The sequence below is a fragment of the Bufo gargarizans genome, chromosome 1 (assembly GCF_014858855.1).
Source record: "Bufo gargarizans isolate SCDJY-AF-19 chromosome 1, ASM1485885v1, whole genome shotgun sequence".
NCBI classification, from domain to species: Eukaryota; Metazoa; Chordata; class Amphibia; order Anura; family Bufonidae; genus Bufo; species Bufo gargarizans.
In genome coordinates, this window is record NC_058080.1 from 208,772,378 (window position 1) to 209,039,701 (window position 267,324).

The window sequence follows — 267,324 nt, forward strand, 5'->3', positions numbered from 1 at the left end:
ATTTTGGAAAGAAGACACCCCAAGGTATTCCATGAGGGGCACTGCGAGTTCCTAGAATTATTTATTTTTTTGTCACAAGTTAGCGGAAAATGATGATTTTTTTTTTCTCTTTTTTCCTTACAAAGTCTCATATTCCACTAACTTGCGACAAAAAATAAAAAATTCTAGGAACTCGCCATGCCCCTCACGGAATACCTTGGGGTGTCTTCTTTCCAAAATGGGGTCACTTGTGGGGTAGTTATACTGCCCTGGCAATTTAGGGGCCCAAATGTGTGAGAAGTACTTTGCAATCAAAATGTGTAAAAAATGGCCTGCGAAATCCGAAAGGTGCACTTTGGAATATGTGCCCCTTTGCCCACCTTGGCTGCAAAAAAGTGTCACACATCTGGTATCGCCGTACTCAGGAGAAGTTGGGGAATGTGTTTTGGGGTGTCATTTTACATATACCCATGCTGGGTGAGAGAAATATCCTGGCAAAAGACAACTTTTCCAATTATTTTATCCAAAGTTGGCATTTGATCAAGATGTTTATCTCACCCAGCATGGGTATATGTAAAATGACACCCCAAAACACATTCCCCAACTTCTCCTGAGTACGGCGATACCAGATGTGTGACACTTTTTTGCAGCCTAGATGCGCAAAGGTGCCCAAATTCCTTTTAGGATGGCATTTTTAGACATTTGGATCCCAGACTTCTTCTCACGCTTTAGGGCCCCTAAAAAGCCAGAGCAGTATAAATACCCCACATGTGACCCCACTTTGGAAAGAAGACACCCCAAGGTATCCAATGAGGGGCCTGGCAAGTTCATAGAATTTTTTTTTTTTCGCATAAGTTTCGCTAACTTAGGACAAAAATTTAAATCTTTCATGGACTCAATATGCCCCTCAGAAAATACCTTGGGGTGTCTTCTTTCCAAAATGGGGTCAGTTGTGGGGTGTTTGTACTGCCCTGGCATTTGAGGGTCTCCGCAATCATTACATGTATGGCCAGCATTATGAGTTTCTGCTATTCTCCTTATATTGAGCATACAGGTAATGAGATTTTTTTTTCCGTTCAGCCTCTGGGCTGAAAGAAAAAAAATGAACGGCACAGATTTCTTCATTCGCATCGATCAATGTGGATGAAAAAATCTCTGCCAAAAAAAAAAATGGAGGGGAAAGGCGTCTGCCAGGACATAGGAGCTCCGCCCTACATCCATACCCACTTAGCTCGTATGCCCTGGCAAACCAGATTTCTCCATTCACATCAATCGATGTGGATGAATAAATCATTGCCGGGATTTTTTTTTTTTTTTATATATATACAAAGTGTTTGCCAAAGCATAGGAACGCCGCCTCCTCCTCAGCTCGTATGCCTCGGCAAACGTATCTGTTACTGCAGAGGAGAAAATCTCGTCTTGCAGCGCCGCATACACCGACTTGCGTGTAATCTGACAGCACCGCAATGCTTCTGTCAGAATGCACATCAGTGCTGCAGCTAATCAATCGGTTGGTCCACCTGGAAGGTAAAAAAAAAAAAAACAGGCCGCAACGCAATAATTTTATTAACTTTGCAACTGAACATTAACCTTTTTGCTTACTGGTGTTTTGTTTTTTTTGTTTTTTGTTTTTTTACCTTTATAGAACAAACATCTCCTTCCCCATGGGTCAATGTGCAAAGCGCAAATCGCCCAAAGATGTGGCGAAGTGCGTTATGCACTTTGTCCCATGTGAAAGGAGACGTTTGCAGCAGCAGTGAGTGAATGGGCCCTAATAGCCCTGTGTGCCTGTCCTGGTGAGATGATCCCTATGCTAATAGTGTACCTGTGAGTGGTACTTCCGGAAACACTCTCCAAAGCATAGGGCAGGGTGGTCAGGACAGTCAGGACAGAAATAGTGGGTGTCACGCCTTATTCCACTCCTGCTACAGACACAACATCTTTTTCGGGGTGACGGTTGGGTTGAGGTACCAGGAACGACATTGGGGAAATGTCGCTCGTGTAGACGGCTAACTACACTGGTGGATGGGGCCACGGAACCTCCTGGGTACAGGAGGTTCTCGATGATCTCTTCCTGAAATTTGAGGAAGGATCCAGTTCTCCCAGCCTTACTGTAGAGAACAAAACTATTATACAGAGCCAATTGAATTAAATATACAGACACCTTCTTATACCAGCGTCTGGTTCTGCCGGAAACTAAATGCGGAGACAACATCTGGTCATTGAAGTCCACCCCTCCCATGTAAAGGTTATAGTCGTGGACTGAGAGGGGCTTTTCAATGACACGGGTTGCTCGCTCAATTTGTATTGTCGTGTCTGCGTGAATGGAGGAGAGCATGTAAACGTCACGCTTGTCTCTCCATTTCACCGCGAGCAGTTCTTCGTTACACAGTGCGGCCCTCTGCCCCCTTGCAAGACGGGTGGTAACGAGCCGTTGGGGGAAGCCCGCGCGAATAGTTCGCGCAGTACCACAGGCGCCGATCCGTTCTAGAAACAAATGCCTAAAGAGGGCCACACTTGTGTAAAAATTGTCCACATAAAGATGGTACCCCTTGCCGAATTAGGGTGACACCAAGTCCCAAACTGTCTTCCCACTGCTCCCCAGGTAGTCAGGGCAACCGACCGGCTCCAGGGTCTGATCTTTTCCCTCATAGATCCGAAATTTGTGGGTATAGCCTGTGGCCCTTTCACAGAGCTTATACAATTTGACCCCATACCGGGCGCGCTTGCTTGGGATGTATTGTTTGAAGCCAAGGCGCCCGGTAAAATGTATCATGGACTCGTCTACGCAGATGTTTTGCTCTGGGGTATACAAATCTGCAAATTTCTGGTTGAAATGGTCTATGAGGGGCCGAATTTTGTGGAGCCGGTCAAAAGCAGGGTGGCCTCTGGGACGGGAGGCGGTGTTGTCACTAAAGTGCAGGAAACGCAGGATGGCCTCAAAACGTGCCCTGGACATAGCAGCAGAGAACATGGGCATGTGATGAATCGGGTTTGTGGACCAATATGACCGCAATTCATGCTTTTTTGTCAGGCCCATGTTGAGGAGGAGGCCCAGAAAAGTTTTAATTTCGGAAACTTGGACTGGTTTCCACCGGAAAGGCTGGGCATAAAAGCTTCCCGGGTTAAGAACAGCTCAAAAAATCCCAGGGCCGAACCGATCTGAGCTGTCTCAACCCGAACTCCAGACTGGGCAGTGAAAGGGAAAACTACAGGTGCGGCTGAAGTTGGGGACTGCCAATCAGGGTTTGCCAGCACCTCTGGGATTCTAGGGGCTCTACGGGCACGTCTTTGCGGTGGCTGCGACGGGGTCACTACTGCACGTGCCACCGTACCAGCTTCAACTGCCCTTCTGGTGCTCGCTACTTCACCAGGTTGTACGGCAGTGCTGGTACTAGGTCCAGGGAGGGCTGGGCTGCTGGTGTATGCCTCACCACGTAATCCATCAGCACCAGCCCCACTCTGCTGCTCTTGAAGCGGATCCTGCGCAACCTGTGGTCTAGCGACACGGGGCCGGGTACGCCTGGTGGTATCAGGGACCTCAGCCTCCTCGTCCGAACTTTGGGTCAGAAAGCCACTGCTTTCTACAGGTTCGTATTCTGACCCGCTGGATTCATCAGATGAGGGTTCCCACTCCTCATCCGACTGGGTCAGAAGCCTGTAGGCCTCTTCAGAGGAATACCCCCTGTTTGACATTTTGGGCAACAAAATTTAGGGGTATTCCCTGAGACTACCCAAGAAAAAAAAAGCAAGTCTGTCTTACAAAGGGGAGGCTAGCGAAATACCGGAGGCCGCTGCGGTTGATAAAAAATATCAAAACAGATTTTTTTTTATCGCCGCAGTGCGTGTAAAGTGATTGTGCAGTGATCAAAAAAATTTTTTGGGGTCACTGCGGTGGGGCGGGCGTGGGTGAACGCACGTGTGGGCGACCGATCAGGCCTGATCGGGCAAACACTGCGTTTTGGGTGGAGGGCGAACTAAAGTGACACTAGTACTATTATAGATCTGACCGTGATCAGTTTTGATCACTTCCAGATACTATAAAAGTACAAATGCTGATTAGCGATACGCTAATCAGCGAATAACGGACTGCGGTGCGGTGGGCTGGGCGCTAACTGATCGCTAACTACCTAACCAAGGGGCCTAAACTATACCTAAAACCTAACGGTCAATACCAGTGAAAAAAAAAAGTGACAGTTTACACTGATCACTTTTTTCCTTTCACTAGTGATTGACAAAGGGGTGATCAAAGGGTTAATTGGGGTTCAGGGGGGTGATCTGGGGCTAAAGTGTAGTGTTTGGTGTACTCACTGTGAAGCCTGCTCCTCTGCTGGATCCAACCGACGAAAAGAACCAGCAGAGGAGCAGGCAGCCATATAACAGATCATATTTACAAATATGATCTGTTATCTGGCGCTGTGATTGTTTTTTTTGAAAATCATCAGCTTGCCAGCCGCGATCATTGGCTGGCAAGCTGATGCCAAAATGGTCCCTGACGAAATGCCAACCCGAACTGCGCATGCACGGGCCGCATAGCGCGTCATCTTGCGTCTCGCGAGATGACGCGTATATGCGTCGTTGTCCGCAGCGCTGCCGCCTCCGGACCGCACATCTGCGTTAGGCTGTCCGGAGGCGGTTAATAGAAGAATATAAGCCCTGTATATACAGGGTGTATCTCACACGCCCTGATCCACACTAGGACGCTATCAAAGAATTGTGCCCAAAATGGCTTTATTTAAAATAACTGAATAGAAAGACAATATGTAAAGGCGGTATCTCACAATGACATCTGCAGCAAAGACCAACAATTCTTTTTTTGCCCAAACGGGTGTTTGTTTAATAACTGAATTTGACAGCAGTATATAACCCTGGAATTTCACATGTGCTAATGCTGCAAGGCCAGAAAAAAAGTGGACTCTGGCAAAAAAGTGTGTTTTTAAAAATCCTGAAAATTATGGCTGTATTTCCTAACAGAATATGAAAGCTGTATATTATTAAACTTGAATTTAACACTTGCAGATTAGAAAAATAGTGTTTTTTGGCAAAAAAAAAGTGTGTTTTTAAAAACCCAGAAAATTATGCCTGTATTTCTAGCTTAAATTGCATACTGACTAATTCAGATGTATATTCCCCAAAAAGTTTTTTTTTTTGTAACAGAATATGAAAGCTGTATATATCAAACTTGAATTTAACACTTGCAGATCTGGAAAATAGTGTTTTTGGGCAAAAAACTGTGTTTTTAAAAACCCAGAAAAATATGCCTGTATTTCTAGCTTAAATTGCACACTGACTAAGCCTGGAAATGCACCAGATGTTGTAAATTGCCAAAATAATTGTGATTTTTTTTTTTTACAAACAGATTATTTGTGCTGTTATTAAGCTTGAATTTCAATGTCCCAAGGCTGGGTCACATGCTACACTGGCCAATCACAGCCATGTCATTAGTAGGCATGGCTGTGATGGCTTCTAAGGGCACAGAGTTAAACGCTTGTTGATCGGCTGCTCTGCAGCCTTTCAAAAAGCACCAAGAAAGCGCTGAACATCGAACCCAAACCTGAACTTTTACTGAAATGTTCGGGGTCTAAAAATCCTAAAGTTCGGTACGAACCCGAACTTTACAAATCGGGTTCGCTCAACCCTAGTGAGGACAATGCAAGAACACCCTGATGCTGTTCTAGATAGGTATACAACATTGTGAAATCACTCTTAAAGAAAAATTCCTTATATTTAGTATACACCACCATCCCATGATCCTATATATCAATCAACTAAGCCCAATGCATTTCCCTCTATGAGTGCACCCAATGAGGTTCATCAGGGGCTTTGTTGGCAAGTCAAGCAAAGTGAAATCAACAACCAAAAGGATACCTATATATGACACTTAATATTTAAGAGAAAACAGACCAGTCATGAGTCAGTAGATGGAGATACCAGTAACTGTGCATTATAAATGATGGAGTCCCTGTGATACTGTCTATATACCAATAAGCTTCTGAGTAGCATCCCCCAGCAATATACCATAAAATGTAATGTACTAGAAGATACTGAAAGACAAAGATATCAAAAAGTCTCCAAAAAATCGATACGCCATAAAATTGTCATGTACTGGAACAAATACTGAGACAAAGTAATACTCACTACATAAATAGTACTAACAGACAGTTATAGTACAGAATATCTAATGGTTATTCACTATAACAATCCACAGTAAAGCTACAATAGACAAACTGGTCATGTGATGCCCATCAACAGGATGTTGAATCCCAGAGACCCCATGGGGTGTGTTGCAACCGAAACAAATGCTGCACTACACAAATGCACTACGGTATATAGAAAGAAAATTATTAATATATAACACCCCTGCTTCAATGAGTTTTTTGGGGGGGCAACTGGTATATCACACCATGTGAAATTATTTGTTCCAATAGCATTTGTCACTCTGTGTAGCTGCAGTAGCGCAGCAAAACAGAAAAAACAAATGCTGCACTACCCAAATGCACTATATAGAAAAATATATTATTAATATATAACACCCATGCTTCAATCAGATTTTTTGGGCGGCAACTGGAATATCACCGCAGTTGAAATTATTTGTTCCAATAGCGTTTGTCACTGTGTAGCTGCGAAACGCAGCAAAACCGCAAACAAATGCTGCACTACCCAAATGCGCTATATAGAAAGTATATTATTGGTATATAACACTCTTGCTTCAATCAGTTTTTTCGGGGGGCAACTGGTATATCAAACCAGTTGAAATTATTTTTTCCAATAGCATTTGTCACTCTGTGTAGCTGCGGTAACCCAGCAGAACCGCAAACAAATGCTGCACTACACAAATGCACTGCACCATATAGAAAGTTTATTATTGGTATATCACACCCCTGCATAAATTACTTTTTTTTTGGGGGGGGGGCAACTGGTATATCACACCAGTTGAAATTATTTGTTCCCAAAAGCGTTTTTCACTCTGTGTAGCTGCGGTAATGCAGCAAAACCGAAAACAAATGCTGCACTATCCAAATACACTATATAGAAAGTATATTATTAATATATAACACCCCTGCTTCAATCAGTTTTTTGGGGGGGCAACTGGAATATCACCATAGTTAAAATTATTTGTTCCAATAGTGTTTGTCACTCTGTGTAGCTGCAGTAACGCAAACAAATGCTGCAATACCCTAATGCACTATAAAGAAAGTATATTATTAATATATAACACCCCTGCTTCAATCAGTTTTTTGGGGGGCAACTAGAATATCGCTGCAGTTGAAATTTTTTGTTCCAATAGCGTTTGTCACTCTGTGTAGCTGTGGTAATGCAGCAGAACCGCAAACAAATGCTGCACTACGCAAATGCACTATATAAAAAGTATATTATTGGTATATCACACCCCTGCCTCAATCACTATTTTGGGGGGCAACTGGCATATCACACCAGCTGAAATTATTTGTTCCAATAGCGTTTGGCACTCTGTGTAGCTGCGGTAACGCAGCAAAACCGCAAACAAATGCTGCACTACCCAAATGCACTATATAGAAAGTATATTATTGGCAAATCACACTCCTGCCGCCACCAGTTTTTCTGGGAGGCAACTGGTATATCACACCAGTTGAAATTATTTGTTCCAATAGTATTTGTCACTCTCTGTAGCTGCGGTAACGCAGCAGAAGTGCAAAAAAATGCTGCACTACCCAAATGCACGATAGAGAAAGTATATTATTGGTATATCACACCCCTGCTTCATTCAGTTTTTTTGGGGGGCAACTGGTATATCACACCAGTTGAAATTATTTGTTCCAATAGCGTTTGTCACTCTGTGTAGCTGCGGTAACGCAGCAGAACCGCAAACAAATGCTGCACTACCCAAATGCACTATATAGAAAGTATATTTTTGGTATATCACACCCCTGCCTCAATCACTTTTTGGGGGGGGCAACTGGTATATCTCAACAGTTGAAATTATTTGTTCCAATAGCGTTTGTCACTCTGTGTAGCTGCGGTAACGCAGAAAAACCGCAAACAAATACTGCACTACCCAAATGCACTATATAGAATGTATATTATTGGTATATAACATCCCTGCTTCAATCAGTAATTTGGGGGACAACTGGTATATCATAGCAGTTGAAATTATTTTTTCTAGAGCGTTTGCCCCTCTGTATAGCTGCAGTATAACAGCAGAAATGCATGCAACTGCTGTACAATACAAATGCACTATAATATACTTTCTATGTTAGAAAGTAAATTATAAGTATGTCACACCCCTCTGTAAGTCACACCTATCGATTGCACACCTATGCCTGTCCTTAAAAGGACTTTTGTGGCCCTATTAGCTAGCGTTTCGTGTCCCTAACAGTCTGTTTCTGCTCAACACAGCAACCTCTGCCTACACTGGCAAAAGACTGAATGTGAAATGGCGGCTACATTGGGTTTATTTATAAGGTAGGGGGTATGTCCATGTGCTGAAATGTCTCAATTGGCTGTCCTGTGCCAACTGATGGATGTGTCGTGTGTCAAAGTTCTTCACAATGTAAAAGAATATGGCCCCGGCAGACATCGACATATGTTTGCCCGTTCGGCAAACTGCGAACGAGCAAAGTTCACAGCGAAACGACCGCCGGGAAAACCGCAAGGCAATCTCTAATCATCACCTTCAACGTCTTCAGTTACTGCTTCTCCTACTCCAACTGCTCCTCTGCTCCATCGTCAGTCATTCATAACAGAGTGTGTGGACAGGAAACAACAGCAAGCACCCAGTAATCTGCTTGTGTGCTAACTGAACTGCCATCTAGCCAAGATGTTGGTGGTGCAGTTACTGCCATACTACTTAGTGAATTCCACTGCACTGCCTTTATGCAACTTAGCCTAAAAAGAGTATACCTAGCAATCATTATTTCTCAAGGAAATGTATCCCTGTATTATTTTTTTGAAAGTGCCATTCATTCCATTGAATCTGACCCAAAACAAATTTTGGGAAATTTGCTCATCTCTACTCGAAAGTAATTGAAGGCAAAAAAAAAACTTGATAAGCAGCTTGTTTTTCATTATAAGAATTCAAGGAGTTCTGAGACATTATAGCAAAGTTCTAAAAGTTGAAAAGGCGTTTTAATAACTATGAGACAGAGAGAGTCTAAAAGCAAGTGCTGAATATGCTGGAGAGATGGCACAATGTGTGAGTAAGGTATAGTGTTTAACCTTTATTCAAGCTGATAGAGGATGATCTAGTATTCTATTATCTATAGTGACAGATGATTTATTGGGATAGTGCCTTTTCCAGCAAACTGTTTTAAACCATTATTTCCTCTGAAATATAAAGGCTTTTTCCAACCTACAGTAAGCACGGTGGGTAAACATTTTTCAAGAAAAATTATATGGCGGCTGTAGAATTGTTTAACACATAAATTGCAGTTTGCAAATTTATCCTAGAAGATGGAAAATGTCAATATGAATTACTGAGGTTTTTAACACAAAAATTAACCCCTTTGAGGATTGTTATATAGTATTCCCCAGTTCTGATGTCTTACACTTTGTCAATCCTAAAGAGGATGCTATAACTCAGTGCTGCTCCAAGAAAGCATTCTATCCAGGTAACATCTCTCAAATACATCTGGACCCAGCAACTGTCACGTGGAGTCGCTAATTTAGACGTCCCCTTCCAGGATTCAATACACACAGCTTGCTCTGATCTGTCTGAGTATTATAATAGCAGGGAAAATAATAGAACAAGAGCCTGGATATTGATGTATCTTCAATTGCATTCTTTGGCCTATTGATTTTCATACATAAAAAAAGGAGTCATAGACTACCTTTAGCCGAAAGAACAGATTATTCTATTGGCATCATACGTTTGACTGTTTCACTTTATTGTTTCTTTATTACAGGAAATCAAGATTACTTTTTCAGAAAGATAATAGTTTCCAAAAAATGGCAAGAGAATCAACAAAGCTCGTAAAACAAAGCCTATATTCTTTACCTGATTTAGAATTACTCTGTATTTAGGCAAATGAACGTTCTTAAATGGGTCATCCAAGACTAATACTGACCTCCCACAGTGGCCAACAGTGGAGATCATACTTACCTGTTCCCCGCTGTTGGGTCTGATCTTTGTTTACCCCCAAATCTGCTCTTTCTCTACCTGCAGTGCTGAAAACAAGATCCGTCTCTGGGAGTAACACATGACCGCTACAGCCAGTCAGAGGCCTTAGCGGTGGTCTGCTCTCCATGCGTCACAACAACTAGTCACGTGATGCAAGGAGAGTAGGTCTCTGCTGCAGCCTGTGATGGGCTGTATCGGTCATCAGGTAGCAGAAAAGCCAGCCTAGGAGATATAGAGACTAAACCGAGCAGTGGGGACCAGGTAATTATGATCACCACTAGAGTTGAGCTAACCTGCCTTTTGGCAGGTTTGAGATCGGGGATTAAGTAAATTACGTGATGGATTCCGTTCTCACAGAATCCATCACATAATTCAATGCCGGCATGCCACATAATACAAGTGTATGGCGAGCTCCGAGGGTTCCGTTCTGCTGTCCATACACTTGTATTATGACGAAACTGAATGTAAAACTGAATGCTTTTGGAGGCATTCCGTTTGTCATGCCAGCATTGAACTACGCTATGGATTCCGTGAGAACAGAATCTAATTCACTTAAAACCCAAACCCTGTACAATAGTGTAGGCATCTTTTATAAAACAAGGTAATACACATAGTATAAAGCTACAGTTGCAAGAAAAAGTATGTGAACCCTTTGGAATGATATGGATTGCTGAACAAATTGGTCATAAAATGTGATCTGAGCTTCATCTAAGTCACAATAGACAATCACAGTCTGCTTAAACTAATAACACACAAAGAATTAAATGTTACCATGTTTTTATTATGTTTACACCATGTAAACATTCACAGTGCAGGTGGGAAAAGTATGTGAACCCCTAGACTAATGACATCTCCGAGAGCTAATTGGAGTGAGGTGTCAGCCAACTGGAGTCCAATCAATAAGATGAGATTGGAGGTGTTGCTTACAGCTGCCCTGCCCTATAAAAAACACACACCAGTTCTGGGTTTGCTTTTCACAAGAAGCATTGTCTGATGTGAATGATGCCTCGCACAAAAAAAGTCTCAGAAGACCTACGATTAAGAATTGTTGACTTGCATAAAGCTGGAAAGGGTTATAAAAGTATATCCAAAAGCCTTGCTGTTCATCAGTCCACGGTAAGTCAAATTATCTATAAATGGAGAAAGTTTAGCACTGCTTTTACTCTCCCTAGGAGTGGCCGTCCTGTAAAGATGACTGCAAGAGCACAGCGCAGACTGCTCAATGAGGTGAAGAAGAATCCTAAAGTGTCAGCTAAAGACCTACAAAAGTCTCTGGCATATGCTAAAATCCCTGTTAGCGAATCTACGATACGTAAAACACTAAACAAGAATGGATTTATCCATGGGAGGATACCACAGAGGAAGCCACTGCTGTAAAAAAAAACATTGCTGCATGTTTACAGTTTGCACAAGAGCACCTGGATGTTCCACAGCAGTACCGGATCCGCAAAACACTACGGTCGTGTGAATGCACCCTTTGTGTTGCATCACAGATCAGATTCTCAAGGAGTATTGTAAAAGGGAGTAAACAGAGAAGAGTTAGGGCTGTATTACACTGGCCAAGGGTCGGCCAGATCATCGCTAACAAGTATTTGTAGGAGCACTCGTTAGCGATGATCTTCCTGTGTAAAAGTGTTGCTGATTACTTTATGCATGCAAAAAAAACAACAACATAGTTTTCCAGCAGCAGAGCATGATTAGACAGCATGATCACAAGCAAATAATGATTCTATATGGGGAAGTGCAATGGCATTAGCGATCACCAGGGGTGGACATACCGCCTGTGCAGCTGGTTCAGCTACACAGGGGCCCAGTGTGGGAGGGGGCCCATCCCAGTGCCAGCAGAGGTGGTTTTTTATTTATTTTATTATTTACTTCACTCCCTTCCTCTGGCAGCAGGATAAGCTGGCCACCTTGATTGGGATTTACTGTGTATCGGCAGGGGTGCATCTAGCCTTTCTGCTGGCTGAGACAAAAACTGAAAAAGTGCCCCCCCATGCCAATTTCTTAACCTAACCCCTTCCCTCTTCGCGCCATGGCCCTACGGCTGCCCTCCTGTTGCCCCTACCTGGTGCTGCCTGAGGCAATCGCCTCACCTGGTCTCATTAGTGGTGCACCCCTGTGTATCGGTAGTGTCTAACCTACATGCACACTGTGTATCTGCTGCCCGTTGTGCCTGAACACCATAGCTGAAGGACCTGTGATGACATCATAGTCATGTGATCTTTTCAACAGTGGACGTGGTGTTAGGATCTGTGATGATACCATAGTCATGTGATCTTTTCACAGTGGAAGTGGTGATGAGGTTACCATCATGTGACCAGTGCAGCAGTGAAGACCTGTGATGCCATGAAATGAACGTAAGTGCCAATGAAATGCTGGGAGATGTGGTTCTCCCCATTATACCTCCTCCCTGCTTAGGGGGAGGGAAAGATATTATTTAACTGGGACTGTATGTTTGAGGGGAGGGGTGTTATTTACATGGTACTGGATATTATAGAGGACTGGAGGGTAAGGAGTGATGTTATTTACATGGGAATATGTGTTAGAGGGGCTGAAGGAGGGGATTTAAGTTATTTACATGGGACTGTATGTTATAGAAGACTGTAAGGAAGATATGGTATTTACATGGGACTGTATCATATAGAAGACTGGAGGGAGAGGACTGGTGTTATTTACATGGGACTGCATGGTATAGAAGATTGGAGGGACAGGAGTGATGTTATTTACATGGGGCTGTGTGGTATAGAAGACTGGAGAGAGAGGACAGGCATTATCACTTATGGGGGGCACTACAGAGAAAATTATAACTCCAGGGGCTATGGCAGGAGGCGTTATAATTACAGGGCGGACTGCAGGGGCATTATAATTACAGGGGGCACTGCAGGGGGCATTATAAATACTGTGGGCAGTGATGGGGGGCTTTACTACTACTGAGGGCTCTATGGGAGTGCCTTATAGATTGGCCTTATATCTATAAGGGGTCCTCTATAGGGGGGCCTTATTAGTACTGAGTGCACTAATGGGAGCCTTATGACCACTGGCGGTACTATGGAGGGGGCTATTTCTACTGAGGGCTCTATGGGGGCATTATTATTATTGGGCACAATATGGAGATCATTACTACTAAAAGAGGCACCCTTAAAGAGCATTATCACTATTAGGGGCACTGTAGGAGGCTCTATTACTAATAAGGCCACTCTGTGAGGGAACTACTATTGGTGGGACTTTGGGGAGCACTATAATTACTGACAGCAATCTGGTAGAGCTATTACTATGGCACTATTATTCCTGTAATATAGTGTGTGTGAGCATTGGGGAGCACAGCGGGCACAGTATTGGGGGTAGTAGCTGATTAAACATGTCGGGGCACCAGGAAAGGGGGTAATGGAAAGTGAGGAATCTAAGATGTCTGTGTTCCAAACTCTGCAGAGACAAGACGTGGCTCAAACACAGGGGAGGACTGACAACTCATGGGGACCCCAGGCAATAGGAGATTATAGGGCCCCTGTGTCCCCGCCTACCCTAAAGCCACACCCACACACAGCCCCACCCACATATCGCACCACATCGGCTCCAGGCTCATGTGGGCCCTTAGGCGATAAAGTCTCAGTGGGCCCCCCTATACAGTGATAACTCTCTGAGTACAGATAATATAGTAGATATCCACTGCAGTCCTATGTAACAACACAGATAACACAGTAATGGCTATCTGAGTACAGAAAATGTAGTAGTGTTACCTGCAGTCCTATGTAAAACCATAGATAACACTAGTGCTGATAATGTGGTAGTGTTACCTGCAGTCCTATGTAAAAACACAGATAACACTAGTCCTGATAATGTGGTAGTGTTAACTGCAGTCCTATGTAAAACCGCAGATAACACTAGTGATGATAATGTGGTAGTGTTAACTTCATCCTTAGTGTGCCTCCCTGTGTCTCTCCAACGGACTTTATGGTGGCGGTGCTACCTCCTCTTCCATCTTCTTCTTTTTGCCCCGCACAGAACGTCCTGATGCAGGTGCATCAAGACATAGGAACACTGTGGGAATGCTGATGGTGACACACAGGGACAGAGACACCCACACAGGGACAGACACACACAGAGGGACAGACACACACACACACACACACACAGGGACAGACAGACGCACACACACAGGGACAGACAGACACACACAGGGACAGGAGGAGGGGGGAGCAGGGTCACTAGTGGGGTGACAGGAGGAAGGGGAGCAGGGTCACTAGTGGGGTGACAGGAGGAGGGGAAGCAGGGGGGAGCAGGATCACTAGTGGGGTGACCAGAGGAGAGAAAGCAGGGTTACTAGTGGGGTGATAGGAGGAGAGGGAGCAGGGTCACTAGGGGGGACAGGAGGAGGGGGGATCAGGGTCACTAGTGGGGTGACAGGAGGAGGGGGAGAAGGGTCACTGGGGGGCAGGAGGAGAGGGGAGCAGGGTCACTAGTGGGGTGACAGGAGGAGGGGGGAGCAGGATCACTAGTGGGGTGACAGGAAAGGAAGCAGGAGGGAGCAGGGTCACTAGTGGGGTGACAGGAGGAGAGGGAGCAGGGTTACTAGTGGGTTTACAGGAGGAGGGGGCAGGGTCACTAGGGGGGGACAGGAGGGGGGGGGAGCAGGGTCACTAGTGGGGGGAGAGGAGGAGGGGGAGCAGGGTCACTAGTGGGGTGACAGGAGGAGGGGGGAGAAGGGTCACTAGTGGGGTGACAGGAGGAGGAGGAGCAGGGTCACTAGTGGGGTGACAGGAGGAGGGGGGAGCAGGGTCACTAGTGGGTTTACAGGAGGAGGGGGCAGGGTCACTAGGGGGGGACAGGAGGAGGGGGGAGCAGGGTCACTAGTGGGTTTACAGGAGGAGGGGCAGGGTCACTAGGGGGGGACAGGAGGAGGGGGGAGCAGGGTCACTAGTGGGGTGACAGGAGGAGGGGAAGCAGGGTCACTAGTGGGGTGACAGGAGGAGGGGTAGCAGGGTTACTAGTGGGTTTACAGGAGGAGGGGGCAGGGTCACTAGGGGGGGACAGGAGTAGAGGGGAGCAGGGTCACTGGTGGGGTGACAGGAGGAGGGGAAGCAGGGTCACTAGTGGGTGACAGGAGGAGGAGGGAGAAGGGTCACTAGTGGGGTGACAGGAGGAGGGGGAGCAGGGTCACTAGTGGGGTGACAGGAGAAGGGGGGAGCAGAGAACTGTGAGACTCGACGGAACCATGATTAGGGGAGGGGGAATCACTTAATTGAAGACTGACAGGCCGGGCTTTTTACTGCCACAACAACACGGCTGGGATGGGGGGCCCTAGGCCCAGGGTCAGCTTTTCTCTTCTCAGACCAGTCCAACATGAGTCCGTAGATCCCCAGGGTCCATGAGCAGCGTGCTCTCCTTAATACAGCCACTTCTGGGAGCCAGCCCCTTCCTCCTTCCAGCTCCCACCGACTTCCCCTGACCCGACCTTTATTGCCAAATACCGAACCAATAACAGCTATAAAGAGCTTTGTTATTGGTTATTTCAGGCACAGGCTGCGTTGCCGGTGCCGTTCACAGCGCTCACTGCGCTGATGAATGTGGGGGACTTTTAGGGAGTAAAATGTATTATTTAGTAAAAGTTATGGCGTTCGCGACCTCTGGCTGCAGGAGTGAGCGGGCCCCCTAGGGGCCGCGGGCCCTCGGTCCATGCCCGAGTACCGAATGGTCAGTCCGCCCCTGCTCAAACATGTTGCCATGACGGTCTGGTCTGAAAGGAGAAGATGAGGAAAGTGAACGCCAGCATTAGAGGATACATCACTGGATGTGGATGTAAGTTTTAAGCCGAATTGTCGAGCAGCAGTGAGCGGAGGATGCGGAGAGGCGGTGTGTGAGGTGACACAGAGGTCGTACTACATTTTTTTCTGATCCCCTGAAGACGCCGGGTCTTCGGCGAAACATGTTGGGGGGCAGAGTTTCAGAACGCTATTTTTTAGCACAGTTAGTGATACAGAGAGAAGTTTTATATTTGAGACTATGTACAGTATATGGGAGCAATAGACTAAATAAATAAAAGTAAAGTTTTAATTCTGTAGTGATGCAGGTGCTAATAGAGCGGATGTAGTCTCATGACTAATTGTGAAATGCTCCAATGCTCATGGCAGAGAAGCTGAGTGGGGGAAGAAGGGGTTATGTCCGAGTTCAGGTCTGAACCCGAACAACCCCTTTAAAGGGCATCTGTCAGCAGATTTGTACCTACCTATGACACTGGCTGACCTGTTACATGTGCACTTGGCAGCTGAAGACATCTGTGTTGGTCCCATGTTCATATCTGCCTGCATTGCTGAGAAAATTATGTTTAATATATGCAAATACGCCTCTAGGAGCAACAGGGCGCTCAGAGAGGCTCAGTTCTCTCTGCCACTGGGCCTGGCAGTAAAAATGTCATCACCCCTGACCATGTCAAAGTGCAGAGGGCGTCGCAGTTATAGAGAGAGTGGAGCATATAGGTAACGCCCCCGTTTGCATATAATAAAACATAATTTTTAGGTATTTTCTATTTGCATGTATATTTTTATATCTGTATGTGTGGGTTTTTTGGGGGGGAGAGGGCCCAGGTACATTCACTGACGGGAAGGCGATATTTGGGAAGGAACGCTTACTTCCAGACAATAGAAATGCCAATCTTCTAGTCTAATACAGCACTTAGATTAGGGAATGGGAAAGAATTTCCTGAATAGATGTGTCAGAGCACACCTAAAGCGAGACTGTCACTTCCAAAATCAAAGTTAGCATTCTGACATGTACGGTAGGTTCCCCAAAATATAGCCATACCTTTCTTGTGAAAATCTGGTTCTCTGATCCCGAGAAAGACTTCTTTTATTTTTATGCAAATAACATTTTCAGTGCAATATGGGCGGGATTGCTCCATTCAATATACCTGGTGCTCCGTGCCTCATCGCTACTAGCTCACGAATCTCAGAGGCCTAGGTGGCATTACTGACAGAGGAATGATTCACCAAATGTCACCAAATGTGGTCTTGCCAATGGTGCACCTACCCTACTTGACGGTGTGCTTAATTTGGAGGTGACAGACTCCCATTAAAACCTATTAGGCCATACCAGATTGCCTATCAGTATTCTACTTATAGTATAATACACTTAACTATGCAAGTGGTAAAGTGCATTAAGGAAGAGATCATATGATCGCATGACTGAAAAGTGGTACAAATAATAATTAAATAAAGTTTAAATTAAAAAAAATGCCCAACTAAAAAACTATTTTCTCTATTAAAAATGTTTCAATTTGATATTTTTTTTAAATAATTCCCCATACTTGGTATCACCGCATTTGCAATCACCCAAACTATACAATTATGTTGTTGTTTATTCTGGATAGTGAATGCCATAAACATAAAAAAAATTGCAGAATTGTAGTTTTTTGTTTATCCACCATACCAAAAAAGGAATGAAAAGTCATCAAAATGTTTGTATGCCCCAAAATGTGTGTGCCCCATGAAAACTAAAAATTGCCCCCAAAAAATCAAGTACTTACATACTGTAGCTCTAGCAAAAGAAAATTAATTGTTATTGTGCAAAAATAGTAAGATAGATATACCGTACGCTGTAGATAGATAGATATACTGTAGATAGATAGATATACCGTATGCTGTACAGTCGTGGCCAAAAGTTTTGAGAATTACATAAATATTGGAAATTGGAAAAGTTGCTGCTTACGTTTTTACAATAGCAATTTGTATATACTCCAGAATGTTGTGAAGAGTGATCAGATGAATTGCATAGTCCTTATTTGCCATGAAAATTAACTTAATCCCCAAAAAAACTTTCCACTGCATTTAATTGCTGTCATTAAAGGACCTGCTGAGATCATTTCAGTAATCGTCTTGTTAACTCAGGTGAGAATGTTGACGAGCACAAGGCTGGAGATCATTATGTCAGGCTGATTGGGTTAAAATGGCAGACTTGACCTGTTAAAAGGAGGGTGATTCTTGAAATCATTGTTCTTCCATTGTTAACCATGGTGACCTGCAAAGAAACGCGTGCAGCCATCATTGCATTGCATAAAAATGGCTTCACAGGCAAGGATATTGTGGCTACTAAGATTGCACCTCAATAGGGATGAGCGAACTCGAACTGTATAGTTCGGGTTCGTACCGAATTTTGGGGTGTCCGTGACACGGACCCGAACCCGGACATTTTCGTAAAAGTCCGGGTTCGGGTTCGGTGTTCGTCGCTTTCTTCGCGCTTTTGTGACGCTTTCTTGGCGCTTTTTGAAAGGCTGCAAAGCAGCCAATCAACAAGCGTCATACTACTTGCCCCAAGAGGCCATCACAGCCATGCCTACTATTGGCATGGCTGTGATTGGCCAGAGCACCATGTGACCCAGCCTCTATTTAAGCTGGAGTCACATAGCGCCGCCCGTCACTCTGCTCTGATTAGCGTAGGGAGAGGTTGCGGCTGCGACAGTAGGGCGAGATAAGGCAGATTAACTCCTCCAAAGGACTTGATTAACTGATCGATCTGCAGCTGTGGATCATTGAGCTGCTGATCCTCAATTGCTCACTGTTTTTAGGCTGCACAGACCGTTTGTCAGTCACATTTTTCTGGGGTGATCGGCGGCCATTTTGTGTCTTGTGGTGCGCCAGCACAAGCTGCGACCAAGTGCATTTAACCCTCAATGGTGTGGTTGTTTTTTGGCTAAAGCCTACATCAGGGTGAAGCTGTCACACCAAGTGCATTTAACCAGCAATAGTCTGTTCATTTTTTGGCCATATACAAAATCAGGGGCAAGCTGCGCCTGTCACCAAGTGCATTTAACCCTCAATGGTGTGGTTGTTTTTTGGCTAAAGCCTACATCAGGGTGAAGCTGTCACACCAAGTGCATTTAACCAGCAATAGTCTGTTCATTTTTTGGCCATATACTAAATCAGGGGCAAGCTGCGCCTGTCACCAAGTGCATTTAACCCTCAATGGTGTGGTTGTTTTTTGGCTAAAGCCTACATCAGGGTGAAGCTGTCACACCAAGTGCATTTAACCAGCAATAGTCTGTTTATTTTTTGGCCATATCCCAGTCTAATTCTGTCACTAAATCCATACCGGTCACCCAGCGCCTAAATACTAGGCCTCAAATTTATATCCAGCTAAATCTGTCCCTAGTGCTGTAGCTGGGCGAGTTATTTAGTGTCCGTTCAAGCACATTTCTTGTTCTGGGTTGAAATACAATTCCCAATTTAGCAATTTCATAATTTAGTGGTTTCTGCTATATCAGAGCTATTTGAAATCTATCCCTAAAAGGGTATATAATATTCAAGGTGCACATTGGGTCATTCAGAATAACTTCACACACACCCGCTACTGTGTATTTCCAAGTCTAATTCTGTCACTAAACCCATACCTGTCACGCAGCGCCTAAATACTAGGCCTCAAATTTATATCCAGCTAAATCTGTCCCTAGTGCTGTAGCTGGGCGAGTTATTTAGTGTCCGTTCAAGCACATTTCTTGTTCTGGGTTGAAATACAATTCCCAATTTAGCAATTTCATAATTTAGTGGTTTCTGCTATATCAGAGCTATTTGAAATCTATCCCTAAAAGGGTATATAATATTCAAGGTGCACATTGGGTCATTCAGAATAACTTCACACACACCCGCTACTGTGTATTTCCAAGTCTAATTCTGGCACTAAACCCATACCTGTCACCCAGCGCCTAAATACTAGGCCTCAAATTTATATCCCGCTAAATCTGTCCTTAGTGCTGTAGCTGGGCGAGTTATTTAGTGTCCGTTCAAGCACATTTCTTGTTCTGGGTTGAAATACAATTCCCAATTTAGCAATTTCATAATTTAGTGGTTTCTGCTATATCAGAGCTATTTGAAATCTATCCCTAAAAGGGTATATAATATTCAAGGTGCACATTGGGTCATTCAGAATAACTTCACACACACCCGCTACTGTGTATTTCCAAGTCTAATTCTGGCACTAAACCCATACCTGTCACCCAGCGCCTAAATACTAGGTCTCAAATTTATATCCCGCTAAATCTGTCCTTAGTGCTGTAGCTGGGCGAGTTATTTAGTGTCCGTTCAAGCACATTTCTTGTTCTGGGTTGAAATACAATTCCCAATTTAGCAATTTCATAATTTAGTGGTTTCTGCTATATCAGAGCTATTTGAAATCTATCCCTAAAAGGGTATATAATATTCAAGGTGCACATTGGGTCATTCAGAATAACTTCACACACACCCGCTACTGTGTATTTCCAAGTCTAATTCTGGCACTAAACCCATACCTGTCACCCAGCGCCTAAATACTAGGCCTCAAATTTATATCCCGCTAAATCTGTCCTTAGTGCTGTAGCTGGGCGAGTTATTTAGTGTCCGTTCAAGCACATTTCTTGTTCTGGGTTGAAATACAATTCCCAATTTAGCAATTTCATAATTTAGTGGTTTCTGCTATATCAGAGCTATTTGAAATCTATCCCTAAAAGGGTATATAATATTCAAGGTGCACATAGGGTCATTCAGAATAACTTCACACACACGCTTCTGTGCATTTCCAAGTCTAATTCTGTCACTAAATCCATACCGGTCACCCAGCGCCTAAATACTAGGCCTCAAATTTATATCCAGCTAAATCTGTCCCTAGTGCTGTAGCTGGGCGAGTTATTTAGTGTCCGTTCAAGCACATTTCTTGTTCTGGGTTGAAATACAATTCCCAATTTAGCAATTTCATAATTTAGTGGTTTCTGCTATATCAGAGCTATTTGAAATCTATCCCTAAAAGGGTATATAATATTCAAGGTGCACATAGGGTCATTCAGAATAACTTCACACACCCGCTACTGTGCATTTCCAAATCTAATTCTGTCACTAAACCCATACCTGTCACCCAGCGCCTAAATACTAGGCCTCAAATTTATATCCCGCTAAATCTCTCGTTACCGCTGTCCTGTTGTGGCTGGGAAAGTTATTTAGTGTCCGTCAAAGCACATTTTTTGTTCTGGGTTGAAATACAATTCCCAATTTAGCAATTTCATAATTTAGTCGTTTCTGCTATATCAGAGCTATTTGAAATCTATCCCTAAAAGGGTAGATCATATTGAAGGTGCACATAGGGTCATTCAGAATAACTTCACACACACGCTTCTGTGCATTTCCAAGTCTAATTCTGTCACTAAATCCATACCGGTCACCCAGCGCCTAAATACTAGGCCTCAAATTTATATCCCGCTGAATTTGAATACAATACATTGGGCCAAATAATATATTTGTTGTTGTGGTGAACCATAACAATGAGAAAAACATCTAGTAAGGGACGCGGACGTGGACATGGTCGTGGTGGTGTTAGTGGACCCTCTGGTGCTGGGAGAGGACGTGGCCGTTCTGCCACATCCACACGTCCTAGTGTACCAACTACCTCAGGTCCCAGTAGCCGCCAGAATTTACAGCGATATATGGTGGGGCCCAATGCCGTTCTAAGGATGGTAAGGCCTGAGCAGGTACAGGCATTAGTCAATTGGGTGGCCGACAGTGGATCCAGCACGTTCACATTATCTCCCACCCAGTCTTCTGCAGAAAGCGCACAGATGGCGCCTGAAAACCAACCCCATCAGTCTGTCACATCACCCCCATGCATACCAGGGAAACTGTCTCAGCCTCAAGTTATGCAGCAGTCTCTTATGCTGTTTGAAGACTCCGCTGGCAGGGTTTCCCAAGGGCATCCACCTAGCCCTTCCCCAGCGGTGAAAGACATAGAATGCACTGACGCACAACCACTTATGTTTCCTGATGATGAGGACATGGGAATACCACCTCAGCATGTCTCTGATGATGACGAAACACAGGTGCCAACTGCTGCGTCTTTCTGCAGTGTGCAGACTGAACAGGAGGTCAGGGATCAAGACTGGGTGGAAGACGATGCAGGGGACGATGAGGTCCTAGACCCCACATGGAATGAAGGTCGTGCCACTGACTTTCACAGTTCGGAGGAAGAGGCAGTGGTGAGACCGAGCCAACAGCATAGCAAAAGAGGGAGCAGTGGGCAAAAGCAGAACACCCGCCGCCAAGAGACTCCGCCTGCTACTGACCGCCGCCATCTGGGACCGAGCACCCCAAAGGCAGCTTCAAGGAGTTCCCTGGCATGGCACTTCTTCAAACAATGTGCTGACGACAAGACCCGAGTGGTTTGCACGCTGTGCCATCAGAGCCTGAAGCGAGGCATTAACGTTCTGAACCTGAGCACAACCTGCATGACCAGGCACCTGCATGCAAAGCATGAACTGCAGTGGAGTAAACACCTTAAAACCAAGGAAGTCACTCAGGCTCCCCCTGCTACCTCTTCTGCTGCTGCCGCCTCGGCCTATTCTGCTGCTGCCGCCTCGGCCTCTTCCTCCGCCTCTGGAGGAACGTTGGCACCTGCCGCCCAGCAAACAGGGGATGTACCACCAACACCACCACCACCACCTCCGTCACCAAGCGTTTCAACCATGTCACACGCCAGCGTTCAGCTCTCCATCTCACAAACATTTGATAGAAAGCGTAAATTCCCACCTAGCCACCCTCAATCCCTGGCCCTGAATGCCAGCATTTCTAAACTACTGGCCTATGAAATGCTGTCATTTAGGCTGGTGGACACAGACAGCTTCAAACAGCTCATGTCGCTTGCTGTCCCACAGTATGTTGTTCCCAGCCGGCACTACTTCTCCAAGAGAGCCGTGCCTTCCCTGCACAACCAAGTATCCGATAAAATCAAGTGTGCACTGCGCAACGCCATCTGTGGCAAGGTCCACCTAACCACAGATACGTGGACCAGTAAGCACGGCCAGGGACGCTATATCTCCCTAACTGCACACTGGGTAAATGTAGTGGCAGCTGGGCCCCAGGCGGAGAGCTGTTTGGCGCACGTCCTTCCGCCGCCAAGGATCGCAGGGCAACATTCTTTGCCTCCTGTTGCCACCTCCTCCTTCTCGGCTTCCTCCTCCTCTTCTTCCACCTGCTCATCCAGTCAGCCACACACCTTCACCACCAACTTCAGCACAGCCCGGGGTAAACGTCAGCAGGCCATTCTGAAACTCATATGTTTGGGGGACAGGCCCCATACCGCACAGGAGTTGTGGCGGGGTATAGAACAACAGACCGACGAGTGGTTGCTGCCGGTGAGCCTCAAGCCCGGCCTGGTGGTGTGTGATAATGGGCGAAATCTCGTTGCAGCTCTGGGACTAGCCAATTTGACGCACATCCCTTGCTTGGCGCATGTGCTGAATTTGGTGGTGCAGAAGTTCATTCACAACTACCCCGACATGTCAGAGCTGCTGCATAAAGTGCGGGCCGTCTGTTCGCGCTTCCGGCGTTCACATCCTGCTGCTGCTCGCCTGTCTGCGCTACAGCGTAACTTCGGCCTTCCCGCTCACCGCCTCATATGCGACGTGCCCACCAGGTGGAACTCCACCTTGCACATGCTGGACAGACTGTGCGAGCAGCAGCAGGCCATAGTGGAGTTTCAGCTGCAGCACGCACGGGTCAGTCGCACTACAGAACAGCACCACTTCACCACCAATGACTGGGCCTCCATGCGAGACCTGTGTGCCCTGTTGCGCTGTTTCGAGTACTCCACCAACATGGCCAGTGGCGATGACACCGTTATCAGCGTTACAATACCACTTCTATGTCTCCTTGAGAAAACACTTAGGGCGATGATGGAAGAGGAGGTGGCCCAGGAGGAGGAGGAGGAGGAGGAGGAAGAGGGGTCATTTTTAGCACTTTCAGGCCAGTCTCTTCGAAGTGACTCAGAGGGAGGTTTTTGGCAACAGCAGAGGCCAGGTACAAATGTGGCCAGCCAGGGCCCACTACTGGAGGACGAGGAGGACGAGGATGAGGAGGAGGTGGAGGAGGATGAGGATGAAGCATGGTCACAGCGGGGTGGCACCCAACGCAGCTCGGGTCCATCACTGGTGCGTGGCTGGGGGGAAAGGCAGGACGATGACGATACGCCTCCCACAGAGGACAGCTTGTCCTTATCCCTGGGCAGCCTGGCACACATGAGCGACTACATGCTGCAGTGCCTGCGCAACGACAGCAGAGTTGCCCACATTTTAACCTGTGCGGACTACTGGGTTGCCACCCTGCTGGATCCACGCTACAAAGACAATGTGCCCACCTTACTTCCTGCACTGGAGCGTGATAGGAAGATGCGCGAGTACAAGCGCACGTTGGTAGACGCGCTACTGAGAGCATTCCCAAATGTCACAGGGGAACAAGTGGAAGCCCAAGGCCAAGGCAGAGGAGGAGCAAGAGGTCGCCAAGGCAGCTGTGTCACGGCCAGCTCCTCTGAGGGCAGGGTTAGCATGGCAGAGATGTGGAAAACTTTTGTCAACACGCCACAGCTAACTGCACCACCACCTGATACGCAACGTGTTAGCAGGAGGCAACATTTCACTAACATGGTGGAACAGTACGTGTGCACACCCCTCCACGTACTGACTGATGGTTCGGCCCCATTCAACTTCTGGGTCTCTAAATTGTCCACGTGGCCAGAGCTAGCCTTTTATGCCTTGGAGGTGCTGGCCTGCCCGGCAGCCAGCGTTTTGTCTGAACGTGTATTCAGCACGGCAGGGGGCGTCATTACAGACAAACGCAGCCGCCTGTCTACAGCCAATGTGGACAAGCTGACGTTCATAAAAATGAACCAGGCATGGATCCCACAGGACCTGTCCGTCCCTTGTCCAGATTAGACATTAACTACCTCCCCATAACCATATATTATTGGACTCCAGGGCACTTCCTCATTCAATCCTATTTTTATTTTCATTTTACCATTATATTGCGATGCTACCCAAAGTTGAATGAACCTCTCCTCTGCCTGTGTGCTAGGCCTAAATATATGCCAATGGACTGTTGCAGTGGTGGCTGACATGAAGCCTGATTCTCTGCTATGACATGCAGACTAATTCTCTGCTGACATGAAGCCAGATTGTCTGTTACGGGACCTCTCTCCTCTGCCTGGGTGCTGGGCCTAAATTTATGACAATGGACTGTTGCAGTGGTGGCTGACGTGAAGCCTCATTCTCTGCTATGACATGCAGACTGATTCTCTGCTGACATGAAGCCAGATTGTCTGTTACGGGACCTCTCTCCTCTGCCTGTGTGCTAGGCCTAAATATATGCCAATGGACTGTTGCAGTGGTGGCTGACGTGAAGCCTGATTCTCTGCTATGACATGCAGACTGATTCTCTGCTGACATGAAGCCAGATCCTCTGTTACGGGACTTCTCTCCTCTGCCTGTGTGTGTGCTGGGCCTAAATATATGCCAATGGACTGTTGCAGTGGTGGCTGACGTGAAGCCTCATTCTCTGCTATGACATGCAGACTAATTCTCTGCTGACATGAAGACAGATTCTCTGTTACGGGACCTCTCTCCTCTGCCTGTGTGTGTGCTGGGCCTAAATATATGCCAATGGACTGTTGCAGTGGTGGCTGACGTGAAGCCTCATTCTCTGCTATGACATGCAGACTAATTCTCTGCTGACATGAAGACAGATTCTCTGTTACGGGACCTCCCTCCTCTGCCTGGGTGCTGGGCCTAAATATATGCCAATGGACTGTTGCAGTGGTGGGTGACGTGAAGCCTGATTCTCTGCTATGACATGCAGACTAATTCTCTGCTGACATGAAGACAGATTCTCTGTTACGGGACCTCTCTCCTCTGCCTGTGTGTGTGCTGGGCCTAAATATATGCCAATGGACTGTTGCAGTGGTGGCTGACGTGAAGCCTCATTCTCTGCTATGACATGCAGACTAATTCTCTGCTGACATGAAGACAGATTCTCTGTTACGGGACCTCCCTCCTCTGCCTGGGTGCTGGGCCTAAATATATGCCAATGGACTGTTGCAGTGGTGGCTGACGTGAAGCCTCATTCTCTGCTATGACATGCAGACTGATTCTCTGCTGACATGAAGCCAGATCGTCTGTTACGGGACCTCTCTGCTCTGCCTGTGTGCTAGGCCTAAATATATGCCAATGGACTGTTGCAGTGGTGGGTGACGTGAAGCCTCATTCTCTGCTATGACATGCAGACTGATTCTCTGCTGTCATGAAGCCAGATTGTCTGTTACGGGACCTCTCTGCTCTGCCTGTGTGCTAGGCCTAAATATATGCCAATGGACTGTTGCAGTGGTGGGTGACGTGAAGCCTCATTCTCTGCTATGACATGCAGACTAATTCTCTGCTGACATGAAGACAGATTCTCTGTTACGGGACCTCCCTCCTCTGCCTGGGTGCTGGGCCTAAATATATGCCAATGGACTGTTGCAGTGGTGGGTGACGTGAAGCCTCATTCTCTGCTATGACATGCAGACTAATTCTCTGCTGACATGAAGCCAGATTGTCTGTTACGGGACCTCTCTCCTCTGCCTGTGTGTGTGCTGGGCCTAAATATATGCCAATGGACTGTTGCAGTGGTGGCTGACGTGAAGCCTCATTCTCTGCTATGACATGCAGACTAATTCTCTGCTGACATGAAGACAGATTCTCTGTTACGGGACCTCTCTCCTCTGCCTGTGTGTGTGCTGGGCCTAAATATATGCCAATGGACTGTTGCAGTGGTGGCTGACGTGAAGCCTCATTCTCTGCTATGACATGCAGACTAATTCTCTGCTGACATGAAGACAGATTCTCTGTTACGGGACCTCCCTCCTCTGCCTGGGTGCTGGGCCTAAATATATGCCAATGGACTGTTGCAGTGGTGGGTGACGTGAAGCCTGATTCTCTGCTATGACATGCAGACTAATTCTCTGCTGACATGAAGACAGATTCTCTGTTACGGGACCTCTCTCCTCTGCCTGTGTGTGTGCTGGGCCTAAATATATGCCAATGGACTGTTGCAGTGGTGGCTGACGTGAAGCCTCATTCTCTGCTATGACATGCAGACTAATTCTCTGCTGACATGAAGACAGATTCTCTGTTACGGGACCTCCCTCCTCTGCCTGGGTGCTGGGCCTAAATATATGCCAATGGACTGTTGCAGTGGTGGCTGACGTGAAGCCTCATTCTCTGCTATGACATGCAGACTGATTCTCTGCTGACATGAAGCCAGATCGTCTGTTACGGGACCTCTCTGCTCTGCCTGTGTGCTAGGCCTAAATATATGCCAATGGACTGTTGCAGTGGTGGGTGACGTGAAGCCTCATTCTCTGCTATGACATGCAGACTGATTCTCTGCTGTCATGAAGCCAGATTGTCTGTTACGGGACCTCTCTGCTCTGCCTGTGTGCTAGGCCTAAATATATGCCAATGGACTGTTGCAGTGGTGGGTGACGTGAAGCCTCATTCTCTGCTATGACATGCAGACTGATTCTCTGCTGTCATGAAGCCAGATTGTCTGTTACGGGACCTCTCTGCTCTGCCTGTGTGCTAGGCCTAAATATATGCCAATGGACTGTTGCAGTGGTGGGTGACGTGAAGCCTCATTCTCTGCTATGACATGCAGACTGATTCTCTGCTGACATGAAGCCAGATTGTCTGTTACGGGACCTCTCTCCTCTGCCTGTGTGCTAGGCCTAAATATATGCCAATGGACTGTTGCAGTGGTGGCTGACGTGAAGCCTCATTCTCTGCTATGACATGCAGACTAATTCTCTGCTGACATGAAGCCAGATTGTCTGTTACGGGACCTCTCTCCTCTGCCTGGGTGCTGGGCCTAAATTTATGACAATGGACTGTTGCAGTGGTGGCTGACGTGAAGCCTGATTCTCTGCTATGACATGCAGACTGATTCTCTGCTGACATGAAGCCAGATCCTCTGTTACGGGACCTCTCTCCTCTGCCTGTGTGTGTGCTGGGCCTAAATATATGCCAATGGACTGTTGCAGTGGTGGCTGACGTGAAGCCTCATTCTCTGCTATGACATGCAGACTGATTCTCTGCTGACATGAAGCCAGATTCTCTGTTACGGGACCTCTCTCCTCTGCCTGTGTGTGTGCTGGGCCTAAATATATGCCAATGGACTGTTGCAGTGGTGGCTGACGTGAAGCCTCATTCTCTGCTATGACATGCAGACTAATTCTCTGCTGACATGAAGACAGATTCTCTGTTACGGGACCTCCCTCCTCTGCCTGGGTGCTGGGCCTAAATATATGCCAATGGACTGTTGCAGTGGTGGCTGACGTGAAGCCTCATTCTCTGCTATGACATGCAGACTAATTCTCTGCTGACATGAAGACAGATTCTCTGTTACGGGACCTCTCTCCTCTGCCTGGGTGCCGGGGCCTAAATATCTGAGAATGGACTGTTCCAGTGGTGGGTGACGGGAAGCCAGATTCTCTGCTATGGAACCTCTCTCCAATTGATTTTGGTTAATTTTTATTTATTTAATTTTTAATTTAATTCATTTCCCTATCCACATTTGTTTGCAGGGGATTTACCTACATGTTGCTGCCTTTTGCAGCCCTCTAGCTCTTTCCTGGGCTGTTTTACAGCCTTTTTAGTGCCGAAAAGTTCGGGTCCCCATTGACTTCAATGGGGTTCGGGTTCGGGACGAAGTTCGGATCGGGTTCGGATCCCGAACCCGAACATTTCCGGGATGTTCGGCCGAACTTCTCGAACCCGAACATCCAGGTGTTCGCTCAACTCTACACCTCAATCAACAATTTATACGATCATCAAGAACTTCCAGGAAAGAGGTTCAATTCTTGTTAAGAAGGCTTCAGGGCGTCCAAGAAAGTCCAGCAAGCGTCAGGATCGTCTCCTAAAGAGGATTCAGCTGCGGGATCGGAGTGCCACCAGTGCAGAGCTTGCTCAGGAATGGCAGCAGGCAGGTGTGAGCGCATCTGCACGCACAGTGAGGCGAAGACTTTTGGAAGATGGCCTGGTGTCAAGAAGGGCAGCAAAGAAACCACTTCTCTCCAAAAAAAACATCAGGGACAGATTGATCTTCTGCAGAAAATATGGTGAATGGACTGATGAGGACTGGGGCAAAGTCATATTCTCCGATGAAGCCTCTTTCCGATTGTTTGGGGCATCAGGAAAAAGGCTTGTCCGCAGAAGAAAAGGTGAGCGCTACCATCAGTCCTGTGTCATGCCAACAGTAAATCATCCTGAGACCATTCATGTGTGGGGTTGCTTCTCATACAAGGGAGTGGGCTCACTCACAATTTTGCTCAAAAACACAGCCATGAATAAAGAATAGTACCAAAACACCCTCCAACAGCAACTTCTTCCAACAATCCAACAACAGTTTGGTGAAGAACAATGCATTTTCCAGCACGATGGAGCACCGTGCAATAAGACAAAAATGATAACTAAGTGGCTCGGGGACCAAAACATTGACATTTTGGGTCCATTGCCTGGAAACTCACCAGCTCTTAATCCCATTGAGAACTTGTGGTCAATCCTCAAGAGGCAGGTGGACAAACAAAAACCCACTAATTCTGACAAACTCCAAGAAGTGATTATGAAAGAATGGCCCGGAAGGAATTGGCCCAGAAGTTGATTGAGAGCATGCCCAGTCGAATTGCAGAGGTCCTGAAAAAGAAGGGCCAACACTGCAAATACTGACTCTTTGCATAAATGTCATGTAATTGTCGATAAAAGCCTTTGAAACGTATGACGTGCGTGTAATTATATTTCACTACATCACAGAAACAACTGAAACAAAGATCTAAAAGCAGTTTAGCAGCAAACTTTGAGAAAACTAATATTTGTTTCATTCTCAAAACTTTTGGCCACGACTATAGATAGATAGATAGATAGATAGATAGATATACTGTACACTGTAGATAGATAGATATACTGTAGATAGATAGATATACTGAACGCTGTAGATAGATAGATGTAAATTCGGTATCCCTGTAATGTCTGGTCACTAATGTACAAACTAGCTGGTCATTAAGGAGGAAAAGGACTGCAGATTTATGCAGGAGTGTCACAGTGAACAGTGTTGGTGGAAAGCCAGTTGTGGGTCTGTGCCTTCAGGATCACCAGATTCTGAGGTTGCCACAGTGCTAGGTAGCAGCTAGCCCCCACCAGGATCTACACCTTAGGCTTGCTGGGAAGCAAGATCTGGATAACTGGTGCAACTACAGTCCTATGTTATTGTATTCTGTGTGGCAGAGGGGGCCACTCCAGGGTCTGAAGGGACATGATGCGCTCAAAGGAACAGTTGTCCCAGTGTAAGCAAACTCAGATGAAAACTTTGCAGGCTCCAAATCCCCAGTTCCTGACACAGTTGTTCTTCATGTTACAGTGTAAGTGCAACATAGGGTGGACATATTACCAGTGTAAGCCGTGTACCAGGGTGGGCTCCCCAGGATATAGTGATAAGTCACGAACGAGGAAAGCAACCCCAACACCAGCTTTTGCCAAAACAGAATTTTACTTAAATGTGGCAATAAACACAACCACAAATGCTGGGAACATACAATCAATTTACATACACCCAGCCCGAAGGCTGAGACTCTTGTGCTGCACGGCGTCCTTCGATGGATGAAGGAGAAAAGTGAAGTAATTTACCTGCTGGCGGGCACAACTAAAATGCCCAACCTTACCTGTTATTACCCTAAAAACAAGAGCCACTGTATGGGTGTGTGTTAAGGTTGGCCTGCGGTGCAGCACAACAGCTTACAATCTTAACAAGTTCTACAGTATTCCCCCTCCCATAACTGGTCCTGTAGTACATGCCTGAGCACTCCTCCTGAGAAAGAAAATGCCAGCCTGGCTTGAGTTCGTAAGAATTTTATCAGCTCCCCAATGTGAAATGTCGCGTAACACTTGGGCCTGACACAAACAGAAACCCTAACTACTGTAACTAACTACAGTCCTGGTCTCAGTCTCTAGTCCCTTCAAGACTAGGCCTATTTTCATTTTTACATTTTTGATTTTTCCTCCGCATGTTCCAAAAGCCATCATTTTTTATTTTTCCGTTCACATAGCTATATGAGGGCTTATTTTTTTGTGGGACAAGATACATTTTTTAATGCCACTATTTGATTTACCATATCTTGTATTAGAAAAAAGGAAAAACTAATATTTGTGTGGCAAAATTGAAAAAAAATAATTCCACCAAGGTTTTTGGGGTTTTGACATCACTATGCACTAAAACTGACCTGGCGAATGCGGCGATACTAAACTTGAGCATTTTTTTTTTCTTTTGCTACTAAATTTTCTTTGCATCGCTATATTCAAACAGCCATGACTTTTTTATATTGCGGTCTACAGAGCTTTATAAGGGCTTGTTTTTTGCATAACAAACTGTAGTTTTCATTGATGCCATTTGCAGTATATACAACGTTTTGATCACCGTTATAAAAAATTTTGGGGGACGAAATGACAAAAAATTGCAAATCGCGTGTTTTTTATATTTTTTCTGTTACTGCGTTTACCACACATGAATTTTAAAAAAATACTTTAATAGTTTCGACATTTTCGGATGCGGCTATAACCAATATTGTTTATGTATTTTTATATGTAAAATTGGGAAAGGGAGGGTGATTCAAACCTTAAATATATTGGTGTTTTTTTACTTCTTTTTTACTTCATAACTTTTTTTTTACAACAATTAGCCCCCATAGGGGCCTCGTACATGGGATCTTTTGATACCTTTATTGTATCTAATGGAGTTTTCTTTCAGCCAAAAATGAACTTTTAAGATTCTGTAAATGCGCCCTCTCAAGTGCCCAGGGCGGCGTCTCAATCCTCCGAGCCCCAGGCAGCACCTCCTCAACAGTTCATAACCCCGCCCTCCGTGTGCCTCTGCCCACCCACTCTCCTCCTCTCTCCTTTTCCACTGCAACCGCTGCGAATTTGACCGCGCAGCCGCAGTGGAAAAGGAGAGAGGAGGAGAGTAAACGGGCGGGCAGTGGCACACGGAGGGCGGGGTTATGAGCCGTTGAGGAGGTGCTGCCTGGGGCTCGGACGATTGACCCCATTTTGGAAAGAAGACACCCCAAGAATCTGTGGAGGGAGCTAAAGATCAGGGTGATGGCAAGAAGACTCTCCAACCTGATAGATTTGGAGCTCATTGATAAAGATGAATGGGCAAAAATACCTGTGGAAACATGCAAAAAGCTGGTCTGCAATTATAGGAAGCGTTTGATTGCTGTAATAGCCAATAAAGGCTTTTCTATTGATTATTGAGAAGAGTAAGAATAATTTTGGACTGGACACTTTTTGCTAAAATGTAAATAAAAGCTGAGAAATGTTTTTTTTTTCCACAATAATGCCTCTTGTACAACGTCTTATTATCTTTTGGGAGACACCTATGTCATTTCCCGTCAACAAAATACTTGCTGGTTGAATAAAAGTAACTATAAGTCTAAATTTGCCAGGGGTATGAATAAGTGTCACACATGTGGTATCACCGTACTCAGGAGAAGTTGGGGAATGTGTTTTGGGGTGTCATTTTACATATACCCATGCTGGGTGAGATAAATATCTCAGCAAAAGACAACTTTTCCCATTTTTTTTATACAAAGTAGGCATTTGACCGGCATGGCGAGTTCCTAGAATTTTTTATTTTTTGTCACAAGTTAGCAGAAAATAATGATTTTTTTTATTTATTTTTTTACTTACAAAGTCTCATATTCCACTAACTTGTGACAAAAAATAAAAACTTCCATGAACTCACTATGCCATCACAAAATACCTTGGGGTGTCTTCTTTCCAAAATGGGGTCACTTGTGGGGTAGTTATACTGCCCTGGCATTTTAGGGGCCCTAATGCGTGAGAAGTAGTTTGAAATCAAAATGTGTAAAAAATGGCCTGTGAAATCCCAAAGGTGCTCTTTGGAATGTGGGCCCCTTTGCCCACCTAGGCTGCAAAAAATTGTCACACATGTGGTATCGCCGTACTCAGGAGAAGTTGGGGAATGTGTTTTGGGGTGTCATTTTATATATACCCATGCTGGGTGAGATAAATATCTCGGTCAAATGCCAACTTTGTATAAAAAAAATGGGAAAAGTTGTTTATTGCTGAGATGGCCTTGCGGTTTGCCTGGCGGTCGTTTTGTGGCGAACTTTGCTCATTTGCGGTTCGCCAAACCGGCGAACATATGGTGATGTCCACCGGCGCGATATTTATTTACATTGTAAAGAACTTTGACCCATGACACATCCATCAGGTGGTACAGGACAGACAATTGAGAAGTTTCAGCACATGGACATCCCCTACCTTATAAATAAACCCGATCTGGCCGCCATTTTACATTCAGTCTTTTGCCAGTGTAGGGAGAGGTTGCTGTGTGGAGCAGGGACAGACTGTTAGGGACACAAAACGCTTGCTAATAGGGCCACAAAAGTCCTTTTAAGGACTGGTATAGGTGTGCTATGGATAGGTGTGACATACTGAGGGGTGTAATATACTTTTACTTTCTAACATAGAAAGTATATTATAGTGCATTTGTATTGTGAAGCAGTTGTGTGCGTTTCTGCTGCGATACTGCAGCTACACAGAGTGACAAATGCTATTGGAACAAATAATTTCTACAGGTGTGATATACCAGTTGCCCCCTAAAAAAAAAGATTGAGGCAGGGGTGTTATATACCAATAATATACATTCTATATAGTGCATTTGGGTAGTGCAGCATTTGTTTGCAGTTTTGCTCTCTTGCCGCAGCTACACAGAGTGACAAATGCTATTGGAACAAATAATTTCCACTGGTGTGATGTACCAGTTGCCCCCCAAAAAAGTGATTGAAGCACGGGTGTTATATACCAATAATATACTTTCTATATAGACTATATAGTGCATTTGGGTAGTCCAGCATTTGTTTGTAGTTTTGCTGCGTCACCGCAGCTATACAGAGTGACAAACGCTATTGGAAAAAATAATTTCTACTGGTGTGATGTACCAGTTGCCCCCCAAAAAGTGATTGAAGCAGGGGTGTTATATACCAATAATATACTTTCTATATAGTGCATTTGGGTAGTGCAGCATTTGTTTGCGGGTTTGCTGCATTACCGCAGCTACACAGAGTGACAAACGCTATTGGAACAAATAATTTCTACTGGTGTGATATGCCAGTTGCCCCCAAAAAGAGTGATTGAGGCAGGGGTGTGATATACCTTCTTCCACAATTACTGATCTGTCACAGGGTCATTTTAAAAATGACAGGCAGATGAAGAGGCAGGCAATTCCGCAGGGGTGGTAGAGGTCAGGCAGGTGCACCAGGCCGGAGTCTAAGTGGGAAGTTGCAGAAGGTGCATGCGATTACGTCAAAGGACGCACTAGAGTTGGTTGAGTGGCTCATTTAGCCTTCCGCTTCTGCACCCTCCTCATCCTCTCTTTCTGCACCCTCTTCACTCTGCTGTGTGCACCTCCAAAGACACCACCACCACCATATCTCCTCCACTCGAGTCAGAGAAATTATTTTCCCATCCATTCCAAGACCTTACAGATGCTCAGCCATTCTTGGCATCGGATCAGGAAGAATAGGTATCAACGGTCACCACCCAACGGTCACCACTCAGCGGTCTGACGACAGTACCTAAATCAGCCCAAGGAGGGTGGTCCCCGCTGTTGCTGCCTACTCCGAGATCTCTAATGTCAGTGGTGGTGAAGGTGACGATGATGACGTGTCAATGGACGTCACATGGGTGCCCACAAGAGAGGAAGAGGAGGGGAGTTCAGAGGGAGAGACGGAGCAGCAGATATGGAGGAGAAGGTGGAGAAGCAGGCAGAACTTACAGTGCACAGAAGGAACGAGCCATCCACCATGCACGGTCACATTTGGCGCTCCCAGGACGCCGGCACATGGCCCCACAGTGTGGGCTTTTATTAATGTGTCCGCTGCTGACAATAGTGTTGCCATCTGCAGCCTGTGCTGTCAACGCATAAGTCGTGGTAAGCCCAACACTCATCGAGGGACGACCGCCTTAAAGGAAACCTGTCACCATGATTTTGCGCATAGAGCTGGGGACATGGGCTGCTAGATGGCCGCTAGCACATCTGCAGATTTCGGCGCTCCAGCTCTGTGACGTCAGCCAGCAAGGAGGAGATTCGGAGGACGCGGGGCGGTGCTGGGCTCATTTCCGCTTGACTCATCTCCGGCTACAGGACTCATATCAGGTAATTTGCATATCAATCAAAACATTTTTTTAACACAATAAAAGCGCAGCGAGCTATGGGACCTGGGTACTGCAGATGTGCTAGCGGCCATCTAGCAGACCATGTCCCCAGCTCTATGCGCAAAATCATGGTGACAGGTTTCCTTTAAGAAGGCACCTGGCCTCCCATCACCGAGCCCAGTGGGATAAACACCGTCAGAACCCACAAAGCCACACTCCTGGCGTTCCATGTCCTACCTCTTCTCCTTCTCCTCTCTCCTCCCATTTGTCCTCCACTCCACCTTCCACCATGCCGTTGTCGCGTTCAATTGGCAAAAAGCAGGCTTCCGTTGCCTAAATGTTTGAGCGTAAAAAGATGATGACGCTGGATACTCCTCTTGCCCAATGGCTGACCACTGGCTTGTCAGAACTGCTAGCCGCCAACTACTGCCATAAAAACTAGTGGACTCGGAGGCCTTTAGAAAATTTGTGGCCATTAGCACGCCGCAATTAATAGGTACCCAGAATTAGATATTTCTCCCAGAAGGGCATCCCGGTGCTATGTGGCCACGTTCAGCGGCAAGTAAATGTATCTCTGGCACACAGTGTCACTGCCCAGATACATCTGACCACAGACACGTGGTCTAGCAAACACGGGCAGGGAAGGTACATAACATTTACTGCCCGCTGGGTGAATCTTCTGACGGCGTCAAGCATGCAACCCGTGGCACCCGTGTGGATTTGGTGTTACCGCCACAGATTGCATGCAGGCCTGTCTCTTCTTCTCCTCCTACTCCATCCTCCTCCTTTTCCACTGCTACCGCCTCTTCGCTGCACCTCCCAAGCTCCCGAGAACCTATTCGACGTGCCAGGTGAGAAGTTGCCATCCTGTGCTGCGGCTGTTGTGCCTGGAAGCCAAGAGCCACACCGGTCCTGCACTCCTTTCAGCTTTGTGGTCACAGGCCGATCAGGGGCTAACCCCGCTCAATTTGACAGTTGGTAAAGTGGTGTGCGACAACGGTGCCAATCTGCTGAGCGCACTGAAACAGGGAAAAATGACACACGTGCCGTGCATGGCACACATCCTAAACTTAGTCGTGCAGCGATTTATTGCCAAATACCCCAGGGTACAGGACGTCTTGCGGCAGGCCAGGAAAATCTCTGGCCATTTGCTGACGTTCAGCGGTTACACCACTTGCCTGTCAGACGCCTGATTTGTGACACGCTGGAACTCCATCTTGCACTTAACGCACAAACGTGCACTTAACGACTACCTGTACGAACTCTCTGGCAAGACAGGTTCTGGGAGCTTCGTTTTTTTTTCACCACGCCAGTGGCTGCTCATGCGCGACTCATGCAGATCACCAAACTGGTGAGTCGCAGCCAGGGCACTATCAGTGACATCATACCTTACGCCTTCTTTCTGGAACATGCATTGCGTTGTTTAATTGATCAAGTCGTCGAGGAGCAGGAGCAGGAAGATAAGGAAGTTGCAATGCTGGATGAATTCCCAGGGGGGCTACTCCATCTGAGACAAGTCAACAGGAGTCTGAAGAGAAGTCAGAGGAGGATGGTGGCGGGGTGGAGGAGGAGCAAGAAGAACATGCTTTAAACTTTTCTGGGATCCCTGGTGTTGTCCGTGGCTGGTAGGAGGAGACCGAGGACAACATTATCCCGGACGATGAGCAGGAGCCAGGCCACTCCACCGCTTCCAGTTTAGTGCAAATAGGGGCCTTCATGCTCCAGTGTTTGAAGAGGGACCCCCGTATAAAAAGCATTAAGGGCAAGGACCAGTACTGGGTGGCAACATACTTAGACCCTCAGTACAAACACAAAATGGCGGACATGTTACCAGCATCACAGAGGGCTGTCAGAATGCAGCACTTCCAGGCCTTGCTTCGAGCAATGCTGCATTCTGTTTTTGCGGGCATTGGCAGAGGAATTTCCACTCACATGCAAGAAGAGGGCGGTTTGAAGATGTGTTGGTCACTTTGGATATGAGATCATTCTTGCAGCCAACCTATCGACAGCTGCCCTCCGGACCCAGCCTCAGTGAACGCCTAGATCAACAGGTGTCCAACTACATCGGGTTAACGGCCATTGTGGACGCTCTGAAAAGCGATGAACCCCTGGACTACTGGGTGTGCAGGCTTGACCTGTGGCCAGAGCTGGCACAATTTACCATGGAACTCTTGTCTCCTAGCCCACAACTGTGTGGACTACCTCACATTTCTAAAAATGAATGAGGCATGGATCTCGGAGGAATTCAACAACTGTGACGACCACGATTAATTGAATTTCCTTATGCCATCCCACACATATCCTAGAACACCAAGAGCAAAGAATGATCCCTGTCTTATGTAAATAATGAGGCATAAAAGGCCTTTTTCTGTCCGGTGAATGTCTAATGTTTTGGGCCTCGGAGGATTTCAACACCTGTGACGACCACGTGTTTCAACTATTATCATTAGGAATTTTTTTCAAGAGGGGGGATTTTGTTCGCCAGGTTTTTAATTCAATTTTATATTTTCAGTTCTTTTAAACATATGTATTTGACCTGTATTTGTACTGGCCTTCAGTAAAATAGACCTCCAGCCACATAATACCTTGATGTTTTCTGTCCGGTGAATGTATAATTTTTGGGGCCTGTAATACACTGGCCTGCAGTAAAATTGATATCCAATGACCGTGTAATCTACCTCCAGCCACATACTTTCTTGTTCTTTTCTGTACGCTGAATGCATAATTTCTGGGGCCTGTAGAACACTGGCCTGCTGTAAAATTGATATCCAATGACTGTGTAATCTACCTCCAGCCCCATACTTACTTGTTCTTTTCTGTACGCTGAATGCATAATTTTTGGGGCCTTTAGTACACTGGCCTGCTGTAAAATTGATATCTAATGACCGTGTAATCTACCTCCAGCCGCATACTTTCTTGTTCTTTTCTGTACGCTGAATGAATAATTGTTGGACTTCAACACCAGTGACGACCACGTGTTATCGAATTTCAATTATTTTTTATTTTTAGTTCTTTTAAACATATGTATTTGACCTGTATTTGTACTGGCCTGCAGTAAAATTGATATCCATTGACCGTGTAATATACCTCCAGCCACATAATCACTTGACCTTTTCTGTCCGGTGAATGCCTAATGTTTGGGGCCTGTAGTCCATTGGCTTAAAGTAAAAATTGTATCCATTGACCGCATAATGTACCTCGAGCCACATAATCAGAATTTCTTTTATGTAAGGTGAATGCCAAATTTTTAAGGACCAAACTCCCATGGCCTAAAATCTAATTTTTCTAGGCTCCGACAGGGCACATTTCAGAGAATTCCCCTTTAAGATGCATGAAAATGTCCCCTGATTAAGATACATATTTTTTGCTAGAATTTTTGTCATTGATCCCCTGTAATATGTCACTGTCCATGTTGTGGGACTATTTGTGCACTTCTACTAAGTATTTGGTGGCTGCAAATATGAGCTGAAGGTTTTTCAGGTTTGCCTGCCATTAAAGTGGATAGGGCCCGTCGCGAACTTGCAGTTTACGCTATAGCGTTCGCAAACTGTACCGGCCGATGTTCGGCCATCACTAATGCCTACAAACTTTAATGAACTGAAGCAACGTTGTAAAGAAGGGTAGGCCAAAATTCCTCCAGAATGATGTGAGAGACTGATCAGGTCATACTGAAAAGGATTACTTCAACTATTGCTACTGAAGCTGGTTCTACAAGGTATTGCTTCATGGGGGAGTACTTGATTTTTCTCCTATGGCGTTTTAATTTTGTCCTCATTTTGATGAATAAATAATGAATCCGGTGGAATCTGTTGTTGTTCGTCTTAGGTTGTATTTACCTAATTGTAAGACCTACTGAGGACCCGATTTTTTTTATATTTTTTATTATGCCCTGATGTATAAAGCCATAGAATTCAAAGAGAGTGTATCTTGTTTTTCTCATGACTGTATGTCTAGGACATGCATGAAAAAATCTTTAATCTTAATCTACTTTGCCAGTTGTCATTGAAATTAGTAACTTCCAATGATTGTTTATCCATGACACTGCAAAAACTGGCAGGATGCAAAATGAATAGGAAAATATAAGTATGACAATACTGATTGGATTGTAGTACACTGCCTCCTCAACTGTAGGCTATGTTATAATGTACAATATTAATAGTCTTTATTTATATAACAACAGCTAATTCCACAGCACTTTAGGGTGTATATACAAAGAAGATCAGTAACAAAACAATCAACAATTCAAGCAATAGGATCCAGGCCCCTGATCACAAGACCTAAAGTAATTTTCCAAGATTTGTTTTCTGATGACCTATCTTCTGGTATCTGATCGGTGGGGATCCAACACCCGGGACCCCCACCGAACAGCTGTTTTGAGCAGCTTACCAAGCACAGCACCTTACATTGTGCTGGTATTGCAGCTCAGCTCCATTCACTTTAATGGGGCCGAGTTGCTCCTAGGCCACGTGAACGATGAATGTGTAATCACTGACCTAGGAAATGCAGGCCGTGGCACTCACAGGAGTGTAGGTGCCTTATCAAACAGTTGATCGGCAGGGGATAGGTCATCAGTAAGCAAAAAGTAACTCCATGTAGATGGGATAATGCAAAGAATAAAAGTAATGTTGACACTCTATAGTATAACTTAGAATGGGGTTGTATTACATTTTCTATGGCACCTTATATACTTTTTACTGAGTGGAAATAAGCCCCCTCAATTGTTTGGCCCCATAGCTGATGCTATGCCTGTTAGCCTGGTCGTTGCCCCCATGGACATAGTGCTTGTTCTGTACAATGGTCCAGTTATATATCTATATTATAAAAATCGATGTCAGTATGTCTATCTGTCTGTCCTCTATATGCATCCATATTCAACAGCTATCACCATACACAACAGCTTATCCAAACATGTATGTGTTTTTAATGGGAGGAGAGAAAAAAGCCACTGCCAGAGACTTCTTGAGGTAGCTTATATCCAGAGGAACAAGAGGATCAGGCAACAATTTTCATTTCTCCATTTCAAGGTAGTCTTTTATAAAACACAGTAGTACACATAAAGTTATGTGAAGCAGTCTCCCAGTCAATATGTTGGTATGTATGTCTGTAGTGGATGAAAGGATCAGGTCCAGAGGAATAATGTGGAAGGACAGGGGGTAAATGGAGAAGAATGAAATGAGAGAATGTGACAGACAAGCCTAAAAGATGTACCCAAATTAATTGTCCACACACAAAAAATGAAACAAATTTTTCTAAAAAATGTTGACCATGGATAAAGTAAAAATAAGTAATATATTTATTTTTGTAGCATCCAACCTGATTGTCTCCTATTGCCTGCCCTCAAGCTGTATACCTCCTTCCCCTCTGTATTTGGTATCCTACTCTAGATCTCATGAAGCATCATCATGCATACTAAATACGCTCACCCCCCTCATTCATATAAACTACCAGTGGTAAGAATGATGGATGAGTCAGATGAAAGCACAACTAGAAAAAAGTGTATCCCTTTCTACAAGAAAAAGCTGTCATGTAAATTCTGACTTTCTACTGCAATAGAAAATATAAAGTAAGAATTATGGGTTTGTGGGATACAACAATCAATCAGAGCAAACATGCTCGAGTATAGCCTTCATACTAGAGTCGGTGTAACAGGCATAGCAGGGGTTAAATCTGTCCATGTTCTATAACTAGTATGCTGGAAACATCATTGTGCGAGGTAATGTAAGTAATGAACCTTTCATGTGAAATGATGTAGTGTCACAACTCATTTGCATCCCACTTAAAGTGTAATTAAGATTCTCTGACAGTGTTGCTCATCGTTGAAAGAACAAGGATAGCTGCTAAATGAATCCAGAATCCCTTTAGTTAACAGCATGCACAGAAGCCTATGCAATTTTCACTTGCTAAAATCCCTTTTCAAGTGACAGTTAATCAATTTTTTTTCATCTTGAAGTATAATTGTAGCATTGTTAGCTGCTAGCCCTGTTATGGTGGATGTTATATTACACAGATTCCATTGCAGTAGGTAAAAAAACACGTAAAACGAGGGTCATTATGTTCTACAATAGATATCACTGTGTGGTAGCTAAATATCTTTTACCGTTTTATCGGTTATAATAGTACTGTTTTACCTAATTTATTAATAGGATATACACACTGGCATTGATTAAACATGGCACACGGTAAAGAGTGTAGGTTGAACGTCCAGGGCCCCAATGAATTATATGTTCTAAGCCCCCCACCTTTGTGAACATGATATGCACACTTACAATGTATTTGAAAAGTTTTCAAACCATATGCTGAGGTCTTCGCCATCATTCTGCATTCAATATCCCATAACGACAAAGTGACAACAGAATGGTAAAAATCTTTCATAATTTACAAAAAAATAAATTAAATAAAAAAATAATAATATTGCATTGTCATAAGTATTCAGACTCTGTACTCAGTACTTGGCTGAAGCACCTTTGGCAGCGATTACAGCCTCCAGGCGCCTCGAGTATGATGCCACAAGGTTTGCATACATACCGTAGATTTGGGGATTTTCTGCTAATCTTCTCTGGAGATCCTCTTAAGTGCTGTCAGGTTGGATGGGGACTGTAGGTAGACAGCCATTTTAAGTTTTTTCCAGGGATGTTCGATTGGGTTCAAATCAGAGCTCTGGCTGGGCCACTCATGGACATTCACAGAGTTGCCCCCAAGCCACTCCTCTGTTGGCTTTGCTGTGTGCTTAGGGTCATTGTCTTGTTGTAAGGTGATTCTTTGGCCCTGTTTGAGGTCCAGAGCACTCTGAATGATGTATTCATTAAGAATATTTGGTCTTTGCTCTATTCAGCTTTTCCTTAACCCTGACCAATGTCCCTGTCTCAGCCGCTGAAAGACACCCCTACAGCATGATGCTGCCATCACCATGCTTCCTTGTAGGAATCGTGTTGGACAGGTTATAAGCAGTGCTGGGTTTCTTCTAGACATGACACTTAGAATTGAGGCCAAAAGAGAACTAGAACCAAAAGATCTTGTTTCCCATATTCTGGGAGTCGTTTAGGTGTTTGTTAGTTGTTGTTTTTTTTTTGTTGCAAACTCCAGGCAGGATTACGTGTGCCTTTTACTGAGGAAATTCTGGCCACACTGCCATACAGCCCAAATTGGTTGAATGCTGTAATGATGGTTGACCTTATGCAAATTTCTCCTATCTGCACACAGAATCTTTAGAGTTCAGCCAGAGTGACCATTGGGTTCTTGGTCAACTGCCTTACCAAGGTCCTTCTCTGCCAATTATTTAGTTTGGTGGGGCAGCTTTAGAGCCTATGTGGTTGTTCCAACCTTCTTCCATTTACGAATTATGGAGGTCACTGTTCTCTTGGGAACTTTCAGAGCAGCAGACATTTTTTGTGCCCTTCTCCAGATCTGTGCCTCCAAACAATCCTGTCTCTGATCTCTACATAGAAACATAGAAACATAGAATGTGTCGGCAGATAAGAACCATTTGGCCCATCTAGTCTGCCCAATATATCTGAATCCTATGAATAGTCCCTGGCCCTATCTTATATGAAGGATAGCCTTATGCCTATCCCATGCATGCTTAAACTCCTTCACTGTATTTGCAGCTACCACTTCTGCAGGAAGGCTATTCCATGCATCCACTACTCTCTCAGTAAAGTAATACTTCCTGATATTACTTTTAAACCTTTGCCCCTCTAATTTAAAACTGTGTCCTCTTGTGGTAGTTTTTCTTCTTTTAAATATGCTCTCCTCCTTTACCGAGTTGATTCCCTTTATGTATTTAAAAGTTTCTATCATATCCCCTCTGTCTCTTCTTTCTTCCAAGCTATACATATTAAAGTCCTTTAACCTTTCCTGGAAAGTTTTATCCTGCAATCCATGTACTAGTTTAGTAGCTCTTCTCTGAACTCTCTCTAGAGTATCTATATCCTTCTGGAGATATGGCCTCCAGTACTGCGCACAATACTCCAAGTGAGGTCTCACCAGTGTTCTGTACAGCGGCATAAGCACTTCACTCTTTCTACTGCTTATACCTCTCCCTATACATCCAAGCATTCTGCTGGCATTTCGTGCTGCTCTATTACATTGTCTTCCCACCTTTAAGTCTTCTGAAATAATTACTCCTAAATCCCTTTCCTCAGATACTGAGGTCAGGACTGTGTCAAATATTCTATATTCTGCCCTTGGGTTTTTACGCCCCAGGTGCATTATCTTGCACTTATCCACATTAAATTTCAGTTGCCAGAGTTCTGACCATTCTTCTAGTTTTCCTAAATCCTTTTCCATTTGGCGTTTCCCTCCAGGAACATCAACCCTGTTACATATCTTTGTGTCATCAGCAAAAAGACAAACCTTACCATCGAGGCCTTTTGCAATATCACTTATGAAGATATTAAACAAAATTGGTCCCAGTACAGATCCCTGTGGAACCCCACTGGTAACATGACCTTGTTTTGAATGTTCTCCATTGACTACAACCCTCTGTTGTCTGTCACTCAGCCACTGCCTAATCCACTCAACAATATGGGAGTCCATGCTCAATGACTGCAGTTTATTGATAAGTCTTCTGTGTGGGACAGTGTCAAAAGCCTTACTAAAATCTAAATATGCGATGTCTACTGCACCTCCACCGTCTATTATTTTAATCACCCAATCAAAAAAATCTATAAGATTTGTTTGACATGATCTCCCTGAAGTAAACCCATGTTGTTTTTCATCTTGCAATCCATGGGATTTTAGATGTTCCACAATCCTATCCTTTAATAGGGTTTCCATTAATTTGCCTACTATTGATGTCAGACTCACTGGTCTATAGTTGCTCGATTCCTCCCTACTACCTTTCTTGTGAATGGGCACGACATTTGCCAATTTCCAATCTTCCGGGACGACTCCTGTTACTAATGATTGGTTAAATAAATCTGTTAACGGTTTTGCCAGCTCACCACTAAGCTTATTTAATAATTTGGGGTGTATCTCATCAGGCACCTGTGACTTATTTGTCTTCACTTTAGACAGCAAACTTAGAACATCTTCCTCTGTAAAGACACATGCATCAAACGATTTATTAGTCATCCTTTCTAGTGGAGGTCCTTCTCCTTCTTTTTCTTTTGTAAAAACTGAACAGAAGTATTCATTAAGGCAGTCGGATAGCCCTTTTTAATTTAGTTATTCCTTGTTTTAATTTCCTTTTTCCATTTATATATCTGAAGAATGTCTTATCCCCTTTTTTCATAGACTGAGCTAGTTTTTCTTCTGCCTGTGCTTTAGAAGTTCTTATAACTTGCTTGGCCTCTTTCTGCCTAATCTTGTAGATTTCCTTATCTTCATTGCTCTGGTTTTTTTTATAATTACAAAATGCTAGCTTTTTATTTTTAATGATTTGGGCCACTTCTGCTGAGTACCACAGTGGTCTCTTCCTTTTTTTGCTTTTACTGACAAGTCTAATGCAATTTTCAGTTGCCTTCAATAATGCACCTTTTAAGTAGTCCCATTTCTCCTGGACTCCATGTAATCCGTTCCAGTCTGATAAGGACTCATTTATGACTAATTTCATTTTTGAAAAGTCTGTTTTTCTAAAATCTTAAACTTTTGTTTTTGTGTGGTGGGACTCTTTCACAGTTCTGATATTAAACCACACTGACTGGTGATCACTAGATCCCAAGGTTTCGCCTACAATGACATCATATACCGAATCCCCATTTGTGAATACCAAATCCAAAATGGCCTCCCTCCGGGTTGGCTCCTCAACCATTTGTTGTAGGGATAACCCCAGTAGGGAATTTAGAATATCTGTACTCCTGGTAGAACTTGCTATTTTGGTTTTCCAGTTTATATCTGGAAGATTGAAATCTCCCATAATGATAACTTCTCCGTTCATTGTCATTTTAGCTATTTCTTCAACTAGTAGATCATCTAGTTCTTTAACTTGACCAGGTGGTCTATATATCACACCTACACGAGTTACTGCATGATTAGCAAACTGCAACGTAACCCAAACTGACTGTATGTTGGCCTCACCAACTTGTATTAGGTTAGATTTAATGCTATCTTTCACATACAGGGCCACTCCTCCTCCTTTCTTGCCTTCTCTGTCTCTTCTGTATAAAGTGTACCCTGGTATGGTTATGTCCCAGTCATTTCTTTCATTAAACCATGTCTCCGTAACAGCCACTAAATCTACATTCTCAGATGCCATTATTGACCCAAGTTCATTGATTTTTTTTACCTAAACTGCGAGCATTTGTAGACAGGACTCTGAGCTTATCATTTCTTAACCTCTGTGCTTCTGACCTGTTCTGGCATTGTTTCGGGGGGCAATTGGACTCTTTCATTTTCACTCTTTTGCCCCCCCTTCCTACAGACATTCCTACATTCCTACAGACATTCCTACTTCCTACAGACATTTCATTCATCCTTACGGATAGTCTTTTTTTTTCTCTGGTAAGCATTGTCAGCTGTGAAACCTGATATAAACAGTGGTGTGTCTTTCTAAAGTCAGGTGCAATCAACTGAATTTGATTTAGCTCCAATCAAGGTGTAGAAAGATCTCTAAGATGTTCAAGAGAAATGGGCCGCCCCCAGACCCAAATTTTATGTTCCATAGCAAAGGGTCAAAATATTTATGTCTGTGTGAATGTTTAGTTTTTCCTTTTTAATACAATTCCAAAAATTTCTAAAATTCAGTTTTCACTTTCTCTTAATGGGATACTGACTGTAGACTGATGGGGGAAAACTTCAATTTTATTTTAGCACAAGGCTACAGCATAACAGTATAACAAGTATAAGGATCTGAAGACTTTCTGAATATATTTTATATTAGTGCTGCATTTTTAAAAAGAAAAGGGGACTAGAATTGAGCGAACCCGAACTGTAAAGTTCAGGTTCGTACCAAACTTTAGGATTTTTGGACTCCGGACACGAACCCAAACTTTTCAGTAAAAGTTTGGGTTCGAGTTCAGTGTTCGACAAGTTAATGGTGCGTTTTGAAAGGCTGAAAAGCAGCCAATCAACAAGCGTTTAACTCGTGTGCCCTTAGAAGGCATCACAGCCATGCCTACTAATGGCATGGCTGTGATTGCCCAGTGCAGCATGTGACCCAGCCTCTGTATAAGCTGGAGTCATGTAGCGCTGCACGTCACTCTGCTCTTACTAGTGTAGGGATAGAATGCTGCTGCTGTGAGAGAGAGAATAGGAAGGAATCTGTTATCAGAAGTGCATGTTAACTAAGCGATCTACAGCAATTTTGGTTTGTGGGTGCAGTGCACCATTTTGTTTACCCTGCCCTGAGCCCAGTGACACAGAAAAATAACTTTTATCCGTCTGGCCATTTTGTGCAATTTCAGTGCACCAGCACAGCATATGTGCATTTGTGACAGTTAAATACAAGGTTTAAATACTGCAATTATATTCAGTGTTTAAAAAAACACCCACTTTTTGCAAGACCCTACATCTGGGGCCTATACTGCATTTGTCACAGTGAAATACAAGCTTTAAATACTGCAATTATATACTGGGCTAAAAAAAAACACCCATTTTTTGCAAGACCCTACATCTGGGGCCTTTGTTGCATTTGTCACAGTGAAATAAAAGCTTTAAATACTGCAATTTTATTTTGGTTTTAAAAAAACACCCATTTTGGGCAAAATAATACATTTGCGGCCTTTGCTGCATTTCTGACAGTCCAATACAAGTACTAGATACTGCTGTTATATTCTGGTTTAAAAGAAAAACCATTTTGTGCAAGACACTACATTTGGGGCCTTTGCTGCATTTGACACAGTCAAATACAACCAGTCAATACTGCAGTCACATTGTTGGTTGACAAATTAACATTTTTTGTGACCGTGAAGTAATTGTATGAAATTCGCATGTCACACTGTTGTGTGACCTGAAGAAATTTTTCATCTTTATGACACCGGCACTGCCTTACCCTCAGTGAACTTAATTGTTGACTATTGGCGGTTACATTGTCGCTTGACATAAACCATCTGTTTGGTGGGTGAACGCAAAGAATGAGGAGAGCGTCAAATAAGGGACATGGTCCCAGTCATGGTGCTGCTGGTGGAGCTCCTGTTGCAGGGAGAGGACGTAGTCGATCTGTGCCAGCTACACGCACAAGTAAAACACCTTCCTCAGGTGCGAGTAGGCGACAGAACCTTTAGTGTTATTTGGTAGGGCCAAATGTGGCTCTACAAGTGGTGAGGCCAGAATAAGTACAGGCGATAGTAGATTGGGTGGCTGACAGTGCCTCCAGTTCCTTCACATTGTCTCCCACCCAGTCTCCTACTGAAAGATCAGAGTTGGCACCTGCAGCCCAAGTCCATCAGTCCTTCACCTCATCCCCTTGCAAATCAGCCAAGCAGTCTGAGCCCCAAGTCATGGAGCAGTCTCTTATGCTTTTTGATGACTCTGCTAGCAGGGTTTCCCAGGGCCATCCACATAGCTCTGCCCCAGAAGTGGAAGAGATTGAGTGCAGCGATGCCCAACCACTTATGTTTCAGGATGAGTACATGGGAGGACCACTGCAGCACGTCTCGGATGATGATGAAACACAGGTGCCAACTGCTGTGGCTTTCTGCAGTGTGCAGACCGACAAGGAGGGCAGGGGTGAAGACTGGGTGGAAGATGATGTGGAGGACGATGAGGTCCTCGACCCCACATGGAATCAAGGTCATGAGAGTGACCTGTGTAGTTTGAAGGAAGAGGCGGTGGTCGCACACAGCCACCAGCACAGCAGAAGAGGGAGTAGGGTGCAAAAGTGGAGTGGCCGTCCCCTAGACAGTACGCCTGCTACTGTCCACCGCAGCAAGGTACCGAACACACCAAAGCCAGCTCCAAGGAGTTCCCTGGCATGACAGTTCTTCAGACAATGTGCTGACAACAAGACAAGAGTGGTTTGTACGCTGTGCAATCATAGGTTGAAGCGAGGCATAAATGTTCTCAACCTGAGCACAACCAGGATGACCAGGCATCTAAGTGCAAAGCACGAGCTGCAGTGGAGTAGACACCTCAAAAACAAAGAAAGGTCTCTGGCTCCCCCTGCTTCCTCTTCTGCTGCAGTCTCGACCTCTTCATCCACCTCTGGAGTGACAGTGGCACCTGCCACCCCGCAAACAGAGAATCTGCCAGCAACACCACCACCTGGGTCACCAAGCATCTCCACAATGTCCCATGGAAGCGTTGAACTCTCTATCTCCCAAACACTGGAGTGAAAAAGGAAGTACCTCCCTACCAACCCGCAATCCCTGACCCTGAATGCCAGCATTTCAAAATTACTGGCCTTTGAAATGCTGTAATTCCGTCTGCTGGAGATGGAGAGTTTTAAAAGCCTTATGGCGGTGGCTGTCCCACAGTACATCGTGCCCAGCCGCCACTACTTTTCCAGGTGAGCCATCAATTCTCTGCACAACCAAGTGGGGGACAAAATCAGGTGTACACTGCGCAACGCGTTCTGTGGCAAGGTCCACCTAACTACGGATACATGGACCAGTAAGCACAGTCAGGGACGTTATATCTCCCTAACAGAACACTGGGTAAATGCAGTGGCGGCTGGGCCTGAGGCGGATAGCAGTTTGGCGCATGTCCTTCCACCACCGAGGATTGCAGGGCGCTTCTCTTTGCCTCCTGTTGCTTCCTCCTCCTCTACCGCCTCCTCATCCGGTCAGCGTAACACCTTCACCACCAACTTCAGCACAGCCAGGGGTAAACGACAGCAGGCAGTTTTAAAGCGTATCTGTTTGAGGGACAAACCCCACACCACGCAGAAGCTGTGGACGGGCATGGAACAACAGAATGATATGTGGTTGGTGCCAGTGAGCCTCAAGCCCGGCCTGGTGTTGTGCGATAATGAGCTATATCTCGTAGCAGCTCTGGGCCTTTCTGCGTTCTCACCCTGCTGCTGCTCGCCTGTTAGCGCTGCAGCGTAACTTCAGCCTTCCCGCTCACCGCCTCATATGCGATGTGCCCACAAGGTGGAACTCAACCTTGCACATGCTGGCCAGACTGTGCGAGCAGCAGAAGTTCTCAGAGTTACTATCCCACTTCTATGCCTCCTTGAAAAAACGATTCGGGCGATGATGGAAGAGGATGTGGCACAGGAGGAGGAGGAAGAGGGATCATTTACAAGGGTTTCAGGCCAGTCATTCACAAGTGGCTCCAAGGGTGGGTTCCTGCACCCACATACTCCAGGTACACAATTGTCCAGCCAGGGCACAGTTCTGGAAGATGACGAGGTGGAGGATGAGGAGGAGCAGATGGAGGAGGAGGAACTGTGTTCACAGCAGGGTGGCACCCAAACCAGCTCATGGCCATCACTGGTGCGTGGTTGGGGGGATACAAAGGACACAGACGATACACCTCCCTCAAAGGACAGCTTGTCATTGTCTCTGGGCAGCCTGGTACATATGAGCGATTACATACTGCCGTGTCTCTGCAATGACCGCCGAGTTGGCCACATTCTAACTTGTGCTGATTACTGGGTGGCCACGCTGCTGGATCCCCTTTACAAGGACAACGTACCGTCCTTAATTCCGTCACTGGAGCGTGATTGTAAGATGCGCAAGTACAAGCGCACGCTGGTAGACGTGCTGCTGGTGGCATTCCCACCTGACAGCGGGGGCACAATGGAAGCACAAAGCGAAGGCAGAGAAGGAGGAAGAGGTTGCCAACGCAAATGGTGCACCACCAGCACCTCAGAAGGCAGGGTTAGCATGGCCGAAATGTGGAAAAGCTTTGTCAGCACGCCACAACAACCAGCACCACCAGCTGATATGGAACGTCTTAGCAAGAGGCAGCATTTCACCAACATGGTGGAGCAGTATGTGTGCACACGCCTACACGTACTAAACAATGGGTCTGCCTTCTTCAACTTCTGGGTCTCCAAATTGGGCACATGGCCTAAGCTTGACCTTTACGCCTTGGAGGTGCTGGCCTGCCCTGCAGCCAGTGTATTGTCTGAACGTGTGTTTAGCATGGCAGGGGGCGTTATTACAGAAAAGCACGACCGCCTGTCCACAGCCAATGTGGACAAGCTCATGTTCATTAAAATGAACCAGGCATGGATCCCACAGGACTTGTCCGTACCTTGTGCAGAATAGACATGTCTACCAGCCTTACCCAGCCATTGTTATACTCCAGCGCAATTGCTCATTGATATCGTATATCGTAATTTTGATATTTCACACTCTTTTGGGGTGTACCCTGATGTAAACAATTTTTTTTTTTACAAAGATTAAAACCAAAAATCAGTATTGGCTACCTCCTCATCCTCCACCGCCGCTTCCACCTACACCGCTAAATCCAGCACTTCCTCAACCTCCTACTCCCTATGGACCTCCACCTCATAGATCAAGATTATTATTTTTAATTTTTATGTATTTTATTTTATTTTAAGTCATTTAACTAATTTGTCTGATACATTGTTGGGTTACATATCCCAGATTTTTGGATGTGATATACCCCTGCTCTACCTAGTGGACAGGGAGATACAGTTCACAAATTTGTCTGTTGCATTGTCGGGTAAAATTCACCAATTGTTGGCTGTGATATACCCCTGCTCTACCTAGTAGACAGGGAAATACATTTCACTAATTTGTCTGTTACATTGTCGGGTAATATTCACAAATTTTTGGCTGTGATATACCCCTGCTCTACCTAGTAGACAGTGAAATACATTTCACTAATTTGTCTGATACATTCTTGGGCTACATATCCCAAATTTTTGGCTGTGATATACCCCTGCTCTACCTAGACAACGATATACCTTTTACTAATTCGTCTGTTACATTGTTGGATGACAAATGCTCATCTTTTGCGCTAGAAAGTACATTTGCAGCCTACACTGCATTTAGGACAGTTCGAATGGTGAGGCCAGAACAAGTACAGACTATAGTAGATTTGGGGGCTGACAGTGCCTATAGTTCCTTCGCATTGTCTCCCACCCAGTCCCTTGCTGAAAGATCAGAGTTGGCCCCTACAGCCCATGGCCATCTGTCTTTCAACTCACCCACTTGCGAATCAGGCAAGCAGTCTGAGCCCCAAGTCATGCAGCAGTCTGTTATGCTTTTTGATGACTCTGCTGGCAGGGTTTCCGTTGGCCATCCACATAGCCATGCACCAAAAGTGGAAGAAATTGAGTGCACTTTTAGCGCTCCAAAGTTCGGGTCCCCTCAACTCTAAGGCCCCTTTCACACGGGCGAGTTTTCCGTGCGGGTGCGAAGCGTGAAGTGAACGCATTGCACCCGCACTGAATCCTGACCCATTCATTTCTATAGGGCTGTGCACATGAGCGGTGATTTTCACGCATCACTTGTGCGTTGAGTGAAAATCGCAGCATGCTCTATATTGTGCGATTTTCACGCGACGCAGGCCCCATAGAAGTGAATGGGGTGCGTGAAAATCGCATAGCATCCGCAAGCAAGTGCGGATGCGGTGCGATTTTCACGCATGGTTGCTAAGTGACAGTCTATTCACTGAATTATTTTCCCTTATAACATGGTTATAAGGGAAAATAATAGCATTCTGAATACAGAATGCATAGTAAACTAGCGCTGGAAGGGTTAAAACAAAATAAAAAATGGTTTAACTCACCTTAGTCCACTTGATCGCGTCCCGGCATCTGTCCTTTGTTGAATAGGACCTGTGGTGAGCATTGCAATAATTACAGGACCTTTGATGACATCAGTCCGGTCATCACATGGTACGTCACATGATCTTTTACCATGGTGACGTACCATGTGATGACCGGAGTGACGTCATCAAAGGTCCTGTAATTATTGCAATGCTCACCACAGGTCCTATTCAACAAAGGACAGATGTCGGGCCGCGATCAAGTGGACTAAGGTGAGTTAAACCATTTTTTATTTTGTTTTAACCCTTCCAGCGCTAGTTTACTATGCATTCTGTATTCAGAATGCTATTATTTTCCCTTATAACCATGTTATAAGGGAAAATAATACAATCTTCAGAACATCAATCCCAAGCCCGAACTTCTGTGAAGAAGTTCGGGTTTGGGTACCAAACATGCGCGATTTTTCTCACGCGAGTGCAAAACGCATGACAATGTTTTGCACTCGCGCAGAAAAATCGTGCATTTTCCCGCAACGCACACACCTCTTATCCAGGCCAAAAATATGACGCCCGTATGAAAGAGGCCTAAAGGTTACTATAAGAACCACTAAGGGACCAGGCATGAGTACTGTACAACCTATGTAACCCCTATATCTTAAAGAAGTTCTCCAAGATTTTTACATCGATGGCCTATCTTCAAGATAGGTCATTAATATTAGATATATGGGGTCCACCTCCCAGCACCCTCATTGAGCAGCTGTATTAAGAGGCTGAGGTACTCAGGCCAGTGACATCACCTTCATCGGTCAGTTGGCCTAGGTGCAGCCCAGCCCCATTCAAGTGAATATGGCTGAGCTGCAATACCAAGCACAGCCACTATGCAATGGACAGCACTGTGCTTGGTAAGCTGTGAGGAAGCCACAGCACTCACTAGAGATTAAATGAGTGTAGCAGCTTCCTCAAACAGTTAATTGTCGGGGTTGCTGAGTCGGACCCCTGACGATCTCATATTGATTGATGATATTCATATTGATGAACTATCCTGAGGACAGCGTTCCCCGCAGCTTCCACAATGCCCCCGCTCAGAACCTCTGCAGGCCTGATCACCACTGCAGCCTGCACTTCATGTAATGGAAATAAATAAATAATAAAAATAAAATGTAAATGTTTTTGCATTGCCACGCCCCAAGGCCCATAACTTTTTTATTTTTCTTTCCAAAGAGCTCTGTGAGGGGTTAATTTTTGCAGGACAATGTGTAGTTTTCATTGGTATTATTTTGGTCACATAACAATTGATTTTTTTTGCTGTTTTATGTGGCAAATAAGAAAAAAAAAACAGCCCTCCCTCTAAACCACTTAAATGCTTCAGTCGCTATTGACTGCAGTATCTAAGGAGTTAAATAGCCCAATTTGGCTCTTTTTCCGATCTGGGGTGTTAGAGCTGGAGTTCAGCTCTTGTATGATAGCTCAGCTCCTGCTCATCACTGAAATGGAGATCTGTGCAGAGCTTAGACTAGGTTGCCATAAAAAGGCCTGAGTGTGACCACAGTAAAAAAGCTTATTGGTAGTTACTAACAGGTTAATTCTGCACCTGGTGGATGCATTTTGATGGGTCTTTTTCAGACTGAGGTAATTGTGCCGGCATACATACATGATTCCTCTGGGTAGCCATCTTATATGCTTCTGGCCTATGTAAAAAAACAGTGAACTCTCATCTTCCTGAAGCCTGGGTCACCTATGATATAGATGGACACTTTTATTACCACTACTCTGTGAGGCCGGCTATAAAAGGTCATAAAGGCTATACCAGGCCCAGCTCATCCTGTTCTTTAAGATAAAGATCAGCTCGCTGTCAAGCCTGGCTGGAGCGTGATGTCATTAATTTCCAGGTCTGGTTTGAGGAGAGCTAATAGCCCTTAATTAGCTCTGGGCATAAAACCAGTCCACTTTCATATTTCATTTATGAATCAACTTATGCCCTTTCTGACACCAGATCCAGGCTCTACAGAGTATTGTGGTTAATTGGGTATCAAATATAACTAGAGGATGTGATTCTGTAGCTGACCTATGGGTGGTAGAAGAACTACAGGTCCCAGCATTACCGTGTGTGGTCTCATTCTGTATGTAAATAAATAAGGATCGCAAATATGTATTCTGTATAAAAACATGCTGATGTATCAGGGAGATACAGGCTTAAGTATAATCCTCATTGTAGGAACTGAACTTTGATGGGGTCATAAAACACTTGGAGGCCAATCCCTAGGCTTCACAGTCACTCTGCTGCTATTGGCTGACAGGAGTAAGTCTCCTGCCCATGGAAGAGTTCATAAAAATCTGTGCACAAGGACAGAGGAGAGAGACCCATGGAACATCACCAGACACTTAATTGGACATTGACGGCATATCCCTGTATCAGAAGAACTTTGAGGGTCTCCCCTGATACATACTGAAAAGGGGTTTGCAAGGATTCAAAAAGGACATATGAACGACCATCTGAAACCCTCCAGAGAAACTAAGTATTCTTTCATCTTTTTCCCTTTCATTTGAACTGTCGAGATTATTTATATTGTTATTATTATTCTGTAGATTTATAGTCATTTTCATTAGACTTGTATGCACTGCTTTTTACCTCGTATTAAAGGTTATAAAATCTAAATAGCCAAGTCTTCCATAATCCAAGCTGCTGAACAACGTACCTTGCCTTTGAAGAGACGTTACCAGGTAGTTAGTTAAATTGCATTTAGGAATTGTAGCTGGGGGTGATTGACTGGGGTTATTCAGTAAGTGATATCCGGTTCATCCACTGATCTGTGTGATAGTGAATGACCCGGATAGTCGGCTCGTGGACCGGGAACCCACGAGGTGGCAGTTACCGAAGTGTAGTGGGGGGGTGTTAGCCGGATGGTAATACCCCGGTCACGTGAGGTCTCTGTGTGTGCGCAGACTCCGTCACAGACCACTACGTCACAGCTGTGGGATCCGGAGCGATCGGATCCATAGTTCGTGACAGTAATAGTTTATCAACTGTTCAAATTAGGGCATAAAAAACATTTTTTTTATTGGGAAGTTGAACACTGTTCTTGCATGCAGGCCTTGCACTCAGAGTGACGGTGTCACATGCTGGGACATTAAAAGGATTGTGCGCTTTGGGAAATAACTATTTATTAGAAATTTAAATGATCATAGGTGTTCGTCTATCGGAAACCCCAGTGACTGTTCATTCTTCCTGGAGTACCACCACAGAGAAAATGAAGCACTGCATAAGTAAATTGGTATTTAAAAATAAGTTTTGTAAGGAACACAACCCTTTAGCCACCAGAGATGAGGCACTGTCTTGACCTCTAGATCCGTAACTCTACATACCTTTCTGACTTCTATGTTATGCTAAGTGTGAATCATAACAAGGGTTTAGTGAGGTACGTTCTTATTTTCTCCCTTTAGGTCTATAAGACTTAAGACTTTTTCCGGGACTAGAATAGTAATGCCCTATCCTCAGGCTAGGTCAACAATATCATCATGGGGGTCCAACCAGTGGCGTAGGGATCGCCATAGCAACCATAGCAGTGGCTATGGGGCCCTACGCCACTGGGGGCCCGTCCAGACCGCATAATTTATATTTTTTTATTTTTTTTAATTAACACACACATGCACTGGCAGCCAGGCCCGCCCGCCCAGTGTAGTGGGCGGGGCGGGGCGTGGGCGGGCGGCAGTAGCGTAGCTATAGGGGGCCCCCCAGGAGATAAGCAGTATAGCCCTGGCACGGGTAGTTTACAACACTTGTGCGCTGCAGGCGGCGCCGGCGGCTAAGTTCACAGAGGGGCGGAGGCTCAGCCAGAGGAGGGAGGTCCCGCTCCAGTGGCAGTACTGGCCGGACGTGGAGGAGAAGATGCGACTCGCAAGTGAGTGAGGTGGTGGCCTCCACTGCTCAGTGTCGATGGAAGGGCGGTCCGCTGCTCGGGCCTGGCTGGGGATTGGGAAACAAAGGAGTAGTCAGGTCATGTGCTCCGCCTCCTTGTCTCAGACTCCCGGCGGCCGGCGTCGTAACGTCACTCACTCCGACGTCACGCGCCTGCTCCGCCTGCTTCTAAAGTGGGAGGAGCATGCGCGTGCGGCGTGACGGAGTGAGTGACGTCACGCTGCTGCCGGCTGCCTATTTTGAATGTGGAGAGTGGGAGCCTGCCTGCCCGCCCGTGCCCAGTGTGCTGGCATTCTGATGATCTTCTTTTCTGCACTGCCAGCAGTCTGCCACAGTAAAAAGAAAAAGTCTGGAGTGGAGAGGAGTCCTGACTGTCCCCGACTCCCCAGTAAGTTAGTGAAGTGTCAAATGATAGATAAGGATTATTAGATAGTAGTATACATACTAGTACATACTTTGCACAAGTTTATTATTTACAACTTAAAGGGAACCTGTCACCAAAGAAATCGCTTATTAAGCTGTTAATAGTATTAACAGCTTAATAAGCGATTTTTTTGGTGACAGGTTCCCTTTAAGTTGTAAATAATAAACTTGTGCAAAGTATGTACTAGTATGTAGTACCTTATAGTGCTGCAGAGTAGTTTCCTAATGCACTTTTTCTTCATTTAGCCGCATTTAGCCTCCTTGAGAAATCAATGTTTTATTCAGTCGCTGCCCCGTGCTTCAAGTCAGGTTTGAAGTCAAGGGGGCAGCGGCCTAGGTGTCTCTAATGCTGCTCTCCCCACCTCCCGCCGCCTTTATTGACAAGCCGGATCTCAGTGCTGGGACCGTTCTCCCAGCCCGCATGCGCAGTAAAGGGCTGCTGTAGCCTGTAGCGCGATCCCGGCTCCAGCTCGTACACTCAGCCGGCTTCAGTTTCGCTACTGCGCATGTGCCCGGCATCTTCTGTAACTGCGCTAGTATGTAAGGCTGGCGGGCGCATGCGTAGTAGCGAAACTGAAGCCGGCTAAGTGTACGAGCCGGAGCCGGGATCGCGGTACAGGCTACAGCAGTCCTTTACTGCGCATGCGGGCTGGGAGCGCGGTCCCGGGACTGAGATCCAGTGTGTCAATAAAGGCGGTGGGAGGCAGGGAGAGCAGGATTGGAGACGCCTAGGCCGCTGCCCCCTTGACTTCAAACCTGACTTGAAGCACGGGGCAGCGGCTGAATAAAACATTGATTTCTCAAGGAGGCTAGATGCGGCTAAACGAAGAAAAAGTGCATTAGGAAACTACTATGCAGCACTATAAGGTACTATTAACAGCTTAATAAGCGATTTTTTGGTGACAGATTCCCTTTAAGCTCACTTACATAAGGAACGCGGCGTCCGTCTTACAATAGTTGCCGGGGTCAGTCACTATCAGGGACACTGTTATTGGGGGGGGGGGGCCATAATTTTTTTTTGCTATGGGGCCCATGCATTTCTAGCTACGCCCCTGGGTCCAACTCCCGGCCGCATTAAGAGGCTGCGGCACTTCATAAGCATTAAGGCTGAGTTCACACGAGCGTGACAGATTTGGTCCGGATGCGTTCAGGGTGCGTTCAGTTAAACTCGCACCATTTTGCAAACAAGTTCAGTCAGTTTTGGCTGCAATTGCGTTTAGTTGTTCAGTTTTTTCCGCGCGGGTGCAATGCGTTTTGATGCATTTTTCACACGCGTGATAAAAAACTGAAGGTTTACAAACAACATCTCCTAGCAACCATCAGTGAAAAACGCATTGCATCCGCACTTGCTTGCAGATGCAATGCGTTATTAACGCAGCCCCATTCACTTCTATGGAGCCAGGGCTGCGTGAAAAACGCAGAATATAGAACATGCTACGATTTTAAAGCATTGCAGAAGTGATGCATGAAAAAAAACGCTCATGTGCACATGTAGTGTCCCACCAGGTAAAGGTGGGCACTGCACAGGTTAATGTGTTGCATTGCATTAAATGTTCTGTGCATGTTTTTCCCTGTATTATCTGGGTGTCAGGCCTGTCAGGGTGTAGTTTAGCCTCCCAGACGTTAGAGGGAGCTGGAGAGCCCTAGTTACATATAGGAAGGCCCAGACAGGGAAGTGTTAGTTCATTCCAGGGGACTAGAGGAGTCAGCTCATCCACCTGAAGCCCCTGAGGCTAGGATCAGCTCAGTAGAGATACCCCGGTTGCAGGATCCAACCTCCTGGGAGAAAGCTTACAGTTACCCACCTGATAGGAGGAGGCGACCCAGGGTAAGCAAAGTGACCCTGATAGGCAGAGGAACTTAGGAATCATAGCAAGGAGTATAATACCTGAGGAAGAAAGTAACCAAGGATTTAAGCCACCCTTTTAGGCATCCGGGCCTTGGGAGATATAAAGCCAGAGCAGGAGTTCTAGAAAGGACAGTGTACCGTGATTCTGGGAAAAGTACAACCTGCTGCTGAGTGCTTGTGGAATTTACCCTCAGTGTAACTTGCATGACTATTGCCTGCGATATTTGTGAATAAGCCCCCTTGTGGAACTGTAATATAAAGACTGTGCTACACCTGCTGTACAAAGTTGGATTGTCCAGTAAAGTTTACGTTTGGTTCACTACATACTTGTGTACCTTCATCATTCCCACCACCAACCGGCGTGCCACTGTCCAAAGGCACTGGCGTCACGAATACCACAGGGACCTTGCCCCAGGCACACAAAATACCTGTAACATCCAGGGCACCTCAACTACCATCAGGCCTGGTCCCTATCTACAGAGCGTGCCCCAGAGGAACTGTGTCTACCTCTCCTTCACTGCCACGCGCCTGCCCAGGGTTCTTCAAATATAGTGAGTACCCTCGATTGCCCATAACTGTGACCTCACTTCGTCATACCCTGCAGGTCTGGCGTGTTGCACACAGCCCCATTGAAATGAATGGGTCAGGATTCAGTGCAGGTGCAATGCGTTCACCTACTGCATTGCACCCGCGCGGAAATCTCGCCCGTGTGAACTCAGCCTTAGGCTTCGTCCTATGCCAGTGACGTCGCGTTCATTAGTCATTTAGTCTCCTGTAGGCGCAGCTTATTCACATTCAAGCAAATAGACCTGGGCTTTAATGCCAAGCACAGTATGGTGTGAGTAGGCCGTAGCGATCACCACAATGCCACAGCCTCTTCAAACAGCTAGTGGCCTATTATCAGGTCATCAATATGTTACCTTTTAACATCATGTCATGTTTAGGTCTATGCTGGTCAGTTTCTTAGTAAATCCTGAAAACAGTCGGAAATACATCTTTCTACTACAGAGGTGGAAATCTCTTACATAGACATGGGCTTAATAAGAGGCAGGCTGCCTGTAACTACTAGTAGAAAGAGTTTAGGAGCTTACTGAACAGTCATAATTAGTGATGAGCGGCAGGGGCAATATTCGAATTCGCGATATTTCACGAATATTTGGGCGAATATTCGCCATATATTCGAGAATTCGCGAATTCGTGATCTCCAGGCATTATTTACTTGATTGCGAAAATTCGCATAAAATTCGCATAAATAAAATTTTTGCATTAAAAATTCGCATGACCTGGAATTTTATAAAAAAAAACGAATATTCGCGATTACGAATATATTTAACGATATTCTAAATATTTGCGAATTCTCGAAGTGACGATATTCGCGATTAAAATTCGCAATTCGAATATTCGTGATCAACACTAGTCATAATATTGCACTCCATGGGGGTCATTTATAATCCTGAAATATACCTAAATTAGGCATATTTCAGGCGCAGACTGCGGAGCAACAGCTAGTTGCACTGCAATCTGCGACTTGATCATATTTATAAGGGTATCTCAGTACGGAGAAAGTAAAAATCTGCTGAGATTTGTTTCCTCCTACCTTGCTCCATTGTGAAATACTGTAAATAGAGTGAGCGTGGGAATTCCTGTGCGGGAAATTAGCAAAGAAACAGACTACAATACTAATATTTTAATTTATCTCAAACATCTCTACTGCAAACATTCTCTATTTTAAGAATTGTGAGTCCTATCGAAGCAAAAGTAGTATAATCAAATTTTCATGCATCTGGAAAATCGAGCAGAATAACATAGTTTTGACATTGGTATCTGAAAATTGTGTGCTGCCTAGCTCACTCTCCCCTCACATCATACGGTTTTGCAATGGAGGACTGTAAGAGAAGATTAGGATATATGTTAGATATTGACCTGGTTAGGGAGTGGAAGAGGTTGCAAGTTTCTCAAGCCAGTTTAGCTTCTTATAGGAAATGTGTCACCAAAAATGTTATCTGACAGTTAAAACCAGATAGTAACACATCTCCTTTTTTCCTAATCTCTTTTTATTTTCTGATTGTAGATTTTTTTTATTTTATTTCCTGAACATGATTGTCTGAGCTGCTCTTAACAGCATCTAGAAAGCATTAAGGGATATCACTGACTTCTATGGGGGAGTTTCCTAGGCATGTTCTGTGACCTGTGCAGACCTCACTGACTTCTATGGGAGAGTTTTCTAGGCATGTTCTGTGACCTGTGCAGACCGCACTGACTTCTATGGGGGAGTTTCCTAGGCATGTTCTGTGACCTGTGCAGACCTCACTGACTTCTATGGGAGAGTGTTCTAGGCATGTTCTGTGACCTGTGCAGACCGCACTGACTTCTATAGGAGAGTGTTCTAGGCATGTTCTGTGACCTGTGCGGACCTCACTGACTTCTATGGGAGAGTTTTCTAGGCATGCTCTGTGACCTGTGCAGACCTCACTGACTTCTATGGAAGAGTTTTCTAGGCATGCTCTGTGACCTGTGCAGACCTCACTGACTTCTATGGGAGAGTTTTCTAGGCATGCTCTGTGACCTGTGCAGACCGCACTGACTTCTATGGGAGAGTTTTCTAGGCATGTTCTGTGACCTGTGCAGACCTCACTGACTTCTATGGGAGAGTTTTCTAGGCATGCTCTGTGACCTGTGCAGACCACACTGACTTCTATGGGAGAGTTTTCTAGGCATGTTCTGTGTCCTGTGCAGACCTCACTGACTTCTATGGGAGAGTTTTCTAGGCATGCTCTGTGACCTGTGCAGACCTCACTGACTTCTATGGGAGAGTTTTCTAGGCATGCTCTGTGACCTGTGCAGAACTCACTGACTTCTATGGGAGAGTTTTCTAGGCATGCTCTGTGACCTGTGCAGACCTCACTGACTTCTATGGGAGAGTTTTCTAGGCATGCTCTGTGACCTGTGCAGACCGCACTGACTTCTATGGGAGAGTTTTCTAGGCATGTTCTGTGACCTGTGCAGACCTCACTGACTTCTATGGGGGAGTTTTCTAGGCATGTTCTGTGACCTGTGCAGACCGCACTGACTTCTATGGGAGAGTTTTCTAGGCATGCTCTGTGACCTGTGCAGACCTCACTGACTTCTATGGGAGAGTTTTCTAGGCATGCTCTGTGACCTGTGCAGAACTCACTGACTTCTAAGGGAGAGTTTTCTAGGCATGCTCTGTGACCTGTGCAGACCTCACTGACTTCTATGGGAGAGTTTTCTAGGCATGCTCTGTGACCTGTGCAGACCTCACTGACTTCTATGGGAGAGTTTTCTAGGCATGCTCTGTGACCTGTGCAGACCTCACTGACTTCTATGGGAGAGTTTTCTAGGCATGCTCTGTGACCTGTGCAGACCGCACTGACTTCTATGGGAGAGTTTTCTAGGCATGCTCTGTGACCTGTGCAGACCTCACTGACTTCTATGGGAGAGTTTTCTAGGCATGCTCTGTGACCTGTGCAGACCTCACTGACTTCTATGGGAGAGTTTTCTAGGCATGCTCTGTGACCTGTGCAGAGGTCACTGACTCCTATGGGAGAGTTTTCTAGGCATGCTCTGTGACCTGTGCAGACCGCACTAACTACTATGGGAGAGTTTTCTAGACATGTTCTGTGACCTGTGCAGACCTCACTGACTCCTATGGCAGAGTTTTCTAGGCATGCTCTGTGACCTGTGCAGACCTCACTGACTTCTATGGGAGAGTTTTCTAGGCATGCTCTGTGACCTGTGCAGACCTCACTGACTTCTATGGGAGAGTTTTCTAGGCATGCTCTGTGACCTGTGCAGACCTCACTGACTTCTATGGGGGAGTTTTCTAGGCATGCTCTGTGACCTGTGCAGACCTCACTGACTTCTATGGGAGAGTTTTCTAGGCATGCTCTGTGACCTGTGCAGACCTCACTGACTTCTATGGGAGAGTTTTCTAGGCATGCTCTGTGTCCTGTGCAGACCTCACTGACTTCTATGGGAGAGTTTTCTAGGCATGCTCTGTGACCTGTGCAGACCGCACTGACTTCTATAGGAGAGTGTTCTAGGCATGCTCTGTGACCTGTGCAGACCGCACTGACTTCTATGTGAGAGTTTTCTAGGCATGCTCTGTGACCTGTGCAGACCTCACTGACTTCTATGGGAGAGTTTTCTAGGCATGTTCTGTGACCTGTGCAGACCTCACTGACTTCTATGGGAGAGTTTTCTAGGCATGCTCTGTGACCTGTGCAGAACTCACTGACTTCTATGGGAGAGTTTTCTAGGCATGCTCTGTGACCTGTGCAGACCTCACTGACTTCTATGGGGGAGTTTTCTAGGCATGATCTGTGACCTGTGCAGACCGCACTGACTTCTATGGGAGAGTTTTCTAGGCATGCTCTGTGACCTGTGCAGACCGCACTGACTTCTATGGGAGAGTTTTCTAGGCATGCTCTGTGACCTGTGCAGACCTCACTGACTTCTATGGGAGAGTTTTCTAGGCATGCTCTGTGTCCTGTGCAGACCTCACTGACTTCTATGGGGGAGTTTTCTAGGCATGCTCTGTGACCTGTGCAGACCTCACTGACTCCTATGGGAGAGTTTTCTAGGCATGCTCTGTGACCTGTGCAGACCGCACTGACTTCTAGGGGAGAGTTTTCTAGGCATGCTCTGTGTCCTGTGCAGACCTCACTGACTTCTATGGGAGAGTTTTCTAGACATGCTCTGTGACCTGTGCAGACCGCACTGACTTCTATGGGAGAGTTTTCTAGGCATGTTCTGTGACCTGTGCAGACCTCACTGACTTCTATGGTAGAGTTTTCTAGGCATGCTCTGTGACCTGTGCAGACCGCACTGACTTCTATGGGAGAGTTTTCTAGGCATGCTCTGTGACCTGTGCAGACCGCACTGACTTCTATGGGAGAGTTTTCTAGGCATGTTCTGTGACCTGTGCAGACCTCACTGACTTCTATGGGAGAGTTTTCTAGGCATGCTCTGTGACCTGTGCAGACCACACTGACTTCTATGGGAGAGTTTTCTAGGCATGCTCTGTGACCTGTGCAGACCTCACTGACTTCTATGGGAGAGTTTTCTAGGCATGTTCTGTGACCTGTGCAGACCTCACTGACTTCTATGGGAGAGTTTTCTAGGCATGCTCTGTGACCTGTGCAGACCGCACTGACTTCTATGGGAGAGTTTTCTAGGCATGTTCTGTGACCTGTGCAGACCTCACTGACTTCTATGGGAGAGTTTTCTAGGCATGCTCTGTGACCTGTGCAGACCACACTGACTTCTATGGGAGAGTTTTCTAGGCATGCTGTGACCTGTGCAGACCTCACTGACTTCTATGGGAGAGTTTTCTAGGCATGCTCTGTGACCTGTGCAGACCTCACTGACTTCTATGGTAGAGTTTTCTAGGCATGCTCTGTGACCTGTGCAGACCGCACTGACTTCTATGGGAGAGTTTTCTAGGCATGCTCTGTGACCTGTGCAGACCGCACTGACTTCTATGGGAGAGTTTTCTAGGCATGTTCTGTGACCTGTGCAGACCTCACTGACTTCTATGGGAGAGTTTTCTAGGCATGCTCTGTGACCTGTGCAGACCTCACTGACTTCTATGGGAGAGTTTTCTAGGCATGTTCTGTGACCTGTGCAGACCTCACTGACTTCTATGGGAGAGTTTTCTAGGCATGCTCTGTGACCTGTGCAGACCGCACTGACTTCTATGGGAGAGTTTTCTAGGCATGCTCTGTGACCTGTGCAGACCGCACTGACTTCTATGGGAGAGTTTTCTAGGCATGTTCTGTGACCTGTGCAGACCTCACTGACTTCTATGGGAGAGTTTTCTAGGCATGCTCTGTGACCTGTGCAGACCGCACTGACTTCTATGGGAGAGTTTTCTAGGCATGCTCTGTGACCTGTGCAGACCTCACTGACTTCTATGGGAGAGTTTTCTAGGCATGCTCTGTGACCTGTGCAGACCTCACTGACTTCTATGGGAGAGTTTTCTAGGCATGCTCTGTGACCTGTGCAGACCGCACTGACCTCTATGGGAGAGTTTTCTAGGCATGCTCTGTGACCTGTGCAGACCGCACTGACTTCTATGGGGGAGTTTTCTAGACATGCTCTGTGACCTGTGCAGACCGCACTGACTTCTATGGGAGAGTTTTCTAGGCATGTTCTGTGACCTGTGCAGACCTCACTGACTTCTATGGGAGAGTTTTCTAGGCATGCTCTGTGACCTGTGCAGACCGCACTGACTTCTATGGGAGAGTTTTCTAGGCATGCTCTGTGACCTGTGCAGACCTCACTGACTTCTATGGGAGAGTTTTCTAGGCATGCTCTGTGACCTGTGCAGACCGCACTGACCTCTATGGGAGAGTTTTCTAGGCATGCTCTGTGACCTGTGCAGACCGCACTGACTTCTATGGGGAGTTTTCTAGACATGCTCTGTGACCTGTGCAGACCGCACTGACTTCTATGGGGGAGTTTTCTAGGCATGTTCTGTGACCTGTGCAGACCTCGCTGACTTCTATGGGAGAGTTTTCTAGGCATGCTCTGTGACCTGTGCAGACCGCACTGACTTCTATGGGAGAGTTTTCTAGGCATGCTCTGTGACCTGTGCAGACCGCACTGACTTCTATGGGAGAGTTTTCTAGGCATGCTCTGTGACCTGTGCAGACCTCACTGACTTCTATGGGAGAGTTTTCTAGGCATGCTCTGTGACCTGTGCAGAACTCACTGACTTCTATTGGAGAGTTTTCTAGGCATGCTCTGTGACCTGTGCAGACCGCACTGACTTCTATGGTAGAGTTTTCTAGGCATGCTCTGTGACCTGTGCAGTCCTCACTGACTTCTATGGCAGAGTTTTCTAGGCATGCTCTGTGACCTGTGCAGACCGCACTGACTTCTATGGGAGAGTTTTCTAGACATGCTCTGTGACCTGTGCAGACCTCACTGACTTCTATGGGAGAGTTTTCTAGGCATGCTCTGTGACCTGTGCAGACCTCACTGACTTCTATGGGGGAGTTTTCTAGGCATGCTCTGTGACCTGTGCAGACCGCACTGACTTCTATGGGAGAGTTTTCTAGGCATGCTCTGTGACCTGTGCAGACCTCACTGACTCCTATGGGGAGTTTTCTAGGCATGCTCTGTGTCCTGTGCAGACCTCACTGACTCCTATGTGAGAGTTTTCTAGGCATGCTCTGTGACCTGTGCAGACCTCACTGACTCCTATGTGAGAGTTTTCTAGGCATGCTCTGTGACCTGTGCAGACCTCACTGACTTCTATGGGAGAGTTTTCTAGGCATGCTCTGTGACCTGTGCAGACCTCACTGACTTCTATGGCAGAGTTTTCTAGGCATGCTCTGTGACCTGTGCAGACCTCACTGACTTCTATGGGAGAGTTTTCTAGGCATGCTCTGTGACCTGTGCAGACCGCACTGACTTCTATGGGAGAGTTTTCTAGGCATGCTCTGTGACCTGTGCAGACCTCACTGACTTCTATGGGAGAGTTTTCTAGGCATGCTCTGTGACCTGTGCAGACCATCACTGACTTCTATGGGAGAGTTTTCTAGGCATGCTCTGTGACCTGTGCAGACCTCACTGACTTCTATGGGAGAGTTTTCTAGGCATGTTCTGTGACCTGTGCAGACCTCACTGACTTCTATGGGAGAGTTTTCTAGGCATGCTCTGTGACCTGTGCAGACCGCACTGACTTCTATGGGAGAGTTTTCTAGGCATGCTCTGTGACCTGTGCAGACCGCACTGACTTCTATGGGAGAGTTTTCTAGGCATGTTCTGTGACCTGTGCAGACCTCACTGACTTCTATGGGAGAGTTTTCTAGGCATGCTCTGTGACCTGTGCAGACCACACTGACTTCTATGGGAGAGTTTTCTAGGCATGCTGTGACCTGTGCAGACCTCACTGACTTCTATGGGAGAGTTTTCTAGGCATGCTCTGTGACCTGTGCAGACCTCACTGACTTCTATGGTAGAGTTTTCTAGGCATGCTCTGTGACCTGTGCAGACCGCACTGACTTCTATGGGAGAGTTTTCTAGGCATGCTCTGTGACCTGTGCAGACCGCACTGACTTCTATGGGAGAGTTTTCTAGGCATGCTCTGTGACCTGTGCAGACCTCACTGACTTCTATGGGAGAGTTTTCTAGGCATGCTCTGTGACCTGTGCAGACCTCACTGACTTCTATGGGAGAGTTTTCTAGGCATGCTCTGTGACCTGTGCAGACCTCACTGACTTCTATGGGAGAGTTTTCTAGGCATGCTCTGTGACCTGTGCAGACCTCACTGACTTCTATGGGAGAGTTTTCTAGGCATGTTCTGTGACCTGTGCAGACCTCACTGACTTCTATGGGAGAGTTTTCTAGGCATGCTCTGTGACCTGTGCAGACCGCACTGACTTCTATGGGAGAGTTTTCTAGGCATGCTCTGTGACCTGTGCAGACCGCACTGACTTCTATGGGAGAGTTTTCTAGGCATGCTCTGTGACCTGTGCAGACCTCACTGACTTCTATGGGAGAGTTTTCTAGGCATGCTCTGTGACCTGTGCAGACCTCACTGACTTCTATGGGAGAGTTTTCTAGGCATGCTCTGTGACCTGTGCAGACCTCACTGACTTCTATGGGAGAGTTTTCTAGGCATGCTCTGTGACCTGTGCAGACCTCACTGACTTCTATGGGGGAGTTTTCTAGGACATGCTCTGTGACCTGTGCAGACCTCACTGACTTCTATGGGAGAGTTTTCTAGGCATGTTCTGTGACCTGTGCAGACCTCACTGACTTCTATGGGAGAGTTTTCTAGGCATGCTCTGTGACCTGTGCAGACCTCACTGACTTCTATGGCAGAGTTTTCTAGGCATGCTCTGTGACCTGTGCAGACCTCACTGACTCCTATGGGAGAGTTTTCTAGGCATGCTCTGTGACCTGTGCAGACCTCACTGACTCCTATGTGAGAGTTTTCTAGGCATGCTCTGTGACCTGTGCAGACCTCACTGACTTCTATGGGAGAGTTTTCTAGGCATGTTCTGTGACCTGTGCAGACCGCACTGACTTCTATGGTAGAGTTTTCTAGGCTTGCTCTGTGACCTGTGCAGACATCACTGACTTCTATGGGGGAGTTTTCTAGGCATGCTCTGTGACCTGTGCAGACCTCACTGACTTCTATGGGAGAGTTTTCTAGGCATGCTCTGTGACCTGTGCAGACCTCACTGACTTCTATGGGAGAGTTTTCTAGGCATGCTCTGTGACCTGTGCAGACCTCACTGACTTCTATGGGAGAGTTTTCTAGGCATGCTCTGTGACCTGTGCAGACCTCACTGACTTCTATGGCAGAGTTTTCTAGGCATGCTCTGTGACCTGTGCAGACCTCACTGACTTCTATGGGAGAGTTTTCTAGGCATGCTCTGTGACCTGTGCAGACCTCACTGACTTCTATGGGTGAGTTTCCTAGGCATGTTCTGTGACCTGTGCAGACCTCACTGACTTCTATGGGAGAGTTTTCTAGGCATGCTCTGTGACCTGTGCAGACCGCACTGACTTCTATGGCAGAGTTTTCTAGGCATGCTCTGTGACCTGTGCAGACCTCACTGACTTCTATGGGAGAGTTTTCTAGGCATGTTCTGTGACCTGTGCAGACCGCACTGACTTCTATGGGAGAGTTTTCTAGACATGCTCTGTGACCTGTGCAGACCGCACTGACTTCTATGGGAGAGTTTTCTAGGCATGCTCTGTGACCTGTGCAGACCTCACTGACTTCTATGGGGGAGTTTTCTAGACATGCTCTGTGACCTGTGCAGACCTCACTGACTTCTATGGGAGAGTTTTCTAGGCATGCTCTGATCTGTGCAGACCTCACTGACTTCTATGGGGGAGTTTTCTAGACATGCTCTGTGACCTGTGCAGACCGCACTGACTTCTATGGGAGAGTTTCCTAGGCATGCTCTGTGACCTGTGCAGACCGCACTGACTTCTATGGGAGAGTTTTCTAGACATGCTCTGTGACCTGTGCAGACCTCGCTGACTTCTATGGGAGAGTTTTCTAGGCATGCTCTGTGACCTGTGCAGACCGCGCTGACTTCTATGGGAGAGTTTTCTAGGCATGTTCTGTGACCTGTGCAGACCTCACTGACTTCTATGGGAGAGTTTTCTAGGCATGCTCTGTGACCTGTGCAGACCGCACTGACTTCTATGGGAGAGTTTTCTAGGCATGCTCTGTGACCTGTGCAGACCTCACTGACTTCTATGGGAGAGTTTTCTAGGCATGCTCTGTGACCTGTGCAGACCTCACTGACCTCTATGGGAGAGTTTTCTAGGCATGCTCTGTGACCTGTGCAGACCTCACTGACTCCTATGGGAGAGTTTTCTAGGCATGCTCTGTGACCTGTGCAGACCTCACTGACTTCTATGGGAGAGTTTTCTAGGCATGCTCTGTGACCTGTGCAGACCGCACTGACTTCTATGGGAGAGTTTTCTAGGCATGTTCTGTGACCTGTGCAGACCTCACTGACTTCTATGGGAGAGTTTTCTAGGCATGCTCTGTGACCTGTGCAGACCTCACTGACTCCTATGGGAGAGTTTTCTAGGCATGTTCTGTGACCTGTGCAGACCGCACTGACTTCTATGGGAGAGTTTTCTAGGCATGCTCTGTGACCTGTGCAGACCGCACTGACTTCTATGGGAGAGTTTTCTAGGCATGTTCTGTGACCTGTGCAGACCTCACTGACTTCTATGGGACAGTTTTCTAGGCATGCTCTGTGACCTGTGCAGACCTCACTGACTTCTATGGGAGAGTTTCTAGGCATGCTCTGTGTACCTGTGCAGACCTCACTGACTTCTATGGGAGAGTTTTCTAGGCATGCTCTGTGACCTGTGCAGACCGCACTGACTTCTATGGGAGAGTTTTCTAGGCATGCTCTGTGACCTGTGCAGACCTCACTGACTTCTATGGGGAGTTTCTAGGCATGCTCTGTGACCTGTGCAGACCTCACTGACTTCTATGGGAGAGTTTTCTAGGCATGCTCTGTGACCTGTGCAGACCTCACTGACCTTCTATGGGAGAGTTTTCTAGGCATGCTCTGTGACCTGTGCAGACCTCACTGACTTCTATGGGAGAGTTTTCTAGGCATGCTCTGTGACCTGTGCAGACCGCACTGACTTCTATGGGAGAGTTTTCTAGGCATGTTCTGTGATCTGTGCAGACCGCACTGACTTCTATGGGAGAGTTTTCTAGGCATGTTCTGTGACCTGTGCAGACCTCACTGACTTCTATGGGAGAGTTTTCTAGGCATGCTCTGTGTCCTGTGCAGACCTCACTGACTTCTATGGGAGAGTTTTCTAGGCATGCTCTGTGACCTGTGCAGACCGCACTGACTTCTATGGGAGAGTTTTCTAGGCATGTTCTGTGACCTGTGCAGACCTCACTGACTTCTATGGGGGAGTTTTCTAGGCATGCTCTGTGACCTGTGCAGACCTCACTGACTTCTATGGGAGAGTTTTCTAGGCATGCTCTGTGACCTGTGCAGACCGCACTGACTTCTATGGGAGAGTTTTCTAGGCATATTCTGTGACCTGTGCAGACCTCACTGACCTCTATGGCAGAGTTTTCTAGGCATGCTCTGTGACCTGTGCAGACCTCACTGACTTCTATGGGGGAGTTTTCTAGGCATGCTCTGTGACCTGTGCAGACCTCACTGACCTCTATGGGAGAGTTTTCTAGGCATGTTCTGTGTCCTGTGCAGACCTCACTGACCTCTATGGGAGAGTTTTCTAGGCATGTTCTGTGTCCTGTGCAGACCTCACTGACTTCTATGGGGGAGTTTTCTAGTCATGCTCTGTGTCCTGTGCAGACCGCACTGACGTCTATGGGAGAGTTTTCTAGGCATGCTCTGTGACCTGTGCAGATCTCACTGACTTCTATGGGGGAGTTTTCTAGGCATGCTCTGTGACCTGTGCAGATCTCACTGACGTCTATGGGAGAGTTTTCTAGGCATGCTCTGTGACCTGTGCAGATCTCACTGACTTCTATGGGGGAGTTTTCTAGGCATGCTCTGTGACCTGTGCAGACCGCACTGACTTCTATGGGAGAGTTTTCTAGGCATGTTCTGTGACCTGTGCAGACCTCACTGACTTCTATGGGAGAGTTTTCTAGGCATGCTCTGTGACCTGTGCAGACCTCACTGACTCCTATGGGAGAGTTTTCTAGGCATGTTCTGTGACCTGTGCAGACCGCACTGACTTCTATGGGAGAGTTTTCTAGGCATGCTCTGTGACCTGTGCAGACCGCACTGACTTCTATGGGAGAGTTTTCTAGGCATGTTCTGTGACCTGTGCAGACCTCACTGACTTCTATGGGACAGTTTTCTAGGCATGCTCTGTGACCTGTGCAGACCTCACTGACTTCTATGGGAGAGTTTTCTAGGCATGCTCTGTGTCCTGTGCAGACCTCACTGACTTCTATGGGAGAGTTTTCTAGGCATGCTCTGTGACCTGTGCAGACCGCACTGACTTCTATGGGAGAGTTTTCTAGGCATGCTCTGTGACCTGTGCAGACCTCACTGACTTCTATGGGAGAGTTTTCTAGGCATGCTCTGTGACCTGTGCAGACCTCACTGACTTCTATGGGAGAGTTTTCTAGGCATGCTCTGTGACCTGTGCAGACCTCACTGACCTCTATGGGAGAGTTTTCTAGGCATGCTCTGTGACCTGTGCAGACCGCACTGACTTCTATGGGAGAGTTTTCTAGGCATGCTCTGTGACCTGTGCAGACCGCACTGACTTCTATGGGAGAGTTTTCTAGGCATGTTCTGTGACCTGTGCAGACCTCACTGACTTCTATGGGAGAGTTTTCTAGGCATGCTCTGTGTCCTGTGCAGACCTCACTGACTTCTATGGGAGAGTTTTCTAGGCATGCTCTGTGACCTGTGCAGACCGCACTGACTTCTATGGGAGAGTTTTCTAGGCATGTTCTGTGACCTGTGCAGACCTCACTGACTTCTATGGGTGAGTTTTCTAGGCATGCTCTGTGACCTGTGCAGACCTCACTGACTTCTATGGGAGAGTTTTCTAGGCATGCTCTGTGACCTGTGCAGACCGCACTGACTTCTATGGGAGAGTTTTCTAGGCATATTCTGTGACCTGTGCAGACCTCACTGACCTCTATGGCAGAGTTTTCTAGGCATGCTCTGTGACCTGTGCAGACCTCACTGACTTCTATGGGGAGTTTTCTAGGCATGCTCTGTGACCTGTGCAGACCTCACTGACCTCTATGGGAGAGTTTTCTAGGCATGTTCTGTGTCCTGTGCAGACCTCACTGACCTCTATGGGAGAGTTTTCTAGGCATGTTCTGTGTACCTGTGCAGACCTCACTGACTTCTATGGGGGAGTTTTCTAGTCATGCTCTGTGTCCTGTGCAGACCGCACTGACGTCTATGGGAGAGTTTTCTAGGCATGCTCTGTGACCTGTGCAGATCTCACTGACTTCTATGGGGGAGTTTTCTAGGCATGCTCTGTGACCTGTGCAGATCTCACTGACGTCTATGGGAGAGTTTTCTAGGCATGCTCTGTGACCTGTGCAGATCTCACTGACTTCTATGGGGAGTTTTCTAGGCATGCTCTGTGACCTGTGCAGACCTCACTGACTTCTCTGGGAGAGTTTTCTAGGCATGCTCTGTGACCTGTGCAGACTGCACTGACTTCTATGGGAGAGTTTTCTAGGCATGCTCTGTGACCTGTGCAGACCTCACTGACTCCTATGGGAGAGTTTTCTAGGCATGCTCTGTGACCTGTGCAGACCGCACTGACTTCTATGGGGGAGTTTTCTAGGCATGCTCTGTGACCTGTGCAGACCTCACTGACTTCTATGGGAGAGTTTTCTAGGCATGCTCTGTGACCTGTGCAGACCTCACTGACTTCTATGGGAGAGTTTTCTAGGCATGCTCTGTGACCTGTGCAGACCTCACTGACTTCTATGGGGGAGTTTTCTAGGCATGCACTGTGACCTGTGCAGACCGCACTGACTTCTATGGGGGAGTTTTCTAGGCATGCACTGTGACCTGTGCAGACCGCACTGACTTCTATGGGAGAGTTTTCTAGGCATGCTCTGTGACCTGTGCAGACCTCACTGACTTCTATGGCAGAGTTTTCTAGGCATGCTCTGTGACCTGTGCAGACATCACTGACTTCTATGGGGGAGTTTTCTAGGCATGCTCTGACCTGTGCAGACCTCACTGACTTCTATGGGAGTTTTCTAGGCATGCTCTGTGACCTGTGCAGACCTCACTGACTTCTATGGGAGAGTTTTCTAGGCATGCTCTGTGACCTGTGCAGACCTCACTGACTTCTATGGCAGAGTTTTCTAGACATGCTCTGTGACCTGTGCAGACCTCACTGACTTCTATGGGAGAGTTTTCTAGGCATGCTCTGTGACCTGTGCAGACCTCACTGACTTCTATGGCAGAGTTTTCTAGGCATGCTCTGTGACCTGTGCAGACCTCACTGACTTCTATGGGAGTTTTCTAGGCATGCTCTGTGACCTGTGCAGTCCTCACTGACTTCTATGGCAGAGTTTTCTAGACATGCTCTGTGACCTGTGCAGACCTCACTGACTTCTATGGGAGAGTTTTCTAGGCATGCTCTGTGACCTGTGCAGTCCTCACTGACTTCTATGGCAGAGTTTTCTAGACATGCTCTGTGACCTGTGCAGACCTCACTGACTTCTATGGGAGAGTTTTCTAGGCATGCTCTGTGACCTGTGCAGACCTCACTGACTTCTATGGGAGAGTTTTCTAGGCATGCTCTGTGACCTGTGCAGACCTCACTGACTTCTATGGGAGAGTTTTCTAGGCATGCCTGTGACCTGTGCAGACCGCACTGACTTCTATGGGAGAGTTTTCTAGGCATGCTCTGTGACCTGTGCAGACCTCACTGACTTCTATGGCAGAGTTTTCTAGGCATGCTCTGTGACCTGTGCAGACCTCACTGACTTCTATGGGAGAGTTTTCTAGGACATGTTCTGTGACCTGTGCAGACCTCACTGACTCTATGGAGAGTTTTCTAGGCATGCTCTGTGACCTGTGCAGACCTCACTGACTTCTATGGGAGAGTTTTCTAGGCATGCTTCTGTGACCTGTGCAGACCTCACTGACTTCTATGGGGGAGTTTTCTAGACATGCTCTGTGACCTGTGCAGACCTCACTGACTTCTATGGGAGAGTTTTCTAGGCATGCTCTGTGATCCTGTGCAGACCTCACTGACTTCTATGGGAGAGTTTTCTAGGCATGCTCTGTGACCTGTGCAGACCTCACTGACTTCTATGGGAGAGTTTTCTAGGCATGCTCTGTGACCTGTGCAGACCGCACTGACTTCTATGGGAGAGTTTTCTAGGCATGCTCTGTGACCTGTGCAGACCTCACTGACTTCTATGGGAGAGTTTTCTAGGCATGCTCTGTGACCTGTGCAGACCTCACTGACTTCTATGGGAGAGTTTTCTAGGCATGCTCTGTGACCTGTGCAGACCTCACTGACTTCTATGGGAGAGTTTTCTAGGCATGCTCTGTGACCTGTGCAGACCGCACTGACTTCTATGGGGAGAGTTTCTAGGCATGCTCTGTGACCTGTGCAGACCTCACTGACTTCTATGGGAGAGTTTTCTAGGCATGCTCTGTGACCTGTGCAGACCTCACTGACTTCTATGGGAGAGTTTTCTAGGCATGCTCTGTGACCTGTGCAGACCTCACTGACTTCTATGGGAGAGTTTTCTAGGCATGCTCTGTGACCTGTGCAGACCTCACTGACTTCTATGGGAGAGTTTTCTAGGCATGCTCTGTGACCTGTGCAGACCTCACTGACTTCTATGGGAGAGTTTTCTAGGCATGCTCTGTGACCTGTGCAGACCTCACTGACTTCTATGGGAGAGTTTTCTAGGCATGCTCTGTGACCTGTGCAGACCGCACTGACTTCTATGGGGGAGTTTTCTAGGCATGCTCTGTGACCTGTGCAGACCGCACTGACTTCTATGGGAGAGTTTTCTAGGCATGCTCTGTGACCTGTGCAGACCTCACTGACTTCTATGGCAGAGTTTTCTAGGCATGCTCTGTGACCTGTGCAGACCTCACTGACTTCTATGGGAGAGTTTTCTAGACATGTTCTGTGACCTGTGCAGACCTCACTGACTCCTATGGAGAGTTTTCTAGGCATGCTCTGTGACCTGTGCAGACCTCACTGACTTCTATGGGGGAGTTTTCTAGGCATGCTCTGTGACCTGTGCAGACCTCACTGACTTCTATGGGGGAGTTTTCTAGACATGCTCTGTGACCTGTGCAGACCTCACTGACTTCTATGGGAGAGTTTTCTAGGCATGCTCTGTGACCTGTGCAGACCTCACTGACTTCTATGGGGGAGTTTTCTAGGCATGCTCTGTGACCTGTGCAGACCTCACTGACTTCTATGGGGGAGTTTTCTAGACATGCTCTGTGACCTGTGCAGACCTCACTGACTCCTATGGGAGAGTTTTCTAGGCATGCTCTGTGACCTGTGCAGACCTCACTGACTTCTATTGGAGAGTTTTCTAGACATGTTCTGTGACCTGTGCAGACCTCACTGACTTCTATGGGGGAGTTTTCTAGGCATGCTCTGTGACCTGTGCAGACCTCACTGACTTCTATGGGAGAGTTTTCTAGGCATGCTCTGTGACCTGTGCAGACCTCACTGACTTCTATGGGAGAGTTTTCTAGGCATGCTCTGTGACCTGTGCAGACCTCACTGACTTCTATGGGAGAGTTTTCTAGGCATGCTCTGTGACATGTGCAGAACTCACTGACTTCTATGGGGGAGTTTTCTAGGCATGTTCTGTGACCTGTGCAGACCTCACTGACTTCTATGGCAGAGTTTTCTAGGCATGCTCTGTGACCTGTGCAGACCTCACTGACTTCTATGGGAGAGTTTTCTAGACATGTTCTGTGACCTGTGCAGACCTCACTGACTCCTATGGAGAGTTTTCTAGGCATGCTCTGTGACCTGTGCAGACCTCACTGACTTCTATGGGGGAGTTTTCTAGGCATGCTCTGTGACCTGTGCAGACCGCACTGACTTCTATGGGAGAGTTTTCTAGGCATGCTCTGTGACCTGTGCAGACCTCACTGACTTCTATGGGAGAGTTTTCTAGGCATGCTCTGTGACCTGTGCAGACCTCACTGATTTCTATGGGAGTTTTCTAGGCATGCTCTGTGACCTGTGCAGACCTCACTGACTTCTATGGGAGAGTTTTCTAGGCATGCTCTGTGACCTGTGCAGACCTCACTGACTTCTATGGGAGAGTTTTCTAGACATGTTCTGTGACCTGTGCAGACCTCACTGACCTCTATGGCAGAGTTTTCTAGGCATGCTCTGTGACCTGTGCAGACCGCACTGACTTCTATGGGAGAGTTTTCTAGGCATGCTCTGTGACCTGTGCAGACCTCACTGACTTCTATGGGAGAGTTTTCTAGGCATGCTCTGTGACCTGTGCAGACCTCACTGACTTCTATGGGAGAGTTTTCTAGGCATGCTCTGTGACCTGTGCAGACCTCACTGACTTCTATGGGGGAGTTTTCTAGGCATGCTCTGTGACCTGTGCAGACCTCGCTGACTTCTATGGTAGAGTTTTCTAGGCATGCTCTGTGACCTGTGCAGACCTCGCTGACTTCTATGGTAGAGTTTTCTAGGCATGCTCTGTGACCTGTGCAGACCTCACTGACTTCTATGGGGGAGTTTTCTAGACATGTTCTGTGATCTGTGCAGACCTCACTGACTTCTATGGGAGAGTTTTCTAGACATGCTCTGTGACCTGGGCAGACCTCACTGACTTCTATAGGGGAGTTTTCTAGGCATGCTCTGTGTCCTGTGCAGACCTCACTGACTTCTATGGGAGAGTTTTCTAGGCATGCTCTGTGACCTGTGCAGACCTCACTGACTCCTATGTGAGAGTTTTCTAGGCATGCTCTGTGACCTGTGCAGACCTCACTGACTTCTATGGGAGAGTTTTCTAGGCATGCTCTGTGACCTGTACAGACCTCACTGACTTCTATGGGAGAGTTTTCTAGGCATGCTCTGTGACCTGTGCAGACCTCACTGACTTCTATGGCAGAGTTTTCTAGACATGCTCTGTGACCTGTGCAGACCTCACTGACTTCTATGGGAGAGTTTTCTAGGCATGCTCTGTGACCTGTGCAGACCGCACTGACTTCTGTGGGAGAGTTTTTTAGGCATGCTCTGTGACCTGTGCAGACCTCACTGACTTCTGTGGGAGAGTTTTTTAGGCATGCTCTGTGACCTGTGCAGACCTCACTGACTTCTATGGCAGAGTTTTCTAGGCATGCTCTGTGACCTGTGCAGACCGCACTGACTTCTATAGGGGAGTTTTCTAGGCATGCTCTGTGACCTGGGCAGACCTCACTGACTTCTATAGGGGAGTTTTCTAGGCATGCTCTGTGTCCTGTGCAGACCTCACTGACTTCTATGGGAGAGTTTTCTAGGCATGCTCTGTGACCTGTGCAGACCTCACTGACTTCTATGGGAGAGTTTTCTAGGCATGCTCTGTGACCTGTGCAGACCTCACTGACTTCTATGGGAGAGTTTTCTAGGCATGCTCTGTGACCTGTGCAGACCTCACTGACTTCTATGGCAGAGTTTTCTAGGCATGCTCTGTGACCTGTGCAGACCGCACTGACTTCTGTGGGAGAGTTTTTTAGGCATGCTCTGTGACCTGTGCAGACCTCACTGACTTCTGTGGGAGAGTTTTTTAGGCATGCTCTGTGACCTGTGCAGACCTCACTGACTTCTATGGCAGAGTTTTCTAGGCATGCTCTGTGACCTGTGCAGACCTCACTGACTTCTGTCGGAGAGTTTTTTAGGCATGTTCTGTGACCTGTGCAGAGGTCTTTGTACAAGGGAAGTACAATGACTATCACCTATTGCGAATGGTGGATCATGTCTTATCTGGGGATTCTCTCTGGTAGACAAGACAAGCGGATGTAGTATTGAGGCAAAAACCAGTTTGGAACTCAAAAACTTCAGTGTTTTATTCACACTTATGGCAACAAAATAGTATAACAGTCCATTTGCGGTTTTGGTGTTCGTTCACACCTAGACAGTTCATAAAGCAAAAGAGTCTCCTGTTATCCTAGGTGTTAGTTCACACTCGATCGCCATTGCTCAGGACAGAGCAGACCTCCCAAACTCAGGCCTCCAGCCTAGCACACGACTCAGATCCCAATCCAGCAATTGCCAGAGCTCCTCTGTCAGAGAGAGAGGTAATTACCACCAGCTGACACTGTTGGCTGGGTTTTTTATACAGGCCAGTCAAGACCCATCCTGGAACATGGGGAGTGGTCACCCACCCAGCACTTTGACTACTCCCAGTAAGAGCCATCCCGGATAAGGGTACTTTCACACTTGCGTTGTTTGATTCCGGCAGGCAGTTCCGTTGCCTGAACTGACTGCCTGATCAGGCAAACTGTATGCAAACGGATGTCATTTTTTCTGACAATGCATTGCAATACCGGATCCGTTTTTCCGGTGTCATCAGGCAAAACGGATCCGTTTTTTTTTTTTTTTTCATTTTTAAAGGTCTGCGCATGCGCAGACCGGAAGGACGGATCCGGCATTCCGGTATTTTGAATGCCGGATCCGGCACTAATACATTCCTATGGAAAAAAATGCCGGATCCGGCATTCAGGCAAGTCTTCAGTTTTTTTCGCCGGAGATAAAACCGTAGCATGCTACGGTTTTCTCTTTTGCCTGATCAGTCAAAACGACTGAACTGAAGACATCCTGATGCAAACTGAACGGATTACTCTCCATTCAGAATGCATGGGGCTATGCCTGATCAGTTATTTTCCGGTATAGAGCCCCTGTGACGGAACTCTATGCCGGAAAAGAAAAACGCAAGTGTGAAAGTACCCTTAGCTATTACAGCTATACTAAATAGCAAGGTGTCGAACAGCAACTGCTGCTGAAACATGAAAACTGGCTCTTACTCCACCGAGGCCAGGAACCTCAGTGATACATACCTTCCGTCAACAACGATCCCTTGCACCTTTCTACAGTACACAGAGGTGATATCATTGCATGCAGGATTAGAATGAGTTAACTGCAGTAAAGTGATCTTAACAAACCAAAAAGTGGCGCCAATTATTAGACATAGTGGCCAGTGCACAAACTGCAGAATTTTTGGTTTTACTTTAAACAAAAAAAGTGACATGGAAAATTAAAAATAACACCACTAAAATTATTTAAAAATATGTTAAACATAAAAAGTGATTTAAACAGCAGGTCACTTTCTGATGACACATTCCCTTTAGGCCTCATGCACACGGCCGTTGTTTTGGTCGAAAAAAAAACTACGGCTTGGATGCGGACCCATTCACTTCAATGGGGCCGCAAAAGATGTGGATGTGCATGTAGCCTTAAAAGAACTTTCCTGCAAATTTGGTTTACTTGCTTCAAAATCACTCCTTCTAGAATGTAGGTTGTAGTAAAAAGATTGTTAATAAAAGTACAGTATATCCCTCCAAACTGAAATTATATTATTCTGGTCCATGTCTCATGATGTCAAGCCATCAAAAAGTTGTTTAGTTATGTGGTTTACTCAGACTGCCAAGCTACTTTCTCCATTAACACAGAGAGATATGGACCCTCCCTTGATCCAGCAATGGTGAGAAAACGTTAGCCAACTTTAAAGATTTGAGGAACTCTAAAAGTTGGAAATCCAATAACAAACAAAAATGTCTCAAAATAACGTCACCCTGAACCTATAGTATATGAGAGAAGTGTAGAACAACTCTTGCTTGTCTTGCGTTTCCCAGTCCCAAACTGTAATAACCATATTGCACAATGTTGTCTATACTGTGATGTACTGCATTTTTCGCTTTATAAGACTCACTTTTTTCCCCAAAAGTGGGGGAAAATGGCAGTGGGGACCACTGCCATTTTCCACCACTTTTGGGGAAAAAAGTGAGTCTTATAAAGTGAAAAATAAACTAAATACTAATGAGCGCTTTCATTATAGGAGGTGTGGGGGCAGTGAATGTAGAGTTGCTAGCACTGGCTGTACTCATCGCTCCCTGGTCTTCTTCCAGGATGACAGCTGTGCTGTGTTCTGACTGTGTATAGCAACAAGACATAGTGTGGTAGGCATGCACTATGGCCTAACACTGTGTGACATCAGGTCACAATGCAGAGTGGTGTCGACAGAATTCCAGGGAGTGGTGCTTGCAGGAAGAACACGTCGTCCAGAGCAAGAGAGATAAGTTCATTTATTTATTTTCCTGTCTGATCTGAGGTCTGATAAAGATTGGGAATCTGATTGGGGGGGTCTGATAAAGATTGAGGGGTTGATTGGGGGGCTGATTTGAGGTATGAAAAAGATTGGGGGACTGATTGGGGGTATGATCTGAGATCTGATAAATATTGGGGGCCTGATTGGGGAATCTAATAAAGTATGCGGGTCTGACCTGAGGTCTGATAAAGACTGGGGTCTGATTGGGGGGTCTACCAGGTTTGCACATATAGAGGCTGACATTTTTGCCCATTCTTCTTTGCAAAATAGCTCAAGCTCAGTCAGATTGGATGGAGAGCGTCTGTGAACAGCAATTTTCTGTCAAAGTCTCGCCAAAGATTCTCAATGGGATTTTGGTCTGGATTTTGACTAGGCCATTCTAACACATGAATATGATTTGATCAAAACCATTCTATTGTAGCTCTAGCTGTATGTTTTACGACCGTTGTTCTGCTGGAAGGTGAACTTCCACCCCAATCTTAAGTCTTTTGCAGCCTCTAACAGGTTTTCCTTCAGGATTGCCCTGTATTTAGCTCCATCCATCTTCCCATCAACTCTGACCAGCTCCACTGCCCCTTCTGAAGAAAAGCATCCCCACAGCATGATGCTGGCACCACCATGTTTCAAGGTGGGGATGGTGTACAGAGTACAGGGGACTGAATACAACTGCTTGCCACACATTTCAGATTTTTATTTATAAAAATTTTTGAAAACCATGTATCATTTTCTTTTCACTTCACACATACTTTGTGTTGGAAAAACACATAAAATCCCAATATAATACCTATAAGTTTGTGAGTGTAATGTGAAAAAATGTGGAAAAGTTCAAGGGATGCGAATACTTTTTCAAGGCACTGTATGTTTTGCTGACATGTACACAGGATCTTCACATATGCCCTGCATGGCATTGATTAAAGAGGCAGTATTGTATTTTCACATTTGTAATTTATAAAAAGTAAAAACTTAAAAAACTGTAAACAGATTTTACAAAATAGAAACTTGAATTTAGATACTGATGTGTATACCATAAGAGATTTCTAAGTGGATCATTGGAGATATGCTTTTATATATTTGGGTAGGATGTATAAAGGTTCATAAAAAATACACAATGATGCGGGCAAATTCGGTGGTTGGTGACTTGGTTGAACACTCCTATCTATGATGAGTTCACTTTGTAAGCCAAGGTCCAAGTGAGAAGTAGGTCTCCTACTATACAGGTAAACTGTTTAGTGTGGGGACCCATTTGATGAAATCACCTTGTTGTGACAGGTGGGATCACACAATTTGATCAAAATGGGCACTAAGAGCCTAAAATTTTCAAGCAAATATAGAAATATTACAATTTAAAATAAAAATACTACATGCTTAAATATACCTTAGCGCCAACAGCATGCTGCTACATCTTTGTGTAACAGTTGATGGAAATAAGGTAGGGTGGGATCCCAAGCTAAATTTTCCACTTGAGCCCATAGACCTTTAATTGTGCTACAGACAGCGCTGAGAGACGTTTGAGATAATACTATTTGTAGATTATTGCGTCTGAATGAGAAGCTTATAATGCACTGTATGCATTTTAAATAGCATCTAGTATACAATAGTATACAAGCTATGTTCTGTTCATTTGGAGAATTGTTCCTCAGATTTACATTTGATGAAAATTAGCATTTTATTTGAAATAAATCTCTAAAGCGATCTGTGGAAGGCTCCCTCATGAACCACAACATATCGGAAAACTAGTACTTTTCAACTTCCAGTTATCTCTTCACTTCTGTATCTTGTCTGCGCCTTTTTTTTTCCTATCTACATCTCCCTCTGAGATTAAACTGGCAGACTTTTCACAAGTATGTATGAACTAGACATCAAGGCAAAACGTAGAGTACATCAACATGATATATATATATATATATATAACTGTGGCTCTCATCAATAATTATAGCAAACCATCAATTTTTCACTATCTTATAAACACACATATATAAACGATGTAGAATGGAAAATATTAAGGATGAATATTTAAAGGAAAGGGGGGTATGCATTGAAAGTCATTGTCCCACTTGTCACCTAGAGAGCACCTAGATTCTGGAGTAAATTGTGCCAATATGTGGTACCATTTGGAGCAAATTGGTGGATCTAGTCTGGAAAAGATTCTGTCTAGAATTATAAGGGACATGGCTTACTAGGAAAGAGGTGTGGTCTTGCCAGAAATGGGTGTGGCCAAATTGCTACATATAAAGCCACAATTCTGGTGTAAAATTCTGCATCAAATTAAGTCTACCAATATTTTATAGAAAGTTAGACAACACTGTCTAGCCATGCACCATGTCTGAGCCATTGTGATAAAGCTGGTGTATGTGTAGACAACCCGTTTCAGTTTATTCTATCTATAGGATTATAAAATCTGCCCCCATGTCTTGTCTTTAGAACCCTCTGAAGACAATATAAGACTAGGAACATGTCTCCTGGAAGAGTCATAGGAGACATGAAGACCATGATGAACAACACATGGCAATGATGTTCAGATAGTTATGGATGCCTAAGTCTTATTTTCTGGTTCAAGGGTGTAAGAGAGAAAGTCTAATTGTAGCTTACAAAAATAAATTGAAGTGACTCTTGAAATAGTAGAAAAGGAAATGTTATATTTCTTACCAATTATGATATCTATAACACAAGTGCAAAATAAAATGCCCAGAAAACAATGGAATCATTTAGAACAGAAGCATTTTTGCTCCCCAATGATATCACATAATCTGCAGTGCAGCATGAGAGAGAATAGCAGCATTGTGCCCAAGGCAACATGTGTTTTAAATTATATTTTTAAGACAGTTCAATTCCCTGCTTCAGTTTTCATTGTCCTTTGGCCCAATGCATATTAGATTATATATGGAAAACTTAATTCAAACAAGAATCCATGGCATTTACATTCCTCACCTCTAAAATATGAATGCAGTGAACTGGAAATGTATATTTTGAAATTGAATGAAGAAAAAAGATCCATTCATCTCAAAGCTGACAGTGTCTACCCCTCCCTGTCTCTCCCTTGGTCCACACCGTGTTGACGATGTGCTTATTATTGCATGTTAATGTATAGATACTCAGCATCGTCTCGTTAAGATCATTTAGACGATAAAAATTATCTAAGTAATTTTGTAGTGAAACCATTTTTTGGGGAAGTAATTCTTACTATAACCCTAAACTAGAAAGAAACGTGGTGAGAAATGGGTCACTTATTCACAAACCAAAATTGCCATTGCAGCTATTTTTTTGTAATGCAATTAACATCTATGTGCAAGGTAGATGCCTCTGGCACATGCAAACCTACTTTTGCTGTGTACTTTTGTGTATGTAAGGCTACTTTCACACTAGCGTTTTTACTGGATCTGGCAGGGTTCAGCAAAAACGCTTCCGTTACTGATAATACAATTGTCTGCATCCGTTATGAACAGATCCGGTTGTATTATCTTTAACATTGCCAAGACGGATCCGTCATGAACTCTATTGAAAGTCAATGGGAGGCGGATCCGTTTTCTATTGTGGCAGATTGTGGCAGAGAAAACAGAAAGCAAACTACAACATGTTGCGGATTGCTCTCCGGTATGGGAACACAACTTAACGGAACGGAATGCATTTTGGGGCACTCCATTCGGTTCAGTTCTGTCCCCATTGACAATGAATGGGGACAAAACTGAAGCACTTTTTTCCAGTATTGAGCACCTATGATGGATCTCAATACCAGAAAACTAAAAGGCTAGTGTGAAAGTGTCCTAAGCCTAGTTGGGAAATACGGTTTATTCTAAAATATGTTTAGGATCTATGATCTCTCCCTGTCTAATTGCCAGATCATTGGTATGTACACACATGGACAAAATTGTTAATACCCTTCCGTTAATGAAAGAAAAACCCACAATGGTCACTGAAATAACTTGTGCAGCTCAGGCCGGAGAAGACAAGGGACAGTGACTGCTCCAGAGACCACTGGAGAGGAGCAATGGAGCAGAAGACGGAAGTGAAGATACTTATTTTATCTCTGATCTGAGGTCTGACACAGGGTCTGACATAGAAGTCTGATCTGACATCTGATGGGGATCTGACATGGAGGTCTGATGCGTGTCTGATCGGAGGTCTGATGGGAGTTTTTTTTTATTTTTGCGTTTTCTCGTTTTGAGCTCCCTGTGTTCCCTGAGCCATAATGTTTTTAAACGTTCTGAGGGCTTGTATGAGTGCTTTTTATTTTGAAAGTTGTACTTTCCAACGCTACCATTTAATATTTCATGTGATGTAGTGGGGAAAAAATATCCAAATGGGATAGAATTGAAAAAAAAGCTATTCCACTACAGTTTTGCAGGTTTTTATTTATGACATTTGATATGCAATAAAACTGACCAGTTATTTTCATTCTACAGGTCAGTACAAATCCAGTGATACCTTATATGTATACTTTTTCTTGTGTTTTGATACTGATAAAATAAAAACCTTGGAAAATATCTGTTTTATTTTTCCGTTGCCATATTTTAAACCGCTATAACTTTTTTGTAGTTATGTGTTCAGAGCTGTGTGAGCATTCATTTTTTGGGGGGGCGATCTCTGCTTTTCATTGATACCACTCTGGGATGTAAAAACCAAATAAACAATTACCCGACCGCATTGAATATAAATACACTTTATTAATAGAATAAATATAATCAATACATGAAAACAGGTGCAGGGAAAAGGCGGCATCCACAAGAGGAAGACACAGGGGTGATGATACTCATATTATAATAATAATAAAAGTGCAAAATGCAATAGTATAATATCAGTATCATCACCCCTGTGTCTTCCTCTTGTGGATGCCGCCTTTTCCCTGCACCTGTTTTCATGTATTGATTATATTTCTATACGTTTTCATAAGCATTAGGCTTCTTGCACACGAATGTTGTGCATCCGTTCCGTTCATTGGGGACCGCAATTTGTGGTCCCCAAAGTACGGGCAACGTCCGTGCGGCGGCCCGGACAGATCGGGACCCATTCAAGTGAATGGGTCTGCATCCGTGATGCGAAGTGCACACAGGCCGGTGCCCGTGTGTTGCGGACCCACCGTTTGCGGGTCACAATACGGCCACACAACGTTCGTGTGCAAGAGGCCTTAATGTCATTTATCCATTGTCCCTTTTATGAACACGTGCGGAGGTAGTCTATTCCACCGATCCACAGTTTTTACAGTAAAGAAACTTTGATGCATATGAAAGATATTTTTACAGTACGGGCGTTTTCGCACGTGGTGATACCCATGATGTATATTTTTTTTTTTTTTGGGGGGGGGAGGTGATTAGAATTTTTGTTAACAATTTATGAAAAAAAATAATTTTATACTTTTTTTTTTATAGGGAACTATAACAAGCAATCATTAGATTGCTATTCTCATAGATGCCAATGCATTAGCATTGGAGTCTATGAGAAATGTACTAGTTTCCTATGGAGCCCTGCTGTAGACAGGGGCTCCACAGGAAATACTATGCAGCAGCCTCCTGTCATTCTCAATGAAAGGGACTGCTGCATACAAGCTCCAGCATCTCTGATCGCCGCCAGAGGCAGCCGGAGCATATCCAGAAGCGCATGCTTCCGGGTTTGCATGCACTCAGATGCCGTGGTCAGGATTGACCATGGCATCTGTTAAATGTCCACGACCGGCATTATCGCTGTTCGCCGACATGAGCCACGGGTCTCTGCTGTATGAAACAGCGGGTACCCCGCAGCTATGGTTTCTACTCCGCTCAGGTCACATGATACTTTTGAGGGTCACATGATGGCACACATGACTGATGCCATGTTTAGGACAGGAAGTCAGTTTCTCTATTTATTCCTATAAGGCCTCATACACACGGCCGTTGTTTTGGTCTGCATCCGAACTGCAGTTTTTGCAGCTTGGATAATGACCCATTCACTTCAATGGGGCCGCAAAAGATGCATCCGTTGCTCCGTTCCGTGGTCCGCCCCAAAAATATAACCTGTACTATTCTTGTCCATTTTGCAGACAAGAATAGGCAGTTATATTAATGTCTGTCTGCGCCGTTCCACACATGCATCCGTGTACATGAGGCCTAAGACTGACAATGGGGTTCTCATAGGAATGAATAGAGAAAATGACTTCCTGTCCGTACAGCAGATGTAGTGTGGCTCATTGGGAATCACATGGTCTAACTGGAGAAAGTAATTACGCTGAAAATACATCAGTAAATCTTTGTTGAACAAACAATTATCTATACCAGCACATTTCCAAATGGGAGGGAGACAACATATTTATTTCTGAGAGTGCCTCTTTAACAAACAATACGAAAACTAGCTCACCAAAGCAGCATATGAACTTGCAGACAAGGGTGCATTGATGTCATCCTGCTCCATCGTGTATAGCAATTTCAAATGAGGACTAGGTGGTTCATCCAGTATGAGCTCCTATCTGGTGGTGGTACTCTTTGAATGTTAATGGGTTTCAATAAAGAAATAAGTTTTTACTCGGGACGCTGAATTAACCATCTTTTCCCCTCTTTCCGCCTTTTTAACTCCTACAAACTATTTTGTACAAGTGAATACATTGTGATTGTTGTGACTTATCACCTATATTTGATAATAGGTGACATGATTAGTGTTCTTGGGTATGTGGCTTTGTCAGGGTATCTGATATTTAATTTGTAGCCTCAGCGAGGAGAAAGTGTGAGCTGTCGAATAGTGTTTACCCCTTATCATCGCACCAATATCTTGGTGGAAAACAGGTTCTTTCCATGACAATTCTAGACACCCAGAATTGAAAAAAATATATATATTTTCTCCTTTCCAATATCTAGAGACAGCAGGAAGATCAGACCCCAAATCAGCACTGATTTGATCCACATTCACATCTGTATGTCTCTCTGTATATTTGCCTCCCCCTGCTGCATATAGGGACAATTTATTTCTATCTTTGTATTTGCTTCCCTCTTTGACTCTATCCTGATAAGCTCATACGCACCTCCTTAACATTCATGAATTATTCTAAGTTGAATACATTTAAGACAAGAGATCATTTCTGACCTTAGTAATTTCTGTGCAACATCCAAAGTGGAAATGCTAAGTGCACAGCAGAATCTTACCAGAATTAAACCAGAGGTAAATAGAAGATAGCTTCCAACCACATATATATTTCTCATTTTACATTTTTACAACTGAATGTTTCATTATGTAATTACTAATCACTATTATCACTTCATAACCCTTTCAGTATCCAAAGACCTCTACATCCAGCAATAAACTATTTATCTCTCCATCCCTTCTACCCTCTCACATAACTACCTCTGCTGACCTTTTAAGCATTAAATCCTTCCTCTCGAAACTTACACAGCCACCTCATGCCCTATCGTAATCACGTTCACACCTACAGTACTATCCCTTTCTCTCTCTCTCTACTTCTACGTACTGCTGGGGACATATAACCTAATTCTGGATCCCATCAGCAAGTCCTTATTAGTATTTTTCATCAATAAGTCACTACTGCAAATTGCTCTAACTCATTAAACCTCAAATCTATTCTCCAGGCCTCTGCGCCCATAGATTCTCTCTCTGAAGCACTATGGAACCTATGATCTGTTTGCAACAAGCTTTCCTTCATCCATGACCTCTTTATTTCCCACAAACTCACCTTTCTTGGTGTCACAGAAGCATGGCTGATACTCACTGACACAGCTTCCCCAGATGCAGTCTCTTTTTGCACACTCCAATTTATTCACAGTCCCTGTACTGGCAACACACATGGTGGAGGTGTCGGGCTCATTAGATAAATGAACATAAATGAACCCATGCAACCCAACTCTAATCTCCCTTAACTCCTTATGTTTTGAAATTCAGCTGTCATCTACTGTCTATCAGGCCCTGCTACCGCCTTTATCAACCACTTCACTATATGGCTCCCACAATTCCTCTCAATTGACAACCCCACCATCATAATGGGGGACTTCAACATCCCCATTGACACACATCATTCAGCCACCTCCAAACTCTTATCTCTCACGTCCTCCTTTGGCCTCTACTAATTGTCCTCTACAGTCACCCACAAAAAGGGATACACACTTGACCTTATTTACACTCTCTCTTCAAATGTTACTCCAGTCCACAAACTAGTGCATCCTCTTAGGAACCTCCAATGTCTCGATATTCACATACTCTCTTTTACTACATATTTTCTTCAAGATGCAGATGCAGCAGTTGTTTTCTATAACACCACAATTACTTCAGCTCTTGACTCAGTCGCCCTTCTCATAAGCATCAGAACTCGTCAAATAAACAGACAGGCCTGTCATACAAATGAGACAAAAACACTGAGGCAAGCTTCCAGAGCTGCAGAACAATGCTGAAAGACAACCTACTCCAAGCAAGATGTCATTACATATATACAAGCAGTTTCACCTTCAATTTTGCACTCACTACTTCAGGATTCTTATATTTTCTTTGTCCCATTACTCCAAACAATTGTTTAATATTTGAATTACCTGCTTCATCCCTGTAGTCCCCTCCCCACCTCGTTTCTCAGCTGAAGAGTTTCCCTCATATTTAAAAATAATATAATAAACAATTGACATCATCAGAGAAAGCTTAAACAGGCCTCACAACCCCTCTACAAAACTACTCAGTGTTCTTCTCACATAGCCTGTTTCGCCACTATCGAGGAGGAAAACCTTTCCACTATGCTCTCTAAATAACACCTCCATAGCTTGACCCAGTCCCATCCCACCTAACCCCTAACCTTACTACTATGATTATCCCAGCCTTATACCATCTCTTTAACCTATTACTAACTACTGGTTTCTATGTTTTGTTTTGTTTTTCAAACATGCTGCCATTACACCCATATTCTAGAAGCCTTCTGCAACACGCCAGACCTGCAGGGTATGACGAAGCGAGGTCACAGTTATGGGCAATCGAGGGTACTCACTATATTGGATGAACCCTGGGCAGGCGCGTGGCAGTGAAGGAGAGGTAGACACAGTTCCTCTGGGGCACGCTCTGTAGATGGGGACCAGGCCGGATGGTAGTTGAGGTGCCCTGGATGTTACAGGTATTTTGTGTGCCTGGGGCAAGGTCCCTGTGGTATTCGTGACGCCAGTGCCTTTGGACGGTGGCACGCCGGTTGGTGGTTGGAAGGATAACGGTACACAAGTATGCAGTGAACCAAACGTAAACTTTACTGGACAATCCAACTTTGTACAGCAGGGAGTAGTATAGTCTCTAGATTATGACAGTTCCACAAAAAAGGGCTTATTCACAAGTATGGCAGGCAATAGACATGCAAGATACACTGAGGGTAAACTCCACAAGCACTCAGCAGCAGGTTACACTTTTACACTGTTCTTTATAGAACTCCTACTCTGGCTTGATAATTCCCAAGGCCCGGATGCCTAAAAGGGTGGCTTATATCCTTGGTTACTTCCTTCCTCAGGTATTAACTACTTGCAACGATTCCTAAGTTCCTCTGCCTATCAGGGGCACATGGCTTACCCTGGGACGCCTCCTCCTATCAGGTGGATCACTGTCGGTTTCTCCCAGGAGGTTGAATCCTGCAACTGGGGTATCTCTTCAGAGCTAACTTAGGCTCTCTTGTTCTTCAGGCAGGCTGGAGTCTCTCAACAGCCTCCTGGACATCACTAGCAGCCAGGGCTATCCAGCTGCATGTCAAGAGCAGGCTTACTGGCCTCTGTCTTCTCAGACTCCTGACTCTGCACTCCCTCCCCCTGTCTGGGCCTGGACATTTATACTAGGGGCTCCCTATCTCCCTCTAGTGTCTGGGATGTCTAATTACACCCAACTAGGCCTGCTGCTGCATTAGACAGGGGTACATTGCATATAACAACACATTAAAACATACATTAAATGCAGAATTAAATATGACATTTGTTCCTGGTGGGTAGGAGTAACGCGCACACCAATTGACCCTTGTGTAGTGCCCACCCATACCTAGTGGGACACTACATACCCCCACGCTATAACGTTGCCCGTCCTCGGCGCAACATGGAGGGTACCTGCACAGCTGGATACTGCACCTGTAATGAGGACAATAAAGCAAAGCAGGAAAGCACATCTACATTTGCAAAATATACATTATATGTATACATATATTAGGCAGTTCCACTGGAATAGGAGCAAGTAATGGTGAAAAGGGGCGTCGTTCTCTTCTCTCAGGATAAAACAATGGGAACAGGGGCGCTGACCTGGCACAGCGTATCAATAAATACCAGGATAGTCCATATAATACTTTTTAAGTGCAAATTGTCCATGGAAAAATGTAAACATTAAATAACAGTTCTTTGGAGGCTCAAAGCAGTTAAAATGAGTCCGTACCCAGTTTCTTTTCTTTTCGTTCATTCCTCAGCTCAGTAGAGATATAAGACCTTTTGAAACCATAGCAAGAATCACAGAGGCTCGCACGGGGTGGAGTCCATCTCTGGGCACAATACTTTAAAATAATAGCAAAATCTCAGAGGCTCATGTGCATTTGAGTCTATCCCTGGGCCCAATTCCTTTACATTCCAGTTGCATAATAAAATAACAGCACATAAAATAGTCCACATTATTTAAATGGCATACATATAGAAATAAGTGCTGTAGTACCCTTAATCAACCTGAAAAGGGGGTTAAAGGGTTAAAAGGTGCAACATGAAAACAGGCACAACTGGGTCTTCACTCTGAGAAGGCAGGCAGGAGGTCCTGTAAACAATATGGCCTTGCTGCACGTGGTACTTCAGTGGCTTGCCGCCTTCCACTGAGCCGTGGGTAACTGGCAGCAGCAACAGAGGGCCAAAACAACAAAGGACTCCTGTCCTGAAAGAGTTAAGTCTTCTTTAGGATCCCTTGGCAAATCAAATCAAACATCAAGGGCCTAGCAGGCCAATTCACAGGGGCATATCATATCCACTTTGCATTTCCGTGGTGCTCCCTGGCTCCATTTGTATACTGGGCCTGTACTGCGATTCAACAGATGGATGTGCCCACAACACCGTATTGGGGGGCAACTGTAACACAAATGGACCCCTAATAGGTATAGGCCCCATAGGCCTAGGGGTTATCACAGTCGCTGACCTCACCGGAGCAGGCATAACTATTGTAGGCTGCTGCACTGGCCTGGGTACCGCTGCTGCAAGCGGTCCGGTGGGTTCTTGGACGACTGGCTCTGTGCGCCGGTGCACAGCGTATGAGGATCCCACCGCGGGTGCCGGTACTAAGGAGGGACGACTGGCAGGGACAGGTACTCTCACCTTTGGCCCGGAGACGTCCGGGTCCTTACGTTGTAGTCCAGGTGGAGTCCGGATCCTGGCGGTGGCAAGCTGGCGTAGCTCCCGTAGTTTCAGCTCCAGCCGCACGATCTGGTCGTCCAGGCTTTCGGAGTCGGGATCGCTGGTCTCTGCTGCTGTCGTCGGCACTTGGGCGGTGGGTGGTTCGTCCTGCGCAGCCGCTGCAGGCTCAGGTGAGGCGTCCGCTTTCCTCCCTCTGCGGATATTCTCCAGGGCAGCTTTAAATCTCTCTGCATCCTGAAGCTCACGGATAGTTTTCTCCCTGCGAGGCAACTCAGGTGAGGGCCATGGGCTAACCCTCTTCTCTACCACTGTCGGCTGCCAGAACACATTTGGGCCAATGAAAGAGCCCCGTTCTTGGAAGGCGTGATGGGCCGGTCCTGGAGAGCATTCAGATTCTCGCTCGCAGCCAGGGTTGTCCTCCGGAGAGCGCACAGACTCACGCTCACAGCCAGAGTAGTCCTCATCAAAGTCCCAGTCCTCTGTCTTCTTCTTAGGACGGGACACGGCAGTGGCGTAGGGGCCTCGCAGGCCCTCAGCAGGGGTAAATTCAACCTCCTCTCCCTCGCGGAGGTTGTGTAGACGTTCTGGGAGGTAGCTCCGCTTGACGGACCTCCTGTTGACATATAAGTCTCGTCCAGTCAGGTAGTCCTTTATGAAACCGAAGCATCGGTCCTTGTCAAAGGCCACAACCAACCCCATTCTCCTTTCCAGGCGGGGTTGTGTGTCAGTGTGGCACTCGTGAACGGTCTTTGCCAGTTCTTCATAGTAAATCTTGGTTTTAGTCGTCTTCTTAATTGCGGCCTCCCGGATCTCTGCCATCAATGCGGACCACTTGAACGAGGGCTGGAAGAAGTCTCTCCAGGAGCCATAATAGGTCTCCGGTTGCGTCCTCGGTGGCGGGCAGGCGGGTCTCTCCGGTCCCGGAGAGTAGGCCGGTGGAGCGTCCTCTTGCTCAACACCAGTCACATTCATGGTTAATAAGTCAGGCGCGGACATATCATCAGGAAAGTCCTCACTCCTCAACATGCTCGATCCTTCTCTGGAGAGCGACAGGGTGGCGCCAATAAGTTCAGACAGTTCCTCCCATTGCACTGGGAGGCCGCCCCCCAGGTACTCCAGTATGGGGGAGGCGGAGTCCATCACAGCAGACATGCAAATGTCCAGACAGGGCGGTGGCGCCAGCATACAGCCTTCCCGCACTTTTAGCAGAAGGCGCCAATTTTTACCGCCAATTTATGATGAAGATGACGCAGCAAACAATTTCAAGCAAGCTCAGCGGCCATCTTTGAGCAAAATAGCTGTCTATTCATTGACAGCAAGCGGTGGCTTAAATAAGCAGAAAACAGTCCATACAATGCAATCTTCACACCGCAAATATTACAGTTCACTTTGGCCCAGCAATTTTCAATAAAACAATTGGGGCATGTCACTTTAAGATAAACTTCAGCACACAGTTTTTAAATCCGCTATGGCGCAGGAATATTCGGATCCTGTTCGTGACGCCAATTTATGCAACACGCCAGACCTGCAGGGTATGACGAAGCGAGGTCACAGTTATGGGCAATCGAGGGTACTCACTATATTGGATGAACCCTGGGCAGGCGTGTGGCAGTGAAGGAGAGGTAGACACAGTTCCTCTGGGGCACGCTCTGTAGATGGGGACCAGGCCGGATGGTAGTTGAGGTGCCCTGGATGTTACAGGTATTTTGTGTGCCTGGGGCAAGGTCCCTGTGGTATTCGTGACGCCAGTGCCTTTGGACGGTGGCACGCCGGTTGGTGGTTGGAAGGATAACGGTACACAAGTATGCAGTGAACCAAACGTAAACTTTACTGGACAATCCAACTTTGTACAGCAGGGAGTAGTATAGTCTCTAGATTATGACAGTTCCACAAAAAAGGGCTTATTCACAAGTATGGCAGGCAATAGACATGCAAGATACACTGAGGGTAAACTCCACAAGCACTCAGCAGCAGGTTACACTTTTACACTGTTCTTTATAGAACTCCTACTCTGGCTTGATAATTCCCAAGGCCCGGATGCCTAAAAGGGTGGCTTATATCCTTGGTTACTTCCTTCCTCAGGTATTAAACTACTTGCAACGATTCCTAAGTTCCTCTGCCTATCAGGGGCACATGGCTTACCCTGGGACGCCTCCTCCTATCAGGTGGATCACTGTCGGTTTCTCCCAGGAGGTTGAATCCTGCAACTGGGGTATCTCTTCAGAGCTAACTTAGGCTCTCTTGTTCTTCAGGCAGGCTGGAGTCTCTCAACAGCCTCCTGGACATCACTAGCAGCCAGGGCTATCCAGCTGCATGTCAAGAGCAGGCTTACTGGCCTCTGTCTTCTCAGACTCCTGACTCTGCACTCCCTCCCCCTGTCTGGGCCTGGACATTTATACTAGGGGCTCCCTATCTCCCTCTAGTGTCTGGGATGTCTAATTACACCCAACTAGGCCTGCTGCTGCATTAGACAGGGGTACATTGCATATAACAACACATTAAAACATACATTAAATGCAGAATTAAATATGACATTTGTTCCTGGTGGGTAGGAGTAACGCGCACACCAATTGACCCTTGTGTAGTGCCCACCCATACCTAGTGGGACACTACACTTCCCTTTCTCTTTTTTTTTTTAAGACCTGTCCTCTGACTTAGACACAATTGACCCCTTGCTCCTTGTACAAACTCATCAGTGACTTGTCCTTTTGTTGGATCACTTCATATCTCACCAACTGAACATTCATTGTCTCCCATTCACACACCAGCTCCTTATCACTCTCTTTCACTGTCAGCATCCCTTAAGGCTCTCTCCTGGGACCCCTACTGTTTTATATTAACACGTTCAGCCGGGGACAGCTCATAGAGTCCCGTGTCTTTCAGTACCAGTTCTATCCTGATATCCAGAATCCCAGCATGTCTATCAGCTATATCTTCCTTCTTCTCCCCCTGCTATTTTAAACGAAACATGGAGAGAATAGAATTCATGATCTCTTTCCCATATCACTCAGCCACCCCACCCAGACCTATCAATTACAGCCATACTTTCTCCCGTCTCACAAGTCCACTACCTTGAGGTAAAATTTGATGCTTCTCTGCCCTTCAAGTCACACATTCAAGTTTTATCACCTCTTGCCACCTCCAATTCAAAAACTTTCCTAGTATCTGCTGCTCCTGCTAGTCCATGCCCTCATAATCTCCTGCATGGAATACTACAACATCTAACACTTTTGTGTCTGTCCAATCCATCCTCAACCCAGTTAACCCACCTTTCCCCTCATTTCTCCTCTACCTCTCCACTCTACCACTCCTTTCACTGGCTCCCCATTGTCCAGCGAGATCAGTTCAAAGTACTAATGTTCTACTCTCCCGATACATTCCCACAATAAATCTCTGATCCCCACAAGAACCCTGGGGGTCATTTACGAACAGATATACACCACTTTTGTGGCGTATATCTGGCGAACATTCTGTGACACAGCAAGGAAACTGTCACATAACTTTCGCAATCCACCACCAGTGCAGGGGCGTATTAAGACCAGCATCTAAAACGCTGGTCTTAATAAATGTGCCCGTCTGTCTTTTGCTACCCATACAATCGTCTACAAGATTTTCCATGTGCATTCCTTATACTCTGGAACTCACTACTCCAGCATATCAAACTGCCCCCCCCCCCCCAACAGCCAAACTTTCAAAAGTAACCTGAAAATTCACCTCTTCAAAAAAACATACAACCTACAATAACCCTGCTGCCACTCTAAGGCCAGATGATGAGAAGCTTTTATCCTCACCTTTTGTTTCTTTCCCCTTTTTCTTGTAAATTGTAAGCCCTCGCAGACAGGTTCCTCCGCTCTGCACCAGTCGGTTAATAAGTTCATGCTTATTTTGTCTTATAATATGTATGTATGTACAGTACAGACCAAAAGTTTGGACACACCTTCTCATTCAAAGAGTTTTCTTTATTTTCATGACTATGAAAATTGTAGATTCACACTGAAGGCATCAAAACTATTAATTAACACATGTGGAATTATATACATAACAAAAAAGTGTGAAACAACTGAAAATATGTCATATTCTAGGTTCTTCAAAGTAGCCACCTTTTGATTACTGCTTTGCACACTCTTGGCATTCTCTTGATGAGCTTCAAGAGGTAGTCACCTGAAATGGTCTTCCAACAGTCTTGAAGGAGTTCCCAGAGATGCTTAGCACTTGTTGGCCCTTTTGCCTTCACTCTGCGGTCCAACTCACCCCAAACCATCTCGATTGGGTTCAGGTCCGGTGACTGTGGAGGCCAGGTCATCTGGCGCAGCACCCCATCACTCTCCTTCATGGTCAAATAGCCCTTACACAGCCTGGAGGTGTGTTTGGGGTCATTGTCCTGTTGAAAAATAAATGATGGTCCAACTAAATGCAAACCGGATGGAATAGTATGCTGCTGCAAGATGCTGTGGTAGCCATGCTGGTTCAGTATGCCTTCAATTTTGAATAAATTCCCAACAGTGTCACCAGCAAAGCACCCCCACACCATCACACCTCCTGCTCCATGCTTCACAGTGGGAACCAGGCATGTAGAGTCCATCCGTTCACCTTTTCTGCGTCGCACAAAGACACGGTGGTTGAAACCAAAGATCTCAAATTTGGACTCATCAGACCAAAGCACAGATTTCCACTGGTCTAATGTCCAATCCTTGTGTTCTTTAGCCCAAACAAGTCTCTTCTGCTTGTTGCCTGTCCTTAGCAGTGGTTTCCTAGCAGATATTCTACCATGAAGGCCTGATTTACACAGTCTCCTCTTAACAGTTGTTCTAGAGATGTGTCTGCTGCTAGAACTCTGTGTGGCATTGACCTGGTCTGTAATCTGAGCTGCTGTTAACCTGCGATTTCTGAGGCTGGTGACTCAGATGAACTTATCCTCCAGCAGCAGAGGTGACTCTTGGTCTTCCTTTCCTGGGGCGGTCCGCATGTGAGCCAGTTTCTTTGTAGCGCTTGATGGTTTTTGTGACTGCACTTGGGGACACTTTCAAAGTTTTCACAATTTTTCGGACTGACTGACCTTCATTTCTTAAAGTAATGATGGCCACTCGTTTTTCTTTACTTAGCTGCTTTTTTCTTGCCATAATACAAATTCTAACAGTCTATTCAGTAGGACTATCAGCTGTGTATCCACCTGACTTCTCCACAACGCAACTGATGGCCCCAACCCTATTTATAAGGCAAGAAATCACACTTATTAAACCTGACATGGCACACCTGTGAAGTGAAAACCATTTCAGGTGACTACCTGTTGAAGCTCATCAAGAGAATGCCAAGAGTGTGCAAAGTAGTAATCAAAGCAAAAGGTGGCTACTTTGAAGAACCTAAAATATGACATATTAAAAAAATATATATATATATATATATATATATATATATATACAGTATATATGTAGGCTGCAGGCACTATCAGAGGCCAGAGCCATACAGCATGGGACACAGGCAGGAAGAGGCCTGCATCGCATCACTGCCAGCCACATGGAGGTAAGTACAGTACAAGTGTTTTTTTTTTGTTTTTTTTTATATGGCACACAATGCAGAGAGAAGTACTATAGGGGCATTTACTTACTGGCACATTATTGGGGGGCACTATGTGGGCACAAAAGTGGTATTTTATATGGGGGGCACTATGGCTACATCTAGGGGCACTTCTTACTGGCACATTATTGGGGGCACAAAAGTGGTATTTTATATGGGGGGCACTATGGTGGCATCTAGGGGCACTCATTACTGGCCCATTATTGGGGGCACTTTGTGGGCACAAAAGTGGTATTTTGTATGGGGGGCACTATGGGGGCATCTAGGAGCACTTCTTACTGGAAAACTATTGGGGGCACTATGTGGGCACAAAAGTGGTATTTTATATGGGGGCACTATGGAGGCTTCTAGGGGCACTTTTTACTGGATTGGGATTATTGGGGGCACTATGTGGGCACAAAAGTGGTATTTTATATGGTGGCCAATATGGGGAAGGGGGAGAGGAACATTATGGGAGAATCTAGGGGCACTTCTTATTGGCACATTATTGGGGAGCATCTATTGAGGGCACAAAGAAGGGGTATTTTATATGGGGGACACTATGGGAAAGGGGAGAGAGGAACACTATGGGGGAATCTATTGAGGGCACAAAGAAGGGGTATTTTATATGGGGGACTCTGTATAGGGGCATTTTTGTACTGGGACACATTATAGGGGGTACTATGGGGAAAGGAGAAAGAAGGTCCCTATAAGGGCATCTACTGGGGGCAATAAGAATGGGTATTTTATACTGCCAAATTATGGGGGACACTGAGGACATCGATTGGGGCACTATATAGGCACATTTTATACTGGCACATTATGAGAAAGGGGGAGAGAAGAACTATGGGGCATTTACTGGTGGCACTATATAGGGGTATTTTATACTGGCTCATTATTAGGGCACTATGGGGTATGGGGGAGAGGAGCACTATGGGGGCATTGACTTGGGGGCATTATATACAGACGTGGACAAAATTGTTGGTACCCTTTGGTCAATGAAAGAAAAAGTCACAATGGTCACAGAAATAACTTTAATCTGACAAAAGTAATAATAAATTAAAATTCTATAAATGTTAACCAATGAAAGTCAGACATTGTTTTTCAACCATGCTTCAACAGAATTATGTAAAAAAATAAACTCATGAAACAGGCATGGACAAAAATGATGGTACCCCTAACTTAATATTTTGTTGCGCAACCTTTTGAGGCAATCACTGCAATCAAACGCTTCCTGTAACTGTCAATGAGACATCTGCACCTCTCAGCAGGTATTTTGGCCCACTCCTCATGAGCAAACTGCTCCAGTTGTGTCCGGTTTGAAGGGTGCCTTTTCCAGACTGCATGTTTCAGCTCCTTCCAAAGATGCTCAATAGGATTGAGGTCAGGGCTCATAGAAGGCCACTTTAGAATAGTCCAATTTTTTCCTCTTAGCCATTCTTGGGTGTTTTTAGCGGTGTGTTTTGGGTCATTGTCCTGTTGCAAGACCCATGACCTGCGACTGAGACCAAGCTTTCTGACACTGGCTAGTACATTTCTCTCTAGAATTCCTTGATAGTCTTGAGATTTCATTGTACCCTGCACAGATTCAAGACACCCTGTGCCAGACGCAGCAAAGCAGCCCCAGAACATAACAGAGCCTCCTCCATGTTTCACAGTAGGGACAGTGTTCTTTTCTTGATATGCTTCATTTTTTCGTCTGTGAACATACAGCTGATGTGCCTTGGCAAAAACTTCGATTTTTGTCTCATCTGTCCACAGGACATTCTCCCAGAAGCTTTGTGGCTTGTCAACATGTAGTTTGGCATATTCCAGTCTTGCTTTTTTATGATTCGTTTTCAACAATGGTGTCCTCCTTGGTCGTCTCCCATGTAGTCCACTTTGGCTCAAACAACGACGGATGGTGCGATCTGACACTGATGTTCCTTGAGCATGAAGTTCACCTTGAATCTCTTTAGAAGTCTTTCTAGGCTCTTTTGTTACCATTCGGATTATCCGTCTCTTAGATTTGTCATCAATTTTCCTCCTGCGGCCACGTCCAGGGAGGTTGGCTACAGTCCCATGGATCTTAAACTTATGAATAATATGTGCAACTGTACTCACAGGAACATCTAGTTGCTTGGAGATGGTCTTATAGCCTTTACCTTTAACATGCTTGTCTATAATTTTCTTTCTGATCTCTTGAGACAGCTCTTTCCTTTGCTTCCTCTGGTCCATGTCGAGTGTGGTACACACCATATCACCAAACAACACAGTGATTACCTGGAGCCATATATATAGGCCCAATGGCTGATTACAAGGTTGTAGACACCTGTGATGCTAATTAGTGGACACACCTTGAATTAACATGTCCCTTTGGTCACATTATGTTCTGTGTTTTCTAGGGGTACCATCATTTTTGTCCATGCCTGTTTCATGAGTTTATTTTTTTACATAATTCTGTTGAAGCATGGTTGAAAAACAATGTCTGACTTTCATTGGTTAACATTTATAGAATTTTAATTTATTATTACTTTTGTCAGATTAAAGTTATTTCTGTGACCATTGTGACTTTTTCTTTCATTGACCAAAGGGTACCAACAATTTTGTCCACGTCTGTAGGGGTATTTTATACTGGCACACATTATGGGGCACTATAGGGACATAATAAGGGGGCATTTTTCTACTGTCACATTATATGGAGAATTATTACTACTGGGGGGCATTTTGGTGGGTTTTATTACTACTGGGGGACTGTGGGGAACATAATTACTAGTATTGGCACTATGGGAGCATTATTACTTCTGGGGCACAGTGGGGACATGGGGGCACTGTAGGGGAAGTATTACTACCAAGTGTGGTCTGGCAGAGAATTATTAGTTGGGACTTTTGGGAGAACTATTAGTGTGGGGGGCACCCTGGCACAGTATCAGCTTAGCACAATTATTTTTGGGTGACATTGCCAGGGACACTATTTGCTGGGCGCAGTTATTTTAGGACAATAATTATTGAAGGGCACTATCTGTGTGGTACTAGTATTTTCAGGGGGTTTATCTGTTTCTGCAGTATAATATTGGGGAGCACAGCGGCACAGTATTGGGAGTGGTAGGATGATTTGTCCAGAAGATGGGAGGATGATGGAAAAGTAGTAAACTAAGATGTTTGTTGTCAAACTGCAGAGACGAGAAATGGCTGAAAGAAATCATGGCAGTCTGTACTGAATGGAGAAGATGAGGAAAGAGAACGTCTACATCAGAGGCCTCACTAGATGTAAGAGGTATGGGGCATTGTATTACCCTGTATGTTTTGTATGTTTTGGGCGCTGTTTCAATTTTCGCCTCAGGCAGCAGAAAGGCTAGGTGCACCCCTGTAAAGAGCCCACTGAATTTAAACATGGTACTGTATTAGGATGCCACCATTGCAGAGTTCCAAACCACCTCTTGAATTCACATTGGCACAACAACTATTCATTGGGAGCTTCATGTCATGGGTTTCGGCAAGATCGAGTAGCTGCATGCAAGCCTTACATTACCAAGTACAAGGACTCTGGAGCAGTGGATACATGTTCTGTTGACAACGAGTCACACTTCTCCGCCAGTAGTCTGGTGGATGATTTTGGATTTGGTGAATGGCAGAAGATTGTTACCTGTCTGAATGCATTGTTTGAAGTGTACAGTTTGGTGGAGGAGGTATAATGCTATGTTTTTTTTTTTTCAAGAGTTGGCCTAGGCCCTTTAGCTTCAGTGAAGTTAATTCTTAAAGGGCATCTGTCAGCAGATCTATAGCTACGAAACGGGCTGACCTGTTGCATGTGCACTTGGCAGCTGAAGGCATCTGTGTTGGTCACATGTTCATATGTGCCCTGTTAATCAAAGTGCAGAGGGTGCAGCAGAAAAAGTGGAGCTCTAGGTGTAAAGGCAACACCCCTGTTGCTCATTTTCATATATTAAGACATCATTTTTCTCAGCAATGTTGGCACATATGAACATGGGACGACCACAGATGCCTTCAGCTGCCAAGTGCACATGCAACAGTTCAGTCAGTTTCATAGGTATGACTCTGCTGACAGATGCCCTTTAATGTTTCAGACATTTTGGACGAGTTTCATGTTTTTGGGTGAGTTTCATGTGGGAAAACTCGACTGGCCCACACAGAACCCTGACCTCAGAGGCACTGAACATCTTTGAAATGAACTTTAACAGAGATTACAAGCCAGAACCTCTTGTCCAACATGAGTGACTGACCTCACAAATGCTCTTCTTGATAAACGGCCTAAAAATCCCACAGACATACCCATCCCCTCCCCCGTCCATGCTACGCCCACTTTTTGGACCTGGAGTGAGTGGGGAGAAGTCGTAGATTGCCTTTGCGCCAGAATCTATACCAGAAATAATCCTAATTTCTGTTTAATAAATTACCCCCAAAATGTGTATCTTAGACAAATGAGTAGTAAAAATAGCATTAGTCTCTCAGTCCACATACCAAAACCAACGTGTACATCCTCCAAATCAAAGTGCAGGGCTCCAGACAAAAAAAAAATATCAAGGAGCCATTGGCTCCTAACCTGAAAAATGGATGCCAAATTTAAATTTTTGGTCGCCAAATTTAAAATACATATAATTACAGTATAATAATAAAAAATAAAAAAAAAACACTCTTACCTAGGGTTGTCACGATACCAAAATTTTGACTCGATTTCGATACCATAAAAAAGTACTGCGATACTCGATACCACGTTAAAAAAATAAAACACCAAAAAAGCTGCGTGCATTCCAGATTTTATGAAACGTCTGGACCATAATAGAACAGTCCTAACCTAATTTTTGTCGGGACAAGGTGACAAAAAAATGGCAAATTGCAAGTTTTTTTTTTTTTTCTGTTACGGCGTTCACCGCATAGGAGATATTTTTCAATATTTTAATAGTTCACACTTTTTCGGGCGTGGCGATATGTAATTTTTTGTATTGTTTATATATTTTATATGTAAAATTGGGCAAGGGAGTAATTTAAACTTAATATTTTGGTGTTTGTTTTAAAAAAAAAATATTTTTTCCTTTTTATTTAATAACTATTTCCCCCTTAGGGGCTAGAACCTGGGATCTTTCATCTCTTGTCCTAATCACCCTGATAGAGCTCTGGGCAGCGGCAGCCATTAGCAAGTGGCGAGGTGATCATAAGTCATCTCGCCACTTGCTAATGTTAAGTATGTGAAGGGTTAATAGGAGCCCCGCGCTGGTCAAGACACTAAATAGCCAGAGAACCATATACAGTGGGATGCGAAAGTTTGGGCAACCTTGTTAATCGTCATGATTTTCCTGTATAAATCGTTGGTTGTTACGATAAAAAATGTCAGTTAAATATATCATATAGGAGACACACACAGTGATATTTGAGAAGTGAAATGAAGTTTATGGGATTTACAGAAAGTGTGCTATAATTGTTTAAACTAAATTAGGCTGCTTTCACACTAGCGTTCGGGTTTCCGTTCGTGAGCTCCGTTTGAAGGAGCTCACGAGCGGACCCGAACGCCTCCGTCCAGCCCTGATGCAGTCTGAATGGAGGCGGATCCGCTCAGACTGCATCAGTCTGGCGGCGTTCAGCCTCCGCTCCGCTCGCCTCCGCACGGACAGGCGGACAGCTGAACGCTGCTTGCAGCGTTCGGGTGTCCGCCTGGCCGTGCGGAGGCGTGCGGATCCGTCCAGACTTACAAGGTAAGTCAATGGGGACGGATCCGTTTGAAGATGCCACAATGTGGCTCAATCTTCAAGCGGATCCGTCCCCCATTGACTTTACATTGAAAGTCTGGACGGATCCGTACTAGGCTATTTTCACACTTAGCTTTTTTTTGCTAAAATAATGCAGACGGATCCGTACTGAACGGAGCCTCCGTCTGCATTATTATGGGCGGATCCGTTCAGAACGGATCCGCCCGAACGCTAGTGTGAAAGTAGCCTGAGGCAGGTGCATACATTTGGGCACTGTTGTCATTTTATTGATTCCAAAACCTTTAGAACTAATTATTGGAGCTCAAATTGGCTCGGTAAGCTCAGTGACCCCCTGACCTACATACACAGGTGAATCCAATTATGAGGAAGAGTATTTAAGGGGGTCAATTGTAAGTTTCCCTCCTCTTTTAATTTTCTCTGAAGAGTAGCAACATGGGAGTCTCAAAACAACTCTCAAATGCTTTTCTGTCTGTGGCCGCCATCGAGCAGCAGCCAGGAGCCGGCGGTGAGCATGGCCTGTGCTCGTCCTTTGATATCGGTGTACTCCGAGAAGGGGGAAGCTTCTGGCAAAAATGTGACTCTGCCTGCAGTGTTCAGGGCCCCTATACGCCCAGATATAGTCAACTTTGTCCACACCAACCTGCGCAAGAACAACAGGCAGCCGTACGCCGTCAGCGAACTTGCAGGTCACCAGACCAGTGCCGAATCATGGGGAACAGGCAGGGCTGTTGCCCGTATTCCCCGTGTCCGTGGGGGTGGAACGCACCGCTCCGGTCAGGGTGCATTTGGAAACATGTGCCGTGGAGGACATTATGTTTGCCCCCACCAAGACCTGGAGGCGCTGGCATTGTAGAGTCAATTTAACTCAGAAGAGATATGCCGTTTGCTCTGCACTGGCTGCTTCAGCCCTTCCTGCCCTTGTCTTCTCCAAAGGTCACCGTATTGAGGAGGTCCCAGAGGTCCCCCTGGTTGTTGAAGATAAAGTTGAAAGCTACAAGAAAACAAAGGAGGCAGTGCTGCTCCTGAAGAAATTGAAAGCCTGGAATGACATCAAAAAGGTTTATGCTTCCCAGCATCTGCGTGCTGGTAAGGGTAAAATGAGAAACCGCCGCCGCATCCAGCGTAGAGGACCTTGTGTTATCTACAATGAAGACAATGGCATTGTTAAAGCCTTCAGAAATATCCCAGGAATCACGCTCCTCGGTGTAAAGAAACTGAACCTTTTGAGGTTGGCTCCAGGTGGTCATGTTGGACGGTTCTGCATTTGGACGGAAAGTGCCATCCGCATGCTGGATGCCCTCTATGGCACGTGGCGCAAACCAGCTACCCTGAAGGCAGATTACAACCTTCCCATGCACAAAATGACAAATACCGATCTGGGCAGAATCCTGAAGAGTCAAGAGATCCAGAAGGCTTTACGTGCTCCAATTAAGTGAAGCGCAGAGAACTCAAGAAGAACCCACTGAAGAACTTGAGAATTTTGTTGAGGCTCAATCCATACGCAAAGACGGCAAAACGCAATGCTATCCTGCGCCAGGCTGAGAACATTAAGAAAAAACAAGAGAGGCGGGCTGCATTGGCAGCAAAAACTGCAGCAGCCACCAAGCCTGAGGAAGCCAAATCTGAAGCATCTGCCACCAAGCCTGCAGAAGTCAAAACTAAAGCAGCTACCACCAAGCCAGCAGCTATAGCAAAAACTAAAGCAGCAAAGAAAGCCTAACTTTGACTTGCTGAAGTTCAGCACTTTGGATTTCTTCTCAATAAATGCTGTTTAATATTGAAAAAAAAAAAAACAACAACAACTCTCAAATGACCTGAAGACAAAGATTGTTCACCATCATGGTTTAGGGGAAGGATACAGAAAGCTGTCTCAGAGATTTCAGCTGTCTGTTTCCACACTTAGGAACATATTGAGGAAATGGAAGACCACAGGCTCAGTTCAAGTTAAGGCTCGAAGTGGCAGACCAAGAGAAATCTCGGATAGACAGAAGCGACGCATGGTGAGAACAGTCAGAGTCAACCCACAGACCAGCACCAAAGACCTACAACATCATGTTGCTGCAGATGGAGTCACTGTGCATCGTTCAACCATTTGGCGCACTTTACACAAGGAGATGCTGTATGCGAGAGTGATGCAGAGGAAGCCTTTTTTCCGCCCACAGCACAAAAAGTGCCGCTTGAGGTGGGCTAAAGCACATTTGGACAAGCCAGCTTCATTTTAGAATAAGGTGCTGTGGACTGATGAAACTAAAATTGAGTTATTTGGCCATAACAAGGGGCGTTATGCATGGAGGAAAAAGAACACAGCATTCCAAGAAAAACACCTGCTACCTACAGTAAAATATGGTGGTGGTTCCATCATGCTGTGGGGCTGTGTGGCCAGTGCAGGGACTGGGAATCTTGTCAAAGTTGAGGGACGCATGGATTCCACTCAGTATCAGCAGATTCTGGACCAATGTCCAGGAATCAGTGACAAAGCTGAAGCTGCGCCGGGGCTGGACCTTTCAACAAGACAACGACCCTAAACACTGCTCAAAATCCACTAAGGCATTTATGCAGAGGAACAAGTACAACGTTCTGGAAAGGCCACTCCAGTCCCCAGACCTAAATATAATTGAAAATCTGTGGTGTGACTTAAAGAGAGGTGTCCATGCTCGGAAGCCATCAAACCTGAATGAACTAAAGATGTTCTGTAAAGAGGAATGGTCGAAAATACCTTCAACCAGAATCCAGACTCTCATTGGAACCTACAGGAAGCGTTTAGAGGCTGTAATTTCTGCAAAAGGAGGATCTACTAAATATTGATTTCATTTCTTTTTTGTGGTGCCCAAATTTATGCACCTGCCTAATTTTGTTTAAACAATTATAGCACACTTTCTGTAAATCCAATCAACTTCATTTCACTTCTCAAATATCACTGTGTGTGTCTCCTATATGATATATTTAACTGACATTTTTTATCATAACGATTTATACAGGAAAATCATGACGATTAATAAGGTTGCCCAAACTTTTGCATCCCACTGTATCTCTTTCAATAGTCCGTGCTTAGTAGGAGGGGAGGTTATCTCCTCCTACTAAGCACGGACTATTGAAAGAGATATGGTTCACTGGCTTTTTAGTGTCTTGACCAGCGCAGGGATCCTATTAACCCTTTTCTTCCCTTATTAAGATAATTTTTGTGAGCCCAGGCAGGGAGCTCACACGGAGCACCAGCAGCGGCCCCCTGAGTATTATCAGGGTCGTAAAGACATAAGGATTAGCCTTTAGCAGCGGCAGCGCAGGGGTGACTGTGAATTATTTGTAGAATGTTAAGTATGCGCTGAGAAACTTCTCAAGCTAACCTGTTCTGTGGAGCAGTCGGCATGGATCGGCTCCTCGTTTTCATGACTGAAGAGCAAGCTGCTCCTGTGTTCAGCGCCGGAGAATGGGGGTGATGTGAGAGGATCAGCCAATGGCAGGGCAGCCCACGGATCATACTATGACCAATCAGCAGCCTCCTCACTAATAACAGAGCTCTGTACTGTGCGGAGCTCTGTTATTGGATTGCCGTCTGTCTGCTGTATGAAGTCCCGTTCTTCTTAAAGCGACAGAGGAGCGGAGGGTCTAGGCACAAATGGCGACAAGACTACAAAGTCTTGTCGCCATTTTGCAATTCTAAGTCGCATTGGCGACCATTTTGGTCGCCATCTGGAGCCCTGAAGTGGTGTACTAGGTGAAACAATGAAGAAATCTACACTACTCAAAACTCTGATGTGGCCATCAATCACTGAACGCTATTGTTTGCTAACATGTCCGTTCATAGAGGGTACATTTGGTGTTCCAACAAGATAATGGTCACTTACACACTGGCCATGCTACACAACGTGCTGTTTAGAGTATCCACCAGCTCCCCTTGCTAGCTACATTGCTCTATTTCCCTTTGAGAAAGTCTTGGACTGGATGGGGCAATGGAGCTCCCACGCACAGCAGCCAACAACTACCTTAGCTGAACTACAAGTCCAAGTTGAAAGAGCTTGAAATGACATACCATAGAATGATAGCCAGCAGACAGTATTTATGACCCTTATCATGACAGAGTGGCAGGCTATATCACAGCAAGTGGAGATTCCACCCAGTATTAATGTAACTCTGTCTCAACATATACCCAGCTGCAGATCCTAAAATAAAAGATATACCACCTTGAACAAGTACCACTAGCAGTATATACTTTGTCAATTTCAGATCAGTCACATTAGGTTTTCCAAGTACTCTTTTTTCATTTTCCAGTAGTGTATATTGTGGAGACTAAGCAAAGACTTCAATCCAGGATGAATGTATACAGACACGCAATAAGGCCTCATACACACAACCATACCCTTTTTTGCTCACAAAACGGAAGCCGCCCGTGTGCCTTCCACAATTTACGGAACGGGCGGCCCATTGAAAAAATGCCTATTCTTGTCCGCAAAACGGACAAGAATAGGACATGCTATATTTTTTTTGCAGGGCCAGGGAACGAAGCAACGGATGCAGACAGCACACGGAGTGTTTTCCACATCTTTTGCAGCCCCATTGAAGTTAATGGATCCACATCCGAAGGCGCAAAAACTGCGGCTCGGATGCAGACCCGAAAAACGGTCGTGTGCATGAGGCCTAAGTAGTATATTTGCCACATATGTAGCAGAAATTGTCTGGATCGTTAACACATTTGTGTTTATCCATCTTAAGTTTTAAAACTGATACAGAACACTTTATCTGTCCAGCTTGCCTTATATACTTACTGCTGACATCAGCCTGAGTACATCCGAACAGGTCTGGACATGTCCATTGGAATATTTCCAATATAATGCATGAATATTATAACTGAATAGGCTTTGCATGTATAACTTACAATCTAGACATGTCAGGCAAATTCCGAGTTCATATTTGGAATCAGCGTGCTCATTTTAGTATAAAGCTACATGCACAGGACTGTATGTGTTTTGCGGTCCCCAGATTGCAGATCCGCAAAAAAAAACGGATGACATCCGTATGCCATCTGTTTGTTTTTTTGCAGATCCATTGTAACAATGCCTAAAACGGACAAGAATAGGACATGTTCTATTTTTTTTGCGGGACTACGGAACGGACATACTGATGCGGACAGCACAGTGTGCTGTCCGCATTTTTTGCGGACCAATTAAAATGAATGGGTCCGCATCCTATCTGCAGAAAAAAACGGAACGGACATGGAAACAAACAACGTTCGTGTGCATGTAGCCTTAATCACGTATTCACGTATTCCTCTCAGTAGCAAAATCATTGTTGCGCTGTGTTATTAAATAAACTCCCCAGTTTATTATTATAGACACGATCAGATAGCTGAGATGTCTTCTAGTTATGGAGGAAAGCTAGCCAGTGTCCTCTTTTCCCCATGACCTACCATCTCAAAGTTGCCGCACGGACTCCCATATTCAATCATCTGGTAGCATCTTGCTGCTGTGTGAACAGTTAATATTTGAATGTATCCATACGATGTGCCCCCAAAATAAATTTTACTGGTGGGCCCTAGGCACCCCAGTCCCACACTGCCCCCACCCATTCTCACCTATGTCTTGCCCATTTGTTATAAAAGGGTTGATTATGGCAGTGATGCACATTTTTGCTCCGAAATTTTTGACTTTTTGGTGCCAAAATATAGGTACAGAGGGCTTGATTAATCTCCAAAGAAAAAGGGAGTCAGTCAGCACATATCAATGCACAGGTGCATGTCACCACGTCACCATGGCTCTAAGCACATAAATAAAAACAAAAAACTATGCAGCAGTACTCTGCAAACATAAATAAAGTACAATAATGCTATAACTATAGAAAATATACTGAGATTCTTGGCAAGTACATTTTGTACAAAATTATTTGTGCCTGTCCGCCAGCGTCAAGGCAATCTCTATAGGACAGGAACCTAACACTAAATACTACCTCTTATAGTGCCATACTGGCCACCATAAAATACCGGGGGGGGGGGGGGGAAATGATCTGTAATGGGGACACCCCCCTTTGCTCGGTTTTCCTTCCTTTGAGGGATATCTGGCTTTCACTGTGTTGAAGACCCATAACTGGGGCTCCACAATTATTTTACCATAAAATACAGGGGATGCAGGTTCCACATTCATGCTGGGTCCACTCTGTCTTTTTCTGTTTTTGGTGCCATAATGGCCTCCCATAAATCCAGGGAATGCAGGTCCAACATGCATGCTGAGCCCAGGGGTGCACAGCCAATGAAGTGAGGTGAGGCGATTGCCTCAGGCAGCACCAGGTAGGGACAAGAGGGGGGCAGCAGAAGGACCATGGGCAATGAGCACTTCCATTGTGGAAACACTCATCTCTACATATTTAACTGCATCACTGTACTCAGGACAGCAATACAGTTGAATGCTGCAACAGTGCACGGTACCGATGTCTCCCTGGCCCACTGTTTCCTCTAATAGGCTTTAGTCCTAGCTCCTGTAGCCTATCAGAGGCCGCTGTCATCATTATCGCGCTGCTTGAGCCGGGCTGCATAGAGCTCAAGGCACAGAAGAGGTCTTGCATTGCATTGCATCGCTGACAGCAGAATGGAGGTAAGTATTTGAGTTTATTATTTTTATTTGGCAGCATGGTGTTGGTCCACAATGGGGTGGGGGGGGGGTCATTATTTTGTAATTGGAGAAAGCACTATGGGGACATTGTGGTTGTAAAGAGGAACATTTTTGTACTGGCACACATTATAAGCAGCACATTATGGGGGCATTTGTTCTACTGTGAGCACTAAAAGGTGGTAGTTTTTTGTACTGACACATTTTATAAGGGAGCATTTTTTTGTACTGGCATATAAGGGGGCATTGTTTTGTACTTAGCGCACATTGTAAGCAAGCATTTGTGTACTGGCACACATTATAAGGGAACATTTTTGTATTGGCACAAATTCTAAGGTGGCCACTATGAGGACATTTGTTCTACATGGTGCACTGAAAGGTTTTAGTTTTTTTGTACTGGCACACATCATAAGTGAGCATTTTTTGTATTGGCACACATAAGAAGGTATTTTTGTACTGCCACACATTATAAGGGAGAATTTGTTTACTGGGAAACATTGCAAGGGGGAATTATTTTACTAACAAACATTATAAGGGTTCATTGTTTGCACAGGCACACATTATAGGGGCACTATGGGGGCATTATTACTTCTGGGAGGAAAATGAGGGACTTTATTACTATTGGGTGCACTGTTATCACATAGGGTACTCTGGCAGAGTATTATTACTATTGGTGGGACTTTTGGTAGGACTGTTACATTGGGATGCACCCTGGCACAGTATCAGCTAAGCACAATTATTTTTGGAGGACACTATGCTTACAGCACTATAAGTTTCAGGGACACTGTTTGCTGGGCACAGGTTTTTTTAGGGCACTGTGTGCCAATTATTATAGGGTAACTATCTGTGTGGTAATAGTATTTTCAGTGCTCCTCCCCCCATTCCCCATAATACCCCCATAATGTGTCCCAGTATAAATGCCCCTATACAGAGCCCCCATATAAAATAACCCTTCTTTGTGGCCTCAGTAGATGCCCCCAATAATGTGCAAGTAAGAAGTACCCCTAGATGCCCCCTTAGTGTTCATATCCCCCTTCCTCATAGTGCCCCCATATAAAATACCCCTTCTTTGTGCCTTCAATCGATGCCCCCATAGTGCCCCCAATAATATGCCAGTAAGAAGTTCCCCCATAGTGCCCCCCAATAATGTGCCAGTAAGAAGTGCCCCCAATAATGTGTCAGTAACATGTGCCCCCATAGAGCCCCCCAATAATTTGCCAGTAAGAAGTGCCCCCATAGTGCCTCCCAATAATGTGCCAGTAAGAAGTGCCCCATAGATGCCTCTATAAATGCCCCCATAGTTCCCCCCAATAATGTGCCAGTAAGAAGTGCCCCCATAGAGCCCCCCAATAATGTTCCACAAAAAAATGCCCCCATAGTGCCCTCCAATAATGTGCCAATAAGAAGTCCCCCCATAGATACCCCCCAATAATATGCCAGTAAGAAGTGCCCAAATAGATGTCCCCATAGTGCCCCCTAATAATGTGCCAGTAAGAAGTGTCCCCATAGCACTCCTCTCTTGCATTGTGTTCCAGATTTAAAAAAAAAAAAAAACACTTATACTTACCTCCATGAGGCTGGTAGAGATGCTGTACGGCTCAAGTCTGCACCAGCCTATCAGAGGAACGGGGAAGAGAGACGCTTCTCCCTTCCCCACCACACCATTCATCTCTATCACTGTCCTAAGAACGGCGACACAGATGAATATAGAGATGAGAGCTTCCACAATGGAAGCACTCATCTCCACTCCTGCCGCACCCCACTTATCACAAGGACTGCACCCCCTGAGGCGATTGTCTCACCTCGCCTAATTGGCGGTGAGGCCCTGCCAAAAGAGATCATGTGATTCCATAGAACCAGGAAGTCATTTTCTTTCATGCAGTTGCCATCTCTCAAAAATATAACTCCCCTGGGGGATCTTTAGAAAATATGATTGTACTCCCTAGTAGAACTCAGGGCATTGCAGTGATGCTCTAATAGTAACATACTCTCTTTAAAGGAACACTAAAGCTGGAAATGAATGCTAAAAGTAAACAAGGAATATAGTTGTCCTTACTGTTTCTCAGTCTGCGGCACTTTCTGCATGATCCTGACACAAAAAGTCTTGGAGAAATCCCGAGGGATAATAAAGGAGTGAATCCCATGCTAACCTGTTCCATCTTTGGCTGGAGACTGACTAATGGGCAAGGCTTAACAAGTGTTATGTCCTACTGCAGTCAGGACACAGCAGGGAGGCTCAGGATCCAGCCACTTGGCTCACAGCTTGTGACAGATCTGTGAGGAGGATAGCAGCATTGGTGTCCTCCTAGGATGCAGAGAGAAGATTCTTTCATACAGTATATTTCTCAATTTTAACTGTAATATAAGACAAAATAGGATCAAAGGAAAGGAGGGGATGAAGGAATAAAACGCAGTGATTTTTTTATTAATTTTTTTGACATTTTCTTTATTTATAGAAGAGCTGAGGAGTTCAGTGGCTTCTATCAATTCTGTTTCCTGGATTATGGACACAAACTGTTCATTCCAGGAGAAAACATAAAGGCACAAAGTAACAGAACATATAAACTTTATTTAAGCAAATGCATTTTAAATGAAGAAACTCAGTTACAGAATCGAAATGTAGAACATGTGAAAACAATGGGCAATCGTTCTAGTCTAAAAAGGTCTGAGAAGATTTCTGTCTCCTTATTATGATTTAAATACCTGTAGATCTTGTATGAAAAGAAAATCATTACCCCTAAATGTAAAATACAGTACATGTATGTGTGCATAAAGCCAATTACATTCTACTTAGGGTACTTTCAGACTTGCGTTGTTTAATTCCGGCAGGCAGTTCCGTTGCCTGAACTGCCTGTCTACTTTTCTGACTGATCAGGCATTTTTCAGACTGATCAGGATCCTGATCAGTCTGAAAAATGCCTGATCACTCAGAAAAATGCATTGCAATACCAGATCCGATTTTCCGGTGTCATCAGGCAAAACGGATCAGGTATTTATTTTTTTCTCATTTTTAAAGGTCTGCGCATGCGCAGACCAGAAGGACGGATCCGGCATTCCGGTATTTTGAATGCACTAATACATTCCTATGGAAAAAAATGCTGAATCCGGCATTCAGGCAAGTCTTCATTTTTTTTTTTGCCAGAGATAAAACCGTAGCATGCTACGGTTTTCTCTTTTGCCTGATCAGTCAAAATGACTGAACTGAAGACATCCTGATGCATCCTTAATGGATTACTCTCCATTCAGAATTCATGGGGATATGACTGATCAGTTATTTTCCGGTATAGAGCTCCTGTGACGGAACTCTATGCCGGAAAAGAAAAACGCTAATGTGAATGTAGCCTTACCGGTATTTTGGCTTAAATAGGTGTTTATGACCTCTTAGTAAATTAGAAATAAGGATTATTAAATGACTGGTACAAAGTGAAAGTAAAAAGTACAATTCAGACAACTAGAAAAATAATCCTTTGTGATAGAACGGCTCAATATTTTTTATAAAGACCAATAGAAAAAATATTTAGCCCAAGATGAGTAAAATGCTGTCAAAGTTGCTTTTGAAGGTGTATATAGCCTTTAAATGAATGTTTATGAGCTGTTAGCAAAGTAAAGAAAATGGCTATAGATTAAGCCATCAAAGAAGCTGTCTGATGGATTCACTGAAAAGAGAAGCAACAGTCTGAACATACAATAAAACTGAAGGCTGTAGAGGAAAATCTGTTGAACATCATTTTGAATAAATACCAACTGAAAAAAAAAAACATTTTAGCCTAGAACAATTGAATGCAATAATAATAAAAAGTCCCCAAAGGTGTCCATAGCCTTTCAGATTTATATGATTAAACTCAATCACTGAATACATGAAAAGTTTTACAATCTTTTATATACAGTACAGACCAAAAGTTTGGACACACCTTCTCATTCAAAGAGTTTTCTTTATTTTCATGACTATGAAAATTGTAGATTCACACTGAAGGCATCAAAACTATGAATTAACACATGTGGAATTATATACATAACAAAAAAGTGTGAAACAACTGAAAATATGCCATATTCTAGGTTCTTCAAAGTGGCCACCTTTTGCTTTGATTACTGCTTTTCACACTCTTGGCATTCTCTTGATGAGCTTCAACAGGTAGTCACCTGAAATGGTTTTCACTTCACAGGTGTGCCCTGTCAGGTTTAATAAGTGGGATTTCTTGCCTTATAAATGGGGTTGGGACCATCAGTTGCGTTGTGGAGAAGTCAGGTGGGTGCACAGCTGATAGTCCTACTGAATAGACTGTTAGAATTTGTATTATGGCAAGAAAAAAGCAGCTAAGTAAAGAAAAACAAGTGGCTATCATTACTTTAAGAAATTAAGGTCAGTCAGGCCGAAAAATTGGGAAAACTATGAAAGTGTCCCCAAGTGCAGTCACAAAAACCATCAAACTGGCTCACATGCGGACCGCCCCAGGAAAGGAAGATCCTGCTGCGGAGGATAAGTTCATCCGAGTCACCAGCCTCAGAAATCGCAGGTTAACAGCAGCTCAGATTAGAGACCAGGTCAATGCCACACAGAGTTCTAGCAGCAGACACATCTCTAGAACAACTGTTAAGAGGAGACTGTGTGAATCCGGCCTTCATGGTAAAATATCTGCTAGGAAACCACTGCTAAGGACAGGCAACAAGCAGAAGAGACTTGTTTGGGCTAAAGAACACAAGGAATGGACATTAGACCAGTGGAAATCTGTGCTTTGGTCTGATGAGTCCAAATTTGAGATCTTTTGTTCCAACCACCGTGTCTTTGTGCGACGCAGAAAAGGTGAACGGATGGACTCTAAAATAATAATAAATAATAAAGCAAATGTTTAGTATTTTACTATTTCTCTGCATAGGAAAGTACAGTAAACTACACTTTACTATACAGAAGGGAAAAAGGGTATGCCAGTGCATGCTGGGTACATGGGGACATTTGTTGGGAAATATCCCATATGTATAAGTACCTCCAATATGTATAAAAATGAGAGAAGTATTTGCTGTCAGAGAATTCAAACACTTACAGGCTGGAAACCTGTAAACTGCAGTAGTCTTGCTTTCAACTGAGAAATGGATTTGATTGTATCTAGTCTAAACAGTGCTCTGTTCAACTGTCAGGCAGAATATCCTTCAAATCTTGGATCAGAGGTCCTTGCGTGCGAGAGATAGACTGCAAAAAAGGTTTTTTTGAATATGGGGACAAATGTGGGAAATGACTGTCAAGAGCCCTACACCCCAGGCTCCCCCAGTCAAGTATACTATCCTTTAACTCACAGCCTGTTGTGCAAGACGCCAACGAAACAGACTAGTGAGGATGAAGTAAAAGGTAAACTTCACTGGGCAAACGTCGGGCAAACGTCAGGCAAACAAAAAACAAAGAAAAGCCAGGAGTAGTCCCGATCCATGCATAAGTCTCTGTGCAACTTGCCAGGTAAACGGATGCGTCACAGAAAGTCCCGGGTCCTGGGTCCCACTGGAGTCCCAGCAAACTTCAGTCAGTAGCTAGCAGTACTGACCTGCACCTGGATAAGGAAGGATAACAGTGGGCACTGATCGACCTGGGAGGCCACCTTTTATGTGCCTGCTAACAAATCCCAGGGCGCCAAGTGTCTACTCTCTATAGGTCATGATCCTGCCCTACACCTGTGTACAAGGCTTTGGTTGGTCATTAGTCAATTAGACCAATGCTGTTCCCCTAATCTGCTTTGAACTTGCGGCCAGGTGCTATTCCCTTCGCTGGTCGGCGAAGCGCATAAGAAGCGAGTACGCGCAACCGCGTATACCCTTGCGAACCAGTTTTCGAACCCAAATGCGGATGCACGACAGGCTCTGCGAGAGTGCGCGTCGACATGGACACCGGAATGGAATCCGCAATAGGCACCAGAGACAAGCTCGGCCGCAGCATACTGCCACTAGCCTGGCCAAGCTGTCCTTGAAAGCCATGCGTTCTTCCCCTCCTGCACACATGCAAATGCATCCCCGCATCGGTTCGCAAAGGAGTCAGAGCTGGTGTATCAATTGAGACCATTTTTGGTCACACCGGAGTGCGAGACAGGTGAGGATCTTACACCACCTAAGGGACTGGTGCATTCCAATTCCACTGAAGCTATATTAACTTAGATTTTACTATGAGTCTCACATTAGGAATGGATATTCTGATATGCCTAAATTAGCGAGGTTGAATAAGATCGGGGACTACCTCTCTAAAATTGATATACCTTGGCTAGAGGCAGGGATGAGGGAGGGCCTAGAACAGGACTTTTCATTACAGGAATTGGAAAAGGTCATTAAGGACCTCAAAGTAGGGAAAAGCCCAGGCCAGGACAGGTTCACCCCACAATTTTTCAGAGTATGCAGTGAAGCAGTAGCTCCGATACTTTTGGAGGCCTTTAGGGCAGTCTCTAAGGGGGGGGCTGCTTTCCTGAGACAAACGCTGCTAGCCCACATTACAGTTCTGCCTAAGCCAGGGAAGGTGATATAGACGTGAAATTGTATACTAAAATCCTAGCCTTGCGACTTGCGAGATCTTATCCCACATTTAATTCATAAAGAACAGGTGGGTTTTGTTCCGGGACGTGAGGACAAGGATAACATCATCAGGACAATGTCAGTGATTTCTTGGGCTCGCCTGCGGGGAGTCCCACTTTGCCTGTTGACAATTGATGCTGAAAAAGCCTTCAATAGGGTAGGGTGGGACTTCCTGGAGGCGACCCTGGAGAAGGTAGGACTGGGATCCATTATGCTTAGGAGGATCCTGTCTGCTTACAACAGACCGACAGCACAGGTTCTGAGTTAACAGACAGTTATCTTCCCCATTTTGTATTAATAATGGGACTCGTCAGTGGTGTCCGTTGTCTCCCTTGTTGTATATTCTGGTTATGGAGCTGTTGGCCACCGCTTTGAGGACCAACTCTTTCATTTACGGGGTCCAGATAGGAGACTCTAGACACAAGTTAGCCTTGTTTGCGGAAGACATCTTGATATATGTTACCAACCCTCAAATCAGCCTACCAAATATACTTGAGGAATTCCACAAATATGGAGCATTGAGCAATTTTAAGGTGAATACTCAAAAATAGGAGATTCTAAATATTACTATCCCTGGGGATGAAGCCTCCCACCTGAAGGAATCCTTCCCATTTAAATTGTGTACGGATTATATTACATATCTGGGGGTAAAATTTCCGGTGAACCCTGAACGGGCTTTTTGGTTGAATTTTCCAGCTTTTCTTGGGGGTATCGAGAAAGACCTTGGCAAATGGTCTGCCCTACCTATTTCTTGGTTTGGCAGGATAAATGCTGTCAAGATGGATATACTTCCTAGGTTTCTATAAATAGCACAGGCACTGCCGATTCGAGTGCCAAGGGTCTTCTTCACCACCCTCAGAAAACTGATTGTTAAGTTTATTTGGGGAGGAGTGGGCCTTCAGTAGGTTATAATATACTATGTGAATGAATAACTTATATAGCGCTACAATTGTGAACTAAATTGCCTCAAGGCGCTTTTGGAGCCCTTGACCGCCTGTGCCTTCAGAAGAGGTGGGTCTTGAGCTTCTTCCTGAGCGGATCTCCGCAGGTAGAATGTTCCATAGCCGGGGTCCTTGTAGAAAGGCATTTCTTTTTACAATAAAGGTACGGTCCTGACCACTATACTTAATCTTCATTTACACCAGGCTACCAAACTGTGGGTACAAATAGAAGCTAAAAACGTCTCCCCTACCATTGAGGTCACTATTTTGGCTAGACTGATAAGATAGGGGTGACTTATCCTCACTCTCGACTTTTCTTCCCACCCTCACTAGATAAGTTCAGATCTCTATACAAACGTGCAGGTCCAAGGGGCCCTTTTACACCATTGTTTGGTAATAAGAACTTTGAGCTGGGGCTATATTCAGGTGAGCTGTTGGGACATTTAAGGAACAAGTGGCTATTTCTGACCCAAATATGCCTAGATAGTCGGATAAGGCCCCTTCCCTCCTTTTACCCCAATGCAACTATTCCAAGAGGAGCTTGGTTTGTCCATAGCCAGTTGTGTAGCTGGGTAAGGTCTGCGTTTACCCGTGGGGAACTGAACCATCCTATATTACCGTTTAAGCAGATTTGCTTCTCTGGTTCCTCAGCCACACATTTGAACTCCTCAGTGCATTGGCAACTCCTGGGAGGGATGACCGACAGTGCCCCCCTTTCTTATTGCATGGGAGAAGTCCAGAGGTAGTTCTTATACTAAAGAGGAGTGGGACAAGGCTATGCTCCTTACTCATAAGATCTCAATATCATGTTGAATCCAACAGACTAGCTATAAGATCCTGTCCAGGTGATACTTGACACCGTCTAGAAGATATATCCCTCATTCTCAGATACCTGCTGGAGATGTGGTGGGGAGGTGGGGACCATGAAACATATTTGGTTGTCCTGTCCCAGGATCTCCCAACTTTGGACTGATATGACTGCTTTATATAACAAGCTCTTTCATGTATCCTCCTCTATATCCTTGGAAGTTGCTTTGCTTTCCATGATCCCAGGCCCTGTTCACCGCATAAAAAAGGGTATCTTTCGATGCTCTATGGCAGCTATGCGATTGGTGATACCAAGATTTGGAAGTCCACAATTGCACCTTCTAGAGTGAATTAAGCTGAGGAACTGCATAGGATCATGAGAATGGAGGATATGATGGCTTCTGAAACAGTTACATAATCCTCCTTCAGCTCATTATTGCACCCATTATTGCTCAACTTGGCTATCATAGTTGGTTGGAGAGAGGAGACTTGACATGTGGTCGCCTTTTCTTTTCTTTCCTTTTTGTTCCTTGTCCCTTTTTCTTGTTGTTTTTTTTTTTCTTTTTACTCAATTCTCTAGTCAGACTGAATACCAGATATTTACAAAATAATAGATATGATTACTTTAAGTAATAAAGTGAACCTACCTGACTATTCTTCTTATTTTATTTTATTCAGGTTATGTGTAATTTGAAGAACTAGGACCCTCCCTTTTGTGTTGTGTCTTGTGTTGTCTTCCCTAATTGTAATTGTTATTATTATGTCTAGACACTAATCCCTTCCTGCCCAGCTCCGTAATAGTATGGCACAGCAGGACATGACTGGCCGCCCAGCGCAGTACTATTACCGCGCGCTGATCGGGCGGGTGCAGGAGACACATTATGTATGTCCGTGTCCGTATCAACCAGCTGTATAAAAATATCACATGACCTAACCCCTCAGGTGAACAGTTTTGGTCACCTTACATCACTAAAAGTGCAACACCAAGTGATCAAAAAGATCTATGCCCCCAAAATAATACCAATCTAACCGTCACCTCATCCAGCAAAAAATGAGCCCCTACTTAAGACAATCGCCCAAAAAATAAAAAAAAACTATGGCTCTCAGACTATGGAGACACTAAAACATGATTTTTTTTTTGTTTCAAAAATGCTTTTATTGTGTTAAATGTAAAAATAAAGAAAGTAGACATATTAGGTATTGCCACGTTCGTAACAACCTGCTCTATAAAAATACCACATGACCTAACCCCTCAGGTGAACACGATAAAAAATAAATACGGTGTCAAAAAGCAATTTTTTGTCACCTTACATCACTAAAAGTGTAATAGCGAGCGATCAAAAAGTCATATGCACCCCAAAATCAAACCAATTAAACCGTCATCTCATCCCGCAAAAAATGAGATCCTACCTAAGATAATCACCCAAAAAATAAAAAAACTATGGCTCTCAGAATATGGAAACACTAAAACATGATATTTTTTTTTCAAAAATGCTGTTATTGTGTAAAATGTTAATAAATAAGTATACATATTAGGTATATCCACATCCATAAGAACCTGCTGTATAAAAATATCACATGACCTTACCCCTCAGGTAAACACAATAAAAAAAAAGTGTGTCAAAAAAGTCATTTTTTGTCACCTTACATCCCCAAAAATTTAATACCAAGCGATCAAAATGTCATATGCATCCTAAAATAGTACCAATCAAACCATCATCTCATACCGAAAAAAATTAGCCCCTACATAAGACAGTCGCCCAAAATTTTAAAAACTATGGCTTTCAGAATATGGAGACACTAAAAAATAATATTATTATGTAAAAGTGAAACAAACAACCAAAAATATTTGGTATTTTCGCATCCGTAACAACCTGCTCTATAAAAATACCACATGATCTAACCTGTTAGATGAACATTGTAAATAAGAAAAAATAAAAACGGTGCCAAAACAGCTATTTCTTGTTACCTTGCCTCACAAAAAGTGTAATATAGAGCAACCTAAAATTATATGTACCCTAAAATAGTACCAACAAAACTTCCACCTTATCCCGTGGTTTCCAAAATGGGGTCTTTTTTGGGAGTTTCTACTCTAGGGGTGCATCAGGGGGTCTTCAAATGTGACATGGCAGCTTAAAATTATCCCAGTGAAATCTGCCTTCCAAAAACCATATGGCGTTCCTTTCCTTCTGTGCCCTGCCGTGTGCCCGCACAGAGCTTTGCGACTACATATGGGGTGTTTCTGTAAACTACAGAATCAGGGCGATAAATATTGAGTTCAGTTTGGCTGTTAACCCTTGCTTTGTTAATGGAAAAAAATGGATTAAAATGGAAAATCTGCCAAAGAAGTGACATTCTGAAATTTAATCTCCATTTTCCATTAATTCTTGTGGAACACCTAAAGGGTTAGCAAAGTTCGTAAAATCATTTTTGAATACCTTGAGGGGTGTAGTTTATAAAATGGTGTCATTTTTGAGTGGTTTCTAATATGTAAATCTCACAAAGTGACTTCAGAACTGAAAAGTGGGTTTTGGAAATTGAAAAATGTCAAGATTTGCTTCTCAGAATGGCCTAGATAAGTAAAAGCGTTTAAAAGTTATTACCACATAAAGTGACACGTGTCAGATTTGCAAAAAAATGGCCTGGGCAGGAAGGTGAAAACTGGCCCAGGGTTGAAAGGGTTAATCTTCCTTTTTATATGAGTAGTTGTTTCATCTTATACTTGGAGATAGTTTGTCTTGCATTGGTGACTTACTTGTAATATCACATTTTTATTTGCCGTGTGACTATATAAATAAAAAATGTAGATTTACCCTAAACAATGCTCTGTGAGCCAAATGACCTGAACTGTAGACTGATCCACTGTAGCAAACTATCAGTGAAATGTATGCAGCTGCTGGATGTATTTAGCACAAGAGACTTGATTCGACTGCATACAGTTGTATCCACTTCTCAACTGTGAGGGGGACTAGCTGTGTACCAGTTTGCTGCCTCTGAATGTAAACAACAGTGTCCTCATTCACTGGCAGCAGGCAAATATCCTAAAAATTATGGGAAGTTGTAACATTAAATCGATTAGAAAATTGCAGAGCCCTCTTTTATACAGTGATTAAAGCTTTATTAAATTAAAAGTGAGAAATCCCTTTAACATCCAAAATGGCACTAACATTGATTAGGCCATCAATATCAGATTGTTGGGGGTCCAACTCCCAAACCCAGTGATGTCACTCAGCTGTTTGAAGAAGCCAGTGATGTCAGTTCATTGGTCGCATGGCCTATTTGCAGCTTAGTCCCATTCAAGTGAATGGGCTTAGGCTGCAATACCAAGCACAGCCACTATACAAAGTACGGTGCTGTGCTTGATAAGCTGTGAGAGGGCCCCAGTGCTCCCTGGTGATCCAAGGCCTCTTTAAACAGCTGATTAGTGTGGGTGGTCCGGGTCAGACCATCACTAATCAGATATCGATGACCTATCCTGAGGATAGTAAATATATATTGGAATAGCACACCATATATTGCTGCGTTGCAACCAAAAAAGGTTCTTCAACCCTATCAGTATTCTAGATAGATTCAGTGCACACGCAAAATAAATTTATTTCTTCAAATAGTGTTTCTACATAATTTTCCATTATTTCAGCGGTATGTATAAAAAAGGAGTAAATCATAATTCTGAATGTTGTTTCTCAAATGAATAACGACATTTCGGTCATGGTGACCTTTTTCAAGTCTCATCTGTATAAAAAAGGGAAGAAAGGCTAAGGAAAATGGAATAAAATCCTGAAGATAGGTTATCAATATAAAACTCCCAGACAATCCTTTTAAAGAGGACCTTTCATGGGTCCAGACATTATGAAATACCTAGCAGGTTATGTAGGACATAGTGCAGGGATGTAATATTTCTTACTATTTTTTCTGGGCGCCGCTCCGTTCGCCCGCTGTGCCCACCTACAGTTTTCCTGGCTGGTATGCTAATGATTACCATCGGTACAGGGAGGAGGAGACTTCCCTGTTTAACAATGGCCGTCTCCTTCTCCCTGGCTGTAGCTCGGTCCAGTCACAGCAGGGAGAAGGCGAGTTATTTTTTCTCCCTGGCTGTGACGCTCTTCTTTGTGATTGGACCGCGCTACAGAATGAGACGCCTATTGAGAAACCCTGGTGTCTCCTCCTACTATTCATTAGCATACCAGGCGGGAGAATTTAACAGGGGCACAGCAGGCGAACGGAGCGGCGCCCAGGAAAAATAGTAAGCGCTATTAGATCCCTGCTCTATGCTCTACATAACGTGCTACTTATTTTATAATGTCTGGACCCATGAAAGGTCCTCTTTAAACACTAAATCAGAAAGTGTATTAAGCTCGTACTCATTTCTTTTTGTAAAAAAGATACCAGAAACTTTCATGCAGCAGATTCCCAGAGGGCAGAGTTCGGCTGTTGCCATTCTTCTCCCATAATCCATTGCAGGTTAAATTCTTTGAAATATTCCAGACGATGGCTATAAAAGTAAACAAATGATAAACAAATATATATATATATATATATATATATATATACTGTATATATATATATATATATATATATATATATATATATATATATATTTATCTAAAATAATATGATTAAAGGCTAAATCCACTTTTCTGTGGTGGGTACACCTCTCAGGATCCCCCATTGCATGTTATCATGCCTCCTGCTGCAGCATGCCCACAGGGGGAGAGATGGGAGGAGAGGAGGGGTAGTTGTGGTACTGATAAGAGTGGTGGTGGTTCATGGTGGCTATCCTTACTCAAGTGCTCCTTGAAGCAATGCAGTGAATGAAGGGATGCAACCCTTTTTCCCCTCAGTGCACACCCTGGCATTGGGGCTCTTGCCTGGTGGTAGCTGGGGTGCCCTTGATGTTAGGTAGATGAGTGGAAGGCAGAGGTAGTTAGGGACCGGCGGACAATGGTGGAGTTAATGACCATGCCTGTTTGGCTGCAATAAATAAAGTCTCTCTATACTGAATAGATGATAGGAGTTGTAGTACATATAGCAGCAATAGTCACATTTTCAAGGTATATTACAGAGTTAGCTTTTCAGGCATGGTCTCTGAAGTGGCCCTCTACCATATGTGGATATTTGTTCTTTTTCTCTCAGGGGTAGTCTCTTAGTTAAATTGACCTCTGGCAGCTTTTAATCTCAGGGATGAAGATTCCACCTATGCCCATGTTACTTCCTGCACTGTTGACTAGACACACAATCTACTCTACAAGCAGGGGAGAAAAGGTCCAGCCTGTCTCCCAGAAACCTAAATTGGACTGCCAGTGTTAACTATTTGTTGCCCATACATAACCACTAGGTATACATATTTCATAAGAGAAAACGCTCTTTAACAATAAATCACAACATTTAACTCTTTAACAAAGTTAACTCTTTGTTATTAAATTAAACCTTTGTAGTGATCCACTGGGTCATTGCACTTCTTTCAAGAATGAGATTTTAGCATTTATTCTATTTTGTCACGTTGGACGTTTTTCCAAAATTGACAACAGGAAGTGCAGCCATACTGATTGTTACTTTTGAATGAACCTCTCAGCAAACAATGGAACATTCTCTTTTTGCTAATGATTTAACATGCTGAGAAAATGACAAGTAATCATTAGTTTCCAAAGTATTCTATAAAAGCTCTTTCCTGCACATTAAAGCTGTAAAGACTCTTTTTTACCACTTTATTTCTTTGTGCGATATGCTTGACAGACATTATAGGTGCATTGCCTGCTGCTCCTTTGCTTCTTTTTCATCATGACTTTGTCAACGTGTACATAGTGTTAGTAGGATTGACGTTATTGTGTCATTATGTTCTTAGATAAAATTAAAAAGTAAGCAACTTTCTAATGTGTTAACGCTTTTTATTAACTTCTTGGCAGAGTAAAGCAATGATTGTTGCTACATCCTCAAAAACATGCTGATCACAAAGTGCCCCACTGCTAGATCCCTGGACCATTAGCTGGAATATAGGGGGCACCTGGCAGCATGTGTTTATTTCTATTGCAACACCTTGACAGGGAAAATATATAATAGATGAAGACCCTTAATGAGGGACCCCTTCTTTTAACTAGCCTAAAAGGCTATATGTAATGTGTCTCCTAAACCAGAGACCCCTTAAATGTGATTCTTATGTTGGCAACTGTAAGCTAAGTCACAAGCACTGAACTACAATTCTTAAAGGCTATGTACACCTTTGGAGGCAATTTTTTTATGATATCATGTTACTCATTTTTGGCTAAAAATCTTTTTTTCAATTGACCTTTATTAAAAATATTGAGCTGTTCTGTCACAAAGGGTTAACTGTTTTTCTAGCTGTATGACTGGTACTTCCACTTTTACTTTGTGCCGGTCATCCAATAACCCTTATCTCTAAACTACTAAGAGGCTACAAACACTTATTTAAAGGGGTTGTCCGTGTTATGAAAAAAAATATATATAGCACTGTAAATCTGATGGGCAGCAATATATAACTGAGCTAAGCAAGTTTTAGGCAAAAAAAATTCTACTTCCTCATTTCCCTGGTCTACTTCTGGCCCTTTGTTTACCTGCAAAAACAACAATATGTGCCCCTCCCCCTGCTCTGCAAAGGGAGTAAATATAACTACTGCCCTGAGTGACATGTTTGCCTGCTGGAAGACTCAGCAGCATGTTGTATTTCTTGGACTACAAGTCCCAGCTGTACAAGGACACTGTTGATACACACAGGATCTTCCCCCTACCTATTCTTGTGCAGAACTCCTCTAGTCTATGCCCAGCCTGTTCCCAGTATTTGTCTCCTCATTGCCTGCAGCTACTCAGTAAAGCCTTCAGCCCTGAGTCTGTACAGCTGAAGGGGTTAGGAATCCAGGGAATAAGCAAACAGCAGCAGACGGCAGTGAAGGGGGGCATGGCCAGCACAGTGAAGTCTCGTGTACAGACACACATCTGCTCTTTCAGGTTTGTGCACAAATCATCATCAGAGCAGGGAGAGACGTTGACATCACAGGTAATGTGACCCTCAGTGAAATCTGAGAAAGGAGCAGCTACAGATGCAGTAAGTTAATGTAAAAACTGTTACATTTGATTAGTTAGAAACATACAAAGAAGAAAAAAATAACCCGGACAACCCCTTTAAGCCACATTCTTATCAGAAAAAAAGTGATTGAGCTACAGACGTGGACAAAATTGTTGGTACCCTTTGGTCAATGAAAGAAAAAGTCACAATGGTCACAGAAATAACTTTAATCTGACAAAAGTAATAATAAATTAAAATTCTATAAATGTTAACCAATGAAAGTCAGACATTGTTTTTCAACCATGCTTCAACAGAATTATGTAAAAAAATAAACTCATGAAACAGGCATGGACAAAAATGATGGTACCCCTAGAAAACACAGAACATAATGTGACCAAAGGGACATGTTAATTCAAGGTGTGTCCACTAATTAGCATCACAGGTGTCTACAACCTTGTAATCAGCCATTGGGCCTATATATATGGCTCCAGGTAATCACTGTGTTGTTTGGTGATATGGTGTGTACCACACTCGACATGGACCAGAGGAAGCAAAGGAAAGAGCTGTCTCAAGAGATCAGAAAGAAAATTATAGACAAGCATGTTAAAGGTAAAGGCTATAAGACCATCTCCAAGCAACTAGATGTTCCTGTGAGTACAGTTGCACATATTATTCATAAGTTTAAGATCCATGGGACTGTAGCCAACCTCCCTGGACGTGGCCGCAGGAGGAAAATTGATGACAAATCTAAGAGACGGATAATCCGAATGGTAACAAAAGAGCCTAGAAAGACTTCTAAAGAGATTCAAGGTGAACTTCATGCTCAAGGAACATCAGTGTCAGATCGCACCATCCGTCGTTGTTTGAGCCAAAGTGGACTACATGGGAGACGACCAAGGAGGACACCATTGTTGAAAACGAATCATAAAAAAGCAAGACTGGAATATGCCAAACTACATGTTGACAAGCCACAAAGCTTCTGGGAGAATGTCCTGTGGACAGATGAGACAAAAATCGAAGTTTTTGCCAAGGCACATCAGCTGTATGTTCACAGACGAAAAAATGAAGCATATCAAGAAAAGAACACTGTCCCTACTGTGAAACATGGAGGAGGCTCTGTTATGTTCTGGGGCTGCTTTGCTGCGTCTGGCACAGGGTGTCTTGAATCTGTGCAGGGTACAATGAAATCTCAAGACTATCAAGGAATTCTAGAGAGAAATGTACTAGCCAGTGTCAGAAAGCTTGGTCTCAGTCGCAGGTCATGGGTCTTGCAACAGGACAATGACCCAAAACACACCGCTAAAAACACCCAAGAATGGCTAAGAGGAAAAAATTGGACTATTCTAAAGTGGCCTTCTATGAGCCCTGACCTCAATCCTATTGAGCATCTTTGGAAGGAGCTGAAACATGCAGTCTGGAAAAGGCACCCTTCAAACCGGACACAACTGGAGCAGTTTGCTCATGAGGAGTGGGCCAAAATACCTGCTGAGAGGTGCAGATGTCTCATTGACAGTTACAGGAAGCGTTTGATTGCAGTGATTGCCTCAAAAGGTTGCGCAACAAAATATTAAGTTAGGGGTACCATCATTTTTGTCCATGCCTGTTTCATGAGTTTATTTTTTTACATAATTCTGTTGAAGCATGGTTGAAAAACAATGTCTGACTTTCATTGGTTAACATTTATAGAATTTTAATTTATTATTACTTTTGTCAGATTAAAGTTATTTCTGTGACCATTGTGACTTTTTCTTTCATTGACCAAAGGGTACCAACAATTTTGTCCACGTCTGTATAATCAGTGTTTATAATGTCAGAGAACAGAGATAAGGAGTCTGTCTGCTCCCCAGATGATGGAAAAGACAGAAAATCCACAGACTGCCACTTCAGCATGTCCGCTATGTACAGAAAAAAGGAAGCCATATTTTTAATAAAGACCAATTGAAAAAATTATATTTAGCTCAAAATGAGTACAATGCAATAATAATAAAAAATGTCCTCAAAGGTGTACATAGCATTTAAGGCATACATAACTCACTATGTACATAACACTATTTCTGTATATCGTATGACTTGTATCTGCAATTTTTTAGCAGTGGACACTAGCTGGAATCATGAGCTGTTCATAACTCAATAGCGCCCTCTATTGGTTTCATAGTCTTCTGACAAGAATATTTGTCTTGTCATAAGACTGTGAAACCGATAGAGGATGCTGTTCATTACTCAATAGCGCCCTCTATTGGTTTCATAGTCTTCTGACAAGAATATTTGACAGCTGAAAAACAAGGCAGATTCTGCTCATTTGCATGTCTTTCCCATATGCCCATGTTTATGCAAATACATTTTTACATGACAAAACTGTATAGAAAGGTTATTGAATATTATGTTAGGACAATCAGAAAACTTTTTGTCGCCTTAATGATATTGATCTAGGTGTGCAGGTCCAACCAAGCCATCCAACAGATGCCAAATAAAAAATGTAATGCAAGGGGCTGGCTCACACCTAATGACTATGCGGGGTGCTACTAGCTCACAAAACGGGGTGCCCTACCCCAAAGTGGCGTAATGTAAAAAAGAATAGAGAGTGAGTGAGCACTCACAACATTTGTACCATAATGGAAATATTTAATGGGAAGGTTACACATAGAATAAAATATTGAGTATAAAATACATATAATATATCACACGGAACTAATGAAATATAAGATAAAAAACATTCAATTAATGCCAAGGACTAGATTCACTGGTTGAGGAGTGATATTCTCACACTCTATCCCCACAATGGATAATGAGAGTCGTTGGTATTGCTATAAATAACACTTTGAGCAACTCTGAGCAACTTGCTCCCTGGGATAACCAACTCTTATGAATGAGTCAAACTTTGCGTACAAATGTCTCAATCCGCCGGATGATATTCAAAAAGCAAGAGAGCAGCGCTCTATATATTTGTTCAGCAGGTCACTTTCACTAGTGACTATTGTGAATGGTAAATGGTAGATGGTAATGAGTGTATACAACCCATCTAGGGTTAACAGTTGTAGCCTCTATTCAGCTACCATAGCCACCAAAAGAGTCAATTGTCTGGGACACGTTGTAGAGATCTTATGTCCGCATATAGTGGTGACTATTTGTCACTAGATGTTACAGTGTTAGCTGAAGTAATTTCCAGGTTCCTACCTGCCTCCTGCTGGGACGTTCGCGGTCTTGTCACACGAGGGGCGAGCTGTGCAGGGAAGCACTCGGCATCTTGCGTCGCACACCTCGGACTAGCAGTGTCACAGTATCGCGAGATTACGCGGAGTTGTACCTTATCAGCGGCGTATGTTTCTTTAGGCAGGTTCAGATGTACCGGTGACTTAGCTTGATTTATTTTTGCATGGCCATGCAGTATTAAAGCGATATACTAAGTGGAGGTCCTGTTGATTTGATGGGCGCTTCTCCTTTTCACTAGACGCGTTTCGGGGCGTCTACACCCCTTCCTCAGTGGACCATTACTTCAGCACTGTAACATCTAGTGACAAATAGTCACCACTATATGCGGACATAAGATCACTACAACGTGTCCCAGACAATTGACTCTTTTGGTGGCTATGGTAGCTGAATAGAGGCTACAACTGTTAACCCTAGATGGGTTGTATACACTCATTACCATCTACCATTTACCATTCACGATAGTCACTAGTGAAAGTGACCTACTGAACAAATATATAGAGCACTGCTCTCTTGCTTTTTGAATATCATCCGGTGGATTGAGACATTTGTACACAAAGTTTGACTCATTGATAAGAGTTGGTTATCCCAGGGAGCAAGTTGCTCAAAGTTGCTCAAAGTGTTATTTATAGCAATACCAACGACTCTCATTATCCATTGTGGGGATAGAGTGTGCGAATATCACTCCTCAACCAGTGAATCTAGTCTTTGGCATTAATTGAATGTTTTTTATCTTATATTTCATTAGTTTCGTGTGATATATTATATGTATTTTATACTCAATATTTTATTCTCACTCACTCTCTATTCTTTTTTACAGATGAAAAATAACTTTGAGGTTTACTGGTTCTCAGATGAGAGTTGGTTCAGAATATCTCATAGTGCACAAGGCTGCCATTGTAAGGTATGCTGGCTGTTATCTGTCTCATGGATAGATGGATGGCTTGTACATACCTGGCTTTTGGCATATAGCCTTTGTGTGGTTGTCTATTGCATGTCGTACATAATAGGAGTCTAAGATGCATCCAGCTATCCTCTTAATGCTGTTGCCAAACCTTTTTGATGGGGTTTCCATCAATTTCTACCCTTTTTTTATGAACCTGACACCCTCTTCTCTTCTGAGCAGGGGTGCCTGGGGCTCTCCCATTTACTTCCATTGTATGCGAGCACCCAAATTATTCAGCCGAGCACTCGGATCTGCCGAGCATAGCGATGCTCGAGCCGAACAGCAGTTCAGCCGAGCATGCTTGCTCATCACTAAAGAGAAGCAAATATAAAAGGATAATTAGAAGAAGGTGTAAGTAAAAAAAACAAGCCTGGGGAAGTAATGGTCTGACAAAGAGAAGACTAGCTAGAAAAGAGGTAAGATAAACGTGAAGAAGTAGAAGAAAGCAGACGTGAAGACAACATTTGAGCAGAAGATGATCAAAGAGAAGAAAGGAACGGCTAAGAAAGGAATAGGTGAGAAGAGACAAGGAAAGGAAAAGGGGAACGTGCCTGTTATGGTCAAGGGGTACAGAATCATTGCATTAATCAACCAGTTGGACATTGGGATAATCCTAAGAGCATTATTGTGGCAGTCCCCTGGTATTCACCCTTTAACCCACAGTGGTCAGAGATACTGGTGCGAAGGACCAAGGGGTCATTTGAACCCATAGTAAGGCAGATTTCATGCAAATCTAAGAAACAAGTCCAAGGTCAGAGCAGGCAGCAAATTGTAAAAATCATAAACAAACACAGGTCGGATCACACAGTGCAGGGTCAGATTCAGTATACAAGCAGAAGTCAGTACAAGGGCAGACAAACAGAATATTACACCTTCACAGGGAACTAGTAAGCTAGACTACCTATTGCTCAGGTACCCTCACATAGGGAAAGGTGCCATAGGTACTTCAGGTTAGCCAGCCATTGGCTGGTGAAGATGAGGGTTAGTAGAAGTGGCCTGCAGCAGGTAGAATGCCAGATTATTATGATGGGCAGGGGAGGGCAAGTGGGTCCAGGACACCAGTACAACAGAAACCAGGTGAGTGGTGTGGTAACCGTGCCCCCCCTCCCCCCTCCCCCCGTATAGGAGGACACGATGGGTAGGTAGTGACACTGTAAAAGAGCTAATTAGACAAAGATGATAAAATATGAAAACAGAGGTTAAACAAGAAAAATAGAAGTAGAAGAGATTGATAGAAAGAAAATAGAAGAGGAAAATGAAGGGGAGGTAAAAGAAAACAAATACATTTCCAGTCTGAATGACCCTTAGGTTGATTACATTGTCCTGTGCTATAACTAAACATATGTACAGCCCAAATGTCTGATGTGACCTTGTAGCTATACAAGGTCACATGGTTTCATAAAAGCCAAAATAATCCTGTTTTCCATGCAATTTAATACCATTTTTTAAAAAGTGTAGCTTTTATGCGATAATTCGATGTAGAGGATTTTACAAATGTGCATAAATTTATTATATTAATTGCACAGTTCAATACACATGTCACACTATGAACTGCTCTGTGAAAAGAAAGAGCAAGCCCATACCAGCCTTTCAGCATAATAATTGCATATGAAAGGTGTAAGTTTTTAAAGAAAAGCACTAGCAGAATACTTATTTTTCTTGATTCTACATGAATAAAGTGTAAAAATGGCTAATGAAAATCGACCTGAACTCAATATCTTTTCAGCTACGTCTTTCTAGATAACAAATTAATCCCCTGAATTGCGGCCCATGAACAATAAAGCCAAAACTGTAGGTCCAAAAAGAGTGTTTCGTTTAAATAATTAGGAAGTGTGTGTTGATGATCATGAGGATTAAAATGATTATGAGAAAGGCTGACATTAAAAGAGGGTTACCCTTAGTTGATTTGTCAGCTCCCGAAATAAGAAGGTCAGCACAAGCTTCCTGCCCAATTGCCAAAATGCCTTGAATTACATGAGGGGCACTCGTGCACATGAGCACTAATCAGCTCATATGAGCCAAATCAGAGACCTATCTGAGCATTTTTGCATAATTCTTTCCCAAGAAGCATTGCATGAAACGAAAGTCTACATACAACACTGACTTCCTCAACAAAGGGCAAGGCTTGGCTGGGAGGTAAGAAACAAATACATTTCCAATTTGTGTTGGGCTACAAAGAGGTAGACAAAAGTGTCTATCACTGCGCCAGATTCATCATGGAGCCTGAGCCAATGTGATAAATCTGGTGCAGGCCTGGACAACCTACCAAATTTAGGATTAGTAAATCTGGGCCTGAGTCTCTTAAATGAAAGTCAGTAGCCCCCCTGAGCATGGGCAGTGGATGGGAGCTGTTGCTAAGTACTGAATGTATGGAACTGATTATGATCTCTGGATATACCCTGGAAATGGCATCTGTCTGGTTCCAAGATGCTGGTGCCCTTCCCTCTCCTTCTTGGTTTACATGGCCAGCCAGGATGCCAATGCAGGAACCTGATCCTGACAATCTAGGAGAGGAAGGGTGCGGCAGAGGAAGCAGGAGGAGCAAATGTGGACAGGTTTCTAAGACCTATAATTAGGCAGTTGCACAGGGGCCTTTTAAGTAAGGGGGGACATATCACAATAAAAAAGGGTACCAAGATTTTCTTTGCTCAACATTTTTAATAGATTCTGAATTCATTAGATAAAGGGATAACTAGAGAGTCATAAAAAGGAATAAGGTGCACACTAGTAAATTTAGGGGAGCCCATACCACAATAGAAAAAAGGTCCAGTTTAAGTTTGTTTAACTTAAAATGATTAATTTGGGATCCATCTGATTAAGGATTAACTAAAGTCATAGAACAAATGAGACTTTGAGCCCTGCATACTTGTTAAATTAGCTATTAAACAGTAAGTGCCCCCACATACTGTCCTTACACAGGGAGGCCCACTACTGTCTATGTCCACCCATATCATAAGGTGTTTATAAGTGATAAAAGCATGGGAATCTACTGACATTCTGTGAATTTGAATAAAATATTACTTAGTATTCAAAGGTGATCAGTAATAAGGGCACATCCTAAAAGCCTGTGCACAGTCCACTCTAAGAACACAATAACGAGATACATAAACTTAATCACACTTACAAATTGGGGCCTTGACCTTCAGCTATTTCCTTAGGAGGAATTGGGTATAAGGACTCGTAAACTCTGCCAATTCCAGAGCCATGGATAGCATAGGAATTCATCATGTTAACACCAGGAGGGAAATAGGACCAGGGGATCAGAGCAGTGCCATGCCATTTGCCCCATTCTGATGCAGTATCTGCTGTAAATTCCAGTGGTAGCTCCGTCTAATAGATATTACAATATAACAGTTATTACAATGATTATTCCTGACACAGAATAGACTTTAAAGATAGCAAAGATGTATACCGTTATATTTATTAGTCAACTAATGGATAATGGAATTTTTACTTTATTTGTGGGAATAAATTACTGTTATTTCTACAGAACACAAAGCAAACAACAAAACTTTGTCTTAGGCGACTTTCACACTTGCTTTATTGTTTTCCGGTATTGAGATCCGGCAGAGGATCTTAATACTGGAAAAAATGTTTCAGTTTAGTCCTCATGAAAGAGATCAATTCCAGATGCATGAGGATGTCTTCTGTTCCGCCAGCATTCCATTTTGTCACCCGACACAAAACCGCTGCAAGGTGTGTTTTTGTGTCCGGTTATAAAAAATGGAAAAAAGCGGATCCATCACTGAAAACAATGTATGACAATGGTGACAGATACGTTTTTTGTAGGAACCTTAAAAAACAGATCCGATACCCATCGACTTTCAATGTATTGAGTGACGGATCCATTTTTTTGTCCGTTTTGATTTCCCACAACCGCATCCTAACGGAACAGATGCATCCTGATGTGCAAAATCAAAACGGATCAGTTTAATTGCGGTTTTGAGATCCTCTCCCGGATCTCAATGCCGGAGTAAACAACGCAAGTTTGAAAGTAGCCTTACATTACATTAATAAACAGATGTTAATCTGTGGAGGCAGGAGCATTTTATAAAAGGTAAGGTTACACAATTAATGATTAGAAGAGTAAGCCAGCACCTCCACATATGGTGTCTCGTGAAAGGATCCGGTCCAGTCCGTACAGATCCAGAAAAGTAGTAAGAGATGTCCAGCACCGAGATAAATAAAAATCTTCAGTCTTTATTTCATAAATTTAAAAGAATGCAGTTTCTTCACATAGATGATGGTGATGGCACCAACGCGTTTCGATCTATACGATCTTAATCATGGTGACCATGATTAAGATCGTATAGATCGAAACTCGTTGGTAGCGTCACCATCATCTATGTGAAGAAACTTCATTATTTTAAATTTATGAAATAAAGACTGAAGGTTACACAATGTAATCAAAATCTCTTTAGAAAAATGTATATTTATTTGACAGTTCATAGCTTGTGTTGCAGTGTAAACATTGCTGTTTTACCTGTCTTTTATACAGTAAAACAATAAGGGGTGTGCATATACAGGAAAGGCACATGGCTTGGATGTGGCCCCATACCACAAAAACATTTTTGGAATTTTTGGAAGCCAACAAAAATGTAATACCAGACAAACTATATACGTAGGTGCTCCAGATTTATCGGCCATCTGTGAGAACTGTGACACAGTTTACACTGTCTTCCTTCTATAGCATTAGTAGATGTAAGTCGCTGGTTCTGGACAGTAGATCGCTGTTTACACAGTACAATCTGCTGCCCAAAAACAATGATTTCGGAGGTCAGCCAAAAGATAAAATTACACGATAAACATGCATTTTCTGGGCACCATCTGTACATAGGGCAATTATCGCAAATGAGCGTTTCTCATCCCCAATAATTGTCATCAGTCTATGAAAAGTGACCTTTTTAGGCCCTTTTAGGTTTTATTTTACATGTAAATCAATTTCTGTCACTTCAGACCAGTATCAATCTGAATTGCTGTATGTAAATGGACATTTGATCTAATTAAAATGTGTCTCATCTGCCAGAAAACTGATGTGTGTAAAAATTTCTCTGCCAGTCACAATAATTGTAGCAAGTAGCACAGACTCCTCCATTATAGGGAACAGAAAGGTTTTATTTTTAGAAAATATTAACAAATGAAGAAGATGAGAATTCATTCTAACCATACAAAATATCTGTTAGGCTACTTTCACACAGGCGTTTCTGGGTCCGCTTGTGAGATCCGTTTCAGGGCTCTCACAAGCGGCCCAAAACGGATCAGTTCAGCCCCAATGCATTCTGAATGGATAAGGATCCGTTCAGAAAGCATACATTTGGCAGCGTTTGGTCTCCGTTGCACTTTTCAGGCGGACACTAAAACGCAGCTTGCAGCATTTTGGTGTCCGCCTGATGATGCGGAGCCAAACGGATCCGTCCTGACTTACAATGTAAGTCAATGGGGACGGATCCATTTTCACTGACAAAATATGGTGCAATTGAAAACGGATCTGTCCCCCATTGTCCCCCAAGACGGATCCGCACCAAACGCGAGTGTGAAAGTAGCCTTATCGGCAGTGGGTGTGGAACCACTGCACCAACCAACCGGTTTGATGTTGGCCTAGACCTGAGGGCATTGTTGTGGTGGTCCCCTGTTATTCCCCCTTTAACCCTTATACAGGGATTCAGCCTTCACTATAGTGGCGATACCAGACCGCCACCTCTTGGAATAGTCCTGGTGTGGTTGGAGGCAGACCCATTGGGGTCAGAAACACTTGTGTTAAGCACTAAGGGGTCAGGCAATAATCATAGTCAGGAAACAGGCAGAACAATTCTGATGTCAGGGCAGGCAACAAAGGATTAACAAAGTAAATGTCTAAAGTCACGACAGCCAGCAGAGAGTCAAAATCGGTAAACAGGCATAGGTCAGTACACGGGCAGACAAACAAAACAGCACAGCACACCTTCATTGGTTACTAGCAATTTAGGAAACCTGAAGCTCAGGCAACCTCTCCTAAATAACCTGAAGTGTCCACAGGATAGCTATGATGAATGTAAGCTGGCCCTTTAAGAGGCGGGAACACGTGCACTCACTAATGGCAGTGCAGAAGGATCTAGTTGGAAATTACTGGCAGAGGCAGGTACAGGGGCCTAGACTCCCAGCAAAGCATTAGATGTGGCAGGGTAAGTTGTACAGCACCTGTGTCTGCCCAGGGGAGCAAGAGAGCCATGGACATGGGCCACTAGTGTAACAATATCAGTGGGTATAATTGGCCAACTCAATTTCATCACCTGTAATATCGGTCTGATTGGTCAGAAATCTGCGTATTTAAAGTTAAAAGCTTAACATTTAGCAGTTAAAGGCACTGTTGGACTGCCTAATGTTTGGGCAATCGCCCATGAATGATGAACACTAGGGTTGAGCGAATCGGGTTCGGATTGCTGTATCCAAACCCAATTCCTTTAAAAACTACCTTAAGAATATAGACTCTATCCTACTGTAAAATGTATTGCCTCCGCGGAGGTCTTTCCCAAGTTTCTGCAAATATTGCGAGACTTACTTTGTCTCACCTCGGCCACATATCACTTCTTTTATTCGCATACACTACTGTATCAATATACGAAGCTGAACTCGGCTTCATTAACGAGGCATGAAGCTGAGTTCGGCTTAGTGTTTGATACAATAATTTATGTGAATAAATGAAGTGACACATGATAGAGCGAGATAAGTCTCGCGACATTTGCTGAAACTTCGGAAAGACCTCCAAGGAGACAATACATTTTACAGTAGGATGGATATTCTTAACAAAGTTTTTAAAAGAATCAGTTCTAATTCAGCAATCTGATCCCTACTTGCTCAACCCTAATGAACACGTCAAATAGTGGTCATTTGCATCGCTCTATTACATCCTACAATTGTACTTCCCCATTCATTTCTAAAGATGATCATTTCTAAAGAACAATAGATAATCCTGCATCTTTCATTCTGAATGAAAGATCAGCCAATCAGCAGCACGATTATATGGGCAAATACTCGTTTGTGTTTGTTACCAACAATTGGCCCACAAGTCGACCAGTCTAATAGGGCTTTAAGTTCCCTACATGCAATCTAATAGATAATAGTAAGCTGTTTTCGGGGTGTCAGGGGTTCCCGTGACTTGTTGGATCATTTTCATTTGCAGAACATGGCTAGATAAAGAGAAGAATAAGAGAAAGATATATAAACAGACGGATGATCTAGATATCCATCTGCCTGCTTGCCTATATGTCAATCGGAAACAATGTTCTGCAAGTAGGATAATCCAATGGCCACCATTTAAGACTGAAGAGGAGATGAATCCTAACTGCTGTCCTGGAGTTGCCATCAACCACTGGTTATTGCACCTTATCTTCCTACAGTGCCGTGCAGAATTCTCAATCTCAATTGGAAAGGGACCTCTTGCAAATACATTTCAGACAATTACATTTCAGATAATTCTCTGGCTCCAGATGATGGTTCTCACATGGCAAACATACCACTAAAGTGACAATCAGTTATTCTAATATGGAACACTTTAATGGAAATGTTCGGTTGATATTTGTATAAAACACACATTCTGATGTCAGAACCTGAAGCTCACATAGAGTGGTGGTGCTTACCTGTACCTGCAGACACTGTCTGTTGCAGATCACTTTTTCTGGAACTACCTCTTCTTATGTTAACCACAACAGAACTAGCATTCTTTTAATTTATATACTATCCCATATGGAGGCACTGTACTATAATTATGAAATAGTGAATATTTTCATTGTATTTTTTTATACCTTATTTGTACAAATATTATGGCCCCTACCAATTTTGGAGCCTAACGTTAGACTTTAAAAGGGTGCATGGTGTTTATTGGGGATATGAGTATTACAGAGAATTATGGACCGGTCCAGCTTACAAATAGGTAGACGTGGAAAGATATTTACGGCACACACTCACAACCAGTGTGTTATATCTTCCTTTATCTGTCACTTGTGGTAAGTACAAAAAGTTCTATAGAAAACTTCACAAGCACAGAAGATAATTTCCATCATTGCAGTTGAAAATAAAATAATACACCTAGGTCTGTATTCAAAGTCCCATCATCAATAAAAGATGCAGCACGGGTCAAAAAGTGACTACAGCTCCAGTTTTGCATTAAAAACAAAAGATTTCAATTGGTCTTTCAGACTGTGTTTCTCTGGGAGTTGATGACAGTCGTACTACTAAGATTATAATAAAATATACAGTGGTCGGACATTATTTCTTAAAATGCAGATCACTTTAAAATGATATCAGCAGTCAGATCCTCAAAGGAATGTTGAAAGCTGCTCAAGAACACAAAATGATAATGTATTTTGGCCCCAGATGATAAGAACTTATAAAAGTGATTGGATTTTTAAAAAACCGAGGGAAAAGCTCTGCACTTGAAAGCTTGTATTTAAAATATATTCTATTAGCAGGGAAATGTATCAGCTGCTATTGAGGCGTATGACTTCTGCATTGCTTCATACAGGTTATGGGTCTGGAATGTCTATAGTAGCAGATCGTATTTTGTGGCACTTCCATTTTTCTTGCATTATACTCTGAACACATTATTAATAATTTTCTGCTATCTACATGGGAATATTTTCCATATAACTTTTTTCGCACCTAAATCCAGCTCATATTTTATTAATAAACTTTGCTAGCCCTGAAGCTGGTTTTCTTATGTTATTAGAACAGAGGCGCACAGCTCCCAAAATGGTTTGCATTCATGGCATTGGCAGGCTTTCTTTCTTGTCTGCTGTGAATTAAGTAACTCATAGCTTTCCAACATATTCAGAGAAAAGTAAAATGATCATTGGATTCCGACTATAATATACCCTATAGAACATTTCCTGACTTGCTGTACAATCAATGTATTTCTATCAATATTTGCCAGGTATGTACATTTTCCCCAATGGGCCAGACCCACCCCCCACTGCAATCCTCTTCATGCTAGGCCTGGCCGCCAGGCCTTCTCTGCCACCTCACACAGGCTGCAGCCTGCCTGTTAGTTTGCCTCACTCTCCTGCACCCACAAGACATGTGTGTGCTCCCTTTACCTCTTAAAGGGTCTGTGTGCGCAAGTCCCAATCTTCACCAGTATTTCCCCAGTGGGAGGGTGCCTGAGCAATAAGGTTCTATAGTTTATGTTCCCTGTCAAGGTGTGCTGTTCTGTTGTCTGCTCTGTACCGACTTCTGCCTGTATACCCGTACTGACTCTCTGCTGCCTGACTTGACCAATGCTTGCTTACCATACCAACCCTTTCATCCCTGTCCTGACCTCAGCGCTATTTTACAGATTTAAATTACTGTGCCAGCCCTAACCTTGGCCTGTTACCAACTATGAGTTTGCCAGATTCCTCAGTGTTCCCAAACTGGGTTCTCTTACTCCCAAGGGTCTGATGTCAACCACACTGGGACTACTCCAACAGGCAACAGCCTGGTGGCTTCCTGCAGTGAAGTCCAGAGCCCTATAAAGAGATTAAAGGGTGAATATGAGGGGACTGCCATGATAACGCAACTAGACTTAGCCCGAGGTTAAACTGGATGGTTGACATAGGGGTTCAACACCCACTGCTGTAACAAAACCTCTGCACAAGTCATGCTCCCAGTATGTTAATGACCCAGCTCCCCACAGGAGTCAGGACCTATCTTCCTGGTAGTGGGATGCATGTTCAGCACCTTCCCTTAAAAGGGTTTTCTCACTTTAGTAAGTGGCATTTATCATGTAGAGAAAGTTAATACAAGCAAGTTACTAACGTATTGTTATTATCCACATTGCTTCCTTTGCTGGCTGGATTCATTTTTCCATCACATTATACACTGCTCGTTTCCATGGTTACAGACCACCCTGCAATCCATCAGTGGTGGTCGTGCTTGCACAATATAGGAAAAAGAACTAGCGTATGTGCGCTCCTATGGTCCCGGCCACCAGAGAGGCTGACGCTTTTTCCTATAGTCTGCAAGCACGACCACCACTGATGGATTTGAGGGTGGTCTGTAACCATGGAAACAAGCAGTTTGTAATGTGATGGAAAAATGAATGCAGCCAGCAAAGGAAGCAATATGGATAATAACAATATATTAGTAAGTGGCTTGTATTAACTTTCTCTACATGATAAATGTCACTTGCTGAAGTGAGACAACCCCTTTAACTCCCTCATGGCAGTATGGAGTGCTAGACCATGGTATCTAAAAGAGCACTGTCTACAGAATTAATAAAGTAGCTATCGATTAATAAGCAGTAATTCATTTTTGCATTTTTTTACATTTTGGCTGATGCATTCACCATACACATCAATGGAGTGGTGGAATTATAGAAACAGTCCGATGCATGCTTTACAAGTTCCACAATAAAACCTGTGGAAGTGGAGGCTTTGGAGGTACAATATGTGTCCATGAGCCCTATTTGTGTAAGCATTGAACTTTAAAGCCACAGATTAAGGCTGGGTTCCATAAAGAGGGCACATGGCTGTAATGTGAGATGTGGCTCAAGAACCGCATTTGGGTTTGCCACAAATTGGCTTGGTTTTGCATGATTTTTAGGTGCTTCATATGCACTGTCCATGAAACTGTGACAATTCATAGTAAACTGCTGCAGCTTTGCCACACTGTTCCTGGCCGTGAGACACACTACAATCCTACAGCCACTACATGGAACCCCAGACTAAGTCTTTCAATCTACTGCAAGTCCGTTCATGTATTTAGGCTATAGTCTTGTGGCTTTTCTAAGGGGATTGTTGACCTTTCCAAAAATCTTTCTGTTCCCATTTATCAATTAGTCCAGATGTAATTAGAACTCCATATTAATTGCATCACATTCTTGCACATATTTCAGTACTTATTAGTCTATTTTTCCTAAAAATGTCTATTGTCTTACAGATAAATAAAAGCATGTATTGCTTTTTATTGTGTTCTTCGCTTTTTTGGCCGAATTAAAATAGAAAACACACCTGCAAGTCACATAAAGGGAAGTGACATTGATTGCTTGAAGTCATTCAGTTCAGGGCGCCTGCTTCCCTTCCTGAAGCCGTAATATCAATGAGACACTTGGGATGAATTCAGTGCCTCTGATAGGGAAATCTAATTCCACTGATCTAATCCTTTAACACTGCAATCAATCCTAAAGTTGGTGGCCCTTATGTATTGAAAGAGGAAGACAGCTTCAAATGAAAGTTTATTAATTTTTTTAATATCAAAGAAGACTCCTGTGATGGCTGCAATATGTCACCACACTTTCAATATAAACCTCATCACTGCATAAAATCTTTGACATAAAAAATAGATGTTAAGAAGACAGGCCTGTGAGAAAGGAAAACCTGAAACTGTTTGCCTCTTCATTTTCTATTTTACTATGCTTTACAGGGCAAAAATGACAAATTCAGGCAAACATTTGTAAAAAAATAAAAAAAAATTAACAAATAGTGAAAAAAAAAAATCACACAGTAGAATAGATTCTTTATTACCTCTAAATATCAAGTGGAACTTTGCTCCAGATTTTTTTTTACCTAAACCTGTAACACCATCCATTCCATGAATATTTGTTAAGTTCTAACCTAGATGGAACAATGACAAAGTTCCCAGTCACTTACAACCAATACACATTTAGTATTGTAAGCATTTAGTATACACTGATCATCCATAACATTACACTACTTGCCAAATATTCTATAGGTCTCCCTAATGTTGCCAAAACAGCACTGACCCATCACAAAACCTCTAAAAGCGTTCTGTGGTATTGCTTGACTGGATTGAGATCTGGAGGACTCTGGAAGCCAAGTCAACAACTAGATCTCTTGGGTTGTGTTCTTCACACTATTCTTAAACAACTGTTACAGTGTGGTGAGACACATTATCCTGATGAAAGAGGCCACTTCCATTAGGAAATACTGATGGCATAAAGGGGTGTACTTGGTCTGCAACAACATTTAGGTAGGCGGTATGTATGAAAGCAGCATCCACATGTATGCAAGGACATTGGCAAGTGTATCACGCTGCCTCCACTAACTGTCGACATGAGAAATTTGTGCCACAGTAGCTTTCTATGAAACTGGACCAGACAGGCCTATGGATGGACATTAAGCATCCTTTATACTGCTGCCAGTTTACCAGCTGTCTTTACTTTGACTACTTTTGGTATGAACCAGAGATGCTGTGACCTAGTCGTCTAGCCATCACAATTGGTCCTTGTCAGAGTCACTCAGGTCCTCTTGCTTTAAATGGTTTTATTATTATTATGGCTTATGGTTTAAGAGAGTGGCCCACGAAAAAGTAGTCTGCCTCCAATATTTCCAAATCAGAGCTCAGCTTTCAGTTCCTAGAGGGCTCAGAAAAAATGAAAGCACTGATTGGTTGCTATCGACAACTAAGACAGACTTGATAATACGCAGTTTGATTTGGAGATATTGGAGGTGAGCTTTTTTGTGGGACACCCTGTATATACACAGTATTCAACCGAATGCAAATCAGCAGCAATATTGCAATGCATATCAGCACCAAGCTATGGTCACTATGGGTGTCAACTCCAATTTTCTTTTGTAGTAGTCTTTCAATATCCCCAGTGTTGGTCTCCCTTTCCTTCTACACCTAATAAATTCCAGACTTGGAATATCTGCCAGGGGCGTAGCTAAAGGCTCATGGGTCCTGGTGCAAGAGTTCAGCTTGGGCCCCCCTTCCCTTGTTGGCAAGGGGCAGGGGAGCACATAGCCTTCCTGCTGCCAGAAGCAAACATTGAAAGGGAACCCCCTCAATCTAAATTCTTGACCTAACTCCTTCCCTCCAGCCAGAGGTGTAAATTGACCAGCATGCACTTTCTATAATGCCAGTGTCTTATGTGGCACAAGGGTTTTGACTGCTACCTCTGCAACCCCTAGAGCTACGCCCCTACAATCTACTATACTTTGACTGGATGGCACTTCAAATCATTCCTAGAGAACCCCTTTAACCACTTCACATCAACCCATAGGATATAAACGTCCTATGGGTGGATGTTTAACTCTGAATGGACGTTCTGGAACGTCCATTCAGAGATGGACGTTACACTCTAATCGCAGGGCAACCCACAGAGAAGACAGGGACAGTTCCCAGGTGTCCCTGCCTTTTAGATCGCTGCATACACAGCACTCACCGGGGACAGGAGAGTGCAGGAGCTGTCGGGTCTTTCACAGACCTCGATCAGCCCTGCACTGCTGTACAGCCTCTCTGGAGGGTGTATTTCCCCTGTAATTGGGGTTAATATGTCAGCCCCAGTTACAGGAGAAATCAATAGTGAAAATAAATAAATAAATAAAGTCAAATGTCCCCCAGAGGTCTTGTATGACCTTATGGGGGACACAAAGTGTAAAATAAAAAATAAAAAGATTAAGTGTTTTAAAAAAATTTATAAAAAAAAGTTGTAAAAAAAAAGTAAAAAATAATAATTCCCCAATTAAGTAATAAAAAAAAATTTAAAATAGGAAAAAAAATTATAAAACAGACATATTTGGTATAGCCGCTTCAGTGACGGCCGGCTCTATAAATATATCACATGATCCACCCTGTCCGATAAACACCATGAAAAAATAAAAATAAAAACTGTGTCACAAAAAGTGCAGCACGACGTGAATAAAAAGGCTTATGTCCCACAAAATGGTACCAATAAAGCAGTCACCTCATCCCGCAAAAAATGAGCCCCTACATAAGAAAATTGCAAAAAAATAAATAAAATATAGCTCTCAGAACATGGAGACATTAAAACAAATTTTTGTTTCAAAAATGCTATTATTGTGTTAAAGTAAAATAAATGAAAAAAGTAGACATATATCGCCGCGTCTGTAACAACCATATTTATAAAAATATCACATGACCCAACCCAGGTGAACGTAGTAAAAAAATACCGTAAATATAGAAACAGTGCCACAAAAAAGCAATTTTTTTGTCACCTTACATCACAAAAGGTGTAATAGCAAGCGATCAAAGAGGCGTATGCCCACCAAAATAGTACCAATCTAACAGTCACCTCATCCCGCAAAAAAATGAGACCCTACCTAAGACAATCGCCCAATAAATAAAAAAAATTATGGCTCTCAGAATATGGAGACACTAAAATATAATTTTTTTTGTTTAAAAAATGCTGTTATTGTGTAAAACAAGTAAACAAAAAAGTATACATAGTAGGTATCGCCGCGTCTGTAAGAACCTGCTCTATAAAACTATCACATGATCTAACCTCTCATGTGAACACCGTAAAAAAATAATAATAATAATTGGTCAAATAAGAAATTTTTTGTCACCTTACATTACAGAAAGTGTAATAGCAAGCAATCAAAAAAGTTATTAAAATGGAAATCTGCCAAAAAGTGAAATTCTGGACCGATCTTCACCAAATTTGGGTGTCCGGGAAGATTTTAGACCGGGTCTCAGCTCTCTAGGACATACCATTCCTGAGATAGTCCGCAAAAAATGACCTGTATTAGCCAATACAAGCCCACAACTGTCATGCACATGGTCACATGTCCCTTATCAGCCAATAGAAGCTCACAGGCTCTTAGTCACCTCATACACACAGTTTTATTCCAGGTTTCCATACCAACCCAGACATTTTTCTTCACTGCTATAAGTCAGCTTTAGGCTAGGGATACACAATGACATGCACAGCTCAGCAGACAGTATCACACAATAGACCTAGATACACAGCAGACAGTATCACACATGAAAGGATTAGATACACAGCTCAACAGACAGTATCACACATGATAGGATTAGATACACAGCTCAGCAGGCAGTATTACACAGGGTAGGGTATTAGATACACAGCTCATCAGACAGTATCACACAGGATAGGATTAGATACACAGCTAAGCAGACAATATCACACAGGATAGGATTAAATACACAGCTCCGCAGACAGTATCACACAGGATAGGGTTAGATACACAGCTCAGCAGACAGTGGGGCGGGGTGCTGTTGCTCTGGGTTCACACCTGAGCGTTTCTGAGACGCGCATTTTACGCGCGTATTTGTCGCGCGTTTTTATGCGCGTTTTTTGCAATAGTAAACGCGCGTTTGTGTGATTGACTGCAGTGTTGTCCAATGAGTCTATGGCCAAAACGCACAACAAAAGCCGCCAAAAAAGCTCAAGAACTTGTTTATGCGTCGGGCGTTTTACAGCGCATTCAAACGCGCTGTAAAACGCTCAAGTGTGGACCAGGGCCATAGGGAAGCATCGTTTTCACGTGTTGAGCATTTTACAGCGCGTTTGAACGCGCTGTAAAACGCTCAGGTGTGAACTTAAGGTAAAGGCTAATGTTATGGGGGAAACTGTCGATATCTTTTAACGATAGACAGAAACTTTAAATGAAATAGATTAAATATACCCGTGCGTAGCCGGATCCTTCTGCTAGTCTATTATAAAAGTAGAGAAATTTAAATTTTGACATTTGCTAATTTTTCCAAATTTTGGGTAAATTTGATATTTTTTTTATAATTAAAAATGAAATTTTTTGACTCAATTTTACCACTGTCATGAAGTACAATATGTGACGAGAAAACACTCTCAGAATGGCCTGGATAAATAAAAGCGATTTAGAGTTATTACCACATAAAGTGACACATGTCAGATTTGCAAAAAAATGACTCTGTCAGGAAGGGGGAAATGGCCCGAATGTGAAGCGGTTAAGGTTGCCCTAAAAAAGTAATTTGGATATAAACTCCATAGTTTCATCTGCAAATACCCCGAGGCAGTTTTCATTCCACTTTTTCTTTCAATTGAAGTGTTTGGACAGGATATTCAACCCCGCCGCATTTTTCACTTCAGAGCTTGAGAAAAGATAGAAAGTGTTCATCTTCAGAAACTTATTTCATCTTTAGTTTACTGAAAAATAACATTAACAAAACAGCAGCATTCCCTCTGCTCTGAATCAAAATCAAACCTAGGACTATTCAAAGCATTGTTCCTGGAGCATGTCTGCTGCAGGGTTCTAAGGGAAGTCTGTAGTACAATATGAAAGACTTGCCGTGGTTATTTTAACACCACTCAAACCCAATAGTAGTTTTTTGTTAACCAGTGTGACATTTTAAGTGATTTCAGAAAAACTCAACTAGTATCATTTTTTTAAGCAAACAGATGCCACTGCCATTCCAATTTCTGCCTTTGATTGCTTGACTGCATGCTAGGAGCTAAATCCATCTTACTGCCAACACTAAACAATCACATCTACACTAATGCTTAGCGTTGGATGTTTGTCGGCATCTGCAATGCATATTGATCAGATATTTGCCCTAACCCTTATGTCTAATAAAAAAAATGAAGTATTAATATTCTTCTGGCCAAAGGGAAACATTATTGCCATATATTAAAGGAATACTTTAGTTTGAGACAAGCTCCATTACATATTCTATAATATCTTATGCAGAATAAATTACTCCATTATTCAAAACATGATGTGGCCGAGGGGGAGTAATGGGGAGTTCAGATGCTTAAAATAGGCCCTTGCTCTATGTAAGAAAATCGATATGACGTGTCTCGGGTTCGCTATTCAGGTGGCTTTGTTGATTAATTTGATTCAAGAAAATCTGTGAAACCAATTTACAAGGGATTTGAAGAATTTGTGGCGTTATTCTAACAAATGCACCACTATTAACAAGATATATGTTTCAGGCAGCGGCATAAATGATCAGAACAATTTACTATCCTCGGCAGCAAACGAAGAGCTGATATGCAATACGCCAACTGCCAGCGGTATGCCAACCACAGTAAGCGATTCTGAAAATGACTGAGTAATGTTATCAACGCAATTAAAATAATGACCTTGAGACATTTCATAACATATCAGAGATATCACCTTCCCCATTATTTTTTTTCCCTTAAAAACCTCCACTGTAGATCTCTCTTTGTTCTGTACCAAGCCCCAAAGCTCAATAACATTGTTTTAATATCTATTTCAGTCTGCTACCTTTAGCTGTAAGGCAGAAAAGATAGCTCTTCTCCATTTAATTGGCTTTGAAAAACGTTAAGCAGTGTCTCCGAAAAAATTATAATTATACTAGAGAATAATATGATTTGTAAATGATTGTTATTACAATTTTATGCCTAAAGATTGTTCATTCTTTACAAAGACTGCATTTACCACATTACTCAGAGATTACCATTAACATAATTTCAAATAATTTCAAAGGATCATGGAATTGTTCACATCCTGAATGGAAATTTTGGTAACGACTAGTGGATGTTTCTTGCCTTTTTTTGAGAAGGGGTGGAGGAAACACTATTGAAATCAATAAATCTCAGCCTTAGCTCCCATGCTATTTGTTGCAGCAGGATCAATAATAATAAATAATGTTGAGCGAATCTAAGTGTCCATCTAAGTGGACTTTGATACGAATTTCAGGGAAAATTCGATTTGCCGCAAAGCCAAATTTCCTCGTGAGATTTTCCCTGAAAATCATACTCACCTCATCTGTTTGAGCATTAAGAGCCTGCCGCTTGATTGAAGATCCCGAGCGAAATCTCGTGTGCAGTGATGTATGACGTCACCACGCTGGCCAACTTGATGACATCATCAAGTGCCGCACTGGATCTTCAATCAAAATGGCGGAGGCAGGCTCTTCGTGATCAAATGGATGAGGTGAGTATGATTTTTTTTTACCCCATTTCAGGGAAAATCGATTTGTTACCACGAAACACGAGAACATTTGGCTTTGCGACGAAGACCTTAATATTATTATAGTATAGTAATATTATTTTAGACTTTATTATTAATGTTAGATGCTGCGATGAACACGGCATCTGAGGGGTACAATGACGGGGGCAGCGCAAAGTAATTAATCACAAAGCTATTTTTTTTGTGAAATTCGGCAAAGTAGCTGAATCAAATTTTCAAGAACTTTAATGAACACTAATAATAAACCATTTCCCTAAGATGCTAAGTTAACCTCTGTATCTTGAAGGCTCTATTTTGCACTCTTTCAGCAATTTATATCCGACTTGATGGCAATAAGAGTGATGCAAGCAGTGTTATTCTTGCCATACAAATGGAGGAAACCATGATGGAATCCCAATGGACCCCTTTATAAGTCATCATGGTCAGTTGCGTGTCAATAGGATCCATTGTACAATGGAGACAGCAAGTGTAGTGGCTTCTGTTATGAATGGAAGCCATGACACAAATGTGAACAGAGCCATAGATAAAGTAGCTTCAAACCACGACCATAATATCACATCATGCTGCTTTTGATTTGACCAAATCTCAAATGTAATACAATTATATAGTAAGGCTGAAAAAAGGTGAAAGTTTATGTAATCTATTATCCTGCAAGCAAGGGTAATTATCATAGCGGCAGACCATGGGACTTCTATGGGGCCCAGGGCAAGAGGGGGGCCCAGTTGGAATAATCTCCTCTTCTACTGGGGGTGAAATCTTTGCCAGGACTCTACCCTCTAAAGAAAGAACTTTTAGCAAACAAGGCAGTGGAAAAAATGGCCCAAGGGTCAGTCAAAGGGGTATCGTGTTAAATAAAAATCTTGCTTCTGCGCTTCAAAACCCAGTCAAGACAGTTTTGTGTTATAGAATCTTCTTTATTCCATTAAAAATCATACAAGGTAAAAAAAACTATGTGTTTTGGGAAATTATGATCCCCTTCATCAGGTTAGCTTGTATAAATGATCATATGGTGCAGGTGCAGGTATATAAACAGTGAAAAAACACCCAAAAACCACATCTGTGGGTGGTTTCTGTCTTGTGGGACCATCCACAGGTGTTGTCACATCAAAGTATTCTCAATTACATGTATGTTAAAAATAAGTAATTTATTAATGCTCCTGGTGTGGATAGTCATTGTTTATTAGATGCGCTTCAAATTAATGTTTTATTGATTATTCTAATGAATATTTTAATAAGAGGCAGTCGTGAGCGGGCCTGGGTCATGTGAACGTTTTCATGTCTCTATTCATGAATATGCTAATAAGGGGCAGTGAAAAGCGAGCCTGGGTCCCGTGATCGCGGTATTCCCACGGGATCCATAGAAACGGTCACGTGATCGGGAACACAGCCATCACATAACCCAGGCCCGCTTTTCACTGCCCCTTATTAAAATATTAATGAATAGAGACATGAATACAGTCACGTGATCGAGAACCCCGCTATCACGTGACCCAGGCCCTCTCTTGACTGCCCCTTGTTAAAATATTCATTAGAATAATCAATAAAACATCCATTTGAAGTGCATCTAATAAACAATGAATATCCACACCAGGAACTTTAATAAATTATTTATTTTAAACATACATGTAAATGAAAATACTTTTGATGTGTATACATACTTTTAACAGATGTTTATGCTGATGTGACAACACCTGTGGGTGGTCCCCCAAGACAGAAACCACCCACAGATGTGGTTTTGGGCGTTTTTGTACTGTTTGTATACCTGCACCTGCACTATATGATCATTTATACAAGCTAACCTGATGAAGGGGATCATAATTCCCCGAAACACGTTGTTTTTTTACCTTGTATAAGTTTTAATGGACTAAAGAAGATTATATAACACAAGACTGTCTTGACCGGGTTTTGAAGCGCCGAAGCAGGATTTTAATTTCTTCTTGAAAGCACCCTTTCTGACAGGACTGGACATCCCTCTGCAAAGGAATCTCGAACCTGCAGCAGCACACCCAAAGACAAGCCCTTGTCTAATAAATGTACAGTAGGGTTGTGCCTATATTAGCACAACCCCAAAAGGTGAGCCTCCATTGTGCATTGTTTATTTTACACATACGTCATAGAATGTACTACCCTATTGTGCGCCTCTCTTATCGAGCTCTAGGCACATCCATACTTGAAAGAAGTGAAAGGGGTTTAGGCAGAAACCCTTCTGTCCTGTGTGGGGGGCCTTGTTTGAGCCTTGCTATGGGGCCCTTACTTCTCTATGTACGCCACTGCCTGCAGGGGTGATCTAAGGGTAGGCATAACAATCTTACAAATGGGTCAGAATAAATGTCCTCATCTTAGAAGGAAAAAAGTATCTTCCTGTTTCAAATATTCAAACCAATCAACAACCCATTCCAAACAATCTCATTTGTAATATTATTAGAGCCCTTTTATGTTGGTTTTTAAGCCTACTTTCCACTAGATGTAGTGTGCGTAGTATTTAGGTCACCAGAGAGATCTCTGACCTTTGATATATTTTTGGGAAAGTTATTAGGTCAACTCTTAAAATATTAAATCAACTCAAATAAAATATGCCAATTTTGTATATTTGTCTGAGTACTGCAATTCACTCATTCCACGTATTAGTTTAGTTGCTTAGCTCTGAATCTGTTCTAGTTTTGCTTTGTTTTTATTAAGGCCCACAAGTGTACACAATACACCATGTATAACTAGTGATTTGTATTAAAGTGATAGCATTAAAACTACGTTCCCATCATGTGCATTTACCGAATGCCCCTTTTGATGGATTCCATGTTAGCCATAGCTAGAATAACCTGTCAATGTTCAGTTTACTATTCCATTATTTCCAAAGTGATTTCACAGTTTTCCAATAGAATATGGAAATTAATTAAAATGTGCTCCACTGGACTGACAGTGCCCAGGGTACTGAAAATAGTAGCTCTCCTGCTTTTAATACGGCTTTCACAAGAAGATTTTGTATAGGCCTCTCTGGCTAGCAGACTCTTAGGAACTTCTAGGTCTTCCTCTACACAAGGACCCCGAACCACTGCTGGGAGGTCCCCAGATGTAAATGCAGAGTAATCGCCAAATTACAGAGCATGTATGTGGAGCATGAAAGCCAGAAATAAAGACTAGTCAACACCAAAGATCAGTCGGTGAAAACTTCAGGGCAAAACTAAATCCAATCTCAGAGTCAGAATCACTGCAGGTTAAACCAGGACAAGTGGTTTTGGCCCCTTCAAACAACTAATTGGCAGGGCTGCTGGGAGTCAGACCCCCATCAATCTGACATTGATTACCTACCCTGAGAATATGTTATCAATATCACGACACTGCACAACCCCTTTAAGTACAGTGCTGGAGGCTGTTATTGGCCGTAACATTTGTCCCTTGACAGGACCACTGGCAAAACCTCCTCATTGGCCAAACAACTAAATTTCATTTTGCCTGGACAGCCTTGCGTTCTGCACATGCTCTGCTGGAATCCATACCAGTGTCACTTTATGCACTGGAAGTGGTGCAGTGGGTAGGGCAGAGGATTGCTGAGATGTGAATGGTTAGTATTACCGTGCTTCGACCACTGGCACAAGACAGGATGGATCCATAGCTTTATGTGGTTTACACCTGATATATTATCTGCCTGAGATAAGGCAAAGTATGTTTCATCTTCAACTATGCATTTTGGTGAATATCCTATGTACAGGGATAGAAACTGGTAGGACCTTCAATTGATAGAACATATTGCTAGATAAGTTCCTTTGTATTATACTCCCATGATTACTTGTCAACTTCTTGTCAACTCAAACCAGCTTCTCCTCGGATCTTAACAAAAAGGTATTTACGTCCTGAGAACTAAGGCACGCTGGTTATTTATTATTCTCTTTGAATGCTGATATACTTCATCCACCCCAGCTGGCACCATCAATCACTGTACAAACTCACTCAGATCACTTTTCTTCCTTATTCCCATATGTGATCGGAGCTATGCTTGAATACCTTGACCTGGTCTGCAAGCTTATATATATATATATTTAGTTGCTGAAAAATCATGGCTGGTTATATACTTGCATTAGGACCATTAAAATCGAAAAATGGCAATATACTGTAATAGTGAACAGATTTGCCTGATCCACAGATTCAGCATTCCATAGCATAGAGTGGTGTATATGTTATTATTTTATGCCATTGCACAATGCAATCTAATAGCAGGTGAATTGCAAATCAATCCACATAGTGTCTCATCCTCAGTTGTCATTTATGTATTAGGCTCTCAGCAACTGATGACCCACTGTCAGATTGTTATTAGCAATATATGCTGAGAAATAGGGCAGTGGAGAAGCTAATCTAAATATGACAACCAATAAAGCACCAGACGTTAGCATTTTTTTACATAATTGACTTGTGCCATGGAACAGCAAAATGCCAATATAAGTAAAAAAAAAACCTGTTAACAAGCTTCAACTTTTTCTTTGTGTAATTGTTTGGGGGTCATTCCATGGGATATGAAGCAATGTCTTTTTTTTTTTCTTTTTTTTTTGCTGTAATATACATCAAATATCCTACTGTAAATATCAGGATAGTGATGGATTTGGTCCCAGCCATGTAAAATAAAATCCCAACAAAAACAAAGATAAATTTGCTATCTCATTTCCCCAAACTAGAACAATTGATAAAAGTCAATTGTACCCCAAAATAGTACCAAACTTGATGAATAAGTTTTTGATTGAAATCTACAACTTGCCCTCAAACGGCAAGACTTCAAACAACCATGTGCAGCCGCCTAGGAGAAGTGAGTGGAAGACAGGAGTAGTGTTTTTGGCTGAGGGTGGTGTTTGTACTCACAGATCAGAACAGCAATCTAAACTGTTGCGCTCCCTAGGGCTATCTAGTGACTGGAGAGCACAACATTTTTCCCTCCGGGGACATATCCTGGTATTGGGGCTCTTGACTGGTGTTGGTTGGGGTGCCCTTGGTATTGGATAATTTGCTGGGTGCAAGGCAGGACTGATGAACGATGGAGACAAAGATCAGGCCCATGGTTAGCAATAAATAAAGTCTATCTTTACTAAGTTGATGATAAGGATTGGGGATTGTAGTACAAGTAGCAGCAAAAGGCACAGTTCTACAGTATTTAAAAGTAGTGTAATAGTCTCTCAATAGCAGCATCTGGACAGCAGCAATGACGGTGGTTATAGTACTCCTCTGTCTCTCTAAAAAACACTTTGCAGCCTCTCTCAGCAGAATCACAGGCATACAGCAAAATTTCTTATTAAATCCTTCTGTATTTCCCAGGCTGAGAGGTGCAGAACTTCAGAAACGGGTGGCCAATCCATCTCGAAGTATGGAGGTTGCCTTAGCAATAATCCTTCCACAGCTGCAAAGCCTTACTGCTTAAAGAAGTACAATACCTTGCTGTCTGAAACTTTCCCAGCCTTGTGAGTTCTAGATCTTATTAGATGTCTTGTCTCTCCTTCTCTTTAGAGTAGTTTAGTAGTAGGGTCACTAAGCAATTGTAAACTCAGAGGTTAGGGTTTTCTGAACTTTGGCCTAGCTGTGCAGGAGCTGTAACACACGTCTTCTTCTTTGCACTGCTCAGACTAGACTTTCTCAACACTATTTAGCACTAATTAGTCAGGCGACGGACCTAGTGCATCCTCTGACAACCTTGCACAATTTGACAAGTTGTTAACCATGTGTTGTCCATACAATGCCATCTGTTAAGTGCATGTACTTAACAAATTACAATATTTAACTCAACAAACATTGCATTAACTTTGTCAATGGTAATTAACACTTTGCAATAGTTTTTATGGCGTACTGCATATGTCGACAGGACAATATAAAAAAACTATGGCTTCTGGAATGTAGCGATGCAAAAATGAAAAAATCTTGATCTCCTAAAGGGCCAAAATAGGAGCTGTCCTTAAAGGAAAGCTCTGACCAGTTCAGAATTGTCACAGATGTTCCCGCAACAGGTGGCAGGAGATCGGTGAGACTGGCAACACGTGGTTTGATCTGATAGTTTTCTGTTTGGATCAAATGTCGTCTGTATTGTTTCTGGTGCTTGTCACACCTTCTTTCCCAAGGTATGGCTATTATGGTCATTTAACCTTCTCTATTTATTGTTGTTTCTCCCACTATCCTATGTGGTTTATAGCTTCAGTTTGAGTTGTTGTCACGGACGTTCCTGCGACAGGTGGCAGGAGATCGATAAGACTGGCAACACATGGTTTGATCTGACATGTTTTCTGTTTGTATCAAATGATGTCTGTGTTGTTTCTGGTGCTTGCCACACCTTCTTTCCCCAGGTGTGGCTATTAGGGTCATTTAACCTTCTCTATTTATTGTTGTTTCTCCCACTCTGCTATGCGGTTTATAGCTTCAGTTTGAGTTGTTGTCACGTACGTTCCTGCGACAGGTGGCAGGAGATCGATGAGACTGGCAACACGTGGTTTGATCTGACAGGTTTTCCCAGTGGATCAATTGGCGTCTGTGTTGTTTCTGGTATGGCCACACCCCTTGCCTCAGGTGTTGCTTATGTGGTCATTTACCCTTCCTTATTTATAGTTGCTTCTCCAACACTGCTGTGTGGTTTATAGCTTCAGTTTCAGTTTTGGATTGCTGGTGTGTGGATCTCAGCGGAGTTCCTGGTGCTTCCATTGCTCCTTTGAAGTTAAGTCTTTTCTTTCCCTTTTGTAGTTTGTTTGGGTTTTGCGTGTTGCATTTCCCTATTGTTTGTATTAGGCCTAAAGGAGACTCATATTCGTCCTTCCTTTTGGAGGAACAGGTAGTCTCGTCCCTGCCATTAGTACCAGGGTCCTATAGGGCTAGATAGGACTATAGGTACTCCTGTGTACGAACGCACCTATCTCTGGGGTCTGTTCATACTGATAGTCAGCCAGGATTTTGGTTAGGGTCTTACTAGAAGGTGTCCATCTTCTCAGGCCAGTTCTCAGGCCTGATTCCCTAAACCCCCCTTCCCTCTCATGCTCGGTGTAGTGTTTCCCTCCTACACCGAAGCGTGACAGTTGTGGATAGCTGGTGTGTGGATCTAGACTGATTTCCTGGTGCTGCCATAGCCACTTGAAGTTAAGTGTTTTCTTTCCTTTTTGTATTTTGTTTGGGTTTTTTGTGTGTTGCATTTCCCTGTCATTTGTATTAAGGCCTGAGGGAGACTCGTGTTCGTCCTTCCTTTTGGAGGAACAGGTTGTCTAAGTCCTGACATTAGTACCAGGGCCTATAGGGTGAGTTAGGACATTTGGTATTCCTGTGTATGAACTCTCCTACCTCTGGGGTCTGTTCATACTGGTAGTTAGTCTGGACTTTAATTTAATTTTACTAGGAGGTGTCAATCTCCTTTCCCTAGTTTCCAGGCCTTATTTCCTCATATGTTCGGTGTGGTGTTTCCCTCCCACACCCGGATGTGATATTATAAACCGTCATTCTTTTGCTTGCTTCAATACAGCCATGGATCCTATTGCTGCACTGGCCGGACAGCTGCAGCGGCTGTCTTTGGAGGTAGCTGACCTCTGCACGACCATCTCACAGATCCAGACACCACAGGCTGATGGTCAAAGTGGTGGTTAACAGGCCTGTTTCGAACCTTAAGTTGCCCTCCCAGACAGATTCTCTGGGGGAAGTGATAATAAAATTTTGTTTAGGGAGGCGTGCACATTGTATTTTAGGCTACATCCACACTCATCTGGGGATGAGATTCAGAGAGTTGGTGTGGTTATTTTATTGCTTAACCACTTCAGCCCCGCTAGGTGAAACCCCCTTCATGACCAGAGCACTTTTTACACTTCGGCACTACACTCCTTTCACCGTTTATTGCTCGGTCATGCAACTTACCACCCAAATGAATTTTACCTCCTTTTCTTCTCACTAATGGAGCTTTCATTTGGTGGTATTTTATTGCTGCTGACATTTTTACTTTTTTTGTTATTAATCAAAATGTAACGATTTTTTTGCAAAAAAATGAAATTTTTCACTTTCAGCTGTAAAATTTTGCAAAAAAAACGACATCCATATATATATTTTTCGCCAAATTTATTGTTCTACATGTCTTTGATAAAAAAAAAATGTTTGGGCAAAAAAAAGGGTAAAAGTTATAGCATTTACAAACTATGGTACAAAAATGTGAATTTCCGCTTTTTGAAACAGCTCTGACTTTCTGAGCACCTGTCATGATTCCTGAGGTTCTACAATGCCCAAACAGTAGAAAACCCCCACAAATGACCCCATTTCGGAAAGTAGACACCCTAAGGTATTCGCTGATGGGCATAGTGAGTTCATAGAACTTTTTATTTTTTGTCACAAGTTAGCGGAAAATGATGATGATTTTATTTATTTATTTTTTTCTTACAAAGTCTCATATTCCACTAACTTGCGACAAAAAATAAAAAATTCTAGGAACTCGCCATGCCCCTCACGGAATACCTTGGGGTGTCTTCTTTCCAAAATGGGGTCACTTGTGGCGTAGTTATACTGCCCTGGCAATTTAGGGGCCCAAATGTGTGAGAAGAACTTTGCAATCAAAATGTGTAAAAAATGACCGGTGAAATCCAAAAGGTGCACTTTGGAATATGTGCCCCTTTGCCCACCTTGGCAGCAAAAAAGTGTCACACATCTGGTATTGCCGTACTCAGGGGAAGTTGGGGAATGTGTTTTGGGGTGTCATTTTACATATACCCATGCTGGGTGAGAGAAATATCTTGGCAAAAGACAACTTTTCCCATTTTTTTATACAAAGTTGGCATTTGACCAAGATATTTTTCTCACCCAGCATGGGTATATGTAAAATGACACCCCAAAACACATTCCACAACTTCTCCTGAGTACGGCGATACCAGATGTGTGACACTTTTTTGATGCCAAGGTGGGCAAAGGGGCACATATTCCAAAGTGCACCTTTCGGATTTCACCGGTCATTTTTTACAGATTTTGATGGCAAAGTACTTCTCACACATTTGGGCCCCTAAATTGCCAGGGCAGTATAACTACCCCACAAGTGACCCCATTTTGGAAAGAAGACACCCCAAGGTATTCCGTGAGGGGCATGGCGAGTTCCTAGAATTTTTAATTTTTTGTCACAAGTTAGCGGAAAATGATGATTTTTTTTTCTTCTCTTTTTTCCTTACAAAGTCTCATGTTCCACTAACTTGCGACAAAAAATAAAAAATTCTAGGAACTCGCCATGCCCCTCACGGAATACCTTGGGGTGTCTTCTTTCCAAAATGGGGTCACTTGTGGGGTAGTTATACTGCCCTGGCAATTTAGGGGCCCAAATGTGTGAGAAGTACTTTGCCATCAAAATCTGTAAAAAATGACCGGTGAAATCCGAAAGGTGCACTTTGGAATATGTGCCCCTTTGCCCACCTTGGCATCAAAAAAGTGTCACACATCTGGTATCGCCGTACTCAGGAGAAGTTGTGGAATGTGTTTTGGGGTGTCATTTTACATATACCCATGCTGGGTGAGAAAAATATCTTGGTCAAATGCCAACTTTGTATAAAAAAATGGGAAAAGTTGTCTTTTGCCAAGATATTTCTCTCACCCAGCATGGGTATATGTAAAATGACACCCCAAAACACATTCCCCAACTTCCCCTGAGTACGGCAATACCAGATGTGTGACACTTTTTTGCTGCCAAGGTGGGCAAAGGGGCACATATTCCAAAGTGCACCTTTCGGATTTCACCGGTCATTTTTTACAGATTTTGATGGCAAAGTACTTCTCACACATTTGGGCCCCTAAATTGCCAGGGCAGTATAACTACCCCACAAGTGACCCCATTTTGGAAAGAAGACACCCCAAGGTATTCCGTGAGGGGCATGGCGAGTTCCTAGAATTTTTTATTTTTTGTCGCAAGTTAGTGGAATATGAGACTTTGTAAGGAAAAAAGAAAAAAAAAGAAAAATCATCATTTTCCGCTAACTTGTGACAAAAAATAAAAAATTCTAGGAACTCGCCATGCCCCTCACGGAATACCTTGGGGTGTCTTCTTTCCAAAATGGGGTCACTTGTGGCGTAGTTATACTGCCCTGGCAATTTAGGGGCCCAAATGTGTAAGAAGTACCTTGCAATCAAAATGTGTAAAAAATGGCCTGCGAAATCCGAAAGGTGCCCCTTTGCCCACCTTGGCTGCAAAAAAGTGTCACACATGTGGTATCGCCGTACTCAGGAGAAGTTGGGTAATGTGTTTTGGGGGGTCATTTTACATATACCCATGCTGGGTGAGAAAAATATCTTGGCAAAAGACAACTTTTCCCATTTTTTTATACAAAGTTGGCATTTGACCAAGATATTTTTCTCACCCAGCATGGGTATATGTAAAATGACACCCCAAAACACATTCCCCAACTTCTCCTGAGTACGGCGATACCACATGTGTGACACTTTTTTGCAGCCTAGATGCGCAAAGGGGCCCAAATTCCTTTTAGGAGGGCATTTTTAGACATTTGGATCCCAGACTTCTTCTCACACTTTCGAGCCCCTAAAAAGCCAGGGCAGTATAAATACCCCACATGTGACCCCACTTTGGAAAGAAGACACCCCAAGGTATTCAATGAGGGGCATGGCGAGTTCCTAGAATTTTTTATTTTTTTGCATAAGTTAGCGGATATTGATTTTTTTTTGTTTTTTTTCTCACAAAGTCTCACTTTCCGCTAACTTAGGACAAAAATTTTAATCTTTCATGGACTCAATATGCCCCTCACGGAATACCTTGGGGTGTCTTCTTTCCGAAATGGGGTCACATGTGGGGTATTTATACTGCCCTGGCTTTTTAGGGGCCCTAAAGCGTGAGAAGAAGTCTGGAATATAAATGTCTAAAAATGTTTACGCATTTGGATTCCGTTAGGGGTATGGTGCGTCCATGTGAGATTTTATTTTTTGACACAAGTTAGTAGAATATGAGACTTAGTAAGAAAAAACAAAAACAAACAAAAAATTTCCGATAACTTGTGCCAAAAAAAATGTCTGAATGGAGCCTTACCGGGGGGGGGGGGGGGGATCAATGACAGGGGGGTGATCACCCATATAGACTCCCTGATCACCCCCCTGTCATTGATCACCCCCCCTGTAAGGCTCCATTCAGACATCCGCATGATTTTTTACGGATCCATGGATACATGGATCGGATCCACAGAACGCATGCGGACGTCTGAATGGAGCCTTACAGGGGGGTTATCAATGACAGGGGGTGATCAGGGTAATCAGGGTGATCACCCCCCTGTCACTGATCACCCCCCCTGTAAGGCTCCATTCAGACATCCGCATGATTTTTTACGGATCCATGGATACATGGATCGGATCCACAGAACGCATGCGGACGTCTGAATGGAGCCTTACAGGGGGGTTATCAATGACAGGGGGTGATCAGGGTAATCAGGGTGATCACCCCCCCTGTAAGGCTCCATTCAGACATCCGCATGATTTTTTACGGATCCATGGATACATGGATCGGATCCACAGAACGCATGCGGACGTCTGAATGGAGCCTTACAGGGGGGTTATCAATGACAGGGGGTGATCAGGGTAATCAGGGTGATCACCCCCCTGTCACTGATCACCCCCCCTGTAAGGCTCCATTCAGACATCCGCATGATTTTTTACGGATCCATGGATACATGGATCGGATCCACAGAACGCATGCGGACGTCTGAATGGAGCCTTACAGGGGGGTTATCAATGACAGGGGGGTGATCAGGGAGTGTATATGGGTGATCACCCGCCTGTCATTGATCACCCCCTGTAAGGCTCCATTCAGACGTCCGCATGTGTTTTGCGGATCCGATCCATGTATCCATGGATCCGTAAAAATCATGCGGACGTCTGAATGGAGCCTTACAGGGGAGTGATCAATGACAGGGGGGTGATCAATGACAGGGGGTGATCAGGGAGTGTATATGGGTGATCACCCGCCTGTCATTGATCACCCCCCTGTAAGGCTCCATTCAGACGTCCGTATGCTTTTTGCGGATCCGATCCATGTATCCGTGGATCCGTAAAAATCATACGGACGTCTGAACGGAGCCTGACAGGGGGGTGATCAATGACAGGGCGGTGATCAATGACAGGGGGGTGATCAGGGAGTTTATATGGGGTGATCATGGGTGATCAGGGGTTTATAAGGGGTTAATAAGTGACGGGGGGGGTGTAGTGTAGTGTGGTGTTTGGTGCTACTGTACTGACCTACCTGAGTCCTCTGGTGGTCGATCCTAACAAAAGGGACCACCAGAGGACCAGGTAGGAGGTATATTAGACGCTGTTATGAAAACAGCGTCTAATATACCTGTTAGGGGTTAAAAAATTTGGATCTCCAGCCTGCCAGCGAGCGATCGCCGCTGGCAGGCTGGAGATCCACTCGCTTACCTTCCGTTCCTGTGAGCGCGCGCGCCTGTGCGCCCGCGTTCACAGGAAATCTCGGCTCTCGCGGGAGGACGCGTATATGCGTCCACCCAGAAGAGCAGGACCGCCGGCAGGACGCAATCCTGCGTACGGCGGTCCTGAGGTAGTTAAAGGGGACGCTCAGTCATGGGCTTTTTCCAGGGGTGAGCTACTCATGGATCTGCTTTTAAGCATATTGGTCATTTGAAGGGAGTGTGTTTTTTCTGTTGACAAAAGGGACATTTTATCGATGTATGTCCATGCATTCAGCATAAAAAAGAAAAAGGGGACGTATAATTCCCATCTGACTTTTTGAGGGGCGAGAGGGGAGTCATAGAATTTGCATTTGTCTTTGATTGGTAGTACCCGATTCCTCCTGACTGCCGAGGTGGCGCTAGAGTCCAAGACTGTGGGGATTGAGGTGTTTATCGACAGTGGGGCAGGGGTGAACCTATTTGATCAACCGTATTCCGGGAGTTAAGTTGCCCAAATTGTATAACCTTTCTGGACCCGAAAGAATGGCCATCAGAGAGTATATTACCAAGAGTTTGGCTAAAGGACACATAAGACCTTCCAAATCTCCAGTGGCAGCAGGGTTTTTCTTTGTTAAAAAAAGGATGGAACTCTCAGTCAATGCTTGGATTTCGGTGAGCTCAATCGGATTACTGTCCGTGATCCTTACCCCTTCCTTTAATTCCAGATTTGTTTAACCAGATTGTTGATGCCAAGGTGTTCTCCAAGTTGTACTTGAGGGGGGCATATAATCTGGTTAGGATCAAGGAAGGGGATGAATGGAAGATGGGTTTTAATACACCAGAGGGTCACTTTGAGAACCTGGTCATGCCTTTTGGGTTGACCAATGCTCCTGCGGTTTTCCAGCATTTTGTGAATGACATTTATCATCACCTGCTGGGGAGGTTTGTTGTCGTGTATTTGGATGACATACTAATTTATTCTCCAGACATGGAGACGCATCAGGATCACGTTAGACAGGTGTTACAGATCCTAAGAGATAATGTATGCAAAATTAGAGAAGTGTGTTTTTGCTGTACATGAGGTGCAATTTTTGGGCTACCTGCTGTCATCTTTAGGTTTTCGAATGGATCCAAAGAAAGTCCGTACTGTATTGGACTGGGATCGACCCGAAAATCTGAAGGCTCTTATGCAGTTTTGGGTTCACCAACTATTACTGAAAATGTATTTAGAACTATTCCACAGTGGTGAAACCCTTAACTGACATGACTTAGAAAGGAACAGATGTTTCAGTGTGGTCTGAATCGGCGTTAAAAGCCTTTTCTGTAGTTAAGGAGTGCTTTGCTTCTTCTCCTATATTGGTGCCGCTGGATGTATCACAACCTTTCATTGTGGAAGTTGACTCGTCCGAGGTGGGAATAGGAGCAGTCTTATCGCAGGGCTCGTTACCTGGTAAATGGCGCCCATGTGCATTTAAAAAACAACAACTCTCTGCCGCAGGGAGAAATTACAATGTGGGTAACAGGGAGTTGCTGGCCATTAGGTTGGCTTTGAGGAGTGGCATCATTGGTTGGAAGGGGCGATTAGTCCGATCAGTGTTCACAGATCACAAAAACCTGGCTTACCTGGTGTCGGCTAAACGACTGAACCCGAGGTAGGCCGGATGGTCTTTGTTTTTCACCAGATTCAATTTCATTGTCATTTATCGCCCTGGGGTTAAGAACGTCAAGGGAGATGCCTTTGTCACGTACTTTTCCTGGAGGTGGTAATTTTGAAAATCCAAGTCCGATACTGTCGCAGGGGGTGGTGATATCCGTTCTATACCCTGACCTAGAGGCGAGGGTGTTAGAGGCTCAGGGAGATGCACCGGAGTCTTGCCCTTCTGGGAAATTGTTTGTTCCATCGGAATTGCGTCATAAGGTGTTAGAGGAATACCACTGAACGGTTCTTACACCCTGGGAGTAGATCCACTGCCTACCTCATCTCTCGTAGATTCTGGTGGCCAGGGTTGCGTAAGTGTATTGAGGACTATGTTTCGTCCTGTAGTGTCTGTGCACGCGCTAAGATGACATATACTCGACTTTCTTGATCTCTGCTTCTGTTGCCCATACCGTCCAGACCATGGACTCACTTGTCTATGGATTTTTCTTACTGATCTGCCTAATTCGTCTGGAAAGACAGTTATTCTGGTGGTAGTTATTGTTTTAGTAAAATTGTGCACTTTATAGCATTGCCTGGCCTACCTAATACTAAAACACTTGTGCAAGTGTTTGTTGACAACATTGTAAAACTTCATGGCATTCCCTCTGACGTGGTCTCAGATCGCAGTTTGTGTCCAGATTCTGGAAAGCGTTCTGTATTCAACTGGATGTACAACTGTCTTTTTCTTCTGCTTTTCATCCTTACTTAAGATGTTTTGTCTCTGAGAACCAGGAGGAATGGTCCTCGTTTTTGTCTTTGGCAGAGTTTGCCCTAAACAATCGTAAACAGGAGTCCACTGGTAAGTCGCCATTTTTTGGGGTATATGGGTTTCACTCACAATTTGGCACATCATCTGGTTTGGATACTTCCGGTATCCCTGAGGATAAATTCAAAATAACTTGATGAATATGGGCAACAAGTATAAACTTGTGGATGACAGGAAACGTATGAATGGACTGGACCTAAGTGTGGGTGATTTTGTGTGGCTGTCCACAAGAAATATTAAGATAAAGGTTCCTTCATGGAAGTTGGGTCCAAGGTTTATTGGTTCATATAAGATTAATGCCATTATTAATACTGTAGATTTTCGTCTTGAACTTCCTCAGGCTCTGAAAATTCATAATGTGTTTCACAAATCTTTGTTGAAGAGATATGTTGAACCTTTGGAGTCGTCCCCCTTGCCACCCGTTCCCATCATGGTGGACGGCAGTTTGGAATTTCAGATCGCCAAGATTATTGACTCTCGATTTCTACATAGATCTCTTCAGTATCTTGTTCACTGGAAGGGTTATGGACCAGAGGAGAGGATGTGGGTACCGGCATCTGACGTGAATGCCAGTCGTTTGGTGAAAGCCTTTCCATCAATATAGGGGTAGAAGAGAAGCATTCCTTAATCGCAGAAAAGTCTCGCAATGCAGAATCAGACCACACTGAAACATCTATCCATTTCTTAGTCATGTCAGTTAAGGCTTTTACTATTGTCGAATAGTTCTGAATGCATTTTCAGCAATAGTTGGTGAACCCCAAAAACCGCATAAGAGCCTTCAGATTTTCGGGTCAATCACAGTCCAATACAGCACAGACTTTATCTGGATCCATTCAAAAATCTGAAGATGACAGCAGGTAGCCCAAAAACTGCACCTCATGTACAGCAAAAACACACTTCTCTAATTTTGCGTATAATTTATTATCTCTTAGGATCTGTAACACCTGTCTAACGTGATCCTGATGTATCTCCACATCTGGAGAATAAATTAGAATGTCATCCAAATACACAACTACAAACCTCCCCACAAGGAAATTAAAAATGTAATTCACAAAATGCTGGAAAACCGCAGTAGCATTGGTTAACCCAAAAGGCATAACCAGGTTCTCAAAGTGCCCCTCAGGAGTATTAAAAACCATCTTCCATGCATCTCCTTCCTTGATCCAGATTATATGCCCCCCTCAAGTACAACTTGGAGAACACCTTGGAGTCAACAATCTGATTAAACAAATCGGAAAACAAAGGAAGAGGGTAAGGATCACGGACAGTAATCCAATTGAGCTCATGGAAATCCAGACATGGCCGAAGACCTCCTTCCTTTTTTTTAACAAAAAAGAACCCTGCTGCCACTGGAGATTTGGAAGGTCTTATGTGTCCTTTAGCCAAACTCTTTGCAATATACTCTCTCATGGCCAGTCTTTGAGGTCCAGAAAGGTTATATTATCTAGATTATGTCAACTTAGCTCCGGGAATAAGGTTGATAGGACAATCATATTTCCGATGTGGAGGTAAATACTGGCATCCACTCTCAGAAAATACATCAGCAAAAATCAGATATAAAAGAGGGTAATGTCTTAGTAGTTAAAACAGAAAAAGATGTATTCACACAATTTTTAATGCAATAATGACCCCAATCCAAAATCTGTCTAGCTTGCCAATAGATGGTTGGATTGTGCTTGCTTACCGGTAAACCCAGAACCACCAGAGCAGGGAGGCCCTCCAACACAAAACACAAAATAAACTCTTGATGAAAGTCAACCAATCTTAATTTGATATCATGCACCACTTGAGATAAACACTTCTGCTGAGTTAGAGGTGCAGAATCAATAGCAAAAACTGAAATGTTTTTTTCTAATGCACTCAGTGACAACTCGTGCATACGAAGGAACTGACCATCAATCACCCGAGCCCGCTGTCGATAAACACCTCAATCCCCACAGTTTTTTACTCTAGCGCCACCTCAGCAGTCAGGAGAAATCAGGTACTACCAGTCAAAGACAAATGCACATTTTCTGACTCTTTTCTCACCCCTCCAAGATGGGAATTAAATGTCCCTCTTTTTTCTCTTTGCCGTTCAATGTATGGACATACTCTGATAAAACGTCCCTTCTGTCTACAGAAAAAACACACTCCCTTCCTATTACCAGTATGCTTAAAAGCGGATGCAGGAGTAGCTCCCCCTAATTGCATGGGTTCGTCCCCACCCAGGAGTAGCTTTACCCAAAGTGTCAGAGGAGGACGTCCTGAGAGTGGGGGCCCCTAGATCTATCTCTCAGGCGTCTATTAATGCGTATAGCAAGAGACATAGCAGCCTCCAGAGACACTGGGGTTTCATGAAAGTCCAAAGCGTCCTTTAGCCTCTCTGATAACCATTGACAAAACTGGCTACGGAGGGCAAGATTGTTCCACTCCGTATCCGTAGCCCACCTCCTAAACTCAGAGCAATAAATCTCAGTGAAACGGTCACCCTGACGAAGTCCAAGCAGCTTGGTTTCAGCTAGAGAGGTCCAATCCGGATCATAGATGGATAAGAGCCAAAGCTTTGAAAAATTAATCTACCAACCGGAGAGACTGTGATCTGGTCGGCAGAGAAAAACCCCATGACTGCGCATCCCCCTTAAGCAAGGAAATAACCACACCGACTAGCTGTTTCTCATCCCCAGATAAGTGTGGCTGTAGCCTAAAATACAGTTTGCTCGCCTCCCTAAACAATATGAAATTATCACCAGGACCAACAGCCTGTGATCTCTGCATCTGCGAGACGGTCGTGCGGAGGTCAGCTACCTCCAAAGACAGCCCTTGCAGCTGAGCTGCCAGTGCAGCAATAGGATCCATGGCTGCACACAAACAAACAAAAAATAATAGTTTTGATTGTTTATAATGTCACGCTTCGGTGTGGGAGGGAAACACCACACTGAGCGTAGGAGGGAAGGGGAAAACAGGGAATCAGGCCTGAGAACTAGGGAAGGAAGATGGACACCTCCTAGTGAAAACCCTAACCAAAATTCTGACTGACTACCAGTATGAACAGACCCCAAAGGTAGGTGAGTTCATACGCAGGAATACCTAGAGTCCTATCTAGCCCTATAGGACCTTGGTACTAATGGCAGGGACGAGACGACCTGTTCCTTCAAAAGGAAAAACGAACAGGGGTCTCCTTCAGGCCTCATACAAACAATAGGGAAATGCAACACACAGAACCCAAACAAAATGAAAAAGGGAAAGGAAAGACTTAATTTCAAAGGAGCAATGGAAGCACCAGGAACTCAGCCGAGATCCAACCACAATCTATCTAAAGATGTAAACAGAAGCTATAAACTGTACAGCATTGTGGGAGAAGCAACTATAAATAGAGACGGTTAAATGACCCTAATAGCCACACCTGGGGAACGAAGGTGTGGCAAGCACCAGAAACAACACAGATGTGATTTGATCCAAACGTAAAACATGTCAGATCAAACCAAGTGTTGCCAGTCTCACCGATCTCCTACCACCTGTCGCGGGAACATCTATAACAGTGTGTGGCTCTATCTATAGGTGGCACCAAGCATATACTATAGCACTATATACACAGGGCAGGGTTACTGTATGTGACACTTTATTTTCATGAATTTAAATTCAGGGGCACACTGTATGCTGCTATTATATTTATGGCCATGCCAGTGGCAGTGAGGTGTTTGTGTTAGTATATACGTAGGGTGCGATATGTTGGTAGAGTGAGAAGATAAAGACCTCTTCTCAGCAACATCTGCAGAGACAAGTTGTGGCTGGGAGTAGTCATCATGGTACACTTTTGATGAGGATAAAGATTTATACCCTACATACCCCAAAAATCTGATATTTTATAGCCGAAATATTCTGGGGGGGGGGGGGGGGTGTATACATTGATATTACATTTTTTACTTATATAAAATGTGATTTTATTTTTAAAAACTCCAACAAACCAAATATGATTGGGTCTATTTAGACATACTGCCAAAATCTACAGAAATGTATATCATATACATTACTGTATCTCTAGGTTCTCTAGTCTATACTCCTTGACTGAGCAGGTTTGAATAGGATATATGACTTTCTGATTGTCATAGCACTCATGGAATTAGTTACTGTCCTCACCTTTAACCACCTCCGGACCGCCTAACGCACATGTGCGTTCCGCAGGTGGCAGGCTGGCGCACAGTCACGCATGTATGCGTCATCTCGCGAGACGCGAGATTTCCTGTGAACGCGCGCACACAGGCGCGCGCGCTCACAGGAACGGAAGGTAAGCGAGTGGATCTCCAGCATGCCAGCGGCGATCGTTCGCTGGCAGGCTGGAGATCAGAATTTTTTAACCCCTAACAGGTATATTAGACGCTGTTTTCATAACAGCGTCTAATATACCTCCTACCTGGTCCTCTGGTGGTCCCTTTTGTTAGGATCGACCACCAGAGGACTCAGGTAGGTCAGTACAGTCGCACCAAACACCACACTACACTACACCCCCCCCCCCCGTCACTTATTAACCCCTTATAAACCCCTGATCACCCATGATCACCCCATATAAACTCCCTGATCACCCCCCTGTCATTGATCACCGCCCTGTCATTGATCACCCCCCTGTCAGGCTCCGTTCAGACGTCCGTATGATTTTTACGGATCCACGGATACATGGATCGGATCCGCAAAAAGCATACGGACGTCTGAATGGAGCCTTACAGGGGGGTGATCAATGACAGGCGGGTGATCACCCATATACACTCCCTGATCACCCCCTGTCATTGATCACCCGCCTGTAATTGATCACTCCCCTGTAAGGCTCCATTCAGACGTCCGCATGATTTTTACGGATCCATGGATACATGGATCGGATCCGCAAAACACATGCGGACGTCTGAATGGAGCCTTACAGGGGGTGATCAATGACAGGCGGGTGATCACCCATATACACTCCCTGATCACTCCCCTGTCATTGATAACCCCCCTGTAAGGCTCCATTCAGACGTCCGCATGCGTTCTGTGGATCCGATACATGTATCCATGGATCCGTAAAAAATCATGCGGATGTCTGAATGGAGCCTTACAGGGGGGGTGATCAGTGACAGGGGGGTGATCACCCTGATTACCCTGATCACCCCCTGTCATTGATAACCCCCCTGTAAAGCTCCATTCAGACGTCCGCATGCGTTCTGTGGATCCGATACATGTATCCATGGATCCGTAAAAAATCATGCGGATGTCTGAATGGAGCCTTACAGGGGGGGTGATCAGTGACAGGGGGGTGATCACCCTGATTACCCTGATCACCCCCTGTCATTGATAACCCCCCTGTAAGGCTCCATTCAGACGTCCGCATGCGTTCTGTGGATCCGATACATGTATCCATGGATCCGTAAAAAATCATGCGGATGTCTGAATGGAGCCTTACAGGGGGGGTGATCAGTGACAGGGGGTGATCACCCTGATTACCCTGATCACCCCCTGTCATTGATAACCCCCCTGTAAAGCTCCATTCAGACGTCCGCATGCGTTCTGTGGATCCGATACATGTATCCATGGATCCGTAAAAAATCATGCGGATGTCTGAATGGAGCCTTACAGGGGGGGTGATCAGTGACAGGGGGGTGATCACCCTGATTACCCTGATCACCCCCTGTCATTGATAACCCCCCTGTAAGGCTCCATTCAGACGTCCGCATGCGTTCTGTGGATCCGATACATATATCCATGGATCCGTAAAAAATCATGCGGATGTCTGAATGGAGCCTTACAGGGGGGGTGATCAGTGACAGGGGGGTGATCACCCTGATTACCCTGATCACCCCCTGTCATTGATAACCCCCCTGTAAGGCTCCATTCAGACGTCCGCATGCGTTCTGTGGATCCGATACATGTATCCATGGATCCGTAAAAAATCATGCGGATCTCTGAATGGAGCCTTACAGGGGGGGTGATCAGTGACAGGGGGGTGATCACCCTGATCACCCCCTGTCATTGATAACCCCCCTGTAAGGCTCCATTCAGACGTCCGCATGCGTTCTGTGGATCCGATACATGTATCCATGGATCCGTAAAAAATCATGCGGATGTCTGAATGGAGCCTTACAGGGGGGGTGATCAATGACAGGGGGTGATCAGGGAGTCTATATGGGTGATCACCCCCCTGTCATTGATCACCCCCCCCCCCCCCCCCCCCCTGGTAAGGCTCCATTCAGACATTTTTTTTGGCACAAGTTAGCGGAAATTTTTTGTTTGTGTTTGTTTTTGTTTTTCCTTACAAAGTCTCATATTCCACTAACTTGTGTCAAAAAATAAAATCTCACATGGACGCACCATACCCCTCACGGAATCCAAATGCGTAAACATTTTTAGACATTTATATTCCAGACTTCTTCTCACGCTTTAGGGCCCCTAAAAAGCCAGGGCAGTATAAATACCCCACATGTGACCCCATTTCGGAAAGAAGACACCCCAAGGTATTCCGTGAGGGGCATATTGAGTCCATGAAAGATTGAAATTTTTGTCCTAAGTTAGCGGAAAGTGAGACTTTGTGAGAAAAAAAACAAAAAAAAATCAATATCCGCTAACTTATGCAAAAAAAAAAAAATTCTAGGAACTCGCCATGCCCCTCATTGAATACCTTAGGGTGTCTTCTTTCCAAAGTGGGGTCACATGTGGGGTATTTATACTGCCCTGGCTTTTTAGGGGCCCGAAAGTGTGAGAAGAAGTCTGGGATCCAAATGTCTAAAAATGCCCTCCTAGAAGGAATTTGGGCCCCTTTGCGCATCTAGGCTGCAAAAAAGTGTCACACATGTGGTATCGCCGTACTCAGGAGAAGTTGGGGAATGTGTTTTGGGGTGTCATTTTACATATACCCATGCTGGGTGAGAAAAATATCTTGGTCAAATGCCAACTTTGTATAAAAAAATGGGAAAAGTTGTCTTTTGCCAAGATATTTCTCTCACCCAGCATGGGTATATGTAAAATGACACCCCAAAACACATTGCCCAACTTCTCCTGAGTACGGCGATACCAGATGTGTGACACTTTTTTGCAGCCAAGGTGGGCAAAGGGGCACATATTCCAAAGTGCACCTTTCGGATTTTGCAGGCCATTTTTTACACATTTTGATTGCAAGGTACTTCTTACACATTTGGGCCCCTAAATTGCCAGGGCAGTATAACTACGCCACAAGTGACCCCATTTTGGAAAGAAGACACCCCAAGGTATTCCGTGAGGGGCACGGCGAGTTCCTAGAATTTTTTATTTTTTGTCACAAGTTAGCGGAAAATGATGATTTTTCTCTTTTTTTCTTTTTTCCTTACAAAGTCTCATATTCCACTAACTTGCGACAAAAAATAAAAAATTCTAGGAACTCGCCATGCCCCTCACGGAATACCTTGGGGTGTCTTCTTTCCAAAATGGGGTCACTTGTGGCGTAGTTATACTGCCCTGGCAATTTAGGGGCCCAAATGTGTGAGAAGAACTTTGCAATCAAAATGTGTAAAAAATGCCCTGCAAAATCCGAAAGGTGCACTTTGGAATATGTGCCCCTTTGCCCACCTTGGCAGCAAAAAAGTGTGACACATCTGGTATCGCCGTACTCAGGAGAAGTTGGGGAATGTGTTTTGGGGTGTCATTTTACATATACCCATGCTGGGTGAGAAAAATATCTTGGTCAAATGCCAACTTTGTATAAAAAAATGGGAAAAGTTGTCTTTTGCCAAGATATTTCTCTCACCCAGCATGGGTATATGTAAAATGACACCCCAAAACACATTCCCCAACTTCTCCTGAGTACGGCGATACCAGATGTGTGACACTTTTTTGATGCCAAGGTGGGCAAAGGGGCACATATTCCAAAGTGCACCTTTCGGATTTCACCGGTCATTTTTTTACAGATTTTGATTGCAAAGTTCTTCTCACACATTTGGGCCCCTAAATTGCCAGGGCAGTATAACTACCCCACAAGTGACCCCATTTTGGAAAGAAGACACCCCAAGGTATTCCGTGAGGGGCATGGCGAGTTCCTAGAATCTTTTATTTTTTGTCGCAAGTTAGTGGAATATGAGACTTTGTAAGGAAAAAAGAGAAAAAAAAAAAATCATCATTTTCCGCTAACTTGTGACAAAAAATAAAAAATTCTAGGAACTCGCCATGCCCCTCACGGAATACCTTGGGGTGTCTTCTTTCCAAAATGGGGTCACTTGTGGCGTAGTTATACTGCCCTGGCAATTTAGGGGCCCAAATGTGTGAGAAGTACCTTGCAATCAAAATGTGTAAAAAATGGCCTGCAAAATCTGAAAGGTGCACTTTGGAATATGTGCCCCTTTGCCCACCTTGGCAGCAAAAAAGTGTGACACATCTGGTATCGCCGTACTCAGGAGAAGTTGGGGAATGTGTTTTGGGGTGCCATTTTACATATAACCATGCTGGATGAGAGAAATATCTTGGCAAAAGACAACTTTTCCCATTTTTTTATACAAAGTTGGCATTTGACCAAGATATGTTTCTCACCCAGCATGGGTATATGTAAAACGACACCCCAAAACACATTGCCCAACTTCTCCTGAGTACGGCGATACCAGATGTGTCACACTTTTTTGCTGCCAAGGTGGGCAAAGGGGCACATATTCCAAAGTGCACCTTTCGGATTTCACCGGTCATTTTTTACACATTTTGATTGCAAAGTACTTCTCACACATTTGGGCCCCTAAATTGCCAGGGCAGTATAACTACGCCACAAGTGACCCCATTTTGGAAAGAAGACACCCCAAGGTATTCCGTGAGGGGCATGGCGAGTTCCTAGAATTTTTTATTTTTTGTCGCAAGTTAGTGGAATATGAGACTTTGTAAGAAAAAATAAAAAAATAAAAATCATCATCATTTTCCGCTAACTTGTGACAAAAAATAAAAAGTTCTATGAACTCACTATGCCCATCAGCGAATACCTTAGGGTGTCTACTTTCCGAAATGGGGTCATTTGTGGGGGTTTTCTACTGTTTGGGCATTGTAGAACCTCAGGAATCATGACAGGTGCTCAGAAAGTCAGAGCTGTTTCAAAAAGCGGAAATTCACATTTTTGTACCATAGTTTGTAAATGCTATAACTTTTACCCAAACCATTTTTTTTTTGCCCAAACATTTTTGTTTTTATCAAAGACATGTAGAACAATAAATTTGGCGAAAAATTTATATATGGATGTCGTTTTTTTTGCAAAATTTTACAGCTGAAAGTGAAAAATGTCATTTTTTTGCAAAAAAATCGTTACATTTTGATTAATAACAAAAAAAGTAAAAATGCCAGCAGCAATGAAATACCACCAAATGAAAGCTCTATTAGTGAGAAGAAAAGGAGGTAAAATTCATTTGTATGGTAAGTTGCATGACCGAGCGATAAACGGTGAAAGTAGTGTAGTGCCGAAGTGTAAAAAGTGCTCTGGTCATGAAGGGGGTTTCACCTAGCGGGGCTGAAGTGGTTAAAGAGCTCACAAGTAGGGTATTGTAAGTAATCATGCCCTTTTTGATCATGAGTCTAAGTGCCTTATCTCACCAGTACATTTCCAACATCTGTAGTGTGCAAGATTATATGCATGTACTGAATTTGTAATATATATAAAAAAATAAAATAAAATCATATGTTAAGCTGGTCATGCACATTAGATAGCTGTCAGCTAAATGTTTGTTTGGTTGGCCGACATCTCTCCCAATCCTACCACACATACGCATGTGCAGCTCTGCCGAGAATGGGCAAATGGTGAGGGGGAGATAGCTGTTGCCAGACTCCTCTGACAAAGGCCTATATCCCTGCTAACAAAAGCAGCCAGCTTGCCTGATCCTTATTTCCCCCAGCATCAGCCATGAAAGGAAAGTAGGGAGGGAGGCCACCATATATAGTAGAAGGTTGGCCAAATCTGATGATCAAAACCTAAGTTCCCTATCAGTATGTCTTTGGAGTATGGGAGAAAATGAAGTACCCGCAGGAAATCCACGCAAACACTAGGAGAACATGCAGATGTTGTTCTTGGTCAGATTCAAACCTAGGACCCCAGCACTGCAAGGCACCAGTGCTAACCACTGAGCGACCGTGCTGCCAAGATAGAGTAACAGGGGTAGGTGTCACTGCATTGTACTGGTTTAAAGTTAGGGAATGGTCTGATAAGAGGTTTATAGGAATAAAAAAAATATTTTTTTCACATTTTCTTGTCCAATTTGTTTTTTACCTCTAATGTTAATTCACATCATACATGCACACATAATTTACTCTAAAGCTGTTCCCATAATTTCATTTTTGCCATATAACCTCACAGTAGGCTTTTGCATGTATTTTTTGTAAGTGAAAGCCACAAACAGCAGACATAACCTCGTAGCATACATAATAGATGACAACTAGCATCAAAGGGGATGAGATGCTTTACCAGCGTGTTTGACAATAAGTGTGGATCCCAGCCTATAGACTCCCACTGTTATGTCAGTGGCCCATGCCCACCACTGTCCCACTTCCTTAGGCAGGCACAGGTTCCATATCTCTGGCAGTATGGAACCACTGTAATTCCTATACCCTCCAGAAACAGGCTGGCTAGACCCCTCCAGCCTGCTCGTAAGGTGCACTTGAAGAGCCAGCTGACGCGCACCCTAATCTTCAACAGCTAATGGCTGGCAACCCTGTGGGAAGATGCCTGAGCAATAGGTGTATCTACCTTGCTATTACCTGTTACCTAATTCTCTGCTGCCTGCCCTGACCTTGGCCTGTTACTGACTACGAGTATAGCCTGTCCCTTACATGCTATGCAGTGTATCTTAACCCTTGTGGGTCTGCAGCCATAAACACAGAGACAACTCCAAGAGGTAGCAGTCTGGTGTGTGCCCTGCAGCAAAGTCCAGATCCCTGTATAAAAGTTGAAAAGTGAAAACCAGACAACCACCAGGATAATGCCCTTAGCAAAATCCATTGGTTGGCACACTGGTTCCACACCCACAGTTGCAACACCCACAGATGTTGTCTTCTAACATCTCATTCCCTTTAAGCCTTGTCACAGAGCTGATCTGTAAAACAAGTGTCTTTCTAGTTCTGCTCCTACAGTGTTGATCTCCCAGTTTGATATCTTTCAACCAAACTTACCAACTATCGCCCAGTATGAGTCTTCTTTTCTGTGATCAAATGACTGTTTGATCAAGCTGGATGTGGTTGGATAATCTCCAGAATCTCTTACATACTGAAAAGATTTGTGAATGTAACTTTTGGCTCTTTTATCTGAAACAACTGCAATTTTAGGCTTAGCAGTCATTAAAAAAGCTCTCAGGGAGCCATTTGTATATATTAACTGTTCAGACATCCTTATTTATTTCTCAAGTCCAAGAGGGATGGAAACTGTGTAATACTGACCATAGTGTAATGCAAGGAGAAAAAGATTGCTGTATAATACATGAGCAAAATATCAACTATTAGACGATTTCAACGATTACTTAGATCATATATAATTGAAAATTAATTCGTAGCAATTGTAGTTTTTATAAGCTTTCAGCATTTCTAGAAAGGGGCATCTCAAAGGGTCCCAGCTATTTTAGAAAAAAACTAAGAGGGGCAGTGAACTAAGTAAAACATGAAACTTTATTGATTATAGGGAGATAAAACCAGCCCCTACAGACAAACAACATGTACACCATACATAGAGGTACACTGATAGGATGGCGGGAACACAGAGGCGCCAATCCCATCTAGGTGTACTGTGTGTGGTGGGCAAGACCACTGGTGGTAGGTCGGGTATGGCTATGTTGAGGAAGGTAAACTAGCCCTGTTGCCTCCCTACTTGGCCTGGTCCGACCCTACTAGGTAATCCACGGGACGGGGCCCACTAAAGCCCCGCAAGGGGTGGCCCCGACTGGAACTCTCGTCCTGTGTAAATGACCCTAATGAGGCCCTAGACACAGGGAGAGTGCAGGCAGTCCGAATGCTGACAGCCTGAGCCGTAGAAAAACAGACTATACACAATGTTAAACACAACATATAACCCCGCCACCAAAAACCTGATTGAGGAGTAGAGTGACGGTGGTGCTAATGCGACGGGGACGAGGAGTAGAGTGACGGGGACGCATTAGCACCACCGTCACTCTACTCCTCAATCAGGTTTTTGGTGGCGGGGTTATATGTTGTGTTTAACATTGTGTATAGTCTGTTTTTCTACGGCTCAGGCTGTCAGCATTCGGACTGCCTGCACTCTCCCTGTGTCTAGGGCCTCATTAGGGTCATTTACACAGGACGAGAGTTCCAGTCGGGGCCACCCCTTGCGGGGCTTTTTTGGACCCCGTCCCTTGGATTACCTAGTAGGGTCGGACCAGGCCAAGTAGGGAGGCAACAGGGCTAGTTTACCTTCCTCAACATAGCCATACCCGACCTACCACCAGTGGTCTTGCCCACCACACACAGTACACCTAGACGGGATTGGCGCCTCTGTGTTCCCGCCATCCTACCAGTGTACCTCTATGTATGGTGTACATGTTGTTTGTCTGTAGGGGCTGGTTTTATCTCCCTATAATCAATAAAGTTTCATGTTTTACTTAGTTCACTGCCCCTCTTAGTTTTTTTCTGATTGTCATTTGAGCAGTATTCAGGGAGGCACTATTGCCTGCCCCTGTCTGACCATCGCCATTTTTGTAAGTCCCAGCTATTTTAAAAACTGAAGGGATGGTTTTAAAAAGTCAAAGAAAAAATTAAAATGTTATGGCTCTTAGAATGTGAGGATAAAAAAAAAAAATGTTCGGTAATTAAAAACAACTAAAATCGAATGGTCACTAAGGGTTTAATGCCTGCATTTCATATAAATAATAACTAGTCATCTTTGTGACATCACAACAGTGTGGTCACATGACATCAGCGGATTACATCATCCCTCTGTGTCACAAGAATGACAGATCATGGCATAATTATTCTTTACATTGCAATAAGTGATGTATAGGGAGCTCATTCATTTTCTTTTAAGATAGCTTCTGTAAAAAAAAATTCATATTAATGAATTGCCTGCATGACAATATAAATACTACAGATATATGCACCGATCACTCCACCATGTATACCTGCCCTTCTCAGCACTGATATATTTAAAACTCATCTCCCATATGCCTAACATTGACTGCTCTATGAATTGCATATGAGTTTTCTAGTTTATAAATATGTGTGACCTGGATACATCTCATGTTTTTTTTGCCAGTGGGAAGGAGGTGTTAAAAGTGAATGTGGCTGATCATTGTTTCACCCCATGAAGGAGCAGTGCACGGTGTTAATGTCCCTTTGAATTAGCTCCTTCTAAGCTACGCATATTCGGAGATGGCAGATTCAAGTCTTAGGGAACTGGTAATTCATAATCGATTATGAATCAGACTCTCCTATGACATTTACAGCGTGATGATGCCAGGCTGAGATGCCAGTGCCGATGCATGTCTTTGTTTACTAATCACGATTCCATCTGAGATGTGTTTTTTTTTCCATCTGTAATCATTGAAAATAGTTGCAGGGTTCTGCATTGTCGTACTTACTTTAAAAGCATTTCCAACTCCAGAGAGCAGTAGTACCAGATGCTGCCCGTGTCTGGATAAAACATAAATGTACGAAGGTTAATAAAAGAATAAAAATAGCTTGAAATGTTTATTGTATTGAATGAAAATGGACTCAAATGTCAGTGTCTTTAATGCATACTTTAAACTTACAAAAGAACACTCCAGCCTATGTTCATCTGGTGAGTACGTAAGGAGCAGCAATTAGTGAAAAACACATGCCATTCCTACGTTTTATTAGGAGTCATTATTAGGGTCGCAACTAGGGCATCCTCAATGTCATGTTCTTTCATGGACATCCACCATGTGTATTTGTCAAAATCAAGTCAAGGTCATTTTTGTACAAGCAAATTGTTACCCAGGAGATATCTGACCATAATCTTTAAACGGAAGCCAATACAAAATTGATCTTGTGACTTGTCATGTGTCAGAGGATAATCATCACCGATTTCCAGAGTGAAGGGGACTTGCAGACTTCAGTTACTAGATGCCCCTGCTTACAGAGCCCATAATGTTATTGACTGACATATATAGTATGCCAAAACAATGAGGGAGATTCATGAAACTGTCTGAAAAAATGGTTTAATATCAGCCTATGTAGCTGCTATGGGCTCTGAAGAAGGTTGCCTACAAGTAGTTTCTTAAAACCTATATTTGACCCCCTCCTCATTTGTGTTTCATGTGTGCTACTGTTCCATGAGTTCTGACATAGGTTTCTTATGGATGGGTATTTGGGCCATTGTGCTTTGTATCTTGCCTCGGTTCAGCTAAGGTTAACTTCCCCTGGCTCTGTGTGTGCACCAGTTTATCTTATATGTTCACTTGCTGTGCTACATATTCTAAGCTATGTGTCCTGCTCCTGGTTGTCCAACAAGTTCTGTTTGTGTCTGTTCAGATTCTGTCTGCTTGTTCTATGTCTGAATTCTAACCTAAGTTCTGTTTGCCATTCCCCAGTATCTGTTCCAAGGACTTGTATGTATTCTGGGTACCTGACCTTCCTTGTTCACTCTGTGGTTGCCTTGGTCTTGCATATACTCTGCCAGCCTATTCTCCACCTGGTTCTGTCTGTGTGCTTTGGCTGTGCCTCCAATACATTGCACTGGAGTCTCTGACCTCTGTGTGTCAGCTGCCAACTACACTGGGACTATTTCTACAGGTAGCGACTAGCCCAAAGTCAAACCAGTTAGTTGACACAGTGGTTCCATCACCATTGTCCATAACAGTGGGTCTCTGAAGGCTGGCTGTACTATTTCAACTGTCCTCAATCGAAACAAACATTTTAGAGCTACTATTTAATAAGAAATGAATGTGACGCTTACAAGCTGAATTTCCTAATGTCTAACATTCTCAGTATTTACTTTGAATTACACGTGGAGTGAGCCCCTTCCCGCTGCAGTGTGGTTCAGTTTGAGAGACGACCAGATTGCTACATAATATTCTCAGTATGACAATAAATTATACATGTGCCAGGTCTTGAAACTTGTTTGAGTTTCATTAGGGGAAAATGTGACGGCACTGTGAGTGGCTTAGGCCTTGACATTATTTAGAAGTAAATATGCAGTTTGGTGTCGGCAAAAGTGATAACCGTCCAGTGACAGATTGCCAGACGTGTTTAGTTAAATCTCCAGAGCCCTAAAATGTCTTTTTATGCTTTAGGTTTTGTTATGCATATCAGCCTGGAGATTTGCCAGAGGCTGTCGCTAAATAAATGAACAGAAGCCAATCTTTCATACCATGTATCTCACATTGCACATGCACTAGAAAACTGATAACAAAACAATACGGTGTGCGGAAACCAACAATGTCCTCTGGGGTCATAATAGAGTGTGGGAAGCTGCCGTAACACAACCAACAGTCCCCTCACAATGTAAACAGATGGAAAGGGAAGAAAAATCCAGACAATAGCAATGTGTATACAGTACAAAGATCTGTATACTGAATATGCTGCCCCACGTAAGGACAGCAGATTCCCTAACGAAATGTTTAGGAATTCTTCTTCTTCTCTTTGCATTATGATGCATTTTTGCTTTACACATATATCGCTATGAATGTTTAATCTGTCTTGGTCTGTTTTTGCCGGACATATCAGTGTGGTAGACTGAGCTATTCTGTCTTGCGAAAATGTCGAAAAGGAATGAAAAACAAGTTTTTTCAACTCTTTTTAAACCATTTAAGTCAAAGTATTCGTCATTGTAAACTTATGAGTACCGTTTTCAGGTATTCAGATGTATACCCACTATGGAGAACCCTTAGAAAGACTAAAATGCTAGGCCTAAAGCATGACCAGTTATACAAGGAGAAGTGCTGTGGAAATAAGTATCTCAAAGATATGACACAAGAACTCTGCAGACCACTATTAATATAAAGGCCTAGCAATAAAAATGATAAAATGGTGCAGTAAGAAGTGAAAGTTAGAAAGGCCTCGTAAGTAATGTTTAAAGGTTTTGAACACCTTTCAACTGAATTATTTAACCAATAACACGTATATATACAGCGTTATGGGCCCAAGGGTGTATGGAGCGGGTCTCTGCAGTGACCCTGCAGACGGCACCTGGCCGCACTGACAGGTAGCGGCGATCGCACCGCCCCCATCATTTAACCCCTCAGGTAAATAATGTTTAAAGGTTATGGACACCTTTGAACTGAATTAATTAACCCCTTAACCCATAACGCATATATATACAGCGTTATGGGACCACGGGTGTATCTGCAGTGACCATGCTCCATAAGCGCCGTGTGCCGACTGTCGCACCACCCCCGTCATTTAATCTCTCAGGTGCCGCCATCAACGCTAATCGTGGCACCTGTGAGTCAAGACAGAGGGATGTGGGTCCCTCTGCCTTCCGATCGGAGCCCCCGCAGTGAAATTGTGGGGCTCCGATCAGTTGCCATGGCAGCCTGGACGCTTTTGAAGTGATCCAGTCCTACCATTGCATTCTTCATGCTGAGCTATGCACGAGGCACAGCTCAGTATGGAGAGTGTAAAAATCCTATTCACTCTAACGGATCTCTATTGGGGTTAATAGGAGAGGGAACTAAAAGTTCCCATGTACGAGGCCTCTAAGGAGGCTAATAGTTATAAAAAAAAAGTTTAAAAAAAGGTTTTAAAAAAATACAAAAAAACACCAATATATTTAAAATTTTAATCATGCCCCTTTCCTAATTTTACATATAAAATACATAAACAAAAAAAAACATATTGGATATCGCAGCATCCAAAAATGACTGAACTATTAAAATATAAAACAAAATTCCTGTGTGGTGAACGCCATTTTTTTTTGTCCCCACAAAAAATAGAATAACGGTGATCGTTGTATATACTACAAAAATGGTATCAATAAAAACTACAGTTTGTTATGCAAAAAACAAGCCCTTATACAGCTCTGTAGACTGAAAATTATGTTTATGAAAAAAGTTAAGGCTGTCAGAATATAGCAATGCAAAGAAAATTTAGATTTTTCGAAAGGTTTTTCTTTTTTTTTAAGTAGTAAAACAAAACAAAAAACTGTTCAAATTTGGTATCGACGCATTTGTATTTAGCCCCTGAATAAGAATGTCAGGTCATTTTTAGTGCATAGTGAATGTTGTGATGTCAAAACCCGAAAACTTTGGTGGAATTCTGTTTTTATTTATTTTTTTCAATTTTGCCACACAAATGATTTTTTTCCTGTTTTCTAATACAAGACATGGTTTAAATTAAATGGTGACATTTAAAAATGCATCTTGTCCCACCAAAAATATGCCCTCATATAGCTATGTGAACGGAAAAATAAAAAATGTATGGCTTTTGGAACATGAGGAGGAAAAATCAAAAATGTAAAAATGAAAATAGGCCTGGTCTTGGGTCTTAGTAAACCCAGATAAGATTGGCAGTGAAGTTGCACAGCCCTGTAATTGGGGCTACTATATCAGCGCCAGTTATAGTAGAAATCCGCAATAAAAAATAAATAAAAAAAATGTAATGTTAAATCCCCCCCAAGGTCTTGTATGATTTTATGAATGTGCAAAGTGTAAAATAAAATAAAAAATAAGGAATAAAAAGGCCAGTCTGGCACCAAAGAGGTACAATATAGTGTGGGCTCAGCATGCATGTGGAACCTGCATTCCCTGAATTTAATGGAGGCTGGTATGGCACCAGAAGAGATGGAATACAGAGTGGGCACAGCATACATATGGAATTTTCATTCCCTGAACATAATGGAGGCCAGTGTGGCACCCAAGAAGTACAATATAGTGTGGGCTCAGCATGCATGTGGGACCTGCATTCCCTGAATCTAGTGGAGGCCAGTATGGCGCCAGGGGATGTAGTAATTAGTGTTAGGTTCCTGAGATCACCTTGACGCTGGCAGACAGGCACAAATCATTTTGTACAAACTGTATTTGCCAAGAATCTTACATTTATAATGTTAGTATTTTGAATTTTCTATAGTGAGTATGGCACAATGGTATTTACTTTATTAATTGTGTTTGCAGACTGCTGTTGCATTGTATGTTTTTTGCTTTTGTGCTTCCAGCCATGTTGACGTGCTCCTGTGCACTAGGATGTGCTGACTAACCCCTACATTTTCTTTGAAGAATAAAACAGAACCCAATGTATGATTAACCATCGATTTCTTAATCTATGTTATATGGTTTGGTTTAGTTTATTTAGTTCTAGTGAATCACCCTGTACACCTACTAGAGATATATAAAGTATTTGTTGTGTTCTCTGCAGTTTTGTGTGTTAGCAAAACTCCGGTGAAGGGAGTCTGTCACCGACTTTCACTAATATAACTACCAGCAATGGAAATCAGTACGTGGTAAAAGCATTCTAGGCATACCTGTATGTCATCTGGGTGTTCTTTGATTGTCCAAGAAAATAACTTTTATTCATATACAAAACGTCTCCCATGTGCCCAGCTGTTTTTAAAAGTGCTAAAGACCACCGCTCTTCCCCAATGTCTGCTCCTCACCTAACCTCCCAAGGCTTCCTCCCCTCTCCTCTGACATCACGGTGAGGCATCTCCACACTACAATCCCTTTTGTGAGCTACTGCTTCAAGGATATGTTCTGCGCAGACAGGAGAGAGGGGAGAAAGCCTTAGGAGGTTAGGTAAGGAGCAGACGTTGAGGAAGAGCAGAGTTTTGGGCACTTTAAAAAGCACAACCTGCCTAGCTGGGCACATGGGAGCCATTTTGCATGAGAATTAAAGCTCTTCTCTTGAACAATCAATGAGCACCCAAATGACATTCAGGTATATGTTGAGAATGCTTTTACCACGTAACGACGGCCATTGCTGGTAATCTTATTAGTGAAAAGTCCATGACCGACTCCCTTTGACGTATACACATAATGTCGGATACAGTGGCATCTGTCATCATAGCATTCCACTGTAATGAAAAAATGTATCCGTTAACGCGTACGTTTTTTGCTGGACTGTGCAGGATGAAAAAAATCATAGTGTATTTTTCGCATTTTCATCCTTTTTTTCCCAACGTATATATTAAATGTGTGACAAAAACGTGATGCGAGCAGCCCCTTAATCATATTCACTATCCAATACTCTAAAACATCAACATTTACAACGGTTGGCTGCCAAAGACATTGCTGCGTGCGGATAAAGAAGTGTGTATATGTCATTCAGAGTCTTTCTCAGTAGCAAGATTTAAAGACTTCACGCTCGCTTGTACATCAGCCAACTAAAACATGTCTTAATCCAAAATGCTTCCCTCTTGGCTGAGTTTCACTGACAGTGTAAAATAGAGCCATTTTTTTCTGACTTACATTGACAAAGGGTCAGGGCTGTCAAAGCTTAACAGTTTATAGAAACTCTGTACATTTCCAGTCAGTGTTGTACCTGCTCCATTGCTAAATGTCTATAGCATTCACAGTTCAGTGCTGTCGGCTTTAAGTCATTGTTTTCATCACTTAAAATGATTTTATACAAAGGCAGAAATGTACTTACGGGCACAGCTCGACTTCCAAATATTGAGTGGTCTGGCTGTTCAGGAAAAAAGATTCAACAACTGCAAGTAAAAGGAAGAAAAATGAAGATTTATTAGTTTGACGGAGCTTAAGTGACACATAGGAAGAAGCCATTTTTGTAAAAATCCTTTGTTTTCCTAGCTTGAAGTAGAAGAAATGCCTCACGGAGTTGCCCTCAGTTCTTGGTCTGACACATTCTTAGCCTGCTGTTCTTTAGATATTTTCCTTATGAAGATAAAGGGGTATTATGCTCCACCACCGAGCAATGATCCAGACAGTAAAGGTGACATCTCAGGCCATTGCAGTTATTGACTTTCTCATCAGTCTTTGCCAGTGGCATCCATCAATAATATCTAGAAGATAACTATGTCCCTAAGCAAAAAAAAGTAGCCAGTATAAATGATGCCTTTAAAATGACACCGAAAAGCTAATTCATAAAAAAAAAGTGAACTCCATGACTCCGAAGAGATCACTATACATTACACCAGAAACACGAGATAGAAGATCATAATCAGGCACTTTAATAACATCTGATGCAAAGATAACGGTGCATTACAGAGTCCCAGTTTCCCATTGTCTGCATTATTATCTACCAAACGGATAACAGACGCAGACTCTGCAGACGATGATGTGACAGGGAAATGATCATTTTTATGAACAATCCCAGTATCCCACACAAGCTGGCACTTACAAATGAATTTGAAATATTGCTAAAAAATATATAGATATATATACAGTATATATATTCTTGCTATTCTCTAGTAAAAAGCGGTCTGTGATATGCTAAAAGAAAGTAACCAAACAGAAAATGCCTTTTAGGCAATTGTATTACTATTTAGGTGAGATTATGTATTACCAGAACTATTAAAGACACAATGTTCATAACATACACAATGCAGCTTACCTTCGTAATCCCAAAGACCATTGAAAGGTTCGCCTGGTTTCCCAGGTGGCGCTGTTGGATCATCAAAGAACAGGGAATAAACTTCCATGAGCAGCCCGTCATCATGTGGCTTGAAAGTGATTGTCACTGGCTTATGTAATACTGGTTTGCTGTCCCATGTTGTAGTTATTCTGTAGGAAATCTATATGAAATCCAATTATTGTTTTTGGAAATATTAACCAAGAAGATAACTCACCACACTAATGTGAAACTCGCTACACATGCGATATAACAAACAAACAGACCTCATGACATACCTTTTCTACATGTATCTGTTATGTACAACCAATGCATCCTACATTTTTGCATATCCCTTGTTAACTACTTCAGGCTCTTTTTTATTACATTTTTTTTCACCTTACCATCAGTGATGGTCAGTTCGCAGTGTTCGCCAGCGAACACATGCGGATTGCCATCTTTAGTAAAGTAGACTCACCTGTCTGGCGATGCACAGGTAAGCCCTTACCTGTGGCGGGAGCCGGTCTGAAATCAAATGCAGTCACCGGGAGCAGGCAGTTCCAAGAACAGCTGCCGGGGCCTTCATTGGGCTGTTCTCGGAACTTCCTGCTCCCGGTGACTGCCTTTGATTTCAGAACGGCTCCCGACACAGGCACAGGTGTGCGTCGCCGGACGGGTGGGTCTACCTTACTAAAGATGGCAGCCCGCACGTGTTCGCTGGCAAACACTGCGAACTGACCATCACTGCTTACCACCACACTAGTACTTATAGATATCTACCTAACTGGAAGATGCTCATTAATGAGTCAAGTTGATATCACTACAGAATCATAGTTCCATGGAATGAATATTGTTAGAAATCCTATGTCACCTTAAAATGTATAGAAACATAATTAAATGTAAGGAATCATATACTATATAGATTGCAGACAGTTGCTAAGTACATGGAGAACTGGCAGCAGTTTTAATTTGGGCATACTGTATAACAGGTTAGACAACCGCTTCAACCTTTATCTAATGAAACAACCCCAACCCACTTTAACAGCTTGTCCTCTGCCAATCAGTAACAATATGTTCACGTCTGTGTATGAAACTTCATTTGAAACCACATACTCACAATTCATCATATGTAATGGGCAAAATAGCGCTGCCTGTGTAAAGAGCAGATGAGCTGGTGGTGATAAATGGACTTAGGCACACTGAGTAGAACAATGTGTTTACGCCACCATTGTGGCATTAAAAAATTGCAAATTATGGTGCACGACCATATGTGCCCCACAATTTGTAACTTAATGAGCCTCTCACCGTTGTTCTAAAGTGGCAAGAAAAGGGGCAGAGTTCAAATGGAGAAGGAGAGCCTATCACAGCTCACTTGAGTTATAACCCCAATTCTAAACAGGATGCAATGTTATCTGTTATTCACAATAGATCATAGAGCACATATCAGATGTTTTACCATTTCATGAAAAAAATGTACTCATTTGAAAGCAGCAACGCATCTCAAAAAAGTTGGGACAGGGCCATGTCTACTGTGGTGTAGGTGGAGACCAATTGCTGGAATTTTGAAAGAGGAATGTTGTTCCAATATTGTCTGATGTAGGATTTTAGCTGCTCAACAGTCCTGTGTCTTCTTTGCCAGATACCGTAGGTCTGAAATGCAGGCAGGTTGACTCTTCTGCGCCATGCTGTTGTAATGGAGGCAGTATGTGGTTTATCATTGTCCTGCTGAAATATGCAAGGTCTTACCTGAAAGAGATGTTGTCTGGATGGGAGCATATGGGGCTCTAAAACCTCTCTATACTGTTCAGCATTAATAGAAGTGTTAGATGCCCATGTCATAGGCACTACCATACTATACCCATACTATCAGAGATGCTGGCTTTTTAAGGGCTGTTTCACACGAGCGGATGCCATGCATGACATCCGCTGCGTGAATGACAGCCAAGACCCAATGCGGACAGCAGAAGCACGGAGCATTAACATGATTCATAATGCTCCGTGCCTCTCTGTGATCTCTTTACTACAAAATGACAGTGAGCTAAAGTTGTCATTGTGATTTCGTAGTAAAGAGATCACAGAGAGGCACGGAGAATTATCAATCATGTTAATGCTCCGTGCTTCTGCTGTCCGCATCGGGTCTTGGCTGTCATTCACGCAGCGGATGTCACGCACGGCATCCGCTTGTGTGAAACAGCCCTAACTGTGTGCTGATAACAAGCTGGGTGGCCCCTCTCCTCTTGAGTCCTCAAAACATGGTGTTTGAGCTTTGCAAAAAGAATTTTGAATTTGGATTCATCTGACCACAGAAAAGTTTTTGATTTTCCCTCAGTCCATTTTAAATGAGCTTTGGCCCAGAGAAAATGGTGGCAGTTCTGGATCATGTTGATCATGTTGACATATGGCTTTTAGTTAGTAAAGCAATCCACAAATGCTTTACCTTGCATTTGTGGATTGCATGGTGAACTGTGTTCACAGACAATGATTTTTGGAAGTGTTCCTGAGCCCATGCAGTGATTTCCAGTACAGAGTCATGCCTGTTTTTATGCAGTGCTGTCTGAGGAACCGTAGATCACTAGCGTCCAATACTGACCGTCAGCATTGTCCCTTGCGCACATGGATTTCACATGGAACCGTTTTCTGAAAGGGTTACACAATTTTTAGATGCAATTTTTCACAGATTGGTCAACCTGTACCCATCTTTGCTTTTGAGAGACTCTGCCTTTGTAAAAATGCTATTTTGATACCTGTGACCTGTATGGAAATTGCTCCTCCTGCTGTTTTTATTAGTACCACTTATTTTTCTAGCCTTTTGTTGCCCCTGTGCAAATGTTTTTCAAATGCCATCAAGTTCTAAATGAGTTAATTTATTTGTCATGAAATGGTAAAATGTCTCACTTTCACTATCTGATACGTCCCAGGTGTGCAAGATGGGAGACAAGTCCAGAGATGCTGTAGGTCATGGTAACATGTTTAGGCCATGCAGACTGCTCATAGTAGCACAAAAAACATGCAACCTAGCATTATCCTGCTGAAAAATAGCTCCTGCGACACTTTTGAAAAATGGCCACTGGTTCCACGACCAAAGCAATGCAACACCCAACTATTAGTGTACCTAAAATGAAGAATGGAGGGGTCCAGCTTCCATGTATTATGTAACCCCACACCATAATCCTGGAAGTAGGACCAGTGTACAGTTTAAAACCAGGAAATGTTGAGGATGTAAAAAAAAGACATTCTATTTAGCACATCTGAATGTGTCTAAAATGAGATGCATGAAAATGTTGATACAAAAATTGCTAGAGGAGTTGACGCACTTAGCACAGTAAATGGGGGCCTCTATGCTGTTTCTCTGTCTACTGAAGGTGAAAGTGGTCTTAAAAACACTCTGGAGTGGAACCACAGGGTTGACTCAAATCCTCCAGTGGCTCTGATACTATTCCCACCCTGCCCCTGTAAGTACTCTTACCCATTGAGCTGTTCTGCTATTGGTGCAGTGTCATTGCACCAATAACATTGGCCTTCATTTCTGTCCTGGTTCAGATCTCCTTCCCCTGAAACCACCTCTGCAGTGGTGTGGATCTTCACATGCAGCATTATTTTTTCCCCATCAAAACAATGGACACCTCAGCAGAATGGGGTTGGCTCCATTGTTATTTATTGTGAATTTACGGCCAACAGCTTTGGCAACATATTGTGGTTTCCATTATAAACAGAAACCATGATGCAGACATGAACAGAATCTACCTAACCAATTCTCCTTTTAATGGCACAGTACAAAAGTCCAGTTGGACCCACCTCCTCAATAAAAAAAATCTAACCAGTTTGACCAATTCTATAAGCCGCCATTTTGTACTTTCAAAAATTAGAAATCAGTAAAGATTCACCTGCTTTTCTTGATACTCCTTTGCATATTCACTGTCTAGACTGGTCTGGAGGACATGTTCCCTTTGACATAAAAAAAAAGAAATTTAGGTAAGTATATTGTAGCAGGAAACGGTCAGTTATTTGGTCTAGCACACCCTGGTTATCCAACTGATAATGAAATTGCCTGTATACAGGTACCGTAGGGTTGAGAACACATATAGCAAAGCCTCATATCTTTGCCCGAGAGGGATGCTTCCTTACAGCTGTCACATTACACAGATTTTATAGCAGCGAGTGGATTAGGGAGGCTTAGAATTGTAAAATCCTTTTAAAAGATCTCTTAAAGGGCCATAATTACTCAGCATGTTAAATGAGATATTGCTCTGCTTTAAATGTATTTCATGAAACTTTAATAAACCATCATAAAATCTGGCTTGTCGGATATTAAATGTAAACCATTCAGTGCTGCAGATTAAAATGCTGTGACTGAAAATGAACCCCAAGGATGGTAGTCAGTGGTTCAGGCTTGTTTTGTAAGAAATGTATCAGGTTGGTACATGTGAAAAGAAAATGGCTGATATAAAAAAAAAAATATCCAGCATTCTCTATAAAAAAAAATACCAATAGCCTGGTTGAGTTGACAGTTGTGTGACATATACAAGTGATTTCTGTATTACTTCAGAAATTGCATTAATATGCAGCTGTTATAGGGAGTAATTTTTAAAAAGCACAAATAAGAGGCATTTTCCCTTTTCTGTGCTGCTTCTCCCATCTAGTGGCAGAAAGTGGTATTACACCTCAGGATAATTGGCTATGCTGTAGTATTTTTACATACAAAGTATTCTCCAAACATCTTAACTATTGGTAAATGAAGTAAAATGCATATTTAGTACTTTAATGTGAACAGGATATACAAATGTTCTTAACAAGCTTATCTTTTGTCAGTGGAAGAATTCTGATCCCATTAGTAAAAAATCATTTGGCTCTGAGTCTGCAGGAAACAGAAGAGCTGTGGAATATGATGAGAACAAAAAGGTGCTGCCTTTCCAGAGAAAGGCACCATTCATAAGACCCAAGGGATTCAAGCTCTTATTATTTCATACAGCAGTTACCCAGGTACTGTATGATAGCTCTCTTGGCCTCCGATTTTGCTCCATTTATTCAGCTGACTCTGGTTATGGCGTTGGAGCATGCAGAGATGACTTCAACATTAGACTCTTCATAATGCAATATGTTATAGTGTTCTTGCAATTTGCTTACTCCCTGTATGAACAATACACAAGTGGTGCTCTAGCCTATCACACTAGTGTACAGTCCTCCTCCTCAACATGGAAGATGTAAAATGTGTTCAGCCCTTTCATCCAACACAGCCATGGGTGCAAATGTGGCATATGTGGCTTATGAATATGCCATTCAATCTGAAGCCGAATTTTAATACATTTATACCAGAAAAATATTCCAATGACTTGCCACATTAGTCTAAAACGAGGATGACATGGAATACAGAGAACTGACCCGAGACTTGTCAAATTAGTCTAAAACGAGGATGACATGAAATACAGAGAACTGACCCGAGACTTGCCACATTAGTCTAAAATGAGGATGACATGGAATACAGAGAACTGATGCGAGAATACATTGAACCACCTTAGAAACAATGTTGGGAAGACTAAGGAGATGGTTGCGGACTTCCACAAGGCCAGACATCCTCCTAAGCCAGTGGACATCCAGGGGATGAACATTTAGATAGTCAACACTTATAAATACCTGGGTGTACTCCTTAATAATAAGCTGGATTGGACAGATGACATTGACGCACTGTACAGAAACGGTCATAGCAGGCTTTACCTACTTAGGAGGTGAGAGTTTTTGGAGTGCAGAGAGCACTTCTTAGGTCCTTTTTCAACTCTGTGGTGGCATCAGCCATCTTTTTCAGAGTGGCTTGCTGGGGTAGCAGCATCTCAACCAGGGAGAGGAAGAGACTTCACAAACTGATTAGAAGGGCCATGCTGAAGAATAACTCCCATCCCATGCATGAGACAGTGATAGCACTGAGCAGTACCGTCAGTGACCGAATGCTTCTCCCCAAGTGTATTCTATGTAATTTTTTTTTTTAACAAAAACTGGTGGATAGTTTTCTTTCCTGGATGAACTTTTTTTTACATTACTCTATGTATTCTACTTCCAGCCCTGGCTCCTTAACTTCCTCCTTTGTTTGGATGCTAAGCAGCCTCACTTGACATTCTAAGTCAGACCATTCACTCTTACCATAGAGGGAAGGGAGATGAGAAACTCTCAGTTAGAGCATCACACATTACACTGATAAATGCAGTGCTCTTCTGTGGTCATTTAGGTCTATCAAGAGAACAATAGAGTTGTCATACTGTTATCCTAATTCTACCAATCTACTATTTTACTAACAGGTGAAATATTCCCCTTACAGCAGCAGTAAATTGAGAAAATATTATCTATATAGTAGTTTTCTCTCTAAGCTGACTGCTAGAGAAGGATGATATTTAGCATTTCACTTTGGGGAAAAAAAACGCCAACAATTCTAAAAAAAAATGAGTAAAAAAAAACCTTTCTGTAAGAAGTGCCCCCTTTAAATTGGCATTGTACAAAGAAATTACATTTCTCCCTCTGAGTAACAGAAAGGGGTTAGCAGTGACGATAGGACTGACGTGTTGATGTTCCAGATAACAGAACCATTAGCAGACGCTGCCTAGGCCTTGTAAACAAATGTAAAGAGTGATTCATCCGAGATGCCAGCGAGAGACTAGAAAATAAACACGCAATGCTGTTTGTACAGCTACAGTACATTTAATTAGCAGTATCTCCGCTTCAGGCAGAGTTTGTACAGGACAATGCTGTGATTCCTCTCTTAACTGACTGATATGAAGTTCAGGAATCCCAAGAAGCACAGATATGAGTTGGAGTCATGCACAGAGCTAGAACATACTGATAACACAGTGAAGCATGTGCATACTGATATAGACAAGCCACTCGGACTTCTCACTGGGAAAGATGGCTGACGATGATACATAAATAATTAGTCATCTTGAGAAATTAAAAGAAAATATTCCCTGTTTACTGAATAATAATGTGCTTCATGTCTCATCTGCAATGCACAACACGTGCTTATGTACTATGCGTATTAGATTCGTTAATCTATGGACTTTATTCATTACATATGAACAGGATCTGTCTCCATTTGATTCAGTGATGCATCTACCTGAGGAATGCTCAGCTACCCTTCCATCCATTTTCCTTAAAGCTAAATCCACATCTGCAATATACTTCTGGAAGAGAGGCAGCATTTATGCAGGAAACCTGGCGGACCCCGTTATAGAGAATGGGATCCGTCAGGCACCAGCGTTCTCCGGCATATGCCAGATACAATTCCAGTATTCTGTACCTTTGCTGGAATAGAATACTGGAATTCAAACTGCAGATGTGGATGGGCCTCCTCCAAAAAGTATTATTTAGGCTGTATTCACACATGTATTTTGTGTGTGTGTGAGGGGTTGCTGTTTTGCTGTTTTAGTGTAGATTTTTGCACCTGCATTTTTGGTGCATATTTTTGCTAAAAAGAAGAAAAACAAAAGCTCCAGATGTTGGCTGGAAGTCTATGGTAATTATGAATGCAGCGCACACTAATAAAAAACAGCATAAAAACCTGCATTATGGAAAAAACACAAGCCGTTTCTATGGAGTCTTTTTATTGGCCAAAAAACACCTCTTGGTAGTATTTCTCATTGATTTAAAAATACATTTTTAGCCATAACAAATAGCTTGGATAAGAAACCACAAACTGCATAGAGTAGTTCCCAGAATTGGTACACTCCAAAAACCCATGTTGAAAGTACAAGTAATTAAAGGCTATGAGCACCTTTGGAGTAATTGTTTTATTACATTAGAGGGTAATAGTACAAAGGCAGTGGCTCAACCGACCTGAGGAACTATGGTTCGGTGCACTCCCCAAGACATACCCACTGTCGATCAGAAAAAAGTTTTAGAAAATTGTTGGGGGGCACTCAACTATCTAGTGCTGTATAGAACCATAGATGGTAAATTTACATACAAGAAAATGTATTTAAAAGCACAGATAATACAAAAATATATAAGGAATATAGTGTGTAAATGTATAGTTGGTCACCTAAGTATAATATCGGCCGAGTCCAACCATACATCCACCACATATATTTAAGACATCATCAAAAGTACATAGTTAGTAAAATTGATACCATATGCCCAAATTGGAAAAATAAATTGGTAGAATAAAATGTTCGTAATTGATCAACTTCAAAATCGGAAATCAAATTGTATAAAAATGGACATAAAATAATAATAAAAAAATAGAGAATAAAAATAAAAGTAAAAATATAATGTTGCTCCGTTGCAGTGTCCTAATTAATAGTTCAATACAGTATCTCAATATGTATTTGGCCTGCTGGCATATAAGGTAGCGGTATATAAATAACAGGTTCAGCGTGTGTTTACTGCTTTTAATACTGATACAGTTGCACTGGTATATATTAATGATATGCTATATTGAAGAAAACACTAATGTCATTTTTTAGCTATATTGAAAAAAAACATTGTCCTTTTAAATAGCAGAGGGAGTGGTTGGAATCTCTTTTGCTTTTATATACAGTACAGACTAAAAGTTTGGACACACCTTCTCAATCAAAGAGTTTTCTTTATTTTCATGACTATGAAAATTGTAGATTCACACTGAAGGCATCAAAACTATGAATTAACACATGTGGAATTATATACATAACAAAAAAAGTGTGAAACAACTGAAAATATGTTATATTCTAGGTTCTTCAAAGTAGCCACCTTTTGCTTTGATTACTACTTTGCACACTCTTGGCATTCTCTTGATGAGCTTCAAGAGGTAGTCATCTGAAATGGTTTTCACTTCACAGGTGTGCCCTGTCAGGTTTAATAAGTGGGATTTCTTGCCTTATAAATGGGGTTGGGACCATCAGTTGCGTTGTGGAGAAGTCAGGTGGATACACAGCTGATAGTCCTACTGAATAGACTGTTAGAATTTGTATTATGGCAAGAAAAAAGCAGCTAAGTAAAGAAAAACGAGTGGCCATCATTACTTTAAGAAATGAAGGTCAGTCAGTCTGAAAAATTGGGAAAACTTTAAAAGTGTCCCCAAATGCAGTCACAAAAACCATCAAGCGCTACAAAGAAACTGGCTCACATGTGGACCGCCCCAGGAAAGCAAGACCAAGAGTCACCTCTGCTGCGGAGGATAAGTTCATCCGAGTCACCAGCCTCAGAAATCGCAGGTTAACAGCAGCTCAGCTTAGAGACCAGGTCAATGCCACACAGAGTTCTAGCAGCAGACACATCTCTAGAAGAACTGTTAAGAGGAGACTGTGTGAATCAGGCCTTCATGATAGAATATCTGCTAGGAAACCACTGCTAAGGACAGGCAACAAGCAGAAGAGACTTGTTTGGGCTAAAGAACACAAGGAATGGACATTAGACCCGTGGAAATCTGTGCTTTGGTCTGATGAGTCCAAATTTGAGATCTTTGGTTCCAACCACTGTGTCTTTGTGCGACGCAGAAAAGATGAACGGATGGACGCTACATGCCTGGTTCTCACCGTGAAGCATGGAGGAGGAGGTGTGATGGTGTGGGGGTGCTTTGCTGGTGACACTGTTGGGGATTTATTCAAAATTGAAGGCATACTGAACCAGCATGGCTACCACAGCATCTTGCAGAGGCATGCTATTTCATCCGGTTTGCATTTAGTTGGACCTTCATTTATTTTTTAACAGGACAATGACCCCAAACACATCTCCAGGCTGTGTAAGGGCTATTTGACCATAAAGGAGAGTGATGGGGTGCTGCGCCAGATCACCTGGCCTCCACAGTCACCGGACCTGAACCCAATCGAACCCAATCCGCAGAGTGAAGGCAAAAGGGCCAACAAGTGCTAAGCATCTCTGAGAACTCCTTCAAGACTGTTGGAAGACCATTTCAGGTGACTACCTCTTGAAGCTCATCAAGAGAATGCCAAGAGTGTGCAAAGCAGTAATCAAAGCAAAAGGTGGCTACTTTGAAGAACCTAGAATATGACATATTTTCAGTTGTTTCACACTTTTTTGTTATGTATATAATTCCACATGTGTTAATTCATAGTTTTGATGCCTTCAGTGTGAATCTACAATTTTCATAGTCATGAAAATAAAGAAAACTCTTTGAATGAGGAGGTGTGTCCAAACTTTTGGTCTGTACTGTATATATACATATACAGACGTGGACAAAATTGTTGGTACCCTTTGGTCAATGAAAGAAAAAGTCACAATGGTCACAGAAATAACTTTAATCTGACAAAAGTAATAATAAATTAAAATTCTATAAATGTTAACCAATGAAAGTCAGACATTGTTTTTCAACCATGCTTCAACAGAATTATGTAAAAAAATAAACTCATGAAACAGGCATGGACAAAAATGATGGTACCCCTAACTTAATATTTTGTTGCGCAACCGTTTGAGGCAATCACTGCAATCAAACGCTTCCTGTAACTGTCAATGAGACATCTGCACCTCTCAGCAGGTATTTTGGCCCACTCCTCATGAGCAAACTGCTCCAGTTGTGTCCGGTTTGAAGGGTGCCTTTTCCAGACTGCATGTTTCAGCTCCTTCCAAAGATGCTCAATAGGATTGAGGTCAGGGCTCATAGAAGGCCACTTTAGAATAGTCCAATTTTTTCCTCTTAGCCATTCTTGGGTGTTTTTAGCGGTGTGTTTTGGGTCATTGTCCTGTTGCAAGACCCATGACCTGCGACTGAGACCAAGCTTTCTGACACTGGCTAGTACATTTCTCTCTAGAATTCCTTGATAGTCTTGAGATTTCATTGTACCCTGCACAGATTCAAGACACCCTGTGCCAGACGCAGCAAAGCAGCCCCAGAACATAACAGAGCCTCCTCCATGTTTCACAGTAGGGACAGTGTTCTTTTCTTGATATGCTTCATTTTTTCGTCTGTGAACATACAGCTGATGTGCCTTGGCAAAAACTTCGATTTTTGTCTCATCTGTCCACAGGACATTCTCCCAGAAGCTTTGTGGCTTGTCAACATGTAGTTTGGCATATTCCAGTCTTGCTTTTTTATGATTCGTTTTCAACAATGGTGTCCTCCTTGGTCGTCTCCCATGTAGTCCACTTTGGCTCAAACAACGACGGATGGTGCGATCTGACACTGATGTTCCTTGAGCATGAAGTTCACCTTGAATCTCTTTAGAAGTCTTTCTAGGCTCTTTTGTTACCATTCGGATTATCCGTCTCTTAGATTTGTCATCAATTTTCCTCCTGCGGCCACGTCCAGGGAGGTTGGCTACAGTCCCATGGATCTTAAACTTATGAATAATATGTGCAACTGTACTCACAGGAACATCTAGTTGCTTGGAGATGGTCTTATAGCCTTTACCTTTAACATGCTTGTCTATAATTTTCTTTCTGATCTCTTGAGACAGCTCTTTCCTTTGCTTCCTCTGGTCCATGTCGAGTGTGGTACACACCATATCACCAAACAACACAGTGATTACCTGGAGCCATATATATAGGCCCAATGGCTGATTACAAGGTTGTAGACACCTGTGATGCTAATTAGTGGACACACCTTGAATTAACATGTCCCTTTGGTCACATTATGTTCTGTGTTTTCTAGGGGTACCATCATTTTTGTCCATGCCTGTTTCATGAGTTTATTTTTTTACATAATTCTGTTGAAGCATGGTTGAAAAACAATGTCTGACTTTCATTGGTTAACATTTATAGAATTTTAATTTATTATTACTTTTGTCAGATTAAAGTTATTTCTGTGACCATTGTGACTTTTTCTTTCATTGACCAAAGGGTACCAACAATTTTGTCCACGTCTGTATATATAGATGTGAAAAATGGCGGCACTGACTACTGAACAGGAAAAATAGGGTGCACGTTCCAGGGGAATCGACTCCTTACCCCAATCAATGAATCCAGAAAAAGGACGGCACTCCGGTCTTGAAAAGGTAAAAGTGGTTTTAATCAACCTTGCGGTACAACGTTTCGGCTCCAATACTGAGCCTTTCTCAAGCACAAATACAAATCAAGTGTGAGCAATTATATAGGTGAGCTAATTAAATTACACATCATGTGATCACTACACGTCCCACCCAGAGGGGCGTGTTCAATGTTAACCATTACATAAACAAAATTACAAAAATAGCAAATACAGAAATACAACAAATTTCATCAGTTACATATATCCGATGTTAATCCCATGTGAGACATCATTCAAGTGCATGTGTCAGACATTTATATATATATGGTGAATATAAGAAGGAAGAGGGCAGACCCATCGGCTGCATTTGTATTAATACACAGCCAGTGGATGTGTCCAAAACATGTGAACATACTGAGGGAGGAGCTGAGAAATGGATCAAAGGACACTTTCAAAAACTTATAGCTATGCTATTACTTGATCCTGTGTAAGTTGAACGCCGCAGCTGTGCGATCGCTGGGTCCCATTACCGACTCACTGTTGTCTCGATCCAGCACCAAGAAGGGGATATCGCCTGCTGTCTGTCGCCTTGCGTCATCAGAGGCCGCCCTCTGTTGCGTCACCACCACGTCGTCACTTCCGGCCTAGGTGCTTCACTGCGCATGTCCCATTCACGTCCCATGCCGGGACGCCATCTTGGACACTGGAAAGATGCCCTTAATCCAGATAACGGTACTTCAGGGTATAGCGAACCAGACCGACATAGACAGCCCGGAAACCAGATTGTCCTAATGTCTCACCTGGATAGGAGCCCACCATCACAACGGAAACCGTTATATGTAGGGGGTTACCCATCACAGGTGTCCGGTCGCTTACATACCCACGAGGGTTCTCCTCCAGTCTGTACCCAGGTGTTGCAGGGGGCAAATCTAAACCAGATAGATGGTGGAACAGCCGTGACACCATATCGGCCCAGTTGTGGTACCCTTGATGTGTGTCTGATCGGACAGTGAGAAATACCAAAAAGAAAAAAAGAAAAAGAAAAAAAGCATAGCTATCAGAGGTGTTGGCCCCCTGTACATAAAATTGTGTCAATTTCATTCTCAAGCTCAACCCCTCCGTATGATAAGTGCTGGTGATCTGTGAAGAAAAGAAAAAAAGAATGAGGAAGAATCAAATTTACTGTTGATTCAACAGTTTTTGAATAAATGTATACTCTGTGTGTACACAGACACACCTGGACATATTCCACATGACACAGAGGGCAAGCCATTCATCACAACACCTCCCCAAAATTAAACTCAATGTTCAATCCATTGGGTTTAAGGCTATTAAGCCTATGAATCCAGCGGAGTTCCCTGCGTTTCAGTAATTTAGACCTGTCACCGCCACGTCTGGGCTGGGGTACATGGTCGATGATCCAAACCATCAGATCACTCTCCCTGTGCCCAGCCTCAGAAAAATGTTTAGAAACAGGTAAGTCAAGGCGTTTCTTACGAATGCTCAGGCGGTGATTATTGAGGCGGGTCTTCAGGTCGGTTGTCGTCTCACCCACATAGAGTACTTTGCAGGGGCATGAGAGTACGTAAACAACGTAACTAGAGTTGCACGTAAGATGGAACAGTATACTGTGTGATTCACCTGTAAGAGGATGTACGAACGATCTCCCTTTGCGAATGTACCTACAATTAACGCACCCCAAGCAAGGGAAACATCCCAAGCCCGGCTGCGCTAAGGTGGTTTGTCTGCAGGACCCTTTGGGGCCAATATCGGCCCTGACCAATTGGTCACGGAGATTTCTTGACCGACGGTACGAGAACAAAGGGGGACATTGAAATTCTGGTATCTCCTTGAAACAAGATCCAAGGAGATCCCAGTGCTTCCTAACAACCTTGTTGATGGATGGACTGAGTTCAGTGTACACTGACACGAACGGAATCCTGGCTGTTCTCTGCACAGTCCTCCGTTGAGTCAGTAGAGTGTCCCTCTCCATACCGCTTGCTTTGGCCATATGTTGATCTAACAGGTATTTAGGGTATCCCCTTTCTCGGAATCTCATTGCCATGGACCCCAGGGTTGTAATGGATTTTTGTTCATCGGAGACGACCCGTTTAACCCTCAGGAATTGTGAGAAGGGAAGTGACTGCACCATTCTCCTCGGATGGGAGCTGTTATAACAGAGAAAGGTATTCGTGTCCGTGGGTTTGGTAAATAGTTCTGTATGTAATGTTCCCTCCTTGTACACAACCCTGGTGTCCAGGAACTGAATGTCCGTTCTGGAATGCACGAGAGTGAATTGTAAATTCGGATCATAGCCATTTAAAAAGGCCTGAAACGAAATCAATTCCGTCTCGCTACCTGTCCATATGAGGAAGATGTCGTCGATATATCTCCACCACCTCAGCACATGGCTGAAGTGGTGGGACAGATAGACGACATCCTCCTCATATACGCGCATAAATATATTTGCATAAGTGGGGGCCACGTGGGACCCCATGGCCACACCCCGCTGTTGCAAATAATAGACATCTTTAAAAAGAAAGTAGTTGTTACGAAGAACAATATTGAGCAAATCAACAATAAACTCTAGAGCGTCCGAGGTATATGAGGACTGCAAAAGCATTTTCCTGACCGCCTGGACACCACTTTCGTGTGCAATGGACGTGTAAAGTGATGTGACATCGAATGATGCCAGCGTCAGTGACTCAATCTGTGACACGTCTGTGTCACGTAATTTCACAAGGAAATCTGATGTGTCCTGTATGTAAGAGGACCCACCAGTGGAGAAGTCCCGCAATACTTTGTCAAGAAAGATGGCTATGTTGCTGAGAATGGAATCCGAACCCGAGACAATGGGTCGTCCCGGGGGATCGATGAGGGTCTTGCGAATCTTGGGTAGCACATAGATCACCGGAGTGACCGGATGTGCCACCTCAAGAAATTCAACAAGACCCCCATCGATAATACCAGCCAACATAGCATCAGTGAGACGGTTGCGGATAATGCCAGCTATTTTAAACCTTGGGTCAGAGTCCAAGACTTTGTAGACATCTGGGTCACCGAGCTGTCGCATGACCTCTTGTATATATTTACTGGTGTCCATCACCACTACAGCTCCACCCTTGTCTGCAGGTTTCAGAACAAGGGTGGAGTCAGACCTCAGAGTGTCCAGGGCCTCAACCTCTGCCCTGGTCAGGTTTGGATATCTGAAGTCAGGGTCCCCCTGTGTGGAGACCCTGAGTTCAGAGAGCCCCCTACGGACCGCATTGATATACGCTTCAACGGCAGGTTCATTGATATTAGGTGTAAAATTATAAAAAAAGTTTTTGAAAGTGTCCTTTGATCCATTTCTCAGCTCCTCCCTCAGTATGTTCACATGTTTTGGACACATCCACTGGCTGTGTATTAATACAAATGCAGCCGATGGGTCTGCCCTCTTCCTTCTTATATTCACCATATATATATAAATGTCTGACACATGCACTTGAATGATGTCTCACATGGGATTAACATCGGATATATGTAACTGATGAAATTTGTTGTATTTCTGTATTTGCTATTTTTGTAATTTTGTTTATGTAATGGTTAACATTGAACACGCCCCTCTGGGTGGGACGTGTAGTGATCACATGATGTGTAATTTAATTAGCTCACCTATATAATTGCTCACACTTGATTTGTATTTGTGCTTGAGAAAGGCTCAGTATTGGAGCCGAAACGTTGTACCGCAAGGTTGATTAAAACCACTTTTACCTTTTCAAGACCGGAGTGCCGTCCTTTTTCTGGATTCATTGATTGGGGTAAGGAGTCGATTCCCCTGGAACGTGCACCCTATTTTTCCTGTTCAGTAGTCAGTGCCGCCATTTTTCACATCCATATTTGACCTATTGGCTGAGCACGACTCATAATTTTTTCCGTACTCTGTTTCTTTTTTCATTTTTCTGGGGATGTCTAATCCTGATTTTACGTCAACCTACGGTTGTGTGTACACAGCGGAGGACACCGAACGCATACTGCGTGACATAGGGGGAGATGCCACCTTCCTCAACACCCCTTCCATCAAAGAACTCAAACGGAAGTTTGAGAATGTCTCCAAGCGCATGGTATCCCTTCGTCTACACATGATGACGTTGGGGGAGTATCACAAAACAGAGAATTCCTAGAGGGATGCGGTCCAATATACGGCCCAACCTGTTTTTCAACAATCCCGTGTTCTGTAAAAAATTCGAGGCATTATCTAACCGCTACTCCCTTGACTTCATATTACTCAACATTGAGTTTTTGCAGCATGAACTTGCTACTTTGAATTGTGACACACGAGAACTTGAGAGTAATCTCCAAACACTCCTATCCACTGAGGAGTATATCAAATATACTGAGGACTTATTTGTACGGATGAAGCTCTTCCAAACTGATTCGGAGGAGAGCAAAAGAGCTAAGTGGTGCAGAGACACTGAAGATTATAAAAAGGGCAACATCTACAATTGGCAGTCGGAGCGGCAGTTTAACACCCAGAAGGATGTCAGAAAAAGAAGGAAGATTGCACAGAGTTCTCCCACAGGCGAGCAGTCTTTTTTAGACCAGGTTCCGCAGACTCCAGTGGATCGAGGCGACGCATCAGGAGAGGTGGACGTGGACACAGGGGGTCCAAGCAAACCACGCAACAAAAGTCGTCCTGTGATAACCAGGAGCAACGTGGGGAAGAAAAAATGACTGTGATTAATCTGTCCTCCAAAGAACTGACCTCCACACAAGTGAGTGTCCTATCTAAAGGGTTTTCATTTTGTCCCAGCTCCTCCGTGGACTGGTTCGAACTTGAATCTAACCTGTTTTCTTTCTTTCGCCGCATTAAACTGAAAGTATGGCATCATAATAGAATTAGTTTTGAGAGACCCCAGACTAGTGAATTCACGCTGGGTTCTCTCAATCTCTTTTTGAAGAGCAATTTTACACCTAATATCAATGAACCTGCCGTTGAAGCGTATATCAATGCGGTCCGTAGGGGGCTCTCTGAACTCAGGGTCTCCACACAGGGGGACCCTGACTTCAGATATCCAAACCTGACCAGGGCAGAGGTTGAGGCCCTGGACACTCTGAGGTCTGACTCCACCCTTGTTCTGAAACCTGCAGACAAGGGTGGAGCTGTAGTGGTGATGGACACCAGTAAATATATACAAGAGGTCATGCGACAGCTCGGTGACCCAGATGTCTACAAAGTCTTGGACTCTGACCCAAGGTTTAAAATAGCTGGCATTATCCGCAACCGTCTCACTGATGCTATGTTGGCTGGTATTATCGATGGGGGTCTTGTTGAATTTCTTGAGGTGGCACATCCGGTCACTCCGGTGATCTATGTGCTACCCAAGATTCGCAAGACCCTCATCGATCCCCCGGGACGACCCATTGTCTCGGGTTCGGATTCCATTCTCAGCAACATAGCCATCTTTCTTGACAAAGTATTGCGGGACTTCTCCACTGGTGGGTCCTCTTACATACAGGACACATCAGATTTCCTTGTGAAATTACGTGACACAGACGTGTCACAGATTGAGTCACTGACGCTGGCATCATTCGATGTCACATCACTTTACACGTCCATTGCACACGAAAGTGGTGTCCAGGCGGTCAGGAAAATGCTTTTGCAGTCCTCATATACCTCGGACGCTCTAGAGTTTATTGTTGATTTGCTCAATATTGTTCTTCGTAACAACTACTTTCTTTTTAAAGATGTCTATTATTTGCAACAGCGGGGTGTGGCCATGGGGTCCCACGTGGCCCCTCACTTATGCAAATATATTTATGCGCGTATATGAGGAGGATGTCGTCTATCTGTCCCACCACTTCAGCCATGTGCTGAGGTGGTGGAGATATATCGACGACATCTTCCTCATATGGACAGGTAGCGAGACGGAATTGATTTCGTTTCAGGCCTTTTTAAATGGCTATGATCCGAATTTACAATTCACTCTCGTGCATTCCAGAACGGACATTCAGTTCCTGGACACCAGGGTTGTGTACAAGGAGGGAACATTACATACAGAACTATTTACCAAACCCACGGACACGAATACCTTTCTCTGTTATAACAGCTCCCATCCGAGGAGAATGGTGCAGTCACTTCCCTTCTCACAATTCCTGAGGGTTAAACGGGTCGTCTCCGATGAACAAAAATCCATTACAACCCTGGGGTCCATGGCAATGAGATTCCGAGAAAGGGGATACCCTAAATACCTGTTAGATCAACATATGGCCAAAGCAAGCGGTATGGAGAGGGACACTCTACTGACTCAACGGAGGACTGTGCAGAGAACAGCCAGGATTCCGTTCGTGTCAGTGTACACTGAACTCAGTCCATCCATCAACAAGGTTGTTAGGAAGCACTGGGATCTCCTTGGATCTTGTTTCAAGGAGATACCAGAATTTCAATGTCCCCCTTTGTTCTCGTACCGTCGGTCAAGAAATCTCCGTGACCAATTGGTCAGGGCCGATATTGGCCCCAAAGGGTCCTGCAGACAAACCACCTTAGCGCAGCCGGGCTTGGGATGTTTCCCTTGCTTGGGGTGCGTTAATTGTAGGTACATTCGCAAAGGGAGATCGTTCGTACATCCTCTTACAGGTGAATCACACAGTATACTGTTCCATCTTACGTGCAACTCTAGTTACGTTGTTTACGTACTCTCATGCCCCTGCAAAGTACTCTATGTGGGTGAGACGACAACCGACCTGAAGACCCGCCTCAATAATCACCGCCTGAGCATTCGTAAGAAACGCCTTGACTTACCTGTTTCTAAACATTTTTCTGAGGCTGGGCACAGGGAGAGTGATCTGATGGTTTGGATCATCGACCATGTACCCCAGCCCAGACGTGGCGGTGACAGGTCTAAATTACTGAAACGCAGGGAACTCCGCTGGATTCATAGGCTTAATAGCCTTAAACCCAATGGATTGAACATTGAGTTTAATTTTGGGGAGGTGTTGTGATGAATGGCTTGCCCTCTGTGTCATGTGGAATATGTCCAGGTGTGTCTGTGTACACACAGAGTATACATTTATTCAAAAACTGTTGAATCAACAGTAAATTTGATTCTTCCTCATTCTTTTTTTCTTTTCTTCACAGATCACCAGCACTTATCATACGGAGGGGTTGAGCTTGAGAATGAAATTGACACAATTTTATGTACAGGGGGCCAACACCTCTGATAGCTATGCTTTTTTTCTTTTTCTTTTTTTCTTTTTGGTATTTCTCACTGTCCGATCAGACACACATCAAGGGTACCACAACTGGGCCGATATGGTGTCACGGCTGTTCCACCATCTATCTGGTTTAGATTTGCCCCCTGCAACACCTGGGTACAGACTGGAGGAGAACCCTCGTGGGTATGTAAGCGACCGGACACCTGTGATGGGTAACCCCCTACATATAACGGTTTCCGTTGTGATGGTGGGCTCCTATCCAGGTAAGACATTAGGACAATCTGGTTTCCGGGCTGTCTATGTCGGTCTGGTTCGCTATACCCTGAAGTACCGTTATCTGGATTAAGGGCATCTTTCCAGTGTCCAAGATGGCGTCCCGGCATGGGACGTGAATGGGACATGCGCAGTGAAGCACCTAGGCCGGAAGTGACGACGTGGTGGTGACGCAACAGAGGGCGGCCTCTGATGACGCAAGGCGACAGACAGCAGGCGATATCCCCTTCTTGGTGCTGGATCGAGACAACAGTGAGTCGGTAATGGGACCCAGCGATCGCACAGCTGCGGCGTTCAACTTACACAGGATCAAGTAATAGCATAGCTATAAGTTTTTGAAAGTGTCCTTTGATCCATTTCTCAGCTCCTCCCTCAGTATGTTCACATGTTTTGGACACATCCACTGGCTGTGTATTAATACAAATGCAGCCGATGGGTCTGCCCTCTTCCTTCTTATATTCACCATATATATATAAATGTCTGACACATGCACTTGAATGATGTCTCACATGGGATTAACATCGGATATATGTAACTGATGAAATTTGTTGTATTTCTGTATTTGCTATTTTTGTAATTTTGTTTATGTAATGGTTAACATTGAACACGCCCCTCTGGGTGGGACGTGTAGTGATCACATGATGTGTAATTTAATTAGCTCACCTATATAATTGCTCACACTTGATTTGTATTTGTGCTTGAGAAAGGCTCAGTATTGGAGCCGAAACGTTGTACCGCAAGGTTGATTAAAACCACTTTTACCTTTTCAAGACCGGAGTGCCGTCCTTTTTCTGGATACATATATATATATATATATATATATATATAAAAAGAAAAAATGTATGGCAGCACCAATCTGTACCAAAAAGAGATAGGGTGCTAGGTCCAGGGAATACACTGCTTACCCTTGTATTTAGACGAAAACGGACAGCAACTCCAGGTAGTACAAAATAGTATAATTTATTGGGCCACAGTGGCACAGAGGCGACGTTTCGGCTCAAAATCCAGAGCCTTTCTCAAGCATCACAATACAAAGGTGAGTGCACATATAAATAGGTGTACACAATTATAGCATCACAATCAATTAAATTTTCCAATTAATATCAAAAATAACAAATACATCAACGAATAATGTTGAAAAATATAATGGTATACAAAGATGAATCTGACGATACATAGTAGTGGATGTGATTCATAATAGATACATAGAAAAAATATATTTCATAGTGTAAACATAAGTGGCTCCAATATAAATCATCTGTTTCCCATCTTCTTTAATAAACTATAATTAAAAACAAGGAGGTGCCAGAAAGATAAGGGTGACGTACCACAGAGTTCGCTTGTATCCACATCCTGATAATGGCCACACTTGGCGTCTAGCTGAATGTAGTGCGCAGGCGCCAGTATCCGTCCCTGCAATATCACGTCATGTTACGTCCTACTACGGCGCGCCCGCATCACACCTTACATCATCAACTGCACGTCACTAGCTCAACATCAGTGCGCATGCTCAGGGCGTTCTGTGCCGCACCATATTTGATTCTGGACGAATTGCCCATAGTTCCTAAATCTATACTTGAGCTGGTTAATGGGAGGCGAGAGTAGGGAAACCATAACCATCTGTCAGGGGATCATGGTAACCACATATAGGGCATGCATTATGGTCCCGTCCGGTACCCCAGTATCGGTCGTATACCAAGTGCCGCCTCTATCTCGTCACTCATAACCACTCGTAAGGGTTCTCCTTGATGTTATATATTCCTAAAGGAAACAGGTATATGTAATATGTCAGAACATGATCCGACCCCAACACGCAATCCAATCCAGATCAGCCCAACAATATGGATATCATCGGACGTGGAATACAGCACACTTCTATGTGGAAAAACGACACCCAAAACTTCATGGCTCCTTTCTTTCTATGTTCATTGATCATCTATAATATAATGACAATGACAATTAATACTATTCAATTGAGAAAGAACAAAGAAAGTTAAATCTCATAATAACCTTTGTATAGGATCACCACCTACAATCAGATGAAAGACATATAACAAATAACACAAGATCTGCCAGGGGCAAACCACCTCTTCAAGTGCATACCCCTAAGTTAAAATCTACATTAAGACCATTTGGTCTTAAGGTATTTAACCTATGTATCCATAATAATTCTCTCCTTTTTAATAATAGGTTCCTATTGCCCCCCCGTCTGGGCATGGGAATGTGATCAATAATCCAGCATTTGAGTTGGTACTCCGTATGTTCCATCTCAACAAAATGTTTGGGGATGGGTAAATCCCGACGTTTTTTTCTTATGGTGGAGCGGTGATTATTTAGTCTGGTTTTCAGATCAGTGGAAGTCTCACCTATGTACAGTAAATTGCAAGGGCAGCTCAAAATGTAAATCACATAGTTGGAACTACAGGTAAGGTAAAACAAAATAGGGTATTTCACATTGGTCACCGGGTGTGTGAAGGTTTTTCCTTTGCAGATATATTTACAATTCACACAGCAGAGACATGGGAAACATCCCGTGCTCTGCTGTGTCAATGTTCTCTGTGTTAGACCAGGTCCTGCACCTATATCCGCATGTACCAATTGGTCACGTAAATTTTTTGATCTTTTGTAAGAAAACAATGGAGGGGATTTAAATTCAGGTATTCGACTGAGGCATCCCCCCAAAATGCCCCAGTGTTTGACAATAATACGGTTAATACTACTACTGTGTTCTGTATATTTAGTAATAAAGGGGATTCTGTTGTGAGGACCCTTTCTTATCTTCCTCACCAAAGTGTCATCTCTGTTTAAATCATGGACCCGGTCTATCTGGGATACTAATAGTTCAGTCGGATAACCCCTATGTTTAAATTTGTCTACCATAGTATTCAATGTTTTCTCTAGTACATCAGGATCAGAGGTAATCCTCTTTGCCCTGAGGAACTGCGAGTAAGGAAGAGATTTCACCATATTACGTGGATGGCTGCTCTGGTAATGTAAAAGGGTATTCTTATCCGTAGGTTTAGTAAATAACCTAGTTGCTAAACCTCCTTCCTCAAACATAACAGTGGTGTCCAAAAATTGGATTTCAGTACTGGAATAAACCAGGGTAAATTGTAGTTCTTTATTAACACTGTTCAGATACTCCTGAAACTCCAACAGTTCCAGGCAGTCACCAGTCCATATGAGGAAGATGTCGTCGATGTATCTCCACCACCTCAAGATATTGTTGCTGTGGTGGGATACATGGACGACATCTTCCTCAAAACACCTCATAAAAATATTTGCGTATGTGGGGGCCACATGGGACCCCATCGCTACACCTCTGATTTGTTTATAGAATGTGTCCTGAAACAGAAAATAGTTCTGTCTCAGGATAACATTCAAAAGATCAATCACGAATTCACATGCCTCTATAGTGAGAGCTGATTTCTCCAACATGTGTCTAACTGCTCTAATCCCTAAATCATGGTTGATTGAAGTGTAAAGCGATGTCACATCAAACGACGCCAATATCAGATTGTCATATCCCTCACATTCCACCTCTCGCAATTTACACAGAAAATCTGTGGTATCCTGGATATAGGATTTTGCTCCACAGGCATAGCTATTCAGAAGTTTGTCTAGAAAAATAGAAATGTTGCTGAATATGGAATCTGAGCCTGACACTATTGGACGGCCAGGAGGGTCGACCAAAGATTTGTGTACTTTAGGCAGTACGTACAGTACCGGTGTTACCGGATGACTCACAGTGCAGAAGTCAGCAAGATCACTGTCAATGATGCCAGCCATAACAGCATTATTTAAACACTTTTGGATGATTCTGGCAATATCAAACTTAGGATCAAATTGAAGTGCTAGATATACTTCAGTATCGCTCAGTTGTCGTCTGATCTCCGCAATGTATTTAGCGGTATCTAAGACGACTATACCACCCCCCTTATCTGCAGGTTTTACTGTAAGGAGGGGGTCATCCCTCAATTGTTCAATTGCCTCAATCTCCAAACAAGTGAGATTGGGGTTCTTGAACACATTCACATTACATGATTGTTTATATTGTAGTATTTCAGATTTTACAGCTGTTATGTATGCATCAACGGCAGACTCGCCAATCACAGGGGTAAAATTACTCTTGAGGTGCAGATCAAAACTACCCAGCGTAAGCTCACTATGCTGGGCAGCGTTGGTCCGCATCCTCTCACTAAACCATGCTTTAAGTTTGATCCTGCGAAAAAAAGCAGCCAGATCAACATCTAAATCAAACATATTCAATTTTGTCGACGGACAAAAAGTAAGACCCTTATTCAGGACACTTACTTGCATGGGAGTAAGTATTTTAGATGACAAATTAATGACAGTTATTTCTTCTTCTGTGTCTGTATTTTGTTGCCTTGTACACGGATTTTGTTGTTTCGTAGTTTTGGCGGTTCGTCGATGTCTACGACCACCGCGTCTGGTGCGACTTCTTTTTTGTGCTGGTGACTGCCTCTGTATCCTAAAAAAGGTGTAGAATCCTCTGATACCAATGGTTGTCCATTTTTCTTTTTCTTTCTATCTTTCTGGTTGGACTGGTTGTTATCAAACTGCCATGTGTAGATGAATCCCCTTTTGTAGTCTTCCAAATCTCGGATCCATTTGGAGCGTTTGCCTTCTTCCAGTTCACTTTTAAGTTTAGTTGTATGTGACATCACATTATCAGAGAATATCGTGAAATCTTCCACAGTGAGAGAGGCCTGTAAAGTCCGCTCAATATCCGCAATCTCCACAGCTGTAGTTGTTAATTCTTCTTGATTGAATAAACTGAATATTTAAAAGAATAAAGTCCAAGGAATATCTATTCGAAAGTGCTTCAAATTTTTTGCAATAATTCTGATTATGAAAAAATAGGTTAGGACGTAAACTGGATCTCATACCTCTCGGGATTCTTTGAGCCTTATAATATTCACCCAAAGTGGTCATATGTAAACCCAGGGACACTGTTTTTTTGGAGAGAAATTCAAGTTGTTTTTTCAATTCTTTTATTGATGGGGTGTTTAAAAAGGTGGCATCTCCCCCGATATCTCGTATAATTCGCTCCACTTCCTCCTGAGAGTAGGTGGGGCCACGTGGAGATTCAATATCCATAGTACAAACAATAATAGTCAATATGAAAAAAATGTGCTGAGCCAACAAGTGAAAAATATAAAAAGAAAAAATGTATGGCAGCACCAATCTGTACCAAAAAGAGATAGGGTGCTAGGTCCAGGGAATACACTGCTTACCCTTGTATTTAGACGAAAACGGACAGCAACTCCAGGTAGTACAAAATAGTATAATTTATTGGGCCACAGTGGCACAGAGGCGACGTTTCGGCTCAAAATCCAGAGCCTTTCTCAAGCATCACAATACAAAGGTGAGTGCACATATAAATAGGTGTACACAATTATAGCATCACAATCAATTAAATTTTCCAATTAATATCAAAAATAACAAATACATCAACGAATAATGTTGAAAAATATAATGGTATACAAAGATGAATCTGACGATACATAGTAGTGGATGTGATTCATAATAGATACATAGAAAAAATATATTTCATAGTGTAAACATAAGTGGCTCCAATATAAATCATCTGTTTCCCATCTTCTTTAATAAACTATAATTAAAAACAAGGAGGTGCCAGAAAGATAAGGGTGACGTACCACAGAGTTCGCTTGTATCCACATCCTGATAATGGCCACACTTGGCGTCTAGCTGAATGTAGTGCGCAGGCGCCAGTATCCGTCCCTGCAATATCACGTCATGTTACGTCCTACTACGGCGCGCCCGCATCACACCTTACATCATCAACTGCACGTCACTAGCTCAACATCAGTGCGCATGCTCAGGGCGTTCTGTGCCGCACCATATTTGATTCTGGACGAATTGCCCATAGTTCCTAAATCTATACTTGAGCTGGTTAATGGGAGGCGAGAGTAGGGAAACCATAACCATCTGTCAGGGGATCATGGTAACCACATATAGGGCATGCATTATGGTCCCGTCCGGTACCCCAGTATCGGTCGTATACCAAGTGCCGCCTCTATCTCGTCACTCATAACCACTCGTAAGGGTTCTCCTTGATGTTATATATTCCTAAAGGAAACAGGTATATGTAATATGTCAGAACATGATCCGACCCCAACACGCAATCCAATCCAGATCAGCCCAACAATATGGATATCATCGGACGTGGAATACAGCACACTTCTATGTGGAAAAACGACACCCAAAACTTCATGGCTCCTTTCTTTCTATGTTCATTGATCATCTATAATATAATGACAATGACAATTAATACTATTCAATTGAGAAAGAACAAAGAAAGTTAAATCTCATAATAACCTTTGTATAGGATCACCACCTACAATCAGATGAAAGACATATAACAAATAACACAAGATCTGCCAGGGGCAAACCACCTCTTCAAGTGCATACCCCTAAGTTAAAATCTACATTAAGACCATTTGGTCTTAAGGTATTTAACCTATGTATCCATAATAATTCTCTCCTTTTTAATAATAGGTTCCTATTGCCCCCCCGTCTGGGCATGGGAATGTGATCAATAATCCAGCATTTGAGTTGGTACTCCGTATGTTCCATCTCAACAAAATGTTTGGGGATGGGTAAATCCCGACGTTTTTTTCTTATGGTGGAGCGGTGATTATTTAGTCTGGTTTTCAGATCAGTGGAAGTCTCACCTATGTACAGTAAATTGCAAGGGCAGCTCAAAATGTAAATCAGTCGAATACCTGAATTTAAATCCCCTCCATTGTTTTCTTACAAAAGATCAAAAAATTTACGTGACCAATTGGTACATGCGGATATAGGTGCAGGACCTGGTCTAACACAGAGAACATTGACACAGCAGAGCACGGGATGTTTCCCATGTCTCTGCAGTGTGAATTGTAAATATATCTGCAAAGGAAAAACCTTCACACACCCGGTGACCAATGTGAAATACCCTATTTTGTTTTACCTTACCTGTAGTTCCAACTATGTGATTTACATTTTGAGCTGCCCTTGCAATTTACTGTACATAGGTGAGACTTCCACTGATCTGAAAACCAGACTAAATAATCACCGCTCCACCATAAGAAAAAAACGTCGGGATTTACCCATCCCCAAACATTTTGTTGAGATGGAACATACGGAGTACCAACTCAAATGCTGGATTATTGATCACATTCCCATGCCCAGACGGGGGGGCAATAGGAACCTATTATTAAAAAGGAGAGAATTATTATGGATACATAGGTTAAATACCTTAAGACCAAATGGTCTTAATGTAGATTTTAACTTAGGGGTATGCACTTGAAGAGGTGGTTTGCCCCTGGCAGATCTTGTGTTATTTGTTATATGTCTTTCATCTGATTGTAGGTGGTGATCCTATACAAAGGTTATTATGAGATTTAACTTTCTTTGTTCTTTCTCAATTGAATAGTATTAATTGTCATTGTCATTATATTATAGATGATCAATGAACATAGAAAGAAAGGAGCCATGAAGTTTTGGGTGTCGTTTTTCCACATAGAAGTGTGCTGTATTCCACGTCCGATGATATCCATATTGTTGGGCTGATCTGGATTGGATTGCGTGTTGGGGTCGGATCATGTTCTGACATATTACATATACCTGTTTCCTTTAGGAATATATAACATCAAGGAGAACCCTTACGAGTGGTTATGAGTGACGAGATAGAGGCGGCACTTGGTATACGACCGATACTGGGGTACCGGACGGGACCATAATGCATGCCCTATATGTGGTTACCATGATCCCCTGACAGATGGTTATGGTTTCCCTACTCTCGCCTCCCATTAACCAGCTCAAGTATAGATTTAGGAACTATGGGCAATTCGTCCAGAATCAAATATGGTGCGGCACAGAACGCCCTGAGCATGCGCACTGATGTTGAGCTAGTGACGTGCAGTTGATGATGTAAGGTGTGATGCGGGCGCGCCGTAGTAGGACGTAACATGACGTGATATTGCAGGGACGGATACTGGCGCCTGCGCACTACATTCAGCTAGACGCCAAGTGTGGCCATTATCAGGATGTGGATACAAGCGAACTCTGTGGTACGTCACCCTTATCTTTCTGGCACCTCCTTGTTTTTAATTATAGTTTATTAAAGAAGATGGGAAACAGATGATTTATATTGGAGCCACTTATGTTTACACTATGAAATATATTTTTTCTATGTATCTATTATGAATCACATCCACTACTATGTATCGTCAGATTCATCTTTGTATACCATTATATTTTTCAACATTATTCGTTGATGTATTTGTTATTTTTGATATTAATTGGAAAATGTAATTGATTGTGATGCTATAATTGTGTACACCTATTTATATGTGCACTCACCTTTGTATTGTGATGCTTGAGAAAGGCTCTGGATTTTGAGCCGAAACGTCGCCTCTGTGCCACTGTGGCCCAATAAATTATACTATTTTGTACTACCTGGAGTTGCTGTCCGTTTTCGTCTCTATATATATATATATATATACTGTATAATGTTCATATATACCAATATAACAGCAGTAACAGATAATCTCTTGTTGTTTATGACTTTATAGCCAGTTAGTAGTATGTTACCAATCCTTCTTGAGGAAGACGGCTTGTATATCTAAATTGTGTATCAGCTGTTCCGCTCAGCTTACCACATGGCGTCCCACGTGGTCGGGAGCTATAGCGCTGTTCGGTCACAGGAGGCTGATTTGTCGGTGATAGATGTTTGGCTGTTGATCGCTTTCCAGCGAGTTGTGGTGGTTAGAATTGAACAGTCCGTCTTGCCAGGATTGAAGATTATATTCGATTATAGTCACTGCTATTTCACTGCTTATAACACATTCACCAAACGCGTTTCGGAGCCTACGTGCTCCTTTTTCAGTGGCCTGCAGTGAATAGATTTGTGCATCTTTTTAAAGGGTATTTCATCATTTGGGGGAGGTATCCACCGAGAGCCATGTTCTTTTAAAAAAGTGGACTGGATTGCCTAACCCTATCCTTTTATGCTGAATAAAACATAATCCTATACCATTCTGCATGTATACATATATGCAATATACAAAGGTCATTTGTATTAATATGGCGCCAAAAGTAGTAAAGTAATCTGTTCATCAGAGAGTTGGTAGTTTTAGTATATTCCCATTATATTTTTTAGCATTAACCCCTTCCCGACTGCCATACGGCTATATACGTGCTAGCTGCAAATACCCCCTGCAGCTAGCACATGTATAGACATCAGGCAGCTCTTTAATCCAAGAGCTGCAAAGCGCTTGGATTAAAGCTTCTGCCCCTGTCCTGCTGCTGTCACGGACAGCATACAGTTCAGTAATGCCGGCAAGGGACCAAGCATAGTGGTCCCCTGCCGGCAAACGATCCGATTGGTTAGTCTATGCAGACTAACCAATCGGATCGTGGCAGTGAAAAAGTGCCTGTTCCAGGCTCTGATCTGCTCGCTGCAGATCAGAGTCTGAAAACAGGTAATGTGTCCTGAAGCCCCCCGATCTGTGCCCCCTTCCTGTGCGCCTCCAACCCACCCCACCCCTCCTGTGAGCCCTGCCTCCGCCTGCCCCTGATGCGGTCCCCGCTCCCCCCATCCATGTATCATACCTCTGATGCGGTCCACCCCCATGCATGCATCCTGCCCCCATCTGTGCCCCCTTCATGCTGGCCGTGCCCCCCCTTTACAGTGCTGCCACCCCCATCTGTGCCCCCGATGCGGTCCCCCTGCTTTATTTGAATATTAGGTATTGCCGCGTCCGTAACAACATGCTCGATAAAAATATCACATGATCTAACCCCTCAGGGGAACACCGTAAAAAATAAATATATAAAAACAGTGCCAAAAAGCCATTTTTGTCACCTTACATCACAAAAAGTGCAATACCAAGCGATGAAAAAGGCATATGAACCCCAAAATAGTACCAATCAAACCGTCACCTCATCCCCGAAAAAATGATACCCTATTTAAGACAATTGCCCAAAAAATAAGAAAGCTATGGCTCTCAGACTATCGAGACACTAAAAAATCATTTTTGGGGTTTCAAAAATGGTATTATTGTGTAAAACTTAAATAAATAAGAAAAAGTTGACATATTAGGTATCGCCACGTCCGTAACAATCTGCTCTATAAAACTGTCACATGACCTAACCCCTCAGATGAACGCTGTAAAAATAAATAAATAAAAACTGTTCCAAAACTGCCAATTTTTGGGTCATAAAGTGTAATAAAGTGTAATAATGAATGATCAAAAATTCTATGTACCCAAAAATGGTACCAATAAAAACCTCAACTCTTTCTGCAAAAAACGAGCCCCTGCACAAGACGATCGGCAGAAAAATAAAAAAATATATGGTGTTCAGAAAATGGACACACAAAAACATAATTTCTTTTTCAAAAATGCTTTATTATTTAAAGGGCTTCTGTCAGCCCACTAAACCGGAATCGTTCTCTGCTGGCCCTGTTTGAATTCCAAATCTCGCGCCTGCGCCGTACCTGTCTTTAATTGGCGCAGGCGCACTGAGAGGCGGCCGCTCTCTCGGCCGCTCCATCCTCAATGCGCCTGCGCCGGGTGTAGATATGACATCACCGTGCAGGCGCTCAGTGCGCCTGCGGCGATTAAAGACAGGTACGGCGCAGGCGCGAGATTTGGAATTCAAACAGGGCCAGCAGAGAACGATTCCGTTCCCTGGCCATGTCAATCATAATGCGGAGGGGGCGTCATTAGGATGTAAGTACCTTAGTAGCAAGGTAATTTACATATTATGAAAATAGCTTTTTATTAAATTCTACTGAACCAAAATGAATATTTAGCTTATGTATGCAGAGCTCGCAATATAGGGATTATTATTAACAAAAAAAAAAAAACAGTTTAGTGGTCTGACAGAAGCCCTTTAAAACTGAAACAAACAAACAAAGTAGACATACTTATATCACAGCGTCCGTAACAACCTGCTCTATAAAAATAGCACATGATCTACCCTGTCAGATGAATCTTGTAAAATATTTAAAATAACAAAATGGTGCCAAAACAGCAATTTTTTTGGTTACCTTGCATCACAAAAAACTTAATATAGAGCAATTAAAAATCATATGTACCCCAAAATAGTACTAATAAATCTGGCACCTTATCCCCTAGTTTCCAAAATAGGGTCACTTTTTGGGAGTTTCTACTGTAGGGTGCATCAGGGGGGGCTTTAAATGGGACATGGCATCTAAAAACCAGTCCAGCAAAATCTGCCTTACAAAAACCATGCAGCGCTCCTTTTCTTCTGCGCCCTGCCGTGCGCCCTTACATAAGTTTACGACCACATGTGGGGTAAACCGCAGAATCAGGGTAATAAATATTAAGTTTTGTGTGGCTGTTAACCCTCAATGTGTTAAAGAAAAAAATGTAATAAAATGGAAAATCTGCCAAAAAAGTTAAATTTAGAAATTTCTTCTCCATTTTCCTTTAATTTTTGTGGAACACGTAAAGGGTTAACAAAGATAGTAAAATCAGTTTTGAGTAACTTGAGGGGTGTAGTTTCTACAATGGGGTCATTTATGGGGGTATCCACTATTTAAGCCCCACAAAGTGACTTCAGACCTGAACTGGTACTTAAAAAGTGGGTTTTGGAAATTTTCTTAAAAATTTTAAGAATTGCTCCTAAACTTCTAAGCCTTCTGTCATAAAAAAAATAAAATGACATTCCCAAAATGATGCCAACATAAAGTATACATATGGGGAATGTTAAGTAATAAATGTTTTATGAGGAATCACTTTCTGTTTTAAAAGCTGAGAAATTGACATTATGAAAATTGCAAATTTTCCATAATTTTTGGTAAATTTGGGATTTCTTCATAAATAAAGGTGAAATATATTGACTCAAATTTATGACTGTCATGAAGTAGAATGTGTCACGAGAAAAAAATCTCAGAATAGCTTGGATAAATAAAAGTGTTCCAAAGCTATTACCACATAAAGTGACGCATGTCAGATTTGTAAAATTTGCACCTGAACACTGGGGCATCAATGACCCTTGGCCTTGAAAGGGTTAACCTCTTACGGACACAGGGTGTACAGGTACACCCTGATGTCCTGGTACTTAAGGACACAGTGATCGGAACTGGGTGCCTGCTGAAATCAATCAGCAGGCACCCTGGGACAATGCCGAGGGGGGTCCTGTGACCCCCGTATCGGCGATCGCTTCAAACCGCAGGTCAATGCAGACCTGCGGTTTGCAGTGCTTTCGGAAGTTTCTGATCCTTCAGAAACTTCAAAATTACCTAAATTTTAATTTTTGACCCCCCCCCCCCCTGCAGTCCTCATTGTTATCAGCCGGCAGGCTGTGCAGGAGGGGAGGTGTGAGCAGTTCTAGGGGGGGCAGGCAGGTGGGCACATTGCTGACACTCTGCTTGAAACGGATGACATCTGTGCTGTGATGTCAGATGTTTAACCCCTTCTATGCCACAGTCAGTAGGGACCGCTGTATGGAAGGGGTTAACAGGAAGGGAGCTCCCTCCCTCTCCCATCGGGGGCTGCTGTGCCATTTCAGCCCCCAATTCTTGACGGGATCACAGAGGGAGGGGGCCCCCTCCCTCCCCATCACCCACTGGTCTGTTGTGGCAGCGGGTGATGGTTACCATGGCAACCGGACACCTTCACAGGCTTCCGGCTTTCCAAGGTGCTGATCAGACTTCTGCTAAAGGCAGAAGTCTGATCAGACTAAGTGTAAATTGAAAATACAGTACAGTACACTATATAGTGTACTGTGCTGTATTATACAGACATCAGACCCACTGGATCTTCAAAAACTAAGTGGGTCTGGGTCAAAAAATGTAAAAAAAAAGTGTAAAAAAAAATATATGTAAAAATAAAAAAACACATTTATCACTGATTAAAAATTAAAAAAATATAATGCACTACATATATTAGGTATCGCCATGTCCGTAATAAACCTGCTCTATAAAAATATCACATGATCTAACCTGTCAGATGAATGTTGTAAATAAGAAAAAAAAAATGCTGCCAAAACAGCTATTTCTTGTTACCTTGCCTCACAAAAAGTGTAATATAGAGCAACCAAAAATCATATGTACCCTAAAATAGTACCAACAAAACTGCCACCCTATCCCGTAGTTTCTTAAATGGGGTCACTATTTTGGAGTTTCTACTCTAGGGGTGCATCAGGGGGGCTTCAATGGGTCAAAAAATCAGTCCAGCAAAATCTGCCTTCCAAAAACTGTATGTCATTCCTTTCCTTCTGTGCCCTGCTGTGTGCCCGTACAGCAGTTTACGACCACATATGGGATGTTTCTGTAAACTACAGAATCAGGGCCATAAATATTGAGTTTTGTTTGGCTGTTAACCCTTGCTTTGTAACTGGAAAAAATGGATTCAAATGAAAAATCTGCCAAAAAAAGTGAATTTTTGAAATGTTATCTCTGTTTTTGAATAATTCTTGTGGAACACCTAAGGGGTTAACAAACTTTGTAAAATCAGTTTTAAATACCTTGAGGGGTGTAGTTTGTAAAATGGGGTCATTTTTCGGGTGGTTTTTATTATGTAAGCCTCACAAAGTGACTTCAGACCTGAACTGAAAAAATGGCCTGGTCCTTAAGGTGAAAATGAGCCCGGTCCTTAAGTGGTTAAGGACTTATATAATTCAATAGATAGAGCCAGTGCCTTATGTTATTTTAAACATGGTAAGGACATAGTCATGATTATACTCATAGTCTCTTAATATATAAGAGGTATGAACACAAGTGCTAATATTTTTGAGTTTGATAGAATATATTGTGAGGCAGTGACAGAACTCATGGTTGTTAGGGGAGATATATGGCAGAATTTGCTGTGTCTTCCCCAGAATCACCAGGTCTGAAGAAAGACCAGGTGCAGTAATCACCTGGGGATAAAGGAATCCTCAGAGTGAGAGATGGTGGGGACTGGCACACAGAAGGCTGGAGTGGCTCTGTGTGGTCTGAGCCGGGAGGGCTGAGAGACCACTATCCCCCAAGAGACACTGGTGTGGAAGCAGCCTGGAGGTTGCTGGAGGTTGGGCTGGGAAAGCCGCATCTCATCACGGGTGTGAACTGTGGTACGCTTTAGGTGAGTCAGGGAAACCTATGTGTTTAGGTAGGGCCCAGACGGGCAAGGTATTTTATGTTTTTTCTTTATGCCGTGTGACACAATAAAGCACAGTTTGGCCCCTAAATCCTGGTTTCCGTGAAGAAGTGTGCGGTTGCAACCCACGAAAAAGAGCTAATCCCCCACAATATATATATATATATATATATATATATTCTGATAGAAGAGACAATACAATCATCCAAATAACACACCTGCGTTAATGGTGCGTTTCTGATGGGTTTTTCTCATCAAAGCTACTAATAAAGGATTGAATCAAATGCAAGTGTGCTACAGTTGTAGCAGGGTTAACACACAAATTCTTAACTCAAATTTCTTAACTCATCGTGTTATTTTGAAACAAATGCCATTGAAAAGCAATTGAAGGTGTTTGCTTAACGCATTTAGTTTAGATAACACTTCTCATAAAGCATGTGTGTATGACCTTGTAATTGTGAATATATTCTCAAATGGTACATGAAAGGGACACATATGTGTTCATGTACTGTTTTAACTTTATTCCTTTTTTCTTTAATCTTTTTGTCTTTGGTACTATTTTCCCTTTTTTGTTTCATTTTCTTTTTCGGGTAATAATCACATGAATGGAGAAGTCGATCAAGTGACAGATGGATAAGGGGATGGGGGCCTGCCCAGGAGGGGAGATCGAGGTGCTGGTAGAGAGCCGGACCTCGATGTCCCATCGGCACCCATCCCGTGTCTACAAGAAACTGTATAATTCCATTTTTGCATTGAGGCCTGCAGAGATTAAGGCATTAAATTCAAAGATTCTTTTTGACTCTATTCTGGTCATGTTAGCTATATGATTGGCCCCTCTCAATTCTCTTTTGATCTTTTCAAAGGCCGCAAATGTGAGTTTGAAAGGGTCACTGTCTCTAAAGTGTTTGGAAACGGAATGTTGTTCGAAACCTTTTTTTTAATTTGCAATATGTTCGGCTATCCTTTTTTTAAAAGGTCGTTTTGTTCTTCCCACATATTGTTTGTAACCTGGACATTCCAATAAATAAATTACATCCGTTGAGTCACAAGTGAGGCTATCTTTTATTTCAAAGTGGAAGGAGTTTTGTGTTGACCATATTTCCATAGTTTTCTTCGGAAAATCAGTAGTTTTACAGTTGTTGCATCTACCACATCTATAGCCCTCTAAGCTTTTTAATGATAACCAGTTGGATGTAATTCCAGTTATCCTTCTCTTTATTGTTGGCGCTACTTTTAACCCTAAATTTGGAGCTTTAGTATATGTTATTTGCGGGATACTTGTTAATGTAGATCCAATAGTCTTATCTCTTAAAAGAGGATGCCAATGTTTATTGATACATTTTTTAACCTTTCTATATTGGGCATGGAATGGTAGAATAATTCTGGGATTGTCGTCCTGTTTGATTTCTCTTTCAGTAAGTGTAAAACAAAATTCTTTCTATTCATAGCCCTAACTTTATCTAAAGATGCTTCCAATAACTGATTAGGGTAAATTGTTGTTTTAATTCTATTGTACAAACTACAGATTGGCGTGGTATTAGAAAGCCTCACATGAGCACCAGAATGCTGCCTATGGATGGAAATAAAGGCGCATTCAGACTAGGAGTTTATATACCTCCAAAAAATACAGTATACAAACTACAGATTGGCGTGGTATTAGAAAGCAGGAAGTGCTCAACCCCATATGCAGTGGTGCATCTATACCGGGGGGGGGGGGGGGGGGGCAGATCCTGCACTTGTGGTCCGCTGCTAATGGCAATCCCTAGCAAAAAATGCATACAATGGAGGATGACTGCAGCGGACCACAAGTACCACAATGGACATCCTACACAGGATAGCAAATGTGTGGATGTGATAAACAGTAAAAATAATATAATAAAAACTAAAACAGGTGCACACTGCGGTCTTACTAACCCTTGTACTGGTGTAAAATTGAGAGATTAGCCAACATATCCTGCTTGGAAGACATGTCTGAGCCCGAGCACCGCGCCAAGGTTTCTCAAGTAGCTCGGGACCTAATGCTAAACCTACCTGGGCCATATGGGCAATACCAGGAGCCAGTGGGAAAATTACAGGAGCGCAAGGTTCGACTTCCAGTCAATCTCCCAGTAACCTCCAGCATGAGACCATGCATACAGTGAGAGGAGGGAGAGAGTTCTGAGCACCACCCAAGACTGGCTGATATAGCCCGGGCCTCACATGTGCACCAGAATGCTGCCTGTGGATGGAAATAAAGGCGCATTCAGACTGGGAGTTTATATTTCTCCAAAAAATACAATATACAAACTACAGATTGGCGTGGTATTAGAAAGCAGGAAGTGCTCAACCCCATTTGCAGTGGTGCATCTATACTGGGGGGGGGGGGGGGGGCAGATCCTGCACTTGTGGTCCGCTGATAATGGCAATCACTAGCAAAAAATGCATACAATGGAGGATGCCTGCAGCGGACCACAAGCACCACAATGGACATCCTACACAGGATGACAAATGAGCTCGGGCTCAGACATGTCCCCCAAGCAGGATATGTTGGCTAATCTCTCAATTTTACACCAGTATGAGGGTTAGTAAGACCGCAGTGTGCACCTGTTTTTGTTATATTAATTTTAATTCTATTGCCTCACGTTCAAATTGTTCATCGTTAGCGCAGTTACGTTTAATTCTCCTAAATTGACTAGTTGGTATATTTAAAAGCCATCTAGGAAGGTGGCAGCTTGTATGCAGAATATAACTATTTTTCATTACTGGTTTATGATACGTGCTACATATTAATTTGTGATTATTTATATTATTAGTTAGATCTACAAATTCTATTTGTGTTCTGCTTATATTGGTTATGAATCGTTCATGTTTATTTCCTGCAAGAAAGTATTTCGATTTTCTTCTGTATCTTGCCAAATAAACATTATATCATCAATATAGTGTCGTCATAGTACCAGACTTAGGCCTCTTTCACACTTGTGTTGTCCGGATCCGGCGTGTACTCCACTTGCCGGAATTACACGCCGTATCCGTAAAAACGCAAGTGAACTGAAAGCATTTGAAGACGGATCCGTCTTCAAAATGCGTTCAGTGTTACTATGGCACCCAGGACGCTATTAAAGTCCTGGTTGCCATAGTAGGAGCGGGGAGCGGGGGAGCGGCATACTTACAGTCCGTGCGGCTCCCGAAGCGCTCCAGAATGACGTCAGAGCGCCCCATGTGCATGGATGACGTGCCATGTGATCACGTCATCCATGCGCGTGGGGCGCCCTGACGTCACTCTGGAGCGCCCCGGGAGCCGCACGGATGGTAAGTATACTGCTGCCCCGCTCCCCACTACACTTTACCATGGCTGCCAGGACTTTAGCGTCCCGGCAGCCATGGTAACCATTCAGAAAAAGCTAAACGTCGGATGCGGCAATGCCTTTCAATGGGCATTAATTCCGGATCCGGCCTTGCGGCAAGTGTTCAGGATTTTTGGCCGGAGCAAAAAGCGCAGCATGCTGCGGTATTTTCTCCGGCCAAAAAACTTTCCGTTCCGGAACTGAAGACATCCTGATGCATCCTGAACGGATTTCTCTCCATTCAGAATGCATTAGGATAAAACTGATCAGGATTCTTCCGGCATAGAGCCCCGACGACGGAACTCTATGCCGGAAGAAAAGAACGCAAGTGTGAAAGAGCCCTTACCTCCAATTTGGACTGGATGACATCTTCCTCCCATTGAGCCATAAAAAGATTGGCATAACTGGGGGCAAATCTGGTACCCATGGCAGTTTCCCTCTCTTGTACATAAAATTGTGAATCAAATAAAAAAAAAATTATGGGTAAGTATGTATTTAACCCCTTCCAATATAAAACAGATTTAGTCATTATGTAATACATTAATAGCAGCTATTTTTTTCTTAATGCATCTATCAACTGATTGTGTTCAATGATCGTGTATAAAGAATTAACATCCATAGTACTTAGGATCTAGTGTTCTTTAAAATTAAGTTTTTCCAATGTAGATATAATATCTGTTGAGTCTTTTATGTATGATGGTATTTTCCTCACCACAGCTTGTAATATCTTATCGATATATTGTGATAGATTAGAAGACTCGGAGCCGATGCCAGGTATGATCGGTCTTCCAGGTAGATTATTATAGTCTTTATGGATTTGGGGAATACAATAAAAAAACGGTAGTCTTTTCTGTGTCTCGACTATATATTTAAATTCTCGTTCTAAGAGCATTCCTTTATCATGTCCCATGTTGCAATATTTCACTAATTCTTTATGGTATTCATCAGTAGAGATAGCCTTGTGGTTCGCCCGGCGGTCGTTTCGCGGTGAACTTTGCTCATTCGCTGATCGCCAAACAGGCGAACATATGACGATGTCAGCCGGCGCCATATTCTTTGCATTGTGCAGAACTTTGACCCATGACACATCTATCAGGTGGGACAGGACAGCCAATTGAGACATTTCAGCACATGGACATACCCCCTACCCTATAGATAAACCCGATCTGGATGCCATTTTACATTCTGTTTTTTTGCCAGTGTAGGGAGAGGTTGCTGTGTGGAGCAGGGACAGACTGTTAGAGAGTATAGAACACCAAACGCTAGCTAATAGGGCCACAAAAGTCCTTTTAAGGACTGGTATAGGTGTTCTACCGATAGGTGTGACATACTCAGGGGTGCAATATACTTATTATATACTTTCTAACATAGAAAGTATATTATAGTGCATTTGTATTGTGCAGCAGTTGTGTGCAGTTCTGCCGCGATACCACAGCTATACAGAGGGACAAACACTATTGGAACAACTAATTGCAACTGGTGTGCTATACCAGTTGCCCCCAAAAAAATCTGATTGAGGCAGGGGTGTGATATACCCTATAATATAATTTCTATATAGTGCATTTGTATAGTGCAGCATTTGTGTGCGCTTCTGCTGAGATACCACAGCTATACAGAGAGACAAACGCTATTGGAACAACTAATTGCAACTGGTATGATATACCAGTTGCCCCCCAAAAAATATGATTGAGGCAGGAGTGTTATATACCTATAATATAATTTCTATATAGTGCATTTGTATTGTGCAGCATTTGTGTGCGGTTCTGCTGAGATACCGCAGCTATACAGACAGACAAACACCATTGGAACAACTAATTGCAACTGGTGTGATATACCAGTTGCCCCCCAAAAAATCTGATTGAGGCAGGGGTGTGATATACCTATAATATAATTTCTATATAGTGCATTTGTATTGTGCAGCATTTGTGTGCGGTTCTGCTGAGATACTGGCCTGAAGTAAAATTGTTATCCAATGACCGTCCAGCCACATAATCACTTGATGTTTTATGTCCAGTGAATGCCTAATGTTTGGGGCCTGTACTCCACTGGCCTGCAGAAAAATGTATATCCAATGACCGTCTAATATACCTCCAGCCACATAATCACTTGATCTTTTCTGTATGGTGAATGCATAATTTTTGGGGCCTGTAATCTAACTGGCCAACAGTAAAATTGTTATAAGGTGAATGCCTAAAATACCTTCAGCCACATTATCAATTGTGCTTTTCTGTACAGTGAATGAATAATTTTTGGGGCTTGTAGTCCACTGGCCTGCAGTAAAATTGATATCCATTGACCGTCTAATATACCAGCCACATAATCACTTATGCATTCAATGTACATAAATGATTAATTTTTGGGGCCTGTATTCTAACTGACCAACAGTAAAATTGTTATACGGTGACCGCCGAATGTACATTATGCCACATTATTAATTGTTCTTTTCTGTACGGTGAATGCCTAATGTTTGGGGCCTGTACTACACTGGCCTGCAGTAAAATTGATATTGAATGGCCTTCTAATATACCTCCAGCCACATAATTACTTGTTCTTTTATGCCAGGTGAATGCCTAATTTTTAAGGACCGTACTCCCATGGCCTAAAATTTAATTTTTCTAGGCTCCAGCAGGGCACATTTCTGAGAATTTCCCTTTAAGACGCATAAAAATGCGTATGCTCATATTTGGAAGGGTTAGTTTTTTCCCTTATTATTGGATTTTTGATATGGTCTTTGTTCAGACATATTTTCCCAAATTTTTCAATACCTATGTAAGTGGTAAATTTATCCACTGTGGTAGTAGGTCAAAATTTTATCCCTTTATTGAGTAGTGATATCTGTGTATCTGTTAATTGTGCGTGACTCAAATTAACTACTAAACTGTCTTTCATGGACGTGTCCTGTGTTGGTTGTATGGATTCCTTCTTACGTTTTCATCTCCCCCTCCGTATCTTCCTCCATTCTTGTGTGTCCGTGTTCTGATTGGTGTCCTTGTGTTGTGATCCACTGATTGGTGATGATAATTGTGATTGTGTATTAGTGGTGTTCTCCTTACTGCATTGTCTGTCTGATTGTAGTAGCGCTGTCTTAAATTGTATTCGTGCATTTGTGACTGAGTTCTTGAATGCCTTCTCACTGGAGTTGGTGAATGTGTTTGTCTTATCCTTGACCTGTGATGTGGTGTGATTTGGTCTAAAAAATGTGGGGTAGATAAGGCTTCAAATCTATTAGATGTTGAAACATTATATAGATTATGATTTCTATGTTTGTTTGTCTCGTTTTCTTCCCGTGTTTTAGTAAGTGCTGGTTTTGGGATAGGTTCAATTTGTGTTGGCTTGGAATCTATTTGTCTGTTCTGTTTTAATTTTTTAAATTTTTTATTGATTATTTCTCTTTCTAATGAATCTAGTCCCTTACATTTTCTTTCTTGACATTTTTTAGAGGTATCATCTTGTGGTAATATACAGTATCTATTGATTCTTTCAATGTGGAAATGTGTATTAAAGTGCATGATTGTGTTTTAAGGAAGGTGTCCCACTGTCTATTAAAACATCATTCAGCAGATCCTTTGCAGGATCTTTACTGAGTAAAAGCCCTTTTGGTATGAGGCCACTTTCTAAATATTGATTCAATGATTTTATCTCCCATCTTTGTTTGAGTTGTCTATATAACAATTTCTATAAATCTCTGAACAACTCTATGGTTGATTTGGGAGAATTGTTGATGGTATTCATATGATCTATTTAGTCAAAAGTATATGACTCTACTAGAAATACAGCTGCAGTCTCAATACTCGTACCAACTCTCTGATTAACAGAATACTTTACTACTTTTGGCACAATATTAATACAAATTACTAAAAAGAACTTAAAAAGAAAAACAGACAAAAAAAAAAGGGAAAATAGTACCAAAGACAAAAAGGTAAAAGAAAAAAGGAATAAAGTTAAAACAGTACATGAACACATATATGCCCCTTTCATGTACTGTTTGAGAATATATTCGCAATTAGAAGGTCATAGCACACTTGCATTTGATTCAATCCTTTATTAGTAGCTTTGATGACAAAAAACGCATCAGAAACGCACCATTAACGCAGGCTACACTACAGCTGCGGTTCTCAATACTAGTACCAACTCTCTGATGAACAGATTGCAGATTACTTTACTACTTTTACAAATACAAATTACCTTTATATATTGCATATATGTATACATACAGAATGGTATAGGATTACGTTTTATTCAGCATACAAGCATAGGGTTATGAAATCCAGTCCACTCTTTTACAAGAACATAGACCTCAGTAGATACCTCCCCCCAATGATGAAATAACCTTTAAAAAGACACCCTAATCTACTAACTGCAGGGCACTGAAGAAGGAGCATGTATCTCCGAAACACGTTTGGTGAATGTGTTATAAGCAGTGAAATAGCAGTGACTATAATCAAATATAATCTTCAATCCTGGCAAGACGGACTGCTCAATTCTAAACACCACAGCTCGCTGCAAGCGATCAACATCCAAACATCTATCACCTAAAAATCAGCCTCCTGTGCCCAAACAGCGCTATAGCTCCCGACCACGTGGGATGCCACGTGGTAAGGTGGTGAGCGGAACAGCTAATACACAGTGATCGTGACAACACAGCAACTCCAGATTAAGGCCTGCTTGTCTCCTGCACATCCAGCATTACCTGTATCATGCTCAGACTCTGTAGCAGAAGACTGTCCATACTTGTCCTCCCACCCTCTCACAGAGGATACCCTGTGCACATGGACTCACTGAGGGTTTCTCTCAAAGATGAAATGCGAAGAATGTTACAGTAGATGCAGAGGGGGCATCAACAACTAGGTGACCGCACGGCCCACGTGGAGCGCAAGATGGCAGAGATGGGCTCCTCACATAATGCCTTGATTGATGCGAATGAGGCGCTGGAGGAAGAGGTCGTCAGGCTGTCTGCTAAGTTGTGCGATATGGAATAGAAATTGGCGCACAAATGTGCATCTTCGGGACTCAGGAGACAGTGGGGTCTGTTGATCTGCAGCCCCTTTCGAAAGATCTATTAAAGTTTGGCTTGCCTACTGCTTTGGGGCTGGATGCCTCAACACCAAGGGATGTCCTGGCGCGAGTTTTTCAAACCAAAGAGGCTTTTCTGCATGTGCTGCACCTAAATCCTATGCCAGCCGATGTATTTCGTCAGATATTTGTTTTTCCTGATTTCTCTGCGGCCACACTGGCCAAACGTTGAGAATTTGCTGACATCGCCAAGCTTCAGCAGGGTCATCAGATCATATACCGGTGGGTTTCCCGGTCCGGCTCATAATCATGCATAACGGATTATACCATGCTTGCCGCACTCATCACTTGGCATCCCTTGGGCTTCAGGAGTGGGGCCTTAGTCCTCCGTCGACCCGCAAGCCTGGAGATCGTCATGAGAAGCCTGACAAGGTCTCTTCTGGATGGAATCCTGCTTGAATGGGACCTGTAGATGCTTGCTTCAGGGGGTGCTCCCCTTTATTTGCCTCAAGGTGTCCAGTTTGACCTACACGGTGGTCAAAATTCACAGGACCTATGGCTCAGCTCTTTTCCAGGCTGAATATTCCTTTTTTCTTTTATACATTCTTTTTTCTGATTTTCTGGTTTTGTTATTTTATTGTCATGATCATTTTGTGCTCGGACATGTGGCTTTACTATTTGACTGCTCTGTCTCTTTGAGTCTTTGGGATGCTGCTATTTTAAGAGAGTTCTGTATGTGTCTACAACGGGGCTGAACTCCCCCTTTAAAAGGGCGCAGTTTTGGAGGGATGCCTTTCAGTCCCATTGTGATATTATTCTAATGCAGAAAACTCACCTTATGTCTGAAGATGCTCATAGTTGTACACACTGTCTGTTTCCACACATATTGTATTTCCAAACTCTCAAAAAGCGCCAGACTGCTGTGTTTAAAGCCACTAGGAATATGAGATCCTTTTTAGTTCAGAAGTGTATTTCAGAACCTTCAGGTCGGTATGTTATCTTAGTCCGTATGCTTGACAATATCCCATTCACTATTACGCGCATTTCGCGTAAGCTTTACCTCCTGACGAAGTTTACACGAAAAGCGCGGAGAGGGAGTCAAACACCCTACAAGTGCTCAATGTGCAGTGTTACGGTAGGCATCATATAATTCTGTTACAATGTTGTCTTAGATCAAATAATTATTAAGGGCTGCAAAATTGTAGATAATAGCATGGGAACATGGTGCTTGATATACATATTATTAGACAGATTGCATGCGCTTGATATATATATCGTTAGACTGGCTGAATAGTTATAAATTGTTACTTTTAATCCAATCTGTATTGGTATTGAGTATGTAGCAGGAATTTTGGCTGACCCCATATCATATTTATTTGTTTTTTGGTGTTTTAATATTAAATTTATAAAAAGAGATTTTATGGAAATATTATGGCTACTGATTTTTTCTTTTTTTGACTTAATGACTTATTAATCTAGTTCAACTTGCGGAGCTCTCCAGGACCCCCACAATATTTTTATCACTTGTTGCCAAAAAGGCCTTTGATAGGGTTCATTGGGGGCTACTGGAGCAGGTTCTAGGCAAGTTTGGAATTCAGGGTCCTATGTTGATGGCTATTAAGGGTTTATACTCCTCCCCTGGAGCACGGGTGCTGGCCTCTTGTTTCCTGTCAGACTGTTACCAAATTACTAATGGCCCCTGGTGTTTGTCCTTGTTATGGAACCCCTGGAGGAACTTCGTACCAGTCCACTAATCTTGGGGGCTTGGGTGGGATCTTTGGTCCACACCATTGGTCTTTATGCTGAGGATGTGGTTTTATCCCTCACTGACCCTATCGAGTCTCTTGCAGCTACATATAATATTCTATAACATTTTTCTGCCGTCATATTATAAGTTGAACATTAGTAAGGCCTAGTTCACATCACGAGCGGACACCGAACGGACCCCATTATAGTCTATGGGGTCTTTAGGCTCCGTTACGTTAAGTTAGGTCTCAGTTATCTGCAGAATCCGTCCTTTCCGTTCTCCTGCTCCTCAACGGAGCTGGAGAACGGAAAGGAGAAACGGTGATGTGAACGAGGCCTTAGTCTTCTATTTTACCCTTTCAGGTATGAGAGGAAACCATATATCATGGATAAATTATCATCATTACCAATTGGTTTATTATGTATGAATCACTCTTTCAATATTACTGCATTTTATCTATGACCATGTATGCCTATATCTCCAGAATTTATAATCATGCTCTGATAACCGATATCATGTTTTGCTATTGGGCCACCAACATTGTACTTACCAAAGTTTAGTTCTGACTATACCCACCTGATATAAACATTCTAACTAAATCTGATAATACTTTTTTGCATATTTTGACAACATGAAGCAATTTTTTCTTGTGATTCACCTATAAACAGATGCTCAATGAATCCTTTTATTTATTGTGTTTGAAATGTCACATACACATGCATTACCTGAATAGCCATACAAAAAAACTAATAAAAAATGCACTGAATTCACCACACCAAAGAAGTGCTGAAGTATTTATCCGATTGTATTAAGGGTTAGGAACCCACAACAGAAGCACCCAAAAAATTGGACCCGAGTGCCATGCCAATTGTTCCTGTGTATTCAATGGGGAGAGGAGAGAAAGCCACTACCAGACACTTCCTTATCCCTTCAGAGAACAAAAGGATAGGGCAAAAATATTCACTTCATCTGATCTTTCTCTCTCTCAATATCATCTGTTGGGTAGAGTCAGGATCTCTCTACACACATTCGACTGTCGATCGAACCCTGTTCTTAACGAGTTTGGCCAACAATACACTAATGTGTATGGGGGCCTTAAAAACTGGAGACTATGAAAAAGTTGTTACTCAAGTGATGTTAAGGGGGAGTGGGGCCTTTAAACCTTAGATGTTTGCCATATTGGGGCAAATGTATAAATGTCGGCATGTTTTCTGCTCTGCAACATTTTAAAGTGACCCTCCAGGCAAAAGATGAAAATTCTAACTTTTACCCCATTTGAGGTGACTACCCAGCAAGTTGCACATACTTGTAGATATCTTAGCAGATAGAAGCCTAAAGGATGTCAGGACACAAATTAAGAACTATAACCTAAAGAAGGATAGTAAAAGAAATTGTGCCATACTGGAGCAATACCTTGTCTACATGATACCACCATATGGGTCTTAAATATTAATGTTATACAGTATCTATATTATGAAAATGCAACAAAATCCAAATACTATTCTTCCAGGGTGACTACCTAATAGGGTCACATCTTTGCTGAACATATACCAACTGGAGTTTTGCTTATTTCTTTCCAATGTTTAGGAGTCTTAGGACCTATGGCGACATATCCCGTCTGCCATTGCAAGTTCTTAGAACATAGAATCAAGACCAACAGCTTCTATTACTGTATCAATAGTCCTGAAAATGATGACCCACTTACACTGTAACCATTGCGAGCTATCACTGAGTCTTAAGAACCCTTTCACAGCTGAGTGGAAACAGGGTGGTTAAGGTACAGCTGGTGTAGACTAGGGGCTAATACTTCCTTTGCCTCAGTCTTGCTTTTATGCATTTTACAGTATGACTGACCATATTTTAGCATATATAATCTAGAAAGATGTGATCAGATACATGCTGTGAATGGAAAATCAATAATCTTTGCTATAAAAGGTTATTTCATGCTCTCTAGCTTATAACCATGTTTGTAATAGCTACAAGAAACCACAAATGTTAATTAAATCTATTTCACTCATGTCTAATTACTTGTCCTTTAACCTTGGCATGTATTTACCTTTATATATAATAGGGTGACAATGTCTTTTTGTCACCAATCATTTTACATGATTGTCTGTTCTTGCTAAGTTTTCAAATGAAGACAAAAAAGGAAAATGTTGCCATATAGTAGGAATAAAAGATCACTTGTGTTTTCTATATCAATCAAAACATAATATACAGTACAGACCAAAAGTTTGGACACACTTTCTCATTCAAAGAGTTTTCTTTATTTTCATGACTATGAAGGCATCAAAACTATGAATTAACACATGTGGAATTATATACATACCAAAAAAGTGTGAAACAACTGAAAATATGTTATATTCTAGGTTCTTCAAAGTAGCCACCTTTTGCTTTGTGTACTGCTTTGCACACTCTTGGCATTCTCTTGATGAGCTTCAAGAGGTAGTCACCTGAAATGGTCTTCCAACAGTCTTGAAGGAGTTCCCAGAGATGCTTAGCACTTGTTGGCCCTTTTGCCTTCACTCTGCGGTCCAGCTCACCCCAAACCATCTCAATTGGGTTCAGGTCCGGTGACTGTGGAGGCCAGGTCATCTGGCGCAGCACCCTATCAGTCTCAATTTTTCGGACTGACTGACCTTCATTCCTTAAAGTAATGATGGCCACTCGTTTTTCTTTACTTAGCTGCTTTTTTCTTGCCATAATATAAATTATAAGTCTATTCCAAGTCTATTCAGTAGGACTATCAGCTGTGTATCCACCTGACTTCTCCTCAACGCAACTGATGGTCCCAACCCCATTTATAAGGCAAGAAATCCCACTTATTAAACCTGACAGGGCACACCTGTGAAGTGAAGGTGACTACCTCTTGAAGCTCATCAATAGAATGCCAATAGTGTGCAAAGCAGTAATCAAAGCAAAAGGTGGCTACTTTGAAGAACCTAGAATATGACATATTTTCAGTTGTTTCACACTTTTTTGTTATGTATATAATTCCACATGTGTTAATTCATAGTTTTGATGCCTTCAGTGTGAATCTACAATTTTCATAGTCATGAAAATAAAGAAAACTCTTTGAATGAGAAGGTGTGTCCAAACTTTTGGTCTGTACTGTATGTGTCCTTCACCACCTTTCCTCTTAAGGTAACCATCCTTTCAAAACCACATGATTTGGTGATCTGTGCTTCAAAAGATGTCTATCATATACACTGACAAGCAAAAGAGTAAAAATGTTTTGCACTTTTGACTTTCAGTCTCCATATCTCACCATCTACTAGAGCTTTGAATGTGAGACTACCATTATTTTATAGACAATCATCTTGGCTATCTCATACATAGAGTGGACTTGCAACTATTTAGCATATGATTAGTTATGCAGATTTTTGTCATGCAACTGCATTGTTGCCCTTTTGCTCCTAAAATTCTAAATTGTATTATTTTGTTAGTATTTTGTAAATCCACCTTTGGCTTTCAACACTGCCTGAATCCTTCTGAGCATGCTCTTGATCAGATTCAAGCATGTCTCGACCTAAATCTGTTCCCAGGTCTCTTCTACATGTTCCCTATGTTGGTGCATACTGGTCGACTCACTTGGGTATGAATACAGATTTTATTTCAATTCTACCCACAAGTGTTCAATTGGGTTGAGGTCTGGGGACTGTGGGGGCCAATCCAACACAACTACTACATTGTCACCGAACCATTTCTTCGTCAATCTCAACATATTCTTCAGGTCATTGACCTACTGGAACACTATGTCATCCTTTTCATTCCCTTAGTACTCGAGTGTACAAAGTAACTAGTCTTGTAGAATACTCACATATAGCTCAACATTGCGACCACCATCAATTCTGGTCAAGTATCCAATGCCTTTGGCTGTGAAACAGCCCCATATCATCAGGCTTCCTCCACTGAACTTGACAGTTCCTTCAATTTCTCAATCCGTTAGCTCCCTTTTTCCTTTGTTTCTTCCAGACAAATTTGCACCCATCAGAGCACAGACTATTGACTTTCATCTCATCGCTTCAAATAATCTGTTTCCAATTTTTACTGTCCGCTGTTCGTACTTTTCTGCAAACAAGAGCCGACGCTTCTTATGACCATATTGAAATCGAGGCTTCAGGCCACCATTCCAGACTTGTGTAATGTGTGTCACAGAGTGCTTGCATGGATGTCTGTGATTTCACTATTACGAAGCATACAAGCCACGTCCACTACATGTTTGTCATGACAGAACTGATAACCCTTGTGATGAGTCAACTTGTTGACTCAGAAATTTTGCTACTAGGGAATGTGAGAACAGGTTGTAATTTGTGGTATACAAGAAGTATACCACCAGGAGAAAAACTGTGGATTCTTCCACCACCAGGAGCAAAACTGTAACAATGCAGTTACATGACAAGAATATGCATAACTAATCATATGATAAATAGTTGCAAGTCCAATTTATGTATGAGATAGCCAAGATTGTCTGTAAAATAATGGTAGTCTAGTCTCATGTTCAAAGCTCTAGTGGATGGTGAGATATGGAGACTAGGGTTGAGCAAACCCGTGGAAGTTCGGGTTTGCCGGGTTCGGACGAACTTCAGGTCAAAGTTCGGGTTCAGAACCCAAACCCGGACCCCATTTAAGTCACCCGAACTTCACTTTATTATTTTCCGTTATAACATGGTTATAACGGAAAATAATAGCATTCTTAAAACAGAATGCTAAATAAAATGTCTATTAAGGGGTTAAAAAAACTCACCTCATCCACTTGATCGTGCAGCCAGTATCTTCTTTTCTTCAGGACCTCAATAGACATTTTATTTAGCATTCTGTTTATGAATGCTATTATTTTCCGTTATAACCATGTTATATTGGAAAATAATAAAATCACCCGAACACCGAACCCGAACTTCAGTGAAAAAGTCCAGGTTCGGATCTGGGTACCCAAACTCGCAAAGTTCGTTATGAACCCCAACTTTGCAGTTTGAGTTTGCTCAACTCTAATGGAGACTAAAAGTCAAAATTTCAAATCATTGTTACCCTTTTGCTCGTCAGTGTCCATGAGCAGCCACCCAGTGGTTTCAGCCTGTCTATGGTTTTGCGAGTATGTTGAGACATTTTATTAAATTGAGTCCAAACTGGAGTGTTTAACCAAATTAGAGATAAGGTAAGATACCAGAAAGAGGTTCTCAGCGATGAATATATTGATGGTTTATCCTTAACATAGGTTATCAATATCTGATAAGTAAGGTCCAACTCCCAGCTCCCCAACTGATCAGCAGTTCTGCAGTATCTCTGCCTCTGGAAATAGCCACTGGAACTACATAAGTAGGGTTGAGCGAACCCGAACTGTAAAGTTCGGGTTCGTACTGAACTTTTGGACCCTGGATCTGAACCCGTACTTTCCAGTAAAAGTTCGGGTTCAGTCTTCAGTGAGTTAATGGTGCTTTTTGAAAGGCTGCAGAGTAGCCAATTAACAAGCGTTTTACCTTGTGTGCCCTTAGAAGCCTGATTAGCCAATGCAGCATGTGACCCAGCCTCTATATAAGCTGGAGTCACGTAGCGCTGCACGTTACTCTGCTCTGATTACTGTAGGGATAGGATGCTGCTGCTGTGGGGGAGAAAATAGGACAGAATTTTTTATCTGAAGTGCTTGTTAACTCAGCGATCTACCTAGATTTTGTTTTGTGGGTGCAGTGCATAATATTTTTACCCTGCCCTGATCCCAGTGACCCAGAAAAATAATTTTTATCCATCTGTTAGTTAGGTGGGCGACCGCAGGCATTTTATGCAAGTTCTGTGCACCAGCACAGCATATGTGCATTTGTAAAAGTCAAATAGAAGCTTGAAATACTGCAATTATATTCTGGGTTTTAAAAAATCACCCATTTTTGGCAATACTCTCCATCTGGGGCCTATGCCGCATTTGTCAATAAAGCAATAATTTTCTGGGTTTTAAAAAAGACCCTTTTTGGGAAAAATACTAAATTTTACAGCCCTTGCTGCATCTGTCAGTGTGAAATACAAGCGTTATATACTGTTGTCATATTCTGTTATTTAAAAAAACAAAACATTTAGGGCAAAATCCTAATTTTGCGTCGTTTGCTGCATCTGTCATTGTTAAATTCAAGCTTGAAACACAGGAATAATTTTCTGGGTTTAAAAAAGCACCCCTTTTTGGCAATACCCTACATCTGGGGCCTATTCAGCATTTTACAGTGTGCAATTTAGGCTTGAAATACAGCAATAATTTTCTGGGTTTTAAAAAACACCCATTTTTGGCAATACCCTCCATCTGGGTCCTATTCAGCATTAGTCAGTGTGCAATTTAAGATTGAAATACTGCAATCATTTTCTGGGTTTTAAAAAACACCCTTTTTGGGCAAAAGAATAAATTTGACAGCACTTGTTGCATCTGTCAGTGTGAAATACAAGCGGTACATACTACTGTCATATTCTGTTATTAAAAAAACACTCATTTAGGGCAAAATTATAAATTTGCGGCCTTGACTGCATCTGTCATTGTTAAATACAAGCTTGAAATACAGCAATAATTTTCTGGGTTTAAAAATGGACCACTTTTTGGCAATACCCTCCATCTGGAGCCTATGCAGGTTTTGTCAAAGTACAATATAAGCTTGAAATACTGCAATAATTTTCTGGGTTTTAAAAAACACCCTTTTTGGGCAAAATACAAAATTTACCAGCCTTTGTTGCATCTTTCAGTGTAAAAACAAGCGATAGATACTGCTGTCATATTCTATTACTATAAAAACACCTGTTTTGAGCAAAATACTAAATTTGCTGCCTTGGCTGCATCTGCCAGTGTGAAATACACGTGTTAGGTACTGTTGTTCTATTCTGATATTAAAAAAACACCCATTTTGGGCAAAATACAAAATTTGCTGCCTTGGCTGCATCTGTCAGTGTAAGATACAAGCTTGAAATACTTCAATAATTTTCTGTGTTTAAAAAAAAAAAATTTTGGCAATATCCTACATCTGAGGCCTATGCTGCATTTGTTAGTGTGACATACAAGCTAGAAATACTGCAATAAAAACACCCATTTTGGGCCAAATATTAAATTTGCGGCCTTGGCTGCATCTGTCAGTGTGAAATACACGCGTTAGATACTGGTGTTCTATTCTGTTATTTTAAAAACACCCATTTTGGGCCAAACACTAAATTTGCAGCCTTGGCTACATCTGTCTGTGTGAAATAAATGCGTTAGATACTGGTGTTCTATTCTGTTATTAAAGAAACACCCATTTTGGGCAAGATACAAAATTTGCGGAGAATGAGAAGAGCGTTGAATAAGGAACGTGGCCCCGTTCGTGGTGCTGCTGGTGGAGCTCCTGTTGCAGGGAGAGGATGTGGTCGATCTGTGCCAGCTACAAGCACGAGTGAAACACCTTCCTCAGGTGCGAGTAGGCGACAGAACCTTCAGCGTTATTTGGTCGGGCGTAATGCGGCTCAATGAATGGTGAGGCCAGAACAAGTACAGACAATAGCAGATTGGGTTGCTGACAGTGCCTCCAGTTCCTTCACATTGTCTCCCACCCAGTCTCCTGCTGAAAGATCAGAGTTAGCACCTGCAGCCGATGTCCATCAGTCTTTCACCTCACCCCCTTGCAAATCAGGCAAGCAGTCTGAGCCCCAAGTCATGCAGCAGTCTCTTCTGCTTGTTGATGACTCTGCTAGCAGGGTTCCCCAGGGCCATCCACATAGCCCTGCCCCAAAAGTGGCAGAGATTGAGTACACCGATGCCCAACCACTTATGTTTCGAGATGAGTACATGGGACGACCACCGCAGCACGTCTCGGATGATGACGAAACACAGGTGCCAACTGCTGTGGCTTTCAAGCAGTGTGCAGACCGACAAGGAAGGCAGGGGTGAAGACTGGGTGGAAGATGATGGGAGGACGATGAGGTCCTCAACCCCACATGGAATCAAGGTCATGCGAGTGACCTGTGTAGTTCAGAGGAAGAGGCGGTGGTCGCACAGAGCCACCAACCCAGCAGAAGAGGGAGCAGGGTGCAAAAGCGGAGCGCCGTCCCCTAGACAGTGCGCCTGCTACTGCTCAACGCATTAAGGGACCGAGCACACCAAAGCCAGCTCCAAGGAGTTTCCTGGTGTGGCAGTTCTTCAGACAATGTGCTGACGACACAACACGAGTGGTTTGCACGCTGTGCAATCAGAGCCTGAAGCGAGGCATAAACGTTCTCAACCTGAGCACAACCTGCATGACCAGGCATCTAAGTGCAAAGCACGAGCTGCAGTGGAGTAGACACCTCAAAAACCAAGAAAGGTCTCTGGCTCCTCCTGCTTCCTCTTCTGCTGCAGTCTCAGCCTCTTCATCCATCTTTGGAGTGACAGTGGCACCTGCCACCCCGCAAACAGAGGATCTGCCAGCAACATCACCACCTAGGTCAACAAGCATCTCCACAATGTCCCACGGAAGCGTTCAGCTCTCCATCTCCCAAACACTGGAGCGGAAGAGGAAGTACCCCCCTACTAACCCACGATCCCTGGCCCCAAATGCCAGCATTTCTAAATTCCTAGCCTTTGAAATGCTGTCATTCCGTCTGGTGGAGACGGAGAGCTTTAACGACTTTAAGTCCGCCCATAGGATATAAACGTCCTATGGGTGGACCTCTATTTCTGAAAGCACGTTTTAAAACGTCCTTTCAGAAATAGCAGCTGCACGCTAATCGTGCAGCTGCTGATCGGGTTGCCCGCTGTCAGTGACAGCAGGGCAACCCAGAGAGAAGGCAGGGACAGTGCCCAGGTGTCCCTGCCTTCCGGATCGCTGCAGACACAGCGCTCACTGAGCGCTGTGTATGCAGAGCAGGAAGCGATATGCGCTTCCTGTTCCGGCCGGAGAGTGCAGGAGCTGTGTGAGGTCTCTCACAGACCTCGATCAGCCCTGCACTGAGGCTGTACAGCTCTGTATTGCGCTGTACAGCCTCTCTGGGGGGTGCATTTCTTCTGTAACTGGGGCTACTATGTCAGCCCCAGTTACAGGAGAAATCAACAGTGAAAAAAAAAAGAAAAATGTCCCCCAGAGGTCTTGTATGACCTTATGGGGGACGGAAAGTGTAAAAAAAAATAAAAAAAATAAAGGGTTGAAAAAAATTAAATAAAAAAAGTTTCACATGTAAAAAAAGTAAAGGTCCCCAAGTAAGGAATAAAAAAAAATTATTAAAAATAGAAAACATAAAATAAAATAGACATATTTGGTATTGCCGCGTCCGTAAAAACCAGCTCTATAAAAATATCACATGAGCTAACCCCTCGGGTGAACACCGTAAAAATAAAACAAAAAAAACTGTGTCAAAACAAGCAATTTTTGTCACCTTGCATCACAAAAGGTGCAACACCAAGTGATCAAAAATGCATATGTCCCACAAAATGGTACCAATAAAACCGTCACCTCATCCAGCAAAAAATTAGCCCCTACATAAGAAAATCTCTCAAAAAATAAAAAAAACTATAGCTCTTAGAACATAATGACACTAAAACATCATTTTTTGGTTTCAAAAATGCTATTATTGTGTTAAAGTGAAACAAATAAAAAAAGTATACATATTAGGTATTGCCGCGTCCTTAAAAACCAACTCTATAAAAATATCACATGAGCTAACCCCTCAGATGAACACCGTAAAAAAATAAAAATAAAAACGGTGTCAAAACAAGCAATTTTTGTCACCTTGCATCACAAAAGGTGTTGCACCAAGTGATCAAAAACGCATATGTCCCACAAAATGGTACCAATGAAACAGTCACCTCATTCCGCAAAAAATAGGCCCCTACATAAGAAAATCTCTCAAAAAATAAAAAAACTATAGCTATCAGAACATGGACACATTAAAACATAATTTTTTTGTTTCAAAAATGCTATTATTGTGTAAAACTTTAATAAATGAGAAAAAGTATACATATTAGGTATCGCCACGTCCGTAACAATCTGCTCTATAAAAATGTCACTTGACTGAACCCCTCAGGTGAATGCTGTAAAAATAAATAAATAGAAACTGTGCTAAAACAACCAATTTTTTGGTCACCTTGCCCTATAAAGTGTTATAATGAATGATCAAAAAATCATATGTACCCAAAAATAGTACTAATAAAACTGGCACCTTATCCCCTAATTTCCAAAATGGGGTCACTTCTTAGGAGTTTCTACTGTAAGGGTGCATGAGGGGGCTTCAAATGGGACATGGCATCTAAAAACCATGTGGAGTTCCTTTTCTTCTGCGCCCTGCCGTGTGCCCATACAGCAGTTTATACCCACATGTGGGGTTTTTCTGTAAACCGCAGAATCTGGGTAATAAATATTGAGTTTTGTTTGGCTGTTAACCATCGATGTGTTAAAGAAAAAATTGGATTAAAATGGAAAATCTGCCAAAAAAGTGAAATTTAAAAATTTGATCTCCATTTTCCTTTAATTCTTGTGGAACGCATAAGGGGTTAACAAAGTTTGTAAAATCTGTTTTGAATACCTTGAGGGGTGTAGTTTCTACAATGGGGTCATTTATGGGGGTATCCACTATGTAGGCCCCACAAAGTGGTCCTTATAAAGTGGGTTTTGGCAATTTTCTTAAAAATTTGAAGAATTTCTTCTAAACTTCTAAGCCTTCTAACGTCCTAAAAAAATAAAATGACATTTCCAAAATGATGCCAACATAAAGTAGACATATGGGGAATGTTAAATAATAAATATTTTATGAGGTATCACTTTCTGTTTTAAAAGCAGAGAAATTAAAAATTTAGAAAATTGCGAATTTTTCAAATTTTTGGGTAAATTTGGGATGTTTTCATAAATAAAGGTGAAATATTTTGACTCAAATTTATGACTATCATGAAGTACAATGTGTCACGAGAAAACAATCTCTGAATGACTTGGATAAATAAAGGCGTTCCAAAGTTATTACCACATAAAGTGAGATATGTCAGTTTTGCAAAATTAGGCCTGGTCAGGAAGGGGGCAAATGGCCCAGATGGGAAGTGGTTAAAAGCCTTATGGTGGTGGCTGTCCCACAGTACTTCGTGCCCAGCCGCCACTACTTTTCCAGGCGAGCCATCCCTTCCCTGCACAACCAAGTGGGGGACAAAATCTGGTGTGCACTGCGCAACGCCATCTGTGGCAAGGTCCACCTAACTAGGGATACGTGGACCAGTAAGCTCGGTCAGGGACGTTATATCTCCCTAACAGCACACTGGGTAAATGCAGTGGCGGCTGGGCCTGAGGCGGATAGCAGTTTGGCGCATGTCCTTCCACCACCGAGGATTGCAGGGTGCTTCAGTTTGCCTCCTGTTGCTTCCTCCTCCTACTCCGCTTCCTCATTCTCTACCGCCTCCTCATCTGGTCAGTGTAACACCTTCACCACCAACTTCAGCACAGCCAGGGGTAAACGACAGCAGACAGTTAAAAAAGTTATCTGTTTAAGGCACAAACCCCACACCGCGCAGGAGCTTTGGATGGGCATGAAACAACAGACCGATGAGTGGTTGGTGCCAGTGAGCCTCAAGCCCGGCCTGGTGGTGTGCGATAATGGGCGAAATCTCGTAGCAGCTCTGGGACTAGCCGGTTTGACCGACGCACATCCCTTGTCTGGCTTATGTGCTGAATTTGGTGGTGCAGAGGTTCCTTAAAAATCAACCCCCGATATGTCAGAGCTGCTGCAGAAAGTGCGGGCTATCTGTACGTGCTTTCGGAGTTCTCACCCTGCTGCTGCTCGACTGTCAGCGTAACTTCGGCCATCCCGCTCACTGCCTCATATGCGACGTGCCCACAAGGTGGAACTTCACCTTGCACATGCTGGCCAGACTGTGCAAGTAGCAGCAGGCAATAGTGGAGATTCAGCTGCAGCACGCACGGGTGAGTCGCTCTGCGGAACAGCACCACTTCACCACCAATGAGTGGGCCTCAATGCGAAACCTGTGTGCCTTGTTGCGCTGTTTCGAGTACTCCACCAACATGGCCAGTGCCGATGACGCCGTTCTCAGCGTTACTATCCCACTTCCATGCCTCCTTAAAAAACGCTTCGGGCGATGATGGAAGAGGATGTGGCACAGGAGGAGGAAGAGGGATCATTTAATAGGGTTTCAGACCAGTCATTCACAATTGACAATCGCCATGTACACAATTGTCCAGTCAGGGCACAGTTCTGAAGGATGACGAGGTGGAGGATGAGGAGGAGGAGGAACCATGTTTACAGCAGGGTGGCACCCAAACCAGCTCATGGCCATCACTGGTGCGTGGCTGGGGGGATACAGATGACACAGACGATACACCTCACGCAGAGGACAGCTTGTCGTTGCCTCTGGGCAGCCTGGCACACATGAGCGATTACATGCTGCAGTGTCTCCGCAACGACAGCTGAGTTGGACACATTCTAACTTGTGCAGACTACTGGGTGGCCACGCTGCTGGATCCCCGTTACAAGGACAACATACCGTCCTTAATTACGTCACTGGAGCAAGATCGTAAGATGCGCGAGTACAAGCGCACGCTGGTAGACACGCTGCTAGTGACATTCTCATCTGACAGCGGGGGCACAGTGGAAGCACAAGGCGAAGGCAGAGGAGGAGGAAGAGGTCATCAGCTGGGGCACCACCAGCACCTCAGAAGGCATGGTTGAAATGTGGAAAAGCTTTGTCAGCATGCCACAACAACCAGCACCACCAGCTGACAGCAGGAGGCAGCATTTCAGCAACATGGTGGAGCAGTATGTGTGCACACGCCTACACGTACTGAATGACGGGTCTGCCCTCTTCAACTTCTGGGTCTACAAATTGGGCATATGGCCTGAGCTTGCCCTTTAGGCCTTGAAGGTGCTGGCCTGCCCTGCAGCCAGTGTATTGTCTGAACGTTTGTTTAGCATGGCTGGAGGGGGTTATCACAGGTTATATTTCCTAATGTTTTGGGGTGTACCGTAATTTAAAAAAATAAAAAATAAACAATAAAAACAAAAAGAAGTGTAGGCTACCTCCTCATCCTCCACCGCCGATTCCACATACACCGCCACATCCACCGCCTCCTCAACCTCCTACTCCATATGGACCTCGTCCTCCAAGATCAAGATTATAATTTTTTTATTTTTACTTATTTTATGTTATTTGAAGTCATTTCCCTATCTACATTTGTTTGCAGAGCACTTGCCATGCTCTTAACAACATTTTGCTGCCATTTGCAGCCCTCTAGCCCTTTTCATGACTTTTTTACAGCCATTTTAGTGCTCAAAAGTTGACTGGGGGTTCGGGGTCAAGTTCGGGTCCCGAACTCAAACTTTTTCGTGAAGATCGTCCAAACCCGTCGAACCCGAACATCCAAGTCTCCGCTCAACTCTATACATAAGTCTATCCACTGTGTAGTGGATGGAGCCGGTCACTTCAATGAGTGCAGCACTGCAGTACATTCAAGTGACTGCAAATGCAAAAGCAGTATACTATATATCCTTACTAAAGTTTAATTGTGACATGAGGAGCTATCAGGACAACCCCTGTTAATATGCCTCATTAGGCTTGGGGACCCCTTTATAATACAGAATTGTAAGCCAATAACAAGCAACAGTTGGAGGGCTAGATTAGTCATTATGTAATACACATTTTCCCTGCAACAACTTCTATGGAAAAAAAGGAGCAGTGGGCCACATCTTGGCATTTCCAATTGGTATGTTGACGCAAGGCAACATGATTCCAGAAATGTATGTGACTGAAAATATATTCCATACCTCTTAAAGGGATAGTTTCTACAGCCTGTGCATGGATTTTTAGATAACACATTCGGATGAATGCAAGAGTAACAGAAATATAATCAACAAATCTGCCATGTGTGAGCAAACCTTTACTGGTCCAATTTATCCTTGATCTTGCAAAAACATTTATCTCTGCTCCGGCTATTTCCATATTCCTGCTGATACCACACTCTAGTTTGTGAGTACTAATCCATAGAAATGGCTAGAGCTCTCCTCCATACCTTGCTCTAGGGGACATGACTGTCACGGAAGGTGTACAGGAAACAAGACAATACAAAAATGAATTTATGACTCACTGGATCCAAAACTAAGGAACAAAAGACAGACCCCTGCATCAGACCTGGCACTCTCCCTGACTGCTCAGCCTATGCGAAGATCCCAATGGTAGATGATTGCATATCCTCGTACCTCGACTGTATAACACCTGAACACCCTATAATAGTGAGGGGACACGACCACCGGCTCCCTACACTAGTCACGGAGGGAGTCAGGGTCACCTGGGATCCAGCAAACATAAAATCACAAATGAATGTAACACTTATCTTGTAGAAGACGGGGAAATAGGATCAGCATGCACACACACTCCAGGAAGTTGTATAAGCCGCACACTAATGCATTATGGGGAGGAATTTAAAGGGATGCAATCAGTCCAACTACAAGACAGCTAAGAGAGGCTAACGAGATGAGGAACTGAAAACCAACACAAAGAAAGCTCAAGGAGGAGGTTCTGAAAGGCATCTGTCAGAGCTTCTCAGATGTCTGGTTGTGACAATGACACGTCCATCCATGAGTGCTAGCAGCTACTGTCCACCATCCTCTGTTCCAGTTTCCAGCTGTCTCACTGGCTCCTAGGATACTGATCTAGACCCTAGGGGGTGACATTTACTAAGGCCAGTGATTTAGATGCCGGTCTTAGTCCATGTTCACTGGTGCTTGATGTGCCTGCCTTTACATAACTTAGGCGCTGGACATGTGACTTACCTAAATCTACGCCAGCTCCCTTGCTGGTGTAGATGTAAGTTATTTTTCACGGCAAAAACAGCAGTAGAAAATGATAAATGAGACGGGCCTGCTGACCTGCCCCCTTCCCTGCCCAAATCATGCCCCCTTTTTCCTCCACCTAGAAAAAGTGACGTGAGTGGGAAAAAGTCACAGATTCTGCTGCAAATCCCCTTTGTGGCTGAATCTGTGACAAAAGTGTTGTACTTTGCATAATAAATGGGAAAAACTGTGTGCGAAGGTGTGACTTTGTCTAAAAGGTTCACTAGGAAGGACTCAAAAGGTCTGATTTATCATATTCTGGTGTGAAAAAGTTACACACCTCTTGCGCAAAATGTTTTGAACAAGTGGCGTTTCTTCACCCATTCCGAAAAAGGGGGCATGGCAATTGAGGGGGTGTGGCCAGCAGCCCTGCCTCATGTATCTTTTGTTACACCAGTTTACGTGCACTCCTGCGGTCCCGGCCACCAGAGACGCTTGCGTCTTTTCCTATAATGTGCAAGCGCGACAACTACTGCTGGACTGCAGTGTGGTCGTAACCCCTGGATAACAGCAGTGTATAATGGGATGGAAAAATGAATCGAGCCAGCAAAGGAAGCAATATGGAGAATCACAATACATTAGTAAGTGCCTTGTATTAACTTTCTCTACATGATAAATGCCATTTGCTGAAGTTAGACAGCCCATTTAAGAGTAGGTTTTAGGTCTATGAACCCAGTTCTAGACCCTTCTGCCATCACGTTCCACATCAGAAAGGTCTGTGACATGCAACAACCCAGTTGACCATCAACATCTATTTATGCTGTCAACTACACCTCTTAATGAAACCTATTTGCCCACCTTGTTCAATGTATTTTACTGATTTAAACTACGAGAAACACAAAATTACATATTTATAGCATCTCCATCGTCTAAGCAGAAATCAGTCCTAGGAACAGAAAAGTCACAGCCTAAACTTTCTAATCATCACTCTCCAGGAAGTGTTCTATTTCACCCATCAAAGTGAGACTCCTAGCAGTGTCAAGGGATGCTGGATGATAAATAGGGTAAATGAATAAGCAGTGATTTACATCTGCATCATCATAAACAACTCGCCCACCTACTCAAATGAGATTCACTCCAACCAGTTTGTAATTACAGTTCTCTGTCACTAGAAGAAATGGAAGAAAGGGATTATTAAATCCATGTAAGTGACTACATTAAGAAGGCTGGTCAACTGAATTGTACATGGCAGAACAACATATTAACATCCAGATCTCATTTCATGCACTACATGAGACTGCTGACAGGGACCTAGATGTTATTGGTACCATAGACTTTTTTGGCACGTCCATTTTTCACTGCCTACAAAAATTAATCTGTTTATACTCGAGTCTATTCCTTGGTATAACAATGATGAATTAGGCAATGAGACTAGATGACTTTCAAAATGCTGTTTATCTTGACAAAATAACAATAAATTCAATTAGATGCAGGTAGTGACACTGGATTCCACTAATTGCTTGGCAACTGATTAAAGATGCTAGTGGCTCTTTTGACAATTATAATGAAGAAATTTATAGCAACTGATTAATACCGGGCTAAGAAGATGTTCAGGAGCAATTTGCAGTCAAACATTTTTGATTTAGGATGCACTGCGCTGACAGAAGGTTCTTCAGAGTAGTCTTTTTTTATTACAATAAATTTGTAGGCATTTAGGCTGATGGTTAATATTTAATCTAAGCATTTCAGAAAAAAAAAAAGTCTGAAAATGCAGGCTGGCTGAGAAGTATTTAGTATGCTGAAAATATTTCATTTCTATTGCTCTGCACAGAGTCACAGTTACTATGGGTAAATAAATAAATAAAAATAAAAAAGCTGAATAAAATGTTCCTTTTACTGAAGCAGCCAATGTCCGCCTCTTGGCGGCAAAGGAAGAGAAACTCATTTTCTTCATTATTCTGGCAGTAGAGTGGATGATGATTAAAACTATTACCACTACAATCATTTTGAAATGGTGAAAGGAAAATGACAGGACCCAATGTGCAGGTATGAATTTAATACTTAAACATTCAGAATTCTAAGTAATGTGCCTTTTATAACTTCCATTTGTCATCTGGAATCTCTTAGTTGCATTTAGCATTGATCTCATTACCTATGCAGGTACGGCGCTGATAATGTAGGAATCTTGGTGCTAACTAGGATTCCTGACACAAATTTATTAGCTAGAAAGTTTTCTCTCACCTCATGCATGACAGATGTTTTGACCTGTTTAAAATGGAGAACATGTAAAGTGAATAATTAAACTCCTTAAACCCTATGGAGATGCTAAGTAAACTCATTTATATTTCCATTTCAGGAATTCTGAAGGAGGAAAAGAGTATGCTTTATTATACTTATTTAGGAATGAAGCAAAGGGGCGATTTACTACATGCACATAATCTACGTATTATCTATATTTCACCTACATGCTTTTTCTTGTTAATCCATATTAAAGAAGAGTAATTACAGATTCCAAAAATAGAAAAATAAACTTAGGTAAACCTTCACCCCATAATCCATCCACAATAAATGGAGGAGAGGGGGGAAAAGAGAGGAGTTGAAAAACAGAACAAATATAAATGCTACAACTAAAATACTATATTGAAAATACCCCTCTGACCTCATCTGACACTAGCCAGGGGTTTCAAGAATATAAATTGTTTATATGACTTTTTTTGTAGAAATAACCTCCATGTGCCATCCACATGTTTTTCACAGACCCATTGACTTCATGGGTCCATTGACCACGTTTTGCAGACCAGAATAGGATATGTTCTAAAATTTGCAGAACGTATATACGGATATACGGATGCGGACAGCACAGATCTCTTTATTGTCATCAGTAAAGAGATTTGGTCTACAGGAGTCCACAAAAAGTAGATTTGAAAGAGAAGCAAGGGTGACCTTACGTCAATGGATTCACAAAAAAATGTGGATGGCACACAAATGGTGCCAAAGCAGATACGGTCATGTGCATGAGGCCTAAACCAAGTTACTCTTTCTTCCAAAGATATTCAAGTTTGTATGAAGACTTTCACTGTAATAGTTTGACTAAAATAGAGTTGCTCTGTAAATAATTAGATTGTGGCCAATAAGTGAAAGAAGACAATAAAAGAAAAGCTAGCTAAAATAATAAAATACTAAAAAACAAATACATGAGCTTTGCATGGTTGTAGACCTCATCTGCATGAATGGTGGAGAGCTAGAAGATATAGAAGATACAACTGCAGTTATAACATACATACAATATGTATAGCAGTGATTCAGAAGCTTCTTGCCATTGGGCGTCTCCTTAAATGTGTTTCTACTCCTGGGGAACCCCTATTTCCATAACTAACCCAAAGATAAAGCATTCAGGTAGGTCAAATTATAATTCTTGTCCATCTCTATATTATAGTTGACATATATTGATCAAGCTGAGTTATTGTAAAAGTGATAGCATCTGCTACTTTGTATCCTGGAGAAACCCTAACAAAGTTTCATCGAACCCTAAGTGGAAAACCATATGTATGTATGAAAAAATCTATTGGGATCATCTTAGGATGCATGAATTTAGGAATCAGAGAAACTGGAGCAAATTGTTTCAAAATGACCAAGTTGCACTTGGCATAACATATTAGGCTGATTTTCCTAGGCATGTCCTTCTTTTGCCACCATATGGCTGGCATGCATATACACCAATACTAAATGTGGAAACATAGTGCATGTTATCAATACATTTTTCCATGACACCTTTTATGCAACATAATTAGTGTAGAAAAATGTATCAATGTATTTGCCAAGTATCCATTTTTGACATTCTTAGTAAATCTTCCCTCATGGGTGCACAGAATGTCATATGTAGAAAAGGATCTTTCCAGGAATCTGTATAGAAACATTCAGTAAGGGTGTAATTAAAAAGTGATACATGTCCCAAGCTAGTGAAGCAAAACTTAAATTATCATTTCCTATACAGATGAAGCAGTGAAATACCTGTTAGGCAATGGATGATGAGTGTAGCACTCAATAATAAAGCCTAAAATTAGCAGAGCCTTCATTTTCAACCCTTCTGATGGATTTTAAGCTCAATAAATGTGGGTCCTATATTTATACTCAATGTTCTTTGTTATAGCCAAGTAACTGCTAAAATATTCAGTACCTTCCAACAAAAGCAATGATTAATGACACGTTATACCCTTGAGTACTTTCACAATTGATAGATGTAGCAGTGGCCAGGGTTCAAATATTAAAGCCTTTTGGCAATAGACCTTTAGCAAATGTAGCATGAAACTATAACTCCTTGGTTGTGGACGTGATTCTATGTTATTTCCACTTGCATTGTTAGTGAGGTTATTCAAAATTGCCCGCTAACCATTATAGAACTGAATTGATTGCCAGCCAGTAACTAGTGCGATGCTATTAAATTTCCTTCTAAAATGCATGAAAGTGCATCAGGTTACACACTATAATTTTAATATGGTTCCAGACCACTTTTTATGTTAAAAAAAAATAAAAAAAATCTATATTAGAGAAAACTGAAACCACTGTTAAAGTTAAATTGTACACTCTCTTTTCAGCATGAGGTCAGCTTTGATGATACTGCCATGGGAGCTACAGTGGCAAGCAAAAGTTTGGGCAACATTAAAGCAAGTTGAAGATGAAGTAATCTCCAATAGGCGTAAAGTTAAAGGATAGGTCATCAATATCAAATCGGCGAGGGTCGACTCCCAGTAAATCTGAAAGACAAGTCAACTTAACTTGCAGCTTGACTGCAAAAGACCTTCAGGAAGATTTAGCAGACTCTGGAGTTGTAGTACAATGTTCTATTGTTCAGTGACACCTGCACAAATATGGTCTTCATGGAAAACTCATCCTGCATCCCCACTACAACATGCAGCATCAAAAGTTTGCAAAAGAACATCTAAACAAGCCTGAGAACCAGTGAGGTTAAAATAGAACTCTTTGGCTACAATAAGCAAAGGTAGGTTTGGAGATAAAAAGGGCCCAGAATTTTATGAAAAGAACCCCTCCCCCCAACCATTAAGCATGAGGATGAATCTATCATGCTTTGAGGTTGTGTTGCAGCCAATGGCTTGGGGAACATTTCACGGGTAGAGGGAAAGACCTCAAAACAGCAGTGTATGCAAGACGGCCCAGGAATCCCACAGAACTGGAAGTCTTTTGCAAGGGAGAATAGAAGAAAATCCCTCAAACAAGAATTAAAAGACACTTGGCTGGCTATAAAAAGTGTTTACAAGCTATGATACTTGGAAAATAGAGTGCTACAAGGTACTAACCATGCCAAATGCCCAAAGTTTTGCTCCAAGCCTATTTTGTTTTTTGTTATTTAAAAAATGTAAAAGATGAAAATAAAAACTAGTTTTTGCTTAAAATACAAAGACAATGTGTCTTCTTTAACTTTATGCCTTTTGGAGAGCATTTCATCTTCAACTTCCTTAAAGGGGTTGTCCGAGTTATATAACAAAAAGAAAGCACTGTAAATCTTATTATCTACAATATATACATACACTGTTCTGGACTTTTGTTAGCATGCAGTAGCAAAGCTGTGGGGCGTGTAACAATCTCTGAGAGGTTTCCTTATGCATATTTGTGGGTGTCAACAAATACTGCCTTTTCCCTCTCCCTGCTCTGCAAAGGGAGTGAATAAAAGTGCTACCCTGTCTGCAGTCTGACTGCTTGGATGCTGGTGTTGTATGTGTGGGACTACAAGTCCCATCTTTACATTACAATGACATTGCTAATACACACAGGATTTCCCCCCCTGCCTTCTCTTGTGCAATGCTCTGCAGACTCCTCTTCATAGCCAGCAGAAGAGTACCGAGGAGAGAACTCCTCCGGTTTTTATCAGCTCTGTATTGCAGGGTGAAGAGGGAGGGACGATCCTGTGCACAGTATTTATCTCCTCAGTGCCTGGAGAGGAGGAAACCCTGTAGCTTCTCAGTACTTGAGGCAGAGCCTTCTACCCTGGGTCTGTAATGCTTATAGTAGAAGAGATTAAACTTTCTTGAAGAATCCAGTGGGAGAAGAGACACAGGGCAGACAGCTCAGCTAGAAGATTGGGCAGTGCAGGGGATGTGGATTGTTGCTGCAACCAACTTAGCCTTCACAGTGACCTTCCATCCACAGAGGCAGACCTGCATCCTCCTGCTCCCTCAGGCGTTTGCACGTTATCAGAGCAGGCAAAGAAGCTGACTATTACAGTCCATGTGACTCTCAGCTAACTAGCAGAACAGGACCACTGTAGATGAAGTAAGTGAATTGAAAACCCATTACATTTGCTTAGTTAGGAACATAAAGAACAAAAAAATAACCCCCTAATTTTGACCAGGGGTGCCTAAACTTTTGCACGCCACTATACTATATCTACTAAAACAGCTATCTTAAACAGTTTGCGAAAGGAGCACAGAGAGTACGTGAATTCATTTTTTCCTAATGGATGACAACCAAACAGTCTTTAGGAGTGTGAAGTCTACAGGGCTGTCACTTAGTCAATATCAATATCTGTACCACTCAGGCAATTGTACTTTATAGAAGTATGAGGTAAAGTATGTAAACAGATGAAGTTTTGCTTTATCATGAAAATCTTGCAGAAGTATTATAGGGGTCCCAAACAAAAGGCTTGGGGTCCACATAAAGCTCTCAGACCCCCTACAGCCCATCAACCATGTTATACATCACCTATAGACATGCAATCATGTTATACAAGTAAATATACAGTCATAACATTGAAGTTGGGTTTCTAATGCAGTTTTTGAAGACACAGCTAGGAGTAGATTCAGAAAGAAAATCAGACTCAGCCTTTGCTTTATATGTGTCTTCCAGTTATGATCCATTCCTGACTTTGGCTTCAAAAACTGCATAAAGACTAGGCCTAAATGGAGTTCTCCAGTAATAATGTCATTTTAACAAGTGCCAGCAGTTTGCACAACTAAACTTAGGATTCATATTTACCTGATGTACGTTGTTCTGTTCTCTTCATCTTCCAGTCTCTGCACTGTTTCCTCCTCTGCAGAATGGGCAAAATACAGGCTCCACTGCAGTCAATGACTGGTTTCAGTCAAACACCAGAGGCAGTGAAAAGGACTAGAGCGGCGGGGAACAGGTAAGTATAAATCCATAGCTTAGTGGAGCAGGCTGCTGGGTAAAATGGCATTATTACCAAGAGAACCTCTTAAAAGAGGTTCTCATGTTGCCATTACTAAGGTGAGATGGGAGTAAGCCCCGACCACCAGGTGTCTGGGAAATAGCTGCAGTGCATGTGAGCTACGGACACAGCGTAGAACAGCAAGCCATGTTGTTTCCCAAATTGCACTGGAATAGTAACTACTAAAACAGCAGAGTGCTAGCTAGCTCCCCTGTTTCCTGGCCACCTGGTGGTCAGGGCTTAGTCCCATCTCACCTTAGTAATGGCGAGATGGGACAACCCCTTTAAACCACTGACGGGTAGTAAATAACATTGATTATCTTGTTACAATGGCACCTAGAATATATTAGGCAAGAAGAGAATAGTAAGTTCTTGAGATTGATGTGAAAAATGTGAAAGTTTATGGATAAGTGACTCTGACAAGGGCCAATTGGTGATAGGTAGATGACTACATCAGAGCATCAAGTTGCAGGGGCTAGTACCAACCAAAAGTGGTCCAAGAATCAACTGGCAACAGGTCATGGGTGGCCAACACTTATTGATTCTGGTTCGATACCACAGAGGAGCTAATGTAGCACAAATTGCTGGCTATGATAGAAAGGTGGCAGAACACACAGTGCATCACAGTTTAGTGTGTATGGGGCTGCAAGGTTCACTGCCAAAGGCACCTAAACTGGGTAACCAGAACTGCACCATGGAGCAATGGAAGAAGGTGGCAGGTTGTGATGAATCATGCATTCTTTTACATAATGCGGATAGCCAAGTAAGTCTACATGACTTATCTGGGAAGGAAATGACACCTATGTGGATGTTACCAAGTACCTCCTGACTCACCAATATTGCAGACCAGGTATGTCAGTTCACGGCAATGGTATTTTTTATTTGCAGTAGCCACGTTCAGCAAGATAATGAGCCCTGGCACGCTCATTTGAGGAACATGACAAACAGTTCAAGGTATTGGGTTAGCCTCCAAATTCCCCAGATCTCAATCAGATGCAACATCTGGGATGTTGTATGTGTTGCAAAAACATCTGATCTATGGATGCCCCACACTGCAATGATTTGGACTTTAAGGATCTGCTGATGGCGGCTTTATGCGCCCTGCCACAGGACACCTCCAGAGGTCTCATGAAGATCATGCCTTGACTGGTCAGAGCTGTTTTGATGGCAAAATATGGTATTAATGTTATTGCTGATTGCAATTTTCAGAGTGGCTAAAAGCCAGTTGTGTAGAAAAGTGGCCAATGAGGGATCTGCCCACTTTTTTCCTCAATGACTCACATTCATCACATACCTAGAGATGAATATATCCAGGTCAGACTTACTAATATGTAAATATCCCTTTAAAAGGATTGTCCATGGGGGCGCATGCGCGAGGTTCACGAGGGAGGATGTGTGCCACGTGAGCTCCGTGCCCTCCACTGCTGAAGGGCTGTTTAGCGCTGCTTATCAGTTCCACGAGCACTGATCTGAGCATCCAGCTTGCCAAGACGATGACCACCGGCTTCCCAGCCTCTATCACAGTCCATCCCGACCATCTTTGCCTCTCAGGCCGCTTCCAAAATGACGGCCCAGCCCACCCTGGACACCAATGAGGGCTCTAATCAGGGATTACCGGGCCCTTCCTCACCGGCCACAGCCTCACCTCCTGCATCTCCACCGAGACCTCTTCCAAAATATCAGGCAAATGTTCCGGTATGAACTAGTCCAAGCAGTAACTGAGTTTTCTCCTTCCTGTCACATAGGACTAAGAAAGCCCTACGCTGGACCAAAGCTAAGTACTATAAATGGGCCAACAAACCTGATAAACTATTGGCTAGAAGGCTTAAATCACAGCAACGCATTAATCAAGTCTTGCAGATCCAAACTCAGAAAGGCTAAGTCACGAGTAACCCTAACCGTATATATAATACTTTTCATGATTTTTATCAAGCCCTGTATAAACAGTGAAAGCCTCAAATGTCTACACTAACTGACGCCTTCCTTTCCAAAGCCAACCTCCCTAAAATCACCTCTGAAGCTCTCCAACAGCTCAATGGGGTCCAGATGGTCTGACTGCGCTCTATTTAAAAAAGTTCCCAAATTCTCACTCCACACATGAGATCATACTGCAATGCCAGATGAATTCCTTGATGCTCTTATAACAGTTATCCCCAAACCTAATAGGAACCCTCTCTCCCCAGCTAATTATAGACCGATATCTTTATTAACTCCTCAAGTACCGGGCTCATTTTCACCTTAAAGACCAGGCCATTTTTTGCAAATATGACCAATGTCACTTTATGTGGTGATAACAATTTATTCAACATTATCCAGGCCATTCTGAGATTGTTTTTTCGTCACATATTGTACTTCATGACACTGGTAGAATGGAGTAAAAAAAATACATTTTTATTTCTAAAAAAAATACCAAATTTGGCAAAAATTTTAATTTCTCTACTTCTATAATACATAGTAATGCCTACAAAAATAGTTATTACTTTACATTCCCCATATGTCTACTTCATGTTTGGATCATGTTGGGAATGATATTTTATTTTTTGGGGATGTTACAAGGCTTAGAAGCAAATCTTGAAATTTTTCAGAAATTTTCAAAAACCCACTTTTTAAGGACCAGTTCAGGTCTGAAGTCACTTTGTGAGGCTTACATAATAGAAACCACCCAAAAATTACCCCATTCTAGAAAACTACACCCCTCAAGGTATTCAAAACAGATTTTACAAGCTTTGTTAACCCTTTAGGTGTTCCACAAGAATTAATGGAAAATAGAGATACAATTTCAAAATTTCACTTTTTTGGCAGATTTTCCATTTTAATAATTTTTTTCCAGTTACAAAGCAAGGGTTAACAGCCAAACAAAATTCAATATTTATGGCCCGATATGTAATCGTAAACCGCTGTACGGGCACACGGCAGGACGCAGAAGGAAAGGAATGCCATACGATTTTTGGAAGGCAGATTTTGCTGGACTGGTTTTTTGACACCATGTCCCATTTGAAGCCTCCCTGATGCACCCCTAGAGTAGAAACTCCCAAAAATTGACCCCATTTTAGAAACTACGGGATAGGGTGGCAGTTTTTTTGGTACTAGTTTAGCGTACATATGATTTTTGTTTGCTCTATATTACACTTTTTGTGAGGCAAGGTAACAAGAAATAGCTGTTTTGGCACCGTTTTTATTTTTTGTTATTTACAACATTCATCTGACAGGTTAGATAATGTGGTATTTGTATAGACCAGCTTGTCATGGACGCGGCGATACCTAATATGTACACTATTTTTTATTTATGTAAGTTTTACACAATGATTTCATTTTTGAAACAAAAAAAATCATGTTTTAGTGTCTCCATAGTCGGAGAGCCATAGTTTTTTCAGTTTTTGGGCGATTATCATGGGTAGGGTATGATTTTTGCGGGATGAGGTGACGCTTTGATTGGCACTATTTTGGGGTGCGTATGACTTTTTGATCGCTTGCTGTTACACTTTTTGTGATGTAAGGTGACAAAAAATGTATTTTTTTTACATTTTTTTTTTAAAGTTATTTAAGGGGTTAGGTCATGTGATATTTTTATAGACAAGGTTATTATGGATGCGGCGATACCTAATATGTATACTTTTTATTTAGTTATGTAAGTTTTACACAATAATATCATTTTTGAAACAAAAAAAATCCTGTTTTAGGGTCTCCATATTCTGAGAGCCATAGATTTTTCAGTTTTTGGGTGATTATTTTAGGTAGGGTCTCATTTTTTGCGGGATAAGATGATGGTTTGATTGGAACTATTTTGGGGGTGCATAAGACTCTTTGATTACTTGCAAGGTGACAAAAAATGTCCTTTTTTACACCTTTTTTTTTTTTACGGTGTTCATCTGAGGGGTTAGGTCATGTGATATTTTTATAGAACAGGTTATTATGGACACGGCGATACCTAATATGTATACTTTCTTTAATTTACTTAAGCTTTACACAATAACAGCTTTTTTAAAACAAAAAAAATGATGTTTTAGTGTATCCATATTCTGAGCCATAGTTTTTTTTTTTTTTGGGCGATTGTCTCAGGTAGGGGCTCATTGTTTGCGGGATGAGGTGACAGTTAGATTGGTACTATTTTGGTGTGCATACACCTTTTTGATCGCTTGCTGTTGTACTTTTTGTGATGTAAGGTGACAACAAATTTTTTATTTAGCACAGATTTAATTTTAATTTTTTTATTTTTTACGGTGTTCATCTTAGGGGCTAGGTCATGTGATATGTTTATAGAGCCGGTCGATATGGACGCGTCGATACCTAATATGTTTACTTTTTTTGGGGGGGAATGACGTTTTTGTTTATTTTTACTTGAAGCTTTTAATTTTTTGGGGGGAAACTTTTTTTTCATTTTATTTTTTTGTCCCACTTTGGGACTTCAACTTTTTGGGGTCTAATCCCCTTTACAATGCATTCCAATACTTCTGTATTGGCTGTATGAGTAATACAGTGTGTATTACTTATACAGCTTCCTGCCTGTGAGATCCAAGGGGCTGGATATCACAGGCTCGTCACCGGAAAGCATCGCGCTGCCTTCCATGCCATTGGGTCCCTCTTACAGGTGCACAGGGAACCGATGGCTCCTCTGACCACCGCCGCAACCACCCGTAAACGCGGCAAACCGCAGGGGGTCACATGACACCCCTGCGCATTTTCCCAGGGTGCCTGCTCAATGATTTGAGCTGGCACCTTGTTCCGATCAACGCCCGCCGGGCGGCGGTGATCAGAACTACACATGACGTATCGGTACGTCATGTGTACTTAAGTATTGGGACATCTTGCTGTACTGGTACGTCATGTGTCCACAAGAGGTTAAACCTTGACGCCAAGATCTTCACATCTATGCCCGCAGATTAAACCATTTACTTCCCCTCCAGATCTATCCTGATCAAGTTGGATTTATACCTCAAAGAGAATCCCGGATAATGTGCTAAAAATTCTTAATGTAATCTCATAGTCAAATCAACACCAACGTCCCCCTAACATTACTTTCATTGGACCTATAAAAAGCCTTTGATTCTCTCTCTTGGGAATATATGATGTCAGTCCTTAGAATTATGAGTTTCCATGGCCCCTCTGTCCAGGCTTTGACTACTCTTTACTCGCATCCCACAGCTTTTCTAAAATTACCTTCTACTTCCCCCTCTCCTGTCAATATTGGAAGGGGCACAAGGCAGGGATGTCCTGTATCGCCAGCCCTCTTTGCCTTGGCAATTTAACCGTTGGCTGCCCTTATACGTCAGGATCCTAATATCACGGGTATTACTGTTGGGGCCAGGAAGGTGAACTTATTTGCAGATGACCTGCTCCTCATAATTACCAACCCAGTTGATTCCCTCCCCAACCTTAATGCCCTCATACATAAGTTATCTAGGGTTTCTGGTTTGGAAATTAACCCTTCTAAATCTGAGGTCCTCCATTGTAACACCCCTTCCGAGTTCGCCCTGGTGGAAAGAGAATTTAGTTTCCGCACCTGCACTAGCAAGCTATCCTATCTGGGAATATACATCACTTCACAACTGTCCAAAATGTACAAAAGATTAGGTCTGACTTGGCTAAATGGGACCTTTACTATCTTGGCTAGGTAGAATTCATATCATTAAGATGGTGGTATTACCACGTCTGTTGTATCTATTTAGAACCTTACCCATCCCCGTTCCCTTAGCAGATCTACATTGACTACATAGAGAGCTCTCTTCTTTTATCTAGGCTCCTCGACGACCGAAGATTAAACTTTAAGTTATGTTTCTTCATAAACGAATGGGAGGGCTTTCAGTCCCCAATTTCATCAAATATTACAAAGCAGCTCGCTTAGCACTGCTTCTTTTAGTCCATGGTCAACTACGCCCCGATGTGGGTGGCCCTGGAATCATACCTGATTGCCCCATTTTCCTGGTCTACATTATTCTGGGATACAAATCCTCTCCCTACAGACCTCAAATCTAAGGCCCTACTACCTTTTTATGCTATTCAACTTTCAGTCCGTTTATGGCAGGTCTCCAATCCAGACCCGCTCCTCTCACTCCTCTATTGGCTAACCCGGCCTTTCCACCCGGGATGGACTTGAGTGTTTTTTTTCATGGTGGTCCGCCAACTGTCTGACAAGACTACATGACTTTCTTATTGCTGGTAAACTACCATCTGCGGATCAGTTAAGATCTAAATATTCTATCCCTACCTTGAAAGCTACAGACTGATTCAGATTTTGTCTTATTGGCTGACCATTGTGGGGACCCTCTCATCCATTTCCTGCTCTCCTCTTGAACGTTTCATATTATATTCTTCCCATAGGATACCCTACTTATCAATGTAACTTTGGTGAGAGGTTATTGGCTTCTCCTACATTCTATTTCGGGTTGCCTGAGATACTCTATGTCCGCCACACCTACCCTATACCTTTATCTGAGAACTCCACAGCTTTGCACTCATAAGGATACCATGTTTTTGTTCCTTTACGTATGTGAAACTTGTTTTTGGTTGTTAGATATTACGTCCATTGTACTATGTATCTGTCATTAACCACCTCCTGCGTGATGTGCATTTATACGATACTGTTTCTGTGCCTTAATAAAACTGACTTTATGAAACTAAAAGGATTGTCCATGACAACAACGTATCCTCTGGCCACAGAATAGGGGACTGTCAGCTGAGGCCCCTGCTGATCACTAGATTAGGGAACCATGTTCCCCATTTAAATGGAGTGGGAGAAACGCATATGTGTCTACTGCTGCATTCAACAATACAGCCGGAGATAGCCCAATAGAGGTGTCATAGTGCGGTTCACGGTGACGTTTTCCATGTAGGCTGGCTGCATGCGCTCTTGTGTACTGGCTGCAGGCCAAAATACTGTGCAGGTTGGTTGCTTGGGGCTGCGTGCTGGCTGCGGTGTTCCTGGACTTGCCTGTGTATGTTGCTCCCCCCGTGTCTGTTGTGTCATGGGGTTGTTGTGCCATGGCGTACTGGCTGCGGGTGTAGCCGGTTGCCAGGGGCAACGTCCTGTGCTTCTGCCTGTGTGTTTGCTGTGGATCTGTAGTCCGGTTCTGATGGGGTTAACTTCCCCTGATCTGTGGCTGGGTGTGGCTTTGCAGGTGCCTCGTTACCCAGCTATATAGTTCTGGGAGCTGTGGGTCTGGGGGTCAGTTTTGTCTGTGTCTGTCTAGGTGTAGCACCTTGCTCCTGTCTGGGGGTTCCATTTACCCTTCTGCGTGGTGTCACCTGGTTTTGCATTGATGAGTTTGATGTCTTACTTCGTGTACCTGGTCAGTTTAGCTGTCTGTTTGCCTGTACCTGTTCTGTTCTAGTATTTTATGTGATGTCCTGATCTGTTCTGAACCTTCCCTGTATGTTGTCATGTTCCTGGTCTGTTCTTGTTCACCTTGCAGTGCGTAACTGCATCTGATCGCCTAGTAGTGCATAACTGCATCCGTTAGCCTGGCAGTGCTTAACTGTTTCTGTTCGTTGTCTGTCCGTTCCTGCCTTCGCAAGAGGGTCCCTGGCTTCCCCGGAGGGGGAATGCCATCTCTGTGTGTATTTCTGTTCTGTTCCGTTAGTCCTTTTCCTGGGATTTCTCTAGTCTGTACGTTCTCTGCTCTGTTCTTGTCTGTTCTGCTAGAGGTTTCACTAGCCTGGTTCCTTGCAAGTAGGGGCCAAGTGTACCGGGATCTTACTGGAGGTGCGACCAGTGAGCCTCGGCCCAGTTCATCCCCACCACCCGGAGCTCTGTGAAGAACGGGGGCTCACTGGTTCTCTGCTGCCCTCCGGGTTTTGCCTGTGGTTGTGCAGTGCACTTGGTTCCGTTGTGTGCTACCACTTCTGCTGTCTACTTAAGGTCATATCCGACAACATCTGCATGGAGTTTGTATGTTCTCTCCGTGTTTGCGTGGGTTTCCTCTGGGTACTCCGGTTTCCTCCCACACTCCAAAGACATACTGATAGGGACCTTAGATTCTGAGCCCCATTGGGGACAGTTGGTTGCTAATGTCTGTAAAGCGCTGCGAAATATAGTAGCTATATAAGTGCATAAAATAAATATCCTGTTCCTTGTATTAAAATTCTGTCATGTCCTTGGTCTGTTTGCCTTGTTCTGCTTGCATGACGTCCCGGAGTTCTGCCTTGGGCCCCCGGCACGTGACAACAAGTGCCACTGCAGCAGGAAAAACAGTGAACAGGACGCTGCCGTGCCTTCATTCTCAGGGATGGTGAGCATCCTAGAGGTTTTGGCACATCACTGCTAAATTACATCATTTTATAAATGGGAATAAACTTAAAAAAAAATATTGCAATAGTTAAAGGGGTTATCCAAAGTCTAAAATATTCACCCTTCCTCCCAAATGCCCAAGCCGCTCATCCCCGTCACGGCCTGCTATTCGCTACTCCCCTTGTTGCCGATATTTTGATCTGAGTGACGGGAAGATGAAGTGGCAGCCGTGCAGTGGTCTGGAGCGACACGGACGCTGAGGAGCAGGTAAGTATAATGTATAAGAGGGGCCTGGGCATTGGGGGAGATATTTTAGACTTTGGATAACCCCTTTAAATATATTTGGCATTGACTATTATTGTAAAAACCAGTATGCCAATGTTCGCCTATAAAATGTATGCCAAAATGATGCTATTGCTATACATTTGGCCCACAGAAAGGAAACGTAACAGGATACCTTTTAATCAAACATAGCAAATAAACACGGAGTGAATAAAATCTTATTGAGATCAGTGGATAGGGTGCAAATATATTATGCCTATTTATGTTACATTATGACATTCTATTACTTTTGTACAGGATCAAAGTTAATAAATTGTTCAATACTTCTATATAGTGAAAGCTCCTGTGTGCAGGATGATGTGGTGTGAAGTCCAGTGATACACCTAAACTGAATCCTAATACCAGTGACCATGGGAACAAATTAACTTAACTCCTTGCACCTCAGGCAATGACATTTTATTGTGAAAGATTGTGACAGCAAAACGTATATCGTCGAGCACACCTTCAATGTCACACAAGGAGAAAAATAGATAATAATGTGAACTGGATATCCCATTCCAGCCTGAAATGAACAATAAAAAGTCAGGACACAACAAGCTGGCATTTATAGTGCCTTTTACAGTCCATTTGTCGAACTCCAATCTGTAAAGCTCATAAACCTATACAGTATTTGGAGCTGTTGCTGTGTCTCTCTTCTAGTTTACTTCAATGCATCCAGCCAAGGCAGTAAAAATGGTAATGGAGTGTGTTATATTACAATGTATATGGTTAAAAGAGAAATTCAATATTCATAGGAACAGATACCCTACAAGGAACATAGATGACATATAAGGCCAAGCTCACGCTACCACTAAGGGTAACTGCATAGGGGTGCAGATCAATGTTCAGAGGATCCACACAAATTTCTGTGCATTTCTACACCCAAACCGCACCAGATATTGCAGATTTGATGTGCTTTTGCCTTCAAGAGAAAAAGGGTGAAATCCGCACCTAAAACTGCAAACATAATTAGTAACATAGTAACAGAGGGGGTCAGTTATTAAGACTAGCATTTTTGACACCGCTCTTAATAACCCCTATAGCTGGCGATGGATCCATCGTGGTTATGAAGATGCGCTGGCCTCTACATAACTTTGGCATATCCAGCACCAGTCTAAAGCCTCATGCACACGACCGTTGCTGTGTTCCGTGTCCGTTGTTCCGTTTTCCGTGATTTTCTGTGGACCCATTGACTTTCAATAGGTCCGTTGAAAACTCGGATAATGCACCGTTTGTCATCCGCGTCCGTGATCCATGTTTTCAGTCCGTCAAAAAAATAAGACCTGTCCTATTTTTTTCACGGACAATGGTTCGCGGACCCATTCAAGTCAATGGGTCCGCGAAAAAACACGGAGGCACACAAGATTGTCATCCGCATCCATGATCCGTGTCCGTTTTTTTCCTATCATTTGCAAGGCAAACTTGACTTAGATTTTTTTTCACTTTCCTTCATGTCTGGTGATCCTCCAAAATTTAAGGAAGACACACGGAAACAAAAACGGATCACGGAACAACGGAACCCCGTTTTGCGGACCGTGAAAAAATACTGTCGTGTGCATGAGGCCTAAATGTAAGAACTCTTCCTTGCTGTCTTAGGCCTCTTGCACACAAACGCAATACACAGGCACAGGTCTGTGTGCATTCCGCATCACGGATGCGGACCTATTCGCTTCAATGGGTCCGCAAATCCAGAGATGCTGAATGGTGCTGAACGAAAGCACGGAACGGAACCCTACGGAAGCACTACGGAGTGCTTCCGTGGGGTTTCGTCCCGTACTTCCGTTCCGAAAAAAGATAGAACATGTCCTATCTTTTTGCGGAACGGCCGGATCGCGGACCCATTAAAGTGAATGGGTCCGCGATACGCTGCGGCTGCCCCACGGACGGTGTTCGTGCATTGTGGGCCGCAATTTGCGGGCTGCAGCACGACTATGGGGTGCCCACGTTCATGTGCAGGAGGCCTTACATTTAGACCATTTTCTACGCCTAAAACACACCTTCTCTGCCAATGCCACGCCCACTTTTTTAGACATGAGCGGAGAAAAGTCACGGATTGCAGTGCAAATAACCTTTGCGCCACAATCTGCGCCAGAAACATCTCTAATATACGCGTATTTCTCGATAGTAAATGACCCCCATAGTTTGTAAGGCTGAAAAAAGACATCCGCACATCCAGTTCAGCCTGTTATCTGTAAGTTGATCCAGAGGAAGGCAAAAAAAAAAAAAGACGTAGAAGACAATTTTCCTAATTTTAGGGGAAAAAATTTCCTTCCCGACTCCAATCAGATTGGACAAGTTGCGGATTTCTAAATTTCTAAATCCGCACAGCAGGTCAATTTCCGCATGGAAATTGTCAGTAAAAGTGCACATGAGATTTGATTAATCTCATACACTATGCAGATACTGTACTACACTGTGCTTTTTCTGCACGAAAAGCTGCTCTGAAAAACTGCACCTATTCCGCAATGTCAGCAGGTACCCTAACGAGCAAGTAAATATCCGCACTTCTAAAGCATTTTATTCATAGGCTATAGCAGTGGTGGCGAGCCTATGGCACGGGTGCCAGAGGCGGCACTCAGAGCCCTCTCTGTGGGCACCCACACCCTGAAAAAAGTCTAAGGCATGCCAGTATGCCTAACACCTTTTCTGCCATTCATCAGCGCAGGTGCGCTATGAACATCACAGGCAGCACACAGAATGTAGGCAGGCTATCATAGATAAATGATAAAGTACATAAAGATATATTATATTGGACTGTGGTATTCAGGGTAAATTGCCGTGTTTGCAATAAATAAGTGGGTTTTGGGTTGCAGTTTGGGCACTCGGTCTGTAAAAGGTTCGCCATCACTGGGCTATAGTATGCATTCAATCTCCCTGATAAAGACTTAAAGGGGTTGTCCCATGTTGCCGTTTCCATGGCCAAGGGAGGCAGAGTTACAGAAACAGCAGAGTGGAAACAGCGTAGCTTGGTGTGCTATGCTGTTGATGCAATTTCCATCCCATCAATATCAAGATAAGTTAAAGCTCGCACCCATTATCTTGAGTTAAATTAGTTATTTTAGTAAACACTGGAATGGCATAACTTACTAGCTTGCTGTACACTGGAATAGCATAACTTACTAGCTTGCAATACACTGGAATGGCATAACTTACTAGCCTGCTGTACACTGGAATGGCATAATTTACTAGCCTGCTGTACACTGGAATGGCATAACTTACTAGCTTGCAATACACTGGAATGGCATAACTTACTACCCTGCTGTCCACTGGAATGGCATAACTTACTAGCTTGCTGTACAACGGAATGGCATAACTTACTAGCTTGCTGTACACTGGAATAGCATAACTTACTAGCTTGCTGTACACTGGAATAGCATAACTTACTAGCTTGCTGTACACTGGAATAGCATAACTTACTAGCTTGCTGTACACTGGAATGGCATAACTTACTAGCCTGCTGTACACTGGAATGGCATAACTTACTAGCTTGCTGTACACCGGAATGGCATAACTTACTAGCTTGCTGTACACTGGAATGGCATAACTTACTAGCTTGCAATACACTGGAATGGCATAACTTACTAGCTTGCTGTGCACTGGAATGGCATAACTTACTAGCTTGCGGTAAACAGTATTTTGCACTATCGCTGTAGACCATCTCACCGGAAAGGAAGATAGTAAAAGGGATCCAGAGATGGGACATACAAAAAAAATAATAATACAGCAGTGTAGGATAGTTTGTGATTTTGGAGTCGCAGCAACGCGCGGGTGATTCTGTGACCCCAATCCCTTCTGTTATGTTGTGAGTTTGAAGTGGTACACAGTTATCTATAGTCGCAGTGCGATACCAGGCTTAATGTCTATTATGGGGATACTCTCTGATGGACATAGACCTGTTTGAACAGCACATACTGGATTTTTCACCCTATAACATGCAGTTTCACGATTATGGAAGCGCTAATCAATGCAGGAGGAACAGGAAGCAGTGAATGCAGCACTCTCTGGGCTCTGTACTCAACACTTCTTGGTCTTCTTGTGCAGGCTCCTCACGTTGTGTTGTGACCTGCACACAGAGTGAGTACGTTAGCAAGCTGTGACCTCAAACTGTGAGAAGTCGGGATGTTAGGAGCGGCAACCGAAGCAGGGGAGGTAAGTTGATTTTTTATTTTTTTTAATCTGCTCTGAGCATGGGGGTCTGAACTTAGGTCTGAATGGGGGGTCTTTTTCACACTGGTGGTCTGAGCTGAGGTCAGAATAGGGTCTTATTAAGGCCTCATGCACATGACCGTGGTGTGTTTTGCGGTCGGCAAATCGCGGATCCGCAAAACACGGATGGCGTCCGTGCGCATTCTGCAATTTGCGGAACGGCACGGGCATCCTTCAATATAAATGCCTATTCTTGTCATAAAAGCACGGACAAGAATAGGACATTTTATATTTTTTTTAGCGGGGCCACGGAACGGAGAAACGTGAATGGGTCCGCATCCGAGCCGCCACGGCCATGTCCATGAGGCCTAACATTGAGGGGCTGTCTGGGGCTCTCAGTTGAGGTCTGATTAACATTGGGGGCCTGATTGGTCGTCTGATCTGAATATATTTTTTTTCTTATTTTCCTCCTCTAAAACCAAGGTGTGTCCTAGGGCGAAAAATACTGTAAGTTTTAAGACTTTGAAGAAGTACTGATGATCATAGCTAAATACTCCCCTATTCTTGCACAACTCCTTTAAAGGATATATGTCTACTTTTCTCCATTAAGCTTCCCTCAACCTTGACCAGTTTCCCAGTGCCAAAAAACACCCCCACAGCATGATGCAGCCACCACTGTGGCATCAGACATGATGCTTAGAATTGAGAAAAAAAAGTTCAATCTTGGTTTGATCAGACCAGAATATTTTGATTCTCACAATCTGAGAGTTATTTTAGGTGATTTTTTGCAAACTCCAGACAAGCTTTCATGTGTACTAAGGAGACTCTGCCATAAAACTCTAGTGTGTTAGAAGACTGCAGTGATGGTTGACCATTTGGAAGTTTCTCCCATTTGCTCACAGGATCTTTGGACCTCAGCCAGAGGGACCATTGGGCTCTTGGTCACCTCTCTTACCAAGGCCTTTTGTAAGATCCTCCCCTGTTTCGCACTCCGTTGTGACCAAAAAGGGTCCTCGTGGAGCTGCGGGACAGGATACGCGTGTCTCCATTGATATACCAGCTCTGACCCCTTTGCAAACCGATGCGGGGATGCGTTCGCATATGCGCCGGAGGGGAAGACCGCATGGCTTTCGGGGACAGCTTGACCGGGCTAATGGCTGTACGCTGCGGCCAAGCTTGTCTCCGGTGCCTATTGCGGATTCCATTCCGGTGTCCATGTCGACGCGCTCGCGCACTCTTGCAGAGCCTGTCATGCATCCGCATTTACGTTCGAAAACAGGTTCGCAAGGGGATATGCGGTCGCGCGTACGCACTTCTTATACGCTTTGCCGACCAGCAAAGGGAATAGCACCTGGCAGCAAGTTCAAAGCAGATTAGGGGGCCGATACTGGTCTAATTGACTAATGACCGACCAAAGCCTTGTACATAGATGTAGGGCAGGATCATGACTTATGGGGAGTGGACACTTGGCGCCCTGGGATTTGTTAGCAGGCACATAAAAGGTGGCCTCCCAGGTCGGTCAGTGACCACTGTTATCCTTTTATCCTTCCTTATCCAGGTGCGGGTCAGTACTGCTAGCTAATGACTGAAGTTTGCTGGGACTCCGTCCGTTGCAGTGGGACCCAGGACCTGGGACTTTCCGTGACGCATCCATTTACCTGGCAAGTTGCACAGAGACTTATGCACGGATCGGGACTACTCCTGGCTTTTCTTTGTTTTTTGTTTGCCTGATATTTGCTCAGTGAAGTTTACCAGGACTTTGTTTATTTTGTTAATAAACCCCTTTTACTTCATCCTCACTGGTCTGTTTCGTTGGTGCCTTGCATTATACCTTTCTTGTTATTTAAGTGGGGAGGCCAGCCCCATGAAGGGACCTGGTTGTTCCAAACTTCTTCCATTTAAGAATTATAGAGGCCACTACGCTCTTGTGCTGCAGATATTTTTTGTACCCTTCTCCAGATCTGTGCCTCCACACAATTCAGTCTCTTATCTCTACAGGCAGTTATTTACTCCTCATGGATTGGTTTTTGTTTTGATATGCATTGTCAGCTCTGAGATCTGATATAGACAAGGATGTGTCTTTTCAAATCATCTCCAATCAACTAAATTTACCACTGGTGGACTCCAATCAAGGTGTAGAAACATCTCAGAGAGGATCAACAGAAATGGAAGGCCCCCAGAGCTAAATTTTACGTCATGGCCAAGGATCTGATTATTTATGTCAATTGTAGTTTTCCTTTTTTAATACATTTACCAAATTTTCTTAAGTTCTCTATTCATTTTCTCATTATGTGGTATTAAGAGGTGAATTATTATTATTTTTTTTAGCATAAACCCACAACATAAAATGTGAAAAAAGTGAAAGGGTCTGAAGACTTTCTTAATACACTGTAATCGTAATGAGTGTATGATGAGCATCTCATAGAGTGCCTGTCACATGGGACAGAGAAGGACAGGAGCAAAGCATATACCTCATACATGAAGGAAGCAGTAGGGAGATTATCAGCAGTACTATTTACATCATGGTCCATACTAAGGGACAGAGAAAAATTGTGGTGGAAATGTTTCTTAAATTGGAATAAAGAATGTCTTCTTTCATGACGGCAAAGAAAATAATGAGTAATTGGAACACCAAGTATATTAGAAGGTTGACTAACTATTCATAATCCACTGATTAAGGTTTATTAACATAAAACCAGATAAACCCTTTAACATGTTAATATACCAGATGCTAGCTGACTGTTACAATATCATTGGTCCCTATAGGGGAGGAATGCACAAGTGATGAAGACAGTGTAATAAGTTCTGCCAGTCTGATGCTGTAAAATAGCAGATGTTCCTTTATGACAATATACTGTATAGTTGTTTTTTTTTTAGCTCTTTTAGTTTATTCAGTTGTATTGTAGATTCCTTTTCGTCATTTACATGACATGCGAATCAAATTTGTATATAGCAAATTATTTTATCATGAGTAAAAGCTTAAGTACACCACCTGAATAAACATGCAAACTGTTACCAAGTAGGCAATCATTCAAGGTAAAAACTAGACATAATAGCTATGTTTCAAAGTATTTAGATTCAAATGCACATATGTGCATCAAAAGTTCAGTAAATTATATGAATACATTTCAGAGGTGATATTTAGAGTAATTAATATATAGTGAACAAAAATATAAACGCAACACTTTTGGTTTTGCTCCCATTTTGCATGAGCTGAACTCAAAGATCTAAAACATTTTCTACATACACAAAAGACCCATTACTCTCAAATATTGTTCACAAATCAGTCTAAATCTGTGTTAGTGAGCACTTCTCCTTTGCAGAGATAATCCGTCCCACCTCACAGGTGTGGCATATGGTGATTGCTGATTAGACAGCATGTATATTGCACAGGTGTGCCTTGGACTGCCCACAATAAAAGACAACTCTGAAATGTGCAGTTTGATCACACAGCACAATGCCACAGATGTCGCAACGTTTGAGGGAGCGTGCAATTGGCATGCTGACTGCAGGAATGTCTGCCAGAGCTGTTGCCCGTGCAATGAATGTTCATTTCTCTACCATAAGCCATCTCCAAAGGCGTTTTAGAGAATTTAGCAGTACATCCAACCGGCCTCACATGTAACCACACCAGCCCAGGACCTCCACATCCAGCATGTTCACCTCCATGATTGTCTGATACCAGCCACCCAGACAGCTGCAGCAACAATCGGTTTGCATAACCAAAGAATTTCTGCACAAACTGTCAGATACCATCTCAGGGAAGCTCATCTGCATCCTCGTCGTCCTCATCGGGGTCTGGACCTGACTGCAGTTCGTTGTCGTAACCGACTTGAGTGGGCAAATGCTCACATTCGATGGCATCTGGCACGTTAGAGAGGCGTTCTGTTCACGGATGAGTCCTGGTTTTCACTGTTCAGGGCAGATGTCAGACAGCGTGTGTGGCGTCGTGTGGGTGAGCGGTTTGCTAACGTCAATGTTGTGGATTGAGTGGCCCATGGTGGCGGTGGGGTTATGGTATGGGCAGGAGTATGTTATGGACAACGAACACAGGTGCATTTTATTGATGGCATTTCAAATGCACAGAGATACCGTGACGAGAATTATCCACGACCATCACCTCATGTTACAGCATGATAATGCACGGCCCCATATTGCAAGGATCTGTACACAATTCCTGGAAGCTGAAAACATCCTAGTTCTTGCATGGCCAGCATACTCACCGGAGATGTCACCCATTGAGCATATTTGGGATGCTCTGGATCGGCGTATATGACAGCGTGTTCCAGTTCCTGCGAATATTCTGCAACTTCGCACAGCTATTGAAGAGGAGCGGACCAACATTCCACAGGCCACAATCAACAACCTGATCAACTCTATGCGACGGAGATGTGTAGCACTGCGTGAGACAAATGGTGGCCATTGCAGAGTGGCCTTTCATTGTGGGCAGTCTAAGGCCTCTTTCACACGGGCGTCATGTTTTTTGCCCGGATAAGAGGCGGGTGCGTTGCGGGAAAATGCGCGATTTTTCCGCGCGAGTGCAAAACATTGTCATGCGTTTTGCACTCGCGTGAGAAAAATCACGCATGTTTGGTACCCAGACCCGAACTTCTTCACAGAAGTTCGGGCTTGGGATTGATGTTCTGAAGATTGTATTATTTTCCCTTATAACATGGTTATAAGGGAAAATAATAGCATTCTGACTACAGAATGCTTAGTATAATAGTGCTGGAAGGGTTAAAAATAATAAAAAAGTTAACTCACCTTCTCCTCTTGTTAGCGTAGATCCCGGTCTGTTCTTTAGCTGTGGACTGAATGACCTGAGGTGATGTCAGATCACATGCTCCAATCACATGGTCCATCACCAGTGGTGATGGAGCATGTGATCTGATGTCATCAAAGGTCCTTCAGCCACAGCTAAAGAACAGACCGGCCTCTACGCGAACAAGAGGAGAAGGTGAGTTAACTTTTTTATTATTTTTAACCCTTCCAGCACTATTATACTAAGCATTCTGTAGTCAGAATGCTATTATTTTCCCTTATAACCATGTTATAAGGGAAAATAATACAGTGAATAGACTGTCACCTAGAACCCATGCGTGAAAATCGCACCGCATCCGCACTTGCTTGCGGATGCATGCGATTTTCACGCAACCCCATTCATTTCTATAGGGCCTGCGTTACGTGAAAAACGCACAAAGAGGAGCATGCTGCGATTTTCACGCAACGCATAAGTGATGCGTGAAAATCACCGCTCGTGTGCACAGCCCCATAGAAATGAATGGGTCAGGATTCAGTGCGGGTGCAATGCGTTCACCGCACGCATCGCACCCGCACGGAAAACTCGCCCGTGTGAAAGGGGCCTAAGGCACACCTGTGCAATATTCATGCTGTCTAATCAGCACCTTGATATGCCACACCTGTGAGGTGGGATGGATTATCTCAGAAAAGGAGAAGTGCTCACTAACACAGATTTAGACTGATTTGTGAACAATATTTGAGAGTAATGGGTCTTTTGTGTATGCAGAAAATGTTTCAGATCTTTGAGTTCAGCTCATGCAAAATGGGAGCAAAACTGTGTTGCGTTTATATTTGTGTTCAGTGTACATACAAATACAGTACAAATCCTTTAAGAATCTGAAATAGACATATACTATATATATATATATATCTATAGACACATATGTATACACACACACACACTATATTAAAGAGGAAAGGCAGGAGATTGTGATAACTATTGATAGAAGGACCGCAGTGATTGCTAGGCAGGGAAGACTGAGAGGCAGTTAAAAACACATTAAGCAATAAGGACATTCTTATTCATTGATTTTGACCAGTCATCAATTAAATTTGTTCATACGTGTAATTACAATTTTGAGCAGATTTCTTTCTAGTTCCGATCATTCAAACTACTAGGAAGCCCTGATGCACACAATTTATCAAGTACTGGCCCTGCCTATAGCCTAGGAAACATATTAATTATTGATATTTAAAGGGGTATTCCATCTTCTATTAAATTTTTAAAATAGGGAAAATGCTGTCTAATATTTATCAGCCTAAAACACTGTATGCATGCCACTGCTTATAATACAGTAGTATTCTGTCTGTTATCATGGATTAGTCCTGTGTAATGCTTCTTTGGGCTAACTAAATAGGACTAAACATGTCACTGGTTACTTCCATGACCACCAAACATAATGTGGGCCTTACCCCTGACACTCATTTAGCAACAGGGTAATATGACAATCACACTTTCTGCAGTAGCTCTGAAATATCGGGGTAATTTTTCAGGAACCTCTGCACCACCAAATTCAGCACATGCGCGGGATGTGCATCAAACCGGCTAGGCCCAGAGCTGCTACGAGATTTCGCCCGTTATCGCACACCACCAGGCCAGGCTTGAGGCTCAGCGCCACCAACCACTCATCGGTCTGTTGTTCCATGCCCATCCACAGCTCCTGCGTGGTGTGGGTTTTTCCCCCAAAACAGATGAGTTTCAAAACAGCCTGCTGTCGTTTCCCCCTGGCTGTGCTGAAAATGGTGGTGAAGGTGTTACGCTGACAGGGTGAGGAGGCGGTAGAGGAGGAAGCGTAGTAGGAGAAGGCAATGAGAAATGTCCTGCAATCCTCGGTGGTGGTAGGACATGCGCCAAACTGCTATCCGCCTCAGTCCCAGCCGCCACTGCATTTACCCAGTGTGCAGTTAGGGAGACATAATCTCCCTGCCCATGCTTACTGGTCCACGTATTCATAGTTATGTGGACCTTGCCACAGATGGCGTTGCGCAGTGCATACCTGATTTTGTCCGCCACTTCGTTTTGCAGGGCAGGGATGCCTCACTTGGAAAAGTAGTCGCGGCTGGGAACCACGTACTGTGGGACAGCCACCCCCATAAGGTTTTTAAAAGTCTCTGTCACCACCAGATGGAATGACAGCATTTCAAAGGCCAGAAATTTTTAAATGCTGGAATTCAGGGCCAGGGATCACGGGTGGGTAGGGGGGTACTTCCTCTTTCTCTCCAGTGTTTGGGGTATGGACAGCTGGAAGCTTCCATGGGACAGGGTGGACATGTTGGGTGACATTGGTGGTGTTGCTGCCACATTCTCTGTTTGCAGGGTGGCACGTGCCACTGTAACTCCAGAGGGGGAGGAAAAGGGGCCGAGACTGCAGCAGAAGAGGGAGCACACCACACCAGGGAACTCCTTGGAGCTGGCTTTGGTATGCTTAGTCCCTGCGTTTGGTGGGCAGTAGCAGGCATACTGGCTAGGGGACGGCCACTCTGCTTTTGCACCGTGCTCCCTCTTTTGCTGTGCGGCTGGCGCTGTGTGACCACCACCTCTTCTTCTGAACTGCACACGTCACTCGCATGACCTTTATTCCATGTGGGGTCTAGGACCTCATCATCCTCCACATCATCTTCCACCCACTCTTCACCCCTGCGGCAGAAAGCCGCAGCAGTTGGCACCTGTGTTTCGTCATCATCATCAGAGACGTGCTGCTGTGGTCCTCCCATGTAATCATCCTGAAACATAAGTGGTTGGGCATCAGTGCACTCAATCTCTTCCCCTTCTGGGGCAGGGCTAGGTGGATGCCCACAGAAACCCCGCCAGCAGAGTCATCAAAAAGCATAAGAGACTGCTGCATGACTTGGGGCTCAGACTGCTTGGCTGATTTGCAAGGAAGTGCGGTGAAATACACTATGGGCTGCAGGTGCCAACTCTGCGGTTTCAGCAGGGGGCGGGGTGGGAGAAAATGTGAAGGAACTGGAGGCACTGTCAGCAACCCAATCTACTACCGCCTCTACCTGTTCTGGCCTCACTATTCGTACACCGGTATTCGGGCCTACAATATGATGCTGAACGTTTTGTCGCCTATGTGCACCTGAGGAAGGTGTTTCATTCGGGAGTGTAGCTGGCACAGATCAACCACGTCCTCTCCCTGCAACAGGAGCTCCACCAGCACCAGCAGCACCACGACCAGGGCCACACCCCTTATTTGATGCTCTCCTCATTCTTTGAAGTCACTCACCGAAACTAACAGACAGATTAGCTATATTAATTTCCCTGTCATGTATGCAGTTACCCACCGAACTAACAGACAGATTAACTATATTAATTTCCCTGTCACGTATAAAGTGCACATGTATCTCACACCAAAAATGGGAATTTGTCACCCACCGAACTAACAGACGGATTAACTATATTAATTTACCTGTCACATATGCAGTGCACGTGTATCTCACACGAAAAATGGGTATATGTCACGTGCCGAACTAACAGTCAGACTAAGGCCCCCTGCACACGGCCGTGTTTCACAGCCGTGTGCGGGCCGTGGAACCGCGGCCTGGATCCCTCCTGAGAGCAGGAGCGCACGGCGTCATTGGTTGCTATGACGCCGTGCGCTCCCTGCTGCCGGCACAGTACAGTAATACACTGGTATAGATCATACCAGTGTATTACTGTATTGCGGCG

The 267,324-nt window shown here is 43.3% G+C and overlaps 2 protein-coding genes across 3 annotated transcripts; one reads left to right on the forward strand and one right to left on the reverse strand.

The window, feature by feature from the left end:
• The first annotated feature begins 102,222 nt into the window (after positions 1–102,222).
• On the forward strand, positions 102,223–103,524 carry LOC122944787 (60S ribosomal protein L4-A-like). The gene is given in 3 exon segments (XM_044303464.1): positions 102,223–102,556; positions 102,558–103,176; positions 103,179–103,524. Coding segments are annotated over 3 exon segments (1,206 nt in total). The 5' UTR covers positions 102,223–102,256; the 3' UTR covers positions 103,466–103,524.
• A 16,776-nt stretch (positions 103,525–120,300) lies between these two features.
• Positions 120,301–243,063, reverse strand: LOC122944859 (UPF0462 protein C4orf33 homolog). 2 transcript variants are annotated; one of them, XM_044303669.1, is made up of 9 exons: positions 242,989–243,052; positions 241,219–241,242; positions 184,566–184,626; positions 180,685–180,865; positions 179,761–179,821; positions 173,799–173,850; positions 130,928–131,133; positions 121,019–121,124; positions 120,301–120,364 (listed from the first exon to the last, which is right to left on the reverse strand). In XM_044303669.1, the coding sequence occupies exons 2-8, from the start codon at positions 241,221–241,223 to the stop codon at positions 121,028–121,030; spliced, it is 663 nt and encodes a 220-aa protein (XP_044159604.1). In that variant the 5' UTR covers positions 241,224–241,242; positions 242,989–243,052; the 3' UTR covers positions 120,301–120,364; positions 121,019–121,027. The 2 variants fall into 2 exon arrangements, with proteins under 2 accessions (XP_044159604.1, XP_044159524.1); XM_044303589.1 differs by lacking the exon at positions 241,219–241,242 and having other exon boundaries at positions 242,989–243,063.
• Between the last annotated feature and the right edge of the window lie 24,261 nt (positions 243,064–267,324).

What these genes read in the sequence shown, in the direction of transcription:
- LOC122944859 (XM_044303589.1), bottom strand. Translation starts at nt 243,053, where the DNA reads ATGAAGGCTCTGCTAATTTTAGGCTTTATTATTGAGTGCTACACTCAT. An exon ending in TTGGAAGTCGAGCTGTGCCC is followed by an intron (nt 173,851 to 179,760) that starts GTAAGTACATTT and finishes TGTTTTATCCAG; the next exon opens with ACACGGGCAGCATCTGGTAC. An exon ending in GAAGGTCAAGGCCCCAATTT is followed by an intron (nt 121,125 to 130,927) that starts GTAAGTGTGATT and finishes TTACTTTTATAG; the next exon opens with CCATCGTCTGGAATATTTCA.